The sequence below is a fragment of the Biomphalaria glabrata genome, chromosome 3 (genome assembly GCF_947242115.1).
Source record: "Biomphalaria glabrata chromosome 3, xgBioGlab47.1, whole genome shotgun sequence".
In the NCBI taxonomy this organism is placed as follows: domain Eukaryota; kingdom Metazoa; phylum Mollusca; class Gastropoda; family Planorbidae; genus Biomphalaria; species Biomphalaria glabrata.
In genome coordinates, this window is record NC_074713.1 from 36,064,793 (window position 1) to 36,353,150 (window position 288,358).

Consider the following 288,358-nt stretch of genomic DNA (forward strand, 5'->3'; position numbering starts at 1 on the left):
TATAACTCGATAGAATCTACCTCAGGTCTCGATACGTCTCTAGGTGTCCCTGGTTCAGTTCTAGTTAACGAAATAAAACAATTAAACCACTAGATCAAACACATAAACTTTAATCAGCTTTACTGCATATCACACACGCTGGTCTCTGCCTGACAACAAAACACACTTCCGGTCATTCGCGCAGATTGTAAAAATAGATTATACAAACATTCATCCGTGACAAGTGCGAGTTCAGGTCGTTACCCCCCCCCCCCCCACCCCCTTTTTATTTCTACAAATGCTTTTTTTAGCGGCCGCTATTAGGTTTGTGCAAAATGTCCATCTGTCCGTCTGTCACACTCAGATCTCGAAAAAAAGAAGAGAAATGAAAAATATTATTTCGCCATGCGATGCGGCTCGAAAAGTTTAGGTGCAACCGTTTAATTTATAAAAGCGATTTTTTCATAAAAAATCCACCAATTCTAAAACAATTACAAAAGGTAAGGGAGATAATTTTACAATATGTTAACAAAGAAGGACAGCTGTTTGTGTATTTTCAGAATCACTAATTCAAATATATTGTAATAACTTAAGGTAGGCAACTCAACGAGATATAAATGTTTATTTACATGGCGTCATGACAAACACATAGGACATCTGCCTTGAACACAGCATCTTCATATTTATTCTAGACTTGGGCGGAAGTCATTCTCTCTCTAATGTCGACATCCTTTTCAGTCCAGTCTCTAACAGTGCACCCCTTCTGTACTAGCTTGGATGGCGATGCGCATACAGGGTTATAACATTATTTATAAAATGTACAATAAATGATCACAACAAATATAAATATTAGTTAAAGGTGTTTTTTATGGTAAACTACCTGATAAATTAAAAGAAAAATGTTTTTTTATAATGGCTCAGAATGCATTTTGTAATGTAAATATCACGCACATTTTTTAAAATGGAATTTTTATTCAGCGACTTTCGTGAAGCAGCGTGACTAGCAGCGGTAGAATACAGTACTAATCGGTTCCCTAAAATTTTTAAAAGTAATCAGTAAACTTTTTGTTTTGTTTAGTGCCCCCATCAGAATAAAAGACGCTTATTTTTGTGCGTTTTGTCTGTCGGTCGGTCAGTCCATCACGTTTAGATAAAAAAAAAAAAAATTTAAAGCTATTGAAAATCTATTTAACCTTTAATGTTCCTTCCGAAACATCTCAATAGTTTTAAGTTTTAAGTATCTATAATATATTGTTCCAGATGTTTTTATGAAAAACAAATCAATGCCAACAAATGTTTGTTTGCTCTTCTAACTTATATTACATTTAATTTCCATGCTTAAACGTTGCAAGAACACATGATCAATAATATGTTGTTTCGGTTTTTTAATGCAAATAGCATATAAATGCTAAATGAACATCTCTATACTGACTTATTATTTATTAACTAGAAAGCTTTTATAAAAAATAAATTCTGTCAAATGATTGTTTGAAATTGACTATATTACACTTATATTATTTGAAAATACGTCACTATAGTTTAATTATAAATATCAAATTGTTCCGTATTTTCAACTTAAAAGAAATTTATGTCAAATGACTTTATTTTTTTCAAAAATATCGATAATGGAAACACAGGTGTGGAGACCACAGTGATTGTGGCCATTGGTGTCCAAAAGAACAAAACATAGCAGTGGCAAACAAAAATAAACTCCCCAAATATATTACTGATGCTATGAAACCAATATTTGAAGAGTTAACATCAGATGCACTGTTGCAAAAGTGTTTACATGGTGGCACGCAAAATGCTAACGAGTCGTTCCATAATTTAATATGGAAAAGATGCCCCAAAAACCAATTTGTTGGAAGAAAAAGGCTTGAGATAGCTGTTCATGATGCCACAATTGTATATAATGATGGGGAACTTGGACGAAGGCAGATATTTCCACTTTTGGGATTACAATTCGGATACTATGCTGAAACATCATTTCGCGCTGCGGACAAGAAAAGAATTTTGTTATCTTTAAATGCAAAAAATATATCAAAAATGACATCTAAAAAAAAAACATTCATTCAAATGCAGAGGATGCTAGGGATGAAGGATATTTACCAGGAGGCTTTTAATTGTAAGTTTTTGTTTTTATTATTCATAGATATTGTGGTTTTTCTTGATTTTCTCAAAATCTGCTTTTTCAAAATATTTTGGTTGGTTTTGTCAACTTTCCACAAAAACTATGCTAGCTAGAGCTTTGAAATTTGGAAGTTTTGCTCTATTTTCATATTGAATTAAAACATGCTACAAGAATTACAATCTATTAAGTAGTTTTAAAGTTATGGTCTCAATACTTACCCCTACCCCAACAAGTTTCGACAGTTTTATGGTTCCCACACTAAAAAATTCATTAAAAAAAAGTTTTCTCTCTGATTGTAATAATTGTAGATCAATGTGATTGGAATAACATGCTGAAGACACTGTGCAAATTTCAGTTGAAAATATTTAATAGATACTAAAATATCTTGACATGTAAGTTCCTCTATATTTTTTCGTTTTTTGACTATTTTACCCTATTTTTGTGAAAAATTTCACTTTTTTAAGGTTTGTTTTTTTTTAAATATTTTTTTCATTATTAAATGATCCATCCAAACATATAGACACTTAAACAGTGACAGATTTGTTGATATTTCAATTTGGGGGTTTAACCTGCCCTTAACACAAACACTTCTACAAAACATAAATATGCAGAATTCATTTTAAAGAAATAATACAATGAACGTGCAAATGTATTTCGCGCCAAAACGTCCCTTGCACCAAAACGGCGGCGCCAAAACGTCCTGCTTCGTGGATAGGAGAATAGATAGATCTAAAGCGGGTGATAGAAACCTTGTTGATGTTACATGTTTTAACTGTCAGGAAAAGGGACACATGGCATACCAGTGTAGAAAACACAAAGGTAATGGAGATGGCAATATGAATGCACAGGGTAATAGAAGCACTAGTGACAGGGGGGTAATCAAGGAAACCGTAGACAAGAGAGGGATAATCGGACAATAGATAGAGTTAATTTTGTAAGAAGAATCCAAGGTAAGGATCGTGATAGTGGAGATATTGAACCAGATGAAGAAATTAATTACGTTGATTGTGGGGAAGATAGATTTAAACTATATCCAGGCATGATAAATAATAAACAGGTAAATGTGATCCGGGACACATCTAGCAGTACACTCGCAGTTCGAGGGGGATTAGTGAAATCTAAGGATTATTTAGGCTATACCAAATCAGTCAGATTGGCAGACGGCGCAGTTAAGAGGTTCGAAGCATGCAAGGTGTTCCTTCGATCTCCATTGTACACAGGGTATTGCGAAGGGGTAGCCATGCCGAGGTTATCTAGAGATGTTTTACTTGGGAATGTAGCAGGTGTCAGAGCCGCTACTGACAAGCAGGTTAGAAGTTGGAGAAGTAGGTATGGCAACAAGAGGCGAAACAAACCTAGAAGAGACATAATTTGTTTTAACTGCCATAAACATGGGCACGTCGCTAGAAAGTGCTGGGATAGAGCAGAACAGTATGAACAGAAGATTGCTAGTTCGGATAGGAGGCCTAGGTCTGGCTGTGATGAAAGAAGAGATGACTACACAGGTAGAAGGTCATATGAGTTTGATAGGGGAGTAAGAAGAGATGTAAACTCCAGTTGGAAAGAACAAATGCATTGCTCGGGCAGATAGCGGATATGACATAACGCTATACTACCATAGTCTGTACATAATTATGTAAATATATGTTATTTCAATTATTTCATTCTTAATTTGTAATTAATTGGCTTGGCTAGCAGTAATAACTAGAGGGGTAGTAAGTTGGTTTAAGGTATCTTGGGATAGTATATTTATGTTATATAGTTGGAAATAGAGTTGAGTTTGTAATTTGGTTAATATTCGATTGGCTCAGTTTGGGCTGGCAAGTATTTATTTCTGCAGTATGTATGAATTGTATGTATGGTTGTAAGTACGAATAGAGAGAGCATTAACATGGCGACGGTGTAATTTTTACCACGGAACGAGTAAGTTTTATGATTTCACTTATTTTATGTGATCATGATCATACATCAGTAAAGATTTAGGTCGTGGTGTTACAAGTAAGTTGAGAGAGATGCTGATGCGGGAGGGGGAGGAGTTGTTATGACGTGATTAGGATTTAGTTATTTGTTTCGGGAATAAGGGGAAAGTTTTACTTAGCGACGATGACGTAAAGTTTGTTAAAAAGTAAGAACGCTCTAGGATTGGATAGAGACAAGACGCTTTTCTTATCACAGCGAGAATAAGAAGTAGTTTACAGACATAGCTGACATCGGACGATTCCCTTCTTGATCAGCGTCGATTGTTTCGGCTTTTCGCCGGTGTTCCTGATTTACTTGAAGGTTACCTCCTGTTTATTTCATTATTTGCATTCGACACCTCGGAAGAGCCATAACAATATATTTATATATGAGTGTGTGTGTGTGTACGTATTAAATCCTTATTACATTTGACCCTTTATTCTATCGGAAGACGTTTATTTTACTCTAGAGGAGGCCAATGAATTGAATAAGGTTCTTCCTGGAATTAGTGGAAAATCTCTATTATTCCCTCCATTGCTAGCAAGGGTGTATGGGGAAGCTCAGAGAGCATCACCAGCTCGGGTCTACCGCCAAGCACTATTTTCGGTACTGAAAACCATAAAAATGCATATTATGAGATATCTACAGTGCATTATCCTGCTATTAAAAAGTTTTATTACATAAACTTTATGTGCTGATCCTTCCTCGTCGTTCGGCGTATTAGGCGGCAAGCTGCTTCCACAAAAATCTGTCACTTGCAATGTCTGAAGCCTCTTCTCACCTGCCCTGAAAACCTGGATTAAAAGGTGGCGCCAAGTTGTACAAGGATGTCCCTGTTTGCGTTTTCCTCGTAATGGCCTCCATTTCATCACAACTCTTATTACGCGTAATTCAATTTGTCGGAGAACATGTCCCGCAAACCCCATGCGACGCTCTGACACAACCTTACTAAGGAGTCGACTTCTTGTTCGGCATAGGATTCCCTTGATTGAGACCCGATCTCTATAACTGACTCGTAAAATCTTCTTAGCCATCTTTGTTGAGCCACATTTAGTGTTTTTCAATTTTTCTATTCACTTCACCTTAATAATGGAGCCCAGCCACTGGTAGACATGTGTAACCTCTCCTGGCTAGGCTCTTGGAATTAGGTGACTGTAGTTTTCTTTAGATTTTATATCGAAAAGGGAAGTTTTATCGTCAAAATCTCTGTTGGGGTGTTTTAAATTTAAAATCTCTTGAGGTTTTTTTTTAAATTCAGTACCCCCTTAACCAAGCTCATAGAAATTGGTCACTGTAGATTGCTTTAGAATAATATTGAAGAAAGAGGTTTTCCACCTCAAAACTCTCTGTATGGGTTATTTTAAACTCAAAACCATCAGGAGCAGTTTTAAACTTTAAAAAGCCCTCTGGAGGAGGGGGCCTAAACTCAAAATCTCCTTTGGTTTGGATACGTTCATAGAATTTTGAGTGCGTAATTAGCTTTTTTTTTATATTGAAGGAGTATTTTTTTTAGCTTCAAACCCCGCTGAAGGAGGTTTTAAACTCAAAACCCCTTTGGCTTTGCTCATAGATTTTGAGTGTGTAATTTGCTTTTTTTTTTGAAGAGGTATTTTTTAGCTTCAAACCCAGCTAAAGTGAAATTTAAACTCAAAACCTTTTTCGCTACGCTCATAGATTTTGGAGTGTGTAATTTGCTTTTTTATAATGAAGAGGTTGTTTTTAAACACAAAACCCCTTAGGCTACGCTCATAGAATTTGGTGACTGATGTATGGGTAGTCTTATATTGAAGAAGGGGTTTTATCGTAAATTTCGGAAGGGGGGGGGGTTTACAATCAAAATCTTCCTTAGCTATGCCCTTGCAATTTGAGGGTTGTAGTTTGCATTCTTTTTTTTTTTTGGGGGGGGGGGTATTATATAGAAGAGAAGCATTTGACTGCAAAACCCACTGGTATGGGGTTTTAAACTCAAAATCCCATTGGCTGCTTTGGGGCAAGTGATGGTTTAGTATTAAAATCTCACCTAAAATAAACAGAACAAATCAGAAAAACAGTCACAAAATTCCGATCTCCCCCCACCCCCTTGAGTGGGAGGAATTTCACTTGTGGGGGGGGGGGAGTTGAACCCCCCTCACGGCTACGCCCATGCTTTAAACTGTGTACACAAAATACAATCAAAATTATTTGTTCTTTCAAAAAATAATTTTTGACTTTGATGTTTTCTCCCATTTTCTGTCTAATCAAAGAAAACATTTTTACAAAATTTCTATTTCAAACTTTTCACTGAGAAAATTTTGAAAATCTAGAAGAACTATTTTATGCTTGTCAGTATGAATATAGTATTACAATGATAATTATCTAATATATATATCTGAAAATGATTTGATTTCTTATGTATCCTTTGATTGTTACAAAATTCCTTGTCACGATAACAAAAACTGGTGAAAAATACATCGTCAATGGAGGTTATTGAACTATTTACAGGTTTTGGCCAAGATCTAACTTTAAATTTAACCCCTGGTAAAGAACTAATCAAAACAATGAACTCATTTTGTAAATACTAAATCTTTCAAATATTCATCATTCAAACCAAACATAACAAATTACATTTGATTCGTTCCAGTGGTCAATGTATAATGTAATATATAATGTGTTATAACTCTTTCCAGTAGACTTAAGCAGACCTAAAAGAAAATGAAATGACATTGGTAATACTGGTACTTTTAAAAAATGTTCATTGCTACATTCACAAGCAGTTTTATGACATTGTTCATGTGACAAATAATAGGCTACACTCACAAGCAGTTTTATGACATTGTTCATGTGACAAATAATAGGCTACACTCACAAGCAGTTTTATGACATTGTTCATGTGACAAATAATAGGCTACACTCACAAGCAGTTTTATGACATTGTTCATGTGACAAATAATAGGCTACACTCACAAGCAGTTTTATGACATTGTTCATGTGACAAATAATAGGCTATACTCACAAGCAGTTTTATGACATTGTTCATGTGACAAATAATAGGCTACACTCACAAGCAGTTTTATGACATTGTTCATGTGACAAATAATAGGCTACACTCACAAGCAGTTTTATGATATTGTTCATGTGACAAATAATAGGCTACACGTAAAATACTTACAAGATGACAATAAAAAAAATTACTAACATTTTTAATAAGTTCAATTTAATTATTTATTTTTTATTAGACATTTAAGAGTCAGATATACATTTTTATAAAATATCTCTTGACCACTAACATAGTTTTAATAAAATATGAATAAATAACAAAAATAATGATGAGAAAATATATATATATATATATATATATATTAAGGTGACCATAAATTTGGGGAGCGAAAGCGGGACATATGTCGATCAGGCTTTGATTTTTTTAGCAATATTTCATTCAACAACTTAGACGTTATTACAATACATCACATGTACACACACATGTAGGCCTACACACATAATAATTTAAATGATTGCTGGCTTTCTGAAACGTTTTCTAAGATAGATCATCTTTATGTGCGATCAATCCAAAAAAGTTAACCTGTCAATGGGCGCTTCTCTCTCTGAAATACAAGGCACAGTTTACGTAAAAGTTTATGATTGTCGCTGCTACCTAACTTTTTTTTAACCAACTTAGCTCATCCAAATAGTAAGTCGCATGCGTACTTCTTTGGGGGAGGATTCTTTTCAAGTTTACATGCCTGTTTTTATGCATTTCCAAACAGATTCGTCAATGGCAAAAGACACTTCATGAGCACTGACATTATGTCCCTCAATTAATAAACAGGATGTCTGCATGAAGTATTGCGCGATGTTGTGTACAAAACGCAGCCACAATTCAGCACACAGGTTTCAATCCAAAAGATTTAGGTGGGTCACTTGTGAAAAGAAGCATGATTTCAAAGCAGGATATAATTTAAATTAACTCTCCACCGAAGGCTTCAGAGCTAACCACCTGGTCTTTATATAGCCCGAATTGTGCTATATTATACATTGACGAACTTGTTTTTCTTTCTTTTAAATTTTTGCCGCTAAGGATGGCAGAAAGAATAGTATCCTCAAGAGAAACAGTTTCATTTTACTGTGGGCTCAAAGCAACCTTGAATGCTGTCAACAACTGGGCATCACTAACCGGCTTGTTTTCTTTGTTCATTATATAAAGGCAACACCTTTAGAAACAATAACAATTGCTTCACATTCGATGAAAACTGTTATTATGAAAAACTATATGATAGACAAAAGTACCTTTACCGGCCGCGGATTGATCTATCTATTAAGTAATTAAACATTGAATGAGGATTACTAGATCAAGAAAGATTTTAAAAATAAAAGTTTGGCATTGATGAACTTTTTATGAAAGACGGGCATTTGCCGTCTGCCCAGACATTTTATGAAAACTTTAAAGATGTCCCAAAGCGGGTGGTCTAGTCAGGTATATATATATATATATATATTGTTGTATCTCTAAGACAGGCAGGTCGGCAACAGTAAACGATGTATTTATTTATTATAAGCATCAACAAATAGTAATAGTTACTAGTTAGACTTGGACGTCTGCTATAAAGTCACAGGGGGTAAAATGTTTTAAGTTCTAAGAGTCCTACTTCATACCAGAACATAGAACAGACCACCGACACACTTCCCAGTGTCGCTCCAGGTCTCCCAAAGTTTCCTAGTATCTCACAGGACAGGACTCAGCACCAGACTGTTCAGACTCCCATAACTTTTAGCCGGCTCCACAACAGTCCTTCTTCCTGTCTAAACATGTCTTGTACTACTAGTGTTTAGTAGTGCTCAGATGCGCATCATCAGTGTGAAAAAAAAGTACACAAACAAATGTATAGTTTGTTTTGATAAAAAAAATAAATTTACATAATTAAGTTAAAGACACTCAATTCTTTTTGTAGTAAATCATCTCTGACCACTATTTACTTTTTTATTTCTGACAAATTCCACAATTCTTGAGTTTTTTAGGAGTACATTGTAGTTTGGATAAACTGTTAAAAAAAAAGATGAAACATCAAAACAAAATATTACAGATATTAGATTTGGGCATTTAAAGGAATAATACATACCTAAAATATAGTTCATGTGCTATTTTAGGCAAATAATATAATTATATTAAATAGGATTGAAATAACTGTAGTAATTATATTAATAATATCTTTATTCTTTATTCTCTTGGCAAAAAACAAACCCCATTTGGGCAGTTGTTTGAGACAAACATCTATAAAAAACCTAACAAGATCCTCGAAATAAAGAATCACCCTTTGTGTCAGGATTTTGTGATTTTACCATCACAAAAGAGATACAAGACACCGATAGCAAAGACAAACAGACACAAACACTCTTTTGTTCCCCTGGCAATCAAATCATTAAATAAGAACAATCTGGTATAAACTTTGTCACATGTAAATTATGAGTGCGTCTGGTGTGAATGTACACTTTGGTTTCTTATAGTTATGTTTTTTGTTTGGTGTAATGCACAAATTGTAAGACAAATTTCCTTACGGATAATAAAGATTATTATTATTATTATTATTATTATTATTATTATTATTTTAAAATTATGTATTACTTATTAAAAATATTACGATGAGAATAATGTATAATTTCTACAATCTAACTGAAGAGAAAAATGGAATAAATTTAGATATGAATCCATCAATAAGATAAGCAATTGTATATATTACGCTAACAGGTCTTTAAAATAATTGTCTCACACGGTAAAAAGTTTTCAAATTATCATAACTATGTTACAGATAGGGCTGTCTGGTCAGTTTTGTCCACCATCCAGCCCATGGCAGAAATATTATTTTCAATGGTTCTAATAAAAATATTCCATACAATTTAGGTCTTTAAACAACATTTTTTTCCCTATATGTTGAAACTTTCAGTAAAAAAAGCTTTGACTCTCAAAACAATGTAACTTATGCTAAGGTTGGACTGTACTTACACTGTCAATATCATACGGAGCAAAACCTGTGTTCTGTGGATCATGCCCTCTGAAGGAAACTGATAAAAAATAAACATATGTTGTAACTCTGTTCCCACGCTGATATACATGGTGCGTACTAGGACACTGTTCCACACGAGCGTTGAAAATACAAGGGAGGAAATAGAGACATGATGGTGAATGCCGGCTTATTTTGATCAGAACAAACTAGATCTAAGAGAATCTGACATCTTGTGGTTTGTGTGTGTTATTTGTTTTATTTATTTAATCATTATCAATGTTATTTTTCTTTGATTGAGTGCTTTCCTTAAATTTTAAACACAACAATTGTTGTCAGGTGTGGGATAATAGGCGACTCAAAGAGAGGAGGTAGGATTTGATCACAATGGAATCTGTAAAACAACTAGACCAACTCTTAGTTAAAGAGCTAAGGCGGGAACTTCGTTACCGATATCTGAGGCTTGGTGGTACCAAGGAGGTGCTTACAGCTCGTCTCCGGTAAGCCCTGATAGATGAAGACGAAGCTCCGCATACCTACCTATTTGAAATTAAACCGGAGATTTATGAACTCATAGGCAAGATACATGAAGGTGTTGATGCAATGTGTAAACAAATTAACAGTATGAGTAACAAGGTAGATAAAATGGTGTCTCAAGCGAAAGAAGCAATTGACTTGTTGGTGAAAGAGCAGTTGCCTGAAGACACGTTGCTGAAGAAGCTGCATGGTCAGGACTGTGGCTGCACAAACAGTGGTGGCGGAGAAGCTAGGGATTGGAGCGCCGTCTGTGGCTGTGTTGTGGGCAAGTCTTGTGGGCGTGATTTTCAAGATGTGAAACTTGACAACGATTGCTGTGACAATCTCAACGGGATGTTTCAAATCGAAACGAAAGAAACAAATGAAGAAACTAGGGAAGTCTGCTATGTGCCTGAAGATTTTGTTCCTAATGTAAATGCAACAAGTACCTCAATGAGCCGAACAGATCAAAACAACGTTGGGTCTGCGTCCAAGCTTCCTGCTGTTGACTTTCAAGACCTCTGTTTATCTGTTAGTACCTTTAATGAGAACTCAAACCACGAAAGCATCAGAACCGTTTCTGATTCCTTGCCCTGGATGTCGTCGGGTGAAATTGCTATTACCGGCCGAGACAATGGCCGAGACAGAAACAACGAATTGGACTTTGGCAGCGGCATAAGAGAGAACTCAATGCTTGACAACTGCATCCATGCGAATGACATGAACTGTATATGCGGCGCCCTGCGGGGACAGTGCCCATGCCAAGAAACCCAGCTACAAGATCTGAATTTGACAGAAATGTGTACTTCTGCCCACTTCAGTGAGAGTGACTTGAACGATGGTGAATTAATTCCATAATAATCTGATGTAGTGGTGGATGAAAATTACAAGGATGCTTCATGGGCGTACCTTACAGATGAGGCTGAGAAAGACTATGTGTTTGAAACCATGGCTACCTGTGGTCCTACAACTGTGTCACGAAACGTCCATGGAAAGGGTCCACTGACTCAGCGTCTTAGAACAACAACCCTGGAATCTACAGTGATCGCCACAACTTCCATTTGCGCTAAGTGGCTGGCAACCCTGACCTCCACTAACTCTTCCTCTGTCAGCTGGCTGGCATCAGCAACCATCGTCATAAGGTCGAAGCTGCGACCACGATATCGTTTCAAGCGTAGACTGGCCAACTGGAAGAAGAGGAAGCGACGTAAAACTGTGCAGATAGGTTCGTGGGCAACAGGAACCCTACCGTCTGTGGTTCCCAGCAATCGACCTCCACCTGAACTGTTAAACCTCCGCTGCACTTTTTCTTTTCGGGACGAAAAGCTCTAAAAAGGGGACAATGTTATAACTATGCCATGTCACCGTCATCTAAGCCCAGAAAGTGCGCAATGTGATAGACTAGACTGAAAAGGATGTCGACATTAGGAAAGAAGAACGATATCCGCCCAAGTAAAAAGCTGGAATGAAGATGCTGTGTTCAAGGCAGTTGTATGTATTTGTGATGTCATGTAAATAAACATATATGTCTCGTTGAGTCGTCTCCCTTAAGTTATAACAATATTTCTTTCAAGTATGTATTTAAGTAATTTCATTTCGGGGGGGGGGTACCCCACAACCCCCTGGCTACGCCCATGATATATATATATATATATATATATATATATATATATGTGTGTGTGTGTGTATATATATATATATATATATATATATATATATTTCTATCAAATATTTTGTTTTACATATTTCAGACTTTCCTTCACAAATTAATACTATGACATTATAGCGTAAACCTCCAGCAGGATAGAGGGGAATGTGGGTGAGAGTGGCACAAAACCGATCTATCAAAGAGACACACCAGATGGCATACTACATGACAAGGTAGCTACTAGATCAATTCGCTGCATAACCTTTACATTTCTGTGTAACAGTCAGAGACTGATTAGTATCTCGTATGCACAATGGAAATTATGTGTAGATGTATTAATATGAGCAGAAAATAGTTCTTGAAAAAAAAACTAGAAATATTAAACCTAATTATAAATATATAATTTTGAAAACACTTTATAAAAAAAAAGATTTGACTTACTGAGCATTGTCTTCAACCTGATGGCACACATGATAAAATCGCCAAAGTCTATCTGGCCAATTTTATTGCTATAACGCATGACCAATGATTTGAATGTTCTATTGCTGATGTGAAAACCTAGATATAAAAAGAGTTGCCAGATTGTAAAACATGCCACTGAATAACTAAAGGTAGAAAGCAAAGCATTGATTCAAATAATGTGTCAAGTTATTAACAGTCTAATGACAGGCTTTGGAAAATGAAGTTACTTACCAACATGATTTAGAGCATTCCTGAGCTCATATGACGACAAATTACCACTCTTGTCCTTATCAAACTCTTTGAACACACCCTGGAAAAATGTAAGAGAATAAAGAAGAGATTTAAACAGAGAGAAAAATATTCTTAAAAAAGAAAGAAAAAAACTTGAAAAGTTATTTTTTTTAACTGAAAAATCATTTCCTGTAAGGCAGAATAAATAAAGAGTAGGTTAAAAATTTCATAAAAACTGAACAATGAAACTCACTTTCCATCTTGTCAGATCTTCCCAAAGATTCTTAAACTCATCATAGCCAAGTTTTCCAGATAGGTCACCCTGACATAAGATTAAGGAAGTTTAAAAGCTAGAACATGTCTCAAGACATTTGAACTTTTAATTAAAGTGACACATTTGTGTACTTAAGCATTTTTTTAAATGAAATTTTCTATATGTCAGTGTTTTCTTATTTTTGTGTACAATATTGTCTAAGGATACATCATGCATGGCCACCATACTTCTGCATGTATCAACACCAAATCCAGGAAATGGGAATTCTGAAATATAAAAAAAAAAAAAAAAGAAAAGATAAGGCACATAACAAAATTAGAAACATTGAAAACAAAAATAGTCATGTTTGTTTATAAAAAATGATTGTAAAATGTTTTACATGTTTCGGATGTTTCTTCAGAGTTGAAGATAATTACTTCCTAGTCCAAACCTCCCGAAGGACGACGGGGAATGGGAGCGGGAAGGGTTTGAACCCGGGACCATCGATAAATCTGAAAGACAGTACAGCGCGCAAACCGTTCTTACAGAACACTAAAAATATTACTGAAACTGATAAAACTTTTCAAGATTAATTACACATGTTTTTAAATGCAAGCAGAATGGAACAAAATATTTACAAAAATACTTATTTAATGTTTTGATAGTATATAGGCTTCTTAAACCAATATTGAGAACACTTTAAAAATACTTAATTGAATAGGCCTACATTTCTGTACAAAGAAGTGAATAGGTACAGCGAAACCCATACAAATTAATAGAGTGATATTCCTTCACCAATCCAATGTGAGATTGTGTGTGTTTGTTTCTTTTAGTAGTTGTGAGTAGTGAACTGTTTTAGCACGGGGTTTTTAATGGGGGACAACAAGTTTTCTAGCGGTCAGTCTAGTTAGTTGAAGAGCTTACCTACTCTGAGTAGGGTGTTGATGATTGTTGTCAGTTGTATTGCCTAGATTACGGAAATACTATTTCTGCCATATGTGTGTACTGAATATTTGGGGCAATGCTGTATTGTGTCATGATACTGTTATAACTCAGCCGTGCGCACCGCCATCCAGGCTAGTACAGAGGTGCGCACTGTTATAGAATAGACTGGAAAGGATGTGAACATTAGAACATTAGAAGAGGAGAACGATTTCCGCCCAAGTAGAGAGCCAATATGGAGAGATTGTGCCTAAGATAGATGCTGTTTTGTGTACCTGTGATGTCGTTTAAATATACGTCTATGTCTCGTTGAGTTGCCTCACTTAAGAAAAATACAATATCCTTAAGTAATCTAATATTAAATCTAGTCTAGACGCCCTGGAGTATTTAATTTAGGCACAATAATTACTTTCAGTATTGATGATTTTGTATTCTATATTATATGTGTAACTAGTGTAACTAGTTGTAATAATGTAAATAAATACGAAGTTCTACTCTGTTGTTGAGTGTACTTTTGTAATACTTGTACGCCTTTAAGGATCTACAGTTGAGAATCATACCCTTAGTACATCGAGCCATTTATCTGTAGTAAAGAACTAGCCCCATAAGTTCCTTAGACAATGATAAACCTATCCAATCTATTCTTTAATGTGTTCTAGCAATTACTTTTTCTGTCTGCCTTTTCTTTTTCCTGTTACTGTTCCCTGAATGAAGGTTTCGCAAACACTGAAAATTTTATGATTTGGCCATAAAGTTTTAGTTGTTGTTTTTTTTTTTTGACAATGTAACTAATGCTAAGGTTGAGCTTTACTTACACTGTCAATATGTCATCGTGGGAGGGGGTCTCATTTTCATTATGATCCTGTTTTTAATCTCCTCATTTGTGATGTTTTATTTGTAGATAATACCTAGGATCATCCTATAGCATCTCTATTTTATAGCTAGGATTCTCTTATCCATTTCTGCAGTTAGCGTCCAAGATTCACAAGCATACAAGAATTTGGCTATAACTAAGGAGCACATTAGTCTGATTATAGTGCCGGTTTATGGTCCATAAACCAGACAAGCTGCAAAGTGCATGCGGCCTCGCTGCATGTAGCTTTGACGCTTAACTCACGGCGATAACAATCTCACTTAAACACTTGCTCCAAAAACTGCGTGAAAATATAACCGTTGTAATGGTTATCGATTCCCAGTTCTGCCTCCAAGCCTTGGCTGGCTTAGGGGGAAAGTCCCAATATGGTGGAAGAAGCATTAGGCGTCGCAAATAACATTCGCCTACTTATCATCTTCATGCAGTGGTTGCCCTCGCACTGCGGCGTGAGGGGAAATGCCGTGGCTTGCGCTCCATCTCGAGAAGGAGCGCTGGCCGTGCCCACTTTTGAAGCACCAAGCACGTACCAACAGGCTACCACAGTTTTACGAGAGGGGCCACATGATAGATGGTTGAAATCCTGGGATTATTCCGAAACTGTCAGGGGAGTCTGGCAGCACAAATCGAGAGGACCCGTGGTGGAGGCAAAAAAGGTTGAAACAATCGATAATTGCGCAGTGGCGTACGGGATACTGCCCCATTGGTGCTTATTTTGCCCGGTTCCGGCCAAATTTTGATGCCCGTTGCCGACACTGTGGGGAATCAGAAGAGACGGTGGTGCACGTCTTGAAAGAGTGTCCGCAGCTCCACGAGCTGCGGGGAGACGTATCCAGTGGTCAACTAGACTTGTATGGAAGCTATGAGGCACTACGCCACATAGCAGAGTTCCTTACCAGGGCACTACGGGAGACCTAGGTCTCCCTGCCTTGTCACCAATTGGAGTTCATCTCAGATTATGGTGCCTAGGGCTAGGACTTTGTCTTTCCAGATTGTTTTGAGCTTTAAAGTGCTGTGCAATTCTGGTCAGAAGTTAACGATTGGTTTCTTTATCTCAAATAATAGCTACAATGTATTTAAAACTTTTGACACTTGCTAGCTTTTTACCTCCAATACAGATGTCCATTTTTAAGGTCTGTTAGCTATTGGTCATATGTGTTTTTTAGCATTGGTTTCCATACCATATGCTGAAAAAGTCTATTGCGAATCATCAAGTCAACTAGCTCTTCCTTTGTCCCTGCCAGCCAAAACTATTTAGATCAGTTTGTCATTTCAACTCTCGTGTTTTTATTTATAATGTTATTACAGCGCCTTGAGCCTACATTATGTTTATTAACAGGGCTCTATAAATTAAATTATTATTATTAGTAGTAGTAATAGTAGTATTATCATTATGGCATCTGCAAAGTGCAAGTTAGCAATTCTTCTTCCACCAATGCTTACAGTACCTTTGTAACCTTCAAGAGCATCTTCCATTATCCCTTCAAGGAATATATTGAAAAGTGTTGGTTAAAGTAGACATCATTGTTTCACCTCATCTATGGTTTTAAACCATCCCCTAATGTTAATGTTGAAGTACACTGCACAAGTGACCTGCTTGTCAAGGTTCTAGATTATTTTAATTATGTTTTTACTTTAACATTGTTGCCCAGAATGCCTCTAGCCACAGACGTGAATAATATTGGCCAAAATATGTTAAATACCATTTAAGTATTACATTCCTATTTGATGTGTAAAAAAATTTCTTTCAATAACTCAAATGTTTTTTTTTATTTTTACAAAGCTTATAACAACTCACTATGTCTGTCTGGTAAAAAATTTGAATATATTATTTCTCCCACATTCATTCTTGGATCATATTGAAATTTTGCACAACTATTCATTGGAGTACACAATACATCAATCAATAAAAATTAACATTATTTTGTTGAATACAGACAAGGGAAACGTTTTCTTCAGTATTCAGAAATTTGGCTTAATATTTAGGGTTTTGTTCCCTTAGATAAGTGTACAATTTATTTATTATTTATCTCACAACTATTCTCTGGATCAAGTTGAAACTTTGAACAATTATTGATTGTACCTAACAAAACATAAATCAATAAAAAATAAACAAATTAGTCAATTATTTATTGGTAATTATCTATTTTGTTTGATATTGAAAAAAGGAAATAATTTATACACTATTTAGATATATAGATGTAATTGTGGAATTCTACCCTTTAGATTAGCTATGTTTTTTAATGTATTATTATATTTTGCTTGTTTAATAATTTCATTAATAAGGGGGTTCCATGATAATTTTTCATTTATTATTACACCTAGATATTTTATATTGTGAGGCTTTAGTATGTGTAACTGGTTTGCCTGGGACAGAGAGGAGAGTAATGCCCCTCCAGTTGTTGCAGTCTGCCAAATTGACCTTCTTTGGAAGCTTTACAATCTATCTTTTTTGCCTTGGACTTTAGAGGTTCGCCAACAGAGATTTAAGAGATCAGTCATTTTGTTCACAATGCACTGCCCCCTCCCCAGCCCCATGTCATATCATTTCTGTTGAGACGGCTTCAACAGTCTGTAGATGAAAGGCTCAGAGAAGAGCAAGGAGGATTCCAAAGAGGCAGATCATGTGCAGAGCAGATTTTCGTTCTATGAAATATCATAGAGTACCAACAACGGCTAAAGATCAGTTTCGTAGACTTTAAGAAAGCATTTGATAGTGTCAACCGAGAATCATTATTGAAAATAGTTAGAGAATACGGCATCCAAGAAACATTTGTTTAGATTCTAGGACACCTATGCAGTCAATCTAGTTGTTGCATCATGACAGGTGTGAGACAGGGGTGCATCCTATCTCCCTTCCTCGTCCCTTAGCCATCGACTACATAATGTGGAGAGCAATGAATCAGCCTGTCTTTGCTATTCCATGAAGTGAACAAAACCGAATGACGGACTTGGACTTTGCTGATGATGTTGCACTACTCGGGGCTACAAATAAATGAATACAAGAAATGACGGAGAGCCTAGATAGAGAGGCCTCCAAAATTGGCTTCCGCAAATCTTGTATAAGACTAAAATTTTACGAGTGGGATATAAGGCAAGGGTGCTCCCGTCAGACTTGGCGAGTCAAAGCTTGAAGTGTTGGAAAAGTTCACATAACTTGGCAGCATCATAACAGGCGATGGGGATGCCTACCATGATGTAGCGTGCCGTGAACAAGCCATTGGACTTGAGACAAAAATACACTTTCTTAACACAATCGCTATCCCACCAGCAACATATGCATGTGAGACATATAAGTCATCTGCCAATATTGAAAAAAAGACTACATATGGCTACACAAAAATAGCTGAGACGGATTTTGGGAGTCAGTTACATAGATCGGGTCTCAAACAAGGAAATCCTTTGCCGAACTGGGAGTCGAACACTTAGCAAGATTGTGACAGAGTTTGCGTGACATGTTCTCGGACAAAATGAATAGGAAATCCTATGCCTAACTGGGAATCGACTACTTAGTAAGGTTGTGACAGAGCGTCGCATGAGGTTTGCGGGACATGTTCTCCGACAAATTAAATTTCGTATACTAAGAGTTGCGATGACATGGAGGTCATTACGTGGAAAGCGCAAACAGGGATCCTAGTTCACCTTGGCGCCAAACTTTCATGAAGGACCTCAGAACAGTAGACACCAGGTGGGAGGAGGCTTCAAACATTGCCAGCGACAGATCTTTGTGGAGACAGCGTGCCGTCCAATACGCCGAACGGCGCGGTAGGACTTAAGTCTAAGTAAGTAAGTAACTGGTTTACCACGAATAAAATAAGTAATTTTATTTGTTTTAGTTTTTTTTAGTGGCCCCCGAAAGGGGAAAAGAAGCTATTAGTTTTGTGTAGCCTGTCTCTCAGAAACTAGAAGAGAAAATGAAATTCTGACATCATGATATTTTAGATCATTCAAAGTTCTAATGCAACGGCTACTTTTTCTTTTGTGAAAGCGAAAATCTAATTTTTAAAATCAATTATGCAAGCAGTTTTTTCATAAGAACACACCATTTTTACAACTATTCACTTTTAATAGTAACAAACACTAGAAGCATTTTAGCTAGAGAGAGATTCATCAAGCATTTTTAAAACACATTTATGCAAATGGCTTTAGATATTTTTCATATATATTGCAAAGTTATGTAAGTTCTGTCATACTAAATACGACATTTACAAAAAAAAAATGTTTCATTTTTTTAAAGAGAAAAAATCTATTTAGTATGCATTAAAGTTGGATATAATTTAAAACAACAATTAATAAGTAGTTTTTCATATTATTGCGTGAACTTCAGAGCTGCAAAGTCACAATAAAACACAAAACTAAAGAATTTCTTTTTACGGAAATTTCGTTCTTGAGGCTTTGTATAAGATATTTGTTCTTTACAAAACAATTAGATCAATTAGATATTCATTATAATACATCCGTGAGGCCAGATTCACGTCTTACTTCACATTCACTTTCACATATCCCTTGGTCTGCTGGACCTTTAGGGCACCATATAAGATCTGCCAACCTTCTTTCTCCATTCTTCTATGTCATTTGCATTTGATAGAATTTCATTTTGATACTATTTCTGAAAATATTGAAACCTGCCTTTTTATTTGCCTGGGTGGACCACTTTGAGGGACAATTTTGAGTTTGTGTTTCCAATCAAACTATCTTTGCAACCTTGATTTTACTCTTATAACTGGCACTTTCTGTGTGGAATAAGTTAAGAGTAATAACATCTGTACAAAGCTCTGAAGACATTTGTGTACAAGAATCAACTAGTTGATTTACTTGGTAATTTACCTTTTGTGAAAACATTATTGAGTAATTCCTGTAGCTCATAAGCATCAATTTCCATGTCCTCACCAGCAATATGTTTGAAGCTTTGTTTAAAAGAATCTTGATCGGTTGGCTCATTACATTTCTGCAACTGAAAATAAACAAAAAAAAATACGTTTTCAATTTAATAATAATAAGAGGCCTGCCAATAGTATTAAAATAAATGCACTAAATACATAGTTTTAGTTTTTGTAACGATAGTAACTACAAACATGCTGTGCATATTAGTTAATCTTTATAACATGACCTTTCCTACCCAAATTCTTTAAATGTAATTAAATCTAACTACTTCTATATTTTTTTTTATTAAAAAAATCTTATAACATTAATATAGCATTATACATCACTTGCAGTGGCGTCACTAGGGTGGGTGTCACCCGGTGCGGTTAGCTCAGGGTTTCAAACCTCAACCCCCTGTATCAAATTTACCACACACCCCCGCACCCCCCTAGTGACGCCACTGATCACTAGTTTTAGAAAATATTCTATGAATTTTTTTTTCTATCCATCTAACTAAGAAGTATGCATTTAGAAATCAATAATCACTAAATCTGATCATTTCAATACATTTGATATACAGTTCAATTTACTTTTGCTTGATTTAGTTCTGTTACAAATGACCCTTTCTTTATCTAGAACCATTAACTTTAAAAAAATTATCTTCTTTTGAGTCAAAACTCATAGCACATGTTAAGCTCAATCATTATTACAATATTGCATTATTGCGTTATATTCTGTAAAGCTATTAGTGCAATGAAACAGTGTAAGTTCAATGAAAAGTTTTTATCTTATTTGTATGTGTTGAGAGTCCAGTAGATGTGTTTTAGATACAGTTAATTATGTAGAGATGAAGCAGCTTTCAATCTGTGTTCTAGTTTATCATTTTATTGTCAGCTAACAAATATATATCAAGTACGTAAGTAAAACATCTTGCACATTTTTAAAAGTCCTATTAAAGTCCCATTAAAAAAAAAACATTCAAACAAACATAATGTTTTTGTTTACGAAAGTGAAGAAAAAGGTTAGCATTGACAAATAAAGTTTAATAACCCATGGTAATGAGATAAAGAACAAAACAAGAGACTTGACAAATTATTTAAAGCAATGTGTTAAATGAAGCAGGTTAAAGCAATTTAATCAGATTTTTAGATTTCATTCTAAACAACTATTATGTTAATTGTTATTGCAGAATAGAAACATTTTATTTTTGTTTGAACATTTCATTAAACCTGATTGTTAATTTTTTAATTGAAGATAATAAGAACTGAACTCAACCTTAGGTACACCAGGCAACAGATTTCTAGTCTAGATGTAAAAAATGGCAAGTTATGATAATAGTGTAAAATATCAGAGTATTTATAAACTTGGTAAATTATGGAGAGTTTTAAAATAGAATGAATAAAAGAACTGAACGTATGGGATTATACGTAAGGAAAAAAAAACAGGAATGGAGAAAGATGGTTGACAGATCATATGTGGTGCCCCAACAAAAACAGACTAAGGGATAGGTGAAGGTGAAGCTACTTTGTAACTGAACAATTTGTGGGAAATTTTTAATTTTCACAATTTTTTAAAAATTAAATTAAATGTCTACATTTGTCTAACCAATCAAGCTTTTTAATTAAGAAAATCAAAACTCAGAAGGATTTATAAATGCAATAAAATGTCAAAAAGTTAAGTTGTTATTTCAGTGAAATTAACTGTTGTCGAAGACAAATATTTTCTATGTTCCAGACAGTTAATATTATTTATCAATTTCAATCCTAAATTTTAAAACAAATTTTCTTAAATAAATTTCCACTTTTAGACTTATTTGTAAATATATATCACTTAAGATGTTTTTCAATTAAGCAAAAATGGATTAATTAATTAGTAAAAAAAAATAATTAAGTAAACTAAACTCAAAAGATGAATTAGAAAATAAAATATAACTAAAATTTAATTGTCCAAAAGAAAGTTTTATAACACAGTAAAATGTAATGTTTGAATTAACAGCAAAGAAAAAAAGTCAAACTTTCCACACACACACACACACACAAAAAGCAAAGTTAAAGAAATTATCAACATCCATTTCCATTTGAATGAAGGCTCTATTCTCCCTTACAAGCCCTAGATCAAAACCCTGTTCTTAAGCAAAACATGTCCCAATGGTGTTATAATAGCTTATTCGGGCCTGGAGAGCCTCAAACATGGTTAGGGCACCTCATGTGCTCCCAGTCTCCCTCACTGGCGGATCCAGAACTTTGGAGTGGGGGGGCGATTTTTTTCCAAACCCTAACCCTAACGCCCAGTAAACCCTAACCCTATGCGCAAACGTGCGTACATCATATATATATATATATATATATATATATATATTCGATATATGAGAATAAAATAAGACTGTTTCTCAATGTTCGGCGAAAAAAAAAACAGAACAAAAGTCATGTTGAGGCCTTTCTATTGCAAACTTGGGGGTCTGGGAGAGCGCTTTAAGCTTCTTCAGTGGGGTTCGGGGCGAAGCCCCGACACCCAAAAGCGTTTTCTTGCATTTTTCACTGCAGAAACGCATTCTCCTGACATCTACAGCTCATTATTCATCAGTGGGATGGGTTCGGGGCGAAGCCCCGACGCCAAAAGCTTTTTCTTGCATTTTTCACTGCAGAAACGCATTCTCATGACATCTACAGCTCATTATTTATTAGTGGGGTTTGGGGCGAAGCCCCGACTCCAAAAGCGTTGTCTTGCATTCTTCAATGCAGAAACGCATTCTCCTGACATCTACAGCTTTTTATTCATCAGTGAGGTTCGGGGCGAAGCCTCCACGCTAAAAGCGTTTTCTGGCATTCTTCACTGCAGTAACGCATAATAATGTGGAAAAATATTCTAATATGAATTTATAGTCCTTTAATACATTGCAAATACAACCGATTTGTTCTTTGAAAAGATAAGATACCCCACATATTTAGATTAAGGCTTTGAGGATCGCCGCCGAAAAAAAAAATTCGATTAATAATATTCAATAAAATTCAAGCAAAGATTTTGAGTTATAGTCCTAAATTTATTTAACTAGAAAAATATGAGATAGAGTAAAGGTTGGAAAAAGTCGACTAGGAAAAGATTATCTGGCTTTTGAACTCATCTCAACCGTGACTGTTATATTGAAAAATTTCGTTTGAATTATAACTTTTCCAAAGCAAAGTCTTTCTTAAAATAGTTATGATAAATTCATGTGAAATTACACAAACTCTCTCTGGAAAGGGGAATGGCGGTAAAATGAAAACGATTAATCCTCGCTCCTTTTTATCATTTCTGCTAATGATTGCATTTTGCATTAATGAATAGGGGTTGGGCGACTCGATATAAGAATTTACTTTATAGCATATATAAATTATATTAGTGACAGATTTTTTAAATTTTGTAATTTCTTACTATAATACAAAAAGAAAAAGTATTGGTTTGTCCGATGGGGGAAAGGTGATTGCATGTATCGCACTTCCACCTGTTTATATTATATAGATATTCGACTAATTTTGTTCACATACTATGATTTCTCCATAAAAGTAGGACCGCCCCCCCACTCAAAGGGTTTAGATTGGAAGGGCAGTAGAGGTATTCGCTCCTCCCCTTCCAATCGGCCAACAGGTGAAAGACATAATATAAAGACCGGTTAAAATACCAATAACAAGTTTTAATCATATAGATATTTAATTGATTCTGTTAGCAATATGTGATTTCTACGAATAAATAAGACCGCCCCCACAATCGAAAGTTATATGGTGGGGGGGGGGCGGATTGATGCCAACCCCACCAAATCGGCCAAAATACTAGAAGGGGGGGGGGGCGAATTAATCTAAAAATAGGTTGAAATATAAATAATTAGTATATATTATTAACATAAGTAATAAATTCGTATACAAATTTTGTGAATTCTATACTAAAATTCATCCGACCCCCTACCGCCCCCCCCCTGGATCCGCCAGTGGATTCCCTGGATTCTTTAGGAGTTGCTCCAGCACTGAAATCATTTTTTCCATTTCTGTCATTTGGATTGTAGCCAGAGCACGTGAAAACTCACATAATGTTTGGTAGATGGTGTTGTTCTCCCTGCTGGGAAAAAGAGTCTGTAATAGTGTTGACAGTCACATTTATGTGACTGGTACCTGCTGCATTGTTAACATGGTGCCATAATGTTGAATTATATCATGTGATGCCATGATGAAAGTTGTGATGTTGCTTGTTCAGGCTGTCTTGAGGTAAACTATGGATGACTGTTGAATTACTCAACCAATTACTCTGCAAGCGTTTGGGTATTATTGTTCGGGTGTATTCCGTGTAGTTGATCAACAATCCAGACAAAACAAGACATCGGTTTTAACAAGTAAAGAGATGTAGTCAACGCTGAAGAACAATGTAACATATATTTATTCTAAGAAAAGGCCACAGTAAACGTCTCTGTCACTAAACACGTCGTTACCCTAGAGGATTATATCGCTAACTGATTTTCCGGTCTCTAACCCAACATATCCCAAACATCACTAGTCCCGTTCAATATGCGTCTTCTATGGTGCGTCGCTAGATAACTAATCTATATAAATAAGGTGTCTAACAGATTCCTCCCCTCCCTTGAAAAAAAATATGTCAATATTTTTCCACTACTGTCAAGTCTTACAAGGGCATTTGCAATTTAAGGGGAAGACAACAAACATAAAATCTTGACATCTATAGTTGACCTCAAGACAGCCTGAACAAGCAACATCACGCAGTGTTAATATGGAGAGGGTTACAGCCCAGGACTTTTTGGGTTCCACGACAATTCGTTCACTGACATTTCGTTCACCGACAAATCGTTCACGACTTTTCGTTCACGCGACTATTCGTTCACCAGACATTTCGTTCACCAGACAATTCGTTCACGCGACATATCGCTCACGGACTATTCGCTCACAGACAACTTGTTCACCGACAACTTGTTCACCGACAGTTGGTTCACGACAAATCGTTCACGCGACTAATCGTTCACGAACAATTCGTTCACAGACAAATTGTTCACATACAAATCGTTCACTGGATATTTCCAAAAACAAAAAAATTGCTAGAGATCGGGCCTAATCCGAAATTCTTTGTAAATTTTTGTTTATTTGTTGTTAATATTTTGTTAACGAGGACAGTATGTAAATAAAAGTTATACTTAAAAGAAAAAAGAGATCTTACAAGCAAGCTGAAACATTTAAATGGGACCTACTTTACTATAGGTAACATTTTTACTTTCAACATGAAGGCCTTCTTTTACACTCATGTCCGTCATGTAGTCTTGTTCGACCTACCCATATTTGCTTATCTTCTTAATAGCGGTCCAGATGTTTAATTTACATACCCATTTTATTGATATCTTATTAACAAAAACAAATCTTATATTATATAATACAGACGTTTCTTCAAAAAAGATGATTACGTCCTACGCGTCATGCATTCTGCCAAGTCACTGGTTTTCCTGGCTAGCTCAGACACACTAGTATTTTTTCCACAATCCTTTCAGTGTTTTTACGAGAGATAATTTAGATTTTTAACAATGGTACTAGATTTGGTGCAATATATGGTTTCACTGTTCAACTCTGAACGTCACATACTAGATACAGATCTAAGGTTAATATTTATCAATTAAGACATCTAAGAAAAAAAAAAAACTAATTACATATAAAACACTAGGAAATATTTTGGTTCCCTATCAAAAAATTATAATTTATTGCAAAACAACAAAATAAAAATGTTTCAATAAATTTGTTATTGAAGTCAAAGCAATCAAATTAGTCTACCAATGGGTGGTCACATAAAGAAACAAGTTAACTAAAATAAAAATAAAATAAAACTTCTTTTAAACTTGATGGAAAGTACTATACTAGTGTCTAGTAGATATTTTCAATGTTAACAGATTGAACATGTGTTTAGGCAATGTCCAATAAAGTTTTATGACTTCCAGAGGAGCCTGTCTGTCTAGCACTCAACTAGGTGTTAACTAGAGTATCCAGATGAATAGGTAGATTCCCGGTAGATGAAAAAAAAGAAGGGGGTGTAAAGGTATATTAAAGGTGAAAGTAAAAATGTTACCTATAGTAAAGTGAGGGCCCGTTTACATTTTTCAGCTAGCTTGTAAGATCTTTTTTTATATTTTTTTTTATTTTAAGTATAATTTTTACCACATTCTGTCCTCATTAACAAAATATTTACAACAACAACGAAATTAAATAAACTCGGATTAGACTTAGACCTGATCTCTAGAAATTTTTTGCATTTGGAAATAATAGCTAAAAAAGTTTTAATGTAAATAAATTAAACACGCGACGAGAACATATAATATAAACAATATGTTACTATCCAGTGAACGATTTGTCTGTGAACAATTTGTCCGTGCCGTGAACGAATAGTCGCGTGAACGATTTGTCGCGTGAACGATTTGTCGTGAACCAACTGTCGGTGAACAAGTTGTCGGTGAACAAGTTGTCTGTGAGCGAATAGTCCGTGAGCGAATAGTCGTGTGAACGAATAGTCGGGTGAACGAAATGTCTGGTGAACGAATAGTCGCGTGAACGAAAAGTCGTGAACGATTTGTCGGTGAACGAAATGTCAGTGAACGAATTGTCGTGTCCCCGACTTTTTGTAAGCCTTTAATACAAGTTTCAAGCAAAAGAAATTTACTTACAACAGTGTCACCGAAACTAGTCTTTTCATCAATCTCTCTGGAAAGAAATGTAAAAAATCAAGAGTTTTATATGTACACCATTATTATAATTATAGGGCGCTATACATTAAAAGGTCTGACCTTTTCGAAAGTATGTGTTACAAGTTTTAGTTTTAAAAAGTCAAATCGTGACTCTATTTCCTTATATAAAACTCAGAAAAAAAATCGTTTTTAATTGTTCACTAGCAAGGTACACAGTTTGAACAAGAAAAGGGAACAAAATAACAAAAAGATGAAGGGCTTAGTTTCTGAATGATATAAAGAAACATGAACATAGAATAGAAGCATAATTATACTTTAAATCTATGAGATCTTATCATAAAAACAAATTTTGTAGTAAAGATTTTTTTAAATGTCAAGTTTTTTAAAATAGTAAAATTTATGGACACTTAGGCCAATATGAGCAGACGAATACAAGATTACAAAGAGGCGGCCCCCATCAAATTCACCAATTGACCGAGTCAGAAACCCCATTGACAACGAAAAACATGCTGAGAATTACCTCCCTTAGAGCACGTGAGAGGAAGCGAGCAGTGAGTCTTAAGGTTGCCTTGTCCCCGTACAAGGACAGCCTTTGTGTCGGCCATGAACCAGTATTCTCTCTATCTATACCTTGTCCCAATCGTCCTTCGTGCAGAACTCTGCATTCGTAAAGAATGTGGTCTATTGTTTCATCGTCCTCCGTGCAATGGCGACACCGTGTGTCGTAGTTCTCCTTCCATCGTCCGAGGTCAGCACCAATTGGACAGTGTCCGACTCGGAACTGGGCTAGGACCGCCTGTTCCGCACGATTCAATTGCCACCATGCATCCCCTTTGTCTGGTCTACTCATTGCCCTGTGAAGCTCACGTCCCTTGTCCGAAGAATCCCAGCCGTCGTGCCAAAGTGTCAACATGCGCTGGTTGACTAGGGATCGTACACTTTCATACGTGCACGGTTCATCATGTTCGAGCGCCGTTGCGGCCGCGTTTTTCGCGAGCTGGTCAGCCAATGTGGCTGACCACCCCACAATGGGCGGGCACCCATTGCAAAGTAACGTTCACGCCGAATCGTAGGGACGCCCTCCGACGTTAGGACGTCCCATACCCTTCTAGCACCTTCATCAAGCCCTTCTTAGGCCTCTAGTGCGGCCACCGAGTCCGTGAAAAGAACTATGTCGTTCGCTGACACAGTCCCGTTGCGTACTTTCATTGCCACTCAGTCCAGTGCTTGGAACATTGCTTCGAGTTCAGCCTCGAGGCTGCTTTTCTGCTGACAGGATCCACTGAGCTCACCAATGGACCAGGAATATTTAAGCCTTAGTCTTGTTTTGAATGTTTAATGTAATACAATTTTAAAAAATCATAAAAGCTAACTAACTTCGTCTTTGATAAGACTCTTCTAACTCTTCTGGATTGACTAGAGTAGCGATAACTGTTCCAGCATGGAAACCTCCCAGACAGTGATGTCTCTCCCATCAACTTTCTTCAATTATGTTCCAATAAGCACGATTACTAGTTATACCTTTTTTTTTACCCAAAACAGTGAGCTGATTACCCACTTTTATTGATCTTTACTCAAATGTAAAATGAGCGTCAATTTTATTATAAGATCCCACTGTTTATGACATTTATTCAATTGACTTAACATCACCTGAACAGGTTTCTTTGGTTACACTTTAAGACAGAAATGGTATAATGTTGTGTTGTGTCAATTGAACTTAAACTACCATCTAAATGTTTCTAGGCATATTTGGGTGTATATCTAGAGATTTTAATTATCTTCTCAAATGTGTTTGCTTTATCAATATATAATTTTTCTAACTTGGTAGTCTCCTCCAAAATGATGTCACTCGGTGAGGACCGCCCCACCCTACTGACGCCACTGCTCCCAGATACATACCGCTCTCCAACAATTTCGATTAATATTTTGGAGTAGACGGGATAGGAAATTTTAAAAAATGAGCCCGCACAACTAACCGGTTTTCCATGCGTGCACTATTACCAGAAGTAGCATGGGCGTAGCCAGGTTTTTTATTCGGTCGGGGAGAGCCACTATTTATATTATATGTGTGTATAAATAAAATATGTGTGTGTTTGTGTGTGTACGTAATGAACCTTTATTAAATTTGTTTCTTTATTCTGTCGAAAGACGTTTATTGTACTCAGTTTCTTCCTGTAGTTAATGAAAAGACTGTAGACACCCCACCTCTTGCCCGCCCCCCCCCCCCAAACGAGGTTTGGTTCGGAGTCCCGCCTTCAAGCACTATTTCTAGTATTTTAAAACGAAAATGCATAATTTGAGGCAGTGGCGTCACTATGGCGTGCGGGGGGGGGGGAGGGCCGCACCGGACGACACCCACCAGGGGTGACACCCAAGTCGGAAAAAATGCACTTTTCCAAATACAACTTTTAAAATAAAAAAATACTATCTCGAATGTCTCTAACAGTTTAGTATCAACATGTCCAAACCTTTTTAATTTAATTCTATTTGACTTGTAATCTTCGGACAATGAGAAAAATAATGCGTTGTAGAAGCCAGGAGAAAGAATTTTTGAAGCTCAGAAATGTATAAAAAGAGTAAGCTACTTTTGTGGCCCAATCCAATACTAGAAGGAACAGGAGTGGTGAAAGAAGACATCCCTGTTTGACTCCTGTTGTGACTGGAAATTCCTCTGACAGTTTGCCCCAGTGGGCTACTTGACAGGTGAAACCATCATAAAAGTTTTGGATTATTGTTATTATTTTATTTAGAATCCCATAATGTCTCATTACAGTCCAGTTAGATTCTCTATCGATACTATCAAAGGCCTTTTCAAAGTCGACAAATGTTGCATAGAAAAGAGATTGCCATTCGACACATTGTTCTACAATTATTCTTAGTGTTGCTATTTGGTCAGCACAAGATCTCCCTTTTCTGAATCCGGCCTGTTCAGGTGTTTATCACACGTTTCCTTTATTCTGTTTATCAAGATTATGCTGAAAACATTGCTTGGTACCGACAGCCACTTCTAGCATTGTGATAGATTTCCACTCTTTGGTACTTTTAATTAGCAAGCCCCCTTTCCCTTCACAAGGAAGTTTCTGTTAACCAAATTTTGTTGAATAGTTTAGTCAACTATTTCACGTCTTCCTTCTTTTGGGACTTCGGGTGGTATGTTGTCAACTCCTGCTGCTTTACCTGTCTTCATTTGTCTGAGTGCATTCCATATTTCTTCTGTTGTTATTTCTCCCATGTTTATGCCTAGTGTTGGTCCTACATTTAGATTCGCTGGATTTAGTGGTTTGGGTCTATTGAGCACTTCTTGAAAATATTCTTTCCATCTTTCAAGCTGTACATTTATTGAAGAAAGTAGTTTTCCATGTTTGTCTCGAACGGGAACATTGCAATTAACCTTTTTAGTACTAACAAGTTTGGTGATTTTGCACAGTTGTTTAATATCTCCTTTACATGCTGCTTCCTCCATCTGTTCTGTGAGACTATTATAGAATGATCGTTTGTCCTGTCTAAGCATTTTAGTGACTGTTTCGGAATCTTGTTTTCGCTAGGTTAACTGCCTGTTTAGCGCATTTCCTCTCTTCGATTAATTTCCATGCCTCATCACTAATCCACTGTTTTTTCTTCTTAGAGTTAAGGCTTAGTACTTCATTGCAAGTCTCAATAATATTTATTTTTTTTGAAATTTTGCCAATTCCAAGAGCGAAGTTAAGAAAGGTTACACATTTCTATCAGTGGCTGGGCTCCATTAATAAACTGCAGTGACTAGTCATCTGCCGAAATTGAAAAACACTAAATGTGGCTCAACAAAGATGGCTAAGACAGATTTTAGGAGTCAGCAATAGAGATCGTGTCTAAATCAAGAAACCCTATGCCGAACTGGGAGTCGACTCCTTAGTAAGTTATGAAAGAGCGTCGCATGAGTTTTGCGGACCATTTTTTTCGACAAAATGAATTACACATAATAAGAGTTGCGATGACAACCTAGTACAACTTGGCGCCACACTTTCATGGAGGTCCTTAGAACAGGTGGGAAGAGGCTTCAGACATTGGCAGTGACAGATTTTTGTGGAAACAGCTTGCCGCGAAATGCATTGAACGGCGAGGGAGGGTGTAAGTCAGTAAAAATAGCACATTAGGTTTTGCATTTTGTTGGCTTTCAATATTGCTTGGCGGTGGAGCTTCGCCCCGCGCTGGGGGAGCGCAGATCCCTTTGCTGGCAATGGCGGGGAGTCTACAATTTTTCCACTAACTCTAGGAAGAACATGTTCTAGGACACAATAAACGTTTCCCGAAAGAATGAAGGGTCAGAATGTAATAAAGATTCATTATGTTCACATACACACAAAATACATACATACATATATATAAATTTCGTATGAGTTCTAATTTTTTTCAAAACAAAGTCTTTCGTAAAATAACTAAGATAAATTCGTAAGCAATTACTTAAACTCTGTCGCCATTTTGGCTATTATGTTTTAAAACCTCATCTTTTCGTCTAGAAATGGAAGGAACGGTAGAGTGAAAACGTTAATCCTCGCTCCTTTTTATAATTTCTGCTAATGATTGCATTTGCATTAAAGAATAGGGGATGAGGGTGATCCATAAAAGAATTTAATTTATAGCATATATAAATTATATTAGTGACATTTTTTTTCATTTTCTAATTTCTTAACTAAAATACAAAAAGAAAAAAGTATTGGTTTGTCCGAGGGGCGGAAGGTGATTGCATGTATCGCCGCTCCCACCTGGTACAATCCTTTTTCATTTTATATTTACTAATGATAGAATGTTATATCAGAGTGTGTATGCGACATAATATACAAATGGGATACAACATCAATATGTAGCTCACATTATATAAATATTCAACCAATTTTGTTCAAAACTATGATTTCTCCATAAAAATAGGACCGCCCTCCCCATTCAGAGGGCTATAGTGGGGAGGGCAGCAGAAGCAATCGCACCCCCCCCCAACCTCATCGAATCGGCTAAGATACCAGAAGTGTAGCGACATAATATAAAAATGATATTGTAATTCAACTAATTTTGTTCACAAACTATGATTTCTATTAAAAGAATTTTTATATATATACTTGATATCAGACACGATATTGGTAAACTAAATTAAAACCATAGCTTGTTTTCAAATATTGTGGTACTTTTCAGAAAATTTTGACCAGAAATATTTTTGGTTGTTCTTTTATTGTATCTTTTTTCAAATTTGAGAGTCTAAATCTAGACCCCTTTTAAATTCATAGTGATTATATAGAATTTATTTTGCTGCCAAAAAAAAACAACTAATAAAAATCTCTTTTTTTTTGCATTTAAATTAAGAGATTAATCCACCTTCTAGTTAATTATTCCAGTAATTCGTGTAACACCTAGTCCGGCCTCGGGGAACAACGGAATAATCTTTAAAATACGCTGCTTTAGCTTATGCATAATAAGACTCAGTTTGTTTTACATTCATTGTATGGAAGTGTGTAAAAGTTGTCTGAAGGCTTATTATAATGCGTTTTAGTTGTTTAAAAGTATAAAAGTGTGCTTTAAATGTTTATAAAGCATAAAGGTGTTTTTAAAAGAACCAAAATTTAACTAATTTATTAATAGGTATTATGAAAACAATGTACGTTTGAAAGAAACAAAATTGCTGTAAAGTCTGTTCTAAATATTCCTTTCTTTTTTGTTAATTTTGCACTTAAAATAATGTTTTAATAACAGAAGAATAATTTACCTTAATCAATAAAACCTGTTATTTCAAACTAGTAAAATCATTGCTTTTAGACCGATTTACCAAATTCTATCACTTATTAGCTATTAGGACAAAGCTAGTTTAATGGCAAAGATAAATAACAACATATACAAAATGTATGATCAAGCGCCACAATTATTAAAAATACCGGTATTTCTTAATGTAGCCAATATGTTGAAAATAAGTTAAAGCACTCACCCAGAGACATTGGCTTTTTCAGTGAAAATTCTTAATAAAAACTCCCCTTCATAATGAGGGTAAAATGTTGAAGGCACGATTACATAAGAGCCTGGAGGCAGTTTAATTCTTGAACATTTTTCTCTTATGTTAGTAAAATTTGAGCACTGTAATGATCGATTGTATTTAAAAAAGTTCATATCTAGAGGTCCACAATTGGGATTTTCAAGCTGAAATAACAATTAAACAAGAAAAACATAAACAAAAATAATTTTAATAAAGCTTATATGAAGTTTAATAGTATTAATTCAGTCATGTCATTAAATTTGTACTAGATCTAGGCCAAGAACATAATCTGTTTTTGTTTAGCGTTATTTCATGCCTTAAGCTTTCTCAATACGCTATGATCCTATCACTTGTCTGAACCAGTAAGGAATCTGGGCAGTGAAGAAAGAAATGGATATCTAGGTGAAATTAACCGTGATTGCTTTTTAAAACCATTTTTAAAGGGGGGAACGACCTGAATTCGAACTCATTGCACACGCCACCTCAAGCCGACATACTAACCGCTATTGTTTGTTTCAAACTTACTTTAAAGCGGTGACATACAAAAGGGACACATTCAGCGTATACCAGCACTTCAGTACAATTTCTCTCCCTTGTTTGAGATAGCAAACAAAATAATTAACTACCAATAGTTTGTTAACTAATTGTTAATTTTTTAAAATGATTCTTGTGTTGTCAGCTACAAGGTACTGATTTTGAAAATTTCATCTTGATCTAAGATTGCATGTCATAGAAATAACGTTTACAGACTTTTACCAGACAGACACACAGAGTGGGAGGCACCGTGGCTTAGCGGTGAAGTGCTTGGCTTCCAAACCGGTTTCCCAGGTTCGACTCCTGGTGAAGACTGATTTTTATTTTGGGATCATTGAGCGCTTCTGAGCCTCTAATGGGTACATGACATTAGTCGTGGAAAAGTAAAGGCGGCTGGCCGTTGTGCTGGCCACAGGACAACCTCGTAAACCGTGGCCACATGACAACCTCGTAAACCGTGGCCACAGGACAACCTCGTAAACCGTGGCCACATGACAACCTCGTAAACCGTGACCACAGGACAACCTCGTAAACCGTGACCACAGGACAACCTCGTAAACCGTGGCCACATGACAACCTCGTAAACCGTGGCCACATGACAACCTCGTGAACCGTGACCACAGGACAACCTCGTAAACCGTGACCACAGGACAACCTCGTAAACCGTGACCACAGGACAACCTCGTAAACCGTGACCACAGGACAACCTGTACTTACTTACATAAAGAGTGAGTTGACATAAACAATGTAAAAAAGACAACCTCGTAAACCGTGGCCACAGGACAACCTCGTAAACCGTGGCCACAGGACAACCTCGTAAACCGTGGCCACAGGACAACCTGTACTTACTTACATAAAGAGTGAGTTGACATAAACAATGTAAAAAAGACAACCTCGTAAACCGTGGCCACAGGACAACCTCGTAAACCGTGGCCACAGGACAACCTCGTAAACCGTGACCACAGGACAACCTGTACTTACTTACATAAAGAGTGAGTTGACATAAACAATGTAAAAAAGACAACCTCGTAAACCGTGACCACAGGACAACCTCGTAAACCGTGGCCACAGGACAACCTCGTAAACCGTGGCCACATGACAACCTCGTAAACCGTGACCACAGGACAACCTCGTAAACCGTGGCCACATGACAACCTCGTAAACCGTGGCCACATGACAACCTCGTAAACCGTGGCCACATGACAACCTCGTAAACCGTGACCACAGGACAACCTCGTAAACCGTGACCACAGGACAACCTCGTAAACCGTGACCACAGGACAACCTCGTAAACCGTGACCACAGGACAACCTCGTAAACCGTGACCACAGGACAACCTCGTAAACCGTGACCACAGGACAACCTCGTAAACCGTGACCACAGGACAACCTGTACTTACTTACATAAAGAGTGAGTTGACATAAACAATGTAAAAAAGACATTATATTTTTTTACTTAAAGTTATGTACTAATATTAATTTTTAAAAAAATATTGTAATATAAAACTAGAGTTTTTTAGATAGCATTGGAAAAAAAACGACACCTACACCAGCATTCAGCCTTTAGTTATGCCAGTATATAAATAGATTAACGTTATTTTAAATTTTAAGAAAAAGAAGTAAAGTATCACATGATAATCGGAAAGCTGACGTAAAAGTCATTTGTTTCTACGGCTGACAGGATGACTCCGATTGTTTGTTGTAAGAGGAGGCCATTTATTGACTTAAGTACTGTTTGGTGTAAGAGGAGGCCATTTATTGACTTAAGTACTGTTTGGTGTAAGAGGAGGCCATTTATTGACTTAAGTACTGTTTGGTGTAAGAGGCCATGTATTGACTTAAGTACTGTTTGGTGTAAGAGGCCATGTATTGACTTAAGTACTGTTTGCTGTAAGAGGCTATGTATTGACTTAAGTACTGTTTGGTGTAAGAGGCTATGTATTAACTTAAGTACTGTTTGGTGTAAGAGGCTATGTATTGACTTAAGTACTGTTTGGTGTAAGAGGCTATGTATTGACTTAAGTACTGTTTGGTGTAAGAGGCCATGTATTGACTTAAGTACTGTTTGGTGTAAGAGGAGGCCATGTATTGACTTAAGTACTGTTTGGTGTAAGACGAGGCCATTTATTGACTTAAGTACTGTTTGGTGTAAGAGGCCATGTATTGACTTAAGTACTGTTTGCTGTAATAGGCCATGTATTAAATTAAGTACTGTTTGCTGTAAGAGGCCATGTATTGACTTAGGTAAAAGTCATTTGTTTCTACGGCTGACAGGATGACTCCGATTGTTTGTTGTAAGAGGAGGCCATTTATTGACTTAAGTACTGTTTGGTGTAAGAGGATGCCATTTATTGACTTAAGTACTGTTTGGTGTAAGAGGAGGCCATTTATTGACTTAAGTACTGTTTGGTGTAAGAGGCCATGTATTGACTTAAGTACTGTTTGGTGTAAGAGGCCATGTATTGACTTAAGTACTGTTTGCTGTAAGAGGCTATGTATTGACTTAAGTACTGTTTGGTGAAAGAGGCCATGTATTGACTTAAGTACTGTTTGCTGTAATAGGCCATGTATTGACTTAAGTACTGTTTGCTGTAAGAGGCCATGCATTGACTTAAGTACTGTTTGGTGTAAGAGGCCATGTATTGACTTAAGTACTGTTTGGTGTAAGAGGCTATGTATTGACTTAAGTACTGTTTGGTGTAAGAGGCTATGTATTAACTTAAGTACTGTTTGGTGTAAGAGGAGGCCATGTATTGACTTAAGTACTGTTTGGTGTAAGACGAGGCCATTTATTGACTTAAGTACTGTTTGGTGTAAGAGGCCATGTATTGACTTAAGTACTGTTTGCTGTAATAGGCCATGTATTAAATTAAGTACTGTTTGCTGTAAGAGGCCATGTATTGAGTTAGGTACTGTTTGGTGTAAGAGGAGCCCATATATTGACTTAAGTACTATTTGGAGTAAGAGGCTATGTATTGACTTAAGTACTGTTTGGTGTAAGAGGAGGCCATTTATTGACTTAAGTACTGTTTGGAGTAAGAGGAGGCCATGTATTGACTTAAGTACTGTTTGGAGTAAAAGGAGGCCATGTTTTGACTTAAGTACTGTTTGGAGTAAGAAGAGGCCATGTATTAATCTAAGTACTGTTTGGTGTAAGAGGAGGCCATGCATTGACTTAAGTATTGTTTGGAGTAAGAGGAGGCCATGTATTGACTTAAGTACTGTTTGGAGTAAGAGGAGGCCATGTATTGACTTAAGTACTGTTTGGAGTAAAAGGAGGCCATGTTTTGACTTAAGTACTGTTTGGAGTAAGAAGAGGCCATGTATTAATCTAAGTACTGTTTGGTGTAAGAAGAGGCCATGCATTGACTTAAGTACTGTTTGGTGTAAGAGGAGGCCATTTATTGACTTAAGTACTGTTTGGAGTAAGAGGAGGCCATGTATTGACTTAAGTACTGTTTGGAGTAAAAGGAGGCCATGTTTTGACTTAAGTACTGTTTGGAGTAAGAAGAGGCCATGTATTAATCTAAGTACTGTTTGGTGTAAGAGGAGGCCATGCATTGACTTAAGTATTGTTTGGAGTAAGAGGAGGCCATGTATTGACTTACGTACTGTTTGGAGTAAGAGGAGGCCATGTATTGACTTAAGTACTGTTTGGTGTAAGAGGAGGCCATGTATTGACTTAAGTACTGTTTGGTGTAAGAGGAGGCCATGTATTGACTTAAGTACTGTTTGGTGTAAGAGGAGGCCATGTATTGACTTAAGTACTGTTTGGTGTAAGAGGAGGCCATGTATTGACTTAAGTACTGTTTGGAGTAAGAGGCTATGTATTGACTTAAGTACTGTTTGGTGTAAGAGGAGGACATTTATTGACTTAAGTACTGTTTGGTGTAAGAGGAGGCCATTTATTGACTTAAGTACTGTTTGGAGTAAAAGGAGGCCATGTTTTGACTTAAGTACTGTTTGGAGTAAGAAGAGGCCATGTATTAACTTAAGTACTGTTTGGTGTAAGAGGAGGCCATGCATTGACTTAAGTATTGTTTGGAGTAAGAGGAGGCCATGTATTGACTTAAGTACTGTTTGGAGTAAGAGGAGGCCATGTATTGACTTAAGTACTGTTTGGTGTAAGAGGAGGCCATGTATTGACTTAAGTACTGTTTGGAGTAAGAGGCCATGTATTGACTTAAGTACTGTTTGGTGTAAGAGGAGGCCATGTATTGACTTAAGTACTGTTTGGAGTAAGAGGCTATGTATTGACTTAAGTACTGTTTGGTGTAAGAGGAGGCCATTTATTGACTTAAGTACTGTTTGGTGTAAGAGGAGGCCATTTATTGACTTAAGTACTGTTTGGAGTAAGAAGAGGCCATGTATTGACTTAAGTATTGTTTGGAGTAAGAGGAGGCTATGTATTGACTTAAGTATTGTTTGGAGTAAGAGGCCATGTATTTACTTAAGTACTGTTTGGAGTAAGATGCTATGTATTGACTTAAGTACTGATTGGTGTAAGAGGAGGCCATGTATTGACTTAAGTACTGTTTGGAGTAAGATGCCATGTATTGACTTAATTACTGTTTGGTGTAAGAGGAGGCCATGTATTGATTTAAAGTACTGTTTAGTCTAATATGAGATGTTGTTATAAATGCTTGTCATCTCTCCACTTTTAGTGGGTAAGTTCATTATACTTTTATCTCAATATTTTGGATTGTTGCAATTGTAGAGGATATTGTTTAATTGTTAGAATTAGACTTTATCGTTTGTTACAATATTATTGTTTTAGGGCAGTGTCAGTGTGGCTTGAAACCTTGTATATTAACTATGTATCGTCAAGAAGATAAAGTTGGTATGAGTCAAGACGTGAGAAACTATCAATTGTAGCGCGAGAGGCAGTTGAGCCATACATTTTCAGATCATTGAGCTACGACATCAATAATGGAAGAGTAACCTATATTCCTAAAACAAGGCTTTATTAAACTAGAACGACACATGAACTGACGAAAGAGACTTGGACAGTAGCACACTAAATGTTGTGAACACATTCTCACGACGTTACACAACAAACATAAACAAATAATAACTATTTCACCCATGGGCGTAGCCAGGGGGGTTGGGGTTCAACCTCCCCCCCTCCCAAATGAAATCCCCCAGCAGGTGGGATCGGAATTTAGTGACTGATTTTTTGCTTTAATTTATTTTATGTGAGATTTTAATACTAAGCCATTACTTGCCCCAGCGCAACCAAGGGGGTCTTGAGTTTAAAACCCCTTACCAAGGGAGTTTGCAGTTTAATCCCCCTCTTCTATAAAACTAAAACAAAAAAAAATAATGCGAACGACAATCTCCATATTCCAAGAGCATAGCTAAGGAAGATAAAACTCGCTCTTCAATATAAGACTTACCATTCATCAGTCACCAGTTTCTATGAGCATTGCCAAGAGTTTTTTTTGTGTTTAACCCCCCCCCCCCCCTCCAGAGGGTTTGCAGCTAAAAAAATACCTCTTCAATATAAAAAAGAGCAAATTACGCACTAAAAATGATATAAGCGTAGCCAAAGGAGGTTTTGAGTTTAAACTCCCACCAGCGGGGTTTAAAGCTTTAAAAAATACCTTATCAATATTAAAAAAAGAAAATTACACACTCAAATTGCTATGAGCGTAGCCAAAGGGGTTTTGAGTTTAAACCCCCCTTCATCGGGGTTTGAAAAGCAAAAAAATACCTCTTCAATTTATAAAATATCAAATTACACACTCATAATGCTATTTGCGTAGCCAAAGGGGATTTTGAGTAAACCCCCCTTTTTTCAGAGGGGTTTAATGCTGAAAAATACCTCTTCAAAATAAAAAAATAAGCAAGTTACACAATAAAAATTCTATGAGCGTAGCCAAACCAAGGGTGGTTTTGAGTAAAAATTACCCTCAACCAGAGGTGTTTTTTTGTCAGTTTAAAAAACCTCCAGATGGTTTTGAGATTAAAATCCCCTACATAGAGTTTTGAGTTTGAAAACTTCTCTCTTCAATATTATTATAAGGCAATTTACAGTCACCAGAGATTTTTTAGTTTATCCCCCCCCCCAACAAATGATTTTTCACGATAAAACTTCCCTTTTCGATATAAAATCTAAAGCAAACTACAGTCACCAAATTCCAAGAGCGTAGTCAAGAGAGGTTACACGTTTCTACCAGTGGCTGGGCTCCATTAATAAAGTGGAGTGACTAGTCATCTGCCGAAATTGAAAAGCACAAAATGTGGCTCAACAATGATGGCTAAGACAGATTTTAGGAGTCAGTTATAGAGATTGGGTCTAAATCAAGGAAATCCTATGCCGAACTGGGAGTCGACCCCTTAGTATGGTTGTGAAACAGCGTCTCATGAGTTTTTCGGGACATGTTCTCCGACAAAAAGAATTACGCATAATAAGAGTTGCGATGACATCTGTCGTGCGCGTGTGAAGTTTTTTTTGTGTTTCATATTTGTGTTTTATCGTATAGGAAGTAGTTTATATTAGGTGCGTTTTGTTGTCTAGAATATTGTGTATGTGTGTGTTTACGTCATCGTTAATTCTTGCTAGAGAGAGAGAGCGTCTTTTACTAGCTGGGTAGCTGGTTTTCTGTTTCCCCGTTGTAAGGATACGTAAGTACATAGTTTTATTAAGTAGGCTAATCTTTCGGTACGGATGTCGCTATTGAAAAGTTCTTTGTTGTAGCGGCATCGCTAGATCTTGGTTTTCTTTTAGTTTCAGGGTGTTAGGCTTGGGGCTATAGAAAAGTGTCGCCTTTCCGCCCTTGGAGCCGTATCGTTAGCTATCGTAGTTGGAAGCGGATGAGGTTGATGTTCTGTAGGGCGCCGAGATGGAGGTGAGTGCGGAAGGTGTGTTATTGGTGTGATATTTGAATAAATATTAATGGAATGCTAACATCAATGATATTGATGTACATGTAAATATGTTACTAATTTGCAATTACGTACTATTAAATATTGTTCATATTTGACAACTTTTGTTTAGTTGAATAACTTTTATTCAATGTTCGTAGTTTATATGCTATTACCTTTTGGTTCTTGCTTTATACTGTAAGCAAGGGAAAGAATCCGGTAATTCAATACAAGTCTATCTACCCCTAGTTAAGTGAACAGAAAAAAACCCTGACAACATCCTAGTAGGCCAGGAAGCAAGAACTCAGTATTACACGACATTCGCATTTTGCAACCATACACCATTAAACTTACATTTACAAGACCCTATAGTTCCGTCTAGTTCTCTCTCTTAAGTTGTAACGGGGTTGACTACCCTGTTCTACAAGTTAGCGAGTCACGAGTAAGTTCATGAGCGTCCAGTCTGGTATGATGGTTCTGTGTATTTTGAAGAGGAAGCGCTCGGAGGTCCTCAGAGCCTTCCAGGGGTTCTTTCCTTTTCTTGTATCACCGTAGGGGTGTTGACTGTTACTTCGGTGTTTTGATCTTCTGGAGGACATTCATTATCCTCACCCTGAGCGAAGAACGAAGGTTCAATTGTTGTTGTGGATGGAGACTGGGAGAGAGCCAAATGTCTTAGAGAGATCGTCTCCTCTTTACCGCTGGGCAACCGTATGACGGCATATTGGGGGTTACACATCAGTAATCCAACTTCTTCCGTGAGAGGATCATACTTCAAAGTTCGGTTCTCTCTTCTCAGCAACACTCGACCTGGGCTAGATAGCCAAGTGGGAATAAATATCCCAAAGGAGGATTTCCGGTTGAACCGGAAAACTATCGTGTGGAGTTTCGCCTGTTGCAGTAGATAGTAATGATTTAATCGAATGTAGGGCCTGGTTCAAGACTAGCTCCCATCTTGAGATTGGGAGGTCGACGTCTTTCAGTGCTAGAGTAACAGCGTTTCATAGAGTTTTGTTTAGTCGTTCAATTTGCCCATTGACTGATGAATTATAAGGGGTCGTCATGCTTGTAGCTATTCCCCTCTCGTGCAGAAAGGATTCAAATGTTCTATGCCAGTGCAGCCACTTCTCGGCAACCGATGGCGAGCTGGGCTCTATGTCTAGCTTCTTTGGTTTAAATAGGCGCTCCATTTTTATTACTATTTTTACTTACAGACTGAGAATAGTGTTGAATGAAAATCCTAATAAGATACATGAGACACATAGATCCATAGTATTGAAAATTTAAAGAAACACTGAAGAGTAACCTAAAATAAGGCTTTATTAAACTAGAACGACTTATGAACTGACAAATGAGACTTGGACAGTTAAACACTAAATCAATGCTGTGAACACATTCTCATGACGTTACACAAACATAAACAAATAGTAACTATTTCACCACATGGATGTTAAGTAGAGTATATATATCTTATTCTAAGCTTTTATATAGCGATACTTTCATGCTTATAGCCTGCTCAGAGCGCTATGGTATTATCTCATTTGTGGACCAGTGGGGGGAGTGGATATCTGGGAGAAGGTTTTTCCGTGCTGTCTTTACGCGCTCAGTAAACACAACTCTACTCGAGTCGGGTGACGAACCCATTCATGGGTAGCCAAGCCAAGTCAAGTTCAAGCGTACTTAGCCTCTCGTCTCGCATCCAACATATATATGTTGTATAATTGCAAGGGTATAACTAGGGATTTGGGGGCCCGGGAGGATTGACCTCTTTAGGGGCCCCTTGCATTTTGACATTCGACATATGACATGAGATAATGTACGCAAAAATATATAAGCCCAAAATCGAATTGGCTCAGTATATCAGTAAACTTAAAAAAAAATAATCATTAAGACTCTTTTAATGAATAATACCGTTGTTTATTAGTTAAATGATGCACAAGTGACAAATCTCAATTGATATCGCTTCACGTCGTGCATTATGTGCAGCAAAGAAATCTATAGCATTATCTACATCGATACTTTCTAGTATTTGTGACTTCACTGACATTAAAGCCATGGTAAGCCTTTCTTGCGTCATTGTGCTCCTGAGATAGTTTTTGATGAACTTGAGCTTTGAGAATGATCTCTCACCTAATGGAAGTGGCCTGAGTTAGCGGTATTCGGAGGAGGTTGCAAGGTTTGAGTACACGTAATTATCATATAAAGCCTGTTTCCTCATTATGTCTATTGGTGATTGTATTACTGGTTTGTTCTGGACGACTTTAAATGGTCAGTTAGCAATGATCTACGGGGAAGTGATCACTTCCCAATCATCATTACTAACAATCTCTCCTCATTGGGATGACCTCAGCGGTGGAAACTGAACAAGGCCGATTGGGAACAATTCCATAAAGATATCACAGAAAATATCCTCGATGAACAGAACCCATCTGACATTTTTGCTACCAACCTACTTGACATTGCCCGGAAAGTTGTCCCCCTAACCTCTGCAAATCCAAAACGGCCTAGCAAACCATGGTTTGATACAGCTTGCAAAAGTGTTATTGGCGATAGGAAAAAACGACTGGCTGCATTTATAAAGAATCCTTCCAAGGAAAACCTAAAGCTATTCAGGATAGCTAGAGCAAAGGCTAGGCAAGCCATACGGTCAGCCAAAAGGAATTCCTGGAGAAGTTTTGTCGGCAGTCTGGATGCCAAAACTTCTGCTAGAGTGGTTTGGAAGGCAGTAAGGCGAATCAAAGGGAAAGAATCAAATGCGATAGGGCATTTGAAAAACCAAGGACGAACTGTCACGTCCCCCAGAGAAATAGCTGACTGCCTTAAATCCTCAATAGCAGAAAAGTCATCCACTGCACACTACACGCCAGAGTTCTAAAAAGTCAAAACCAGGGAGGAAAGACTCCCCATTGATTTCAGGTCAGAGAACAATGAAGACTACAACAAACCGTTCTCGCTTGAGAAACTGAGGGACTCGCTGGACAAGTCACATGACACAGCACCTGGAGAAGATGAAATCCACCACCAGTTCCTCAAGCACCTTCCCGAACCCTCATTGGCAGTCCTGCTAGGGGTCTATAACTGTGTGTGGCAAACAGGTGCTTTCCCAAACAGCTTTAGGAAAGCCACAGTTATACCTATACCTAAACCGGGAAGAGACGGCTCTGACCCAGCTAACTATCGACCAATAGCACTAACAAGCTGCATCTGCAAAACCATGGAAAGAATGATTAACAGTAGGCTGGTCTGGTACCTGGAGAGGAATAAAGTGATTTCAAACTACCAGTGCGGATTCCGGCAGGGGGGGACAACAACTGACTGTGACAAGTCAAAAGCTTGCTGTCAGAGTCACTCATACTTATCACAGCATTAATTATTATTATTCTTTATTTATTTATTTTATTTTAATTATTTCCCCATCCTACCCCCAAATTCTTCACCAGCACCACCTTTTCCTCTCTAGGCCAGACTTAGATGACCACATTGGAGATAGCTAGGCCGCGTCTTTTCACTTATCTTCCCTTGACCGGGGTAAAGATAAATACATTCTCTTTGATCGTACCGGCCGGATGTCTGACGCAGTTGACACCACCTTGTGTGGAATGCAAGTCACTCTCCCCCCCCTTCTCCCACGTCTCTCTTTGATCTAGGAGATTACTCGAGTCAAAACGCCTCTCGACTCTCCAAGGTGCGACTCCCATCTCAAGTCTAATTCACCCACGTGTAAGATAATTCTTAGCCTAGGACATTTCCTGTTTCCGCCCATATTTTCCAGGCCTATATATAAGGTAGATTAAATCAACCAGACTCGCTTATTTCTCTATCGCTTTCAATCGAGTCTGGACTACTTACATTCTTAATCCTAGAGGAATACCTGGTGGTAAGCCGAACTTAATCACAAGTTCCATCTTAGTTACTTTGTGCATATTTCTCACTGGAGATTATCATGTGTATTTTATTATTTTATTTACATTAATTAGTGCATTGTGTATTTCTCACTGTCGTAAGTAGAAAACATAAACATGACATAGGTATTTATTTATGTATTGCATTAATCTATTAATGCTACGTTGCTCAATTGATCGTCGATGCAACCATGTATATATTTGTACATCTTATTTTATTTCCTTTATCTCGGCTGACAACCGTGATAATTTTACTAAGCACACTAATACTGCGCTTAGAGAAGATATACGAATTATCTCCCCTTTACTCATTTTACTCTAACGAAAGTTGCGCCCCTTGAACGGACACCCTCTCCATTCAAGCGCGCTCAATTGTTCTCGACCGACGTTCGTGTGTAAACAAACCGTCATGGTCGCTGACCATCGCACATTTCCCCCCTCCTTTCTCTCTTCCAACTTGTGTTGTTTATTTGAGATTATTATTTCCCCTTATATGTGCATTTTATATTATTATTTCCCCTTTTATGTATATTTGTATATTGCTATTATCAGCCATCTATTTTCCCAATCCCATTTGTCATCATCTCCCTATTGTGCTCTAAAGCAATTTTACAATCTGACGAATGCACCTCAGTCGAGGGCATCGATAAGATGCATGAGAGACATGTCCTAACTTGTCTTTATTTATCCGCAGCCTCCCTCAGGTGTCTGCCTATTTGCTATCGAGAATCACCTATTGCCTTTGTGCTTAGTGCTATTCAGCACTGCACTTGCCTATTTATCGGATCACTTGCCCACTTGCTATTGAGTAGCCTCTACTGCCTACGTGGATCTACTCAACTCTACTACTTGGCGCTTTCGGCCTTGCCCGCTTATTCGACAGCCCACCTGTCAACTTATTAGGTGCGACGTCCCTATAGACTCAGATCTGTGCGAGACGTCATAGTTACGCCAAACCCTCTGCAACTCACTGAACATATCCTGTTCACTACGCTGCCCACAGCAGATCCGCTCTGCCCGCAGTACCACCTGTGCCTACGGTAGCCAGCCACCCGCACTACTGTGCCCACTACAGATATCAGAACTTTGGATCGAGACTTCACAAGAACTGAATCACCGGCGTCCCTCTACCCGCTAGAGCGCCACCTCCAGCTGAAGAACCTCAAGCCAGGACACAACCAGCTGCGACATCAACAGGACAACCAGCTAAGTTCAGAAGACAAAGTGACATACTCTCTTATTAAGTGCAAGAGTGATGATTAGACATAGTATTCACTAGAGATAGATGCAAACCCTCCCCCTTTTTATTATTTTATGTAAATATTTATGTAAATAAATATTCTTCATTTTAACTTTGTATCTTTCTTTCATAGCTTGTCTCGTTGCGTGCCTGCTCCCGATTTATATGCTGACGAGTTGGTGTGTGATAGCTTTAAAAATAATCATCCCCTAGACATTAAACGCGCCAAACACACGTCACTTTCCCCAACCTGTCACACTGACCACCTGGTAAGGTTGGAAGCTTATATTAGAAATGCATTACTCAGAAGAGAACATCTAGTAGCTGTATTCTTCGATACAGAAAAGGCCTATGACACAACCTGAAAACATGGCATTCTCCGTGACCTGGAGCTTATGGGGCTTAAGGGACACCTTCCCCGCTTTGTGGGGGAATTCCTGAAAAACCGAAAATTTCAGGTTCGAGTGGGCAACTCCACTTCTGACACTCATGACCAGGAAACGGGTGTGCCCCAGGGCAGCATTCTGGATGCCGGTGTGGATAGCATAGAAGCATTACTTATTATTCGACAGCTGTTCTTTTTCTCACACTCATCCTACATTGGGGACATATATATGCCAAAGGCAAGCTTAAAGGAGGGCATAACAGAGGTGCCTCTGGAAGCGCTATAAGGATCAATATAGGTGGTATTTGTACTTACTGGCATGGAGTAAATATGAATGGCAGCAGATGGTCTCTGAAAGAGAGACTTAGCGCTCTCACAAAGTCCATAAGACAAACATTTTAGGCCGAAAGAAAGATCCTTGCCGAAGACAGGTGCAGAAGACAACAAAAAAGCTTAAATGGATCTCTGGCAGACAAAGGCATTGTCTGTATCAGATGAGATAAAATATGTAGGTTACATCTTATTTTGCATAGTCATTTGAAACTGCTCTAACCATTAATTTTCTAAATTAAGGACAATGGCATTACTATTTCCACTGTCTATACATAATATATTTTATCCATATATGATTTCTCTCTACATACAGAGCCAAAATTTATAAATGTCTATTACAATCTTTACCTTAAAGATGTTGAAACCAATGGTCAGTAGATCCAACCCTTCCCTACGTTTCTTACGCCTGTCCTTCTGTAAAACAGCCACAATGGCTGTGCACATACCATCATTATCATCATCATCAACATCAGTCAATGTCATACGGAACTGAGGGTTGGTCCAAAAAGTATCTAAAAAAAAAAACTTCCAGTTTTGAACAATTCATTTTTAGTTAGCAGTACAACAAAGTCTATTTATGATATAATGATTTATGATATAATAATGTTTAAAATATTTCCTTGGTCTTTTCTGAATTGAAAATGGCATGACATATTAAGAATTAGTATGTCTTTAAGATATTATGTTGCTTAATACAATCAATTAAACAATGGTGTAGATTTTCACTAACATTGGTGTAGACGTAGGAATACATACATTCTCATTTCATTTTTTATAATTAGTAGATCTACATACAAGCACATTGAACCATTTATGTTGACTTGCCTGAATATTGTAGGCAGCCACCAGCATTGACTCTATTTATCCAGGCACCATGTTCCTTGTAGCATTCCCATTTCTTCCTGTTAGACAAATCTTTATCTAGGCAGTCTGGACTTAAGTTACAGATTTCAAGTTTTTGAAAGTTGGCAGTAAAATCTTGGAAAGACATCCTAATGGAATTCAAAGTAAAGTTTTGTGTAAAAAGATTTGCTAATAATTCTTTATAGTAAAGTTATGTGTGCACAGTGCTTAAGGTGTGCTAAGAATGTATTAAAAATAATAATGTGATCAACCTAATTTACAGAAACAACACTGCAATCTATAAGAGTAAAAGTTTTCCTTCATATTAATTTTCTCCAATCGCTCAATAGATGGGTGCTATAACATATTGATATTCATGTGCATTTGAACACTAGTGCTATAAAGCAACACCACTTTTGTTATCTAATAAATGCAGTTCCAAGTATGTCTTCGTTTATAAACACTTGTCTTGTTAATTGTATTGTACAGTTACTTAAAATGCTGTCAGACGTAGTGACCTAGTTTAGCTTAGAGAGTATATTAATTTGTAAATAAATATTGTTCATTGTAGCCTATTTAGTGACATTAAAAAGTATTGACGTTAGCAGGCAGACGTTGCAGAATAGGGGTACATGAGAAGATAGCTTGAGCTAGAAGCAAGAAGCATGTTGAAGGAAATGATAGTTAAAACTAACGGATTTACAGATATGACGATCACCCCCATTTTGTAAATAAACATCGTTTGAATTCTCTATAACTGTTACCTAGTATATCATTGTTTTTCAAGTGTATTAAATTTTATTTTTGTATCCTTTGAATGTGTTGGACTCGTAGTAACAAAAAACAAGTAATCGAAGTCAGTAAGCTTGTGAGATCAATTCAAGAACAGTGACCAAACACATTCAAGTACCTAGGACACAGAAGTGGGATCAGTTCTACAGAAAAAACATTGAAAAAATTAGGGTGTCTACTGAGATGCAAACAGATTTGACAACACCAACGACTTTCTAGATGACATCTCAGAACAGCCAGAACCACATAACCTGGAGTCCAAGATAACCAACTACATTAGGCGTTGTAAAGCCTAAACTACAAACTACATCTACTAACACCTCTGGACCACACGTACCTTATGTAACACGCTCAGATAGATATGTTATTCTAGCATATGGAACGAGGAATGTGCCTTTATCTTTGTGTCTGAGTATTTTATTAGTTTTTTTTTTGTATTTAAAGATTATGGTTCAGTGTTTTATTTATAATTGCTACTTTACTTTAAGTCTTCTGTCCTAAAGGCTTTCTAAATTTAGTGACTTTACTAAAGGTATCTCTCTAATCAAGTTTTGAATATTCGTTTGTTATAAATTTCACTGCTCTATTTTGTGTCTGTTCCAGTTTCTTAATGTTTTCTTGAGTTGTTGTACAGTTATTTTACAGGTACTAAGACAAATTTGGAACTGAAAAGAAAAGCTTCCTTCATATTTAACAGTGTTGTTCTGAAATAACGAATGTAAATCCAAAAATTTTCTCCACAATATTTCAGTAAGTATGGCAAGTGAATTGGAGTTTCTCTTTTTAAATCTTGGGCAAAAATCGACAATATGTTTTCTTATTTTATTATTTATAGCGTTTAAAACAAACTGGAAATACTAACTCGAAATCGGCCTCCGAAAAGGTCCGCTCAGGCAGGTAAAAAGGCAGGTTTCAATATTATAAGAAAGAATATTAGAAACTATGAACTACAAACTATCAATAATTACAAAAAGATTTTTTTTAAAGTAGATACTTGCTCGTGTCAAATGTGTTAGCGTTACAGTTATATTGTTCGAATAATGACTTAATATCACAGGATACGGAGATTTATTAATGCTATTATTAGTGCACTGTTAATATTCATATGTATTTAATGAACTGATGGTTATGAAGATATAGTTAAATCCTAGGTGTCACTTACAAAGACTGCGTCGCGAAGGAACAGATTAAAAACATGAATAGTACGGCAATTTGACCACACGATGCCCTGCTAACCACTGTCAAAAAACGTAAACTCTATGGCCACATCACAAGGTTCTCAGTGCTCGCAAAGACCTTCCCTCAGGGAAACGTACAAGGAAGAAGATGAAGAGGAAGACAGAGAAAGCGTTGGGAAGAAACATCAAAGAATGGACTTAAGCTGTCTAAGGAGTGTTCATAAGGTGCTTTGGTCCGACCTCATATATGGCTCCTTCTGTCTCTGAAGACGATGGATGCGCCCAAATGAGTTACTGACTTTGGTTACGTCTTGAGATGGGGCAAAATCTGGAGTGACTGATCAAGCCAATTCTGGAGCTGCAGAGTCTGCTACAGTTCGTGCATGTATATGCATCTGTCCAAGGGCTAGCAGACAGGGCAGCTTTCTTTTTTTTTCTCTTGGCTGATGCAGCTTCGTTTCTTTTGCACTCGGCGAAGTTCGTACCAGCAGTCTATCTCCATGTTGTCCGGTCTTGGGCTATCTCCTCCCACATACTTTGGTCGATGCCCGTGGCTCTCAAGTCTCACTTGCAGACATCTCTGTAGGTTAGTCTTGGGCGGCCCTTGGGTCTGACTCCCTCTTTGTAATCTCATCCTATATGATGCCTTTAGGGATTCTTCCATCTAGCATGCGAGTGACATGACTGAGCCATCGAAGTCTTCTCTGTTGAAGAATAGCATAGATGTTGTGTATATTGGCTCGTTTCAAAACATCCTGGTTGGTGACATGATCCCTCCAGGAGATGCACATTATGCGTCGCAGGCAGCGTAGGTGGGAACTATTTAATCTGTGTTTTTTGACGCATGTAAGTTGCCCAGCTCTCACTGCCACTTCGACCACATACCAGACACAGAAATCTTAAAGCTGTCCAACATGAAGTGTTGTGTGCAGGAAAGCGCTCACAGGGAGGTCAATACAAGCACTATAAAGACACTCTCAAGAGCTCCTTCAAGGAGTGCGATATCGACATTCACTAGCTCTCGATCGCTCCTCATGGCGTGAAGCTGCGAGTCTCGTTGAAGCAAGAAGAGTGGCCAGGGTGAAAGAGCTCCGAACCAATAGAAAGCTGAGAGAAGAAATGACCAAACCAACCCATGCCACGTAGGCGGCCGGATTTTAAAGCGAGGATTGGACTTCATAGTCACCTCCGGGTCCATAGGAAATATGAAATGTGCTCATCACATATATATATATATACATATAAATTGAATTCCACATGTATGCATGCTAAATAGATTTCTTCTCTTTAAAATATGAAAGTAAACATTTTTTTGTAAACATAGGTAGTTTGTAGGACAGAGATTACTTAACGTAGTAACCCTAATTCAATTATGAAAAAAAAATTGACAAAAATATAATACCAATTGCGTAAATGTTTTTAGAATAAGGTAGATTGTCATCCTCCTTCCTAAAAAGTCTCCCGTGTTTGCTAATAATAATAGTGAATAGATGTAAAAATGGTGTCTTTTTATGAAAAACTACTTGCTTAGTTGATTTTAAAAGTTTAAATGTTCGCTTTCATAAAAGAAAAAGTAGCGTTTCATCAGAATTTAGAAAGGTCTAACATATTATGATGTTGGATTTTCCATATCTCGTCTAGTTTACGAGATCTAAACGGGACGAACTGACTGACAAACATTAGACATACAAAACTAATAATAGCGTCTATTCCCCTTTGGAGGGGCGCTAAAATCTGTGTGGTATGGATTCAGAGCTTTAGCTATGTAGTGACCTAGTTTAGTTTAGAGAGTATGCTAATTTTGTTAATAAATATATTGTGCATTGTATTTAGTGACAGTAAAAAGTAGTGACGTAGCCAGCCAGCCAGACAAATGACATACTCAATATGAATACTCAAAAAACTAAGCCATGAGCTAGCGCCAGTGTTTAAATACTTTTTCAGGCATCTGTTAACCAGGGCAGAATACCAAGGGACTGAAAAGAAGCTAATGTCACCCCCCCCCCTTTTAAAAAAAGGAGACAAATCTGACCCAGGAAACTACAGAGCAGTATCATTTACAAGCATCCTATAATCCTAGAACACAAAACATGTAGGAATACCAAATAGAAGTAACACAAACGTGTCCTTACTTCATACCAACATGGCTTTAGGAAATATTGACCATGTGAAACACAACTAATGGACTAATTGATAATTTTTCAAAAGGTTTAGATAATAGTTAGCAAATAGATGCTATCTTACTAGATTTTTCCAAAGCTTTTGACAAAGTTCATCACCATAGTTCATTTAAAAAAAAAACTAATTTTGGCCTTGATGGTCCATTGCATCAGTTTCTGATAGGGAGAGAAAAAAACTGTATTATAATAAATGGTTCTAAATCAACACCAATAACAATAAACTCAGATGCACCTCAAGGAACAGTCTTAGGCCCACTACTATTTTTAATTTACATAAATGATATACCAAATTGCAGATTATTTGCAAACGATTGCATAATATATAGAACAACAAGATGACAAAGAGAGTTTGTGTTATCACACAAACTCAGAGGCGGCCTCCGTTGGAGTTGAATCCCTGTCGGATCCACCTATTTGCAAGGAATATCCAAGACGATATTTAATTTGATTGTTAAAAGTAATAATGTTTCAAAGATTCATTTGCCTCTTTAAAAAAAATGTTTCTTTTTTTCTGTTTTACATGTTTTGGATGTTTGCTGGACTACGGAGGATGGCGGCGAGGAGGGTATAACCCTGCCTGGTCGTGCAGTTTGCTCGCAGGACTGTCGTTCTGATTTATAGATGGTCCCTGGTTCAAACCCTTTCCGCTTTTGCCAAGTTATAATTTTTCCAACTTGGTTGTCACCCCCAAAATGGTAGCGACTGGTTAGGACCGTAACCCTCACACCCCTTCACTTGTGACGCCACTGCTCCAAGATATATCTCGAGATTTTATTATTATCTTTTTCAATGTTTCTACTTTGCCAAGTAATAATTTTCCCAACTTGGTTGTCCCCCAAAAATAGTGTCGACCAGTGCGGACCGCACCCTAGCCCTTCCCCCCCATGACGCCACTGCTCCAAGATACCTACTTCTTCCCAACAATTTCGATTAATATATTGGAATAGACGTAGTAAGAAATTTAAAAAAATGAGCCTGCACAACTTAACAGGTTTCCCATGCGAACAGCATAGGCTAATGCACTATTAACCACTAGTAGGCCTACTAATCCTGATCATAATTGCTCTAGACTCCTAGACTATTTACTTAATAGGTCTAAACTAGATCAAGAATATAAAATATATGTAGAATCTAGATCTAGACAAGATCTAGATTTCTTGACTAGTTATGATATCGATCTAGTTTAGGTCTGGATCTAGACTCATAAGATTTAGAACTTTCTAGATATCGATCAAGAATCTAGATCTTGATCTAAAATCTAGACTAGGTCTAGAAATGTTTGTAAAATGTTTAACATGTTTCGGATGTTCCTTCAGAGTTGAAGATAGTTTACATTCTTGTCCAAACCTTCCTCAGGACGACGGGGGATGGGAGCTCGCATGGTTTGAACCCGGGACCATCGATAAATCCAAATGACAGCCAAGCGCGCAAACCGCGCGACCAGGCAGCCATCTCATACTATGTTTAGATCTAGACTAAATAGACTGTAGATAAAGATCCAGATCTAAATCTATAGCCTAATCTAAACTAGAAACAAGACTAGATATAGAAATCTATAAATAGAATCTAGATCTGCTAGATAAAGGTCAATATTATGATCAGCATTAGTATGCCTACTACTGGGTTATAGTGCACTAATGCTGTTCGCATCAGATTCACTTCTTGATGTGATACTACTGCTTACATAATAAATAAATCTGCACCCCTAAGCTGTTAGAAGATAAACTATTTTCTTAATGGATTATAAATGTAAATTTTGTTCAAATACAATTAAATCTAAATCAAGATCTATGTCTGGCCTCTATTTAGATTGATGTCAAGTGTATAGCCTAATTACGATATGTCAAAACTGCGCGGTATAAAAATAGTTTTTTTAACTTACAATTGAAACCAACATTTCAATCAGTATTCTATTCATGAGTTAGTTAATAAATGGAAAATCTATTTTATAATGATCCATTAGTGCTTTTTCAATCGTGACCTTAGATGCATTTTTTTTTTACGAATGCACGAATCTATGAATGAAGCTTGATTTATTAATGAAGAAGCTTGTGAACTTTTTAATAAGACTTACTTCCCCTGTTTTTCATTGAAAAGTGGTGTACTTTTTTGAAAAATCTGCTTGCATATATAATTTAAAAAATTAGATGGTTCACTTTCGGAAAAGAAAAAAGTAGCCGTTGCATCAGAACTTTAATTGATCTAAAATATCATGGTGTCCGATTTTCATTTTCTCTTCTAGTTTTGGATATCTAAAAGGGACGGACGGACAGACGGTCAGATGGACAGACGGCCACACAAAACTAATAGTGTCTTTCCCCTTTCGGGGTCGCTAATAAAAACAACACAAGATACATACATTTTACAAAGAGAATAAGATGAATTAAAGAAATGGGAATCAAATTGGAGCATGTCTTTCTCCCAGAAAAAATGTCAGTTATTAAGATTAACAAAAAAACTAAAACAAATAAATTCCACTTAGCTTATTCATGGAAAACCAGTAACACAGACTAAAAACGAAAAATACTTAGGTGTTACTATAAATGAAAAACTGTCATGGAATCCCAATATTGATGAAACTATAAAAAAACAAGGTTACAAAGACAGTTTGTGTGGAAACACAAACTCAAAATCGGCCCCCGAAGTGGTCCACCCAGGCAGGCTTCAATATTTTCAAAAGAACATCCAAATGAAATTATATCAAAGACAAATGAGAGATAAGAATGGAGAATGAAGGTTGACAGATCTTGTGTATGCCCCAACGGTCCAGCAGATCAAAGGATAGGTGAAAGTGAATGTAAAGTTAGATGTGAATCTGGCCTAACTAGTTCACCTTTCAGACCCTGTGGTCTATAGTAGGGCAGATGATGTAAAGTCCCTCTTTTTTTGTGGCCTACGGTTAACGAGGGTGTCATGTAGCCAGCACAACGACCAACCTCCTTTACTTTTCCCCAACTAATGTCAGGTACCCATTAGAGCTGGGTGGACTCAGAGGTGCCCAAAGATTCCGAAGTTGAAAATCCCAGTCTTCACCAGGATTCGAACCCGGCACCGCTCAGCCACCGCGCCTTCCCGGCCTAATTGATGTCTTATAATTGATCTAATTGTTGTGAAAAGATTCAAGCTCTTATTCAAATCCTAAAAAAAAGGATAAGAAAATGAAGTTTACAAGATTACTATTCGTATTAAATTATGTCTAATTTATAATGCATACTAAATAGACTTTTCTCTTTAAAAAAATAGTAATCATTTGTTCTTGTGTAAATATAACAGAAGTTACTAACAATAAAAATATAAAAACAAAAATTTATGACAAAAAAAATGAAAAGGCAGATAAGCTATCAAAGGCAGGTTCATCTATGGAACAACTAGATACACCTGTTAACTACCTCACCCTAAGGTCAATGTTAGTCAACAATCACAAAGAGGAGTGGCTCAACCAATGGGCATCAGGAAACACAGGCAGAGCCATGTACAAAGAAATGACTACGCCTAACAAACTTGACAGTATTAACTTCCTCCCCCGCAAAGAACAATCTACAATTTTCCAACTAAGAACAGGACACTCACCACTTTTAAATTACCACCTGAACAAAATAAACTCCACACAACTCCCCCTTTGCAGACACTGCGCCCACCCCTTTGAAACCGTAAACCATATCCTCTTTGAATGTCCCTCCCTAACCCACCTTAGGCAGACCCTACTTCCACTACAGCCCAACTGTACGGCAGTGCTGAACAACTGAAGAGAATAGCACACTTTTTTTTCCTTGGCACAGTCTGCAAAAGAGCTCACAGCTCAGCAGCAAAAAAGCTGGCTAGAAGAAGAAGAAGACAACAAATCTACAACCTTTTGCATAAATGTGTTAAAAATATGGAAAACGGTAGTCTCATCTAATAAAGAGCCTCAAGTGTTTGAGTGTTTAATAGTTAATAGTTGTAAAAGTGGTGTAATTTTATGAAAAAAAAATGCTTGCATAAGTGATTTAAAAAATTAGATTTTTCGCTTTCAGAGAAGAAAAAAGTATCCGTTGCATCAGAACTTTGAATGGTCTAAAATATTGTGATGTCGGATTTTCACTATTTTTTCTAGTTTACGAGATCTAAACGGGACGGACGGACGGACAGACATTTCAAACTAAACTAACAGCGTCTTTTCCCCTTTCGCATTAGGGTTTATTAAAAGAAATTTCTATAAATAAAAAAAAGAACATAAAATTAAAATGTTATTTATCCTTGGTTAGGCCAATAATAGAATATGCATCCTCTGTTTGGGACCCCCTCAACTCAAGAAAACATTAAAAAACTGGAACTTATTCAAAATAGAGCACAGAGATTCATAACAAACGAATATTCGACTAGAGTAACACCTTTAGTAATATCACTAAATTTAGAAAGCCTTCAGCATAGAAGATTCTAAAGTAAAGTAGCAATTATACATAAAACACTAAACCACAATCTTCAAATACAAAAACAAGATTTAATAAAATACTCAAAAAGACACAAAGATAAAGGCACACTCCTCGATCCATATGCTAGGACAAATTTGTACAAATGCTCCTTCTTCCGTAGTGGTTTTAGAGCATGGAATGGTTTGCTTGAGGTAGCCAGGAAAACCAGTGATTGATTTAGCTGAATTTAGGTCATTGGTTAATATGCAATATACTTTCAAAAAAAAAAAAAAGCTTATACACAGTGCAATTGTATCAATGGGCTATAATGCTGCACATAAAAATTGTATATGCGTCAGACGCGAATAGCTCATTTTTTTAGTAAAAGAGATTACAAAAGTTTTCTATAAAAGAAGTTACGAAAGTTATATAATATAAAACCACAGACCTATATATACTACAATAAATATAGGTACTTGATTTCTTTTACGATTTATTTAGGTAAGTGCTGTTTACTATTACACACCAAGTATCAGAATTTAGAAAAACCAGGTTCGTTTTTGTGTAATGCTATTTGCTAACGCCGCATAGATTTCTCTTTCTCGACCTTGGTATAGTCAATTATAAGAGAAAGAGTTAACTTACATATCTTTATTAATATATTTAGATCTATAGATCTCTAGGTCTAAATATAAAAATGTAATACAATTGATGGATCTATAGCCTTTGTGAATGCGTTGGTAATAATATTATAATAGATCTAGAGCTATGTTAATAAATTAAGTGGAACAGATATTTTGTTCTAGAATTTTAGAATCTACATATTTTTTTCCGCATCGCGAACACCACAGCAGACAAACTTAAAAAACGTGAAGTCGCAACAGGAACAGGTTATACATTACCCTTCACTCCATTCATCGTTCTGCGTATATGGGCACATGTGATTAATTGTGAAACATTCAAGTAAATTGTAAATACTGCATCATTATTAGTTTGCGGAATCTAGTCCTTCATTCCTTATCTAAATCTATAGCCTATTAGAAATCTAGATTCTATCTTGCGACTAGATTATCACTAGCCTAGAGACTAGAGTCAGTAGCGTAGACTAGAGTCTAGATCTGACTAAAGTTTATTAATTATTAGATCTAGAACTAAAAGTAATACCGGCGTATTTTTAACAACACCTATATGTGAAAGTCTGAATAATCTATCATTTAGGTCGAACCCTTAAAACGCGTGTGGTAGTTTAGCCTCTAAGCATCAGAATTGTAATCCCATTTTGTATGCACTCATCACTAAACATCTCAGCACTGTAAGGGTTTATAAAATCTTCTTTTTTTTTTTCTGGGTTATTCCTACTTAATAGGCCTACATTGATGCGGGATCTATTTATAGTGCCTAAGTATACGCCTACAAACAGGATCTCGAAAATTGTTTAAATTTATTTTTTAAAAACAAAGTTTTATGGAAGATGCAATATATATTATATATTTAAAGTCTGCATCTTCTTAAATTCAGGCTATAATATTGAAGCCTATCTTTTTACTCTCATTTCTAAACCATGAAAAGAGGTGGACTGATGCACAGTGTGCCTTGTGTAAACTTGCAAAAAAACCCAAACTCATAATAAACGAATATTCAAAATTGATTAAACTTGATCAAAATTGAGAAACACCTTTAAAAAATCATTTAAAGTTTTAAAATCACTACAATTTTTTTTTCTATAATTAATTTGTGTATGAAATTGTGTATCAAAAAATTCCGGGTACTTGGAATAAGCTAGTCCTAAAAAAAATGCACAGATCTTGGGTAAAAGACTCGTCAAATAAAGTACTATAAATATGTAGTCTCAGATGCTTGTTTCAGGTCTTTTCTTTCTATAACCTCTATTGGGTTTGATCCCGACTCCCCGTATTTTTGTGAAGAATTTTTTTTCTATGAAGTACACTTAAATTCACTGCCTAATAATGTAAGTTTAATTAAAAATGAGAACTGAAAAATTCAAAAAATATATAAGGAATAAGGTACATTTGGTTCAATTTACTAATTCTAGTTTTAAACCAAAGAAACGAAATGCATCCGCGCAGAATAGCCCATTAGTTTGGATCAGTCATGTAATTAAATTTTGAACCTACAACAATGAATCTGTGAGATTAATAATATTTTTAACAATTGTTTTTAATCAGCGCTATTTCGTCTTTTTAGCTGTTTCAATACAGTATGATCCTATCACTTATCTGGACCAGTTGGGAAAATGAGGGGGAGGGGAGAAAGAACGGGATATGTGGGTGGATTTTATCGTAATTGGTTTTTAAAAGAATTTTTTAAAAAGTGGGGAAGGGGGGCGGCCTGAATTTCTACTCGTGGTTCTATCCTCATCTTGCTTTAAAAAGTTGCTGGACAGCCATGCACCTCTTGTCACTCATACAGTCTCAGTTAGGCCATCTGCACCCTGGATGATGGAAGACATAAAGACGGCCAAACTTATTCGCCGACGTGCCGAACGTACATTTCAAAAGACAGGTCTGACGATAAATCGACAAATATACCCTAGAAAAAAACAAGGTTAACCGTATGATTAGAGACGCAAAAGCTAGTCATATTCGTCAAAAAAAAATTAAAACTTCTGACTCATCAAAGGAGCTATTTAGGATCACCGCTGAAATGTTAGGGGGAGCTAATAACGAACGTTTGCCATCATCTATCCCAGTATCTGAACTCTGATTCCTTCAATAAATTCTTCATTGGCAAGATTGAGCAGATTAGAAATGACATGCCATCCCTCTCATCACAGCTTGACCGCTCTCCAATCTTTCAAAATTCTTTTTGCGAGTTTCAGCGTGTATCTGAAGATTATGTCAAAAGTACTATTTTAAAGATGCCAAATAAGTCATGTGACCTTGATCCCATTCCAACTTCCTTGCTCCCTGACTGTTTAGATGAGCTTGTACCCACAATTACTAACATTGTGAACTCTTCACTGACTTCAGGCATTGTACCACAGCAATTTAAGCATACACTTGTCAGGCCCTTATTAAAGAAATCCAGTCTTGACCCGGAATGTCTAAAAAACTATCGCCCGGTATCAAATCTTTCCTTCCTGTCAAAGCTTCTGGAGCGAATCGTGTTAGCGCAAATTCTTTCTCATTTTGAACAGTACTGTCTCTTGGAAGAATTTCAATCTGCATATAGGAAAGCACAGAGACAGCAGTAGTCAGGGTACTAAACGACTTACTTCACAATTCCGACATAGGCAGGCTACATATCAATTCTTTACATGCTGGGCTTGTCCGCAGCCTTTGATTCGCTAGACCATGAAATTATGATGGCCAGATTCTCTGCCACTTTTGGTTTAGCGGGAATCGTCCTAAAGTGGCTTGAATTCTACTTGACTGAACGCACCCAAAGTGTTGTTGTTAACGGGACAGAATCATCAAGATTACTTTTGAAGTACGGAGTACCCCAAGGATCAGTTCTAGGCCCAGTACTGTTAACTATGTATACATATATTCACTCAGCGGTGGCATACGGCCAACCGGCATCTTATACCATTTCTTTGCCGATGACTCACAGTTGTACGATTCCTTAGTACCATCAGAGGTGTAGCATCTGGCAGAGAAAATCAGTGGTACCGTTGCAAGGGTGAGCGATTGGATGGTTGAAAATAAACTCAAGATGAACGAAAACAAGACAGAAATAATTAAAATTGGCACTCGGAACAACGTCTCAAAAGTTGAAAGTACAGATTCTCTTTTTATCACGAACTGCCAGGTTCCTTATGTCCATGTACTGCGGAATCTTGGAGTTTTCTTCGACTCAACACTATCTTTTGACCCACACATAAGTCAGCTCTGCAAGGGTCTTTATCTGCAGCTGCGGAGATTAGGCCAGATCCGACCATATTTAACAACGAAGTTAACAAAAACGCTAGCTGTGGAATACATACTCTCTCGACTTGACTACTGTAACGCCGTGCTAGCAGGTATACCTGATGTCAAAATAGCCAAGCTGCAACGAATTCAGAGCAACGCCGCTCGAATAGTCCTTAGAAAAACAAGACGAGATTCTGCAACTACGCTCTTGCGCATGCTCCATTGGCTTCCCGTGAAAGCGAGAATCGATTACAAGGTCGCCACACTTTGTCATCAGTGTATATATAATAATGAGATGCGAACTGATTACTCCAAATGTCCCACAGAGAGCCCTGCACTCAAGGGCTCAACGTTTTTAGTGGTGCCACGTTTCTCCCTCAAAAGCTACGATCAGCGGGCTTTTTCAGTGCACGGATCAAAGGTTTGGAACTCACTCCCCATTGATCTCAGACAGACAACATGCTACACCACTTTTAAGAAGAACATTAAGACCTATCTGATTAAAACTTTTTAGATTAGTTTGTCATTTAGCTGTCGTGTTTATGTTTGTAATGTTATTACAGCGCATTGAGCCTACATTTTGTTTGTTAACAGCGTTTTATAAATAAAATTATTATTATTATCAGGCCGACTAGCTTACCATTCTGCTGAAAGTTATGACTACAGACATTATTGTATAATATTTAATACGATTTAGAGGGGACTAATTCAACTAATACCACCACTTCGGTGAAGTACTATTTCTTTCCCTTGTTCAAGATACCAAACAAAATTACAGATAGTTAATTTACTAATTAGTTAATTTTTAAAAATTGATTCTTGTGTTGTCAGGTAAAAGAATTAATTGTTCAAAATTTCAGCTTGTTCCGAGATTTGGAGTGGGAGAAATAACGTGTACAAACTTTTTACCAGACAAAGTGAGTTCATTATAATTATAATAATTATAATAAGAAGAAGACTTGTCTTCAAGTCCTAAGATTAATGAGGAATGCAGTATTTCCCATGGATAAGCAGCTACAGCTGCGACCTACAAATTTTGCCAAATCCAGCGTCGGCATAACCATTATCTGCTTGAGGTTGACTTAGATTTTTTTTCACGTCTACATCTGTCCTGGGCAGTGGATTTTCTTTTGGTTTAAAATGTGTATCCCAGATCTTTTGTAAGTGGCCCACCGTTTACATCTGTCCTGGGCAGTGGATTTTCTTTTGGTTTAAAATGTGTATCCCACAACTTTTGTAAAGTGGCCCACCGTTTACATCTGTCCTGGGCAGTGGATTTTCTTTTGGTTTAAAATGTGTATCCCACAACTTTTGTAAAGTGGCCCACCGTTTACATCTGTCCTGGGCAGTGGATTTTCTTTTGAATTAAAATGTGTATCCCACAACTTTTGTAAGTGGCCCACCGTTTACATCTGTCCTGGGCAGTGGATTTTCTTTTGGTTTAAAATGTGTATCCCACAACTTTTTTAAAGTGGCCCACCGTTTACATCTGTCCTGGGCAGTGGATTTTCTTTTGAATTAAAATGTGTATCCCACAACTTTTGTAAGTGGCCCACCGTTTACATCTGTCCTGGGCAGTGGATTTTCTTTTGGTTTAAAATGTGTATCCCACAACTTTTGTAAAGCGTCCCACCGTTTACATCTGTCCTGGGCAGTGGATTTTCTTTTGAATTAAAATGTGTTGTTCTGAAGCCACCTGTAATCAGGTGCTCTCTTCTATGTCAGTTAAAGACGTTGGTGCCTAACCTGGTCTTTAAAGCGTTTCCGCGAGGCACCTCTGTTACGTCGACCACAATTCAGCTCACCAAAATTGGATATGAGATTTGAAAAATATCTACTATCACTTTGACTATTGCATACTTTATTTGTTCGCTATGCCAATTAGCACAATTGTTTCAGGTTGAGTTATGTAAACTGTACATCTATATTTTCTACTTTAAAAATGTGACTTATTTTTTTGTCACACATAGCTAATGATATGCTACATATTAATTTTGTGCAATTATTTTAAATCATTTGTAGAAGGTGGATTAGTTTATAACAAGAATTTAGTTTCTACAATGCTCAAAGAAAATTTCTAATGAGATGTGTCCAGCCTATTAATGTCTTAAAGGCCATGACCTATATGTTAAAGCTAAATTGTCAAATTTAGAAATAATTGTATCCGTATGCACAACTCACCAAAATTCTCCATCATCTGAAAATGTAATTCCATGCTTCCTTTTTTCATCTTCTGTTAGCAATGACCACTCTCTTGACCTGATTGTAAAAAATAGTGTTTTTTTTCCACAGTTAATAATTTCCTTCTCTCTACTTCTTGTTAACAGTTAGGACAGGGAGGGGGGGGCTGAACATGCAAAATTGTTCAATACATTTCTAAATTTTTCAATAATATATATCTAATAGTTTAACAACGAAAGTTACACTTTTATGATTAAAAAAATGTTTGTTACAATATGACCTACCCATCAGACCAAGCACCTTTCCATTCTTTGCCATTGCCCCAAGGGTTGCGAACTCTCACCAGAGGTATTTTATATTTCCCACTGGCAGTCTGGATGTCAACCTATTGCAATGGAAAAGAACAAGCATTTACTCTGATTATTTTTTTGTTTTCCATGACAAAAATATTGAGAAGCACAGGTTTTAAACGGGTTCAGGTATCATAATTAATTCAGAGACGTTCACAAACGTTTAAGCAAGAAAACATCCACTTTTCAAAAGTATAGGATCAATAGCCTAGCCAGCATTACTGCTTAGTCAATCTAAGCTTATTAAAAAAGAAAGTGAGTATTCTAACTTGACTCTCATTTTCACTTGAACAGTTCTCCGATAGGAGTTTGTTGCTTCCAATGACTTTACCAGCAGCATTTATGATTTACTGTAGTTTATTTCTGTTGTGCACAACAGAACAAATCCTAAACCTCAGAATACTCTGTAAAAAATATCTCCAACACCAAGAGAATCTTTTCCGTGTCTTTATTGATTTTAAGAAAGCTTTCGATCGAGTATGGCACGGGGCACTCTAGGCGACAATGGAAAAGTACAACATTTATAAAAACATAATCAAAGTTATCCAGAACCTCTACAAGGATGCCACCAGTGCGGTGTACTTCGACAATAATATTGGGGACTGGTTCAAAACCACAGTTGGAGTAAGACAAGGCTGCCTACTTTCACCAACACTCTTCAATATCTTCCTTGAAAAGTTAATGGAAGATGCCCTCGAGGGCTATGAAGGTACTGTAAGCATTGGAGGAAGAAGAATTACTAACTTGCGCTTCGCAGATGACATTGACGGCCTAGCAGGGACAGAAGAAGAACTAGCTGACCTGGTGATGCGCATTGACAAGACTTCCGCAGCATATGGCATGCAAATAAATGCCGAAAAAAACACAAATTATGACCAATAGCCACAAGGGCTTTAAAAGAGACATCAGTATTGGAGGTGAAAAGTTAACTAGTGTTAACAGCTTCAAATACCTCGGAACTATTGTCTCAGATGAGGAAACAAAACCCGAACTATTGGCCCGAATAGCACAGTCCACAGCAGCCCTTTCAAGACTTGAAATAATATGGAAAAACAAAGGGCTTAGCAATCGGAACCAAAATCAGACTGATGCACTCCCTGGTCATGGCCACATTTTTACATGCTTGCGAGTCGTGGACGTTGAATGCAGAGCTAGATAGGAGGATCCTAGCATTGGAATTGAGATGCTACAGAAGGATCCTAGGCATCACATTCAAAGACCGCATCACAAACCAAGAAATCAGAGACAGGGTTACTGCAGCGATCGGGGCCCATGATGACCTGCTAACTATTTTAAAAGGACGAAAGCTTAAAACCTATGGCCACATTACAAGATCTACGGGGCTCGCAAAGACCTATCTTCAGGGAACAGTGCCAGAAAAAAAAGAGGCAGACAGAAATAGAATTGGGATGACAACATTAAAGAATTGTAATTTCTTGACCACTCATGTTTTATCTTTTTGAAAATGTCTACAAATTAGTAGATATTAAATGAATTGTAATTTCTTGACCACTCATGTTTTGTTTAGTTTTTTAAATGCCTACATTTAGTAGATATTTAAGGAATTGTAATTTCTTGTCTAAAAATTAGTAGATACTAAATGAATTATAATTTTTTGACCACTCATGTTTTATCTTTTTGAAAATGTCTAAAAATTAGTAGATATTAAATGAATTGTAATTTCTTGACCACTCATGTTTTATCTTTTTGAAAATGTCTAAAAATTAGTAGATACTAAATGAATTGTAATTTCTTGACCACTCATGTTTTATCTTTTTGAAAATGTCTAAAAATTAGTAGATATTAAATGAACTGTAATTTCTTGACAAAAAAAAGAAGAAGAGATTGAGCCTTTACAAAACAATTAGATCAATTATAAGACATCAGTTAGGCCAGGTTCACATCTAACTTTACATTCACTTTCACCTATCATTTGATCTGCTGACCACTGGGGCACTACACAAGATCTGTCAACCTTCTTTCTCCATTCTTATCTGTCATTTGTCTTTGATATAATTTCATTCGGATGTTCTTTCTGAAAATATTGAAGCCTGCCTGGATGGACCACTTTGGGGGCCGATTTTGAGTTTGTGTTTCCACACAAACTGTCTTTGTAACCTTATTTTTTTTTTTTTACATTTATTATAAAAAATTTATTTTTTTTCAAATTCTCAACTAATAAAAAATCTTAAGTGTGCACTACTCACCAGTACAACACTAGTAACACTGTAAGCATGCCCCATGATCAGACCATTCGCTAGTTCAGCTTCAACTCTCCCTGGATCAGCCTGAAAAGAAATGTGTTCTACTATATTTTATGTAAGTTATTTTTAAGTTCATATATGTATCAATTTATTAATTATTATGTCAATGAATGCAGTTACATTATTGCATACATAAATTATTTACGTTTTTCAAAATCTATCTATTGCTTTAATAATATAATTCTTGTTTAAAAAGTTAATTATTGCTCTACATATTTACAAATAAAAGGTCATATCACACATACATAGCATAATGACTAGAATATAAACTCTTTACCATATCTAACTAAACAATGACATGATACATGTTGACAACTAAATGATACATGTTTACACTTTAGTTTAATACAACATACCTTCACAAAATGATATAATACAACAATACAACACACATACAGACACAGCTCATTGAAACAAGACACTGAATGCAGGCCTTGACAAAACTCACATCTATAGAGCAGCCCATGAGGGAGTTGCGCTCATAAGCTTTCAACATGATGTTGAGAAGGTTAGGTGGGGCCTTCTGTATTTCAAACATTTCAGTCACACCACCAGTGAAGTCTTCCATAGCCTCAATAGCAAGTCCACCTTTCAGAGATTCATAGGAGCCCATCAACCTGTAGTATTAAAATTCCAATTTTTCCAAGATCAAACCATTTGGAGTTGTGTAAAAGCACATACTTTGATTACAAATAAAATAGAACAAAAAAAAAAAAGAATATAATTTGAATTGATGAAATTTAAAAATAAAATAGTGTAATTTTTATAAATTATATATTTACTAGCCGACCCACGGGGTAGCATACGCCGCTATTTTGCAGGGCCGGCCTTAGGCATAGGACCCGCGCTAATTCTAAATGTAAATTATTAAATTAAACCAATTCAAAGCTTATAACAGATTTCCCGCGGCCTCCTGATTTACAAGGAGCTCCTGGAAATCTCCTGAAATAGCAAAATATACGAAAAAGTCCAAGAAATCTCCGGAAACTATTAAAATCTTTTGAAAAAATCATACAAATCTCCTGAAATATATATATATATTCAATATGGAAAACGCCTTTGGTAATTCTTTCTATTGACCGTGATCTAGGTAGGAAACATAATTTTAATGTAGTACTGTATGACTTCGCAACACACAAGGCTCGTAAAGTAATTTTGTACATAGTAAAGAATGAATAAAATGTAAAGACGAATTTATTTTCTAATACAAACTCTTAATTTTTACTTATTATCCGTATCCCTACCCAAACGTGGCCCCGCCACATCCGTTTTACATAAGGCCCCACAATGGCTATTTACTGACGGGTGTAGATTACTTGTTCCCCCCTCCCCACTCTTTTTTTTCGCCGCTAAAAATACGTGGGGTAACTTTAAGAGTGATCTTTCCATGACTTCTTGGTCACAATGGTTAACTCTTTATCTCCGTAATTATTTTTCCACATTCTGACTGAATTTTTCATCTTTCACATTTGGACATACTACCCTGTTATGATTAAACTTTAATAACATTTTTGTTTGTGCTCAGAAAACTTTATTTTTGGTATATAATTATAGGAAAATGTATGCTCTTTTTATATAACACAAATACAAGTTTATAAAACCAAAAATTAATTTAATTTTATGAGGTCAAATCGACGATGATATCGTTAATTAGGAGAAAAAGAGTTAAGTCCGGCCCAACTATTTATAGACGGGTGAATACTACTTGTTCCTTCCCTTCCCCTCTTTTTTAACGTGGGGTAACTCTAATCCGCCTTGCAGAAATAAAAAAGTGATCTTTTTTTTTAAGTCTTGGTGTCTAAACTGTTGAGCCATAAAGAGAATTATATCTATATTATAAAGTAGAATGTGAGGGGTATGTATGTATGTTACTTATAGACATCAAAACCGCTTGACCAATCTTGATAAAACTTGGCAGGAATGTTTCTTGGGTACCAACTTAGACCGTAGTGTATGTATTGTAGCCCTAAAAAAAACGTAAGACCCTAAAAAAAAATAATGTTGTCCGACTCTATTACAGCTATAGTATTTTATGGATCTAGGCCATGTCTACAATGTTGACATGAGAAAAGATCGAAAGGATTTAGACCTAGAACTAATTTTAAGAAATACGCTTTGCGCAGATAGTTTTTTACTTTCACACATGAAAATACAAAAGAAGGTCCATTGATTTCATTGTAAAATAAAATTAACCTTCAAATTTGTGTTTCAAAACAATTTTTTACATAAATTAGTTACCTTATATCTGTGACTACAGATTTCCTGACGAACATTCTTTCATTAGACAATACCGTAATGAGTCGCGTACTAAAAATTAATTCGTTTAATTGTTTACTTTATAATCCCATCCCTAGATCTAACACTCTAATTCAACTCTAAGATGATAAAACTTCTCTTCGCACAGATAAATTTATACTTTAACACATGAACATACTGATTATAGTCCATTCATTTCATATTTTGATCAAATAAACATTCAAATTAGGTTTTCTAAAGCATTTTTAAGAGACTACATTCGTTTACGAAAGCTGCGAAGCCGAGTTGAGATAGGCCTAGATCTATATTCATTCATGAATCGCATACTAAAAATTATTTCGTTTAATTGTTCACTTTATAATCCCATTCATTTAACAAAGCTATCGCTCTTTTCGTTTTTAATAGATATGAATGTATCGGCTTCGGATAAACCCATTTTCGCAAACCTAATTTTATTTTCGTAGCGAAAGAGAAAAAACTTGAAAGGATCATTAGCTAAGTTTAACATACTCATACATCTATTTAAATCCAATCTACTAGATTAGTAAACACAAACTTAGACCCGCAGGCAGCGGGTAATGTCAGGCTAGTATATATATATATATATATATATATATATATAGATAGATAGATAGATAGATAGATAGATAGATAGATAGATAGATAGATAGATAGATAGATAGATAGATAGATTATGTAGAAATGTGGTGCTTACTTGGCATAGGCTTTCTCCAAAAGAGCACTCCAGAATTCATTTGTATCTTTAGAGTGCATGAATACCAATTGGTTTCTGAAAGTTGGCAACCTGTCATCCACAACCACTTCCTGCCATTCACCTTGATGCCAAAATTTAAACCTGGAGATGGTTGAAGTGATGAAAATAGATTTACATTGCACTGTTTGCTCTAAAGCTTTTAATAGTTTAATGGGTTGAATTGTCAATAGTCTTTTTTTGCTTATGGGACATGCCATTGTGAAGCAGGGAACGAATTGTCGTGTCCCCCTGCTTAACAGTGGCATGTTCCATAAGCAAGGGGACACGAAAATTTTTCGCTGACATTTTGTTCACACGACATATCGCTCACCGACAACTTTTTCACCGACAGTTGGTTCACGACAAATCGTTCACAGACAAATATTTCACTGGATAGTAACATATCGTTAATATTATATATTCTCGTTGTGTGTTAAATTTGTTTACATTAAAAATTTTGTGAATATTATTTCCCCCCCCAAAAAAATTTATTGCTAGAGATCGGACCTAATCTGAGTTTCTTTATTTTTTAAAATTCTTTGTTAATGAGGACAGTATGTGATAAAAAATTATACTTTAAAAAAAAAGCGATCTTACAACAAGCTAGCTGAACAATTCAAATGGGCCCTCACTTAACTATAGGCAACATTTTTATTTTCATCATGTAGGCCTTCTTTTACACTCATGTCCATCATGTAATCTTGTTCACCCCGCCCACATTTGCTTAACTTCTAAATAGAAGTCCAGATGTTTAATTGACATACCTGTTCCATCATGCCGTTGTGGTCAACACTCATTATATATAGGGCCTTTCTCTATCTATACCTCCCCTCTCCTTTTTTTTATCTACCCATTCAGCTGGATACTCTAGTTAAAACCTAGTTGAGTGCTAGACAGAATAACGGCTCTAGAAGTAATAAAACTTTATCGGACACGATATCATTACTTATAAAAGGAGCAAAAGTTCATTGACCAGTCATTGTTTTATACATTCATCTACACGTTTGCAAAACACTGGTGAAAGTTTTGTTATATTGTTAGTATTTTTTAAATATTTTATTTATTTATTTATTTTAATTTTATTTTTTTTTCCACCTTACTTAACATGACTATTAGATACTTTCACTATAAAGTAAACAATGAACAAAGAATTTTAAAACATTAGCAAAGAAACTCAGATAAGGCCCGATCTCCAGAAATCATTTGTTTGGCAATAATAGCTTAAATGTAATGTAATATAATGTGATAGCTTAATGTAAACAAATTAAACACGCGACGAGAATATATAATATTAACAATATGTTACTATCCAGTGAACGAATTGTCAGTGAACGATTTGTCGTGTGGACGATTTGTCATCAACCAACTGTCGGTGAACAAGTTGTTCATGAACAAGTTGTCTGTGAGCGATATGTCGGGCGAACGAATAGTCGTGTAAACGAAATGTCGGGTGAACGAAATGTCAGTGAACAAATTGTCGTGGAACCGTTAAGAAGAAATGTATTTTTATATAAAAAGTATTTAAAAAAAAAAAACAAGCATAAAGTTTGAAGTGAGCACTGAAAGAATGATAATGAATTTTATAAGATAATCCTCATGTTCAAAAAATGATCTGATTACATAAAAATATGACTTTTTTACCCATCTGAACCATTTGGGACATTTGTAAACATTTTCAAATGCATCCTTCTCCCATTTACCCAGCTTTCAGGTATAGAACATTTTACTATCTATTCTTGAAATATATTTTTCATATTCATTGTCGTGAGATTAGAAATCATAGTTTGTGAATAAAATTAGTTGAATAAAAATATATTTTTTATATTATGTCGCTCCCCTTCTGGTATCTTGGCCGATTCGGTTGGGTAAGGGTGGCGGGGGATTTCATCTACTATCCTGCCCACTCTAGCCCTCTGAGTGGGGGTGGTGCTATTTTGTGGAGAAATCATAGTTTGTGAACAAAATTAAGTAAATATCTATATAACATAAACTACCTATTGATATGTGAACCCATTTGTATATTATGACGCACACACTCTAATATCAAATTTTATCATTAGTAAATATAAAATGAAAAAGGGTTGTAGGCCTAAGGTGGGAGGGGCGATACATGCGATCGCCTTCCACCAATCGGACAAACCAATACTTTTTTCTTTTTGTATTATAGTTAAGAAATTACAAAATTTAAAAAAATCTGTCACTAATATAATTTATATATGCTATAAATTAAATTCTTATATCGAGTCGCCCCACTACCTATTCTTTAATGCCAAATGCAATCATTAGCAGAAATTATAAAAAGGAGCGAGGATTAATCGTTTTCACTCTACCGCCCCAGCCCTTCTCAGAAGAAAACATGACGTTTTAAAACAGACTAGTTAAATATGGCGACAAAGTTTGTGTAATTTCACATAAATTTCTCATAATTTTTTAAAGAAAGATTTTGCTTTGAAAAATTTAGAATTCATACGAAATTTTTCAGTATAAGAGTAACGATTAAGATGAGTTCTGAACCCAAATATTCTTTTGCTAGTCGCCTTTTTCCAACTTTTACTCAATCTGATATTTTTCTAGTTAAATACATTTGGGACTATGCAAAAAAAAAATGTATAGAACAATCTAATTGGTCCACTTAATTTCTCCTCCCACTTCCGAGTTTTTTTGTTTTGAGCTATTTTTCGGATAATTTATTTTCGGCGGCGATCCTCAAAGCGTTAATCTAAATATGTGGGGTATCTTCAACCCGTTTATTTTGTGCAATGTAGTAAGGGCCTATAGATTCATATTAGAATAATTTTAAAGTAAAATATTATTCAAACGATCCTTTTTTAATAGGAAGAACGATGAGCTGTAGATGTCAGGAGAATGCTTTTCTGCAGTGAAGAATACAGATCCGCATATTCGCAAGGAATATTCTGATTTTGTTTTGATTGTCAAAAAATAATGTTTCAAAGATTAGTTTGGCGTTGTAATCATTTTTTTTTCTATAAAATGTTTGACATGTTTTGGATGTTCCTTCAAAGGTAAAGATAATTTACTTGTTTATCCTAATCTCCCGCTGAACGACGAGGGATGGCATCGAGCAGGGTACGAAACCGGGACCGTCGAGATTATCAGTCCTGCCCTCTAACCACACGACCAGGCATTGCTGTTAACCTAATGACAAACTGGTTGATAAACAGATATATTGCACATTATGGCATGACAACTACCGGATATGTACTGTCACGGATGAATCTGTGTATGTATGTATAATCTATTTTTACAATCTGCGCGAATGACCGGAAGTGTGTTTGTTGTCAGACAGAGTCCAGCTTGTGTGTGATATGCAGTAAAGCTGATTAAAGTTTATGTGTTTGATCTAGTGGTTGAATTGTTTTATTTCGTTAACTAGAACTGAACCAGGGACACCTAGAGACGTATCGAGACCTAAGGTAGATTCTATATAATTATAAATAGAATAGAAAAGATGTGACATATTTGGGGGCTCGTTTATCTAGTTATTTGACTTAGTCTTGGAAGACATTAGGCAGAACTGCGGTTCGCCATTGTGAAAAGGTCAAGGACCAAGAAGGCCGTGAAGTCGTGAAGTGTGTGCGCTCACGTGCAACGGCGGAAAAAAAACAACTAAGTCAATCAGCAGAGACGAAACTAGGTCAAACACAGTGATAAAACTATTTGTGTTGTTTATATTTGATGCTACACGCATAAACAAGGATGGCAGACAAATTATCACAGATAATAGCCGCTGGAAAAGAGATGGGATTGTGTGGGACAGCTCTACAGGAGTGGGTGAAAGAAAGAGAAGTCAAACTGGAAAAGAAAGAGAAAGAAGACAGAGAGCGTGAGGAACGTGTTAAAGAGAGAGAAGAAAGAGCTAAAGAAAGAGAGGCTGTGGAAAGAGCTAAAGAAAGAGAGGCGAGGGAAAGAGCTAAAGAAAGAGAGGCGGTGGAAAGAGCTAAAGAAAAAGAGGCAGAAGCAAGAGCTAAAGAAAGAGAGGCGGTGGAGAGAGCTAGAGAGGCAGAAGCAAGAGCTAAAGAGAAAGAAGTTGATGTAGAAATACACAAATTGAGAGTCAGAGAATTGGAGCTTAGGAAGACGAAAGGAGAAATCAAAGAGCATATAAAACCTGTATGAAAGCCAAAGTTGCCACCTTTCAATGAGAACGTGGATCAAATGGATGCATATTTGGCGAGATTTGAAGTGCATGCTCAAGCTACAGAAATACCTAAAACTCAGTGGGGAAGTCATCTTTATACATTGTTACAGGGAAAGGCACTGCAAGCTTGTATCAACTTTTCTAAGAAAGATTTAGAGGAATATGACAAGGTGAAAGAAGTATTGATGAAAAGATACAACTTAACAGATGATGGGTATAGAGAGAAGTTCAATAAAGCTAAACCAGAGAGAAACCAGACATTCCATGAATTTGTTGAGGACATTACAAGATACTTAATGCGTTGGGTAGAAGTGTCTAATACTGAAAAGACATTCGAAGGTCTCATTGATCTGTTCATCAGAGACAAGATCCTCACATCTTGCAATCTTCAGTTAGTGGCTTTTCTACATGAAAGGAAACTTAAAGATGTACCAACAGCAGTCAAGTTGTGTCAACAATATATTACTGCACATCCAGAGCAGACAATTCAGAGAGAGGAAGACTTGATAACTAGCAAGTTTGCCTTTGCAGCAAAGACTAATGATAACAGGAGTCGCTTTAAACAAGAATGGAAACAGGACCGTCTGCAGAAAAGAAGTGTGGGTGAAAAAAGAAAATGTTTTAAGTGTTTCAAAACGGGACATTTAGCAGCCCAATGTAGAAACAAAAGCCCTCTAAGACGAAATGGGATATGACTATGGGCTCAAGCAGAAGTCAGGAGTTTAAAACAAGCAACAGGGGAAGACCGACTGGACATCCATACAATGCGTCAGTTTGCATAGACTATCAACAAGTTGAACAACTCCATCATGAAGCTGATCAGATCCAGATGGCTGGAGCTGTAACTTGTGACGCTGGGAAATTAAAAATGTATCCTAGATTCGTTGGGAAGAAATCTATTTGGGTCTTGAGAGACACAGGAGCGACCACAATCGGAGTGAAGAGACTACATGTGCATCCTCACCATTTGAGCGGTAAGAAAGTCCAATGTATGACATTTGGAGGAACAATTGAAGAATATCCCACAGATGTCATTGACATTGATACGCCATTTTTATCTGGGAAAGTTGAAGCATGTGTGTTGGAGAGGCCTGCAGCTGACTTGATTCTAGGAAACGTGACTGGCATAACTGAGCCTACCATCACAGATATCTACAAGTGGCAAAGGTCAGCAATGTCAGAAGTTACAAATGCGGTAACTAGATCTCAATCTGGTGTAATAGAAAACATGGGACAACCGATACTACATAGTCAGATTGAACAGCCAGAATCAGATGTAACATCCAGTTATGCATTGAAACAAAAGGACGACCAAACATTGGTTAAACTTTTTGAATTGGCGAAGCGTCTTAGCAGTAAATTTAAAGTGAAAAATGGGCTTCTGATGAGACAAGATAACAAAGAGAAACTACAGCTAGTCGTTCCTGCCGCCGAAAGAAAAAGAATTTTGGAGTTAGGTCATGACTCACCTTTTGCGGGTCATATGGGGACAGCACGAACAAGACAAAGAATTCTGAATAACTTTTACTGGCCAGGAATATTTAAAGATGTGAAAAAATATTGTTCAGAGTGCAGCACTTGTGCCAGTACAAAGCCCAGAGATCGTTATACAAAAGCCTCATTACATGTCACAGATCTGTAAGATAGACCATTTCAGAAAGTGGCCGTAGACATTGTGGGTCCCATAAAACCTATGTCTAAAAGAGGATACAGATACATCCTTACGATGGTTGACCTATGCACCCGTTGGCCAGAGGCCGTGCCATTAAAGACAATAACTGCAGAAAATGTAACTCATGAATTGTTCAACATTTTCTCTCGCTTATGATTCCCTGAAGAAATTCTAAGTGACCAAGGGACTTCCGAGTTAACATCAGTTTCTGAAACAGTTAGGGATTCGTCAAACCTTCACAACGCCTTACAGTCCCCAAAGCAATGCAGTTTGCGAGAGGTGGAACGGGACTTTGAAACGATTATTAGTCAAAGTAGCAAAAGTGAGACCAGCAGTTCTCTTTGCTTACCGAGAAGTTCCACAAGAAAGTACAGGATTTTCACCTTTCCAATTATTGTATGGAGCAAACCCGAAAGGTCCACTTAGTTTGCTGAAAGATTTGTTGACACAAGAAAATCTTGATAATGAATCTAGAACAAGCTATCAACATGTCGTCGAGCTCAGAGAGAAAGTGGTAACAACATGTCAACTGGCAAAGCAAGCATTAGAGAAAGTGGTAACAACATGTCCACTGGCAAAGCAAGCATTAGAGAAAGTGGTAACAACATGTCAACTGGCAAAGCAAGCATTAGAGTCACAGCACGACACAGAACCATTGTTAACAGAAATAAAACTCTAAGAAAACTTCAAGGAGGAAGCCTTGTGTATGTACTACTTCCAAGGAAAGACAGTAAACTGATTGTTCAGTGGCAAGGACCATTTCAAGTAGTCAAGAAAATAACTGCAGTAGATTACCAAATCAATATGAGAGGAAAACTGAAAACATTTCACATCAACATGTTAAGAGAATTTAGTGGAAAGTCACAGGAAAGTAATACTAACACTGATGAAGTAGTTCGTTCCAGTTGTGCGATAGTTAATGAACCAGAGAAAGACGAAAATGAATCGACTGGATCATTACTATCTGTATTAACTTTAAAGCAATCAGAAACTTGGACAGATTGCAAAATTGAAGAGTCACTATCAGTAGAGCAAACGAAGCAAGTGAAAGAAGTACTGGCTAGATATGAGGATATCTTGACGGATGTACCAGGGAGAACTGCAGCAATTAAACACGACATCATTCTCAAATACTCTGAACCGGTGAAACAGAAACTGTATCCAGTACCTTTAGGGTATATGAAGGAAGTGGAAGAAGAGATTCAATTGATGCTGAAGTTAGATATTATATCACCAACAGAGTCACCATACACGGCACCTATGGTGGTGGTTAGAAAAAAGTCAGGCGCAGTAAGAGTATGTGTTGACTACAGAAAGCTTAACAAAGTTACTGTGCTTGATTCGGAACCATTTCCCAATCCTGAAGACTTGTTACCTCAAATGACAGACGCAACATTTTTTACAAAGCTAGACCTTACCCGTGGGTATTGGCAGATACATTTGGTAGATAAAGCTAAATCACTTACAGCGTTTAGTAGTCCTTTTGGTTTATTTCAATTTAATGTCATGAGTTTCGGGCTTGTCAACGCACCAGCAACGTTCAGCAGAATGATGAGAAAGGTGTTGTCTAATCTACCCCATGTACTGTGCTACCTAGACGACATCTGCATTCATGACATTACTTGGTCAGATCACCTACAGCATCTAGAAATGGTCCTAGATACATTGAGGAGAAATGGTTTAACCGTGAGACCATCTAAAGTGGAGATTGGTTGCAAGAACATTTCCTTTCTAGGATATGTAATTGGAGGACACTCACTGAAACGCAACCTGAACTGCGACAACGGATTATGAATCTTCGTCAGCCAACAACCAAGAGACAGGTCCGTAGTTTATTGGGACTCTGCAACTTCTATCGAAGATTTATAGCAGATTTTGCAGAGATGACTGAGCCACTCACAAACCTGACCAGAAAGGGAGCACCCAACGTGATCAGATGGTCACATGACTGTGAAGTATCGCTGCAGAAGATAAAGAAGGCATTTGCAGAGGAGCCGATCCTGCGTCTACCTGACTGTCAGAAGGAATTCATACTAGCTACTGATGCATCTGCTGTTGCTATCGGGGGATGCCTAGCACAGGAATCACTGGGCATTCTACATCCCGTTATGTACGTCAGTAGAAAGTTGTCTTCAGCAGAACAACGATACAGCACCGTAGAAAGAGAGTGCTTGGCAGTTGTTTGGGCGGTAACCAAGTTGGCCAGATACCTGTTAGGCAGAACATTCGTACTCCGCACAGATCACGCACCCTTACGCTGTTTAAACACACGTAAGTCGGTGAATTCCAGGGTAACTCCCTGGGCCCTGATTCTTCAGGACTTTTAGTTCGAAGTGCAGCATATTCCAGGCAAAGGAAACGTCGTAACGGACATTCTGTCACGCTTATCATAGAGATAAGCCTTCTTGGCTTCTTAAAAGCATGTGTTGCTTGGTCAAAGACTTTGTGTCTTCAACAGTTTAGACGTTTAGACTTTGTTGCTTGATGGTAGACTATCTGTCTACAACTAGGACTTTGTGTCTTCATCTTTTAAGACTGTGTGTCTTCATCTTTTAAGACTGTGTGTCTTCATCTTTTAAGACTGTGTGTCTTAATTATAGACTGTGTGCCTATTACATTGCAGTCTGTGTGACTACATTAAAGTCAAGTGACTACATTAAAGTCTGTGTGACTATATTCAAGTTGTTTGGATACATAAACGCCTGTGTGGCATACCCAGAGCCTTTGTGGCCTATCGAACGAACATTTTTGTTGTATTATGGTGTAATGTTTGATACTTGTTTTATAATCGTGTTTTTTTATGTATCTTTGTAAAAATTGATTATAATTTTAGGAGGGGCGAGATGTCACGGATGAATGTGTGTATGTATATGTAATCTATTTTACAATCTGCGCGAATGGCCGGAAGTGTGTTGTTTGTTAGATAGAGACCAGCGTGTGTGATATGCAGTAAAGCTGATTAAAGTTGTATGTGTTTGATCTAGTGGTTTAATTGTTTTATTTCGTTAACTAGAACTGAACCAGGGACACCTAGACGTATCGAGCCCTAAGGTAGATTCTATATAATTATAAAATACAATAGAAAAGCTGTGACATGTACAATATGTCAGACGAGCGATTTTAGAAAATCTTTTGGTATTGATTTGTACTTGTGATATGCAGTAAAGCTGATTAAAGTTGTATGTGTTTGATCTAGTGGTTTAATTGTTTTATTTCGTTAACTAGAACTGAACCAGGGACACCTAGACGTATCGAGCCCTAAGGTAGATTCTATATAATTATAAAATACAATAGAAAAGCTGTGACATGTACAATATGTCAGACTAGCGATTTTAGAAAATCTTTTGGTATTGATTTGTACTTGAAAAAAAAAAAAAGAAAAGAACAAGGCATCGAGCTTGTACTTCGGCAACGTCTGCTCGATGTCCCAGCACAGTTACCAACAGAGCTATTGGCATTTTCATTTAAATGGAACTAGAATGAGGATGTAGATTTACATAATTTAAAGTTCTGATTTAGCACTCTTAAGATCTATATCTACTAGATCTAGATCTAATATATAAATTTGGAATAATGTAGATGTAATTAAGATAAGATTTATGTAAAAAAAAAAGCCTGCATAATCTATTAATAGACTGAATGCAATACTAAATTTAAAAATAGTAAATTAGTTTTAGTACTTCATAACATTGCAATATTGATCTAGACATTTGGAAGTAAAAATCTACACTTTAATTCTAGAAATTGAAATTATAGATCGTGCATTATACAAGCTGGACTGTTGTTTGGATTTATCGATGGTCCCAGGTTCAAACCCTGCCCGCTCCCATCCTCCGTCGTCCTGCGGTAGATTGTTTGGACTTCAACTTTGAAGGAACATCCGAAACATGTAAAACAACAAACATTCTAAACTAGTTCAAGAAATTCTACATCTAGAATCTACAATGATTTTAATTAGAATATAAATCTAAATCTAGTATAAAAATCTAGATCTAGTATACAAAATCTATATTATATTATGTCTTTTTTTTAATAAGAGTCAGATTACGAGGTTTAATAAATATTATTATACAGAGTTCTTTTAGCATTTCATTTAAAGAATTAACACCATATGACGTCAAAGGAAAAAAATCCACTACGTCACACGGCCTAGTTAGACTAAAAAAAAAAAGACTTCATGAAAACGAGCCAGTTATTGAGTGCTCATGGACATTGGTGCACCGAGTGAGTTCTTTTAGCATTTCATTGAAACATTCAACTCCATATGACGTAAAAGAAAAAAAAACACTACCTCACACGGCCTAGTTACAATAAAAAATGCCTTCATCAATACAAGCAATTTTTCGAGGGTTTATAGACATTGTTTCACCGAGTTTTTTAGCATTACATTTAAAGAATCTATTTGCTTGACGTCAAAGGAAAAAAACTCCATTTCGACACAATAGGCTAGTACCAAAAAATGTCTTTATTAACACGATATATTTAACGAGGGTTCATAGACATTGGTGCACTGAATTTTAATAGAATTTATTTTAAAAAGTTTAAAGCCGCATTTTTTTGCGTTTTGTCTGTTAGTCTGTCTGTCCGTCATCTTAATATAAAAAAACAACAAATAAATGCTATTGAAAATTTGATTAACCTTTAATTTTCGTTTCGAAACATCGCAATATTTTTAAGTATGAACGCAATAGATTTAAGTATATATAATAGATTGTTCCGGATGTTTGTATATATAGTAAGAGGATAAAGAGAATTCCTGACAAATGTAATACCGTTAATTAAATTTTTGGATGGTCTCGTATAAAAATTAGATGTACCACAGCCTTGGAGAGATATTTTCGTGCTATACTTTTGTGTTTTGAAGTTATTTTTCTTTCATATTTGGACATAATATTAGCGATAGATTTTGTAACGTTTTAGCTAGAAAATTACATATACTGTGAGAGAGAAGTGAGATTTTACATAAAAATAAAGTTTAAATATTTTTAATAAAAATCCGGAACAATATTTTTTCGTAAATGAGAAGATTATTTGTTTTATTAATTAGAAGATGGATTTCAAACAGTTATTTGGCGTTAGTAGATTTTTAAATAAAATTCGGAAATGTTTGGCAACGATTTGTAAGAAAATGTAAGTAATGTACGTCGATTTCTTTTCAAAACAAAATCCGGAACTTTCTTTATCGACTAAAAAACATTTTTTATGTTGCAGCAAGAAAATTAAATGTAAAATAAGTCTAAAAAGTGATTTTAAATGTTCGTTTCTAGTACATTACTTTCTTTTTTTAAAGCCCTTAACAACCTATAGTTGATATTTTTGAAATTTTTTAAAAGATGAAAATACGGAACAATTAGATATCGATAATCAAACTATAGTGATGTATTGTCAAAGGTGACTCGTCTAATTAGCGCGGAAAAAATAGCGCCAACAAAATTGCGCGAAATTTCCCGACAAAATAGCGCAAGATAAAATAGCGCGGACTGTATTTGTATAAAAGTACCGGATTATTAGTAATTTAATGTCCTAGGCATCATTTTTAGCGGCCCCCGAAAGGGGAAAAGACGCTATTAGTTTTGTGTGAAATGTCTGTTCGTCTGTCCGTCCGTCCCGTTTAGATCTCATAAACTAGAAAAGATAGTGAAAATCCGACATCACAATATTTTAGACCATTCAAAGTTCTGATGCAACGGCTACTTTTTTCTTTTCTGAAAGCGAAAAATCTGGAAAAAACATCGTCCCCCCCCCCTACTCCAAAGTTTTGGATCCGCTAGTGGATTAGAAGCACACATACCTTAACTATGAAAAACTAAGTTCAAGAATGATCACAGGTTGATCTAACCCAACTAAAAACCTTTTTTTTTTTCTTAAACTTGATGTGAAGAAACTCAGATCATATAACTCACTTGAAAAGACCACAATAGTTTTCTGTAAAAGATTGTCGAGAGTCCACCACATTTTCAAACAACTTTGGGTTGCATGTAAGAGAGGCAACAGCAGCCAGGAGCCAGCAGTCACCTAAACACAGGAAAAGTAGGCTCCTAATATTAAAATGCATTTTTTTTAATGCAGGTATCAATGTTATGAACAGTAAAAAGTGCTCAATAAAATTCCAATAGACTTATTTTTACAAGAATAACTAAGCTATATAGCTAGAGTAATATTTAAGTTCACGTTTGGCAAAACACCTTTTTCTTTAACTAACGCACACACATATATATATATATATATATTAGAACTATAGGTATGCAAGGTATGTTTTATTCTATTACAAATAGATCTATATCAAAGGGAATTAATTTTTAAAAGAATGATAATTCTGGAGAAACCTAGCTGAGAGAATTAATTAATTTCAATTCATATCTTTTGAAAGAAGCACTTCCATTGCTGAGGCTCAAATCTTTGACATCAACCACCCAGAGGAATTTGTGTCAAAATCAGCCGTGGTATTAATATATAGGCCCTAGTATCCGGCCCACTAAATGCATGGCTTATGATGGACACCTATTTGTACATGTGCTAATTAACTGTAGAACTTCGTAAGGTTTCCAAAACTCTACACATTTATACATGAATTTATAATTCTTGCCACTTTACAATAGAATATCTGGTAAGCTTTATAAAATTTAAAAAAGTAACCAACTAAAAGTTTATAGATCTATTACAAAAGCAAATTTAATATTAGTTCCAATTGAATTATTTATTATATTGAAACTATTCATATGTAAGCAATTGTCCCGGCTACACCCATTGATTTGTTTCCAGGCTATGGATAGGCCTATATATTCTTTATTTTGTAATAAGGATGAATGGGCTTTCTTGCTGCCATAGACATACAAAATATATATTTGTGAAGGACCAATGGCGAACGCCTTTGTGCCAGTTTTTAGTTTAGAATTTATAACTCCGCAATGGTTAAACTTATTAAAAAATGAAAACATCTGCGGACTCCTCAGCTATTGGGCGATAAAACTAAATTTGACTCTTTTTTCCATATCAGCTATTAAATTTATAATTCAAGTCAACTTACGTTAGGGGTCGGACATAATCAGCGAACGCAATTTTCGCGGGAGTCATAATGAGCGAAAGGCCGTAAAAAATAGCGAAATAGCATGTTAACATCTTATCTTATCTTATATAATACAGACGTGGACATATAGGAAATTATGCTTCAATTAGTTCTATCATCTAACTTCTTCCATGAAGCATTATAACTTTTGTCCTCCTTGTGGCATTAGGCCTAAATTTGTTTTCAATTTTTTTGTGCTCCACATCTCCTTTCTCTTTGTTTGTTTGTTTTACATGTTTCGGATGTTCCTTCAGAGTTGAAGATAGTTTACTTCCTAGTCCAAACCTCCCGCAGGACGACGGGGGATGGGAGCGGGCAGGGTTTGAACCCTCGACCGTCGATAAATCTGCTTGTAACTGATGTCTATATATAGCCTACGAAACTTGCGATCAAATATTTTTTTAAAGAAAGAAACTAGAAAACTCTATCTCGCCTCCTCCCTATAGGCTAGTCCACGTCGTTTTACTCTCCATTTCATAAACTGCGGCTATTTTTTTTAAATAACACATGTTCAGTGCACTTAATCACCATCAAATCGATCTCCCCCACACACACACACATACACACGCGCGCGCTGATTGACCCAAAGGCAGATCCCGAATGCGATGGATTGATGATGTATGGAGACAGATCTACAACAGCTTGGGTTTCGGGCATGGAGACGAAAGGCTCAGGAGAGATCTTGTAATTATATACATGTATATTATATGATAATTCTTATATTTATTACTAAATATATAGTTCGCCTTTTTTCCGCTCCTGAAATCGAATATTTTCTCCTGGAAAACTCTTGGAAATCTCCTGAAATCTTAATCTCAGAATGGTGGGGGAACCCTGTGAAAATGAAATCTGCACTTCTTTTAAACATTTATACACATATTAATATCATTAATTAGTAACAAGAGGTTAACCAGCCAGTTAAAAAAAAAAGGGGACGGCAAAACAGAGGTCCCCCATCCCCCATCCCCCGTATAGGCCTAAGCGCTGTTAAGATCAACTGAAGCGTCATTTCACCCTCACTGGCACAGAGGAAACTAACTGTCAGCATATGACCTCTGAGAGACTGTTGGAGAGCTGCGAGTCAAACATTTTAGACGGAAAGAAAATGCGGGAAAATATGCTGGTCGTAACTGGGCGTAGTCATGTGAAACACGTAATGCACTCATCCTTAATCTTCGAAATTGAATACATTTGGTTAAGGTTAAAAATAGGCTTATTATTTTAATATTTCAGTTTACAAACAATAACAATAGATAAGACAAAAAGAAAAACAGATTAAATCAGTCACTAAATTATCATTAAATGGCTTTTTAAGCTTATTATAGGGGCTTTCGCTGAATAGGTTTTCAGTTAAAAGGTCATTTTGAGCGAACACCCCATAATATTTTTTTTCAACGGAATAAATAGCCTTAGCTATTATAGCTAACTATTTCCTCATCTATTTAGAAGTACAATATGCGAATTTTTTTCGGCCGATGTCCATTGGTGCTTTAAAATCGCCTTAATTTCGGACCTATTCCCGTTCATCCGGAAACGTTTTGGCAATGAAATTTCCATACATGTCAACTTTCACCTTCTGCTATGCTTTATTGTATGAGGGAAAACGAAAGTGAATATGTGGGAAATGTAGAAAAATGGAGTCTTTGTAATACCATTTTATTAGTTCTGCAGTTACTTTTGAAATAAATAAGAATGGATTAAAATTACGGGGAGGTTTTCGCTTTATATGCCATTTCGCTGATGTGCCTTTTCTATATGTGTCAGACGCGAATAGCCCAATTTTTCAGTTAAAGAAATTATAAAAGTCATTTCTCTAGGTCTATAGCTTCTATAGAAGAAGTTACGAAGGTTATATAATATAAAACCACAGTCCTATATATACTACAATAAATATAGGTATTTGCTGTCTATTTACAATTTATTTAGGTAGGTGCTGTTTTACTATTACACTAAGTGTCATAGTTTAGAAAAACCCAGATTCGTTTTTTTGCTAACAACGTATAAAGCTAAATTACAACTCTTTATTAGTATAATTAAATCGTGAGAAACATTCGAGGCAATAAGGTAATGTAAATTTGAAAAGAGATAGATCGTCGTATTCAGCTAGTCAGCTAGTCGTCTTGTAGCGGGCATATTCAGTTTACACACAAGACGTCAATAAAACGACTACACTTTACTCGAGAAATATTTGTCCATTCTAAGTTATAATGTGGCAAAGTCTAGCAAACGTTTTGAATGAATTCTGCTACTAGCGTATGTCATGAACAAAAAAGTTCTGCTTAAAAGACGAAACGACGTCCCCTTGTTGAATTTCTTAAACGTTGTTAATAATAATTTTTTTAATAACAGACAACTCAAATATGGAAAAGCTCCTTTATTTGTAGATTATAGATTTTGAAACCGTGAGTTTGCGGAAATGGCATAAAAACTTTTAATTTCTAATTCATTCCCTTTACATTTTTACAAAGCTTCTATCAACTCACTTTGTCTAGTAAAAAAATGTGTACAAGTTATTTCTCCGACACCCAGTCTCGGATCAAGCTGCTATTTTGCACAATTATTTTTTTTTACATGACAAAACATGAATCAATTTTTAAAAAATAGTTAATTAACTATTGGTAATTAATTACTTTTTTAGTATCTCGAACAAGGGAAAGAAATTTTACTTGACTGATGTGGTGATATAAGCTGAATTATTCCCCTTTAAATTGTGTTAAACTATTTATACCGTAACTCTACAATCTTCTCTAGTCATAAGTACCTCACTAGCAGAGTAGTTAGCACGTCGACCTGAGTCACGAGTTCAAATTCTGGTCCTTAAGTTTATTTATTTGTATTTTTTTAAAAACGCTTTTAAAAGCCAATTACAGTAAGGTCCACACAGATATCCCTTTCTTCCCAACCCCCATTTTCCCAGCTGGTCCAGATAAGGGTTAGGATCTTAGCTTAGTGAGAAAGCTAAAAGCATGAAATTGCGCTAAACAAAACAATTGGTGCAAATATTATTAATCGCACAGATTTATTGTTTGATGGTATAGATCTATTACAAATATAATATCATGAATGATCCAAAGTAATTGATACTATTGCATTTCATACCTAAGCTTTGTTGTTGTTTTTTTATTTGCTTTGTTTTTTTTTAAATATTTTTTAAAAGCTTTTCTTGCTATTTTCTGCCAAGAATCTCGCATTTTGAAGAAGCCGATGTTTAAATATAGGCCTACTTACTGTTTACACTTCTCTTCCAACCTATATTGTCATTTAAAGCAGCACACAAGTAGCGGACCCACCGGTAGTCTACCAGCTACCCGGCATTTCCCTGTCCGCCTTGGCAAACAGAAACGGATATAACTATAATGTTAAATTGTGTTTGTCCTCAATCAATATGATTCTGATTTATATTGCATTATATGACAGAGCATCATGGCGTCGCGCTGTGAAAACTGGCGCACAAGCTGCTGAGGAAAAGAGAACCACGCTGGCAGAAGAAAAACGCCAGAGAAGAAAAGCAAGGCCAATGACACTAGCTCCAGCTGGAATAACCTGGCCAGTGTGCAGCCGAACATTCCGAGCTCACATAGGTCTCACCAGCCTCATGAGGAGGCACAAAACCCCAGTGCAAAGCCCTCAGCCCCCTGGATGACAAAGTGGTATATATATATATATTGCATTTCAATGGCGTCACTTGTGATGTTGGCCGCAGAAAAAAAAAAGTGACAATATAGTAAAATACCCGAACATTCTTATAAAGGTTTATTATTTACATTTAGAACTCTAAATATTTTATTTTTATTATTATTTTGCTACAAATAATTTTGGTTGAAATTTCATTAAAAAGGTCTTAGTTTTTTATGGATTAATTTTTTTTTTAAATAGCTTTTATATAGCACAACTCTTTCGTTGCTTATAATTCTGCCCGAGTCGAGTGTCGAACTTCGAACTCCCTTGGTAGCCAAGCCAAGCCAAGCACAAGTGGTTTAAGTCTCTCGGCCACATATCCCAATGTTTGTAGCCAACTTGCATTGTAATTATAAATCCATATTGAAGTATTAATTAATTAACACAACAAAATTTTAATATGCAAAACGATTTCTCTCCTAAGTTTAACCTTTCTTATTTTCTCCCGTAAAACGTTATCTGGGCGCATCCATTGTCTTCCGAGACAGAAGGAGCCATATAAATATAAGACGTTAGCAACAAAATCGCTTCAAGGTTTTTCTTAAGACATTTTAACGAGTTCTCACCAAAGCGACTCTCTAGTCTACTACCGTCTTACATCAGATTAGACCCATTTCTTCTGAGTAACGCACCCCCTTTCTGTTGAAGTATTTTTGGCCAACAGATCAGGTACAGGCCAGCTACAAGAAGTTTTGCTGAACACAAGAATGAACTTACCAGTGTTTACCTTTTTTTAATATATATTTTATGACAAAGCTTCTATCAACTCATTCTGTCTTTCTGTCTGGTCAAAGGTTTGTACATGTTATTTCTCCCACACCCAATCTCGGATCAGGTTGAAAATTTGCACAATTATTTCTTTTACCTTAGAACACAAGAATCAATAATAATTTAAAAAAAAACAATTAGTTTATCAACTATTGTTATTTAATTATATTGTTTGCTATCTCGAAAGAAATTGTACTTTATAGATGTGGTGGTACAATTTGAATTAGTCCCCTTTGTAATTGGTCCAAACTAATTGATGTAACTATTTTTTTTAAAGTATTTATTTTAATGTTTTTCTTCTTTGAGCTGCAATCTTTGAACAGGAAAATAGTGCGTTATAGACGCAAGAAGAGTCCCTGAGGCTAATAAATGCATGAAAATGCTTGGCGCCCACCTTGGATCCTGCTGGGAGCGCCTGCAGTGCTACTACAGACCCCTAGCTAGCAAAGAGGACGTGAACCTACATTTTGTTGTCTAAAATTGCAATGTTTAAACTACCACCCATGAGATGCGGTGTTATTCAGGTCTTGAAATTTCTGCCCTGAATAATTAGGCCGCAGATAATCGGTCCATTGGTTCCATTATGAAGTGTGTGTACGTCAGTCTGTTTCTAATTGTAATAATCTTACGTGATACTAAATATTTTTTTAAAATTCATAAGCATAATAAAAATATAATAAACAACTTTCTTACAGTAGTTTTACAATAATTAAATATCGTAATTAGCTCTCGGTATGTCAATAAACAAATGTAATTTTTTTTTTAAAGTTGTTGTTTGAAATATTTAAAGTGGCCCCAAAGATATCATTAATCAATTGACTTGCAAGTATCTTAAAATTTAATTTGTTCATGTGACAGAAAATTTGTGAAAAGACACTACTTTTTTATAGCGCCCAAACTCTCTTTGAAGACGCGTCCTACACTAAGTCGTGTGGTAAAGTCCATCAGGGTATTAAGATTGCAGAGAATAAAATAACTCTTGTAATTGTCTTTATGCCCACGAGAGCAAATAGTCTTTACAAGCTTTATTATTACATTAATGATTACTATTTTTAGTCTATTTACAGAAAATGTCTTGATACAGGAAACATTTATTTTGGTGGCATATTTGATTGAAATCCCCACAAATCCAAATAATTTCCCTATGAAATTTGGAGCTCAGTTTATCGTAGGTGTTTCTAATTCATTAACCTTCTACAAATTCATTAAAAATATCTGGACCTTTTGTTGTTGCTTCCAATGAAGATTTGCATGCTAATGTTTTAGTTTCATAACTTATTTTAAAAAATAATAACATCTATTGCGCTGTATCATTTATAAACGGTAGACTCGTTCATGGTAATGTAGCAGAACTTACATTGACCAATTAACTGTTAACTGTGAAAGACAATTTTATTTTTCTAGATAAACTTTAAAATTCTTTTTTTAAAGGACATTAAACTTTGCATTAGTGCTCTACACTCCCAATAGTTACAGACGCTACTTAAATAAATCACTCAACCATAACCAGGATATATAAATGCACATATAAAAATAAGGAAGTAGGCCCACTTCTTATAAATTTTTTTAAGAAAAAGAAAGGTTACCTAATTCCCCTTGACAGACATCAAACCTACTGGCACCTTGAGAGATCCATTGTGGGTTGAAACAGATTTCCTGGGAAAAAAATCACAGCAATTAAAAAAAAATATGAACCGAATCACTCGTTCAGATCTATGTGAGTTAGCTATAAAAAAAAGAGTAGAGGTCAGAGAAAAAAACCCACAAAGAAATGTAATATGTACATAATTAAATGAAACCATTTAGATTGGCTTCTTGTCTTACAAGCTTTGTCATTCTTCAATCTTAAAACAAAGTGAAAAAAACACAAAATATTTTCAGTATCTCAGCTGTCCATTGACTTTAGTCGTATTGGTGTTGTGACTGCTCGCGTAACCAAATCCCTCCGCTTTTCCCGGTCAGCAGCTGTTCTTAGCAAGACATCAGGAGAGAGGCAAAGAACAAAGTAATTTTCATCTCAATATAAAACATTTGTTTCCTACTAAACTAATAGTATTGCTGTATATATAAAGGTTTTGTTGAGAATACAAATGACAAATTTAATCCAAAATTGACACATAGTTGGCCTCTTTCAGTCGTAGAAAGACTATGGTTCATTTTGAACACTTTTTCATGTGGCTGTGGAGCCCAATTTTGGTGAGACACTCCTGTCCACAAATATCGCAAGTTAAAGTGGCTTTCATTTCGGTGATAGAGAAGCTGGCCATTTTTCGTGTTGTACGTTTTTCTTCCAGAGCTGAGGCCCATGTTCTTTCACTGTCCATAGCTTTCTTGGTCACTGTCTCTCTCCATCTGGTGCGGTCTAGAGCTATGTCTTCCCAATGGTCAGTATTGATGTTTACTGATTTGAGGTCCCGTTTTGTTACATCTATGTAACGGAGGTGGGGGCGACCAGTTTTTCTTGAGCCAGTCGCGAGTTGTCCGTAGAGAATGACTTTCGGGATGCGATTGTCCTCCATCCGGCAAACATGTCTAAGCCAGCGCAAGTGGCGTTGTCTGAGGGCTGTAAAGATGCTGGGCATTGCTGGAAATATCTATTCGCGCAAGGATCTCAGTATTGCACACTCTTTCTTTCCATGTGATTTTCAAGAAACTTCGAAGACATTGCAAATGGATTTGAGTTTAGTTTTTTCTCTTGCTTTGCGTAGGTGGTCTACGGGTAAAACACAAAATATAAAAAAACTATAACTAGCAGAAGGTTATAAATTGCGGAAATTACAATATACTCAGCACTGACCTATACACAGGGCCGGTCTTAAGCCACTGCAACATATGCGGCCGCAGTGGGCCCCGCGCTTTCATGGGCCCCGCGCTAAGTATATCTGTAATTGCAAAATGATGCAAAATATACGAAAAAGTCGTGGAAATTATTTTTAAAATTTCCTGAAAATTAGACAAAATTGTTATATGGAAAACACAAATCTTACGCGAATAAAAAAAAGCGAATTTTAACCGAAACGAAAATTCCAATAGAACTAGAATACGTTTTTAAAATGATCAAAACCCGAAAATGAGAACATAATCACTTCTAGTGAGACAGCTGAAACAGATTCTATGAAGGATGCAAAAACTGCAGTGGTGAATGTCGTAAGAGACGAAGAAAATGATGTAACACTAACAACTGATCAACATGTCGTAAGATATGAAGGCAATAATGTAATAACCGATCAACATGTACTTATAGATAATAAGCTAAATGTGGTCGATTCGTTGAGAAATCTGGATTATCCTTCCATGTGTCTAGAAAAAATGGAAAAATCTTGTATTGACTATTTATTACAAAAAGGTCCACCTGAGATTACTTTGGAGAATTTTCCGAAAAATAAGGATGGTAGACATTTCTCTTAAGTGAATTGCAAACCAAACCTGAGTAATGGTGAAAGTGTTTTGCGTCCTTGGCTGATATATTCTGTGTCAGCAGACAAGATCTATTGTTTCTACTGTCGTCTACTGGAAAAACAAAAAAGTTCCTTTCTAAATGAAGGATTTGATCAGTGGCAAAGCTGTACCACAAGGCTAGCAGAGCATAAACAAAAATCACAAAGGCATTTAGACGCCATGACCAGCTGCTGTGAAGCTGGAGCAAGACTAAGTAAAAAAAAAAAAACAGGCATTGACAAAGTTCACCAGGAGATGCTTTATTCTGAAACTAAACGTTGGACTAGTTGCAATTGTACAATTTCTAGCGAAGCGCAATTTAGCTTTCAGAGGGACCTGTTCTGTTGTCACAGATTAATAATACATTACTGTAGACGTTACTAATTAATAATGATAATAACGAGACTGTCTTTATCAAGGTAGACATATATAACTAACTTTTTATTTCCGTCCGATTCTTTGCTTTCGCATAAAACATAAACAACAAACAATGACGTAATATCTTCTAATATTAGCACATCCTTCCTTTTAAAGCTATTATCACATCCTTCCTTTTAAAGTTCTTAATACTTATATTTACAAGGAATTTTGACAACTCTACCACTTCTGGTTGTCTTGACCGGCACAGCAAGTTCTCTAGATGTTGGTTTATAATTGTCTGTTCCGTTTGTTCTAACAGTTTGCTGTTCATTGTCTTCGTCGGTGTCATAGTACCCAGAGATGTCTTCTTCGTAGCTCTTGTTTAAAAACCGTTGATTTCGTCTGTATGTTTTCCCATCATTTGTCTTTATGATGTAAGATCTGGATGATGGATGTTTCTTAATGACGACTGCTTTCTGCCATGTTTGTCCTAGACGAACTCTCACCTTCTCCCCGTCTTTAGGTAACCTTGCTTTTGAATCGTATTTCACTTTGCTTTTCCTCTGTCGTTCGTTGAGTAATGTCTCTGCATTTTCAGCTACCGATGGTTTCAATAGTTTGGGATCAGTTGGAATGATGTCCCTGAGTCTTCTACTCATCAGCAGTTGTGATGGCGAATAAAGCAGTCCGCTTATCGGAGTATTTCTATACTCGAGCATAGCGAGATATGGATCTTTCCCACTTTTGTATGCTTTGTTGAATATCTGCTTTACGATACCAACATACACCTCACTTTGTCCATTTGATTGAGGGTACCTGGGACTTGATGTTGTTATCTTGAAACCCCATTCAGAAGCAAACTCTTTATATTGATAGCTATTGAATGGCATATTGTCGCTCACTATTTCTTCTGGTATGCCATGTCTAGCAAAAATACCTTTCATTGCCCTGATAACACATTCTGCTGTTTTGTTCTCCAGTCGTTTTATTTCAGGGTATTTAGAGAAATAGTCCACAACAAGCAAATAGTCATTGTTTCGCCATTCAAACAAATCTGTCGCAATCTTTTTCCATGGTCTGTCTGGTACAGCATGAGGTAGCAATTTTTCCTTCACATTATTTCTTTTGAACGTTGCACATGTTGCGCATTTCATTATTGTCGAAAAAATATCTTTGGACAATCCTGGCCAAAACACACTCTGTTTTGCCTTGGATCTGGTTTTCTCAAGACCAAAATGACCTAAGTGCAACTTGTCGAGAATTTCATTTGTCTAACTTGAAGGAATTATAATTCTGTTCTCATAAAACAATATTCCATTCTCTTCATGAATACTGTCTTTAAATGACCAATACACTTTCACTGTTTCATGAACTTGAGTTTTTATCTTTGGCCAACCTTCTCTGACATAATTAATTACAAGTTTTAATTTAGCATCAGATTCAGTTTTCCTTCTAATTTCAATAATCTTCTGATCACTTCCAGGAAACTGTGCTGTTGCGCTATGAATTCTCATAACCATGTCATCATTTGAATTTGATTGTTCTTGACCATTGATGTACGCACGCGATAACGTATCAGCTATTTGCATTTTTGAACCTGGAGTGTAAGTTACTGTTAATTGATATCTCAACAGTCTTAACATCATCAACTGAAGTCTTGGTGAAATCTTATGTAAAGGCTTAGTCACAATAGTTTGCAAAGGTTTGTGATCTGATTGTACAGTCACAGTTCTTCCAAAAATATAATGGTGAAAATGTTCAGCTGCAAACACTATAGCTAACATTTCCTTTTCTATTTGTGCATATCTGCACTCTGTTTCTGTCAATGATCTTGACGTATACGCAACTGGTTTGTCTTCTTGCATTAAACATGCTCCCAACCCTTTAGAAGAAGCGTCACACTGAATAGTAACTGGCTTTTCAGGGTTAAACAATTGCAGAACTGGAGCTTCACTAAGTGTTTTCTTTATTAGTTGGAAAGCATTTTCTTGCTCTGCATTCCACTGCCACAATACATCTTTATTTAGTAATTCACGGACTGGTAATTGTTGACATGTTTGGAATAAAACTTGACAGAAAATTCAACATCCCTAGCAGTCTTTGAATTCCTGTTCGATCTGTTGGTGCTGGCATCTCCATTATTGCTTTGATTTTAGCTGGATCTGGACGAATACCATCTGCTCCAATTTGTCTTCCGAGATAATTAACACCAGAAAGTTTATATTGTATCTTGTTCTTTCTAACTCTCTCCAGAACCTTTTCAAAAATTTGATCATGTTCTTTTTCAGCATGTCATCTGACATGATATGTACACCTGGGATGTCTCCGAATACTTGATAAGCACGTTTCTGTAATACTTCACTAGCTGAGGATATTCCAAAAGGCATTTTCAAGAATCTGTATCTTCCAAACGGAGTATTGAATGTACATAAATAAGAGCTTGGTTCATCCAACTCAACTTGCCAATATGCATCCTTTTGATCAAGTATACTAAACACTTTTGCTGCTCCCAGTGAACTATTGATTTGATCAAATGTTGGTATAGTGAAATGTTCTCTCATTATATATTTGTTCAGTTCTCGGGGATCTAAACACAACCTCAAAGAATTATCTTTCTTCTTTGCTATAACCAAGTTATGAACCCATTCTGTTGGTTCATCAACTTCTGTGATCACTCCATCTTGTTGCATTTGTGTGAGTTTTCTTTTTAATTCTTCATAGAGTGATGGTGCAACTCTGCGCGCACATTGAATAACTGGTTTTGCATCTGACGTCAGTTTAATGTGATACTTCATTTTGTATGTACCGAGTCCTTCGAATACTTGAGTATATTTTTTCATCAACACTCGTGGAACTTCATTTTGTTGCTTGACATCGTGTACTTCGACATTTCTCTTTGCCTCAATTAGTTTTAAAGCAATAGATGTCTTCAGACCTAGTATAGGATTTATACTTTTCTTGATCACGTACAGATCATCTTTAACTTCTACATCGCCGACTTTAAATGTGACCGATGCAACTCCCTTCAGTTCTAATGCTTCATCCCCCAATGCTCGTAGGGTAGTATTTGAATTCTTTAACTGAGTATCAGTTTCTAAAGTATTCCATGTTCACTCTGATATCACATTGGCTTGTGCTCCTGTGTCAATCTTCATTTTGACTATTTTTCCCATAATATTGACATCAACCATCCAAACTTTGACATTGTTGTCAGTACCAATTGCCTCAAACCACAACTCAGTTACTTGGCTTGCCTTACTTTCATCTTCCAGTGAATCAACAGCCTTGAAGTGTTTCGAACGACATTTTACAGCGAAATGATTTCTTCTTTTACATTTTCGGCATGTCTGTCCGAATGCTGGGCAATTGTATTTTCTGTGAGATCCACCACAAGATCTGCAATCTCTAATGAAACTTGTGACATGATTCTTTGCCATTTTTCCCTGTGAGGTTTTGACTGGCTTTCTACTTCTGTCTTCTTTAATTTATTAGCAGCATCCACATGTAGTCCTGTCATATCTATCATTTGGTTCTGGGTATGCTCGTCAGCACGAATTATGCTTGCTGCTTTCTCTAAAGTTAAGTCTACATCTCTCAGAAGTCTCTCTCTCACTCGATCCGACTGTATGCCACATACCAATCGATCTCTGATGAGTTCATCTCGAATGTTGTCAAACTTGCATTCTTTTGCCAAATTCTTTAACTCAGTATAATACTGTTCAAACGTTTCTCCATCTTTCTGCTTTCTTGAGAAGAATTTAAATCTGTCATACACAGTATTGGACTTAGGCAAAAAATGATTCTCAAACCTTTCAATTACTTTGTCTACAGTCTCATCTTCACATACTTGAAAAGTATTGTAGATGTCTCGAGCGGGTTCACCGATCAGGTGTAACAATAAAGCTTTCTTCACTGGCTCGGGCTTCGTATTTTTTTCAGTGGCGACCATAAACAGTTCAAAACTTTGTCTCCATTTTTTCCATCTTTCAGATAGATTACCGTCTAGTGACAACGATTTATGAGGATCGAATAATTCCATTATTCTTACAGATTCTAGATTCTATGTCTAGATCTAGATCTAACAACATGAACTAACGACACCACAAATAAAATGTACTTTTTTACTTTTAGCAATTTAGAAACCACTAGATCTAAATCTACCTGTTACCAGCACTTTAAAGCAATGTGACACTAGATTTGACACCTAATCTAACACCAGATCTGACACAAGATTTGAAACCAAATCTGACACCATGTTCTGTTGTCACAGATTAATAATAAATTACTGTAGACGTTACTAATTAATAATGATAATAACGAGACTGTCTTTATCAAGGTAGACATAGATCTATATAAATAACTTTTTATTTCCGTTCGATTCTTTGCTTTCGCATAAAACATAAACAACAAACAATGACGTAATATCTTCTAATATTAACACATCCTTCCTTTTGAAGCTATCATCACAGGACCATTGAAAGACTTAAAGAGACAAGTAATGGGAATTTCCTGGTCTAGTAGAATTACTGGCAAAGTTTGATCCAGTAATGGGGGAACAACTCCGGCGTGTTACCAATGCATAACTTCATGATCGTTACCTGGGAAAGAAGATTAATAACGAACTTATTACTGTAGTAGCTGATGCTGTGGTGAATTTTATCCTTGGAGACATCAAGAATGCAATAATATTGGATTGTACTCCAGACTTAAGTCACAACGAGCAGATGTTATCGGTATCTCTCAGATAAGGGTTAATGTGAAAGAGCTTGTGGTTGTGTATGCACCTTTTAAGTTTCTTCCTGTTGTTTCTTCTTGTGACAGCGAAAAGAAGTTGGCTGGAAACATGGATGTTGTTGCAATCTTTCCAGCCAAAAGTCAAAGGAAAAGGCAGTATGATAAATCTGTGGAAAACTTCACACATCGAAAAGCTGAAGATGGCTACAGGATAAAATGTTTCAACAGAATTGTGAACACTGCAATTTACTTCTGGCAGCTGAGATTTGAACTGTAACTGTGGCATCTTGTGAAAAAAGTTTCTCGCGTCTTAAACTAATCAAGAATTACTTAAGGTCAACAATTCACGAAGAGAGATTGAACAATGTGGCAATTCTTGCTATTGAGAGTCATCTATGTAGGAAACAGAATTTTGATGATCTACTGTATGACTTCGCTACACACAAGGCCCGTAAAGTAAAGTTATTTTGATCTTGATTTTGTACTTAATTAAGAATGTATAAAATGCAAAGGCGAATTTATTTTTTAATACAAAATCTTAATTTTCACTTATTATCCTTATCCCTACCCAGAATAGGCCCCGCGCAATCCGTTTCGCATAGAGCCCCGCAATGGCTAGGACCGGCCCTGCCTATACAAACTGAAAAGACACTAAATTATATATTTCTAGCACTGGCCTAAATAATTTAACAAATTAAAATACAGATAAAAATAGGTCTATGAGCGCCAGCTCACAACAGTATGAAATGTCACAACTATTTAGTTCGTTCATAATACATGAGAGGTTATAGTAACAGTTAAATTCTGATTTATAAGCGTTGGGTTCCGTTATAGAATCACCCTAGTATGTTCACAAGAGTCCTAAAAGTAAAGTGAGTAATAGTGTAATAACTTAAGGGAGGCAACTCAAAGATATAGATGTTTATTCACAGGGCATCACAAACACATAATGACAATGTCTGCCTTAAGCACAGCCTCTACATAAGTTCTAGACTTGGTTGAAATGTTTTTTTTTTTTGTTTTTTTGTTAAATGGCTGCCAGTATATCCACACCTGCCACTTCGCCACTTGCCTATCGCCGCAGGGCTTTTTAATTGATAAGATAATTAAAGTCTGGTAGGGTATTTAGGTTTATTGTGGTTGTGATAATTAGTGGTTTTACTCGGCTTGGTTGGTTAATCATATTAGTGCTTTGATATAGCAGAGTTGATTAGTTGTTTAGTTTATTTTAGTTTTAGTTTATTTAGTTGTTCTAGCTTAGTTGTTTTCGTAAAGTTCATGTTTGTGTACATATTTGATCATTGATTTTTTTTTCATGTAAATAAAGTATCGTGTTGTTTTATCCATTTTCAATTAAAGTTTCGTTATTGCTTTTTCTTAGTTAGTCTAGTTTTTGTAAGCTTAGTTTAATTGTGCTGTCTGGTTGCTTAGGCGACTCTAGCCCCTTGGTCGCAGACCAAGGTGCACAGATTGGGCCCACCCAGTAGCGCTACCATCTGCCTACTGGTAAAATAAATTAATGTTAAGCAGATAAAAGGTCTCTTGCGCCTCCTGACCTGCTTACACTGTTATCTGAATTCAAACTGATTTCGTAGGGCTACAAGTGCTAAGTCTACAGTAACTTAACATTTTAGGCTACAGGACTACGATTCTTGTAGGTAAGTATGCACAATTTTTAGGAGAGAAAAAAAAAGAGAGCGAGAGAGATAGTACTTAGAAGCTACTACCTAGGAATAAAATGAATTTTTCTTAGTAAAGCCGATAAAAGGTTTGTGCTGTTTGTCTGCATGTCACGTTTTGAACTCAAAAATTTAAAATTCTGTTGAAATTCCTATTTCATCATCATGAGTATGATGATATAGCGGCTACTTCTGGTAGTCTAAAATAAAATGTATTTTACATAACTTCACCTTCACCTATCCCTTAGTCTGTTGGACAGTTGGGACACCACATAAGATCTGTTGACCATCTTACTTTATTTCTCTCTGTCTCTATCTTTGTATAGAATCTCTTTCAATTGCAGGCGGAAGTCTTGTCTATGCGCTAGGTCAGCTAGTTTTTCTTCTGTCTTACTGGACCATCTATGTCGTCCTGGAAGCGCATGTTAGGAATTCTTCTTCATCCAATGCTTGCAGTACCATCAGAGCCCTCGAGGGCATATTCCATTATCTTCCCCAAAAAAGATATTGAAAAAATTGGTGAAAGTAGGCGCCTTGTCTCACCCTACAATGTTATTGTAGAAGTACACCGCACTTGTGGCCTGCTTGTAGATGTTATGGATTACTTTGTCGCCTAGCGTGTCCCATGTCATACTCTGTCAAAAGCTTTCTTGAAATCAATAAAAACATGAAAAGATTATTTAGGTGTTGAAGGTATTTCTCGCAGAAAATCCAGAGGTTTGTTCTGTTGTGCAGCGACCTTGTCTAAAACCCGCTTGTTCTTCTGATATAATTTTGTCTGCTATTGGTATTAGCAGGTGTATTGAAATTTTTAACAGGAATTTGCTGGGATGGTTTATGAGGCTGATGGTCCGGTAGATTTGACAGAGTTGCAAATTGCCTTTTCTTTGGAAGACTGGTGATGAGTGATTACGTCCAGAGCTTGGGCCATTCTCCTGACTGCCAGATCTTGTTGCAAATCTTTAAAAGGGCGTTTATCATGGTTTCTCCTCCAGCCTGTAGAAGTTCTCCAGGAAAGACACAAAGATAAAGGCACATTCCTCGTTCCATTTGCTAGAAAAATTTGTACAAATGCCCCTTCTTCCCTAATGCTATTAGAGCATGGAATGGGTTGCCTGAGCTAGCCAAGAAAACCAGTGACTTGGCAGGATTTAGGTCAATGGTTAATATATAAAAATACAACATTAATCAAAATATAGTCAAAGTTATCCAGAACCTCTACAAGGATGCCACCAGTGCGGTGTACTTCAACAATAATATTGGGGACTGGTTCAAAACCACAGTTGGAGTAAGACAAGGCTGCCTACTTTCACCAACACTCTTCAATATCTTCCTTGAAAAGTTAATGGAAGATGCTCTCGAGGGCTATGAAGGTACTGTAAGCATTGAAGGAAGAAGAATTACTAACTTGCGCTTCGCAGATGACATTGATGGCCTAGCAGGGACAGAAGAACTAGCTGACCTGGTGATGCGCATTGACAAGACTTCCGCAGCATATGGCATGCAAAAAAATGCAGAAAAAAAACAAATTATGACCAATAGCCAACAGGGCTTTATAAAGGGCATCAGTATTGGAGATGAAAAGCTAACTAGCATTACCAGCTTCAAATACCTCGGAGCTATTGTATCAGATAAGGGAACAAAACCCGAACTACTGGCCCGAATAGCACAGTCCACAGCAGCCCTTTCAAAACTTAAAATAATATGGAAAGACAAAGGCTTAGCCCTCAACACCAAAATCAGACTGATGCGCTCCCTAGTCATAGCCACATTTATATATGCTTGTAAGTCTTAGACGCTGACTGCAGAGCTAGAGAGGAGGATCATAGCAATGGAATTGAGGATCCTATGCATCACATTCAAAGACCGCATCACAAACCAAGAGATTGGAGACAGAGTTACTGCAGCGATCAGACCCCATGATGACCTGCTAACTACTGTGAAAAAACGCAAGCTTAAAATCTATGGCCATATTACAAGATCTTCGTGGCTCGCAAAGACCTTCCTTCAGGGAACATTTCCTGGAAAAAGAAAAAGAGACAGACAGAAAAAGCGATGGGAGGACAACATAAAAGAATGGACGGGTCTGCCATTGAAAGAGGTTCTAAACAGGGCAAAGGACAGAGAGCAATGGAAAAAGACTGTCGACAAGTCTTACTTGGTGTCCCAACGGTCCAACAGACTAAGGGATAGCTAAAGCTGAAATGCATGACGCGTAGGACGTAATCATCGTTTTTGTTGTCTGTATTATATGAGATAAGATAAGAATGTTGTCAAATCCGGCTGATTTCACTTTTTCGGTGCTTTCTTGGCTGATGCTTCTTCCGACCGAGGAGTAGGATATTCGTCGATGTTAGATACTGCCAAGACATTTAGTAGCTCTGGGTCCCAGAGATTTTAGAGTTATACAACTCTGAATAGTATTCTGTCCATCTTCTTATCACATCATTTTCCACAGTCAAACATCTATTGCTTTTGTCTTTTATTGCGTTAGTGCATAACATATACATGATGTATAAAAAAAGAGTTTCAAACAAATTGTATAGTACGTATAGAGTAGAGAGGTGATAGAAATGTCATTCAAACTACTTCTCATAGCTCAATAAGTAAAACATAAACTTACTCTAGGTCGCTTCCATTCATATTGCCGTTGAGGAGCACCACTGAAGGAAATGGATGTGTTGACAGCTTCGAACTCGGGATCTTCAAACAGTAAGCCTTCTGCTTTGCACTTGGCCAAGATCTCATCGTATTTCTGGTAGGCTAAACTGGCAAAGGGATTTTTTCTATCCCCTCTGGTGTTTCGCCCAGCTATCGTCTGTCCTATGTAAAAGTTATTCCCGCTGGAAAAGTTGAGACAAATGTCAGCATTTATGTTTACAATTCCGCCTCCTCCCATTATGCCAGGATTATGATGTAAGTATGGATACCCCTGTGTGTATCTGATCATCTTTTCTCTTGTATTGCCAAATTTCTGAAATATATTCTCTGTAGTGTTATTAAATTTCTGAAATAAGTCCTCTAATATTGTCAAATTTCTGAAAGAAATAGATGGATAAGCCTTTGAATTTACTCTCCTTGTCACGCAGCAGAATTTATTATGAAATGAACCTCTCACTTCAGTTTTTCAAAACTTTGACGTGAATGAACATTAGACTTCATATTTAATAAGTTTCCTTCTCGAAACCTGAGCTCGTCAAATGTTTAGCACCAAGTTCAAAGTAGCGGAGAAAAAGCATTTAAGTTAGCAGACGTCAGTGATTCCCCACCCCCACCCAACAAAAATATAAAACAACGAGGTTTTCTTCAAGGACGGAATTTTTTTTTTTTGTGTATGTCATGCAATTGGAATTCCTCAGAAATCCATTTTAGCATACTTAAACTTAAGATCATGTTACATATAGGTTACAGTTTATGTCATAACATAATAATACACCATCCAGGACTTTAAAGGCAAGATTCTCTAAATCTAATACTATCTTTATTTTTGTGAGAAATATTTTCATATATTTTTTTTAGATTAATTCTAATTTATTAGATTTTTTAAAGATTAATTTTGATTTAGTAAATATTGTTCTCAAAGCTTAGCCTATTATGCCTATATATGAAAATATAAATAGGACTGAAACGTGTCTTAAATTTCAAACTTTGTACTAATAAGCCTGCTTTTTAGGAATAGATAATCAACATGAATTCTACCATTGATTCCTGACAGCATTAGAAAGTAACTAACTAATGCAATGTTTCCTCTCAACCAGATGTAGCCTATGAAGTTATGGAAAGATAACAAGAAGGAAAAGTTCATAGAACAGATTATTTGTTACCCCTGTGTATTATGTTAAACAAATCTAAGAAACATCTTTGCATTTTTGAAAGCTTAATATCTAATTTAGTTTTAGACTGATTTGGGCTGGGCTTAAATTCGACAGAAAACTTCTTGTTGTCGTTTGTTACGTTCGCAGCATAGTGTGAATGTGGAATGGTGCGAATTTGTGTTGAAAAGGAAAGATAGAGGAGGATTAGAAATCGTCTTCTTATCTTATATGTTACAGACGTTACTTCAAAAAAGATGATGGAGAAATGTAAACGATGTTAGTATTAGGATATTATTATTTGTTGAATTAAGATTAAAGTCCTCATAATATACTAAATATGAGTCTGTTTAAGAGTCTCATCTGCTCGTAACATTGTTGTTGGCCTCCTTCAGTCCTAGAACGACTGTATTTCATCTGATGGAAATGAGATGAATGCCTGGGCATTAGCTATGGTCGGGACATTGTCGCCCACACAACAGTTCCACATCCTCTCCACGCAACTGAGTGTTCATAGAAATGACATGTACCAGATACAGTTTTGTATCAGCGGCGTCGTAGATTTAGCCTGGGTGTAGCACTGTGTGCTGTAAACTGGCTAAGGATCACCGCTTCTAATTTGTCCATAGGGTTGACTCTCAAAGCATTCTCATGTTTAAGAGGTTTGGATTAAGATTTTGTCTACAGGTCAACATGTAGGCTACCCTCGAAAGTATTGGTCACATAGAGCTTGAACATAAGGTAAAGTTCACCTACTTAGACAGCGTTGTCACAGGCGATGGAGATGCATATCACGATGTTGCATGTCGGATAGGGAAGACAGGAGCCGTCTTTCAAAAACTACGGCCTATATGGGCAAATAAATCAATTAAAATCCACCTAATCAATACAATAATTGTGCCAACAGCCACCTACGCTTACAAGCCGTGGAAGTCATCTATGAAGTTTGAGGAAAGGCAACACGATCGCAGCAGTGATGGCATAGAAAAATCATAGGGCCAAATACGAGATCAGATCACCAATACAGAAATCCTTTCCGGCAAGGGAACTCGCCCCCTAGTGACCGATCGTCGTATGAGATTTGCGGGACAAAACGAAACACATATGTACCAAAGTCAGCCATAACATGGAAGCCGCAAAAGTGGAAAACAATGTCGTCCGCGACTAACATGAGCACCACCTGGGAAGAGAAAATGGAAGTTGCTAAAGATTGGCGCAGAAGGACCTAGGCCTAAGTAATGAAGAAAAAATATTTAGTTTTAAAGTTTTTGAAGTTGAGTAACCCAGTGAAATTATTAAATTGAAATTCAATTTGTTAAAAATGCGCGGGTTTTTGTTTCCACTAGCAGAAGAACAAAAACAGAACACATTATAGACATTAATTAAAGGGTATTATTTATTGTTCATTGATTGAAAAACAAAAGCACATTGACCCTAAAGAAACTTATTCTGCTAAGGCACAATACACAAAATAAAATCAACTAAAGGGGCAAATAACATGACAAAGCACCAAATTATTTAGTTGAAAAAAATATTCTCACAATGTCACATTACTAATTAGTCTTTCTCAACCTCCCTTCCATGTTTGATATACAATAGTTTCATTTTAAGAAGTGTTCAGTATCATTTCCACATTCATTCTCTACAAAGTGATCACTCCCAGGTTGAGAAACACTGCACTAAAAGGGTTACATTTGATTCTCTAAGTTTGTTTTCTAGGGAGTAACTAAACATATTAATATGTAAAAAAAAATATGCACATAAATATAAAATGATTGGTGTATTGGCTGTCCAATATTTGTCAAATGTAAACAAAATCAGAAAGGTGTCCAAGTCAAAGCATGAAGGTTAGTCAACACGCCATCTTAGCTCAGAATAGATGAAACGTTTAGTCAAGTCTCTGCACACCAACAAAACAACGCAATATTTAGGATAAAATACTTTGCTCAAGACCATCACCAAAAGACTGAAAGGATTGTTCCATTGATAAATGCACATGGCGTAGAACGGAAATTAAAACAAAGGACTTGAGAAAAAGTTTCATAATGGACCTCAATCACCAATCGTAAACAAACAACATTTAGCCACATGAGTATCACTTCTATACAAATTACTTCATCCATAAAGGCTGTCACTTGATATGTTTTTTTCATTGTCTTATCAATATTATCACATGGTTAAATGTTGTTTGTTTACGATTGGTTAATAAGGTCCATTGCAGCCTTTATGGTTGCAGTACTGAACTAAATAAAGAGAAACACAATTTAATAAGTATGAATGGAGTGTTGTGCAATTAATTGGCTTACAGTACTGATATGTAAGCCATGATATCACCCCATCTTGAGAAATCTTTCTTTTCTAGACATGTAAACAATGAAAACAATGATTGGAGCTGAGACAGAAAAAGAGCATAAACATTTTGAATGAGATTTTCAAAAATGTACATCTAGAGAGTTAAATATTGAAAAAAATTAATCAATGTAAAAAAATATATATATCAAAGGAACAATATACAGAAAAGCAACGTCTTCATTATATCACTATGGGTTTCAAATATGTTATCACAACAATAAATTTATAGTATAAAAGTCAATGAAAATTATTAAGATAATAAGTTGTATAAATAGATTTACTTTAAATGAAAGCTCATAAGAATAAAAACATTTGTTATTTATAAACTGTGTACACAAAACAGAATAAAAAATATTAACTTTTCCAAAACTAGTTTTTGACTTTGATATTTTATCCCTTTTCCTGTACAATCAAAAACAAAAGTTTAGAAAATATTTCCATAACAAGTTTTTAACAGAGAAAAACATTTAGAAATGTGAAATACAAAATCTAGAAAAAGACTTATGTTTGTCAGTTGACAGAATTACATTGAGAGCTAGCTAATATACATAACTAAAAATGATTTGTAACATTGTATGTATCCTATGATTGCTATCTATTTCCTTGACTAGTGTGTACATAGCTGATAATATCAGGTGAGACAAGTCAAGATAACAAAAACTAGTGACAACTAAATCTTCACTGAAGGTTATCAAACTATTTACATGTTTTGGCCAAGACCTAACTTTGACTTAAACCTCAGGTAATTAAATTGATTAAAACAATGAACTAATTTTGCAATGATGAAATCTTTCAAATGTTCATCTTTCAAAGCAAACCTAACTATTGAGCTATATATGATTTAGAACTGTATATGGTCTTTTTACATAAGATGTAAATGGTCTCCAAATGTAACAATTTGATTACATATGATTCTTTCTAGTGGTTAATGTATAAATTCAATTCCTTCCCCCCAACCCCTCCCTCCCCCCCCAAAAAAAAAAAAAAAGAAGTGTTTTAACTTTTTCCAGTAGACTTAAAGCCTAAAAGAAAATGAAGGGAAATTTGTAATAACAGTACTTCTTTTTATTTTTCGTTATGTTACATTCATAAGCAGTTCTTACAAATGAAGTGTCCAATAATACAATTAAAATACTGACAAGATGTCAATTTAAACATTTAGTAACAATTCTAATTAAGGCAATTTTAAAAAATTATTTTTAAACAGATGTTTTTGTGCCAGATATAAATTTGAAAATATCTCTTGACCACTAACATGGTTTAAAAACCTCCACTTTCCCAAGTTGTATGTACAAAAAAATGATTGACAAAGTCATTGACATTCTAAAGTAGAACACAGGGAAACTGAAAGTCTTGGTTTTTAAAAACCCAGTCAAGAAAAACAACTCTTTAGGTAATAAATTGTCAATGACTTATATATTGAGTAACAAGGCACCAAGTTACTTATACATATGAGTTGTGGCTTAGATATACAATGAGGTATTTACTTAACACCTATATAAAGAGAGATTTCTTTTTTTTAATTAACAATTATCGATGCTATATATTCATGTATAAAAAAAAATGTAACTTTCAATATAAGAAGCCATAAAAAAAAGCACTTTTATTACAGAAGCAACATGCATTCATGGAAATGAGTTCACAAAGAGATTTACAATTTGTCTAAAGAAACCAAATGAAAAAATAAAAATACAAAAAGTTGAAGACACCTGATTCTTGATGTAGTAAATCATCTCTGACCTCTGAACTTTTTAGTTCTGACAAATTCTTGAGTTGTTATTTTTTTAGGAGTACATTGTGGTTTGGATGAACTGTACATAAAAAAAGAAAAAAGGTCAAAAGAAATATTACAGCGCATTAAATAAAGAAATTGTCACTGACATACAAATAAGGCCTAAACACTTACAAGGTGCCATTTTCAGCAAACAATATTAATGGGATCTTTATTTGTAATAGGATTAGTAAGGCCCCTCAATGTTTGCCCTTACTGGCCCCTGGTAGGGAGGGCTTTATCTGGGCCCCCTGATTGCACCCAGACTTGCCCCTTTAGGGCTCCCGTTTTGGCTTTCATTAATTCCCCCCCAAAGAGCTAAGTATCTTTGGCCCTGTTGGGGCCCACAAGTTCTTCCCTTTATTGGCCCCACAAGGGGATTTTCTGGGGCACCTGACTGAGCCCAATCTCAGCCCTAAGGAACTCCAATGGCCACTGTTCATCCCCCGAATGGGGCCCTTGTGGTTAGTATGGGCTGGCCCAGTTGGGGCCTTCACCGATCACAAAATCTGTGCTATCAGAGTAATTATAATAATGAAAATACTAGAGGAAATGTATTTTACATTACACACACACACAAAATATACTGCAAAAAATAATGTATATAAAGAGCCATAATGAAAGGTTTTTATAATTTAACAGAAAATAGATAAAAATGAAAAAGTTAAAAAAAAAATTAAATAAAAAATTAAATAAAGAAATGAATTATTCATTAAGATATGCAATTGTAAGTATGTAACTCAAAGGTATTTTAAAAAACATAATACATTTCCAATTTATTCTAACTTGTGCACCAATTAGGGGCACACTTTGTAGGTTGGAGTGCCTGGGGCACCTTTGCCTATCATCCAACCCATGGCACGGACCATTCTTTTTAATGGCTTTAATAAGAATATTCTGTAAAGGTTGAAACTTTAAGTAAAAACAAAAAAATATAATCTCTGATACTCAAAACAATGTAACTATACTTACGCTGTCAATATCATATGGAGCAAAACCTGTGTTCTGTGGATCATGACCTCTGAAGGAAGCTGATAAAAGATAACATTTATTTTGTATAAGAAAATATTTCCATCTTATCTGGATCATGTTGTCTGCTTAACTTTGTGTTTAATTGACAGATGCTGCTTAGCATCTAAAATGCACAATGGAAATGATGTGTAGATTTATAAATGAAAAGAAAATAGTTCTTGTAATAAAAAAATAAAGTAAAAAATTAAACCTAATTATAATTTTGAAAATCCAAAATATTATTATCATTCCTAAAAGACCATTTCATTGAATACAAAATACTAAATCTGTTTTCAAAAACTTTTAAAACACTTTATAAAAAAAAAGATTTGACTTACTGAGCATTGTCTTCAACCTGATGGTACACATGATAAAATCTCCAAAGTCTATCTGGCCATTTTTATTGCTATAACGCATGACCAATGATTTGAATGTTCTATTGCTGATGTGGAAACCTAGATATAAAAAGAGTTGCCAGATTGTAAAACATGCCACTGAATAACTAAAGGTAGAAAGCAAAGCATTGATTCAAATAATGTTTCAAGTTATTAACAGTCTAATGACAGGCTTTGGAAAATGAAGTTACTTACCAACATGATTTAAAGCATTCCTGAGCTCATATGATGACAAATTACCACTCTTGTCCTTATCAAACTCTTTGAACACACCCTGGGAACATGAGAGAATAAAGAATAGATTTTAAACAGGGGATAAACAGATTTCTAAGAAAAAAAATTAAAAGTTACTTTTTTAAACAGAAAAATAATGTCCATTAAGTGGAAATAAACAAAATAGAGTTGGTTAAAAGTTTCATAAAAACTGAACAATGAAACTCACTTTCCATCTTCTCAGATCTTCCCAAAGATCCTTAAACTCATCATAGCCAAGTTTTCCAGATAGGTCACCCTGACATATGATTAAGGAAGATTAAATGCCTAATTTAGATTAAATTCTAAATAACAGGACTCAAGACATGTGAACTTTTAAAATGACACATTTGTGTATGTCAGCATTTAAAAAAATGACACCTTCAACATGTCAGTGCTTCTTTTTTTTTTGTGTGTACAATATTGTCAAAGGATACATCATGCATGGCCACCATACTTCTGCATGTATCAACACCAAATCCAGGAAATGGGAATTCTGAAATTAAAAAAAAAAGAAGAAAAGATTAGGCACATAAAAAAATTAGTAACAACAAAAAAAGTCATGTCTCTTTCAGAACACTAACAATTGTACTGAGACTTGTAAAACCTTTCAAGATTAGTCACAAATGTTTTTTTAATCCATGCAGTATGGAACAAAATATTCTTTCTACAATGACTTAAAAAATGCACTGAATATTTTACAAGAATTCATTTTATACATTTATACATTTTTTCAATCCAATGTTCAAAATGTACAATATGAATGCATAACAATACTTTTTAAATGTTTTAATAGTACACACTAAAACTGATATTAAGCTAATAGGACAAAAATACTAAAGCTCTCTCTCTTTAAATACTTTAGTGAATATTATTATGCCAAAGTTTTTCATTACTTGTATGTGTTAAATGGTGAAAACTGCCAAACCTACACAAAATATATAAATAGAGTGTTATAACTAAACATGAGGAGAAATGTTTTACAATTCCACTGCCAGTGATTCTCTAGACCTGTTAGAATCAAAGCTTTTAGAAATATTACAACTAATAAGCCTCAATGTAGAGAAATACAAAGCATCTGAAATAAATAAGATTTTAAACATGCATTGTCAATGGAGGTTAAAATATAATAACTAGATGTGTTCTAAATGATGGGAAAAGATCTAATGATTTCTTGAAACAATAACTTCTGTGCTTCAATGATGATGAATTAATAAAGCTGCTACCATGCATAGAGAACATGTAATAGCGATAAAAAAAAGAACTGCTAACAAAAAAGAAAAAAAATTAGGCCGAATGAATATCCAGAATACTAAATATTAACTGCAATAAGGGATGGTACTTGAAAAAAAATGCAAAAAAAGAATCCATTTTACGTTCTCTCATTTCCGTTTTCTTTCTACATGTGTTGATTTAGGCTTTTTTAGTAACCATATGAGAACAAAATCAATCCACAGCTAAATTAAAATAAAATATCAGATTGACCAGTTTCTGGTAGAATGCACTTTGCTGCAGCAGTCATCAAAATACAATTAGCATACAGTTGTTGATTTTCTATAAGCAACCAAACATTGAACAATCTGAAATAAGCTGCTCTAAATCAGTGTATTTTAACAGAATTTAATGCACTAGACTAATAGCATGCGTTTTAATTAATACATCTGTATATAAAAAAAAACCTAGTTGATTTGCAACCATAAAAAAAAAACATAAAGTTCAATAAATGTGTTAACATGAACCAAAGCAACATGGTTGTTAGAAAAAAAACTATAAACCCAACTTAGTGAAATCCGTTTTCAAGAGATAAAATAATAGAAATTTGTATATTGTAAAAGTGACTGCTTCAGAACAGGAATCAAATATCAAATATAACATATGCACATACGTATTTGGATATATCTTTAATGGGATGTTATGGCTGAGTGTAAAGCACTATGTAGTCAAAAAGTGGATGGTGATTCTAATGGAGGTTTGGATTTTGACTATGAATTCAAAGAAATTTGTTGGTCCAACAAGTTCTGATGGGTTAGGCATCAGGGAGAGTAAAACAAAGCCACAGAAACAAACTTTCTGTAAACTTTCAGGTCTGAAGGTACATTTTATTTCATATAATGGTACAATAAAAATAATACTCTAAATTTTTATGTCTTAAAGATTTGTAGAATGCATTCTTAATTTTTAAAGCCACTGTTCTGAGGAGTCACTGATCTATAAAAGTTTGTGTTACAAATATTTCATATCCCATGTTGATTAAAAGAATGTTTGTGCTCTGGGACTCCTAACATGTTAGTTGGGTTTACAAATAAAGCTTGGAACCAATAAAGAATGTGCTTGTCTAGAATGTACAGCTTACCAAAAGTATCCTCTGGAAAAATGGGCAGCAAATGTTAGAGTTTAGAATTACATTCTTCACATACATAAAAACACACAGAAAAGGAATTAAAAAAAAACTTTTTTGTGAGTCCTTTTTTAAAGCAAGACACAAATTTAAAAAATGTACGTTAAAATTCACACTTGTAAATACATAGATTTTGTAAAATGATGACTGAGCAATTAGATATAATGTGATCAGTGCAAATTTGTTATAATATGTAAAACAAAAATTCTGAACATAATATAGGTGAACTTGTATCATAATGAAGGGTTACATTAATTAATTTTTACTTTGTATATTATATATTTATAGATGTCTTTTATTACTCAGCCCATTTCCATTAAAAAAACAACGTTTTTCTAAAAAGTTTGAAATAATACATTGGTTCAAGAAATTATTTTCCTTTGTGATTCAAAACGGCTTGAAAATGGAGATGAAGAGTTATACAAATAGTCTGAATCAGTCTACAGGAAAGTGCTCACTAAACTGAAAATAAAATTAAAATCGACACAAAAGAAAACAATAACTTTTTTACATTAGAAAATCAAGAACAATTTCTTTTTGAAATTCAAATGATTGTCTTAAACTTATTCTCTAAAATCCTTGCCAGAGATAAATGAACAAAAAATTTCTTTCTTCATTAGCTTAGTTGCAAAATCAAGGTTTCCTTTATGCAAAATGATTTGTTTTTTTTTAGTTGAAAATATTTAAAACCATAGTTCTTTCTTAACTCTCATATTACAGAACATGAAAGGATTGGATCTGTCTCAATGTGCAGGTAACTAACTTTCAAAAGAGAAATATTAGAATTTTTTCTTTTTTTTTAAAGCCTACATATCCTGATGTAATTAGTATTTGTAGTTGTGCAACATCATTCACTGTAGTAAGCATAAAAATGTTCTACAGAGTCAAGAGCCAGTCTTTAATGTGATAACAAAATGTTCTACAGAATCAAGAGCCAGTCTCTGATGTGATAACAAAATTTTCTACAGAGTCAAGAGCCAGTCTTTGATGTAATAACAAAAATGATCTAAAGAGTCAAGAGCCAATCTTTGATATAATAACAAAAATGTTCTTCAAAGTCAAAGGCCAGTCTTTGATATAATAACAATAATGTTCTTCAAAGTCAAAAGCTAGTATGAATTGATGTTAAAACAAAATGTTATGTAAAATTTGTTTGTTTAGTCTTTTAAGAAACTTTGTTAGCTACTTTTGTTTAAAGTAGATGCAAGTTGTCTGTGTTACCGTGTTACAGCAGCAATTGTTATTAAGCCAGAGTGGGAAAAAAACACTCTCTTGAGGTATCAAGTTAAGAGTAACAAACAGTTGTACAAAGTTCTGTGTACAAGAGGTAATTTACCTTTTGTAAAAACAGTATTAAGAACTTCCTGTAGCTCGTAAGCATCAATTTCCATGTCCTCACCAGCAATACGTTTGAAGCTTTGTTTAAGAGCATCAGCTTGGGCTCTTTCCTGATCTGTTGGTTCAGTACGTTCCTGTTAATGGAACCAAACAAATGAAAACAAGTTTACAATTTTATTTAATAGTAACAACAGAGGAAAATTTAGAGGTCTACAAATTGAGTTCAGATATAAACATTTTGTTTTTTGTAACATTAGTACCTTACCAATGTGCTGTGCATAATTTTAAATCTTTATAATAGACCTTTTATAGCCTTCTACTTTAAAGAGAACTAAACTGAACAACTTGCATATTTGAAAGTCTTATTCTAATATTCATATAACAATAAATATCACTGGTTTTAGAAAATATTCTGTGAATTATTTAATTCATTTTGGTATTTATCTAACAAGTATGACTTTAAAAACAATACTGACTAAGGCTGATTATTTCAATAAATGTTTATATTCATTTCAAGTCATTCTTTTGCTTCATTTACGTCTGCTGTATCCAACCATTAGTGACAATAAAATATAGACATGTAAAAAATTAACCATTCTTCAACTACAACCATTAAATTAAAACAAATATACATGTAAGGGTTAATGATTAGCATTTGTTTTATATTTAGCTGAATAAAAAATGACAGCACTAATTAAAATCAATCATTATTACAGAAATATTTTCCTTATTTTTTACTTAGTGTAATAAAACAAAGCATAAGAGTTATGTGAAAAGTTTTCTTTTTTTGTGTGTTAACAGATTTAGCTTAAGAGTCCAGCAGACATGTTCTAGATAGTGTCATGTAGTTAGAGATCAAACAGCCTGGAATTTGTGTTCTAGTTTATAATTTTATTGGTCAGAAGAAGACAGCTAGCAAATACATTTCAAGTACATAATTAAAATATCTTGCACATTTTATTTGGTCATTAAAACAAAATGAAGGAATCTTAATGCATTTTAAGTCCCATTAAAATGAAAAAGGAAATGCCATTCAAACAAACATAATGTTATTGTTTAAAAAAGGTACAAAATAAAGTATGGCTTATCATTCAAAAAAAAAGTTAAATAAGCCCACAGTGATAAGTAATAGAAACCAAATTTTTGAGAGGCTTGGAGAATTTTTTAAAGCAGTGTGTTAAATGAAGCAGGTTAAAGCAACAATCAGGTTTTTAGATTCCTTTCTAAACAACTATTGTGTTAACAGCTATTGTATTATAACTATTGTGTTAACTGTTAGTGAATAATACAAAGTTTTTATTTTTGTTTAATCATTTCATTAAACCTGATTGTTAATTTCTTAATTGAAGATAATAAAAACTGAACTCAACCTTAGGTACATCAGGCAACTTATTTCCTGTCTAGATGTAAAAATGACAAGTCATGATAATAGTGTACTGTATCAAAGTATCTATAAATTTACCAATTTGTGGAGAGTTAAAAACATTATATAACACCCTAGTGATAAATACAGACACTAGTCACTCTTCTATTTTTTAAACATATGATTCTCTCTCAAAAATATTGTGTACTTCCCAGTTTTTATAAATATATATTTTTCAACCTTAACGAATCACTAGTCTGAATGTCTAAAGTATTAGCAGGCCATGGTAACAATGGAGTAGTTCAAAGTTTATTTCTATTCCTAACAAAAAAAGTTCCCCATTCATTTTCATACAGATTTAGTTCTAAGCCTTTTATTTTATTATGCCTATCTGCTCTGTCTGCAAGTAATTTCTTGATATTTTGTACAATTTTTAATTAAGTAATTAAAAAGTAGATGAATGTTCTTGCATGGAATACATAATCAAATCATTTTGTTCATAATTGATAATCCAAATTTATACTTCTTGAAGACACACTGAAATTAAAAGTAGAGCTATAAAAACAGTTATGGTTTTTAATACAACTCTATTGAGTCAATATTACAACTCTAAACAGCCAAGATGAGTGTAATGAAGAGCCAATAAAGTGAAGACATTGTGACAATACAATTCAGAACCAAGTGTTTACATACAGCGCCAATGTTTGAACCAGCCAACTGTTTACACTCTAGCAACTCGGCACAATTCTGATCTTTATTAGTACTAGTACTAGTAAATCTAGTAATAAGAGACCAATAAACTAAAAACTGTTCCACAACACAACTTGTTTTTATGTTGAAACACCTGCTGAAGACAACAAAAAGATTATAAAGCCTACATAGTAAACAGCACAGTATCAGTTCAACCAAATCACGGTGATGAATGCTGAAACACTGACCAAACTCAGTTCATGCCATCCGTTGATTAATAAACCAATCATACATCAGTCAATAAGTGGATTAGCTTGCACAACATAATTAATTTGATTTGGGTTTATTTAACTTACATATTTTTGTTTAGGAGCATTTTTGGCCTACAGAAAATGTACAGAAAAGACATCAGAAAATGTATACTGGATTTAAACAAATGTTTCAAACTAACAAAAGAAAAATTTCTATTTTCAAAATGAAAAAGAAACATGGGCTAGGCAGCCAAAGAAACAAGAGATAAAAAACAAGAAATAGAACAAATAAATGTCTTTAAAGAACTAACGGAAACATTTATTAACCTCATCAAACTAACTTCAAATATGTTGAAATTCTCTTGTAAAACAAAAGAAGTTTGAAAATAGTGTTGAATAAAACTGTGTTAAAGTAAACAAATTAGAGTGAGCTTTAAGAGGGGGTTAGAATGTTTTGAGGTCAACACATCTAGTGGGAAGATGACTGTCCTTCTACCTGTGGGTGGTTGCTAGCAGGGGCAACTTTCTGGGCAGTGAAAGCAGCGTCTTTGCCAGGAGCCAGGAAAAAGGAAAGAAAGGAAACTAGGTTTATGACTTTTGTAATTAGTTGGTTTTTTTTTAAATTCAAGACACAAAAAGTCTGAAGTGTTAAGAAGCTTTTAGAAAGTTTCTTACCATAAGACAAGATACAGACCATATGAAAGCAAAAGAAAAAAAGTGTGTGCATTGATTCTTGAATATCAAATTCAACTAAAATAATTAGGTCTATAAGAAACTGTCATTCCGATGAGGAACAACTAAAGAAAACAGCAATCATCATTTTTTTAGTTCAAATGCTTTTGTAAAATATAAATCAAGCAAAAATATTTATTGAAATATATTTCAATTATGACATAAAGAAAAAAACAACATGGGACCTTGTTAACATGGGTTAAGTGGTAGAGATAAACAAAAGTCTAATTTTATAGTAATTGTTAAAACAGAGTGAAGGATTTTTTTTTTTGAATCCTTCATTAATAAAAAAAAAAAAAACAATAAACATTTTAAATATAAATATTATTATTTACAAAATAAAATCTATACAGTGAATATATGTACACTTAAAGAGACAATAGCATACTTAAAACATCATGAGTTATGAAAACCAAAAAGATCACACAGAAAGAAACAAATTAAAATTTTGGAAAGTTGAAAATAGAGGTAACAAATAATATTTTGTTTCAAGACCAACTATGTGATCAAAGATTTCTCTGACTTCCAAACTGTTAGTAGAATCAAAAAACAGAAAGACATTCCTTAAGAAAAAACCTTTAAAGAAAATCACAGCTACAACTTTGGGGCGAACCAATGAAACCTAAAAATTTAAACAACACAACTAAAAGTTGAAACAAAAATGTTTGAACTCCTGATCAGAGATGATCTCATGCAGGACATGTAACAATCAAATTTAATTTGCTTCCATGCTTTTATTTCAAAATATATTTGGGGGCATATATACAGGCAGACCAAAATAATCATTTCTGTTAGAAAACCAGTCCACACAAATGACATCAGGGAACAAAAATGAAAGACAACTCAAGCCACTTACTGCTGCAGCCCTCTGAGGGAAACGTTCTGGAGTCACATACTAAATGTTGAGGGTAGCAGAAGTGATGTTCAGGACAGTGAAACAAATGTATCAATAATAAGTAGGAAGAATAAAAATGGCAATTACTACAGAACTAAAATGAATCCATAATAAAAATTTTTTCTCATTTTTCTAAAATCATCATCAGAAATAAGAGAATGGATAAAAGAACTGAACATATGGGATTGAAGAATCGAACATGTACAGGATTGAAGGATTGAACATGTACAGGATTGAAGGATTGAACATGTACAGGTTAGAAGGTTGAACACTAAGGGGTGGAGATTTTTGGAGAACATTTAAAGACATATAAAGGTAGATAGGTGAAAGTGATTTAGCAAAAGAATAAAGCTTATAAAAAAGTCACAAGTTCAATCCTTTTTTTTTTAGTATATATAAAACTAATGTTTTTTTTAATCTTTTAGCTGTATATTTCAGTTACCATAGTAACATATTGTTTCTATTTCATATCTGTTTCATAATTATACTGAATCAGAATGTCAGAAAAGGTAATTAATAAACATTTCATTTAATCCTTTGTAATTTAGTATACCAGCAGGAAATTGGGGCAATTTTTTTTTTATTATTTTAAGAAATGTATTAGTTTTTTTTTCTTCATTCATAACTTAATCTAGCCTGTCAGTCAAGAAGATACAAAATGTACAAGCTTTGTTAATCTAGCATTTTATTTCAATTATAGTTTTTGGGTCCAATTTTCAATCCTATGTTAAAATCATTTTTCTCTTAAATAAATTTTTGATTTTGGACTTGTTGGTTAAATTGCAAAAAAAAATATTTTTTTTAATTTAGCAAAAATGTATTTATTAGTCAACAAAAAAGTAAATTATACTCAAAAGATAACAAAATTAAATTGAACTATTACAAAAATGTTTTAAGGAAAGGTACACAACTAGATGTAATGTTTCAAATGACAGTAACAAAAAAAACCTGTCAAAACTAAAAAGAATAAACTGAAAGCAAAAGAAAAAGAACTTACAACATCATCATCAAGACTAGTCTGTTCATCAATCTCTCTGGAAAGAAAAGCATGTAAGAAAGGTATAAGTAAACCATATCATTATTGTTACTGAGCTCTTTAGGTGGCATAAGTTGTAGTAAAAAAAAAAGCCAAATCATGACTGACTTTTCATTATATAAAGCTCAGCAGACTATACAAATATTCATAGACTCTATTTAAAAAAAATGATTAAAAAAAAACAACACATGTGTTAGAATTCATAAAACAATATTTTAAAAAGTGAAGAATAATTGGTTTAAAAATAAATATAGTTGAGAGTAAGGAAAATGAAAACTCTCCAAAAACCACTAAAACTGATTATTTCAAATAAAATGAATAAACCTTAATGAAAACAATAATATAAAAATAAATTGAAAGAATCAATATCAATCACTTCAAATCAATGTGTTCACACACACAAAAATCATTGAAAATTTGTAAGACAATAGGAAGAAAAAGAGGCACACAATTCTGGAGACGAAAATGAAGGAGTCAATCAATCAATCACACAGAAGGTTGTTATCAGAAACTTGGAAAAGTATTTGAATTTGTTACAGAACATAAATTGTTAGTTCACAAACAGAAGAAGTTTTGGTGTAACCTTTAGTAAGTTAGTTCTGTTTTTTTTTAATGCAGAAATGGAAAAACAAAAATGCAAAACAGTGTTTAAAAAGACTGAGAACTGAGCAGATTGGTTGCTGCTGTTTATAGCACACAAAGGATCACTATAGTCTTTGCTATAAACAAAAATAGTTTTCCTAAAAACTGTTTTTGATTGCTGATGAGCAAGGGACACAATTTGAACAAGAAAGGCTTTGTAATACACAAACAAGAAAAGGGAAAATTTGATCTAATGAGCAAAAGATGAGATTCTAAATGAAGTATAATCACACTTTGTAATCATGTGACCTCTTTATAAAGTTACTAATCTTGTAATAAAAAAGATCTCATAAATAAAAGGATAACAGTTCTATATCTATAACAGAAAATATTGCAGTCTAAGATAGGCAACTCTTCTTAAAAAATAAAGCAGCAGCTCTACATAATAAATATTTTAATACATTAATTTCCTGTTATAATTAGACAGCTACTATTTAAAAAAAAAAAAGAGAATGAAAAAATTATGAACAATCCTTGGATAAAGTGTTCAATATTATCATTTTGTTACAAAAATTTTAACAGTTGATAAGAGATGCCTGCTGATTTATGTAGGAAAAAAAAAGGTTAGAAATCACTTCAATTCATGTCGACTTACTTCCCTTCACCATGTCTGGGCATGTTTGAGTCTTCATCACTAAGACAATGGTTGATATTGTTTTTAATCATAATGCAAAGTGAAGTATTGATCAAATTGTATTAAAAGACATTATATTAAAAGAACTGTAGATATTGCCCAACCATTGTGTGTTTTTTGGGGGGATTTTTGTTGTTGATGTTCTAGGTTTGAATTCAGCAATACATTTACCTGCCTGTTGAGCCAACTGCCTTTTCTTCTTATAAACGAGTATAAAAAGTTTTAGATGTATGGACAGTATGGAAGTATATTACAGTTGTGTGAACAGAGTGAAGGTGTGCTGTTCCAGCACAAAGAGTCAAATAATGAGTCAATATGTAGAAACATTAAACCAATTTGTTTTAAAGAAAACTATTTCCCCAAGTTCTCTCAATTATTTGCTAACATGACTAATAAATGATATGATAAATGATATAACTGACAACTTGTACAAAACTAATGATCATGTACCATGATTAAAAAAAAAAATTCAAATTTCTTATAAGTAGCCTATGTTATGAATTAAGCCTATATGTTTAAAATAAAGCACTAACCCAGAGACATTTGCCTTTTCAGTGAAAATTCTTATCAAAAACTCTCCTTCATAATGAGGTTCAAATGTAGATGGTACAATTGCATATGAGCCTGGAGGCAGCTTAAATCTGCCACATATTTCTCTCATGTTAATAAAGGTTGGAGACTTGGCCACTGAGGGATTGTATTTAAAGAATTTCATATCTAGAGGCCCACAATTGGGATCTTCAAGCTGAAATACAAAAACAAAACAAAAACAATGAATATATTTTTTATTGAAACATTTCAACTGAAACAAATATTATATTTTTAAAAATATTTTAAAATACAAAAGTAAAATGTTTTTTAAAAACAGGATTGGGAAAATAATGGGAAATACATCAGCATTTAGCTATCAATTATGCTAAATATATATAATAGACCAACTTTGCAATCAAAAAATAAAAGTAAAAACTGAGATTCTTATCAAAATTTTAGATACAAAATGAAAGTACTAAAAGTAAAAAAAAAAAATAACTTTGATTGCAATCACATTTCACATGAGCTATTTTCAATTGACATTTTAAACAAATAATGAAAATAATAGTCACAAAATACTAAATATTTTGTCAAGGTTTAGACTGTGAAACAAAATAGCACCAGTATGGAACTGCAAGACTAAATATATTTTTTTCGGCTATAACTCTCTCATAAAATGGGGAAACAGTCAACAGGTCTGGGAACATGACTGCCTTAATAGTTTTCTCTTTTCTTCTTCCGTTCCTTTATCATCCATCCAAACTTACCTCCCCTCTGTCAATGCATAGCAACATTTATTTTCTTCTTAATTAACCCTTAAAGTGCTGAGCTATTATACAACAAGTGCATACGAAATGGAATTACAATTCTGATGTTTAGAGGCTAAACTTCCACACGCGTTTTAAGGGTTAAATGTTTTCTTGAAAATAAAACATGAGCTAAAATTTTGTGTATTTCAATGTCTGTATTTACCTTGTAGATGACAAACCCAATGGTCAGTAGGTCCAAACCTTCCTTACGTTTCTTACGTCTGTCCTTCTGTAAAACAGCCACGATGGCTGTGCACATATCATCATTATCATCATCATCAACATCAGTCAATGTCATACGGAACTGAGGGTTGGTCCAAAAAGTATCTAAAAAAAGCAACAACAACCTATCCAGTTTCGAACAGTTCAACAAATCTATCTGAGTGATATAACTCTAAGGTAATATTAAATTTTATTATATAAAAAGAATGAAGAAATAAATAAAATTAGAACATTAGATTTCTTGGTCTTCTACAATTAATTGAAATACATGAAGGAAAGTGTATGGCAATTTAATTTAAACAAAAGGAAGGAAATTGTGTGCCAAATTTAATTTTAGTATGTTTTAAAGATATTTTTTTGTCTAATACAGTCACTTAAACACTTTCAGAAACATTAGTTTAGAGGTTGGAATGTAACACTGCAAAAATTACTAACTGTTATGATACATGATAACTATGTGAATTGTATATATACTACACTAAGAGGTGTTGACTTGCCTAAATAGTTTCTGCATCCCCCAGCATTGACTCTCTTTATCCAGGCACCATGTTCCTTGAAACATTCCCATTTCTTCTTGTTAGACAAATCTTCTTCATCTAGAGAGTCTGGACCCAAGTTACAGATTTCAAGCTTTTGAAAGTTCGCAGTAAAATCTTGGAAAGACATCCTAATGGAGTTCAATGTAAAGTTTTGTGTGATAAGGCATGCTAAAAATGTATTAAAAATAATAATGTGATCAAACTAATAGAAAGTTACAAGTAACTCACTGACATAAATACCAAGAAAAGTCAATAAGTTGCACTTTTAACTTTGAATGAACTGAATGGATAATTGAAACTAAATTTGAAATCAAAGTTGAAAATGAGCTTGATTCTAATTTGTGTGACTTGTAAGTGCAGGGAGTGTAACTATTCACACAGTGGCTACATTTTACAATTGATATTATTAATAATGCTTACAATTGATATTATTAATAATGCTTCTCACTAATACAATAAACCAATGTCACTACACAGAGAAACTTTATTGTTTATGATTAGAATTTTACTTCATGATTACATATAACTTTAATAAATAGTCTGGTTTGACAATGAATGCCTTATGGTCACTTATAACTGAGGGGCTTATCAAATTCCTAATTACTTCATAAATTTTTTCAATGAATTACATTTTTTATTTTTGTTCATAAGTAGATTTTATGTATATTTTACGAACCTTCAAACTTTTTTGTTTGTAATTTTCTCTGCTAATTAGCACACCTGTTTCAGATTAGGTCTATACGTCATCTATTTCATAGCTACTAATATACTAGATATTAACCTTGAAAAAATATAAGAACCATTCTAAAAGTTTATAACATGAATATTTAGTATTTCAAATGCTAACAAAAAATGATCTGATGTGTCTAGCCTAGTTATCTTAAAAGTGATTATCACCCAAATGTTGGCAGCAGACGGTCACTTTTATTTACACAACTCACCAAAATTCTCCATCATCTGAAAATGTAATTCCATGTTCTTGTTTTTCATCTTCAGTTAGCAATGACCATTCTCTTGACCTGATGGTACAATTAGTTTATTTTTCACTGTTAATAATTTCACTAACTCTATCAGATAACTACATCTTGTATTAACAGCTTGAAAAGGAGGACCTCAGCATGCAAAGTTGTTAAACAAATTTCTAAACATTAATTAATTATTAAAATTAATAATAATATAGCATATAATTAGAGCTTGAAGACTACATGACTGAGAAGTCTCACATCTAATGTAGAAAATTAAGACAAGTCTTTTCAATCATCTTCACTTTTTTCTTTGACATATTTTTTAGGTTCAACTTTTCATAACTACAACAAATCACATTTATTAAATATGAAAATAAACACAATCACAATCCTATGATTTATTATGAAAAAATGCTTCTATTTATTGCATTATGACCTACCCATCAGACCAAGCTCCTTTCCATTCAGAGCCGTTACCCCAAGGGTTGCGAACTCTCACCAGAGGTATCTGACCTTTCACCCTGGCTGTCTTGATGTCAGCCTATTGCAACAGAAAAAGCAAATTATTCTGCTTATTTTTATAATACTTTAAAAAAATATCATGATACATTATGCAGTAAATATAGATCTATATGTCTCTTAAGAAAACATTCCTCTTTTTAAAAGCATCAAATAAATACCCAACTGTACAGCTTAGTGAGTCTAGGCTCAATACAAAGCAAAGGGACAAATCTTAACTTGACCCTCTGCAAACAGGAGAAATATAAAGATGACAAAAGAGGACTATTGTTTATGATAAGAATTTTACTTCCAGATTACAAGTAACTTAAATAGTCTGGTTTAACAATGAATGCTTTATTGGAAGCTCTATTTCTTTACTCAGAAGTCAAAGTTGAATCTCAACAGGGCTTAGTAGAATCTGTGCTAGGATTATTTGCTTAAGCCTGTTAAACAGACCTCCTCTTGACAGATTCCCATGGATTTATACTAATAGTTACTTCAATCATCTGTCACTAATACCATACATCATCTAGTCCTCAAAACCTAGTAGACCACAGATGGGGTTCTTCAAAGATTTGTAGCAGCCTAAATGGCAAATATGTATCAAACCTTTGGTATTTCAAGAAATACAATATGTCAATGAGAAATCCAATAAGAACATTGAATACATTATAGACACTATTTCATTTTGTATCTCTACTATGCAATGAATCAATAAATGTACTCATCAAATCTGAAAAGTAAGAAAGCAAATCTTAAGTGTGCACTACTCACCAGTACAACACTAGTAACACTGTAAGCATGTCCCATGATCAGACCATTCGCTAGTTCAGCTTCAACTCTACCTGGATCAGCCTGTAAATAAATGTATTCTACTAGATGCAATAAATGGAATAATATTTTATCTGTTACTTTTTAACTTCTTGTTTTGTTTGCATAAGTTCCATTCTTTTATACATACTTTTTTCAAAATTTTTAATACTGTAAAAATGATACAATACTAGAAAAAAAGTTAATTCTCTCTTAACAAATTAACACATGCAAGGCCAAATCAGACTTGGGTATCTACAAGGTATTGTCTTCAATTGTGAAGATGAAGGATGAATGCAGTATTTCACATGACAGTGTAGACACCATAGCTATCTATGCATTTTGCCACCTCTAATGCTGATGAGATGTCTGCTGGTAGTGTATTTAAATTGCTTTTGTTTGAGTCTCAAATGTTTATCCCACAACCTTGTTGAGATCTCTCCAGCTGTCTCTTTCAGAGGCCAACTGCTGCCAGCAGCTTTCCTCTATGCCAATGAGGGCAAAGCTTTATAGCACTTTCATGAGGCTGCCTCTGTTACATCACCCTCCTTTAAATTGACTAAAAAAATAAATAGTGTCTCTACATTGCCCACGTCTGCTACCAGCAGAACATTGTTATTTGTAAGGTAGTCTTGTCAGCATATGCCCATTGGAAGCACAGACACATTTAATGGAAGTGTTGGAGGATCCTTACATGCCTTCTATAGAGAATTCATATGACAAGATATATTGAATCATCTCACTTGCACAATAAGCTATGTTACTATACAATGAAACTGCAAATGTTGACAACTAAATGATAAGCACAATACAACTCACCTTCATGAAATGATACAATACAAGACACTAACAGACACAGTTCATTGAAACAAGACACTGAATGCAGGCACTGATACAACTCACATCGATAGAGCAGCCCATGAGGGAGCCACGCTCGTTAGCTTTCAACATGATGTTGAGAAGGTTGGGTGGTGCCTTCTGTAGATCAAACATTTCAGTCACACCACCAGTGAAGTCTTCCATAGCCTCACTAGTGCTTCCACCTTTCAGAGATTCATAGGAGCCCATCAACCTGTGGTATTAACATTTTTTAAAACTAAAAATATTGGGGCTATGCCATAGTTATATTCCTTAAAATTATTTTGATTGAAATTTTGTTTAAAATTTAAAGAAGAAATTTACAACTGAAAGAAAACAAAACAATATATGGCAGAATTTTAAAACATTTTTTAGAAAAGAAAAGGCTTTAGAAATGTAGTTCTTACTTGGCATAAGCTTTCTCCAAAAGAGCACTCCAGAATTCATTTTTCTCTGTTGAGTGCATGAATACCAATTGGTTTCTGTAAGTTGGCAACCTGTCATCCACAACCACTTCCTGCCATTCACCTTGATGCCAAAATTTAAACCTGGAGATGGTTGAATTAGTGAACACAAACTTAAGGACTTTGTTTGCTTCAAATATTACTCTTAGTCACATGAACTATAAAAAAGTTGTAAGTAGTCTTATTTTTGACATGCTGCTGTAAAGTATATATTACAAACATTGTTCAAGAATGCATGCATAAAGATGAACAATGAGTACAGAGAGCAAGATCGTTTGTAACATAAAAAAAAATGATCTGATAACATAAGAAAATATTTTTTAAAATACTTTTTTGAAAAACAAAGCTTATATCATGTGTACTTGTGTCAATTAGTTTGGATCAGTCATGTAATTAAATTGTAATAGAGCTAGACTTACAGTAATTTAATTCTTAAAAATTTACTAATTTACAAAAAAAAAATTTTTTAAAGGGGGAATGGCCTGAATCCAAACTCATGGCTTCTCAAGTCAACAGGGTAACCACTTTCTAGTGGAGAGCTTATGAACATGAAGATTGTATAGTTATCTGTTGTTTCTATAGTCTCGTCCTATTTTTCAGGTTTGTGTTCACTAAAATTATTATGACAACCTATAAAGGGGACTAATTCAGCTTATACCACTACTTCAGTCTATTACAATTTTTTTCCCTTGTTGGAGATAACAAACAAAATAATTTATTATCAATAGTTAATTAATCAATTGGTTATTATTTTTTTTTACTGATTCTTGTGTTATCAGGTAAAAGAAATAATTACCAGATAGACAGAGTGAGTTGATATAAGCTTTGTAAAAATATTACTTTTATTTTACCCACCTTTACTTTTGTGACATTTGTAACATTTTAAAATGCCTCTCCCCTCCCCTTTACCAAAGCTTCCAAGTCTGCACTAGATCTAGATCTACAACATTTTCCTATCCATCGTTGTAAGATTGTAATGAACACACATCCCTTTAACTATAAAAACTAAGTTCAGTATGTAGATTTTAATTTCTGATTGATCACAGGTTGACCAAAACCAACTAAAAACTAAATCTTTTCTTAAACTTGATGTGAATAAATTTAGGTCATATAACTCACTTGAAAAGACCACAATAGTTTTCTGTAAAAGTTTGTCGAGAGTCCACCACATTTTCAAACAACTTTGGGTTGCATGTGAGAGAGGCAACAGCAGCCAGGAGCCAGCAGTCACCTAAACACAGGGATATTGAAATGCATTTTTTGTAATTCCTTACATGGGTATCGATATCATGGACAGACTTTGTTGTTTTTCAACAAGAAATAAATCAATAGATACAAAATTGAAGTCCATATATGTTTAAAGTTTAAACAGCTTTTCTAATCAGTTAAATTATTATTTAAATTAGGCTTAATTCTATTAAATATATATCAATCATGAAAGAGAGTTAAATTTTAAAGATTGTGATAATTCAAAATGGAACCAACTTGACTTCAAGTACCCATTTAAATGTCTAATCAGATCTTATGAAAGTGGTGCAGAAGTGTCTTCAAGAGTACCACAGTTAGCATTGCAAAGTAATATTTTAAAGAAAATTAAAGGGAAAGTTCAAATTAGGAACATAACAATTCTATTAGATTGTCTTCCAATGATTGTTGACTCCAGAAGCTTCTTCAATAAATCACTGAACCATAACCCTAACCATGACATGATAATACTGCCATGAAAATAAAGAGGTAGGTCCACTTTTGACACCGTTGTTAAGGAAAAGGAAGGTTACCTAATTCCCCTTGACGGACATCAAATCTACTGGCACCTTGAGAGATCCATTGTGGGTTGTCACAGATTTCCTGAAAAAAAAACAACAAGGATTTTACAAAATTAATAATCCGCTTCACTTTTCATTTAGATTTATAAACAAGCCTTGTATTCTGCAAACAATTTAGATCAAATACATATTTAAGCAAAACAATTCAGTTTGGTTTCTTGTAGTAGCCTATAACAAGCTTTACAATTCTCACAGGTGGATTACATGACTGTATGCAAAGGAAAACAAAGTGCATACTAATTACAGTATTATTATATATAATGTTTGTGGCATATTTGAAAGAGAAAATTATTTTTTACAATTTTTTGCTAAGAAAAAACATACAAAATCAATATTAAAAACAATTAATGATGACCAAAAGATCTGCTTCAATCTGGCCCTACTCAATTAAATAATAAACAAGATTACAAAGACAGTTTGTGTGGAAACACAAACTCAAAATCGGCCCCCGAAGTGGTCCACCCAGGCAGGCTTCAATTTTTTCAGAAAGAACATCCAAATGAAATTATATCAAAGACAAATGAGAGATAAGAATGGAGAAAGTAGGTTGACAGATCTTGTGTAGTGCCCCAACGGTACAGCAGATCAAAGGATAGGTGAAAGTGAATGCAAAGTTAGATGTGAACGTGGCCTAACTAGTTCCCCTTTCAGACCTTGTGGTTTATAGGGCAGATGATGTAAAGTTCATCTGTTTTTGTGGCCTACGACCAACCGCCTTTACTTTTCCCCAACTAATATCAGGTACCCATTGGAGCTGGGTGGACTCAGAGGCACCTAAGGATTCCGAAGTTGAAAATCCCAGTCTTCACCAGGATTCGAACCCGGGGCCCCCGGTTCGGAAGCCAAGCGCTTTACCGCTCAGCTACCAAGCCTCTCCTGTCCTAACTGAAGTCTTATAATAGATGTAATTGTTTTGAAATGGATCAATCTCTTATTCGAATGCTCAAAAAAAAATAAAAAAATAAAGGAAATATTTCCGCAATAAAAAATTTTTTCACGAAAATGACGTTTACAAGATTACTATTCTTTTTAATTTAGTTCTAACTTATAATGCATACTAACAGTTGAGCGCTATTGTTTTGAAATCACGAAAATGAAGTTTATAAGATTACTATTCGTCTTAAATTAGGTCTAACTATTAATGCTTACTAAATAGCTTTTTCTCTTTAAAAAACTGCTTGCATAACTGATTTAAAAATTAGAATTTTTGCTTTCAGGAAAAAAAAAAGTAGCCGTTGCATCAGAACTTTGAATGGTCTAAAATATTGTGAAGTCGGATTTTCAATATCTTTTCTAGTTTACGAGATCTAAACGGGACGGACGGACAGACATTTCGCACAAAACTAATAGCGTCTTTTCCCCTTTCGGGAGCCGCTAAAAAGTAAAATTAAATTTCCCATTTCATTTCAGGTCATGTTTCTTTGGTCGAAAGTTAATGAAGGTGTTATGTGGCTAGTATAACTGCCAACCACCTTAAAATTTACTTTCACAACTAATGTCATTTGGGTGGACTTGTAAAATGTTGCAGTTAAAATTTATCGAGCTTACTGATCTAATATGTTTGGTTTTAGTTTCTTTAGATGCATAAATATCTCTTGATCATTAGTCTACTTGTTACTAAAGCTTCGCTCTACTTGTTTTAAGTGCAACTTATGACTTAACACTCGAAATGACAACGTCATGTTCTCCCAAGAGTTGACTAACGTCTGAAAGTTGTGAGTCAGTAAAATATTTATTTTTTACCAGTGGTAAATCTAGGCCTATCGTTCAAAGTGCCCTTGCGTTTCTTAGAATAGATAGTATATCTACACCCATACACAAAGGCCTGAGTCTTCTATAGGTGTCGATGTCTTTGCATGGGTGTTGATGTCTTTGCATGGGTGTTGATGTCTTTGCATGGGTGTTGATGTCTTTGCATGGGTGTTGATGTCTTTGCATGGGTGTTGATGTCTTTGCATGGGTGTTGATGTCTTTGCATGGGTGTTGATATCTTTGTCTAGGGGTGTTTTCCCTATTCAGTTGACCAAAGCCTGTAGGCTCTATGTTGTAACGCTAGAATGATTATTATGTTTTTTTAGACTTTCGGAATCTAGATCAATATGGTTCAGGGCACCTGTGTATGTATTACATAGATATGTCTATGGGTGTATGTTGTAGATCTACCGTGTCTGTATATGGGTGTTTATGTTTATGTGTTTAAGTTTAGATGTGTAGGTATATAATATGTAGGTACGTTTATGAAGTTTCATAGAAGCGAGAGTCAAATACCTACTGATAGTGATAGAAGAATGTTTTCGCTTCCGGCATGGTGCCAATGTTGATATAAAATATTTATGCCACGTAAAGGTCATGTTACGTTTGACATTAGAACCCCCCCCCCCTCCCCTTTTTTTTTTGTTCTCAACCTTTAACGCTTATTTCTGCAAGTCTTATCTAAAGTGGAAGAGAAAGTTGAATAGATGTGCCATGTTATAGATCTTATTTCTACCAGTCGATACTAAATATAGAACATATTGCCAAATATCCAACCTTCCCCTGACCCTTGCCATTTCTAACAGTTCTTATAATTATCAGTGTGGGATTCAATAAATACTACGAGTCACTACGAGTATTACACTATCATCATTCTGTAAGGATCTGAGCGTAGGACGTGGGCTAATCATCTTTTTTTTGAAGTAACGTCTGTATTAAACAAGGTGTCATAATAACCAAGGGAACTAAACCTTGACATCATTAGCTATATTAATATAACACTTGAGAAATGCATATATTATCTATCAAACTAGCTGCCATAGAACGGAATAGATAACAATTGAACTACGTTTTGATGTGGACTACTTGATTTCTTTCTTGAAAAAAACGTTCTCTATCTAGTGGATAAGAATACGTCGGTAATGCCCATCAATTAACAAGACAAATATATTTTAAAAATATTTATTATAAACAAAGCTTATATGAAGTGTCATTGTATCAATTAGGTCAGAGAAAGAAGGGGGGGGTGTTTAAAGGACAGTGAAGGTTAACGTGATAGCTTTTCAAATGTTATGTATATACTTTTTTTTAAAAAAAGCTCTAAGTCTTGAATTCGAACTCGAGGGCTCAAGCCTCCTCAAACACCAACTCTAGGTCTCAAGCCTCCTCAAACACCAACTCTAGGGCTCAAGCCTCCTCAAACACCAACTCGAGGGCTCAAGCCTCCTCAAACACCAACTCGAGGGCTCAAGCCTCCTCAAACACCAACTCGAGGGCTCAAGCCTCCTCAAACACCATGTGAATTTTGCCCCTGGACAAAACCCATGAGACAGACGTGAGAACAGGCACCTATGTGACTTGAACTGATCGATTTTAATTGGTGATCACATTGTTTTATTTTTAATGTATTTGAAAGTCTCATTTAATAATACAAGCTGATGGCATCTTTCATCAACGTATTACGAAGTCCTTACATAGTAGATTTAGCAAAGTCTGAGGCTGTCAGGTTTTAGTGAAAAATAAGTACTAGCTCTGAGCTTTACGGTTACTGAACTTTATGCATATCAGCAAATAATCTCATGTCTTAAAATATCAATAAGGTTAACTCGACTTTATTATGAGTGCCCTTCACCCCCCCCCCACACACACACACACGGATACACAGATTGGCTACCAGGTCGATAAATCACTTTGAGCCGCATCATCCCCAGTTGTCATAGCAACTACTGGGAAACCCATGTTGGTTTTAAAATCAGGCTAGGTACACACGTGCAATAAAGATGATCCCGGTATTAAGATTTGAATGTTAACAGATTTCTGTAATCTCCACGGCTGATAGTTAGAGAACTACAGATCAGTGCAAGTTTCAACACTGAACTTTAGTGTAGGTCTATTCGTTTCTTTAGGAGATCGATACATTGTATTGTTTGTTTCAACAAAAGGTATACCTTAATGTTGAAGCCCACCTCCGGGGGGGGGGGGGAACTCACGATATTGGTCAGTTTGAGACCACTAACTGCCCTCATAACGTTGTGTACAAACAGTTGAGAACCGTATTGATATTTCAAGATGTGAGATTATTTACTGATATGCATTAAGTTCAGTAACAGTAAAGCTCAGTTATGTTCGTTGTGTGCACACACCCCCACACCCCCCAATTGTACAGTTTTTCCCCCTGTCATTTCTTGTTCCCTTCTATTCAGTCCAACTTTTGGTTTATTTGATCTCGCACTGATTCACACACCTCAAAGGTCGGTCATTTCAATGATGTAGCTGGAACACATGGACTGTTCATGTCTAGCGTGCCCTACACGGGTCAGTGCACTCACAGATCTGTATAGCCGATTGGCTATACATTTGATGGATTGACTGAGTCAGTGAAGCCTTTCGGAGTCAGGCTGCCACGTTACAGATGGCTGAACGCAAACCAGTGTCACCCGCTATTGAGTTCTTTTTATTCATCTTTCTGTATTAAATAGAGTCAACGTGGGACTAGAAATTGGACAGGACCATAAAGGGGATAGGAGTGACGTTACTTCAGGTGGGCGCAGGAGAATACTTTGTACAAAATTTATATCAACTCTGTCTGGTAATAGTTTGAAAACTTTATTTCTTCCACACCTATTCTCGGATCAAGTTGAAACTTTGCACAATTATTAACTGAAGTAGACAATACATGAATCAATCAAAAGTATTAACCCATTAGTCGATTAATTACTGGTTATTAATAACCAAAAGGGAAAATTATCTTTCAGTGTTCACAGATATAGTTAAATATGTCGGTTATGTCCCCTTAAATAATTGTACACGACAGTATACGTTATTTCTCCCACATCCATTCTCGGAACAAGTTGAAACTTTAAACAACTATTGTTCCTAACATAAGCCAAAAACATAAATTAACTAAAAAAATTAACCAATTAGTCAATTAATTATTGATAATTATTTTGTTTAATATTTGTGGGATGTGTGGCCGAGAGGCTTAAACTTCTTAAAAGTCGATTGGCTACCTATCAAGAGCGCTGAAGACTCAAGCAGAGTTTGTCTTTACTGAGCGTCTAAAGGCAGCATGGAAAACCTTCTCAGAGATACCCCTCCCGAACTGGTCCACAAAAGAGATTGGACCATAGTGCTCTGAGCATGCTATAAGCATGAAAATTGCGCTATATAAAAGCTACTAAAAAGGAAAATAAATTCTACATTATTGACAGATATAGTTGTAAGTGTGAATTCGTTCCCCTTAGAAAATTTTTTTTTAAGGATTCTTTATATTTTGCTTGTTACAAAGCTTACATCGACTCACTCTGTCTGTCTGGCACAAACACGTTAGTTCTCCTACTTCCCATTCTCGAATCAAGTTGAAACTTCGCACACAATTATTTATTGTTCCTAGCAAAACATGAATCAATAAAAAATTAGTCAATTAAAAAGTGGGAATTAAATAATTGTGATTGATATAAAAAAAAAAAGAAATCTTACAGTACGGAGAAACGCGCATGTAAATGTGGCGTTCTTCCCATTAACTCCTGGTCAGCGTTCTTGTAAATTTTTCTTTGCAATAATCACATTTAAGTTTTAGCAGCATGATTCGAATCAGGCTATCACTGAGCCATCGACCTGGACAACTCACTTGTCAAGTTGTCATACATGTCACACGCTGTGCGATCCAGGGTCATACATGTCACACGCTGTGCGATCTAGGGCATGTAGGGGAACGTCCACTTTTGGTTTTTAAACAATGTAAACACCATCACGTGACAACAATGTGACAAATAATTGGAGCACACACACATGGAACTCAAACAACTCAACCAAGTAGTGTCACAAATCAACAAGACGACACTTTATAAAATTCAAGTTCACAAAAAACACAAAATGCTCCTCTCTCACTCATGTTCTTGTCACGTTAAGTAGTGTGATAGGCCTTGACCTTGCAGTTATATGATGGCTTTCTGATTTCGAAAGATTACTCGGGAGAGGTTTGAGTTTCTTGTACGGGCGTATTACATAAGTTTAAACTACTATAGTACAAAGCCTAAGTCCAGACCGTTAGACACTTAAATGAAGTTAAATACGAAAACGCCACAGTCCGCTATACGATGTTGTCACCTTGAAGTCCTAACTTCATCTGGCTAATAAATAATATCAACAAAGTAAACCCCTCCGTCAACTATGGCGCGTCAACTAAGTCAACTAAGTGCCTAACAGTAGTTAACTGGCCAGTGGCTAGATCTCCTATCACTTGGATGGCCAGTAGCGAAATTCCTTTAAGCTAAGCTCTACTTGTAACAAGTATTATATGCCACTGGGGGATGTGTGTTGAGTTTCAAAACAAATGTTTCACACCAATAATTAGAAACTGTCCAGCTGTTGTCGCTGTAGCCATGTGGCCAAATATTGAAAGACACTTACTATACACCTACTACACCAGCTAATTTTATATATAATGGTGTACTCATTTATTTTATGAAAACTAAAAGATACAAGGTTACAAAAGACAGTTTGTGTGGAAACACAAACTCAAAATCGGCCCCCGAAGTGGTCCACCCAGGCAGGCTTCAATATTTTCAGAAAGAACATCCGAATGAAATTATATCTAAGACAAATGAGAGATAAGAATGGAGAAAGAAGGTTAACAGATCTTGTGTAGTGCCCCAACGGTCCCGCAGATCAAAGCATAGTGTAAGTGAATGTAAAGTTAGATGTGAACCTGGCCTAACTAGTTCCCCTTTCAGACCTTGTGGTCTATAGGGCAGATGATGTAAAGTTCATCTGTTTTTGTGGCCTACGGTTAGCGAGGGTGTCATGCAGCCAGCACAACGACCAACCGCCTATACTTTTCCCCAACTAATGTCATTAGAGCTGAGTGGACTCAGAGGCGCCCAAAGATTCCAAAGTTGAAAATCCCAGTCTTCACCAGGATTCGAACCCGGGACCCCCGGTTGGGAAGCCAAGCGCTTTACCGCTCAGCCACCGCGCCTCCCCTGGCCTAACTGATGTCTTATGATTGATCTATTTTTTTATTTATTTTTTATTCAAATCCTCAAAAAAAAAAAAAAAAAAAATTCCGCAATAAAAAAAAAGGTTTAGGAAAATGAAGTTTATAAGATTACTATTCTTTTTAAATTAGGTCTAACTTATAATGCATACTAATTAGCTTTTTCTCTTTAAAAAAATATTTGCATAACTGATTTAAAAAATTAGATTTTTCGCTTTCAGGAAAAAAAAAGTAGCCGTTGCATCAGAACTTTAAATGGTCTAAAATATTGTGATGTCCGATTTTCAATATCTTTTGTAGTTTACGAGATCTAAACGGGAAGGACGGACAGACGGACAGACATTTCACACAAAACTAATAGAGTCTTTTCCCCTTTCGGGGGCCGCTAAAAATGCTTCAAACGTATAGACCAACACACACACACAATAAGGCTTATATAAGGATAACACACAAAATGATAATGATAACAATCAAAAATGAGCTTTAAGAGCCTTTAAACACACACACACACCAATTCCTGTCCGTCATTCAGACACATCTGAGTTCAATGTAATGACCATTGTAAGCCAATGTCTTTCCTAACTAAAACAGTAGATCATATAAATGTATATTACACAAATGTTTTGGCTTTAGTTCATTATCATGACTATGAGTACGACTATGTATGATTGAATCTTTGCATCGGCATTACGAACAATGTCCAGACAAAGAGCACGGCGGTGATTGCATTAGCATTAAACAAAAATATGAAAATAGAATGATAATAAAAGAGTAGCTTGTACAGCTTTGAACTGTAGAGCCTACTTGGGGAATAGAAGAGGGAGTCCTTGTAGGACCCTACTATAGAGCCTACTTGTGGAATAGAAGAGGGAGTCCTTGTAGGACTATGTCCCTACTGTAGAGCCTACTTGTGGAATAGAAGAGGGAGTCCTTGTAGGACTATGTCCCTACTATAGAGCCTACTTGTGGAATAGAAGAGGGAGTCCTTGAAAGACTATGTCCCTACTGTAGAGCCTACTTGGGGAATAGAAGAGGGAGTCCTTGTAGGACTATGTCCCTACTGTAGAGCCTACTTGGGGAATAGAAGTGGGAGTCCTTGAAAGACTATGTCCCTACTGTAGAGCCTACTTGGGGAATAGAAGAGGGAGTCCTTGTAGGACTATGTCCCTACTGTAGAGCCTACTTGGGGAATAGAAGAGGGAGTCCTTGTAGGACTATGTCCCTACTGTAGATCCTACTTGGGGAATAGAAGAGGGAGTCCTTGAAAGACTATGTCCCTACTGTAGAGCCTACTTGGGGAATAGAAGAGGGAGTCCTTGTAGGACCCTACTATAGAGCCTACTTGTGGAATAGAAGAGGGAGTCCTTGAAAGACTTTGTCCCTACTGTAGAGCCTACTTGGGGAATAGAAGAGGGAGTCCTTGAAAGACTATGTCCCTACTGTAGATCCTACTTGGGGAATAGAAGAGGGAGTCCTTGAAAGACTATGTCCCTACTGTAGAGCCTACTTGGGGAATAGAAGAGGGAGTCCTTGAAAGACTATGTCCCTACTGTTGAGCCTACTTGGGGAATAGAAGAGGGAGTCCTTGTAGGACCCTACTATAGAGCCTACTTGTGGAATAAAAGAGGGAGTCGTTGAAGGACTATGTCCCTACTGTAGAGCCTACTTGGGGAATAGAAGAGGGAGTCCTTGTAGGACCCTACTATAGAGCCTACTTGGGGAATAGAAGAGGGAGTCCTTGTAGGACCCTACTATAGAGCCTACTTGTGGAATAAAAGAGGGAGTCGTTGAAGGACTATGTCCCTACTGTAGAGCCTACTTGGGGAATAGAAGAGGGAGTCCTTGAAAGACTATGTCCCTACTGTAGAGCCTACTTGGGGAATAGAAGAGGGAGTCCTTGAAAGACTTTGTCCCTACTGTAGAGCCTACTTGGGGAATAGAGGAGTCGTTGAAGGACTATGTCCTTACTGTAGAGCCTACTTGGGGAATAGAAGAGGGAGTCCTTGAAAGACTTTGTCCCTACTGTGGAGCCTACTTGTGGAATAGAAGAGGGAGTCGTTGAAGGACTATGTCCTTACTGTAGAGCCTACTTGGGGAATAGAAGAGGGAGTCCTTGAAAGACTATGTCCCTACTGTAGAGCCTACTTGGGGAATAGAAGAGGGAGTCCTTGTAGGACTATGTCCCTACTGTAGAGCCTACTTGGGGAATAGAAGAGGGAGTCCTTGAAAGACTTTGTCCCTACTGTAGAGCCTACTTGGGGAATAGAAGAGGGAGTCCTTGAAAGACTATGTCCCTACTGTAGAGCCTACTTGGGGAATAGAAGAGGGAGTCCTTGAAAGACTTTGTCCCTACTGTAGAGCCTACTTGGGGAATAGAAGAGGGAGTCCTTGAAAGACTATGTCCCTACTGTAGAGCCTACTTGGGGAATAGAAGAGGGAGTCCTTGAAAGACTATGTCCCTACTGTGGAGCCTACTTGGGGAATAGAAGAGGGAGTCCTTGAAAGACTATGTCCCTACTGTAGAGCCTACTTGGGGAATAGAAGAGGGAGTCCTTGTAGGACTATGTCCCTACTGTGGAGCCTACTTGGGGAATAGAATAGGGAGTCCTTGAAAGACTATGTCCCTACTGTAGAGCCTACTTGTGGAATAGAAGAGGGAGTCGTTGAAGGACTATGTCCTTACTGTAGAGCCCACTTGTGGAATAGAGGAGTCGTTGAAGGACTATGTCCTTACTGTAGAGCCCACTTGTGGAATAGAGGAGGGAGTCCTTGTAGGACCCTACTGTAGAGCCTACTTGTGGAATAAAAGAGGGAGTCGTTGAAGGACTATGTCCTTACTGTAGAGCCCACTTGTGGAATAGAGGAGTCGTTGAAGGACTATGTCCTTACTGTAGAGCCCACTTGTGGAATAGAGGAGGGAGTCCTTGAAGGACTATGTCTCTACTGTAGAGCCCACTTGTGGAATAGAAGAGGGAGTCCTTGTAGGACCCTACTGTAGAGCCTACTTGTGGAATAGAAGAGGGAGTCCTTGTAGGACCCTACTGTAGAGCCTACTTGTGGAATAGAAGAGGGAGTCCTTGTAGGACCCTACTGTAGAGCCTACTTGTGGAATAGAAGAGGGAGTCCTTGTAGGACTATGTCCTTACTGTAAAGCCTACTTGTGGAATAGAAGAGGGAGTCCTTGTAGGACCCTACTGTAGAGCCTACTTGTGGAATAGAAGAGGGAGTCCTTGTAGGACCCTACTGTAGAGCCTACTTGTGGAATAGAAGAGGGAGTCCTTGTAGGACTCTACTGTAGAGCCTACTTGTGGAATAGAAGAGGGAGTCCTTGTAGGACCCTACTGTAGAGCCTACTTGTGGAATAGAGGAGGGAGTCTCTACTGTAGGACTAAGGACACAACATGACCTACATTGTGCCGATGTGAAGATCCAAACCATCAAAAACAAACAAAAAAACGAGAGAGAGAGAAATCTTGAGAAAATACTGAAACACATGCACACAATGTTCTAGAACTCTGTATGAAGTATAGTCTACTCAACTGTAGATCTAGTAGTGGCATGACTGAGACAGATCCTTGCATAGAATCACTAGCGGATCCAGAACTTTGGAATGGGGGGGGGGGGCGATTTTTTTCCAAACCCTATCCCTAACGCCCAGTAAACCCTAACCCTGTGCATAAATGTGAGTACAGCATATATATATATATGAGAAATAAAAAAGCAGTGTTTCTCAACTTTCTGCGAAGAAAAAAACCCAGACATGTTGCTCTTGATTGCGCGGGGGTCTGGGGAAGCGCTGTAAGGTTCCTTAAGCCCCGACGCCAAAATCGTTTTTTTTTTTTTTTTTGCATTCTTCACTGCAGAAACGCATTCTCCTGACATCTACAGTAAATTATTCATCCTATTAAAAAAATGACCTTATCAATAATGTTTGACTTGAAAAATATTCTAATATGAATTAGAAAGCCCCCTACTATATTGCAAATAAACGATCTGAAGATACCCCACATGTTTAGATTTAGGCTTTGAAGATCGCCGACGAAAGCAAAATATTAGAATAATACTTTTTTTTTTTTAAAAGTTCATTTGTAAGTGATACATTTTGTTGAATAAGCATGTTTGTAACTTTGTTAATCCTCGCTCCTTTTTCTGTTAATGATTGCATTTGGCATTAAAGAATAGGGGTTGTGCGACTCGATATAAGAATTTAATTTATAGCACATATAAAGTATGTTAGTGACAGTTTTTTTTTTTAATTTTGTAATTTCTTAACTATAATTTAAAAAGAAAAAGTATTGGTTTGTCCGATGGGCGGAAGGCGATTGCATGTATCGCCCCTCCCACCTTGTATAACCCTATTTCATTTTATATTTACTAATGATAAAATTTGAGATTAGAGTGTGTGTGCGACATAATATACAAATGGGTTCACATATCAATACGTAGCTTATATTATATAGATATTCAACAAATTTTGTTCACAAACTATGATTTCCCCATAAAAGTATGACCGCCCCGCCACACTCAAATGGTTTAGGTGGGAATGGCAGTAGATGTAATGCCCCCCCCCCCCTCCACCCAATCGGAAAACAGGGGAACGACATAATATAAAGATCGGTTAAAACACCAATAACACGTTTTAATCATATAGATATTTAATTGATTCTGTTAGCAAGCTGTGATTTCTATAAATTTATTGGACCGCCCAATAATAGGTTGAAATATAAATAATTAGCATATATTATTGACATAAGTAATAAATTCGTATACAAATTGTGCGGCCGAGTGGGGGGGGGGGTTCGATCTCCCCTACCGCCCCCCCCCCCCCCGGATCCGCCAGTGCATAGAATAATTCCGACCAATGGGTTATTCTTCAAAGCTGACTGTACATATTAAAATTGGCTTGAATGGTAGATCTAATAGTAAACCTTTTTAGTAGAGAAAAAAAAAATCTCAGATAATGACTTTCACCTGCATGCCAAACAGTATTGGGGTGTGATGCAGGTCTGGTAAAACGATACCTAGTGACTGAACACAAACTTGAAACACTAATATAGAGTTGATCTATACAACAAGCAGACCACATAGATCCCATTGGAGGCCGATTTTTAATAACTTTGACAGTGAAAAAAAGGGGGAGGTGCATTGGAAATCAAGTTTTTTTTTTTTTTTTTAAATTTACCACCCACTTCCTCTTTTTTTTTTAGCGCCCCATTAAGAAAAGATCGAGTTTTAGAGTGTTTCTCGTTTCCCCCTTGTCCCTGTCCCTTCTCCCCAATGACGCCCACTTAGACCATACTAAAAATAGTATAACTTGTGATAGTTGTAAATTCCAACACTTGTGGTAGTTGTCGTAATGAAAGAAACCCCGTTAAGAGTACCAAGGTTTGGATGTCTAAACTATTCACACACACACACTAACATTCTACAACTTCCCTTTCGTTCTATCCCGACACTTTGATGCATATTTTGAGCAGCTGAAAGTACGCCCATTTCCCAGGCATCTCAAACAAATGGGCACTATCCATGTACTATCCAAGTAAGCCAAAGAAATAAATCCGTTTTAAAAACTCTCTCTTGAAGCAGTCCATGTAATCGTAATGGGTTGTTTTCTTCCGTCTTCTATACAGGCAATATTCAAGCGCTCAAATCTCATTGTTATTTAGCCAATCCAATTTGATCACGTGAACACAGAAAGGTTTCCTATAGAGACGACAAAGTGAACAGACATTGGCCGTTTACATTTTACAATTAGGAAACAAAACCAATCAGATTCGTATTTCCATGCTACACATAACTACTTCAAAAGTCTTCTTGTTGCAAATATCAAGTTTTGGCAAGGTATTTATAGAATGGCATCAAGTCATCTCCAAAGATTGCAAGGGTGTTTAAACATGTCCAACACAGAACAAAATGAATGATAGTCAATGAGAGTACCAATGCCTCTCAAACACAAACTGTCCCTGCTGCTAATGAAATGCAAGCGATATAAGAGATAAACAAAATAATACGACTAAGTTTTGTCGTCATTGCAGCTCAGTAAACTTACAGTTTAGACATTTAGATTATTTCAAAAAACCAAAGAGGAAAGTAAAATGAGGCCAAGGGCAAAGCTAAAAAAAATAATAAAGCCTCCCCTTTTTAAAGCGCGAGATGTAACATTTTGACAGTTATAGAGAATGGAACGATTAAATAGAAGATCTCTTTTTTAGCGGCCCCCGAAAGGGGAAAAGACGCTATTAGTTTTGTGCGAAATTTCTGTCCGTCTGTCCCGTTTAGATCTCGTAAACTAGAAAAGATATTGAAAATCTGACATCACAATATTTTAGACCATTCAAAGTTCTGATGCAACGGCTACTTTTCTTTTTTCTTAAAGCGAAAAATCTAATTTTTAAAATCAGTTATGCAAGCAATTTTTTAAAGAGAAAAAGCTAATTAGTATGCATTATATGTTAGACCTAATTTAAATTGAATAGTAATCTTATAAACTTCATTTTTCTGAAACATTTTTTTATTACGGAAATATTTTTTTTATAATTTTTTTTTGAGGATTCGAATAAGAGATTGAGCCTTTTCAAAACAATTAGATCAATTATAAGACATCAGTTAGGCCAGGGGAGGCGCGGTGGCTGAGCGGTAAAGCGCTTGGCTTCCCAACCGGGGGTCCCGGGTTCGAATCCTGGTGAAGACTGGGATTTTCAACTTTGGAATCTTTGGGCGCCTCTGAGTCCACTCAGCTCTAATGGGTACCTGACATTAGTTGGGGAAAAGTATAGGCGGTTGGTCGTTGTGCTGGCTGCATGACACCCTCGCTAACCGTAGGCCACAAAAACAGATGAACTTTACATCATCTGCCCTATAGACCACAAGGTCTGAAAGGGGAACTAGTTAGGCCAGGTTCACATCTAACTTTACATTCACTTACACCTATGCTTTGATCTGCGGGACCGTTGGGGCACTACACAAGATCTGTTAACCTTCTTTCTCCATTCTTATCTCTCATTTGTCTTTGATAAAATTTTATTTGTATGTTCTTTCTGAAAATATTAAAGCCTGCCTGGGTGGACCTCTTCGGGGGCCGATTTTGAGTTTGTGTTTCCACACAAACTGTCTTTTGTAACCTTGTTTTCTTTTATTGACATATTACAATCTACAGTGGTCCAACTTGCGATAACTACTAATGTCGCAGGGCAGGCACTTGATGGAGAACCACAGGGAAATAAGAAAGTGGGCACGCGTCAACAAACCTGGAAAAGTTTAAGTCATCAGAGAAGCTGGGGATACTGGAATGACATGAGAGCAGATGAAGAAAGTATCAAGTGTGGTGGAGATGTGTGGTAGCGTCCTTTGCTTCCCTAGGAGGTGCACAGAAATAAGTCAGTCAAACACACTTACAGAGATGACCCTAACACCTCAAAGTGCAGGTGCCTTTGTTACATCTTATCTCAGCCTTTCTACTACACAAGGAAAGATGAAACTTCTGGATTCCTAGTGGAAATTTACTAAACATAATCCACTCGGAAAACTGATTGGGGTTGAGGGGTATGAATCTGAGCTTCTTTGGGACATTTTTTTTAAAGTATGCACACACCAACACACACATATAAGAATCAAGTGTTCCAGCGAGGAAATAACTGAAGTGTTCACTTACAAACTTCTATGACGTACAACCCAGATGATAAGATGACGTACAACCCAGATGATAAGATGACGTACAACCCAGATGATAAAATGACGTACAACCCAGATGATCAGATGACGTACAACCCAGATGATAACACGCATAACACCTTGTTTTACACAAGTTGAACATTTACTTTGAACTCTGTCAAGTATTTTGAACGAGTTAAATACTAGTGAAATGTTTTACTGCTGCTCAGGAGTATACGAAACATTCATTCAGCGTGAGGCGAGTTACTAGTAAACAGAAAGTTACAAACAAAGAAAAATTACCACTTTTGTTGTGGATAGGTTTGCAAATTTTTTAGGAGACAGACAGAAACAGATAAAAAAAAGACATTGTTTGCATCCCCCGTTAATGTTGTCTGCCCGTCAGTCTGTCTGTCACGTTTTTTTTTTTAAAGTAAAAGTTCCCCTTTCAGACCTTTCGATCTAAAGGGTGTCTGTCCGTCCGTCTGCATGTCACGGTTAGACCTCAAAAACTAAAAAGTCTACTAAAAATTCGATTTTATCATCGCTTGTGTCAAATATATGACAACGTAATGATACTTTTGGTCTCGTAAAAGCGAATCCTTTTGTTTTAAAGTTAAATGTAATTTAAATCCACAAACATCATGTATAAAACAAGAGTTGTTTTTTTTTAAGTGTATAGTATATATTAACTTTAAGCATAGACTTGATAGAAATGTCAGTCAATCTACTCGTCATTGAGAAAAAAAAGTATATAGTATATATTGACTTAAAGTACAGACTTGATAGAAATGTCAATCTACTCGTCATTGAGAAACATATTTACAAAAAAAAAAAAAACTTACGCCAGGGCGCCTCCATTCAAATCTTCGAGGGGGAGCACTACTGAAGAAAATTGAAGTATCCACAGCTTCGAACTCGGGATCTTCAAACAGTATGCCGTCTGCTTGGCACTTGGCCAAGATCTCATCGTATTTCTGGTGGGCTAAATTGGCAAAGGGATTTCTTTTATCTTCCCTGGTGTTTCGCCCAGCTATCGGCTGTCTTATGAAAAAGTTCTTCCCGCTGGACACATTGACCCCACTGTCCGCCTTGATGCTTACACTGCCGCCTCCTCCCCCAATGCTACGACGGAAGTTTTCAAACTCCTGTTTGTATCTGTCAAACTCCTCCCTAGCATTGCCAACTTTCTTAAAGAAATTCATTGTCTAGTCTTTAGGATAAGAATCTATCAAGAAATAAACAGTCAATCAAGTTTTTCAACACTGTACTGTGAATGAACTTTAGATTTCACATTAACTAAGTTTCGTTCAGTGAAACTTGAGGTCGTCAAAGTGTTTCACATCCAGTTCAAACCAGCGGGAATTTAAAAAAAAAGCAGCTGATCTGTATTGAAAGAAACTGATGTATACAACTATTTGGATTAACTAGTTTTTAAAAAAAACTTGACACGCTTGAACTACTTTGACTTGCTATGTAGATCTAGGTTTAAACTAGGACTGTCTCTAGTAATTTCAATGTCGTGATCTTAAGAAAAGTTTTAAAACATTAACATAGACCTAATGAGTTGTTGTTTTTCGAGGCATATTTATTTCAAAGTGGATTTACGACTTTGTTCCAATTCAATGGAAAGACGGGAATGTAAAGTTGATAAATTAAAGATGAAACAGAGAGCCAGTGCAATGGATGAAATCAAATAGTGGCCAGATGTTTCACACAATAACACATTGTGCTTTGAGTTTCAATCAATGACACACTTGGTCTCAGCAACAAATGTTGCTTAGGGTCAATAAAAGAAAAGTCTCAGCAACAAATGTTGCTTAGGGTCAATAAAAGAAAAGTATTGTCAAATTGTTCATTTGGTGTTTTAACTCTTATCTCTCCGTAATTATTTTCCGCGCTCAGAAGGAATTATTCATTTTCCCCATTTGTATTTCACTAGCCTGTTAGGGTTAAACGTATTTCTTTTAATCCGAAAATTGTGTGACAGGTGGGGAAATGTGACGTGTGTTTGGCTCGTTTTATGTCTAGGGGATGATTATTTTTAAAGCTATCACACCCCCACTTATCAGCATATGAATCGGGAGCAGGCACACAACGAGACAAAGCAATGAAAGATAGATACAAAAGTTAAAATAAAAGAATATTTATTTACATAAATATACATATAAGAATAAAAGGGGGAGGGTTTGCATCTATCTCTAATTAGTAAGGTATTTTGATCATCACTGTAGCACCTAATAAGAGTATGTCACTTTGTCCTCTGACTTAGCTGGTATTCCTGTTGATGTCGCAGCTGGCTGTGTCCTGGCTTGAGGTTCTGCAGCTGGAGGTGGCGCTCTAGCGGATAGAGGGACGCCGGTGATATAGTTCTTGTGGAGTCTCAATCCCCAAAATCTAATATCTGTAGTGGGCACAGTAGGGCGGGTGGCCGGCTACCGTGACACAAGGATACTGCGGGCAGAGCTGATCTGCCGTGGGCAGCGTAGTTGACAGGATATGTCCAGTGAGTTGCCGAGGGTTGGCGTAGCTATGACGTCTCGCACAGATCTGACTCTATAGGGACGTCGCGCCTAATAGCTTGACAGGTGGGCTGTCGAATAGGCGGGCAATGCCGATAGCGCCAAGTAGTAGAATTGAGTAGATCTCCGTAGGCGGTAGGTGATACTCAATAGGAAAGTGCAGTGCTGAATAGCACTAAGCACATAGATAGGCCAGTAGGCAAATAGGCGATAGGTGATTCTTGATAGCAAATACAGTGCTGAATAGCACTAAGCATCTAAATAGGCCAGTAGGCAAATAGGCAGGTAAGTAATCCGATAAATAGGCAGACACCTGAGGGAGGCTGCGGATAATTAAAGACAAGTTAGGACATGTCTCTCATACATCTTATCGATGCCCTCGACTGAGGTGCATTCGTCAGATTGGTAAAATTGCTTTAGAGCATAAAGGGGAGATGATGACAAATGGGATTTGGAAAATAGATGGCAGATAGTAGCAATATAAAAATGTACATGAAAGGGGAAATAATAATATAAGAATGTACATAGAAGGGGAAATAACAATCTCAAATAAACAACACAGGTGGATAGAGAAAGAAAAGGGGGGGGGGGTGAGTTGGGCGGTGGTCAGCGACCGAGACGGTTTGTTTGCATATGACCGTGGGTCGAGAACAATGGAGCGCGCTTGAATGGAGAGAGCGCAACTCTCGTAAGAGTGAAATGACTACAGGGGAGATAATTCAAATCTCTTCACTAGACGCAGTATCAGTGCGCTAGTAAAATTATCAGGCGGTCAACCGAGATAAGGGAAATAAAATAAGGTGTACAAATATATACATGGTTGCATCAATGATCAATTGAGCAACGTAGCATTGATAGATTAATGCAATACATAAAATATACATTAGCCATGTTCATGTTTTCTACTTACGCCAGTGAGAAATACACAATGCACTAATTAAATATAAATGAAATAATAAACTACACATGATAAAATCCAATGGAAATATACACAGAGTAATTAAGATGGAACTTGTGATTAAGTTCGGCTTACCACCAGGTATTCCTCTAGGAGGGAGAATAAATGATATAGTCCAGACTCGATCGACAGCGATAGAGGAGTGAAAGGGTCTGGCTTGATTTGAATCTACTTATATATGCCTGGGAAATGTGGGCGGACACAGGAAACGTCCTAGGCTAAGAATTAGCTTACACGTGGGTGAAGTCCGACAAGCGTCACACCTTGGAGTACCACGCGGTGTATTGACCCGTGTAATCTCTTAGATCAAAGAGAGACGTGGGGGGGAAGAGTGACCTGCATTCCACCCAAAGGGGGGGGGTCAATCGCGGCGGACATCCGCGGATAAGACTAAAGAGAACGTGTCTATCTTTGCCCCGGTCAAGGGCAGATAAATGAAAGGACGCGCCTTAGCTATCTCCAAGGTGGTCAACTAAGTCTAGCCTGGAGCGGAAAAGGTGGCGCGGGGGAAGAAATTGGGGTTAGGACGGGGAAATAATTGAAATAAAATAAATAAATAAGGAAAAATAATAATTAATGCTGTGATAAATTTGAGTGACTCTGACAGCGAGTTTTTGACTTGTCACAAATTGTATAATTGGTAGAGATAAATGCATGCCCTTGTTATATATCATTAACACAAATCAAAGTTTATGAACCCAAAAATTAAGTTAACTGGGGTCAAATCAACGATGGTATCGTCAATCAGGAGAGAAAGAGTTAATAAAAACAAATCTCTTCAACACAGTTAACGTCTAGCTCCCATAGGATTTCCGCTTATTCGAACCGAAACCAATTCTAAAATAGAGTCGAATCCAATTATCAGGACCAGTTGGTAACCAAAAACAAAAATCCCAATGTGGTCCGATTCATCTGAATTCGAGAGTATCTAAATATGAAGCTGCTCAAGATTGTAAGTGAACTGAATGCACAATTTAACCACACACATTAACCACTCCATGGGCACCACGGAAGATAATGTCCACTCGGTCCACCTAGCAAGGACTACGCTCTGATATGATTGACCTAGCTCTACTCAGCGCAACAACGCGAGGAAAAGGAGGGGGTCAAGAGGGTAATGGTGACTGGTTTTCCAAGAGTTCGATCAGAACTCCACAAGAGATGGCGGTTGAAACTGAAGCACGTCTCGTCTGCTTGACTATCGATCTGCAAAGAAAACTGCTGAGTTGGTTAGAATGGCAGTGCAGGACACGACAAGCTGTGGTGTATCAAGGAACACAAGTTGTCCAGATGGTGTGTGGAAGGAACACGTTTTGATCACGCTGTCGTCAGACAAAGCGCTTTTAAGCAATAGCTATACACTAATTAACCCTTAAAACGCGTGTGGTAGTTTAGCCTCTAAACATCAGAATTCTAATTCCATTTTGTATGCACTCAGCACAGCTCAATACTTTAAGGGTTAAAATACACTACGTAACAATACCCTAAGTAACCAGGCTGCTAGAAGCACACGAAGTATTTGAAATAGATTTCATTCAAGTATTTTCATTAACAGCGCTTATACTGAACCTTTTTTTTTATTTGGCCAAAGAGAATTCTTCTATTATGATGTTTAGTTTGTTTTATTTCTGAAGCAAGATCATATGGCTGCCTGGTCGTGCGGTTTGCGCGCTGGACTGTCCTTCGATTTAATCGATGGTCCCGGATTCAAACCCTGCCCGCTCAAATCCCCGTCGTCCTGCGGGAGGTTTGGATTAGGAAGTAAGTTATCTTCAACTCTGAAGGAACATCCGAAACAGGGAAACATTTTACCAGATAAAACTAAACATCTAAATGCATGTACAGAAATGTCTCAATATTCTTCGATTGCAGTGCTAACAACAAGTCACATTCATGAGATTTAAAAACAAAACACCATTTTATGTTTACTTTGAGTACTGCACATACAACAATAATTAGCCAGTCTTTGGAAATGGCAACAGACACAAGTACACAATTCTAATGGATCAAAATGTATATAGTTCAGTTCACTTTCTAGTCCACCACCCACGCAGGCATACACACGTGTTTGTAGGTACATTTATTTGCACACACTGACACACACTAATCTTCTCGCTTGACTACACCTGAGTCGCTCTTCGAAACATTTGTATAGATGTCAAAGTATCGAGAAGTCCAGTCATCACTCTACCAATCAATTACACACACACACACACACAAAATGGAAATCGAAGTTTTTCGTCAGAGCTGGATTTAGATATCGGCTAGCTATAGCTTAGGGCCCCCAGTTTCTATGAGTCGACACACACATTTCCGAAGGATTTTGGAATTATTTTAAGTTAAAAATGTATTGCTGCAGAATATAGATATAATTAATTGTAGGCCTATATACCTCTAGGTATCTGTAATCATATTTGGTACTGAAATTTTAATTAAAAGGCTCCATGTTTCAAAAAGCTAATGGCCTCATCAAGTCCAAATCCAATCCAGTGGTGATAGGATTACATTCTAATCTAGTGTCACCATGACAACCTTCTCTCTTCACAACCTAAGACGCGATACAACACGCACCTCGGATCAGACGGAATATAAGAGACATTAGTTATAGAGAAGATAATGATATAAATATTATTTAGAAAGGTTATTCTCACTAATACAATGAAATAACTGGGTTTTAAAGAAATTGCTAAATATACTCGTCCGTTTGTTTCCATCCGGAAGTGTAAACCCCACTTAAGTCTTGGTATAGCGTTTTATGCCGAATGAAATAATAAGGTGAAGGAAGCGTTCAAAAATGTATTCATTGTCCATTAAAAGAAAAAACGTCTACCTGGGGAAAAAAAGGCATTGTTTAACCTTACTACTGTCGAAAAAAAGGCAACATTTTTTTGTTATTGTTTCTTGTAGATCTAGATCTGCTTTAAAAAAAAGTAACCCGTCGAACTAGTGATGTGATCACGTGATGGTAGGAACAAATTAGATCAATTTTTTTTTCTTGTTAGTTTAGCTGCATAGCAAGTAGGGCAGATTTTGTTTCTTAGCGTGTGTGAGATGCCATTTTTACTTTTCGCATCAATTCCTCGCGGGCTAAATTTGGCTTGACAACACAGCAACTAATAGGGTGGTGCAATTTGTCCTCAATTCCTCTAGCAAGCATCTACCACTGAGTACTACACCGCCAGCGCTAGGCTTATCGATCGTTACCGAAATATGGGTCATTTCTTTAACACACATTTTGTTGTTTTATTTTCATCTTGATCTATTGTTATTGTGTTTGGGCCCGCAGACGCTTGAGAGATGGGAAATCATGATAACTGCTATCAGCCATGATCACAGGACGCGCTTTGCATAAACAGCAAACATAGATCTATAATATCCTTACTGTATTTAATACATTAAGGCCTACACTGGTAACGAAATGTAACCTAATATGCAAACTGCTGTAAATGTATACGCCGTTAACAATGAATCTTCAAATGGAGAATGTAATTCCTCTTGTTTTCTTGAGGCAATAGACATTTGCATACATGGAGCAAATTCATAAAATGGCAAGCTTTTGTGTAGGCTAAACTGCTGTGTACAGAACATGGGAGTTATCTGTACTTTGTTTACACATTGATTTATTCAGATCCTGTTACCAGTTTTGAAGAAGTGCAGTAAGGGAGACAATGAGAAAGCGATGTCAAGAAATGTGGTAGCGATATCATAGAAGCTCAAGATTTGGGAGAGCTTTATGAAATAATAGACATGCCTGAAATGTAGTACTTTACTTTGTCATAAGAAAATTATGTAACCTAGTTATTTTCAAAATCAACAATAATAAATTGAATGTTTTTTTTTTACTCTTCTGGTGTAAATGAACAGTGAGGTAGGTTCCTAGGTAGGAGAAGGTGGGGCTTGCATAAATGGCACACTTCCAAGAAGAAACATAAAGTAGTTTGAAGTCAAAGTAACTGACACTCTGTGACACTGAGCATCTAAAAACGGACTATCTGGACAATGAATTGAGAGCACAGAGCCCTACCCTGGACTTCCTTAGTCAGTATTAGCGTATTGTAACAGATTTGGCCATTCATACCTTGTTTGCACGGAACTAACGCAGGTATTCTAATTAGGTCACGTCAGCTAGAACAACGTGTGTAATGTGATGCAGATCTGACGTCAAAAAAAAAAAAAAGATCCTCGGGATAAAACCGTGTGAAGGTAAAACAAAACTTGTATTGTTGTGAAGACTTTCACTTGGGAACAAGAACAAATACAAGAAGGCTAGATCACGTGACTAAATAAATAGCTTCCAAGCGCATTATTTAATAAAGATAGCCTATTCCCGATATGGACTTCAAATTTGTCATGTATTATACAATGATTAATCAATACGAGATGAAGTAGTGGAATGGGCGTAGCCCGGAGGTGGGGGAGAGAGAGAACGAAGAAAAACGCTTGGAGGAGCTAACAGCGCTTCAAGAGACCACCTTGCTGGATGGAGAGGGAATCTGATGCCTCTCTAATACTATCTCCAGAAAGAATGTTTTCGGTTTTACAAAATAGTTTACAATTATCTACATAACACTATTTAAAAAAAAAAAGACTAAACGTTTAGCGGGTGGGGGCGCCAACGGTAAAAGTTTGAGAAACACTGCTCTCACACTTAACCTCTTCTTAATTGAATTTTATTTGACCTACAATCTTCTAACTAGTAGAAATTGTACAAGATTGACTTAAAGAAGAATGAGTTTCTGAAGCTCAGAAATGCTTGGCGCCCGAGGCTTCGCCTCGGTCCTCAGTGGGGGATCTTTAAGAGCTCCCTGAGACCAATAGATAACTAAGGTAGCGGCATAAGTTTATTTTCTACTTTAGCTGGTAGTCAAAGTTTGAATAACCCAGCATACCGTTTCGATCTAAAAGTCTAGAAAGGAAACATGTTTAGATATGTAAAATACACTGTAAAATAAGCAAAACTATTGAAAAAAAAAAGGGTTTGAGGTTTTGAAATTAGGCACATCGGCACAATTTAGGGGATTGTCAAATAGAATTGACTAATTTTACATTTGTGCAAAAATCGATGAAATTAGATAATCAGCTTCCTGAATTGGTTCAACAAAAAGAATTGACGAAAGTTTCTATTGGGGAAAGTTTGGCTAAAGTTGATGGCGGAGGGGGTTGCTAACCGCACCGGGTGACACCGACCCGAGTGACGCCACTGGTTCAAAGAGGAGCATAGAGATACTCTTTACTAATTTCCTTCATGTATCACAAGTGTCCTTTGGGTTTCATTGCGATGCTAGATCAAGTGTGTTAGGAATCAAAAAGAGCTGTTCAAACGTGACATCATGACGGATGATCGTCTTTCAGTTTGGACTAGGTCTAAGCCTTTGAGAACTGTTGAAATACCGTAGCAGCAAAAAAGTGAATACGCCCAATGTATTTAGTAGATACAATTTCTTATTGTCATCAGATTTTCCTTTTTTATTGTTTAAACAAAATGTTCTGTTGTTTGCAAGGACTGCCAGGCCCCAGATTCAAAATTAAAAGAAAGAAAAAAGCCTCGTACATTTTGTGAATCGCATGACTACCTACACCAGGTAGGTACAAAAATAAAAAAACGGGAAGGGGGCAGCCCACTCAAAAGTCCTTTACTCTGCATTGAATTATTTCCCAGTTACTGGTCTGTGACCATATCTGCCCCCCCCCCCCCAACCAAATACACACATGACTGGTGGCTCTACTGGTGGCTGGACCAAAGGACCATGGGAAGTAAAGTGATCATAAAAAAAAAAAAAAAACAACAACTAAAAACTATCAGATTGGAAGGGAGGCTAGAGGATTTGAAAAAAGAAGAGTTAACGGTTGAAGCATTCGGTTATGTACCGACTTAAGTTACTGTGCTCTAAGTAGTGTGTATCACACGACTACATTACACCCCACCCAGTTGTAACTGACAATCTGTTCACATCGTAAAGCCAGTGGAGCACATCTCCACACTCCTCGTTCCACATGCTAGGACAAATTTGTACAAATGCTCCTAGTGCTATTAGAGGACTTTAAGTCATGACTAGATTGACCTAGAAACATCTTTTTTGAAGTAACGTCCGTATTTATAAGATAAGATAATTTGTATTTAGTCCTGTGTGATATTCACAGTAGACATTCACCCTCAAGCCGCTTAACTCTCGATATAATTGCGATATTACTAGACACTACAATTGTGTGTGTTGTTGTTATTATTGTGTGGTTTGTACTGTTGACTTAACCCGCATTCGAGCGATATTTGGCTGATTGGCACAAACTTGGCTACCTATCAAGGGACTCGGAAAGCTTCTCTCAGAGACTCCCACTTCCCACATGTCAACAAAAGATTACAGCGCAGCCCTGAGAATGTTTTAGCGAGAAAGACGCGCTATAGAAACGTAATGATACTCAAAAAATGTGAACACAGCATTCAATCAACGAAATCCGATTCCATGTTCACCAAACCCAAGTAACTCAACAAGTTCACCAAAACCAAGTAACTCAACAAGTTCACCAAACCCAAGTAACTCAACAAGTTCACCAAACCCAAGTAACTCAACAAGTTCACCAAACTCAAGTAACTCAACAAATTCACCAAACTCAAGTAACTCAACAAGTTCACCAAACCCAAGTAACTCAACAAGTTCACCAAACCCAAGTAACTCAACAAGTTCACCAAACCCAAGTAACTCAACAAGTTCACCAAACCCAAGTAACTCAACAAATTCACCAAACCCAAGTAACTCAACAAGTTCACCAAAACCAAGTAACTCAACAAGTTCACCAAACCCAAGTAACTCAACAAGTTCACCAAACCCAAGTAACTCAACAAGTTCACCAAACTCAAGTAACTCAACAAGTTCACCAAACCCAAGTAACTCAACAAGTTCACCAAAACCAAGTAACTCAACAAATTCACCAAAACCAAGTAACTCAACAAGTTCACCAAACCCAAGTAACTCAACAAGTTCACCAAACCCAAGTAACTCAACAAGTTCACCAAACTCAAGTAACTCAACAAGTTCACCAAACCCAAGTAACTCAACAAGTTCACCAAACTCAAGTAACTCAACAAGTTCACCAAACCCAAGTAACTCAACAAGTTCACCAAACTCAAGTAACTCAACAAGTTCACCAAACCCAAGTAACTCAACAAATTCACCAAACTCAAGTAACTCAACAAGTTCACCAAACCCAAGTAACTCAACAAGTTCACCAAACTCAAGTAACTCAACAAGTTCACCAAACCCAAGTAACTCAACAAGTTCACCAAACCCAAGTAACTCAACAAGTTCACCAAACCCAAGTAACTCAACAAATTCACCAAACCCAAGTAACTCAACAAGTTCACCAAACCCAAGTAACTCAACAAGTTCACCAAACCCAAGTAACTCAACAAATTCACCAACCCAAGTAACTCAAGAAGTTCACCAAACCCAAGTAACTCAAGAAGTTCACCAAACTCAAGTAACAAGCTTGCTACAAAACTGCCATTGAGCTCTCTACTGGAAGATGAAACTTTGTATCGACTTTGAAAACACTGGGACACGCTACACGTGCGCAACCAATGGTTGAGGACAGCTCTGTGCTACAACACATTACAATGCGTGTTAAAAACTGTGCGTTAACAGAGATAAAATATTTTTTTCAATGTATGAGAAGGTCATAGATCAAAGGTAAAAAAAAATGCAAAGAGGAAGCGATGCTGTCAGTCAAATCAAAACAAGTGATGAATAGTACACGCCATGTCTCATTTCGAAACAGCCGCTAAGTTCATCGGACAGATTCAATTGGGAAATACTCTCCAGGTGATACAGAAAACTACAGTAAATAAAGGATGTACACATTGATTCACCGATTCAAGTTAACATTAAACAAGGGCTTTAACCCCTCCCTCACCCCAGGCCAAGCATTCCAATATTTGTTTTTCGAGATTTGTTTTGGGGTGGAGTTAATTTTCTACTTAAATAAAAAAATGATTAAAGTTATTTCTTTTTACAAAACATTGTATTGATTGCATTAGAATTAGTAAATATCTGGACCACTGAAATACTCCTTACCACACCCGCCCCATCTCTAAATGACAAGCCATAGCAGACAGTTTATCAGACACTCTAGACACAGCGGATGTTTTGTGGTGATATAATCTGAATTGAGTGGCAACATATGTTCTTGGAAATATTTCATACTAAACTGAAGTAGGGATACTTGAGGTAACTGTCATGTGTCATACAGACTTATCCACATTTTTAAAGCTATTAGACGGCAAGCTCATATTGGTGACTAGTTCACATATAATTAAAAGTGCACAAAAATCAGCTACAAATCACCCTTTCATTTTTTTTTAAATTAACGCTTAAATCTACTGAGATCACTCAATTAAGAAAAGATTTGTTTACAATTTCGTTAAGGGTTCGTAGGCAATATATAACATTGATCCTTTCAAGCTTTAGTTTAGTATGTTTCAATGTCCTTGCAAATCAAATTAACATTTGGTCTTGATACTAACAGTTTTGACTTTGAAGAATGCATGATTTCCATACGTTTATACTCAAGACACCTACAAACACAAATATATACAGCAATTCTATACACAGCAAACTTAAACTGTATTAAAGAGAAAGGTGGACTGAACCCCTAGGTGAGATGTCATGGGATGTAAACTATAAGAGAAGGGCGGACTGAACCCCTAGGTAAGATGTCATGGGATGTAAACTATAAGAGAAGGGCGGACTGAACCCCTAGGTAAGATGTCATGGGATGTAAACTATAAGAGAAGGGCGGACTGAACCCCTAGGTAAGATGTCATGGGATGTAAACTATAAGAGAAAGGTGGACTGAAACCCTAGGTAAGATGTCATGGGATGTAAACTATAAGAGAAAGACGGACTGAAACCCTAGGTAAGATGTCATGGGATGTAAACTATAAGAGAAGGGCGGACTGAACCCCTAGGTAAGATGTCATGGGGTGTAAACTATAAGAGAAGGGCGGACTGAACCCCTAGGTAAGATGTCATGGGGTGTAAACTATAAGAGAAAGACGGACTGAACCCCTAGGTAAGATGTCATGGGATGTAAACTATAAGAGAAGGGCGGACTGAAACCCTAGGTAAGATGTCATGGGATGTAAACTATAAGAGAAAGATGGAATGAACTCCTAGGTAAGATGTCATGGGATGTAAACTATAAGAGAAGGGCGGACTGAACCCCTAGGTAAGATGTCATGGGATGTAAACTATAAGAGAAAGGCGGACTGAACCCCTTGGTAAGATGTCATGGGGTGTAAACTATAATAGAAAGGCGGACTGAACCGCTAGGTAAGATGTCATGGGGTGTAAACTATAAGAGAAGGGCGGACTGAACCCCTAGGTAAGATGTCATGGAATGTAAACTATAAGAGAAAGGCGGACTGAAACCCTAGGTAAGATGTCATGGGGTGTAAACTATAAGAGAGGAGGAAGGATTAAAACAAAATAGGTGACAGCCTAGGAGGAGGAGGAAATGTGTCACACTAGTTAGCACAGTACACTCAGGCACTATTTAGTTAGTCATTAGGCTTACTGTATAGTACATTCCTCGTACTATTTTTTGTTTTAAATAGAAGGGCTGGTTTCCCCCTCCCTTACCTTGACCTAAACGAGCACTTCTCTCCCCCCCCCCTTGCAACAAGTCCATAATTCAAACTAAGGCAAGTACTTCTAAGTCTCGTAACAACCACAATGTTGTAAACATGGTTACCAATACATGTAACTGTAGAGCGTCCAACATACAGATAAGGTACGGACTGCCAGTAGAGCTACAATAAACAAGTCGTCAGGGTTAATACTTCAGTCTATAAACGCTTACAATTTACGTTGACCTAATTCAGATAATTTGTGCATCCCAGAGTTAAAGTGTGCTGAATGTATAGTCTACGTGCTAATTTATTGGAATGTTGTTGTTTTTTTTACTTCTGTAGAAGTGTGTGTTTTAATGTATACTATTTAGATTTAATATAATTCAGCCTAACCTAAAGGTATATTAGTTTGACAATGTGTTTTGTTACTTTGTATTTTCATTTATGAAGTGCTAGGGTTTCTTAAATATGTATACATCTAGTCATAGAAGAATTTGTATTCAGTTTTTGATTGTAAATTTACATTTACTGTACAAGAAATCAAGCATTAACACACTAGTATTAACAGCCATCGTTTGTATGTATGTTTCAATCTAGTTTGGTAGCAATAGGTAAGTATATTTCCCACTATTTCACAATTCTACCCATTGGTAGATCTAAGTCTGTCATCTGATTTGACAGGATTCATCAAAAAAGTTGCCAGAAAGACTTTTCATTACTCGACACAGTCACGGCTGACTGCTTACGAATATAGAGATACTATCCTTCTATTTCATTGCAATGTTTTGCAGCCAGTTGGCTTGCCCGTCCATTCATTAGGCTTACATTGTAATGTTAAGAAAAAAGAATATGCACAAGTCACATTGACTTAAACTAATCTAATTAATGAACATCTATCTAATTCAAGAACAAACTCAAACTGAATAAATCCTTCGAAGAACGATGTACCGGCCTCACTATAAAATCCACTGAGTTCTCTTCTCTTGACAAAAGAAAAACACGATCAAATCAACCATCACAAAGTAGGGACACAAAATTGTGTCACTCTCACGAGGGAAAAAAAAACAACGTTGCTTAGTTCACACGAGACACAGCGAGATACTAAAGTAGGGGAAAAAAAATCAACAGCGCAAGCGTTAGACTATCGACTACTTGTGATTGGACGCCTGGGGAGATCAGTGATGCTCAACATTTTCCTCTCTGGGGGCCTTGCCAAAACTGTTACCGAATAAGTTTAGATCAGTCATGTAGTTAAATTTGGTAAATGTTTTTTAAAAGGGAACGACCTGACTTCTCCTCAAGTCAAAGCGGTAATGATTCTATTTCATGTTTGTGTTCACTAAGCCTAAGACAGTAGCCTAATATAAAGGGGGCTAATTCAGCTCAAACCATCACTTCAGTTAAGTACTATTTCTTTCCCTTGTTTAAGATACCAAACAAAGTAATTTATTACCAATATTAATTAACTAATTGGTAATATTTTTAAAATTGATTTTTGTGTTCTCAGGTAAAAGAAATAATTGTGCTAAATTTCAGCTTGATCCAAGATTGGGTGTGGGAGAAATAACGTGTACAAACTTTAGGCCAGACAGACAAAGTCAGTTGATAGAAGCTTTGGAATTACTTTTTTTAAAAACAAAACTTATATTATATGTAATTGAATCAATTACTTTGTATCAGTCATGTAATTGAATTTGAAAATAGAACTAGGCTAACAATAATAAACAAGCAAAATATATTTAAAATGCTATTTAAAAAGGGAAGAACTCCGCACTTTTCTTAGGAATACTATATATATATAATTGTTTAAAATTTCAACTTGATCCGAGAATGGGTGTGGGAACAATAATGCGAACAATTACATATGGGGACCAAACCCTACATAATAATGTGAACAATGAAGGATTAATTTCTCTTGTCGGTATCAAACAAAATCATTTATTCCAATTAATTTAATTGAGAAATTGCTTTTTTATATATAAGTCTTGTCTATGGCATTAAATCTTTGTGCAAAGTTGCACATTGACCCGAGACTGGATGTGAGAGAAATAACGTGTACAAACTTTTGACCAGACAGACACAGACAGAGTTGATAGAAGCTTTGTAATATGTGCGATTAGAAATACATGTTTACCAATTGTTTTTGTTTAGCGCTATTTCATTATTTTAGGTGTATAATGATCCTAGCACTGATCTGGGGGGGGGGGGGATAATCTGGGTGAAGGTTATCGTGATCGCTTTTCAAATGTATTTTATATTTAAATAATGTTGAATTCGAACTCTAGGGCTTAAGCCTCCTCCAGCCAATACACTAGCCACTGTGCCAGCGAAGTGTTTATGAAAATAGGTTTCATAGTTTTCAACTTTAAAGCGACGACCTAATTCTTACACAAAGTATAAAGGGGACTGCCACATCTGTCAAGTAAAATTTCTTTCCCTTGTTCAATACAAAACAAAATAATTAATTACCAATTATTAATTAAGTAAATTGGTTATTTGTTTTATTGATTCTTGTTTTGTCAGGTACATGAAATAATTGTGCAAAGTTTCAACTTGATCCGAGATTGGGTGTCGGAGAAATAGCGTGTAGAAAATTGCACCAGACAGACGGATAGACAGACAAACAGTATTGATAAAAGCTTAGTTAAAAAAAAAAAAAGAAAAGAAAAACGCCGAGTCTAATGGAACTGAGAATTGGTGACTTTTCATTGTGGACAGTGTTTCTAAGGGCCGGATGTGTCCCACAGACCGTGGTTTGGGCATCACTTATCACTAGACTAATATCTCGGTAGTAACTAAAAGGAAGGAAAGAGAAGGCCCTATGGGCAACCATGCGTGTTATATTCTGTTTCGAAGGAACAGACGAGGAACAAGATCTAGTAGCCTGAAGAAAAGAATCAGGTAGGAGGGGAGACAATTTTACCAACAAAATCACGTGAAGCACAGCGGATCTCAAAATGTGGCTTACAAGACTAGCACCTAATTTTCAGTAATGTCATTAGAACAGATGTAGTGAGGATTATTTCTGTCATATACACAACGTTATTGTGTTCACTATTAAGTTCCTTGGCTCTATTGAAACATTGAGGGTGCATGTGAAAAGTCATTTTAATACTTTGTAGAAAATGCAATTATTTAAAAAGATTACACCCCTCCTTCGTGTTTTGAGACCAATGTCCACACAGTAAGGGCCTTTGTGTTTTGAGACCAATGTCCACACAGTAAGGGCCTTTGTGTTTTGAGACCAATGTCCACACAGTAAGGGCCTTTGTTTTTTGAGACCAATGTCCACACAGTAAGGGCCTTTGTGTTTTGAGACCAATGTCCACACAGTAAGGGCCTTTCTGTTTTGAGACCAATGTCCACATAGTAAGGGCCTTTGTGTTTTGAGACCAATGTCCACACAGTAAGGGCCTTTGTTTTTTGAGACCAATGTCCACACAGTAAGTGCCTTTGTGTTTTTGATTGTCCAGATGTATTCAGTAGGCCTGCTGTTGTTTTTCTTTCAACAGACAACCACAAAATGCAAACACTCAGAGTAGACTCAGACACACACTCAGAGTGGAATCACAAACACATTCAGAGTAGACTTAGACTCACTCTCAGAATAGACTCAGACACATCAAGATGTAATATATAAAATAAAAAATAAAATATTTAAAAAAAAACATCAACAACAAAGCTTATGCAAAGGGTAAATCAATCAATTAGTTTGGATCAGTCATGTCATTCGATGTGTTATAGATCTGGACCAACAGTGTGATTAGAATGTGATTAGAAATATTTTTACCAATTGTTTTAGTTTAGCGCTATTTCATGCTTTTAGCTTTCTGAATACACTTTGATCCTATCATTTATCTGGATCACTTGGGGGGGGGGAGATAAGGGATGTCTGGGGGAATTTTGTAGTAATCGTTTTTTAAAGCATTTATAAAAATAAATAAATATTAGGTTACAAAGTTTGTGTGGAAACACAAACTCAAAATCAGCCCCCGTAGTGGTCCACCCAGGTACAAGGTCAGGTTTCAATATTTTCAGAAAGAATATCAGAATGAAATTCTATCAAAGGCAAATGACTGAGAAGAATGGAGAAAGAAGGTTGACAGATCCTGTGTGGTGCCTAATCGGTCCAGCAAGGAATAGGTGAAAGTAAAGGTGAAGCTAGAAGTGAAACTGGCCTAACTGATGTCATTAAATGATTATCTAATTGATCTAATTGTTTTGTAAAGGGTCAATCTCTTATTCAAGGTCTCAAGAAAAAAAAAACATTTCCGTAAAAAAAAAAATTTTTTTAGGATACCTTTAGTTAAAATTTTTTTTTAACACTTTTGTAACTGTATTAGCTAGTAAGACAGAACTTAATTTACTTAACAATACATTTGTAAAAAAAAATATTTTGAAAAAAAATCTAAAACCATTTGCATAAATGTGTTTAAAATATGGTAAAAGTTAATCTCTCTTACTAAATATCCTTCCGTGTTGTTACTATTAATAGTAAACAGTTGTAAAAATGATGTATTTTTATGAAAAAACTGCTTGGATAGTTGTTTTTAAAAATTAAATTTTTCTCTTTCAGAAAAGAAAAAAGTAGCCATTTCATCAGAACTTTGAATTGTCTAAAATATCATGATGTCGGATTTTCAATATCTTTTCTAGTTAACGAGATCTAAACGAGAAGGACGGACAGACAGACCACACAAAACTAAATAGCGTCTTTTCCCCTTTCGGGGGCTGCTAAAAAAAGTGGGGTCGACCTGAATTCCTCAGGCCGACATGCTAACCATTGTGCTAGTGAGCTGGTTATGAAAGTAGAAGATTGTACAGTTATATGTCGTTTGTTTCAAACTTACTATAAAGGGGACTAATTCAGCTTATAACACCACATCAGTCAAATATAATTTCTTTCCCTTGTTCGAGATAACAAACAAAATGATTTATTACCAATAGTTGATTAGCTAATTGGCTATCTTTTTTTTGTGTTGTTAGAGGAAATAATTGTGCAAAATTTTAGCTTGACCCGAGATTAGGAGTCCGAGAAATAACGTGTACAAACATTTTACCTGACAGACAGACAGAGTGAGTTGATAGAAGCTTCGTAAAAACCTAGCGCTAAGTTTGTGGTGCTAGACAAAGAGCTAGATGAAGCTGGGGGGAGCACTTCCTGGAAACAAGAGATGTAAAGCATTCAGACCGCTAGTGGCAAGGGGGGAGAGAGAAAGAAAGGAGGGAGGGGACGTTTCCTCAAATCTCGCGTTAAAATAAGTTATCATGACTTGTGCTCATTTCTTTCTGTATGCTGTTGATAAATGAGCTGAAAATGACCTTGACACATAATTTTGTTCGATTGATTATACAAAGTTTATCGTAATCAGTTAACTGCAGTTGGTTGAAGTAGCAGCTACGTAAGACTAGGCTGACCATGTTTGGTGCCCAGGAGAGAGAGAGTACTTTGAACCAGTGATGCACAAAATACGGCCCGCGGGCCAGATCCGGACGGCGACGTGGCTCTATCCGACCCGCCGACACATCGGCACAAAGTGTAGAAACCTCCAGCCCCCCATTTTTTTCCAGAAGAAAAAAGGTTTTAAAATGTATCTTACCTACATTAGGGCCCTCACTTTCTCTGATGGATTGGTACTATGACCAATTTGTACGTTTATGACATGAGAGAGCCGAGAAACTACAAGTGGACTCTGAATTTAGAATCTACTAGGAAAAATGAAAACGGATCTTAATTTCTTTGCGGAACATGTCAATAAGTCATGTTTAAGACAAACTATTTTATTTGTAAAGAAAATCATCAACAAACAAAAAGGTTATTATAAAACAAATATGACGGCATTCTTTTTTTTTTTTTTTTGAGCCGCGAATAAATAATTGTTAATTTGGTGGAAATTGGTGGATAGATGGGAATATTTAGCTAAAAGAGACAAGAGAATGAGTCGTTGGTAAAGCTAGTTCAATTTTGCTCACATTTTAAGAGTAATGAAGCCATTTTCAGGGGTTTAAAAAAAAAGATAACTTTCAGATATCTCATTAATTAATGTAAGTACTAGCTCCACAGGTTTCTAAAAAAAATTTTCAGGTCAATTTCATTTCGTTTTTGTACCTTTTCGGTCATGTGGCCCGCGAGACGAGTATAGGAAATTAAAATGGCCCGCACGTTGAATTAGGTTGGGCATCGCTGCTTTAAAACCAACAAGCCAGACTTATTGGTAATCCAAGGGAGGCAAACCAGCGTAAACATTGGAACAATACAAGTTATGTTTTACGAAATAGAAAACTTTTCAACGATCTACATTCTACAACCATCAACTTCTCATTCTCTCTCTCTCTCTCTCTCTCTCTCGCACACACACACACACATTTTGTTCTGATAGATTCATTTGAATGCACCCAGTGCACGCTGTTGACAGTATCAAGTACAACAAATGTACTGCACAAGACTCGACTCTGAGTCAGTCCAAAGTTTCCAACGTACGTGTTGAGATGTCTGGTATCTGATTGGCTTACAGTCTAGCACTCATCACGTGATAGGAAATGAATATGTATCCATGGTGCTAGATAGTTCACATTTAGGTTTGGTTCTTTGTTCTATAGATCTGTACAGATCAGCAATGCTAGTGGGTTGTTTTTGTAATCTTTTTAATGACTCAAAAACAAAACAAGGTTACACTGGAAAATAGATGGACATCATAGTTGTTGTTTTTTTTCATCAAATCTATGCTTATGTTGTGTTTTTAATTTTTAAAAATGTTTTTTGAATCGCCTTCTTTAATTAAGCACATAACAGGAAGCAAACTAATGTCCCCTCCAGCCCTCCCCCACAGAAGTATTCGCTTGCCACTATAGTGTATGAGTGTACGCGTGTGCATGGTGATTGAGGCCATGAGTTGAGAGATTCTAGACTAAAGTATGATTGAGTGCGTTACTGGACCACGACAGACAGTGCTCCCAACACGTCCAGCCCAGAGTACAATCACGTCACGACATGCTCTCACACAGGCCAGGTGAGTAGGGGGCATAACTCTCGTATGATGGTTCTTTAAACAAACAAAAAGATATGTCGGCCATTGCTTTCTATGTTGCCTTTCATAGTTCTTCTACGTCTTCTTACCAGGGCAGGATTTAGGAAAGGGAAGGCGGGCGGGGCTTAAGCAAGAAAGGGACCTCCATAAAAGACGGGTCAGATACTTTATGTCTTTGTGGGTGCATTTTTCTAGCATTTTACCAAGACTACTGTAAATCTTGCAATTTGTAACAGTGTCGTGGTTATAGTGCATCTGTTTATAGTGTGCTCGTATTCTTCTAGTATACTAGGGAGTTACTACTTTGCCTAAACCCTAACAATTTACATTTTTAAAACTAAAGTATGCATATTTAATAATTTTCTTTTCTTTTAAACGAAGGAGGATTAATGTACAAGTTCTTTCTTTTATAATATGGCATGCTTTTAGATATTAATATATAGGCCTATTTTTGTTTAAATAAGAGTTTGTTTTTTAAAGCTTTCGAAAAAGTATAAAGCCTCCACAAACTTAAATCCGGCCCTGCTTCTTCCGTTTATTTTCCGTACATCCTCCTCTTTCTATTCCCTTCACCTGTTCCTTACATCGGCTATTCATGAAGCACGACTCCAAATAGTATTTTTTTAAAAAGGTCGGGGGAGGGTACAAAGGTGTTAAAAATATTTTAGACTAGCAGTACACACCGGCTACGCCCGTTGATTGTTGCTTTATATTGTTTATAATGGCAGGAACCACCCCCCCCCCTCCTTTTTTTTAAATAAACGGGACACATATTAATGATCAACCGACAAACCATTTTTTAGCCCGTGAATACCTGTGTCTTTTACAAAACGATTTCACGGCCCTCTCTCTCTCTCCTTCTTTTTTTCTCTCTCTCTTTCTCTCTTTCTTTCTCTGTCTCTTTCCTTCTCTCTCTTTCTCTCTCTTTCTCTCTCTTTCTTTCTCTGTCTCTCTTGTTCGCTCTCAGGAACCCACATTTTTTTTTTAAAACCTGCACATCGTAATTTCTCCAACATAGACGTTTGACTTGATTTGAGAAGACACGCTTCATAATGCGACCACGACACACACGCACACTTATATTTTGGGCCCGTTAATTTTAGAATCACTTTTGCATATCCGCCCCCCCCCTCCCCCAAGCCATCAATAAAAAATTACTTTTATGTACACTCAAAGACTGTTCTTCGGCTTCTCAATTCAAACTTGCCTATATTATATTTCAACCGTTCCCCCCCCCTCCTCCCACGTACACACACAGTGACAGACACAGACAACAGCTTTCATACTTCTCGGCACATTTGTATTACAATGACAACTTTTTAAGTCTCCTCCGATTACTTTGTGGCTGGATGTACTGCAGACCTAGAGAATAAATTTATGCATTTTCCATTTCCAACTCTACTTTTATTTTGGTATTGTGTTCTCTGAATAAAAAGAAATATCAATTTGGTTTTATTGTGTTTGTTTGTGTTTTTACCCTTTTGAATGTAGCGAAATGACAATAGATTTAGATTTATCTTTTTTATGCTATTTGGATTTTTTTTCAATTTTATTTAGTCAGCGTCTAAAGGAAAGCGGAAGTGACGTAAGGCAAGTTTTTAAAAATTCACTTAGGGGAAAAGAAAATATATACAGGAAGTCCTATTTTCGTGATATATCTTTTATAATTATTTATATGTAGACTGCGGTCTTTTGAGAGGATACCGAAAATAAAATACAAAGTTTTAATAAAAAGCTTGCGGTTTTTCGCGAATAGCAGTCGTCAGGTAGAGAATACGTCAAATCGGGTTCTTAGTGAGCTTCTAGGCTTTCAAAAGACCACAAATAGCTTCTCCGTTGGACATATTTTTAAACACACGGTAATGTTGAAGTCGTTTTTCATAGAAGCTTTTTAAGTTTTGAAATCTAGTGATATAACGTGACAGGCAGTTGGACACACAGATAACACATACATTCAAAACAATGGCAGTTTTTCTCTCCATAAGTCTCTAAAAATTGCGCTCATAATGTATTGTTCCTATGTAGAGAACAAAAAGAATTCATTTTCCCAGGTCATTTGTTCTTCTTACTGTAACAGACAATATATGTCATAGCAAAGGAATGTCTGTTTAGTCATGTATGTGACAAGGCTTCATTAACAACGAGTTGAAATAACCGGAAGTCTGTCAGAAAGTTCGCTTTTTTTTTAAACTTAATATAAAAGCTCATGAAATTTAGTGTTAACGTAACTTTATTTTAGAATCGAAAGAGTGATTTATGTGATCCGTCTCGCTCTTTCTGTTTGACTCTTCGTTCTCTGTCTCCGACTCGCTCTCTTTCTGTTTGTCTCATTCTCTCTCTGTGTTTGTCTCCTTCTCTCTCTCTGTTTTTCAACTTCTATCTCTTTCTGTTTGTTTCCTTCTCTTTTTGTTTGTCTCTTTCTCTCTCTTTCTGTTTGTCTTCTTCTCTCTTTCTGTTTGTCTCCTTCTCTCTTTCTGTTTGTCTCCTTCTCTCTTTCTGTTTGTCTCCTTCTCTCTCTCTTAATGTCTCCTTCTCTCTCTCTTAATGTTTGTCTCCTTCTCTCTTTCTGTTTGTCTCCTTCTCTCTCTTTCTGTTTGTCTCCTTCTCTCTCTCTCTTTCTGTTTGTCTCCTTCTCTCTCTTTCTGTTTGTCTCCTTCTCTCTCTTTCTGTTTGTCTCCTTCTCTCTCTTTCTGTTTGTCTCCTTCTCTCTCTCTCTTTCTGTTTGTCTCCTTCTCTTTCTGTTTGTCTCCTTCTCTCTCTCTGTTTGTCTCCTTCTCTCTTTCTGTTTTTCTCCTTCTCTCTCTTTCTGTTTGTCTCCTTCTCTTTCTGTTTGTCTCCTTCTCTCTCTCTGTTTGTCTCCTTCTCTCTTTCTGTTTTTCTCCTTCTCTCTCTTTCTGTTTGTCTCCTTCTCTCTCTCTCTCTCTCTTTCTGTTTGTCTCCTTCTCTCTCTTTCTGTTTGTCTCCTTCTCTCTCTCTCTCTCTCTCTTTCTGTTTGTCTCCTTCTCTCTCTTTCTGTTTGTCCCCTTCTCTCTTTCTGTTTGTCTCCTTCTCTCTCTTTCTGTTTGTCTCCTTCTCTCTCTTTCTGTTTGTCTCCTTCTCTCTCTTTCTGTTTGTCTCCTTCTTTCTCTTTCTGTTTGTCTCCTTCTCTCTCTCTCTTTCTGTTTTTCTCCTTCTCTCTCTTTCTGTTTTTCTCCTTCTCTCTCTCTCTCTCTGTTTGTCTCCTTCTCTCTCTATCTGTTTGTCTCCTTCTCCCTCTCTCTGTTTGTCTCCTTCTCTCTTTCTGTTTGTCTCCTTCTCTCTCTCTCTCTGTTTGTCTCCTTCTCTCTTTCTGTTTGTCTCCTTCTCTCTCTCTCTGTTTGTCTCCTTCTCTCTCTTTCTGTTTGTCTCCTTCTCTCTCTCTGTTTGTCTCCTTCTCTCTCTTTCTGTTTGTCTCCTTCTCTCTCTTTCTGTTTGTCTCCTTCTCTCTCTCTGTTTGTCTCCTTCTCTCTTTCTGTTTGTCTCCTTCTCTTTCTGTTTGTCTCCTTCTCTCTCTCTGTTTGTCTCCTTCTCTCTTTCTGTTTTTCTCCTTCTCTCTCTTTCTGTTTGTCTCCTTCTCTCTCTCTCTCTCTCTTTCTGTTTGTCTCCTTCTCTCTTTCTGTTTGTCTCCTTCTCTCTCTTTCTGTTTGTCTCCTTCTTTCTCTTTCTGTTTGTCTCCTTCTCTCTCTCTCTTTCTGTTTTTCTCCTTCTCTCTCTTTCTGTTTGTCTCCTTCTCTCTTTCTGTTTGTCTCCTTCTCTCTCTCTCTCTCTGTTTGTCTCCTTCTCTCTCTCTGTTTGTCTCCTTCTCTCTCTCTCTGTTTGTCTCCTTCTCTCTCTCTGTTTGTCTCCTTCTCTCTCTTTTTGTTTGTCTCCTTCTCTCTTTCTGTTTGTCTCCTTCTCTCTGTAGTGTAACTGAGTTGATTTTCTGCGTGCGTCCAGCGTGTCTGAAGGTCATGGCCATTGTTGTGTTTCATGTCCAGTGTGTGTGTGTATGTATAGACTGCATCAGTGGTATGCGAGACGTGCTGGTTTCATTCACTGTTTACTGTAGTCTAATTTTGTCGAATAAAGCCATGTTATTGGTATTCTAGTCGTTATCATTTCATTACAATTTATTCGACAAAATTATGTATCTGGATTAGTGTTGTATTCCTTAATCTACAATGGATAAATTACTCAGACCGAAAGAGTTGGACATTGATCCTAATGCTCCTCTGGCCTCAGAAAAATGGACTCACTGGTATGACACATTTCAGAATTTTCTTTCGTCCATCAAGACTTTAAACTAAAGTTGTTGAAGAATCACGTATCTGCTACGGTTTATATGCTCATCAGTGATGTATCGTCCTATTCGATGGCCATAGACACACTCAAGACTACTTATATTAAGGTAACGCATGACATTTTTGCTAGACATTTGGTTGCTACATGTAAACAGCAGCCGGGCCAAACGGTAGAGTCCTTTATGCTAAAGTTGCGAAGCCTGGCCCGGGACTGTGACTTTAAAGAAGTAACTGCTGAACAGCACAGAGACATTTGCATTAGAGACGCCTTCATAACGGGTCTGGCATCCAACACTATTAGACTGCGGTTACTGGAAAAGACATCTCTTACTCTACAAAGCGCTTTTGACGAAGCTAGAGTGTAAGAAACAGCGACAAAGCATGCTCAGGCTTACAATTCAACGAACGAAATCTCCTGTGGGGCAATGAAAACACCAACTAGCTCCCATCTAGAAACATACATTTCTAATGAAGACCAGGAATTAAATGCCATTAAGTCGCTATGCTACTTTTGTGGTAGGAGGAGACACTCTAGAACTGAATGCCCTGCTCGAAATGCATTATGTCATCAGTGCGGTAAAAAGGGGCACTTCCAAACTGTTTGTAAATCAAGTAAAACAACAGCCAACAAAGCTGACAGCAAAATATCACTGACCAGTGTGATAACTCCATGTACCTTGTCATCAACGCATTTCTCTGGGCTTACACAGTCTACGGCACAAGTGAACGTCAACGGGTTGCTGTTGCAAGCTCTCATAGACACTGGCAGCTGTGAAAGCTACATATCAGAAGCCATCGTCAAGAGAAATAAATGGCCAGTACGTCCGTCTACAAACAGAATATTCATGGCCACTACACATCTTTCTGAAAAGACATTAGGACATACATTTGCCGATGTCCAGTACAAGGGAGAACACTACAAAAAGGTCAAACTTTCTCTACTTGCTGGATTGTGCTCGGATGTAATCCTTGGTGTAGACTTTATAAGTCTTCATAAGGAATTGACCATACCGTACGGAGGAAAACGCAATCCACTACACATCTGTGGTCTTAAAGCAGCACGAGTCGAAACACCGAGCCTATTCAGTAATCTAACTTCTGACTGCAGAGCAGTGGCTACTAAGTCCCGAAAGCACTCAATAGGTGATAACAAATTTATTGAGTCTGAAATTAGAAAACTCCTCTCGGACAAAATCATTGAACCTTCAAAGTCTCCCTGTAGAGCACAGGTGCTTGTGACAACAAACGAGAGACATAAAAGAAGGATGGTCATTGATTACAGTCAAACAATAAATCGCTTCACCTTACTGGATGCATACCCAATGCCCCGAGTCGATGAACTGGTAGAACGGATATCCAACTATTCCGTTTTTTGTACTCTAGACCTCAAAAGTGCCTACCATCAAATACCAATCAAGACTGAGGAAAGACCGTTTACTGCATTTGAGGCATGTGGCAAACTCTACCAGTTCTGTCGCATCCCTTTCGGTGTTACCAACGGAGTTGCATGCTTCCAGAGAACAATAAATCAAATTATTGAGAATGAAAAGTTGCAGGACACCTTTGCATACGTGGACAATGTAACGGTATGTGGTCATGTGGTCGCACGATGAGAATATGCAAAGATTTCTAGATGCTTCTAGAAAGTATGGGATCACATTTAATGAAGACAAAAGTACGATAGCCACTGACAAAGTTTGCCTATTGGGATACGAAATTTCTAAAGGCCTTCTCAAGCCAGACCCTGAAAGATTCCAGGCTTTAAGAAACCTTCCTCCCCCTCATGATATGCGCTCACAAAAACGGATCGTGGGCATGTTGGCGTACTACTCACAGTGGATCCCAAATTTTTCTAACAAAATAAATGTTTTGGCAAATAACACGTCGTTCCCTCTTTCAGAAACAGTAAAGACAGCCCTTAACGAATTAAAGCAGGAGCTGGAGAAAGCTGCCATCTTCACCATCGACTATACTCGACCTCTGACGGTTGAAACAGACGCTTCGGATGTTGCAATAGCTGCCACCCTCAACCAGGATGGCCGCCCCGTGGCGTTCTTTTCAAGAAAAGTGAAAGGCGGCACTCAGCTATAGAAAAAGAAGCTTATGCCATTGTAGAATCTTTAAGGAAATGGCACCACTACTTAGTAGGAAATCGCTTTACCCTTGTCACGGATCAACGCTCTGTGGCCTTCATGTATGACAAACAGAGCAAAGGGAAAATAAAGAATGAGAAAATTCAAAGGTGGAGACTGGAACTGAGCTGTTTCCACTACGATGTCTTGTATAGACCAGCCAAACACAATGTAGCGGCTGATACGTTTTCTAGAAACGGGTGTGTGTCAGCTATGAGTCGAAATGAATTGAAACTGCTCCATGACTCTCTGTGTCATCCGGGAGTAACAAGACTATGGCATTTAGTGCGAGCGAAAAACTTACCTTTCTCTTGTGAAGATGCTAGGCTGGTTGTCAACCAGTGCAGAATCTGTGCCGAAGTAAAACCCAGATATTTCAGTAATTCTAATGGAACTCTAATTAAGGCGATGCAACCTTTCCAGAGACTAAGTATGGACTTCAAAGGACCGCTCCCTTCTACATCTCGGAACACATACCTGCTAACTATAGTTGACGAATTTTCAAGATTCCCGTTTGCATACGCCTGTTCTGATATGTCGGCTTCAACAGTAATCAGATGTCTAGATAATTTATTTGGACTATTCGGAATGCCTGACTATGTACACTCTGATAGAGGTACCTCATTCATGTCAAGAGAGGTGCAGGAATTTTTACACGAGAGAGGGGTGGCCACAAGCAGGACGACCCCTTATAATCCCAGAGGGAACTCTCAAGTAGAAAGGCTAAACGGGTCATTATGGAAAGCTATAACTCTGGCCTTAAAAACTCAAGGACTCCCGGTTTCCAAATGGGAGCAGGCGTTAAACCAAGCCCTGCACTCTCTTCGTTCTCTGCTCTGTACCGCTATAAACGAGACACCTCACGAGAGAATATTCAAGTTCTATCACAGGTCCACCTTCGGCAAATCACTCCCGACATGGTTAGCTCAACCAGGAAAAGTGTTGTTAAAAAAGGGAGTCCGTGCATCAAAATATGACGATAGTACAATAGCTGTGGACTTAATTACATGCAACCCACAGTATGCCATTGTAAGACTTCCTGATGGAAGAGAAGAAACAGTGTCATTACGACATTTGGCCCCCGTTCCAAGAGAGGGAGAATCAGAGGTGTATCAACATATGGAACATGAAGACTTTGAGCCGGAGACAAACCCTATCACACAGATGCAGGTGCCTACTGACCATGTGACTATAGAACCAATGGCTGCTCCTAACACGTATGTACAACAAGGGGAAAATGGACATCAAGAAGAAGTAAATGCAGGGGCTGAGTCTCCTGTTAGAGAGCCGCCGATGTCACCAACTCCAAGCGACGGCAGTATTGGTCCTGGTAGATATAACCTAAGACCAAGAACAAGCAGACCTAATTATAAGGTCTAACATTTATTTAATTATTTTTCCATATCACAAGTTCTAACTCAGTATATGTAGGCTTAATATGACACACTTTGAACTGATCATTTTATAGTGTATAGCTTTTCTAGTTAGACTTTTTGTATTGTATTACTTATTACATTATTATTCAAGACAACTGGTCTTAATATTTGTATGCATAAGGGACTGATAATTTTATAGTGTATAACGTGTTTGTTTATAGTTATACAATGCTTTTCAATAGAGTAACTCTGTAAGTATTCTGTAGGGATACTAAGGCCTCTTATATCGCTGTCCTTCACTATTATTTACATGTTTATGTTCCTATAACTTTTAGGCGGGGTGATTGTAGTGTAACTGAGTTGATTTTCTGCGTGCGTCCAGCGTGTCTGAAGGTCATGGCCATTGTTGTGTTTCATGTCCAGTGTGTGTGTGTGTGTATAGACTGCATCAGTGGTATGCTAGACGTGCTGGTTTCATTCACTGTTTACTGTAGTCTAATTTTGTCGAATAAAGCCATGTTATTGGTATTCTAGTCGTTATCATTTCATTACACTCTCTCTTTCTGTTCGTCTCCTTCTCTCTTTCTGTTTGTCTCCTTCTCTCTTTCTGTTTGTCTCCTTCTCTCTCTCTGTTTGTCTCCTTCTCTCTCTTTCTGTTTGTCTCCTTCTCTCTCTCTGTTTGTCTCCTTCTCTCTCTCTGTTTGTCTCCTCTCTCTTTCTGTTTGTCTCCTTCTCTCTTTCTGTTTGTCTTCTTCTCTCTCTCTGTTTGTCTCCTTCTCTCTCTCTTTTTGTTTGTCTCCTCTCTCTTTCATTTTGTCTCCTTCTCTCTCTTTCTGTTTGTCTCCTTCTCTCTTTCTGTTTGTCTCCTTCTCTCTCTTTCTGTTTGTCTCATTCTCTCTCTCTCTCTCTCTTTGTTTCCTTCTCTTTTTGTTTGTCTCCTTCTCTCTCTCTGTTTGTCTCCTTCTCTCTCTTTCTGTTTGTCTCCTTCTCTCTTTCTGTTTGTCTCCTTCTCTATTTCTGTTTGTCTCCTTCTCTCTCTCTCTCTGTTTGTCTCCTTCTCTCTCTTTCTGTTTGTCTCCTTCTCTCTCTCTCTGTTTGTCTCCTTCTCTCTTTCTGTTTGTCTCCTTCTCTCTCTCTGTTTGTCTCCTTCTCTCTTTCTGTTTGTTTCCTTCTCTCTTTCTGTTTGTCTCCTTCTCTCTCTCTGTTTGTCTCCTTCTCTCTTTTTGTTTGTCTCCTTCTCTCTCTTTCATTTTGTCTCCTTCTCTCTCTTTCTGTTTGTCTCCTTCTCTCTTTCATTTTGTCTCCTTCTCTCTCTTTCTGTTTGTCTCCTTCTCTCTTTCTGTTTGTCTCCTTCTCTCTTTTTCTGTTTGTCTCCTTCTCTCTCTTTCTGTTTGTCTCCTTCTCTCTCTTTCTGTTTGTCTCCTTCTCTCTCTGTTTGTCTCCTTCTCTCTCTTTCTGTTTGTCTCCTTCTCTCTCTGTTTGTCTCTTTCTCTCTCTTTCTGTTTGTCTATTTCTCTCTTTCTGTTTATCTCTTTCTCTCTCTCTGTTTGTCTCCTTCTCTCTTTCTGTTTGTCTCCTTCTCTCTTTCTGTTTGTCTCCTTCTCTCTTTCTGTTTGTCTCCTTCTCTTTTTCTGTTTGCCTCCTTCTCTCTCTCTCTCTGTTTGTCTCCTTCTCTCTCTTTCTGTTTGTCTCCTTCTCTCTCTCTGTTTGTCTCCTTCTCTCTTTCTGTTTGTCTCCTTCTCTCTTTCTGTTTGTCTCCTTCTCTCTCTCTCTCTCTCTGTTTGTCTCCTTCTCTCTCTTTCATTTTGTCTCCTTCTCTCTCTTTCTGTTTGTCTCCTTCTCTCTTTCATTTTGTCTCCTTCTCTCTCTTTCTGTTTGTCTCCTTCTCTCTCTTTCTGTTTGTCTCCTTCTCTCTCTCTTTCTGTTTGTCTCCTTCTCTCTCTCTGTTTGTCTCCTTCTCTCTTTCTGTTTGTCTCCTTCTCTCTTTCTGTTTGTCTCCTTCTCTCTCTCTGTTTGTCTCCTTCTCTCTTTTTGTTTGTCTCCTTCTCTCTCTTTCATTTTGTCTCCTTCTCTCTCTTTCTGTTTGTCTCCTTCTCTCTTTCATTTTGTCTCCTTCTCTCTCTTTCTGTTTGTCTCATTCTCTCTTTCTGTTTGTCTCCTTCTCTCTCTTTCTGTTTGTCTCCTTCTCTCTTTTTCTGTTTGTCTCCTTCTCTCTCTTTCTGTTTGTCTCCTTCTCTCTCTGTTTGTCTCCTCTCTCTCTTTCTGTTTGTCTCCTTCTCTCTCTTTTTCTGTTTGTCTCCTTCTCTCTCTTTCTGTTTGTCTCCTTCTCTCTCTTTTTCTGTTTGTCTCCTTCTCTCTCTTTCTGTTTGTCACCTTCTCTCTCTTTTTCTGTTTGTCTCCTTCTCTCTCTTTCTGTTTGTCTCCTTCTCTCTCTCTTTCTGTTTGTCTCCTTCTCTCTCTTTCTGTTTGTCTCCTTCTCTCTCTCTTTCTGTTGTCTTATCTCTGTTTGTATTCTTCTCTATCTCTCTCTGTTTGTCCCTTCTCTCTGTTTGTCCCTTCTCTCTGTTTTTCCCTTCTCTCTTCCTTTCTCTCAGTTTATCTCTCTCTCTCTCTCTTTTACGTTGTTCGAGCTGCACTCGCAATGCACTAGCTCTTATCTCAGAAGCCCTTGACGCGAGGGTGTGGTGTGGGTGGGGGAAGCCAATGTTATCAGCAAGTCTATTTCTGAAGAAAAACATAGACCTGGAGAAAAAATGACCAGTCACGAGAAACTGGCCTGTTTGATGTTCTGTGTCGTGGTGGATAACTCAACTGGATATACCTGGACTTAAACTGAGGGACATCAAACGTTCTCTTGTGTTTGACATTGATGAGGACACGATCGCAGTGTAGTGGCGTATCTCTCTTGTCGGGCAGACAGGCTCTAGGTTTCTATCTTCTACTGATCACTGCTATTACATTTTGAAGTATATTTTGTTTACATTGTTCACATTTATGGCTCAGCAGGAAGAACAAATCAACCCCCAAGGCAGTTATTAACATTGTCATTCAGTTATCCAGCATTAGCAGCAAGCTTTTTACTAGTAACTAACTCTTCAATGCGAGGGACATGAAAAAACAAACTATTACTGTATTACAGAGTAAACCTCAACAAGTCTTATCACTAGAGACTACTTCTCTGTTAGACACATTGTAAATGACTACATCTCTTCTCAGCACTTACAAAATGACTACACCTCTCTTCGGCACCTGGTAAATAATATGTTTATTAAGACATCTACTAAATGACTACATCAGGCTGGCTGCCTGGTCGTGCGGTTTGCGCGCTGGACTGTCGTTCAGATTTATTGATGTCCAGGGTTCAAACCCTGCCCGCTCCCATACCCCGTCTTCCTGCGGGAGGTTTGCACTAGGAAGTAATTATCTTCAACTCTGAAGGAACATCCGAAACATGTAAAACAAACAAAACAAACATCCCTCTTCGTATCATCCAGCAACGTGATGATTTGTCCAGCATAATGGCCTACCAACGTAAAGGCCTGTCCAGCATAATGACCTACCAACGTAAAGGCCTGTCCAGCATAATGACCTACCAACGTAAAGGCCTGTCCAGCATAATGACCTACCAACGTAAAGGCCTGTCCAGCATAATGACCTACCAACGTAAAGGCCTGTCCAGCATAATGACCTACCAAGGTAAAGGCCTGTCCAGCATAATGACCTACCAACGTAAAGGCCTGTCCATCGTAATGACCTACCAACGTAAAGGCCTATCCAGCATAATGACCTACCAACGTAAAGGCCTGTCCATCGTAATGACCTACCAACGTAAAGGCCTGTCCAGCATAATGACCTACCAACGTAAAGGCCTGTCCAGCATAATGACCTACCAAAGTAATGAACAATCCAGCATAATGACCTACCAACGTAATGGCCTGTCCAGCATAATGACCTACCAACGTAATGGACAATCCAGCATAATGACCTACCAACGTAAAGGCCTGTCCAGCATAATGACCTACCAACGTAAAGGCCTGTCCAGCATAATGACCTACCAACGTAAAGGCCTGTCCAGCATAATGACCTACCAAGGTAAAGGCCTGTCCAGCATAATGACCTACCAACGTAAAGGCCTGTCCAGCATAATGACCTACCAGCGTAAAGGCCTGTCCATCGTAATGACCTACCAACGTAAAGGCCTATCCAGCATAATGACCTACCAACGTAAAGGCCTGTCCATCGTAATGACCTACCAACGTAAAGGCCTGTCCAGCATAATGACCTACCAACGTAAAGGCCTGTCCAGCATAATGACCTACCAACGTAAAGGCCTGTCCAGCATAATGACCTACCAAGGTAAAGGCCTGTCCAGCATAATGACCTACCAACGTAAAGGCCTGTCCAGCATAATGACCTACCAACGTAAAGGCCTGTCCATCGTAATGACCTACCAACGTAAAGGCCTGTCCAGCATAATGACCTACCAACGTAAAGGCCTGTCCATCGTAATGACCTACCAACGTAAAGGCCTGTCCAGCATAATGACCTACCAACGTAAAGGCCTGTCCATCGTAATGACCTACCAACGTAAAGGCCTGTCCAGCATAATGACCTACCAACGTAAAGGCCTGTCCATCGTAATGACCTACCAACGTAAAGGCCTGTCCAGCATAATGACCTACCAACGTAAAGTCCTGTCCAGCATAATGACCTACCAAAGTAATGAACAATCCAGCATAATGACCTACCAACGTAATGGCCTGTCCAGCATAATGACCTACCAACGTAATGGCCTGTCCATCGTAATAGTTTCTTCAGTGAGGCTAAAATGTGAGGATGCTCTGTCTTCCCTCCCTTGCCCTTGTCGAAATGGAAACATAAACAACATCACGGGTTGAAACAAACGAGGGAGTTTGAAAGTTACTTATTTCTACTTGGTCAAAATGTCGGAGTAGATCATCTGTTTTACCTTGACATCGAGCAGGAATTACAAACACCTTTTCAAACACCTTTCTCTTTCCTTTTTTTTTTCTCTTAATTTTCTTTCCTCTTTCATGTATTGGCAGCTAAAGGGAAAGCACTCGTGTAGTCCAATTACTCCAGAAAGATGCCAAGAGGAACATCCCCCCCCCCTTTTTTACATACACTCATACTTAAGTACTGTACATCAGGAACTGGAGGGAAAGTTTCAGTAGTCGGATGTCAGGTTGGAATGTACTAAATTAGGAGGGCGGTGGGGATGAACTGGTGCTGTGTCAAATTGCTTAGAAGAAGTTGCTAGAATCGGTGCAGGAAATTGACGTCGGTTTCTTCTGATAGACTTTCAATCCATGATACAAGTTAGGAAACAACAGGGACACTTAGAGTGTCAGACGTGCAAGACAAAACTAGTTTATTTGTAGCTCATCATTTGATCTCATAGCTCTCTCACTACCCCTCTCTCCCTCGCGCTCTCTCTCTCTTTTCTATCACTCTTTTCTCCCCTCTCTTCGCCCCTTTTGTCTCTCTCTCCTAATCTCTCTTTCTCATCTTCTCTCTCTCTCTCTCTCTCTATTTTCCTCTTTTTCTGACTTCCTATCTCTTCATCTTTCTCAGCTCCACTGTCACTATCTCTCTGTCGGTGCGTAGATTATGGCATTCTAGCACCAATGTGTATTAAGTGCACTATTTTTGAACGCACTTTCTTTTTGTTGCCTTGCTTGTAAGTTAATGGAGTGTTTTTGTTCTGCTGGTGTAACGTTTGTTGAGATTTTTCTGTGTTCCCCTGTTTAGGGTGAGTATCTAAGGCATAACTGCGTTTCGCAGTTGTTTCGATGCCATAGTGATAGTCTACTAGACCTTTCTAGTTTGTCTTTACTTTGTCTTTACAGGGAGTTAGCTTGGGATTGGAAGTCTACGCTGGTGACTAAAGACAGCAGTGTCAGAGTGTGTTGTGTTTTCGAACATTAATGTGTACGTTGTGGGACAGCAAGGGGTAGAATTATTATTTAATTAATAAATTCACAGTCTTAAAATGTTCAATGTCATTACTCCATTAGTTTGTCATCATACTTATATTTATATCATTAAATATTTACATTGTTACCAGTGAGTCATTTATTTATTGTAAGCACGAAGGTGCCTGGTTAAATGTCAGGGGCCCGGGCAAACGAGCTAAGGCCTTAACATAACCCTGACACTCTCCTCTTTTTCTCCTGTCTCTTTCCTCCTCTCTAAGCCTCCCCTTTCTCTAATTCCTCTCTTTTTCTCTCTGTCTTTCCCAGTCCCAAATCTTCTCCCAACTCGGAGCAGCCTCATTCCATTAAAGTAGTCCTACTCTATTATTTATTATTGCACTCACTAAAAATAAGGAAAAATACTTCTCAATAATAGTCTAGAACAAAGAGAATGTTTTAAACAGTCTAGTTCTACGATTTGTACCGACATATCGATCGCTTAGACCACAGATTGTACTGCTTTTAGACATTGGCTATCATGCTAAAAATTTAGGATTTTGCTAGATTAATGATTTTTTTTTGGTGTCTTTAAATTAGATTAAATGTATACTACACGCCACCCATACCCCAGTTACATTTGTCTCCCGCCCCCCCCCCCCTTTAAAAAAAAAAAAACAAAGAAACAGAAATACTTGGTCTTAACTAGTAGTCTAATATAACGTTTGTTCAGTGTAGTAAAAGTTTAAAAAAAAAAAGGATCCTAAAACAAACAGTCCCTGTCACTCGTTTTGTCGTCTGCTACGGTATTTAGGTCTCGTGTATATGAAGTACAACAACAATGTTAAGGTCAATGAATCATTATAATCAACTTACGTGTGGGCGTTTCCATTCAAAGGGTCGTGGCGGTGACCTGCTGAAAAAAATGGACGAGTCCACACAGGGGAACTCAGGGTCCTCAAAAAGAATTCCTTCTCGCAAACACTGGGCTCTAATCTCGTCGGGGTTTTGAAACTTGAGACCGACAAACGGATTTTTCTTCAGAACTCTAGTGGGGCGGCCTGCCAGCTTGGGTTGAGGGTCAGGGTCAGTCGGAGGGGCAACCACTTTTATGGTGGAGCCTCCCGTTCTTCTTCCAGGGTCAGCATCTCCGCCGCCGATGACGTAGCTTCGGCTACCACCCCCAGAAGGTCTAGACCCGCCCTTATTCCCGATATCAAATCCAAAGCCTTTGCCCCCAAAGCTGTCTCCGAAATCAATTTTAAACTGACCTCCAAAATCATCAAAGCCCCTTGAGCCGAAGTTGCCAAAGTCGCCGAAGTCCGAAGACGGGGTGAACCCGATGCTGCTACCTCCAGGGCCCCCGATGGTGACCGTTTTGGTCTGGACTTTAGGAGCTCCAGTGCCGTCAGAAACGTAGGTGCGTATGGTCTTCGTCTTGTAGTAGTTGGACATTTTGATTTTTTTATTTTTGACCTGAGGCCAGCACCAACACAACAATCAATCAGAAATCCGAGTCTGGTGAATGGCACTATTCTGAATCGGTCTTTTCTAATCGGCCTCTCTAGCCCGGCTGTTAATAGACTATGATTAAATTCCAATGAAATATTTCCTTTATGAATAAGAAAAACGGCAGCAGGAACTCGAGTCTCGCTTGTGATCTTTTCCTGCCTAAAAAACTCCTGTTACTATATTTAGAAACAGCAACTAGAGTAGAAAACACTCGGCGCTATGTTTATCCCACTCTGATGATAATTAGTATCGATATTTAATAAGCACACGCTTGGTTTCCGGGATGACCCACGACATGTAAACAAACAATGTAGAATGTATAATAAATATATCACAGCAGATAACACAAAAATGGTCTAACCGAAAAAAAAAAACAAGACAGTTCTAGTATCCTTCTACCTTGCAGACGTGAACAAGAAACGAGCAGAAGAAACCAAAATGGGGTGAGCCAAAGGGGAGATAAATTCGGCAAAGGGAAAAAAAAATTCTTGTGTGTGAGCTCACTGTGCTTGTGAGAAGGGGCCGGACATGGTAACTTTCACTCCTTTGGAATGTTCCATATTAATTACAAGGGGTACACAGGCTATACATCTTTTATATAGGGAAGTAAATTGTTTGGTTTTACTCACCACAAATTGTTTAAAATAATTTTATTTAATAGTATGATTTCTTTATCAACGCGATCTTATTTCAATACAAATATAGTACGGTTGAGTAAATAAATGAATGACTAATAAGTCAATAATACAACACTACTTAGCCGTGTCTTTTTAACGGTACTAGTAGAGAGAAGCCGCAGTGTTTATTCGAATTTTATTTTAGGTCATAGTGTTTTTCTTTTCCCTTTATTTTGAGTCCTGGAGCTACAAATCACAATAGAAGATATGAGCGATGATTCACATGTAACAGATGTGTCAGTGTGTGTGTGTTTGTGTGTGTGAGAGAGAGAGAGTATTCACGTGACTTTACTGTGCACGTGCTCCGTATATCAAGAATTATTTTCACTTTATTTTTATGCAATGCCAACAAGTGAACAGCTGACATTTGTCAAGACATTTGTCAGTAAGTCAAATACATTGTTACACCAAGATGACATGTAGGTCTGTGAATTTGATGGTTAGCAGTGGGGTTCCGGTAAACTAATGGACGTATCCTCCCACCATCAATGCCTCCCTCAGGTAAATGAGGCACACTTCCTCAGCCTCCTCCTAACAGCACGTGGTTTCTCCACGCTGTACAAAGTGGAGACAAGAAGGTGCGGCTGTGCTTGCTCAGCGTGTGAGTACAGTCAGATCAAATCTGGACAAAAAACAAGCAGTGTTGAATAACTTTCATGCGGCTCATGGGACGGTGGATACGTTTGTCTTTTACTGAGACGGCGGCTAACGATGGTGTCATGTGGCCAGCACAACGACCATTCGTTTTATTTCCCATTACTTAAATGTCGGGATTCATAAGACTTTCACAGGAAGCATGAAGGACACCGTGTTGTATAGAGTGAGACACTTAGTATTCTTAGTTTGTATAGAGTGAGACACTTAGTATTCTTAGTTTGTATAGAGTGAGACACTTAGTATTCTTAGTTTGTATAGAGACTTTGAACGTGACATTTAGCGACGTCACGACTTAGTTGGGTTAGAGATTATTTATGTAAACAGAGGCACACTAGGCAGTTGGTGTTAGGACTTCATAGAGATAACATGATATCATAGGCAGAGACTCGACCGTGGCCTTTTCAGTATTCAACGTCATTTGAGTATATAACGGTTTGGACTTAAGTCTATTTCTACTTGTTCCATGTGTAGGTCTTGTTACTTGTTAGTTAAGTACATCGAATACACCCGTACAAGAAACCCAGACATCTCCAGAGTAATCTGTCCAAGTCAGACAGCCATTACCAACTACAAGGGCGAGGCCTATCCCAATAAATCTGTTCCTGTGAAAAATCGACAATGGAGAATGCCACGGGTGAATGTCAACACATACGAAACACGTCGCTGAAAGACCAAATATTTCATGACATTCTCAAACATTCGAACTCTCACTGCTGTATGCTGAAAATCACAAATATGCTCTGCTAGAAGTCGTGAAGAGAGAAGTCGAGGTCAACAAAGAGGTGACTGGGTCTCCCGCCAAATCCTTGGTTCTGCTGAGAGTCAGTCAGCTTTGTCTTGTGCAAGCTTGGATCATGCAAATAACGTTTTCTTTTTGTTCCCGATATCCTAAGTGATACTGAATGGTAACTGCAGTGAATTGTGATGTTGATCTTCAAAGGTCAAATGTAGTGATTGCGGGTAAACGAGAACCCGTTTTGTTTATGTTCCTCAAGAAAAGTCTCTAAACAACTTTCTGTCATGATTTCTGCTCAAACTAAGGGCAACAAACTTTGGGATTGCAGGCAATTAAAACCTTTGTGACTTTTTTAAAACAAGCAAATTATTTAAAAAATACTTAATAAAAAACAACAAAAGGCTTATATAAAGGGGAAGAATTCCGCCCTTAAAACTATATGCATCAATAATGTACAAGCTATTTCCCTTATTCGATACAAACAAAATAATAATATATACCAATAATTAATTGACTAATTAGGTATTTTTTTTATTGATTCGTGTTTTGTTAGGTACAATAAATAATTGCTCAAAATCTCAAGTTGATCAGAGAATGCGTGAGAGAGAAATAGCGTTAACAATTATTTAAGGGGACTAAACCCTACAAATTAAGTCATATCTGTGAATACTAGAGGATTTGTTTCCCTTGTTGGTATTAAACAAAATAATTAATTACCAGTAATTAATTGACTAATTGGTTACTATTTTTAATTGATTCATGTCTTGTCTATGCCAATGAATAATTGTGCGAAGTTTCAACTTGATTCGAGAATGGGTGTGGGAGAAATAACGTGTACACACTTTTCACTAGACAGAAAGACAGATAGATAGATAGACAGAAAGTTAGTTTATTTAAGCTTTGTAAAAAAAAATGATGAGATGGAATGTCCATACTTTCATGGAGAACCTCAGAGCAGTGGACCGCATGAGTGAGGGGCTTCAGACATTGCCAGTGTCAGATCTTTATGGAGACAGCTTGTCGCCTACGGCGCTGAACGTATTTAAGTCTAAATAAGTAAGAAAATAAGTTAATTGTACGAACTTCCAGTATTATACGTTACCAATGAGGAATTGTTCTGTATACTGTAGGAATAGGCCACGGGGAGGAAGAACATAGAGGCTTCAAGAGTTGCAAGTTAAATATTTGATATCTGATATTTTGGGACATCGGCACAAGTTAGGCCTTGTCGTGCCCATAATCCCTCAAGAGTTATTCCTCCTTCATACCTCAAGAGCTAAACTATTACATAGGAAGTGCACCTAAGATGTTTTAGAAAGGTATTGTTGTGAAACCAATGGTCAGTTCTAATTTAACTCAAGATGTCAACTTGATCTGATAGACCTGCAGTCACACATGGATATCATAATGGTGTATAGAAGATGTCAAGTTGATCTGATAGACCTGCAGTCACACGTGGATATCATAATGGTGTATAGAAGATGTCAAGTTGATCTGATAGACCTGCAGTCACACGTGGATATCATAATGGTGTATAGAAGATGTCAAGTTGATCTGATAGACCTGCAGTCTCACTGGATATCATAATGATGTATAGAAGATGTCAAGTTGATCTAATAGACCTGCAGTCACACGTGGATATCATAATGGTGTATAGAAGATGTCAAGTTGATCTGATAGACCTGCAGTCACACGTGGATATCATAATGATGTATAGAAGATGTCAAGTTGATCTGATAGACCTGCAGTCACACGTGGATATCATAATGATGTATAGAAGATGTCAAGTTGATCTGATAGATCTGCAGTCACACGTGGATATCATAATGGTGTATAGAAGATGTCAAGTTGATCTGATAGATCTGCAGTCACACGTGGATATCATAATGATGTATAGAAGATGTCAAGTTGATCTGATAGATCTGCAGTCACACGTGGATATCATAATGGTGTATAGAAGTCAAGTTGATCTGATAGATCTGCAGTCACACGTGGATATCATAATGGTGTATAGAAGATGTCAAGTTGATCTGATAGATCTGCAGTCACACATGGATATCATAATGGTGTATAGAAGATGTCAAGTTGATCTGATAGACCTGCAGTCACACGTGGATATCATAATGGTGTATAGAAGATGTCAAGTTGATCTGATAGATCTGCAGTCACACGTGGATATCATAATGGTGTATAGAAGATGTCAAGTTGATCTGATAGATCTGCAGTCACACGTGGATATCATAATGGTGTATAGAAGATGTCAAGTTGATCTGATAGATCTGCAGTCACACGTGGATATCATAATGGTGTATAGAAGATGTCAAGTTGATCTGATAGATCTGCAGTCACACGTGGATATCATAATGGTGTATAGAAGATGTCAAGTTGATCTGATAGATCTGCAGTCACACGTGGATATCATAATGGTGTATAGAAGTCAAGTTGATCTGATAGATCTGCAGTCACACGTAGATATCATAATGGTGTATAGAAGATGTCAAGTTGATCTGATAGATCTGCAGTCACACGTGGATATCATAATGGTGTATAGAAGTCAAGTTGATCTGATAGATCTGCAGTCACACGTGGATATCATAATGATGTATAGAAGATGTCAAGTTGATCTGATAGACCTGCAGTCTCACTGGATATCATAATGGTGTATAGAAGATGTCAAGTTGATCTAATAGATCTGCAGTCTCACTGGATATCATAATGATGTATAGAAGATGTCAAGTTGATCTGATAGATCTGCAGTCACACGTGGATATCATAATGGTGTATAGAAGATGTCAAGTTGATCTGATAGACCTGCAGTCTCACTGGATATCATAATGGTGTATAGAAGATGTCAAGTTGATCTGATAGATCTGCAGTCACACGTGGATATCATAATGATGTATAGAAGATGTCAAGTTGATCTGATAGACCTGCAGTCACACATGGATATCATAATGATGTATAGAAGATGTCAAGTTGATCTGATAGACCTGCAGTCACACATGGATATCATAATGATGTATAGAAGATGTCAAGTTGATCTGATAGATCTGCAGTCACACGTGGATATCATAATGGTGTATAGAAGATGTCAAGTTGATCTGATAGACCTGCAGTCACACATGGATATCATAATGGTGTATAGACGATGTCAAGTTGATCTGATAGATCTGCAGTCACACATGGATATCATAATGGTGTATAGACGATGTCAAGTTGATCTGATAGACCTGCAGTCTCACGTGGATATCATAATGGTGTATAGAAGATGTCAAGTTGATCTGATAGACCTGCAGTCACACATGGATATCATAATGGTGTATAGACGATGTCAAGTTGATCTGATAGATCTGCAGTCACACATGGATATCATAATGGTGTATAGACGATGTCAAGTTGATCTGATAGACCTGCAGTCTCACGTGGATATTGTTATAAACCTGGTGGTGGCACAGATGGGGGTGGTGGTGTGTGTGTGTAGTCAGCCGACGCAAATCGCCCCAGGCCAGCGCTAGATGAGCGGTCAACCGTGACGAGTTACGACGATCGGCCGAGACGAGTATCAACATGATGGTTCGAGAAGGATCGACATCGTGAACCGAGCTCAGGAGTGTCACGAGGGATGTAGTCATCTGACCACCCAGAATGGTCGAGCGACGTTCTGTCCGGTTCTAGAAGGCCAGCAGGGACCCTATATAAAGAGCGAAGGTATCAGAGACCGGTGGTGACAACATTCCGATCTACAGTTCGTTACAACGGCTCAGTACAAGTCCGAGACGAGACAGAGAGACCAGTGCAAGAGTTGATACAGCGGAGAGATATTTGTACAGTCTTGTGTTACGTGCTGCCAATTGTACAGTATTGGCTGTTATTTATTGACATTAAACTATTACGTTATTTTCAAGCCCTGAGTTGTCAAGTTCTTACAGTTGGTGGTGTCGTTTGGTGCCATTTGCAGCGAGCCTGGATAGGGAGATTCGTAACAACTGGTGTCAGAAGTGGGATCTGCAATGGCTACTACGAAAACGCTAGACCAACTCCTTTTGAAGGAACTGAGGCGAGAGCTCCGTAATCGAGATCTGAAGATGAGCGGAAACAAAGAAACCTTACAAGCACGCCTTCGGGAAGAACTGGTGAAGGAAAAAGAAGATCCGGACACGTATCTTTTTGAAGTCGAACCGGACTTGCAGGAACAGATGGCAGCTATACAGGGACAAATGGCAGCTATGCAAGGACATATGGCAGCTATGCAGGGACAGATCGCCAGTAGCATACAGGAGCAGATGGCAGCTATGCGAGAACAGCTGAACTCGGGGCAAGAAAACACCAATTACAAGATAGACAAAATGAACTCGGGAATCAAAACGGAGTTATTGGCAATGAACCAACGCATACATGCTGTGGAGGAGAGAATCACCAACATTGACGAGCAGATGAATCAGAGGGTCGACGCAGTGGAGAAGGCCATCGACGAAATGAAGATACAAGTCCAACGCAAGCACACAAATGTACCAGAAGCAAATATGACGTCATTTGTACCTGAAGTCTCCGGGAAAATGAAGCCCCCCGTATTTGATGGTTCCGTGTCCTGGTCAGTATACAAGAAGCAATTTGACGCAGCAGCCAAAGTTAACAAATGGAACAGTGAGGAGGAGAAAGCAACAGCCCTTGTGTTATCCCTAAGAGGAAAAGCCTCCGAATTGCTACAGTCTCTACCGAACCAGCAAGACTTCGCCGCCCTTGTCCAGGCTATGGAACTTCGATACGGGGATGAACATCTACAAGAAGTATATCGTGTGCAACTAAAGACCAGACAACAGCGCCCCGATGAAACACTACAGGAGCTAGAGACAGACATCGAACGACTCGCACATCTGGCATACCCAACCGCCGCACAAGATTTTCTGGAAGTCATTACCACAGACGCCTTCATTGATGCGCTTCGAGACCCCGAGTTAAAGAAAGCCACCAGAGTTAGTGGTAGACGTAAGGCCAGTGAAGCCCTCGTATACGCTCTCTCATATGAAGCCGCTAAAAACGCATCTGGGAGCGTTCATCAAGGCCGAAAGTTGGAAGTCAAAGAGGAAGAATTTGAACAACTTGTGAGAAGGGTGACAGAGGCACTAGATGAACGACGAACAAACCAGATACCAGAAAATCAACCTAGGGCTCCTGTACGATGCTGGAATTGTGGTGAACTCGGTCATATACAAAGAAGCTGCACTAGAAGATTCCCACAAACTGGAACCCATTACAGATCAGAAAGGTATGCACGACCAAGTTCCCGGGGCTACCAGGGAAACTAGCACGCGCCGGCTTCAAGGGGCGGAACCCGGCGACACAGAGAATGAGAGCCCCTACAACCATCATCCCGGTCGCCGTGCTAGGACAGAGTAAGAGTCTGAAAATCATCGGAAAAATTGGATGTCAAAATTATCACTTCCTCCTAGACACTGGTGCCTCACGATCAGTCATCCGGTCAGATAAAGTGGACAGTAGCAAGAAAACGCCAGTTAGAGCCTACTCGTTGAAAACAGCCAGTGGAGAACTGATGCCCATTAAAGGCCTGATCGACATAACAGTCGAGATCGGGAATCAGTCATTCGAACACGAATTCCTGATTGCTGACGTCACAGATGACTGCATAATAGGGCTCGACTTCATGCTGAAATATGGCTTTTCCTTAAATATCGGCGGAGGCACTTTACAATGTGGAGACCTCGAAGTACCCTTGCTTGGCGACGAGAATGAAGAAGATGGCCGAGTCAGAAGGATTAAGTTGGTAGAAAATACAACCTTGCCTGCCAAGTCTGAAATGATCATTTGGGGGAAAATTGAGGACGGCTATCCCACGACAGGAACAGCGCTGGTAGAAAGCTTGGACACCAACCACAACGGGATAGCAGTAGGAAAGGCACTAGTCACGATTGGGAAAGACCTAATGGTACCCGTAAGAATTATGAACCTCGGTACAGTAGAGAAACACTTTCGGAAAGGTAGCGCTATCGCTGGTTGCCATGCTCTTGAGATGATAAGAAACTGTAGCAGTGAAAACCCCGTCGAAAGACTCGAGTCCAGTGAACCGCAGGTTACTAAATTTCTGACAGAAGTCAAAACGATATTGTCGAAAGAACAGTACACCAAAGCAGAACAATTCCTCAAAGAGTTTTCTGACATATTGCCATCTGATGAAATGGACTTTGGGCGGACAAATCTAATCCAGCATCGAATAGACACAGGAAACACTAGGCCTATACGACAGCAACCACGTCGCCTGCCGCTAGCAAAACACCAAGAAGCTATGGACATCATAGAACGGATGAGGCAGCAAGGGGTTGTTGAACCATCCAATAGTCCATGGTGTTCACCAATCGTCTTGGTAAAGAAGAAAGATGGATCCACGAGATTTTGTGTCGACTATAGATTATTAAATGACGCCACACACAAGGACAGCTACCCGCTTCCTAGGATTGACGACACATTGGATACACTTGCTGGGTCACAGATCTTTTCCACCCTTGACCTGAAGAGCGGCTACTGGCAAGTGGGACTACACCCCGAGGACAGAGATAAAACGGCCTTCTCTGCTGGTAATGGTCTCTGGCAATTTACCGTAATGCCTTTTGGACTCTGCAACGCCCCAGCCACCTTTGAAAGACTAATGGAGCATGTGTTAAGAGGACTCAACTGGACCACGTGTCTTGTCTACTTAGATGACATTATTGTCATAGGCAGAACCTTCGAGGAACATATCGCAAACCTGAAGGAAGTATTCGAACGAATCAGAAACGCTGGCATGAAATTGAATCCAAAGAAGTGCTCCTTGTTCAGAAGGAGCGTCAAGTACCTTGGGCACATCGTGTCGAAGGAAGGAGTCAGCACAGACCCGGATAAAGTTGAAGCCGTAAATGAATGGCCGATCCCCGCTAATATCCAGGAGTTAAGAAGCTTTCTTGGACTCTGCACGTACTACAGACGTTTCGTACCAAACTTCTCTAGCCTCTGTAGCGCCCTTCATCAACTGACAGAACCGAAGCGGCCTTTTATTTGGACAACGGAATGCCAGGAGGCCTTTGAGCGACTTAAAAAGGCTCTTGTTTCATCACCCATTCTGGCCTACCCGATACCAGGCGAGACGTTCATACTTGACACCGATGCGAGCAATACTGGAATAGGCGCTGTCTTATCCCAAAAGATAGATGGAACTGAGAGAGTCATAGCTTACTTTAGTCGGAGATTGTCGAAAGCCGAGAGAAACTACTGTGTCACAAGACGTGAGCTACTGGCAGTTGTGGATGCCATACAACATTTCCACAAATACTTATATGGGCAAAAATTCACCCTTAGGACAGATCACGCTGCTCTTCAATGGCTGTTGTCATTTAAAAATCCTGAAGGACAAGTCGCAAGGTGGATTGAACGTTTGCAAACCTATGACTTCGAGACACAGCACCGAAAAGGCCAAACTCACCAGAATGCTGACGCGCTGTCTCGACGGCCTTGCAGAATGGAATGCAAACACTGCAGCAAGGTTGAAGAAAAGAGGGGTATCATTGATTGCCAACGTCTTGGAGTACAAGCTTGTGGATCATGGTCCGACAAAAGAATCCGAGAAGACCAGTTAAAAGATGAAGATCTGGCTCCCATTCTGCTTATGAAGGAAGACGGACAAAGACCGGAATGGCATCACCTTTCTGATAAAGGGGCTGCTACCAAGGCATATTGGGCGCAATGGGACTCACTGACAATTGACAATGGAGTTCTCAAGAGGGTCTGGGAAACCGCAGATGGAGAAAGCAATCGCTTGCAGCTGTTGCTGCCTAAAGTAAGAGTTGCCGAGGTGTTGCAAGAAATCCATAATAATTCTAGTGGGTCACATTTAGGTGTCAACAAGACCTTTGAAAAAGTACGCCAGCGGTTTTACTGGTTCGGCTACCGGGATGATGTAGAAGAATGGTGCCGAAGGTGCGATGCGTGTGCAGCAGCAAAGGGCCCGCACAGGAGAACGAGGGGACGTATGCAGCAATACAACGTCGGTAATCCCTTCGAAAGAATAGCTATCGATGTAGCCGGACCGTTTCCTGAGTCCCAGAGAGGAAACAAGTACGTTCTAGTGGCGATCGACTATTTTACTAAGTGGCCTGAGGCGTATGCGATACCAAACCAAGAAGCCACCACCATAGCGGAAACACTTGTAGAAAATTGGATTAGCCGATTCGGTGCTCCCATAGAGTTACACTCCGACCAGGGCCGAAACTTCGAATCCAAGATCTTCCAAGAGATGTGCCAGGTACTCGGCATCGAGAAGACACGCACAACCCCTCTTCACCCCCAGTCAGACGGGATGGTAGAACGATTTAACCGAACACTGGAACAACACCTGTCGAAAGTCGTCGACGATCGTCAAGATGACTGGGACACATATATACCAATGTTCCTTATGGCATATAGAGGATCGATTCACAGCACCACTGGTTACACTCCAGCAAAGATGTTGTTCGGCCGAGAGCTGCAACTACCATGTGATTTGCTATTCGGGATTCCGGGAGATGTGCCAGCCTCTTCGACAGACTATGTCGCAAATCTCCGAAAACGGATGGAGAAAGCTCACGCTCTTGCCCGCAGGAACATCAAGATCAACAGTGACCAGGTGAAGACAAGGTACGACAAACGGGCCAATGCCGCTGGGTTTCAGGAGAACGATCTGGTGTGGCTTTACAATCCACAAAGACGAAAAGGCAAGTCCCCAAAGCTTCAAAAAGACTGGGAAGGACCCTACCGAGTGATAAAAAGAATAAACGATGTTGTGTATCGAATACAGAAGAGCCCAAGGTCCAAACTGAAGGTCGTCCACATCGACAGACTCAACAAGTACTATGGTGAAGCTGAATCTGCCCGGGACGGACAGATCTAAGGAGGGGGCAGTGTTATAAACCTGGTGGTGGCACAGATGGGGGTGGTGGTGTGTGTGTGTAGTCAGCCGACGCAAATCGCCCCAGGCCAGCGCTAGATGAGCGGTCAACCGTGACGAGTTACGACGATCGGCCGAGACGAGTATCAACATGATGGTTCGAGAAGGATCGACATCGTGAACCGAGCTCAGGAGTGTCACGAGGGATGTAGTCATCTGACCACCCAGAATGGTCGAGCGACGTTCTGTCCGGTTCTAGAAGGCCAGCAGGGACCCTATATAAAGAGCGAAGGTATCAGAGACCGGTGGTGACAACATTCCGATCTACAGTTCGTTACAACGGCTCAGTACAAGTCCGAGACGAGACAGAGAGACCAGTGCAAGAGTTGATACAGCGGAGAGATATTTGTACAGTCTTGTGTTACGTGCTGCCAATTGTACAGTATTGGCTGTCATTTATTGACATTAAACTATTACGTTATTTTCAAGCCCTGAGTTGTCAAGTTCTTACAGTTGGTGGTGTCGTTTGGTGCCATTTGCAGCGAGCCTGGATAGGGAGATTCGTAACAATATCATAATGGTGTATAGAAGATGTCAAGTTGATCTGATAGACCTGCAGTCACATGGATATCATAATGATGTATAGAAGATGTCAAGTTGATCTGATAGACCTGCAGTCTCACGTGGATATCATAATGATGTATAGAAGATGTCAAGTTGATCTGATAGATCTGCAGTCACACATGGATATCATAATGATGTATAGAAGATGTCAAGTTGATCTGATAGACCTGCAGTCTCACGTGGATATCATAATGGTGTATAGAAGATGTCAAGTTGATCTGATAGATCTGCAGTCACACGTGGATATCATAATGATGTATAGAAGATGTCAAGTTGATCTGATAGATCTGCAGTCACACATGGATATCATAATGATGTATAGAAGATGTCAAGTTGATCTGATAGATCTGCAGTCACACATGGATATCATAATGGTTTATAGAAGATGTCAAGTTGATCTGATAGATCTGCAGTCACACGTGGATATCATAATGGTGTATAGAAGATGTCAAGTTGATCTGATAGATCTGCAGTCACACGTGGATATCATAATGGTGTATAGAAGATGTCAAGTTGATCTAATAGATCTGCAGTCACACATGGATATCATAATGGTGTATAGAAGATGTCAAGTTGATCTGATAGATCTGCAGTCACACGTGGATATCATAATGGTGTATAGAAGATGTCAAGTTGATCTGATAGACCTGCAGTCACACGTGGATATCATAATGATGTATAGAAGATGTCAAGTTGATCTGATAGACCTGCAGTCTCACGTGGATATCATAATGGTGTATAGAAGATGTCAAGTTGATCTGATAGACCTGCAGTCTCACGTGGATATCATAATGGTGTATAGAAGATGTCAAGTTGATCTGATAGATCTGCAGTCTCACTGGATATCATAATGGTGTATAGAAGATGTCAAGTTGATCTGATAGACCTGCAGTCACACATGGATATCATAATGGTGTATAGAAGATGTCAAGTTGATCTGATAGACCTGCAGTCACACATGGATATCATAATGGTGTATAGAAGATGTCAAGTTGATCTGATAGACCTGCAGTCACACATGGATATCATAATGGTGTATAGAAGATGTCAAGTTGATCTGATAGACCTGCAGTCTCACGTGGATATCATAATGGTGTATAGAAGATGTCAAGTTGATCTGATAGATCTGCAGTCACACGTGGATATCATAATGGTGTATAGAAGATGTCAAGTTGATCTGATAGACCTGCAGTCACACATGGATATCATAATGGTGTATAGAAGATGTCAAGTTGATCTGATAGACCTGCAGTCACACATGGATATCATAATGGTGTATAGAAGATGTCAAGTTGATCTGATAGACCTGCAGTCACACATGAATATCATAATGGTGTATAGAAGATGTCAAGTTGATCTGATAGACCTGCAGTCACACATGAATATCATAATGGTGTATAGAAGATGTCAAGTTGATCTGATAGACCTGCAGTCACACATGGATATCATAATGGTGTATAGAAGATGTCAAGTTGATCTGATAGACCTGCAGTCACACGTGGATATCATAATGGTGTATAGAAGATGTCAAGTTGATCTGATAGACCTGCAGTCTCACGTGGATATCATAATGGTGTATAGAAGATGTCAAGTTGATCTGATAGATCTGCAGTCACACGTGGATATCATAATGGTGTATAGAAGTCAAGTTGATCTGATAGATCTGCAGTCACACGTGGATATCATAATGGTGTATAGAAGATGTCAAGTTGATCTGATAGATCTGCAGTCACACGTGGATATCATAATGGTGTATAGAAGTCAAGTTGATCTGATAGATCTGCAGTCACACGTGGATATCATAATGATGTATAGAAGATGTCAAGTTGATCTGATAGACCTGCAGTCTCACTGGATATCATAATGGTGTATAGAAGATGTCAAGTTGATCTAATAGATCTGCAGTCTCACTGGATATCATAATGATGTATAGAAGATGTCAAGTTGATCTGATAGATCTGCAGTCACACGTGGATATCATAATGGTGTATAGAAGATGTCAAGTTGATCTGATAGACCTGCAGTCTTACTGGATATCATAATGGTGTATAGAAGATGTCAAGTTGATCTGATAGATCTGCAGTCACACGTGGATATCATAATGATGTATAGAAGATGTCAAGTTGATCTGATAGACCTGCAGTCACACATGGATATCATAATGATGTATAGAAGATGTCAAGTTGATCTGATAGACCTGCAGTCACACATGGATATCATAATGATGTATAGAAGATGTCAAGTTGATCTGATAGATCTGCAGTCACACGTGGATATCATAATGGTGTATAGAAGATGTCAAGTTGATCTGATAGACCTGCAGTCACACGTGGATATCATAATGATGTATAGAAGATGTCAAGTTGATCTGATAGACCTGCAGTCACACATGAATATCATAATGGTGTATAGAAGATGTCAAGTTGATCTGATAGACCTGCAGTCACACATGGATATCATAATGGTGTATAGAAGATGTCAAGTTGATCTGATAGACCTGCAGTCACACGTGGATATCATAATGGTGTATAGAAGATGTCAAGTTGATCTGATAGACCTGCAGTCTCACGTGGATATCATAATGGTGTATAGAAGATGTCAAGTTGATCTGATAGATCTGCAGTCACACGTGGATATCATAATGGTGTATAGAAGATGTCAAGTTAATCTGATAGACCTGCAGTCACACATGAATATCATAATGATGTATAGAAGATGTCAAGTTGATCTGATAGACCTGCAGTCTCACGTGGATATCATAATGATGTATAGAAGATGTAAAGTTGATCTGATAGACCTGCAGTCTCACGTGGATATCATAATGGTGTATAGAAGATGTCAAGTTGATCTGATAGATCTGCAGTCACACGTGGATATCATAATGGTGTATAGAAGATGTCAAGTTGATCTGATAGATCTGCAGTCACACATGGATATCATAATGGTGTATAGAAGATGTCAAGTTGATCTGATAGATCTGCAGTCACACGTGGATATCATAATGGTGTATAGAAGATGTCAAGTTGATCTGATAGATCTGCAGTCACACGTGGATATCATAATGATGTATAGAAGATGTCAAGTTGATCTGATAGATCTGCAGTCACACATGAATATCATAATGATGTATAGAAGATGTCAAGTTGATCTGATAGATCTGCAGTCACATGGATATCATAATGGTGTACAGAAGATGTCAAGTTGATCTGATAGACCTGCAGTCACACATGGATATCATAATGATGTATAGAAGATGTCAAGTTGATCTGATAGATCTGCAGTCACACGTGGATATCATAATGGTGTATAGAAGATGTCAAGTTGATCTGATAGATCTGCAGTCACACATGGATATCATAATGGTGTATAGAAGATGTCAAGTTGATCTGATAGACCTGCAGTCACACGTGGATATCATAATGGTGTATAGAAGATGTCAAGTTGATCTGATAGATCTGCAGTCACACATGAATATCATAATGGTGTATAGAAGATGTCAAGTTGATCTGATAGACCTGCAGTCACACATGGATATCATAATGGTGTATAGAAGATGTCAAGTTGATCTGATAGACCTGCAGTCACACGTGGATATCATAATGGTGTATAGAAGATGTCAAGTTGATCTGATAGACCTGCAGTCTCACGTGGATATCATAATGGAGTATAGAAGATGTCAAGTTGATCTGATAGATCTGCAGTCACACGTGGATATCATAATGGTGTATAGAAGATGTCAAGTTAATCTGATAGACCTGCAGTCACACATGAATATCATAATGATGTATAGAAGATGTCAAGTTGATCTGATAGACCTGCAGTCTCACGTGGATATCATAATGATGTATAGAAGATGTAAAGTTGATCTGATAGACCTGCAGTCTCACGTGGATATCATAATGGTGTATAGAAGATGTCAAGTTGATCTGATAGATCTGCAGTCACACGTGGATATCATAATGGTGTATAGAAGATGTCAAGTTGATCTGATAGATCTGCAGTCACACATGGATATCATAATGGTGTATAGAAGATGTCAAGTTGATCTGATAGATCTGCAGTCACACGTGGATATCATAATGGTGTATAGAAGATGTCAAGTTGATCTGATAGATCTGCAGTCACACGTGGATATCATAATGATGTATAGAAGATGTCAAGTTGATCTGATAGATCTGCAGTCACACATGAATATCATAATGATGTATAGAAGATGTCAAGTTGATCTGATAGATCTGCAGTCACATGGATATCATAATGGTGTACAGAAGATGTCAAGTTGATCTGATAGACCTGCAGTCACACATGGATATCATAATGATGTATAGAAGATGTCAAGTTGATCTGATAGATCTGCAGTCACACGTGGATATCATAATGGTGTATAGAAGATGTCAAGTTGATCTGATAGATCTGCAGTCACACATGGATATCATAATGGTGTATAGAAGATGTCAAGTTGATCTGATAGATCTGCAGTCACACATGGATATCATAATGATGTATAGAAGATGTCAAGTTGATCTGATAGATCTGCAGTCACACATGGATATCATAATGGTGTATAGAAGATGTCAAGTTGATCTGATAGATCTGCAGTCACACATGGATATCATAATGGTGTATAGAAGATGTCAAGTTGATCTGATAGATCTGCAGTCACACATGGATATCATAATGGTGTATAGAAGATGTCAAGTTGATCTGATAGACCTGCAGTCACATGGATATCATAATGATGTATAGAAGATGTCAAGTTGATCTGATAGATCTGCAGTCACACGTGGATATCATAATGGTGTACAGAAGATGTCAAGTTGATCTGATAGATCTGCAGTCTCACATGGATATCATAATGGTGTATAGAAGATGTCAAGTTGATCTGATAGATCTGCAGTCACACATGAATATCATAATGGTGTATAGAAGATGTCAAGTTGATCTGATAGATCTGCAGTCACACGTGGATATCATAATGGTGTACAGAAGATGTCAAGTTGATTTGATAGATCTGCAGTCTCACATGGATATCATAATGGTGTATAGAAGATGTCAAGTTGATCTGATAGATCTGCAGTCACACATGAATATCATAATGGTTTATAGAAGATGTCAAGTTGATCTGATAGACCTGCAGTCACATGGATATCATAATGATGTATAGAAGATGTCAAGTTGATCTGATAGATCTGCAGTCTCACATGGATATCATAATGGTGTATAGAAGATGTCAAGTTGATCTGATAGATCTGCAGTCTCACGTGGATATCATAATGGTGTATAGAAGATGTCAAGTTAATCTGATAGACCTGCAGTCACACGTGGATATCATAATGGTGTATAGAAGATGTCAAGTTGATCTGATAGATCTGCAGTCTCACGTGGATATCATAATGGTGTATAGAAGATGTCAAGTTGATCTGATAGATCTGCAGTCTCACGTGGATATCATAATGGTGTATAGAAGATGTCAAGTTGATCTGATAGACCTGCAGTCACATGGATATCATAATGATGTATAGAAGATGTCAAGTTGATCTGATAGACCTGCAGTCACACGTGGATATCATAATGATGTATAGAAGATGTCAAGTTGATCTGATAGACCTGCAGTCACACGTGGATATCATAATGATGTATAGAAGATGTCAAGTTGATCTGATAGACCTGCAGTCTCACGTGGATATCATAATGGTGTATAGAAGATGTCAAGTTGATCTGATAGATCTGCAGTCTCACGTGGATATCATAATGCTGTATAGAAGATGTCAAGTTGATCTGATAGATCTGCAGTCTCACGTGGATATCATAATGATGTATAGAAGATGTCAAGTTGATCTGATAGATCTGCAGTCTCACGTGGATATCATAATGATGTATAGAAGATGTCAAGTTGATCTGATAGACCTGCAGTCTCACGTGGATATCATAATGATGTATAGAAGATGTCAAGTTGATCTGATAGATCTGCAGTCTCACGTGGATATCATAATGCTGTATAGAAGATGTCAAGTTGATCTGATAGATCTGCAGTCTCACGTGGATATCATAATGATGTATAGAAGATGTCAAGTTGATCTGATAGACCTGCAGTCTCACGTGGATATCATAATGGTGTATAGAAGATGTCAAGTTGATCTGATAGACCTGCAGTCTCACGTGGATATCATAATGGTGTATAGAAGATGTCAAGTTGATCTAATAGATCTGCAGTCACACGTGGATATCATAATGATGTATAGAAGATGTCAAGTTGATCTGATAGACCTGCAGTCTCACGTGGATATCATAATGATGTATAGAAGATGTCAAGTTGATCTAATAGACCTGCAGTCACACGTGGATATCATAATGATGTATAGAAGATGTCAAGTTGATCTAATAGATCTGCAGTCACACGTGGATATCATAATGATGTATAGAAGATGTCAAGTTGATCTGATAGACCTGCAGTCTCACGTGGATATCATAATGATGTATAGAAGATGTCAAGTTGATCTGATAGATCTGCAGTCACACATGGATATCATAATGATGTATAGAAGATGTCAAGTTGATCTGATAGACCTGCAGTCACACGTGGATATCATAATGATGTATAGAAGATGTCAAGTTGATCTGATAGATCTGCAGTCACACGTGGATATCATAATGATGTATAGAAGATGTAAAGTTGATCTGATAGATCTGCAGTCTCACGTGGATATCATAATGCTGTATAGAAGATGTCAAGTTGATCTGATAGACCTGCAGTCTCACTGGATATCATAATGGTGTATAGAAGATGTCAAGTTGATCTGATAGATCTGCAGTCACACATGGATATCATAATGGTGTATAGAAGATGTCAAGTTGATCTGATAGACCTGCAGTCACACTGGATATCATAATGGTGTATAGAAGATGTCAAGTTGATCTGATAGATCTGCAGTCACACATGGATATCATAATGGTGTATAGAAGATGTCAAGTTGATCTGATAGACCTGCAGTCACACATGGATATCATAATGGTGTATAGACGATGTCAAGTTGATCTGATAGATCTGCAGTCACACATGGATATCATAATGGTGTATAGAAGATGTCAAGTTGATCTGATAGACCTGCAGTCACATGGATATCATAATGATGTGTAGAAGATGTCAAGTTGATCTGATAGACCTGCAGTCACACGTGGATATCATAATGGTGTATAGACGATGTCAAGTTGATCTGATAGATCTGCAGTCACACATGGATATCATAATGGTGTATAGAAGATGTCAAGTTGATCTGATAGACCTGCAGTCTCACTGGATATCTTAATGGTGTATAGAAGATGTCAAGTTGATCTGATAGACCTGCAGTCACACATGGATATCATAATGGTGTATAGAAGATGTCAAGTTGATCTGATAGACCTGCAGTCTCACGTGGATATCATAATGATGTATAGAAGATGTCAAGTTGATCTGATAGACCTGCAGTCACATGGATATCATAATGGTGTATAGAAGATGTCAAGTTGATCTGATAGATCTGCAGTCACACATGGATATCATAATGATGTATAGAAGATGTCAAGTTGATCTGATAGATCTGCAGTCACACATGGATATCATAATGATGTATAGAAGATGTCAAGTTGATCTGATAGATCTGCAGTCTCACATGGATATCATAATGATGTATAGAAGATGTAAAGTTGATCTGATAGACCTGCAGTCTCACGTGGATATCATAATGGTGTATAGAAGATGTCAAGTTGATCTGATAGATCTGCAGTCACACGTGGATATCATAATGGTGTATAGAAGATGTCAAGTTGATCTAATAGACCTGCAGTCACACGTGGATATCATAATGGTGTATAGAAGATGTCAAGTTGATCTGATAGATCTGCAGTCACACATGGATATCATAATGGTGTATAGAAGATGTCAAGTTGATCTGATAGATCTGCAGTCTCACATGGATATCATAATGATGTATAGAAGATGTAAAGTTGATCTGATAGACCTGCAGTCTCACGTGGATATCATAATGGTGTATAGAAGATGTCAAGTTGATCTGATAGATCTGCAGTCTCACGTGGATATCATAATGGTGTATAGAAGATGTCAAGTTGATCTAATAGATCTGCAGTCACACATGGATATCATAATGGTGTATAGAAGATGTCAAGTTGATCTGATAGATCTGCAGTCTTACGTGGATATCATAATGGTGTATAGAAGATGTCAAGTTGATCTAATAGATCTGCAGTTACACATGGATATCATAATGATGTATAGAAGATGTCAAGTTGATCTGATAGATCTGCAGTTACACATGGATATCATAATGGTGTATAGAAGATGTCAAGTTGATCTAATAGATCTGCAGTCACACATGGATATCATAATGGTGTATAGAAGATGTCAAGTTGATCTGATAGACCTGCAGTCACACATGGATATCATAATGGTGTATAGAAGATGTCAAGTTGATCTGATAGATCTGCAGTCACACATGGATATCATAATGGTGTATAGAAGATGTCAAGTTGAACTAATAGATCTGCAGTCACACATGAATATCATAATGGTGTATAGAAGATGTCAAGTTGATCTGATAGACCTGCAGTCACACGTGGATATCATAATGGTGTATAGAAGATGTCAAGTTGATCTGATAGATCTGCAGTCTCACATGGATATCATAATGATGTATAGAAGATGTCAAGTTGATCTAATAGATCTGCAGTCACACATGAATATCATAATGGTGTATAGAAGATGTCAAGTTGATCTGATAGACCTGCAGTCACACATGGATATCATAATGGTGTATAGAAGATGTCAAGTTGATCTGATAGACCTGCAGTCACACATGGACATCATAATGGTGTATAGAAGATGTCAAGTTGATCTGATAGACCTGCAGTCACACATGGATATCATAATGGTGTATAGAAGATGTCAAGTTGATCTGATAGACCTGCAGTCACACATGGATATCATAATGGTGTATAGAAGATGTCAAGTTGATCTGATAGATCTGCAGTCACACATGGATATCATAATGATGTATAGAAGATGTCAAGTTGATCTGATAGATCTGCAGTCACACATGAATATCATAATGGTGTATAGAAGATGTCAAGTTGATCTGATAGACCTGCAGTCACACATGAATATCATAATGGTGTATAGAAGATGTCAAGTTGATCTGATAGACCTGCAGTCACACATGGATATCATAATGGTGTATAGAAGATGTCAAGTTGATCTGATAGATCTGCAGTCTCACGTGGATATCATAATGATGTATAGAAGATGTCAAGTTGATCTGATAGACCTGCAGTCTCACGTGGATATCATAATGGTGTATAGAAGATGTCAAGTTGATCTGATAGACCTGCAGTCTCACGTGGATATCATAATGGTGTATAGAAGATGTCAAGTTGATCTAATAGATCTGCAGTCACACGTGGATATCATAATGATGTATAGAAGATGTCAAGTTGATCTGATAGACCTGCAGTCTCACGTGGATATCATAATGATGTATAGAAGATGTCAAGTTGATCTAATAGACCTGCAGTCACACGTGGATATCATAATGATGTATAGAAGATGTCAAGTTGATCTAATAGATCTGCAGTCACACGTGGATATCATAATGATGTATAGAAGATGTCAAGTTGATCTGATAGACCTGCAGTCTCACGTGGATATCATAATGATGTATAGAAGATGTCAAGTTGATCTGATAGATCTGCAGTCACACATGGATATCATAATGATGTATAGAAGATGTCAAGTTGATCTGATAGACCTGCAGTCACACGTGGATATCATAATGATGTATAGAAGATGTCAAGTTGATCTGATAGATCTGCAGTCACACGTGGATATCATAATGATGTATAGAAGATGTAAAGTTGATCTGATAGATCTGCAGTCTCACGTGGATATCATAATGCTGTATAGAAGATGTCAAGTTGATCTGATAGACCTGCAGTCTCACTGGATATCATAATGGTGTATAGAAGATGTCAAGTTGATCTGATAGATCTGCAGTCACACATGGATATCATAATGGTGTATAGAAGATGTCAAGTTGATCTGATAGACCTGCAGTCACACTGGATATCATAATGGTGTATAGAAGATGTCAAGTTGATCTGATAGATCTGCAGTCACACATGGATATCATAATGGTGTATAGAAGATGTCAAGTTGATCTGATAGACCTGCAGTCACACATGGATATCATAATGGTGTATAGACGATGTCAAGTTGATCTGATAGATCTGCAGTCACACATGGATATCATAATGGTGTATAGAAGATGTCAAGTTGATCTGATAGACCTGCAGTCACATGGATATCATAATGATGTGTAGAAGATGTCAAGTTGATCTGATAGACCTGCAGTCACACGTGGATATCATAATGGTGTATAGACGATGTCAAGTTGATCTGATAGATCTGCAGTCACACATGGATATCATAATGGTGTATAGAAGATGTCAAGTTGATCTGATAGACCTGCAGTCTCACTGGATATCTTAATGGTGTATAGAAGATGTCAAGTTGATCTGATAGACCTGCAGTCACACATGGATATCATAATGGTGTATAGAAGATGTCAAGTTGATCTGATAGACCTGCAGTCTCACGTGGATATCATAATGATGTATAGAAGATGTCAAGTTGATCTGATAGACCTGCAGTCACATGGATATCATAATGGTGTATAGAAGATGTCAAGTTGATCTGATAGATCTGCAGTCACACATGGATATCATAATGATGTATAGAAGATGTCAAGTTGATCTGATAGATCTGCAGTCACACATGGATATCATAATGATGTATAGAAGATGTCAAGTTGATCTGATAGATCTGCAGTCTCACATGGATATCATAATGATGTATAGAAGATGTAAAGTTGATCTGATAGACCTGCAGTCTCACGTGGATATCATAATGGTGTATAGAAGATGTCAAGTTGATCTGATAGATCTGCAGTCACACGTGGATATCATAATGGTGTATAGAAGATGTCAAGTTGATCTAATAGACCTGCAGTCACACGTGGATATCATAATGGTGTATAGAAGATGTCAAGTTGATCTGATAGATCTGCAGTCACACATGGATATCATAATGGTGTATAGAAGATGTCAAGTTGATCTGATAGATCTGCAGTCTCACATGGATATCATAATGATGTATAGAAGATGTAAAGTTGATCTGATAGACCTGCAGTCTCACGTGGATATCATAATGGTGTATAGAAGATGTCAAGTTGATCTGATAGATCTGCAGTCTCACGTGGATATCATAATGGTGTATAGAAGATGTCAAGTTGATCTAATAGATCTGCAGTCACACATGGATATCATAATGGTGTATAGAAGATGTCAAGTTGATCTGATAGATCTGCAGTCTTACGTGGATATCATAATGGTGTATAGAAGATGTCAAGTTGATCTAATAGATCTGCAGTTACACATGGATATCATAATGATGTATAGAAGATGTCAAGTTGATCTGATAGATCTGCAGTTACACATGGATATCATAATGGTGTATAGAAGATGTCAAGTTGATCTAATAGATCTGCAGTCACACATGGATATCATAATGGTGTATAGAAGATGTCAAGTTGATCTGATAGACCTGCAGTCACACATGGATATCATAATGGTGTATAGAAGATGTCAAGTTGATCTGATAGATCTGCAGTCACACATGGATATCATAATGGTGTATAGAAGATGTCAAGTTGAACTAATAGATCTGCAGTCACACATGAATATCATAATGGTGTATAGAAGATGTCAAGTTGATCTGATAGACCTGCAGTCACACGTGGATATCATAATGGTGTATAGAAGATGTCAAGTTGATCTGATAGATCTGCAGTCTCACATGGATATCATAATGATGTATAGAAGATGTCAAGTTGATCTAATAGATCTGCAGTCACACATGAATATCATAATGGTGTATAGAAGATGTCAAGTTGATCTGATAGACCTGCAGTCACACATGGATATCATAATGGTGTATAGAAGATGTCAAGTTGATCTGATAGACCTGCAGTCACACATGGACATCATAATGGTGTATAGAAGATGTCAAGTTGATCTGATAGACCTGCAGTCACACATGGATATCATAATGGTGTATAGAAGATGTCAAGTTGATCTGATAGACCTGCAGTCACACATGGATATCATAATGGTGTATAGAAGATGTCAAGTTGATCTGATAGATCTGCAGTCACACGTGGATATCATAATGGTGTATAGAAGATGTCAAGTTGATCTAATAGATCTGCAGTCACACATGGATATCATAATGGTGTATAGAAGATGTCAAGTTGATCTGATAGATCTGCAGTCACACGTGGATATCATAATGGTGTATAGAAGATGTCAAGTTGATCTGATAGATCTGCAGTCACACGTGGATATCATAATGGTGTATAGAAGATGTCAAGTTGATCTGATAGATCTGCAGTCACACGTGGATATCATAATGGTGTATAGAAGATGTCAAGTTGATCTGATAGATCTGCAGTCACACTGGATATCATAATGGTGTATAGAAGATGTCAAGTTGATCTGATAGACCTGCAGTCACACATGGATATCATAATGATGTATAGAAGATGTCAAGTTGATCTGATAGATCTGCAGTCACACGTGGATATCATAATGATGTATAGAAGATGTCAAGTTGATCTGATAGATCTGCAGTCACACGTGGATATCATAATGGTGTATAGAAGATGTCAAGTTGATCTGATAGACCTGCAGTCACACGTGGATATCATAATGATGTATAGAAGATGTCAAGTTGATCTGATAGATCTGCAGTCACACGTGGATATCATAATGGTGTACAGAAGATGTCAAGTTGATCTGATAGACCTGCAGTCACACGTGGATATCATAATGGTGTATAGAAGATGTCAAGTTGATCTGATAGACCTGCAGTCACACGTGGATATCATAATGGTGTATAGAAGATGTCAAGTTGATCTGATAGATCTGCAGTCTCACGTGGATATCATAATGGTGTATAGAAGATGTCAAGTTGATCTGATAGATCTGCAGTCTCACTGGATATCATAATGGTGTATAGAAGATGTCAAGTTGATCTGATAGATCTGCAGTCTCACTGGATATCATAATGGTGTATAGAAGATGTCAAGTTGATCTGATAGACCTGCAGTCACACGTGGATATCATAATGGTGTATAGAAGATGTCAAGTTGATCTGATAGATCTGCAGTCTCACGTGGATATCATAATGGTGTATAGAAGATGTCAAGTTGATCTGATAGACCTGCAGTCTCACGTGGATATCATAATGATGTATAGAAGATGTCAAGTTGATCTGATAGATCTGCAGTCACACATGGATATCATAATGATGCATTAAGATAATATAACTAAGTTTGTCCAGCTACGACTTTGAAAACTAAGACAGCTAACGAAGGAGCGTATCACTTTCTTGCAATATTTTTTATCATTTGGTGCTCTAGCAATATTGTCATCAAATAGTGGTAGAGAATTCAGTAATATATTCCTATCCGAACTATGCGCTCTGTGGATAGATGTTTAGACAGTTCAAGGACAGCTTCGTTATAGTCAAGCCAAAGGCTCTGTTGAAAGGGCCAATCAGGATATAGCAAATGTGTTCACTGCATGGATGAACACAAAAGGACTCATATAAATGTTCAGATGGTCTGCCCTTTGTTCAATTTGCCAAGAACATTATATTTAAAAAAAAAGGAAAGTTCCCTTCCCAGACTTTGTGGTCTATAGGGCAGATGATGTAAAGGTCATCTTTTTCTGTGGCCTACGATTAGCGTGTCATATGGCCAGCACAAAGACCAACCGCATTTACTTTTCCCCAACTAATGCCAGGTACCCATTAGAGCTGGGTGGACTCAGAGGCGCCCAACGATCCCTAAATTAAAAATCACAGTCTTCGAACCCGGGACCCCGGTTCGGAAGCCAAGCGCTTTACCGCTCATCCACCGCGCCTCGAAAAAACGATATACCACGAAGGAATGCGCCAAAGTTATGACATAGAGTCGTCTTTTTTCCCCTAGCCAACAAATCTCAAATATTGAAACCGAAAACATGTAGAAAAAAAATTAAATACTTTTGAAACCGAAGAAGAACGTGGAGAAACTTTTAAAACTTCTGTAAATAATTTCAGCGGTGCTCATACCGAAGATTATATTCGAAAGAAATATAAAATAGTGAAGAGGAACCGGCAATATATCATTTCTTCACATCTTCACATTCTGACTGGACAACACATCAAGTCCTGACAGAACAACACATCAAGTCCTGACAGAACAACACATCAAGTCCTGACAGAACGAAACATCAAGTCCTGACAGAACAACACATCAAGTCCTGACAGAACAACACAAGTCCTGACAGAACAACACATCAAGTCCTGACAGAACAACACAACAAGTCCTTACAGAACAACACATCATGTCCTTACAGAACAACATATCCAGTCCTGACAGAAAAACACATCAAGTCCTGACAGAACGAAACATCAAGTCCTGACAGAACAACACATCAAGCCCTAATTAAACAACACATCAAGTTCTGACTGAAAAACACATTAAATCATAACTAAACAATACATAAAGTCATGAGTAAAAAAAACCACATTAAGTCCTAATTGAACAAAGCATTGTACTGACTGAGAAACACATCAAGTCCTAAAAGAGAATCTTCTACTGCAAGCAAAAGAAATGTTATGAAGCTCCTCCTGCTCCAATTGGTAATACTGTACTAATACATGTTCCTTGAGATCGACCATGGTCGCACACATATCCGATAGCGGTTGTTGTGAAATAGAAGACGCTGACTTCAATAAACTAGCAAATACAAATGGTAATCAATCACCTTGACTCACATCAAACAGTTCGTACTTTGTAAAGAAAAGTTAATTTTCACACAGATGAGATTTCGTCTGAACGTCTGTACACGCTGTTATTGAACTAAAGAAAGTGCCCTACAAATACATGCAGTTGTAAAGGCAATGGACTTGAGTGCACATCAAAGTGTCATCAAAGTTTCAGCTTTCAATCACAGGATTTAGTTGTTTTTTTTATTACAATTATTTTCTTTTCTCATTCACATTGTACTGTTTATTTTAAGTTGAACTTTGACATGCTCTGTTCCTTAAAGCTTTTTCCCTTAGTTCAAGCATATCGTACTGTATTGTTATAAACCTGGTGGAGGCACAGATGGGGGTAGTGGTGTGTGTGTAGTCAGCCGACGCAAATCGCCCCAGGCCAGCGCTAGACGAGCGTTCAACCGTGAAGAGTTACGACGATCGTCCGAGACGAGTATCAACATGATGGTTCGGGAAGGATCGACGCCGTGAACAGAGCTCAGGAGCGTCACGAGGGTTGTAGTCATCTGACACCCAGAATGGTCGAGCGACATTCTGTCCGGTTCTAGAAGGCCAGTAGGGACCCTATATAAAGAGCGAAGGTATCAGAGACGAGTCAGTCACAACTTCCCGATCTACAGTTCGTTACAACGGCTCAGTACAAGTCCGAGGCGAGACAGAGAGAGACCAGTGCAAGAGTTGATACGACGGAGAGATATTTGTACAGTCTTGTGTTACGTGCTGCCAATTGTACAGTATTGGCTGTTATTTATTGACATTAAACTATTACGTTATTTTGAAGCCCAGAGTTGTCAAGTTCTTTAAGTTGGTGCTGTCTGGTGCAGTTTGCAGAGAGCCTGGATAGCGAGATTCGCAACAGTATTTTAATGATCATGTTTGATTCAGAGAAGAAAGGTTCCAGGTAGAAATGCAAAGTTCTATATTGGCTAAATTTAAAAATAAAATCTTAATGCGTAGCATTATACAAAAACAACTGCTATCATTATTTAAAAGAATACAACTTAAAGGGAAGTAATGTCGAGTCTCCCTTCTTCTCTAGAATCGAAAGCAACATGTACAGTTTTAAAAACATCAGGCTACTTCGGCATTTCAATTCTCCGGGGCTAGTCCAGCATTAAAAACTAGAAAGTGACGTTTCCTTATCCTCAAAGTGATTGGTAACTCCTCTCAGGAAAGCGAAAAAGTGACTGCCCCCTTTTTTTCACCTCCGTTTGCCCCAGCGTAGCTAATGGGGTTTTGAGGTTAACCCTTTCCTCCCACTCGAATAAAAACAACTGAAGTAATACTACAGTCACTAAATTCCATGAGCGTAACCTGGGGTGGGATTGAGAGAAATCAACCAAATGATATGGGCGTAGCCGGGGATGGGGTGATATTCAACCCTCTCTCAAATAAAACATTTCACACATTGATCTGTTTACATTTCGCTGGGCTACATTTCATAAAGTACAGTGAATAGCAGATTTGATATTTGACCTGTACATATAATTACACAGACTATATTTGACTTGTACATTTTCTTTGAATCATTACACAGACTATATTTGACCTGTACATATCATTACACAGACTATATTTGACCTGTACATATCATTACACAGACTAAATTTGACCTGTACATATCATTACACAGACTATATTTGACCTGTACATATAATTACACAGAGACTATATTTCACCTGTACATATAATTACACAGAGACTATATTTGACCTGTACATATAATTACACACAGACTATATTTGACCTGTACATATCATTACACAGACTATATTTGACCTGTACATATAATTACACAGAGACTATATTGTGTTGTCGACACCAGAACATGCATTTTATTAAGTTCCGAACACAAGGAAAGGCGCTTGGCACCAAGACTACGACTTCATTAGGAAACAAAATGTAGGTTTACTCTGCTACCAATATTAAGGTTTACTCTGCTACCAATATTAAGGTTTACTCTGCTACCAATATTAAGGTTTACTCTGCTACCAATATTAAGGTTTACTCTGCTACCAATATTAAGGTTTACTCTGCTACCAATATTAAGGTTTACTCTGCTACCAATATTAAGGTTTACACTGCCACCAATATTAAGGTTTACACTTCTAATAATATTAAGGTTTACTTTGCTACCAATATTAAGCTTTACTCTGCTACCAATATTAAGGTTTACACTGCTACCAATATTAAGCTTTACTCTGCTACCAATATTAAGCTTTACTCTGCTACCAATATTAAGGTTTACTCTGCTACCAACATTAAGGTTTACTCTGCTACCAATATTAAGCTTTACTCTGCTACCAATATTAAGGTTTACTCTGCTACCAATATTAAGGTTTACTCTGCTACCAATATTAAGGTTTACTCTGCTACCAATATTAAGGTTTACTCTGCCACCAATATTAAGGTTTACCCTTCTAATAATATTAAGGTTTACTCTGCTACCAATATTAAGCTTTACTCTGCTACCAATATTAAGGTTTACTCCGCCACCAATATTAAGGTTTACCCTTCTACCAATATTAAGGTTTACTCTGCTACCAATATTAAGGTTTACTCTGCTACCAATATCCAATATTAAGGTTTACTCTGCTACCAATATTAAGGTTTACTTTGCTACCAATATTAAGCTTTACTCTGCTACCAATAGTAAGGTTTACTCTGCTACCAATATTAAGGTTTACTCTGCTACCAATTTTAAGGTTTACTCTTCTACCAATATTAAGGTTTACTCTGCTACCAATATTAAGGTTTACTCTGCTACCAATATTAAGGTTTACTCTGCTACCAATATTAAGGTTTACTCTGCTACCAATATTAAGGTTTACTCTGCTACCAATATTAAGGTTTACTCTGCTACCAATATTAAGGTTTATAAGGTTTACTCTGCTACCAATATTAAGGTTTACACTGCTACCAATATTAAGCTTTACTCTGCTACCAATATTAAGGTTTACTCTGCTACCAATATTAAGGTTTACTCTGCTACCAATATTAAGGTTTACTCTGCTACCAATATTAAGGTTTACTCTGCTACCAATATTAAGGTTTACTCTGCTACCAATATTAAGGTTTACACTGCCACCAATATTAAGGTTTACCCTTCTAATAATATTAAGGTTTACTCTGCTACCAATATTAAGGTTTACTCTGCTACCAATATTAAGGTTTACTCTGCTACCAATATTAAGGTTTACTCTGCTACCAATATTAAGGTTTACTCTGCTACCAATATTAAGGTTTACTCTGCTACCAATATTAAGGTTTACTCTGTTACCAATATTAAGGTTTACCCTTCTAATAATATTAAGGTTTACTCTGCTACCAATATTAAGCTTTACTCTGCTACCAATATTAAGGTTTACTCCGCCACCAATATTAAGGTTTACCCTTCTACCAATATTAAGGTTTACTCTGCTACCAATATTAAGGTTTACTCTGCTACCAATATCCAATATTAAGGTTTACTCTGCTACCAATATTAAGGTTTACTTTGCTACCAATATTAAGCTTTACTCTGCTACCAATAGTAAGGTTTACTCTGCTACCAATATTAAGGTTTACTCTGCTACCAATATTAAGGTTTACTCTGCTACCAATATTAAGGTTTACTCTGCTACCAATATTAAGGTTTACTCTGCTACCAATATTAAGGTTTACTCTGCTACCAATATTAAGGTTTACTCTGCTACCAATATTAAGGTTTACTCTGCTACCAATATTAAGGTTTACTCTGACACCAATATTAAGGTTTACCCTTCTAATAATATTAAGGTTTACTCTGCTACCAATATTAAGCTTTACTCTGCTACCAATATTAAGGTTTACTCCGCCACCAATATTAAGGTTTACTCCGCCACCAATATTAAGGTTTACTCTGCTACCAATATTAAGGTTTACTCTGCTACCAATATCCAACATTAAGGTTTACTCTGCTACCAATATTAAGGTTTACTCTGCTACCAATATTAAGGTTTACTCTGCTACCAATATTAAGGTTTACTCTGCTACCAATATTAAGGTTTACTCTGCTACCAATATTAAGGTTTACTCTGCCACCAATATTAAGGTTTACCCTTCTAATAATATTAAGGTTTACTCTGCTACCAATATTAAGCTTTACTCTGCTACCAATATTAAGGTTTACTCCGCCACCAATATTAAGGTTTACTCTGCTACCAATATTAAGGTTTACTCTGCTACCAATATCCAACATTAAGGTTTACTCTGCTACCAATATTAAGGTTTACTCTGCTACCAATATTAAGGTTTACTCTGCTACCAATATTAAGGTTTACACTGCTACCAATATTAAGCTTTACTCTGCTACCAATATTAAGGTTTACTCTGCTACCAATATTAAGGTTTACACTGCTACCAATATTAAGGTTTACACTGCTACCAATATTAAGCTTTACTCTGCTACCGATATCCAATATTAAGGTTTACACTGCTACCAATATGAAGCTTTACTCTGCTACAAATATTAAGGTTTACACTGCTACAAATATTAAGGTTTACTCTGCTACAAATATTAAGGTTTACTCTGCTACAAATATTAAGGTTTACACTGCTACAAATATTCATGTTTGTATTAGTAAACATTCATAACGCAAATAAATTAATTGTCCACATTCTGACAGAATTGTTTATTTTTCACATTTCTGCATTCTACCCAGTTATGATCAAACTTCAATAACATGTTTGTATGTCATCACTAACATGTTTGTATGTCATCACTAACATGTTTTGTTTGTAAAATGTTTTACATAATTTGGATAATCCTTCAGAGTTGAAGATAGTTTACTTCCTAGTCCAAACCTCCCGCAGGACGACGGGGGATGGGAGCGGGCAGGGTTTGAACCCTCGACCGTCGATAAATCCGAACGACAGTCCAGCGCGCAAACCGCACGACCAGGCAGCCATCCATGTTTGTATGTCATCACTAAATGTGATTTTGGGTATAGAATGATAGGAGAATGCATGCTCTTTTTATACAACACAAATAATAGTTTATAAAACAAAGAATGGCTGCCTGGTCGTGCGGTTTGCGCGCTGGACTGTCGTTTCAATTTATCGTTGGTCCCTGGTTGAAACCCAGCCCGCTCCCATCCCCCGTCTTCCTGCGGGAGGTTTGGACTAGGAAGTAAACTATCTTCAACTCTGAAGGAACATCCGAAACATTTTACAAACAAACAAATACAAAGAATTAATTCAATTTAATGGGGTCAAATCAACTATGTTATCGTTAATTAGGAGATAAAGAGCTAGGGTCAGTGTCCGCCGGTGCGCTTTGCTCAGGGTTTGAGCCCCACCCTCTTAATCAGCTTCAGCCCCCTCCAAACAAAATACAATTCTCAATGAAAACTTCGTCTACTTGTTCTTTTGTTTTTAATCACAACTCAGTACGCTCATTGCACACATACATGTCAAATAAGTGTTTACAGTATTTTTAAATGTCATTATCGGTAACCTAGCTACTGTTATTTCCTACTATTATTAGAAATCAAAACTACAAAATATTTATAATCACAATTCTGTCCTCCTCCATAAAAATGTAGCTAAAGTCTGATTGCATCCTATTACTCACTTCCATTGAAAGAAGTCCTTACTTCTCCCCTGAATAAGGTCAACGTAAAGATTGCAGGACATTTAACAAAGAGAGGAACAATTGGATGTCAACATCTGGTAATAAATATTTTCCAGCCTCATCATGACCTATCCATTTTCATAACAGGAAATGCAGAACTAAACTGCAGAATGAATCCAAACCTCCATATAGGGCTGTCCACTGTGCGAGCTCGTAGTACGGACTAAAGAAAGTCTCGCTAATCGTTCTCTTTCCTCACGGTTGTCTCTAGCTGCATTGGCGGGCTTCATACAGATAGTGGCAGTGCATTATAGGAATACAAATAAATCTCGTGTGAAATTCGACCTCCACCCTAGCCAGGTAACTGGCAATAAAAGCCAAAGTAGCCGTTACAACGCCAAGAATATGTAATAAAAGGTTCATTTAGCAATTTATTTTTGTAATGAGGGGTTGGTGAATTGCTAATCTCATAGCCCTAGTATCTTATTAAATCTATGGACACGGGTCTAAAACCTTTTAAGCATTTCTTTTGTTTATGTGTTAGAAACATAGACAGTATTGTTATAACTCTGCCATGCGCACCGCCATCTACGCTAGAAGGTACGCACTGTGATAAACTAGACTGAGAAGGATGTCAACATTAGGAAGAGAAGAGAGAACGATTTCCTCCCAAGGTGAGAGCCGAAGTGAAAAGACTGTGCCTAAGATAGATGTTGTTTTGTGTACCTGTGATGTCGTGTAAATAAAGATAGATGTGCCTCGTTGAGTTGCCTCACTTTAGAAGTTATTACAGTACTTTGCCCTCTTGTTAGAAAATGTTTCGTCTCTTTATACGACATCAATTGGAGAATTAATTTTAAAAGCATCTTGAAGCATTTTACTTTCTATGACGTCCGCGCAATTCAATTAAACAATTTAACACCACACTGTTAGTACCAAGAGGAGTTGGAGAATATTGAACTGAAAAAAAAAAAAAAAAAAAAAAAAAAAAAAAAAAAAAGCCCACAAAAGAGGCAAGATAAGAGGCATATAAAGCCCAAAAAAGAGGCAAAGAAAAGAGGCATAAAGCCCAAGGATTCCTATGATGATAAAGCTAAAACTGAATAGCGCAAATTCTGAGGTTTCCTTTTTTAAAAAAAAAAAAAATTTAAAAAAAATAAAAAAATAAAAAAAATTAAAAAAAAAAAAAAAAAAAAAAAAAAAAAAAAAAAAAGTCCTGAGCAGGACATTAAACTGCTCCAACACACACTAATCAAAAAAATTGTCCTGAGCAAGACAATAAACTGCTCCAACACACACTATTCATAAACTGTCCTGAGCAGAACATAAAAAAGCTCCAACAGACCGCTTTAAAAAGCTGTCCTGAGCAGGACATTAAACTGCTCCAACACACACTATTCAAAAATTGTCCTGAGCAAGACAATAAACTGCTCTAACACACACTATTCAAAAACTGTCCTGAGCAGGACATAAAAAGGCTTCAACAAACAGCATTTAAAAACTGTCCTGAGCTGGACATTAAACTGCTACAGAACACAGCATTCAAAAACTGTCCTGAGCAGGACATAAAAAAGCTCCAACAGACCGCTTTAAAAAGCTGTCCTGAGCAGGACATTAAACTGCTCCAACACACACTATTCAAAAATTGTCATGAGCAAGACAATAAACTGCTCTAACACACACTATTCAAAAACTGTCCTGAGCAGGACATAAAAAGGCTTCAACAAACAGCATTCAAAAACTGTCCTGAGTTGGACATTAAACTGCTACAGAGCACAGCATTCAAACACTGTCCTGAGCAGGACATAAAAAAGCTCCAACAGACTGCTTTAAAAAGCTGTCCTGAGCAAGACAATAAACTGCTCTAACACACACTATTCAAAAACTGTCTTGAGCAGGACTTTAAACTGCTCCAGCACACAACATTCAAAAGCTGTCCTGAGCAGGACATAAAAAGGCTTCAACAAACAGCATTCAAAAACTATCCTGAGCTGGACATTAAACTGCTACAGAACACAGCATTCAAAAACTGTCCTGAGCAATACAATAAACTGCTCCAACACACACCATTAAAAAACTGTCCTGGGCAGGACATTAAACTTCTTCAACACACACTATTGAAAAATTGTTCTAAGCAGCACATTAAACTGCTCCAACATATAACATTCAAATATTGTCCTGAGCAGGACATTAAACTACTCGAATACACCATTCAAAAAATGTCCTGAGCAGGACATTATCTGCTTCAACATACAACTTTCAAAAACTGTCCTGAGCAGGACATAAAAAGGCTCCAACACATAGCATTCAAAAGCTGTCCTGAGCAAGACATTAAACTGCTCCAACAAACAGCATTCAAAAACTGTTCTGAGCAAGACAATAAACTGCTCCAATAGACAGCATTCAAAAACTGTCCTGAGCAGGACATTAAACTGCTCCAACAGACAGTATTCATAAACCCACCTGAGCAAGACAATAAACTGCTCCAATAGACAGCATTCAAAAACTGTCCTAAGTAAGACAATAAAGTGCTCCAACACACAACTTTCAAAAACTGTCTTGAGCAGGACATTAAACTGCTTCAACTGAAGATAAATGGTGATGTAGATTTGCTCGAATTAACACCAGTGAAATGACAATGATGCTCTTGGTGTATTTGCTCAAGTGAGTATGGCCGGATGGATGGGAAATTGAAACTTTGCGTCGCTTTTTTTAACGCAGAAAGAAAAGTAATGCGGTCCTACTGCTGCTTTAGATATTTGTGGTAAATTTGCACATATGCAGTTCGTAAAGTGAACGTGTCAGATCACTCGGGATAAGTCCTTTAACAAGTTGACTGAAACTGACCGAATTGTAAAATTATGCTTCACATGTTAAACACCTATATACTGTATTGTAGATCATTTGAAGAAAACAAAAACAGTTTGCAAATGTATATTTCCACAGTAATTAGCGGTACATTTTGTTCTTACTGTCGCTCTACGTGTATGTCAGACAATAAAAGTTTAAAAAATATTTAACTATATGACGTAAATTATATATATATAGATAATTGTAGACCAAACATATTCGTGTCTCAAGTCCTAAACGATTGTGTACGATACAATTAGACTGTTCTAAAACACGCATTTATCACTCCACTGCAAAAAAATACTAAATTGTACAATTGTACATAAGATCTATCAATATTTAGATCTATCTAACAAAAGTGTGCTAGGCATGTTAGGTAACCTAACTACTGTTCATTTTTTAAATTGTCTTCTTTACCACTTGGGTGTCACCCCCTGGTGGCGGCCCGCACTCCCGTACACTCATAGTGACGCCACTGACGCACATTCTGTTAATAATATTTTCAAGAAAACAACCTACCTACGACTGAGAAAAATACAAGTTTCTTTGAAGAAAAAAAAAGGCCATTAGCCTTCAGGAAACTATTTGAAGCGGCACTTATTTTAACTTTTTGAAATAGGTGAAACCTGGAACCACGTCGGCTTACTATACTGGCAACACGGGTAGGGGCGACAACACACAATGTGGAAGTAGAGTTTGATTCGCGCAACGTGAACATGTACTCTGATCTTTTGAGATGAAACAATCCGCAGAGATGTTAGGATGGCAGCCATAGTCTTTGTAAAGATTGACCCAGAAATCAAAAGAACAATAACATGCTTGTTAGGAATGTACAGCGTCCTTTTTGTTTTATATTGACACATCCCAGGAACATGCGCGTTGTGATTGAGTTCAAATTTTAAAACTGAAAACGAACAGATTTGTTAGCAACTAATGTAATATTAATCATCGGAATAGATAGCATAGCTGGATTACCAAATGAAAATAGTATGGTTGGCAAGAATTTATATTTCCATGCCTACATTATTAAAATGCAATGATCTTTAAAATGTTATATTTTTGTGTTTCATAGTACGGTGGTGTAAAAAATGAATAGAAATTTAGCTCAAAATAAAGTTTAAAGATGTAAAAAAAATAATTAGTATCGTATCCCAGCTAGTGCTTATAGACGGACGACAACGCTGTTTCACGAAACTGTCGACTCAGTGGGGACCTGACGGCATTCAGAACTTTGTTTGAATTTATGAAGGTAAGCATTACATGACGAAGAGAGCGCACGCACGCACACACACACTATCTATTGTAAAAGTAAAGTTTCCCTTTCGGACCTTGTGAACTCTAAGGAAGATGTAAAGGTCATCTGTTTATGGGGCCTACGGTGGTCAGCACAACTAATGGCTTCCAACTAATGTCAGGTAATCATTAGAGCTTGGTGGACTCAGAGGCACCCGAAGATCCCGAAATAAAAAATCCCAGTCTTCACCAGGATTCGAACCCCGGACCCCGGTTCGGAAGCCAAGCGCTTTACCACTCAGCCACTGCGCCTCCAATACCTATTGTACTTTTTGTAAAAATCTGGGCTAATAATAACTGCAACTTAGTCCAAATTTTCAACACTATTTTCCCCCAAGAATATGGCTTTTGGCAATGACAAAACTGCAATCATTGCATCCTTGTTTTCTTTAATGTATTGAACATCTTCTAGAGTTAACTTTAAATCACACGCATCATTGAAGTCAGCACGAGATCTGAAAAACTCATCACGGGATCTCGTGGAAAAGTAAAATTTAAATGTTTCAGGTTCAGTTAGCAGCTCTGTGCCAGAAAAGTAAAATTCAAATGTTTCAGGTTCAGTTAGCAGCTCTGTGCCAGAAAAGTAAAAAGTAAAATCTCCTTCAAAATGTTAACAATCCACGAGCGAGATAAAGTTAAGTTCATCTGTTTGTGAGCTGCAACAAACATCTTGAGAGAAATAATTGGCACTTAGAACTAGGGCCTAAAGGTTGTCAAGGTTCCCCTTCAGGTGGACAATCTTTTCCCTGCACAAAGGGCGGCAACCTCTCTCCAAAGAGATCGGTCATGTTCAATTTTCCTAGCCTCTTCCCAGCTCGTGCTTATGGAGTTAGGATCTTCCAAGAGAAGCCAAAAGAGAATCTAAATTGAACAGCGACAGACTACTGTGTTAGGTCTGCGCTGGATGTGGCGCAGGGACTGCGTAGGCATGTGAAATACTGCACTCCTCATTAATCTTCGGTCTCCAAGGCACGTCTTATTATTCTAGGTATAGAGTTTGGGTGTATTTACTCATTATTTACTGATGAAGCTTTTAATACAAGAGTTGGAGGAATCCAAGAGGTTGATTTATATACACTTAGATATTGACAGGTTTGACATTTATTTCAACCATTTACCTCAACCCCCCCCCACTTTCTAAATGATGTTCCTATGTTTCCCTCTTAACTTTAAAATCTTGTGTTTGATTATGATTCCAGTGAAACACACACGGTTTGAATCTCAATATTAAAACATATTCACATATGTAGGCCCTACATGGATAAGAAAATCTATTTTAGTAATATAATAACGATATAATTGAACAAATAGACAAGTGACATAGATTGAGTCAAGATCTAGGCTACTCCAAAATTATACAGTCTAATATTTTATTTTGATATTAAAATACTGCACTATAAATCCAAACTTTCAAATAGATTTGACATTTAGACTTTACTGCTCCGACTTTTTATGTCCGAAAATGGATTTGATGAAACCTTCTTTACAGTGGCGTAGCAAGGTACCCGTGGGCCCGGGTTCAAGAATATTTTGGTAGGTCCCCTACCCCCCAATAAGACAAATTGACAGTGTGACAATAAAGTAATCTGAATGTATCAGTACATTTACCAAAAGACATTCCAATGCAAGGATAGTACTTTTTTTTTATAAATAAAAATGTCATTACGTTGGATTAAGTTAGGACTCCATGAGTCCATACCAGTCTTGAATGTCAATGTTTATACGGTAAACTTTTTAACAAAGTTAAACCACATAAGATGTTTCAAAAGAAAATGTAAAACTATTAAAAATATATAAAATCTATTATCTTGTTCTATGTCCATTATCATCAGTAAATAGATCTAACATTTATTTACTAAAACTGCATTTTTCTGGTCTTTCAAATAGTCAAGTCAGAAACCAGTGGGGCACCTCGTTCTAAGCTTTGGTCTGTTTCTCGTCAAATGGAAAGAACATCAAGCGACCTCAACCTGCTCTGTGTCATAGACATTCTGATGTTTTGATCAATTTCGAGAATGACCTGCTGAACTATCAAGTCTTCTCTGCATTTTAATATTTATTTTTTACACTAGTTAGTGCCTTAGTGGTAGGCTCACCAAAATGCCTTTTAACTTTCCGCAACCATGCAGAGCGAAATAAAAATAAACTGGATCAGACTCCAAGATCGAGCTACTTAAACAGCCTCATTTTTACAGTCATTCATTCTTGATCTTCTCCAGTTGACTTTCTGCTTTCTGTAGATCTTGTTGATTTCTGTAACAACATGCAGATGGTACGATGTGTTGTTATGCCGGGGATTTTACTTGAATTCAATAGTTAAAAAAAATGACGATCTAGAATCACAATTAACGATTCTTTGATAAAACAAAACTCTGGAACTTTATTTAAATACGTAAGTACAGCTTATGTACAAATCAATGAGCATGAAACATATTACAAAGGCTTTTCAAACAGAGCTCTTAGAAACGTGACTGTCTACTAACCAATTATTTTATCGACTGGCGTTACTTTCTTACTCCCCGCCAATTCTCTGGCGCTAACTCTTTTTTTAAAAAATGTCTTTGTTTAAATTAAAATCAACCAATAGATTTCAAACATACTAATCACGTCCCTTGGGTAAATCCTGACGTGCTGTCAAGTGTCTAAATTTGAGGGGTAAATCCCGAGGCTCATGTCGAGGGCTTATATTTCTTTCAAATGTGAAATGTACACACAATTCTATAATGTAATCTGTGACATATTACCCCCCCCCTCCATTTAGCATTTGTATGGTAATAGAAATGCTCATATGTATTAAAATTATTTAAATATACACAAAATACCATACATGAAATTATAGAAAAATGGTTGAGGTAACATATGACAAATAAAGTCAACTTGGAGATAACAACAATAATAATTAAAAAAATGTAAATGCAGTGAATAAAATTATTGATGACTTTGAACACCTGTCTCACTATTCAAGTGGTTATGAAAATGAGACAATGCTTGTCATGAACAATATCAAAAGTTGTACAAAGCATAATACTTGGATAAATTAAATCTTGAATTGAATAGGTTACTTCTCTTCATGGTGCCTTATGATGAAATTAAAATATGACAATACAAAACTGATATACTACACCTGTGGAAGAAAAATATATATACAATTATGTTAAGAATTAAATACATCTGGAAAGTGTGTCAGCGAAGACATTCTCACGTCCAGGAATTGTCTTGACCTCAAATTGGTAGTCTGTGAGTTGTAGACTCCAACGAGTTAAACGACTGTTCGCTAACTTCTTTGAGTTCAGAAATGCTAGTGGTGCATGATCGGTTAGGAGTGTGAAATGAGCACCTAGTAGATATCTGGAGAACTTGGCTATGGCCCATACAATGGCTAGACATTCACGTTCGATGGTTGAGTATCTGGTTTCAGCTGTTGACAACTTCCTGCTGATGAAAAATACTGGGTGCAAAGTCTCTTGGCATTTCTGTGAAGTGTCTTGGTATTTCTGCATTAGGCATGCACCTATAGCTGAAGATGAAGCATCTGTGGCGAGGTAAAATTGCTTCTCTGGATTCGGAAGTTTGAGAATAGTGTCTCTTGAGAATTCAGCTTTAATGTTCTCAATAGTGGTATGTAACTTTGTAGACCATGGAATCTTCGTTGGTTGTCCTTTCTTAGTGAGTTCAATCAATGGAGCTATGAGTGCTGTGTAACCTGGTATGAAATGTCTAGAAATTACACAGACCCAAAATACTTCTCACTTGCTTTTTACTGGTGGGGACTTTGATGTCTAGTATGCGTTGAATAATGTTCTCTTGTGGTCTCAGCGAATTGTAGCTGACTTTATAACCCAGGAAGGATATTTCTGACATGGCTAGTTCTACCTTACTAGGCTTTATGGTAAAACCATGTTGTTTCAGTATGCTGAAAACTTCTTGTAGTCCTTTGATATGCTCGTTCCATGTCTTATGGAATATGCAAATGTCATCTATATATGACACTGTGTCGGAGCGATTGCCTAGTATGCTGTGAATGGCTCTATTAAAGGTGCTGCTGGCGTTGACTAGACCAAATGGCATGAAGTTGAAATGGAATAGTCCATAAGCTATGGTGAATGCCGTAAACTGTTTGCATTCTTGTCTGACTGGTATTTGGTAATAACCTCTGGATAGGTCTATTTTGGTGAAGAACTTTGCCTCTGAAAATTTGGTCATAAGATCTTCAGGATTTGGCATAGGATATGAGTCGAGTTGGGTTATTTTATTCAACTGTCTGAAGTCGACACACATTCTTGGAGTTGTCGTTTGCTTCCGTTTGACAAGAACTATTGGTGCAGCATATGGAGAGTTGGAATGTTCAATGATTCCTTGCTCTAATAGTTGGTTAATTTCTTGTTTAAGAAAGTCTCTGTAGTGTACTGGTAATGGATAAGGTCTTGCTTTTGTAGGCTTGGAATTAGTAAGTATTATATTGTGTTCCGCAATTGACGTTTTGCCTGGAACATCTGTAAATATGTCTGAATTTTCTTTGAGAAAGGTAGTCAGTTCTTTCTGCTTTTGCGGTGTCATTGAATTGAGTTTGATGTCTTGCCAAAATTCAGTTTGTTTGGTAGTTGTTTGTGGCATATTGATGTCGTCAAATTCAGACGTGTCATTTTCATCTTCTTCTGGTATGACTGCAAGACATGATATGGCTCTTTCATTTTGTTCTGGGCTTGTGGTACCTTCTGTTATTGTGTTATATTTTGTAACATGTTGACGTGATAGATTTTCTTTTTGTTGTGTATGTCTATCTCATAGTCAACATCTGTTATCTTTCTGAGTATGGAGAATGGACCTTGCCATTTGATGAATAGTCTGTTGCTTTTGTCTGGTAGTAACAGACATACTTGATCTCCTGGTTCAAATTGTTTCAGTGTTCTGTTTCTATTGACTCTCATTCTGGTATTGGAGTTTGCTATGGCTGTGGCTTCATTTGCTTTTTCACATGCAGATATGACTATGTTTCTGGTATCTTGCACATGTTGAAACGCTGTCTTGGTTTCTGATGAGATTGAGTTTTGGCGAATAATAGCTTCTTTGAGGATTGCCATCGGTCCTCGTGGGTTGGCGCCATAAACCATCTCGAAAGGTGAGAATCCTGTGGTTTCTTGAGGACTTTCTCTGTATGCAAACAGAGCTGCTGGTAGCAATAAGTCCCAATTCTGCGGATTGTCGTGTGCTATTTTTGAAATGCACCTCTTCAAAGTACCGTTGAATCGTTCGCAAAGCCCGTTGCTTTGGGGATGATAGGGCGTTGTGAACTTCATCTTGATGTGGTACATGTTCATGAAGTCTTTGGTAATGTCAGCTGTGAACTGTGTGCCTCTGTCAGAGAGGATAACTTCTGGGAAACCAATTCTGGAAAATATCTCTGACAAAGCTCTGGTGATGTCAAGCGCTGTAATGTTGACTAGAGGTACTGCTTCTGTCCATCTTGTACATGTGTCAATCAATGTCAGGACATATCGATGGTTTCTTGCTGAAGCTACTGGCATAGGACCAATCAAATCAACTGAGACTTTTTGGAATGGCTTGTCTGTCAATTCCATATCTTGGATAGGTGCCTGTGATTTGTTGTTCTTAGGTCCTTTGACTTGGCAAATATGACATGACTTCACGTATTTCTTGACGTCTTTAATGATACTTGGCCAATAAAATTCTTTGAGGATTCTGGCTTTAGTTTTGACTACACCCATATGGCTGGCGTGTGGAATGTTATGTCCTGTTGCCAGTATTTCTTTCCTGTATTTCTGTGGCACTATTATTTGCTGAACGGTATTGTCTTTATGCATGGCATTTTTCACCAGGAGGCCATCTTGAAAATATGGTTTATTTGGTAGATTCAGCTGTTTGTTTGCTTGAGCCTTCTGATAGAGTATTTGCAATGTTGGATCTCGCTTCTGTTCTTCTTTGAAGTCATCATGTGTGAAATATGACTTGTCTTGATGGACTTCAGTTTGACCAGTTAGAGTTCTTGTATCATTGCTAGAGACTCTGGGCATGTCGTCTTGTTCTTCAAAATTCAACAATGGACATTCGGGAATTGGAGGTGGACTTATGACCGGTAGGGATGGGTTTGATGTAACTGGGGGTGTCCATGTTGAATGTTCTTGATTGTTGCTGGCTACTGGACTAGTAACTGGTTCTGTTGCATTCTGCATAACTTGAGTAACTGAGGTAGCCATGTGATTATTTTGGCTAACTTGTTCAGGTGCCAAATGTTCTTGTTGTCTGGACATGGATCTTGTCATTACTGCCAAACATTTTTGACCTTGCTCTATGGCATTTGTCCATTCAGTAAGTTCTTGAGGAGTGCATTCTTTAACTCCTTCTATGTTTCCAATGATTAGGTCCACTGGTAGATTGGGTGTTACTAATGCTTTTGTTTGACCACTGAAGAATGGTGTAGTAACATAAATGATGGCTTCAGGTAACTTGCTGACAGTTCCGTTGAATGCAGTGGCTTGGACGTGGTTGCCTGTGAAACGGTTTGCGTGTACGAAGCGTTCATGTACTAATGTGGACGTGCTTCCGGTGTCACGAAGAACTTCCACCTTCTTGTCTCCTACAAAGCCTGGATAAAATTTGAGACCATTGGACTTTGCAATGACTGTCATAGTTGAGTGCTCATTGTAATAGCTTCTGTTATATGAGCTTCTGTTTGGCATATATTGTGGTCTGGAGTCCTGTGAATGACTTCTGTAGCGAGGTTTGTTGTTATCTGGTTTATTGTTTCCAGGTGCTTTGTTGAGATTGTATTGCTCTCTATTGCTGTATCTTTGAGTTGGTGATGTGGGTCTATCAAAATTTTGATTTTTGGAGACTGCCTGTTTTTTCCAACATTCATGAGTTTGGTGACCCTTTTTATGGCAAAATGAACATTCTGTGGTTCTGCTGCGGCATTGAGACGTGAAATGCCCTAGTTTATGACATTTGTTGCATTTGACTTTGTCATCTGACTTATATCTTGCATTTTTGTCTTGAGCAAAGCAGACAAAATTATCTTCAACAGATGGTTTGACTGACTTGTTTGGATAGGCTGCTTTATATTGTCTGATGATCTTGGTTAATGTCTGTATATCAGTAGGATTTCTCTCTATAATGTAGGATTGAATATCTTCTGAGTGAGCATGGGTGATGTTGTCGATAATAATATGTTGACGAAGAGCTTGGTAACTTTCTTCTATTTTTGCCATGGATACCCATCTATCAAACCACATTGACATATTAGCTACAAAAATTTGAGGATCATCATTTTGCTGTGGCCTTTCATTATAGAATTTCTTTCTATAGTTGGCTGAAGTTGCTCCGTATTGGCGCAGTAGAGCTTCCTTGATATCAGAGTAAGTGCTGCGTTCATTGATGGACAGTTGTGAGCAAATGTTGACAGCTTTGCCAGTCAAAAGGGTGAGGAGTGAGCTCGACCAATGTGCTTCAGGTAGACCGGATGTTGTAGCTATTTCTTCAAATCTTATGAGATACGAGTCCATATTGTCAATGTTTTCGTTGAAAGCCGATATTTTGTTCATTAATCTGTATTTGTCAAACATACTTTAGTGACCTTGAATTGGAAAGCTTTCTTTATTTTCTTTATTTTGCCTTTCGAATTCCATTTTTTCTTTTTCATGTTGTCTTTGCTTTTCGGCGTCTTGCAATTTTTTTTCTTCTAATTGCATGCGTTTTTCAGCGTCTTGCAATTTTTTTTCTTCTAATTGCATGCGTTTTTCAGATTCTTGCCTTTGTTTTTCAGATTCTTGCCTTTGTTTTTCAGATTCTTGCTCTTGATATTCTTTTTCTTCTTGTTTCTCTGCCCACTGGTCTGGCTTTGGGATTTGCTTTTCTTTGGCTAATTCTATCAATTCGAAGAGTCGTTGTGTTCTAGAACTGGAAGCCATATTTAATTTTTTTGTTGGTTTTTTGTATTGGAGCAAAATGTTCAATATCTGGATTTTGGCTTTATCTCAGATATAATAATAATATAGATCTAGTGACAAAGTTCTTGAAGCCTCAATTTGCTAATAAATTCTTGACAGTAGACTTGTAGTTACTGGAGTCGTATGATTGAATATATAGATCTATAGAGCCGAGTACTTTTTACTGGTTTAACAGTTGGTTAAATTTGGTCTTCTGTTTACTTTGTGCTGCACAAATGATTATTTACTGGTCTTCTTTATAATGCCAGTTATTTGATTTACTGGTCTTTTTTATAATGCCAGTTATTTGATTTACTGGTCTTTTATATTGCCAGTTATTTGCTTTACTGGTCTTTTATATTGCCAGTTATTATGTATATTGGTCTTATTCCTTTTGCCAATTACATATAATGATGGATTTCGTGAGTTAGACGTAACTCTAACGAAAATCTTTATAAAAGAATTATCGATAACCAACTGACCTGTTAAACACAGAAATTCTGTCCTCCGTTAAATAAGAATGAAGTTCCTTTGAAGAGTTTTAGAAATTGGTCCTAGATCTTGAATAAATTTCGTTAAAAGTTGTCCATGAACTTTTATTAGTCGGAGAGTGCCAGATGTAACAACATGCAGATGGTACGGTGTGTTGTTATGCCGGGGATTTTACTTGAATTCAATAGTTTAAAAAAATGACGATCTAGAATCACAATTAACGATTCTTTGATAAAACAAAACTCTGGAACTTTATTTAAATACAACGTAAGTACAAATTACAAATCAATGAGCATGAAACATATTACAAAGGCTTTTCAAACAGAGCTCTTAGAAACGTGACTGTCAACTAACCAATTATTTTATCGACTGGCGTTACTTTCTTACTCCCCGCCAATTCTCTGGCGCTAACTCTTTTTTAAAAAATGTCTTTGTTTAAATTCAAATCAACCAATAGATTTCAAACATACTAATCACGTCCCTTGGGTAAATCCTGACGTGCTGTCAAGTGTCTAAATTTGAGGGGTAAATCCCGAGGCTCATGTCGAGGGCTTATATTTCTTTCAAATGTGAAATGTACACACAATTCTATAATGTAATCTGTGACACTTTCTGTAGATCTTGTTGATTTCTGTAGATCTTGTAGATTTCTGTAGATCTTGTCGCTTTATGTAGATCTTGTTGATTTCTGTAGATCTTGTTGATTTCTGTAGATCTTGTAGATTTCTGTAGATCTTGTAGATTTCTGTAGATCTTGTTGCTTTATGTAGATCTTGTTGATTTCTGTAGATCTTGTTGATTTCTGTAGATCTTGTTGATTTCTGTAGATCTTGTTGCTTTATGTAGATCTTGTTGATTTCTGTAGATCTTGTTGCTTTATGTAGATCTTGTTGATTTCTGTAGATCTTGTTGCTTTATGTAGATCTTGTTGATTTCTGTAGATCTTGTAGATTTCTGTAGATCTTGTTGATTTCTGTAGATCTTGTTGATTTCTGTAGATCTTGCTGCTCACTTTCCAACATTTTCGAAATAACGTTGATTGCTTTTATAATTTCGCACTCGACACTATGCAGAACAATAGGAGTGAATGTTTTTAATTTTTCCTATAAGTGCCTCAGCTTCCTGGCATTCTTTTTTCTTTGAGGAACACAAAGTCATTTGTCTTAGCATATTTCATCTGTGCATCAAAATATCTAAATCTGATTTCTTGATGCCACATTGTAGGTACAATTTAGTGAGTGTGTTATAAACTATGATCTCCCAATTGGATTCAAAAGGCGCCCTGTTAGCTAAACTACTTACAAGTACCAAGTCATAGAAATCTGCAACTTGAACACAGCTGACGGAAACATTGAGAACTAAATATAAGTTGCGGTTAGCATAGTGAACATAAGCTGGCTGGCCGCCGCTAGCTGCTACTTTCGATAAAGAAATGCCTTATGACCATGTACTATCCACTCACATTAGAAGTACCATTATAGCCCTAGCTACGCAGTTTGTTTAGGATAAATGGGGATTTTTCATTACTTCAGCCATTTCTCACAAATATGAAAACCTAGAAATGATTCTCTAATTCTTTGGTTATTTCTTCATCGATGATCACAAATTATGCTAATTAGATCAATTTTTCATATGTGTTGAGTGATGTAACCAATGAAAAAGAAAAATGGAGTAGATTGGATCGCCTTAATACCACCGGTATTGTTGCTAGAACTGCATTGCCCATACTCTATTATTGTGATGTGATGGTACGTATCAATGTTTTACTGTGAAAATATTCATGGCCATTTTAAATGAATTCCGGTCTGAGTTTTTTTTTTCATAAATATAATGGTGTTAACTTTCTTTAACAACTATGAACGAAGATTCAACCAAATACTATTCCATGATCAATTTATTCTTCTCTCTATTATCCAGATTTTTGCTATAATTGGTTTCGCCAATGATCGCAATAGCACACAAAATTCAACATCTATAACGATTGCAGAAGAATAAGATGTGTTTTTTTTTTTTTTTTTGCTTGCTTAATATTTAATGTTAAGTCTAGATCTAGATTTAAAGTGGAATGATTTGTGTTGAAATTTTTATTCGTAACCATCAGAACCTAATAGTCACCCCTCCTTTATTTCTGCGCTACATATCAATATTCTCTTAAACTCTCTTTTTCGAACTCCCCCTCTCCCTCCACTGTTTCCCGTACTAGGGGGCTGCTATCAAAGGTTTTATTTACATACGGGAAAGAAAAAGAACGGGATGATCTGGGCAACAATTGTCACCACAAACACATGATTAGGTCTAGCCACAATAAACCTGATGAAAGTAATTCTATACGTTAGAACAGTTCTTACAACCAAGCCGCTGGTATACAGACATCAGCTGAAAACACGGGTTAGCGTTTTGAAAGTATGCTAATATAAAGTTTGATCATGGTTTGTTGGATATGAAATTAAGGACATTTTGAGGGAATTTTGTTCCTTGATTTCATGCACTACTGCTTTATCAAATTTCAGAAGTTGTACTACAAATAATTTCTTCCAAACCAAAACTGTAATGGTAGATGTGAACAACGGTGTTTCTAGACTGTAGGGACACTTACCAAATTTTTTTCTTGTAATTTTGAACAAACAGAACACAAGCAATTTTTAGGATTGGAAGCTCGTTTTTGTCATTACAAAAATCTCTCCACAATGAGTTCGCGTAAATTTTAACTTTCCATGGAAAATTATTCAGCCGATCGATGCTTGGTCACCAGGTATGTGAATGTGTTTTAACAATAGCTTAGCGGCGTATGTCACTAAAGCACACATTTTCTAAAGAAGAACAAAATGAATTGAATATTTCGGTTATAGTCAAAATCACATTACTATTTATGATAGCTAGAATTTTCTATAGTCCCTCAAATTATAGCCTGAATCTTTTCTCAAGGCTGTTACAGTGGCGATCTAATTCCCGATGATTTAGTCCTAACCGGCATGCGTCTCTAATTGCACTAACTGAACCATCATTTTGTATACGTCTTTCTCTTTAATGAGTCATTCAAAAAACAAGTTGATTACTTGAAAGTGAAAAGTGAAAACTGAAAAGTGAAAAGATTACTTCCAGAAGTGCATGCAAAACCTACATACAGAAGTGCATATAGGTCTACTTACAAAAGTGCACAAAAGGTCTACTTTCAGAAGTGCATAAAGGTTTACTTACAGAAGTGCATGAAAAACATACACACAGAAGTGCATGAAGGTCTACTTACAGAAGCGCATAAAGGTCTAATTACAGAAGTGCATACAGGTCTACTTAAAGAAGTGCATGAAAAACCTGCATACAAAAGTGCATGAAGGTCTACTTTAAGAAGTGCATGAAAAAGCAATATACAGAAGTGCTTAAAGGTCTACTTACAGAAGGGCGCTTCCACTCATACTTCTTGTCCACTTTCTTAGAATACATGATGGACGAATCACAACACACAAATTCTGGATCTTCGAAAAGAGATTTTGTTTTCAAGCATTGAGCCTTGATGTCAGCGTATTGCTGAAGTTTCATGGAGAACAATGGATCCTTTTTGTCCACCCTTGAGGACCGTCCGCTGATGTTTCCTTGTCTTGACATGGTGTCAATTTCAAAATATCTTACTCGCTTAAAAAATTAATGACAACAATTGTCAACAGAGATCTGCTCCTGCGTGAAACCAAAGACTCCAAATAGACCAAGTACCTACCAACTCTGATCGCTAAATTTGTAGTGTTTTTTTTCCCTATCGGTTATTTCCTTTTAGGTTTCCACTTCAACGATTTTTTACCTTTTTTTTTTTTCTTTTTGCCGAGTTGGTTTTTTATGGAATCACAAAAGTTGGGTGCTGGGGAGGTTTAGGCGAGAGATAGGAAGAGTGCTGAGTTTAAAAAAAAAAAAAGGCAGTCACGTGATAGTGGATGGTAGAATGAAGACTTCGCGTACGTTTCATCTTGTAGGTAAATGTAATTAACAAAATCAGGACTTTCTTGGTAAGAATCTTTGCCGCGTGGAGTAGTTCTCTTTTACTTTACTAAGAGGTTCTCAAATGTTATCATTTTTTCAATCTATCCCGTTCTCCACCCCGCCCGTAAACCTTCGAGTTGTGTGGGGGGGGGGGGGCGGTCCATTTTTGTGCAGAAATCACAGTTTGTTAAGAGAATTAGTGAAATATCTTACAAGAAAAAAACAACATAAAAATACTTATTAAAAAAAATCTTATACGAAGTGTAATTGTATCAATTAGTTTTGGATCAGTCATGAAATTAAATTTGTAATAGATAACAATAAATCTGTGCGATTAGGAATATTTGTACCAATTCTTTTTGTTTAGCGCTATTTCATGCTTTTTAGTTTTCTCACTACTCTATGATCCTATCACGTGACTGGACCAGTTGGGAATAGGGGGAGAGGGGGGAAAAAAGGGAGATCTGGCTGGATTTCACAGTCATTACTTTTTTTAAAGCATTTATAAAAAAAAAAAAACCTGGGACAACCTGAATTCGAACTTATGGCTTAATTTAAGCCTCCTCAAGCCGACATGCTAACCACTCTGATAGTGAGGTTCTATGTGAATAGAAGATTGTATAGTTATCTATTAATTGTTTGAAACTTATTTTAAAGTGGCGACCTATGAAGGGGACTAATTCAGCTTATACCACTTTTCAGTCAAGTACAATTTCTTTTCCCTTTTTCGAGGTACCAAACAAAATAATTACCAATTAGTTAATTAACAAATTAAAAGAAATCATCATCTCATCTCTGCCTGTGGTCCCTTCTCGGGCATAGGTCACCAACTAGCTTCCTTCAGGCATCTCGGTTCTGGGCGAGTCTCTCCAACTGTCCCCATGTCTTGCCAAAGCAGATGGGCAGTTATAAGAAATAATTGTGCAAAATTTCAGCTCGATCTAAGATTGGGTGTCGGAGAAATAACGTGTACAGACTTTTTACCAGACAGACCAGATGGCTACTTATTGATACTTAAATTTTTATATTATGCCACTAACAAATATAAAAAAAAATGTTTCTCTTGTGAGCCGAAACCCGGGATCGAACCAGGGACCTTTAGATCTTCAGTCTAACGCTCTCCCAACTGAGCTATTTCGGCCATGCATTCAAATTTCGAATTTCATTTGATACTTTCATTGAATTTACGCACGTAAACAAAATGCTAAGGTGCGTTACTAAACATGTGGTTAAATGAAGGACTACTGCTAATAAACATGTGGTTAAATGAAGGACTACTGCTGGGTGACTGGAAGTTAATGGACCTCATTCACCAATCGTAAACAAACAACATTTAGCCACGTCATAATATTGATAAAACAATGAAATATACGTATCACGTGACAGCCACTATGGATTACATAATTTGTTTAGAGGATATATAGAATCACGTGGCTAAATGTGTTTATTTACGATTGGTGAATGAGGTCCATTAAACAACAACAACAAAAATAGTGAACGGTTAAATGACATCCATAATGGTAAGAGAGAGAGGGGGGGGGGTGTCAATGGACAGAAGTTGGTCACGTGAACAGAGACAATTGCGTTGCTTATTGATACTTTAACTAATTTGTATATTATGCCGCTCTTCTTGTGGCTTATTGGCTGCTCCGAAGGGGAGGGTTAGGGTTATTGTAGGTATTGTATCTTCTGCCCAGCCCACTATCTAACCCTTTGAGTTGGGGGGCGGTCCAAGTTTTATGCAGCTATCATATTTTGTGAACAAATTTAGTTGAATATACATAGAATATAAGCTACCTATTGATATTTGAACCAATTTCTTAATTATGTCGCACCACACTCTAATCTTAAATAAAATCATAAGTAAATATAAAATAAAATAGTTTGGTCGGTAGCTGGTGAAAGACCGTTAGATACAACCACCCTTCCCCGAGACTAAATATTACTTTTGTTGAGACCTGTGGTTCTCAATCTCATGTCTTGGGTCTGACTCCCTCCGCAAGATCAGCATAGGCTTGTAGGGTGTCTTTAGGGATTCTTCCATCTGGCATGCGGGTGACATGTCCGAGCCAGCGTAGTCTTCTCTGTGTCAGGAGAGCATAGGTGCTGTTCATATTGGCCAGTTTCAAAACGACCTGGTTGGAGACATAATCCCTCCAGGAAATGAACACAATTATGCGTCTCAGGCAGCGTAAGTGGAAGCTATTTACTCTATGCTTATGACTCGTGTATTATGTGGACCAGCTCTCGGATGACAAAAATGTCATGGTTTAGGAGTGTACGCTTGTAACATACTCGGAATAAGTAAATACATCTCTCAATTTATGACAGTGCGTCTACCAAGGGCTTAACCCTTCACAAACTCAAAAATATACACTTTTAAAATTAAAATATGCATATTAAATTATTTTTGTCAAAGGAAAGTGAAATTAAGTTTTAAAGAATTCTATTTCTTTCTACTAAAATATAGCATGTTTTTAGATCTAAGTATTTTCCTTTATAAGTGGATCTTTATTCGAGCTTTTAAAACATTGTACGGGCCTCCACAAAAATCCTGCCCAGGGGCCATCATATATTTAAATCCGGCCCTGGTCCAGAACGTAATATATACATAGTAATGCAATTTTTCATTCATATTTAGCCTACGATTATAGAATATTATTGATACAATCATGTACACGAAGAATTATTCATTTTGAAAGTATCATGAATTTCCCATGGATGTCTGATTTCACAGACTTCATCATAGTTGAGTTTTGTCTGATTTCACAGACTTCATCATAGTTGAGTTTTGTCTGATTTCACAGACTTCATCATAGTTGAGTTTTGTCTGATTTCACAGACTTCATCATAGTTGAGTTTTGTCTGATTTCACAGACTTCATCATAGTTGAGTTTTGTCTGATTTCACAGACTTCATCATAGTTGAGTTTTGTCTGATTTCACAGACTTCATCATAGTTGAGTTTTGTCTGATTTCACAGACTTCATCATAGTTGAGTTTTGTCTGATTTCACAGACTTCATCATAGTTGAGTTTTGTCTGATTTCACAGACTTCATCATAGTTGAGTTTTGTCTGATTTCACAGACTTCATCATAGTTGAGTTTTGTCTGATTTCACAGACTTCATCATAGTTGAGTTTTGTCTGATTTCACAGACTTCATCATAGTTGAGTTTTGTCTGATTTCACAGACTTCATCATAGTTGAGTTTTGTCTGATTTCACAGACTTCATCATAGTTGAGTTTTGTCTGATTTCACAGACTTCATCATAGTTGAGTTTTGTCTGATTTCACAGACTTCATCATAGTTGAGTTTTGTGAAAAGGGGGAATTGAGAATCGTTGCCATAAAATTTCCTTTCCAACCAACTCATTTTCTCTTCAGCAGCAGATCTCTGCAACCAACAATAGTCTAGCTTATTTCCAGGTGTTCGACGACATTTTTACTTGCCAACTAACGATTGAGCTGTTCCACTGAAAGGTGTGAGCCAACGATAACCGACGTAGTGTGTAGCATTACTCGCTCATAGTTTGCTGGGGTCACATTTTTTGTATAAGTCAGTGCCGAATTCTGCACTCGGCAGCGCGGAAGAAAAGGCAAACCTCTTAATAGTTCGACTAGGCACTAAAATAAACTATTTACTTTGAGTAAACAGCTGTTGTCATGACAACCGTTTCAATGGTGGATGGGTCTAGTTTCAGGGGCAGAAATGATTGCTGATCAATGAAACAAAAAGTGTTGAAAATGTAGATTAGGGTTTACATTTATATTTTTCTATTCAATAGTTCTACTTAAATAAAGTGTTGACCTGGATGAGTGATAGGAAGTATTCAAGTTCGGAATTTCAAGCAATGAACTGGAAGATAATCATTTAAATCAAGATTAAGATAGCTTTTTCTTTTCTGGATAATCATAGTTCATACTAATCATAGAGTTGATAGAACTCTAGTTCTAAAATCTCTTTATCTTTAGAAGGATCAAATCTCTAAATAATGTTATTAAGTAAACTAACATTAGTTGTTTTTTTTTATGATAGAAAGAAAATGAAACGAAGCAAATTTAAGACTAACAGAAGACCTATATTAGAACTATAGAATAGATCTAACTCTTTCACACCGTATGATGGTTTTATAGAGTTAGTGTGTGTGTTTCCAATGTGATAATGAAGAAAGGGAGCATTAATTGTTAGTCTTGTAGAATAATGCAAGATAAGCGATTCTGTCCTAATCCTATAGGGGCCTACTATACTGCCAACATTCCGCACCACTTCTATATTTATCATTTGAATAAGTCTTGTTCTCAAGTTGAATGGGCTATGCAAGCATACCGCAAGTAAACATTATATATATTTAATTAAGGTTGAATAATCAATTATATTTATTAGTGGCATGTCCACTTTTACCAAACACAATTATGATATAAAGAGATTTCATCAAAGTGAAGGATCTCTTCTCGAGACCAGGGGGTCTGGGCTAGCACTGTGAGCTCAACCAGTGCTCCGCCCCGGAGCCAAGCATTATTTCCGGTACTTCAAACTAAAACAAAAACAAACAATGCACATTCTGAGGTAACTACAAAGCATTATCCCTCTACTCTTGTAGAACAAAACTGTAGGGTCAAAAACCAATTCAGCTATTCAGTGTCCAGATAATAGAAACTATATTTTGGCTTTATTTTCATTGGATAGGCTATAGAAGGAAAACCGTAAAAAAAATGAGTAGTTGTAGCTTTGCTTTTCTTTTTGCTCGAAAGGGGAGGGGTGACTTAAAAACCCCTCTTGACTAACCTCTTAATGGAATTCGCTTATTGTAGTTTGCTTTCGATTTTTTTTAACGAAAAGGGGAGTTTTATCGTCAAAAACATCTGTTAGGGGGTTTAAAACTCAAAACCATCTGGAGTTTTTTTTTAACTCAAAACCCCCATTGGTTAGGCTCATTGAATTTGGCGACTGTAGTTTACTTTAGTTTAATTTGGAAGAGTAGGGGCTTTAACCTCAAAACCCGCTGGAGTGGGGTTTTCAAGTCAAAACTCTCTGGAGGGGGTTTTAAACTAAAAACACGCTGGAGTGGGGTTTTAAAGTCAAACTCTCTAGAGGGGTTTTTAACTAAAATTCCGCTGGAGTGGGGTTTTAAAGTCAAAACTCACCCTTGGCTATGCTCATAGAATTAGGTGGCTGTAGTTGGCTATTGTTTCAAATTGAAGGGGGGGGGGTTTAACCCCAAAACCCACTGGTATGGGATACACATCACCAATCAGTTAGTTCTTCTTCTGTCCCTGCTATGCCGTCTATGTCATTAGCGAAGCGCAAGTTCGTAATTCTTTTTCCTCCAATGGTTACAGTACCTTCAAAACATCTTCTATTATCTTTTCAATGAAGTTATTGATTTGGTGAGAGTGGGCAGCTTTGTGGTGGGGCTTTAAATTAGTCCCCAATGTTATTGTCGAAGTACACCGCACTAGTGGTTTCCATCTAGAGGTTCTGGATTACTTTTATAATGTTTTTATTTATGTTGTACTTTTCCATTGTCGCCCAGAGTGACCCATGCCATACTTTCTCGAAAGCGCTCTTGAAATCAATAAAGGCATGGAAAAGATTCTCTTGGCGTTGGAGGCATTTCTCACAGAATATTTTGAGGTTTAGGATTTGTTCTGTTGTGCTGCGACCTTGTCTAAAGATAACATTAAAATAAAAACACAAATTGAAAATCGGCCCCCGAAGTGGTCCACCCAGGCAGGTTTCAATATGATCAGAATGAAATCCTATCAAAGACAAATGACAGAGAAGAATGGAGAAAAAAGGTTAACAGATCTTATCTGGTGCCCCAGCGGTCCAGCAGACCAAAGGATAGGTGAAAGTGAATGTGAAGCTAGATGTGAATCTGGCCTAACTGATGACTTTTAATGAATATCTAATTGATCTAATTGTTTTGTAAAGGGTCAATGCCTTCTTCCTCAAGAAAAAAAAACATTTCCGTAAAGAAAAAAAATCATTTTTCTTGCGGTATAGCCATATATGGTAGAGTATGAGCGCGGCACTACAGTTCACGCGATAATATGAAAAAATATGTCCATTTGTCCACCTTATATGCATATTAAATAGATTTTTTCTCTTTAAAAAAATAGTAAACATTTTTTTGTAATATAGTATTAGTATAACAGAACTTACATAACTTAACAATAAAATTGTATAAAAAAATATTTTTTAACAAAAAATCTACAACCGTTTACATAAATGTGTTAAAAATATGGTAGATAATCATCTCCCCTAAAGAGCCTCCTGTGTTTGTTACTATTAATAGTGAATAGTTGTAAAAGTGGTGTATTTTTATTTAAAAAAAAACTGCTTGCATAAGTGATTTAAAAAATTAGATTTTTCGCTTTCAGAAAAGAAAAAAGTAGCCGTTGCATCAGAACTTTGAATCGTCTAAAACAGTGATGCCCAACATAAATCGACCTGCGGGCCATTTTAATTTCCGACACTGGTGTCGCGGGTCACATAAACGGAAAGGTACAAAAACGAAATGAAATTGGCCTGAAACTAGCTTTACCAACGACTCATTTTCTTGAATCTTTTTGATAAATATTCACATTAATCTTCCAATCTAGTTTAACAATCTTTTTATTCGAATGACGCCAGATTTGTTTTATAATGCTTTACAAATTAAATATGTTGGTTTATGGTTAGCTTATTATTTTGTTCCACAAAAAAGTAAAGATCCATTCACTTCTCCTGGTAGATTCTACATTCACGAGTCCCATTTCAGAAACGCAAGAGTGTTAAAGGTTAATAGTGAGGCCCCTTCTTATCTTATCTTATATAATACAAACGTTACTTCAAAAAAAAAAAAAAGAAGATGATTACGTCCTACGCGTCATGCATTTAGTCATGCATATTAACCAATGACTTAAATTCTGCCAAGTCACTGGTTTTCCTGGCTAGCTCAGGCAACCCATTCCATGCTCTAATAGCACTAGGGAAGAAGGAGTATTTGTACAAATTTGTCCTAGCATATGGGATGAGGAATGTGCCTTTATCTTTGTGTCTTTCAGAGTATTTTATTAAATTTTGTTTTTGTATTTGAAAATTATGGTTCAGTGTTTTATGTATGATTGCTACTCTACTTTTGAGCCTTCTGTCCTGAAGGCTTTCTAAATTTAGTGATTTTACTAAAGGTGTTACTCTAGTCAAATGTGAATATTCGTTTGTTATGAATCTCACTGCTCTATTTTGTGTCTGTTCCAGTTTCTTAATGTTTTCTTGAGTTGAGGGGTCCCAAACGGAGGATGCATATTCTATTATTGGCCTAACCAAGGTTAAATAACATTTTAGTTTTATGTTCTTATTTGATTTATAGAAATTTCTTTTAATAAACCCTAATGCTTTGTTTGATTTTTTGTAGTTTCATCAATATGTGGATTCCATGATAGTTTTTCATTTATTATAACACCTAGGTATTTTGCATTTTTAGTCTGTGTTACTGGTTTGCCATGAATAAGATAAGTGGAATTAATTTGTTTTAGTTTTTTTGTTACTCTTAACAACTGACATTTTTCTGGGTTGAAAGACATGCTCCAATTTGATTCCCATTTCTGTAATTCATCTAACTCTCTTTGTAAAATATCTTGTGTTGTTTTTATTGTTCTATATATTATGCAATCGTCTGCAAATAATCTGACTTTTGTTCCTGAACTAATGCAATTTGGTAAATCATTTATGTAAATTAAAAATAGTAGTGGACCCAAGACTGTTCCTTGAGGTACACCTGAGTTTACTGTTATCGGTGTTGATTTAGAGCCATTTATTATTACAGTTTGTTCTCTCCCTATCAGAAAATCTTTAATCCACTGATGCAGTGGACCATTAATGCCGAAATATTTTAATTTTTTAAGCAAACTATGATGGTGAACTTTGTCAAAAGCCTTGGAAAAATTTAGTAAGATAGCATCTATTTGTTCACTATTATCTAAACCTTTTGAAAAATCATCAATTAGTCCTATTAGTTGTGTTTCACATGATCTATATTTCCTAAAGCCATGTTGGTATGGTGTGAGGACATTATGTTTGTCTAAGTGGTTTATGATGTTGCTACATATTATGTGTTCTAGGATTTTACATGTGATGCTTGTAAGTGATACTGGTCTGTAGTTTCCTGGGTCAGATTTTTCTCCTTTTTTAAATAGGGGGGTGACATTAGCCTACCCTAAAGTAGGTAAAGATGCATTTTTCAACCTTTTTTTTTTAATTACGGAAAAAAAGTTGGGGGGGGGGGATTTTCTACACTTTGTTCTGACGTTTCAACGGGCCGGATAGAACAACGTCGCGGGCCCGTATTTTGGGCATCGCTGGTCTAAAATATTATGATGTCGGATTTTGACTTTCTTTTCTAGTTTACGAGATCTAAACGGGACGGACGGACAGACAGACATTCCACAAAAAACTAATAGCGTCTTTTCCCCTTTCGGGGGCCGCATAGACATAAATAAATATAGACTGGCCGATAATAGAGTTTTATGAAACGAAAATTTGTGACTTGTATTTCTGTGTACTTTATTTATGTCTAGGAGTTTTGTTTAATCTCTAAGACTGAAGATCATGCAATTTTTCAATTTTTCAGAATTCGGAAATCCGAATACAATAGATATACATGTTTTCAAGTTACATGAAGTTATTTCCTTTTTCCAGTCTATATTTATTTATGTCTATGGGGAGCCGCTAAAAAAACAATGGCGCTATTAATGTTTTGCAATATGTAAAGTATTTTTTGCGAAATGAAAAAAAATAATTTTTCCGCGCTATTTTGTGGCGCTATGTTTTCGGCGCTATTTAGTTCGGTTCCCCTATTTTGTCAGCGCTATTTTTTCCGCTCTATTTTGTCGGGGAACCAGAGAAATGACAAAATGTCTAGATTTATCGTTTTAATGCTATTAGGAATAGTGTTTTTTTATTTAGTAAGCATCTAAATGGATCCTCCGATGAAACACCACACTGCATGTGGTACACACTTTTCAGATTTTGAATATATATATATATATATATATACAGGGCTTTTTTTTTTTTGTGACGGTACGCACCGGTACGGCCCCGGCGTACCGGCACCTTTTTAAAAAAATATTACTTTTCTTGTATTTTAACGTATTTATTTTTAGTAGTTAAAAGTTAGGCATTCAACTACTGAGTACCGGCACCTAATCACTGAGTACCGGCACCTATTTTATTTTTACAAAAATAAAAAAGCATTTGCTGGAGCAAGTGATGATTTAAAATTAAAATCTCACTTATTATAAATAAAATTTAAGGGAAAAAAAAAACAAAGTCATAGAATATCCCCCTCCCCCTGCGGGAGGATTTCATTTCGGTTCAACTCCCCTCCCGGCTACGCCCATGGGATCTATATCCTAGGTCGGCACTGCTGCGCAAAACCAAGTTTCAATTTATTCGTGAATGTTAATTAAATTTTGCTAAATCATATTGTTTTTCCAGGCTGATTAGGTCGACCCGTTGCCATTAATATGCTTTAATTATAGGCCTACTTGGGAAGAAGGAGCACCTTATATGTATACGCATCATAACATATGGAATGAGAATTTTGCTGTATTTGGTCTTTCTGAGTATTTAATTATGATTATTTTATATCTGCATAGCTGCCGTTTGAAGGTGTGTTTTTGTTTTTCTTTTACCTTTCTTTTTTATTTCTTCTACTTTTTTTTTGGTAGATGTAGATCTGAAATAAATTTATAATTAGATCTTTAATATTTAACATCTAGAGTCTAGAGTTATTGACATTTAAAAAAACAAGATTACAAAGAGAGTTTGTGTAACACAAACTCAGAGGCGGCCCCCGTCGAAGTCGGATCCCTATCGGATCTGCATATTCGCAAATAATATTCATGAGGTGATTTAATTTTGATGGTCAAAAGTAATAATGTTTCAAGGATTCTTTTGCCGTAAATTTAAATTAAATTAAAAATAGTAGATTAGATTTAGTATATTAAAACATTACAATATTGATCAAAACGTTTGGAAAGGAAAATCTACACTTTTTTTTTACACTTTAAGTTTAGAAATTGAAATTCTACATCTTAATCTAGTCTATTTTAGTCTAAACTAGATCTAGAAATCTAGATCTAGACTCTAAAATAATTTTAATTAGAATATAAATCCAGATCTAGATATACTGTAATAAAAATCTAGATCTAGTTTAAAAAATCTAGATTAGATCTAAATCAAGATATCATTCCTTTTTTAAACGCGAGTCACATAACGAGGCTTAATAAACATTACTATACCGAGTTCTTTTTAAATTTCATTTGAAGAATTAATTCCATATAACGTCAGAGGGAAAAAAAAAACACTACGTCACACGGCCTAGCTAGAATAAAAATCGCCTTCATCATTACGAGCCATTTATCGAGTGTTCATAGACATTGGTGCACCGAGTGCGTTCTTTTAGCATTTCATTTAAAGAATTCATTCCATATGACGTCAAAGGAAAAAAAACCCACTACGTCACACGGCCTAGCTAGAATAAAAATCGCCTTCATCATTACGAGCCATTTATCGAGTGTTCATTATAGACATTGGTGCACCGAGTGCGTTCTTTTAGCATTTCATTTAAAGAATTCATTCCATATGACGTCAAAGGAAAAAAAACCCACTACGTCACACGGCCTAGCTAGAATAAAAATCGCCTTCATCATTACGAGCCATTTATCGAGTGTTCATTATAGACATTGGTGCACCGAGTGCGTTCTTTTAGCATTTCATTTAAAGAATTCATTCCATATGACGTCAAAGGAAAAAAAAACACTACGTCACACGGCTTAGTAAGACTAAAATATGTTTTCATCAATACGAGTAATTTTTTCGAGGGTTAATAGACATTGGTGCACCGAGTGCGTTCTTTTAACATTACATTTCAAGAGTCTATTCATATGACGTCAAAGAAAAAAATTCCATTACCTCACAATAGGCTAGTACCGGTACCATAAAAAATGTCTTTATTTACACGAGATATTTAACGAGGGTTCATAGACATTGGTGCACTGAGTTCTAATAGAATTTATTTAAAAAGGATCAAAGCCGCATTGTTTTTGCGTTTTTGTCTGTCAGTCGGTCTGTCCGTCATCTTGATATAAAAAAAAAAACAACAACAACTAAAATTATTAAAAATTGATTAACCTTTATTTTAGGTTTCAAAACATCGCAATAATTTTTAGGTATGAACACAATTGAAAAGTTTATATAATAGATTGTTCCGGATGTTTGTAAAATAGTAAAAGAAAAAGAGAATTTCAGATAAATGTAATACCGTTAATTACATTTTTTGGATGGTCTCGTATAAAAATTAGATGTACTACAGCCATGTGGAGAGATTTTCATACCTTACTTTGGTGTTTGGATTTTGTTTTCCTTAACAATCGGAACATAATATTAACGATTATTAGACTTTTTAATGTTTTAGGTAGAAAGTTAAATGTACTGTAAGAGAGTAGTGAGTTAAAATATTTTTCATAAAAATCCGTAAAAACATTATTTCGTAAATGAGAAGATTATTTGTTTATTAATTAGAAGAGGGAGTTCAAACAATTATTTGGCGTTAGTAGATTTTTAAATAAATTCGGAAATTTCTGGCGACGATTTGTAGGAAACAAAATCCGGAACATTCTTTATCGATTACAAAACTTCTATGTTATGTTTCAGCAAGAAAATTAAATGTCTAAAAAGTAATTTTCAGTAATCAATTCTAGTAAATTACTTTTTTTAAAGCCCTGAACAACCTATTGTCGATATTTTTAAAATCTGTTTAAAGATGAAAATACGGAACAATTTGATATTGATAACCAAATTATAGTGAATTATTGTCAAATAATATATAAGTGTAATATTAGTAAATTATGCGATTTCAAACAATCATTAGGCATAATTCATGTTTTATAAAACAATATCCGGAACATTTTTACACTTAATGAAATATAAGTCAGTATAGAGATTTTGATTTAGTATTAATATGCTATTTACATAAAAAACGGAACAACATATTATTGATAATGTGTTTTTGCAACGTTTAAGCGTGGAAATTGAATGTAATATAAATTAGAAGAGCAAACAAACATTTGTTGGGGTTGATTAGTTTTGCACAGAAAAATCCGGAACAATCAATTTTTAGATACTTAAAACTATTGAGATGTTACGGGAGGAACATTAAAGGGTAAATCAGATTTTAATAGCTTTTAACAGAGTTCTAGTTTTTTTTATCTAATCGTGACGGACAGACCGACCAACAGACAAAACGCACAAAAATAAGCTTCTTTTATTCGGATGGGGGCACTTAACAAAAAATAAATAAAATCAGATTTTTTTTTAAAAGTTTAAGGAATTGGTTTAGAACCTGGTCATGTTGCGACGTTACGCTACTGCACGAAAATCGCTGCATAAAAAGTCCATTTAAAAAAATGTGCGTGATATTTACATACAAAGTGCATTATTAGCCTTTATAAACAAACAGAAATGTTTTCTTTTAATTTTAGCAGCTAGTTGACCAGAAAAAACATCGTTAACTATTATTTATATTTGTTGTAAACATTTCCTGTACATTTTAAAAATATATTTGACTTTGTGATACTGAAAATACAAAAAAATTGTGCATCTTTGTTAGCACATTGTAACATTGCCTCCCTTACATTTACGTAATTGTTTTAGAATTGGTGTATTTTTTGAAAAAATCGCTTGCATAATTAATTTTATAAATTAAACGGTTTGCTTTTAGAAAACCAAAAGTAGCCGTTGCACCTAAACTTTTCAAGCCGCATTTAATGATGCAATAACATTTTTCATATCTCTTCTAGTTTTCGAGATCTGAGTGTGACAGACGGACAGACGGACAGACGGACATTTTGCACAAACCTAATAGCGGCTTTTTCCCCTTACGGGGGCCGCTAAAAATTGATTTAAAAAGCCACAATATGAGTCATGAAATCTTTGGGAAATCCCTTACGTCCCATCATTATTACTATTTTAAGCGATAAGTCGTCTCCCCTCGGACATAGAAATAAGTTCTTCCAAACTCTTACCAAAGTAAGGTAAAATAAATATGGTTCTTTCCATTTCGGAAAAAAGAGGTTTCCTTAGTCTTTGACTACAATGACACTTCCGCAATCGGTATAAAACTACGGAAACAACACACCTATCCTTACTAGATCTACACTACGCAGTATTAATTAACCAAATCTTTGAAATGTTGTGAATTTTTCATAATATATTATTCGAATAATGGCACAATCGTATGCAGCTAGTCGACAAAAGGTGAGTGGTGGTCGACTGGGCAGTCAATCAAATCTTGTGGACAGTGGCTCGCAGCAAAATTTGACTGGTACTCTCAATCGCACTCAAGTTGAAAGGCGACCTGCCCAGTTTATTTCAGCAAGAAGCCGATTGGAATCTGATAGCACTCTTGATGGACGCTCAAGTCCCAGACTTAAACGCATCGCCAAGTCACAAGACAGACTTAATAGTTCAAGCAGCAATTTATCAAGTTCAGGCAGTAGAAGCAACTTAGTTCAGGCGAAATCCATCCCCAATCTGCAACATCGAGCTGACGACAGCAGGGAAGAGATTTCTCCGTTACCCCAGCAAGTAAACAGTCCAAACTACAGCAATATTTTAAATTACAGCAATACCAGTGCCAATTACGACAAAGATGGCTTTGGCATCAAAGGAGCCCCCAGAGATAGGAATTCCCAAAACAGCACTAGCAGCCACTCCAGCTATTCCAGTCAAGGGGTTGCTGTTGCTAACCCCATACCTAGATCTACCCCATCAACATATACAAGCTCCAAAGCAGTAGACAACAGATTACATGAATTTGAAAAAGTAAGAATGGATTACTTGCGAAGGGGTAAACTCTATGAGGACACAATCTTTTTGCCCAGCAATGCCTCTATTTACTTCAGTAGAGAACCACCTGTGCCATTGGAATGGGTGAGAGCTAAGGTAATATTATTTTAATAAAATTTTCATACCTTTGTAGGAAAATTAATATAATCAAACTAATTAATTACTTCTTAATTGTAAAAACCTTATAAATTATTAATTAATCCTAAAACACATTTTCTGTATTTGTTCCTGCGAAACTTTTTTTGTAAAAAGATACAATGACCTATAGTCTAGCAACTTCATTTTGTTTTTAGCTTTGTTTCTGTACTTGTGAGAGGAAAGTTTTTGTTTTCAAAAGATTAAGTTCTATGAAATAGACTTCAGGACTACTTTCTCTTGCATGATTTTGAAAAGTCTTTATTGCTATAGTATTGTTAGCAGCTGGGAAAAAGTAGCACTGGATAGATCTACATGGAGAGAGAGCATAAAGGAAGGGTCTCAGATTGCAGATGCCATACACTACAGAAGCAGAAAGAAGGGTGATAATGCAACGGCGCCTGGTGATCACATATACCCTACCTGCGATCGCAGCTGTGTGTCAAGGATTGGCCACTTTAGTCACACAAGAAGTTGCAAAGGGAAAAGATTGTTTCTCGAGATGTAAAATGCCACAGAATTTTTATAATAGTAATAAAAAATAATTCCAATGCAAATAGATACATGAATTGATTGATACATGAATTGATTGAAATGTGAATTGATTGATACATGAATTGATTGATATGTGAATTTAAATTTGATTCTAGCTTAAAATTTGCTAATCGATTGTGGATTAATCCAATATAATGAAAGCCCTGCAAAGTGTAAAGTACCTGAAAAAAAAAAAAAGAGTACACTACTATTCACTAGCTTACACTGCAAAAGAGCCAAAATCTAAGCAGTACAAAGCTGGCTAAAAGAAATATCAGAGTTTTAATAGTGTTTATATCTAAATTGGGTTTCTTTCTTTGAATTCTTATAACGCCTTATATTCTATTATTGAAATAAATGTTTGCTGTGTTATACCATGATAGGAATTAGTTATTTGTTTAGTAAATAAGAGAAGTTTTGCCTTAGAGAAAATGAGGCAACTATTAAAAACTAGACTAGGTTTTTGTGAGAAATAGTGAAATATTAACTGATGTAAACAAAAAGTTTTGGACAGATTTAGAGATAAGGAGCTTTTTATGAATGTAGAGATTTAGCTTGACAACATTCAATGGTTCCCTTTATTATTATCAAACTTTTTGTTCAACATTCAGTATCAGCATCAACTACCTTATATTGTTGGCCTTTTGCCTGTTTATTCAAGTTTGTGATTTGAGTGTTACCTCCATTTGACTTATCTGCATAATATAAAGAGAGGAAGCGCCTAACAGTTGCAACAGAAATTATTCAGAGAAACCTTCTCTCAGCTTGGTTAAACACTCATAATTTTGTTAACCCTTGCAAGAGATCTATGAACCATTGCTTTTCTATGACTGAAGAAGACCAGCACAATTTTTTTATGAAATCTAACTATTAGCTCTCAAACTCTTCATGGGTTCAGGAATCAAATGGATAGACACAGGGTTGATGGGAATTTTGAAAACAGCTCTAACGATTTTTCTTGAAGCTTATGTATACCTTTGCAGAAAAATAACTACCAGTAACTAATTGACCTTAGTTTGAAAACTCTAGTTTTACCATTTCTCAAAATATAATCATCTTAAACTATTTACTAGATGTGCCCCACTCAGGTATAAAACATTTGTTTCTTGTCTCCTTTTTTTTTTCAATTTAAAAATAAACTGAACTGATTGATTCACAAAAAAATGTTTTTTTAATCTGTTGTCTTAGGATGTTGCACGTACAAACAGGCAAGCTCCCAGGTTTATGCTTGATGTCAACAGATTTGATGTCACTTTCGACAGATTAGGTGTGTAGCCACAGAAACATCTTAATAGATTTCTTAACTGTTAAGAATAAACTCAAGTAAAGCCCCATCGTTATAGTTCATATTAGTTGTTCAAATCCATTAGTATACCACCCCCCAAAAGAAAAAAACAACAACAAAAATAAACAACTGTATCCACCATCCCCTACTTAGGAAGGTCATCATCATCATCATCAAACTCCATTAGAGTGAGGGCTTGAGAGGCTCAAATCCTCTCTTGCAAAAGCCCTGGACAGAAACCCTGCTGTCTTGCGTAGTGCATGAATGTCGCCATACAGGTCGAGAATTTTGGGTTTCCCAGACCTGTCGAGGCGGAGATCAGCAAGTCTGGGGCAGTCAAACAGAATATGAGGCACGGTTTCCTCTTCTTCCCCACAGCGTGGGCACCGTGAATCGAAATTTGGCCATAGCCGCGAGAAATATGAGCCAACAGGACAGTGGCCTGTCCTGCACTGTGCTATAATAGCTTGCTCAGGCCTGGACAGCCTCCACCATGGGGAAGTGCGGTCAGGGCGCCTCATTCGCTCCCAGACTCCACGGGCTTTTTGGGACTTGTCCCAGCACTCAAACCACTTTTCCATTTCTGTTTTTTGTATTATAGCCAGGGCTTGATGAAAGCTTACAGCCTGATCAGTGGGTGGAATTTGCCCTCCCTGGTGGGCCAAAGAGTCTGCGATTGTGTTGCCAGTCACACCTATGTGACTCGGTACCCACTGCATTATTACAGGGGTGCCATAGCGTTGTTTGATGTTATGTGAAGCCATGATGACAGTGTTGATATTGGGGGGCCATGGTCCGGGGCTTTGCAAAGCATGTAGTACAGATTTTGAGTCAGTGACCACAACAATCTGTGTTGCCCTCAAATGTCCCTCGCCGAGTTGAGAGTCAATGACTTTTAAGGCTTCACAGACTGCCATGGTCTCCGCATCAAAACTGCAAACACTACCACATGGTCCAAAGATTTTGACCGTGTGAGAGCCAAGAAAGTCCATGTAGGCTCCATAGCCTGCTCTTCCAGAATCTATTGATGCCGATCCATCAGTGTATGCAAAAATAGCACTGGGCTTGAAGGTATTAATGGTCTCCAGAGCTAGGATTTGAAGGTCGTTAGATGAACGGCTTTGCTTAGTGGCATTAGGGTCTACTAATTTCAAGCGTATGTCTGGGGTTGTTGGGCGACACCAAGGGGGAAGGGGATGAAAGCGTTGAATTTTTTGTCGGTTGGTGGAGAGGCCAGCTTCATCAGATAGTCTAGTGGCATGATGCATAAAAGACTGCATCTGGATACGTCTTCTGCATCTCCAACCATCCACTAGTTTTCTAGCTGGGAGGTATTCATCCAGTCTTTTATACCGCTCATAGCAGGTCAGTACTGACCTTTCCCTCCTAAAGGTTAGTGGAGCTATATTAGCCATTATTTCAGCCGCATTCACTGGACTTGTCCTAAAGGTTCCACAGACAAATATTAGTGCTTGGGACTGTATTTTATCAAGTTGTTCAAGAGCAGTCCTAGAGCCATAAATTTGCACAGGTAGGCTGTAGTCTATCTGTGATCGGACTGCTCCTAAATACAAGGATCGGAGCATGTCTGCTCGGGCTCCCCAGGATGCCAGCTTCCGCACAATGCAAAGTTTCCCTGAGGCCTTTCTTACAACATCCTGGATGTGCTCACACATTTTTAGTTTGCGATCTAAAGTTACACCAAGGTACTTGGGTAGCTTTTCCATGCTGAGAGCCACTCCGTTGAGGGAGAGCTGGAAAGGTTGCCCGAGAATGCCAGTCCCGAGCGTTAACAGAGAATAGACCGTCTTGGAGGTGTTTATTTCTAGCCTCCATTTTTGTGTGTATGAGCAGAGCGTATGGAGGTCTTCTTGTAGCACTTTTTGTATAGAGGTTGCGCTCCTTCCGGATTTCCAAAGGACAATATCATCAGCATATAGCAGCTTTTGGCATTTTAGCTGAGCCGGTAGGTCATTTATGAAGGCCGTGAAAAGGGCACATGACAGGACAGAGCCCTGGGGGAGGCCGTGCTCGAGGGTCATTTCCCCTGAGACTTCTCCGTACATCCTTGTTCTTATTGTACGCTCTTGTAGGAAGTCTCTAATCCAGTAATATATCTGTCCCCGCACCCCCACAGCTCTTATCTTATGAAGCAAACCAGGCCGCCATACTTTATCATATGCCTGTTTTAAGTCAATGAAGACTGCGTATGTGCTTTCGGTCCTTTGGAATCCATCTGCTACGCTCTGCACAAAGATGTTGACTTGGTCTATAGCGGACATTCCAGCCCTGAAACCAGCCTGTTCTGGAGCTATAAGACGGGCACTCTCAAGGTACCAAACCAGACGCTCATTTACCATTTTTTCAGCCATCTTTCCCACACAAGATGTGAGTGAGATGGGCCTGTAGCCCTCAGCAGTGGAAGCATCTTTTCCCTTTTTTGGTATAGGAATAATGGTGGCACGTTTCCATCTGCCCAGGTTCTATTTACGAATGCCAAGAGCACGGCCCTTCCTTTCCCCCCTACATGTTTAAGCATTTCGGGGGTAATACCATCCAGCCCGGGAGCCTTTTTAAGCTGGCATTTCCTTATGGCAGCATTAAGCTCGCCTATCGAGAATGGGGAGTTCATCGTTCCCTCAGCACTTTCGGTCTGTGGTTCCTTTCGGTCTTTTTTTTCATCAGCTTTGCGAGCTTTATCAATGACTTTGGACATTGGGGACTTCTTGGCAGCCTTGTTGATCTTGGCAAAATATTTTTTCAACAAGGTGGCAATTTTCTTTTTCGATGAAATGGTTACCCCACTCGGTGAAGATAATGGGGTTGCTGTTTTCGTACGCCCAGCATTTTCGAGATTTCTCAGAAGACTCCAAGCCTTAGAGCTATCCCTTAGGTTTAACCTTGCACAGGTGTTGGTCCAACGTTCTCGTTTTTCCCTGTTAACAGACGTTTTGACTAGTAGGCTGAGTCTGTTGTATTTCTGCCTGAGTGTTGGATTGTTTGGGTTCTTTTGGACCTTTTTGTATGCCCATCTCCGAGCCATAACAAGTTTGTTGATTTCAGCCGTCCAAAAGTTTTTGAATTTTTTACAAGGGTAAGTTCGAGGAATAAACTTTTTAGCCATGCCCAGGATAGCTGTTGTTATTTGACGGTACACAAGGTCGACAGAGCTAGACTCTACATGGATTTTTTCAAGGGCATTGTCGACAGCTGTCTCGTATCCTTTCCAATTAGCCTTACTATAGCACCACTTTCGTGGTTCTTTAGTGGTCTTGGTGTTCATTTTAGAAAGAGTGGCAGTCAGTAATATTGGAAGGTGGTCACTACCAATATCGCCTAGTACTTGATAAGTTATGACAGATTCCAAGTTAGCAGAGACTAAAGAAAGATCTGGTCGTGATAGTGAACCATTGCTAGCATGCAGAAGAGTAGGAGGAGAGTGTTTATTTTGCAAAAGAAAAAGGTTAGTAGAATTGCACAGGTCATGAACTTTTTTACCAGACTGATCAGTGTCATCATAGCCCCAGGAAGGTGAATGGGCATTTAGATCTCCAGCTATGATAGTGTCTACAGTTATTGTTTCTCTGACATCTAAAGCCAGTTCTTGTTTTGGTGGATTATAAACATTGATGCACTTGAAGCGTCTATTATTTTTCCAAATTTCTAATACCAAAGTGTCTGTCCTCCCCTGACTCAAGTCTGTGTACACTTTCTTGGCGACCAGAGCATTAGCCATCAATGTAACCAGGCCTCGGCAATCCCCACAGGAGCAACGGAAAACAGAGTACCCGGGTATTGAGACACTTCTTTTTTCACCTATCAGACATTCTTGTAGTAAGGCAACATCCACACACTCTTTGTGGAGCAGGTTAGTTATTTCAAGTGTCTTTGGAATAAGTCCTCGGACGTTACATTGAAGGACTTTGAAAGTTTTAGCATCAGATTTGGAAATTTGGGGATAATGTTGCTTTATCTTTCCAGCTAAATTAGTGTGGGGATACTTACTTTCACAGTATGAGGTGTTGGTGTTGGGTTAATTTTTTCTGAGACTTTTGGTTTTTTAATTGTAGTGTTTGTTTGGGGGAAAAAGGATGTTATCAGGGTTTGTGTGTTGGGAAGAACGGTAGCTCTTTTTTCACAACGTGGCCCGTTCTCCCTATGTACCAACGTTGCGAGGCGATTAGTAGCATATTTTTGATGCCAGGCCTATTGCCCTTTACCTGGCCAGCGGAGCCTGTTAGGGTCTGCTCAGACCCGCTTTTCTTTGTAAATTTACTCAACATTGTTGTATGGGTTCCTCCAGGGGGAGGAGATTTGGGTTGCCCCTTAGAGCGAGCAGTGAAGAACAGTCCAGACATGAACATTGAACTATGAATCGATCGAAAGATCAGTTAACTCAACCACTCGCTCGTATGGGCAGGGTTTAATCCACGAAAGTGGAGTGAGGCAGGAGACCTGTTTTTTAAAGCCACCAGTTTAGGGCCCACAAATTTTGATGGCTTGACCCTCCACTAGTCTCCAGGGCGGCGGCTGATCAGTTCAGCATTAGCTAGAGCCCCGACAGACACTAATCCCTACACAATACGAGCGTGCAGGGGTTATGTCGATCAGATCTTAGCATTATCCAGACCTCACCAGCAGAACTCTGCACCAGGAGAGCATGAGAGCCTGCTAGGAAAGTTAGGGCTCCCGCAACGTTAGCCTTTTTTCAGACTTACTCCAGTTACTTAGGAAGGTAACTTTATCTATTTATAGTACTGGGTTGTCTGCCCATATAAAATCCATGAAGACTAACTCTGTATGTTGTGAGTCAAAAAGTAATATAGTATAGTTGAAATACTGTACACCACCAATTAAATTTATTTTATAATTTTCTTGAAAATTGTCATATAGAAAATTAAATGTCATTTTAATTAAATTAACATTTTATATAAACTTATTATTTGATAATGAAATGTTAAAACATTTTTTTTTTCTAGGTGATTTTTGGTTGGTGGCAGCAATAAGCTGCCTGACAGACCCAGACCATCGTAACTTGTTTGAATGTGTTGTTCCTGCGAATCAGAATTTCCAAGACAACTGGTATGCTGGTGTGTTTCGCTTTAACTTTTGGCATTTTGGTAGCTGGAAGCAAGTTCTTGTTGATGATTTGTTGCCAATTTCAAGAGGACAGCTGGTCTTTGTTCATTCCACACAGCTGAATGAATTCTGGGGTGCTCTTCTGGAAAAGGCTTACGCAAAGTAAGTATATATATATATATTTGTTTTTAGTATTAATTTATAAATAAAATAAATGTTTTATTGAAAAGCATATTTAAGCAAAAAATAGGCATCATTCAAAAAAATATATAAATACACTTTCAATATTTAATTTTTAAAAAAAATATCTGAATATGGCAGACAACTGAAATTGAGAAAACATACTTTGCCTTGACTGCTCCAGTTGAAGTTATTTTATGTTGTCATTAACTCTTTCCCTCCCTAATTATTTTTCCATGTTTTGATGGAATCTTCATTTTGCTCATTGGCCTTTTCCAACTACATTTGTATATGCCTTTAGGAATATTATATGCTTAGCTCAATTTTGTATTTTTTTAATATTTAAAATATAACTGTAAATTGTAATATTTGTTGCTGTTTTGTGTGTATTTGTGACTAAAACCATATTTCTTTTTAGTTACCAAGTGGGCCAGTGAAAACTGAACATTACTAGACCTACAATTATTTTACAAGCCTGGAAATTTAATTATTTTTGTGTATATATATATACCATAGAATAGTCTGTTACCAAATGTAAAGCAATTTTGGAAATTCACTTGCCTGCATATTTAGGCCACCTAGGGTTAGGCTAAAGACAGATCAAATACTATACTTAATACCATATTTATATTTCTAATTCTAATTTATCTTTAACTTTTTTTTTCAACAGGCTTTATGGCTCTTATGAATCTCTAAAAGGTGGCCAATTAATGGATGCACTGACAGATCTGACTGGAGGTTTGACTGAACATTTTGATGTCAAAGGAGCTTTGCCCAATCTGCCTACAAACATTGTCAACATTCTGTATAAGTCACTGGACAGACTCTCAATCATTGCTTGTAGTATAGAGGTCAGTGATAATAATAATTATGTATTATTTTAAAATTGAGTCAGGATATAAACTACTTTAGTCCTAGTTATAGTACATAGTGATGGGTTTGCTTACCTATCAAACCTAGTCTCTGAATCTTTGACAAGTTTTTTAAAAGATTAGTACTGGTCAAACTGCCGTTTAAAGATGCTTTTAATAAACACCACAAAGGTAAAGTTAAGGAGTTAAGTTATTGCCCTGACCACATTATACCATATATAAATCTTTGGACATAAACAGGGGTGAACTAATACTCTCTATTTTATAAACTTAAAGATCTTGAAAAAAAAATGTTTTAAATTGAAGCACTTTTCCATTGAACAAGAAGTATTGCATAATTTATTATTTGCTTCTAGGGCAAGACTGAAACATTACTGCCCAGTGGTTTGATGACTGCTCACACTTATTGTGTCACAGATTTGAGGAGGGTAATTTATATTGGAATAATTTTATTAATATAAAAAACATTTCTTAAGACTATTTTTACATTGAAAAATTTAGTGATAATATTAAACAAATTGTAATAGTTCTCTTAATGCTGTTGTAGTTTTATAATGAAATTCCAAGCAGCTTCATTTGATTTGTGTATTCTGTGATGATCTGAAAGTTTTAACTTCTTCCTGTCAATGTTATATATAACTATAGTCTATGGTGATCTGAATAAATGAACTTCTGTAGGTTTATAAAATATAAGGCTTTATATTCTGTCTTTACCTGACTAGACATATTTTTTCACATCTCCACTATATAGGCCTTTATTCTGACCTTAAAGAGAGAAATTTTCCATATGTATTACATGTAGTTTACATTTGAAGTGATATGAGTTAGTGATTTTGAACTTCTTTGTGACTAGATTACATTTAAACTTAGTGCATTTGTAAAAGTATGTTTTTTTTTGTTTAGATCCTAAGTGGTCAGCAACCAGTCACTTTAATTAGACTTCGTAATCCAATTGGAGAAGAAGGCAACTGGAAAGGGAAATGGAGTGAAAGGTGGAATAGACAAAACAGATTTTATTTAATAAACCATTTATTTTTTTTTAATTTCTTTATTAACAAATTTGTAAGCGAAAAAAATATGTCTATTAAAAGTATGCATGTGGTCACTTTTGATAATATGTTTTAATTAGTTTTATTCGTCTTAGGTCTCAGGAATGGCAACAAATTTCTCCAGAAAACAGAGCCCAGCTAGGTTTGATTCTAAGAGATGATGGGGAGTTCTGGTAAGTTTTTTTTTTCTACTTTTCATTGTTTGTTAAGATATTATTTTAATGCTTTATAGAGATATTTTTGTTTTAATTAAAAAAAACACATTTCATCTTGACATAAACAGGATGGAGTTTGAAGATTTCCTGGCCAACTTTGATACATTAGACATTTGTCACCTTACCCCTGATGCGCCAGTAGATGTACAAAAAAGATGGCATACTGTTGAATTTCATGGGAAGTGGATTGAACATTTTAGTGCTGGAGGACGGCCAGTTTTAGAAAGTTAGTGAGAAATAGTTTCTTAGTACCTCTATCAGTGTATAAAATTGTTTAATTTAATGTTTACATTAGAATGAATAGACATAAATGAAGTAAATAGTAATTTTAAGGTGGTGGCTACTTATTAAATTTCTAAGTTGTCAAAGACGTTTTTCTTGTTTGAATCCTTATCAAGCAAAGAGGATGTTATAAAATCTACATTACTATTTAAATCATGTTTAAGATAGCCAATTTGTTGGTCTGTCATGTTTAAGATAGCCAATTGGTGGTCTGTCATGTTTAAGATAGCCAATTGGTGGTCTGTCATGTTTAAGATAGCCAATTTGTTAGCCATTATCAGTGTTAATGCAGCTCTGCATACTCTAGTTATGCTCTATAACAATGGTTTTCAACCTTTTGAGACCTGAGGACTTTTAGATGTTATTTTCCATTAAAGGACCTTCTTGTCATGAAACTTTCTGAAGACTTATTTTATGTTCCAGTATAGGACCTTCTTGTCATGACACTTTCTGAAGACTTATTTTGTGTTCCAGTATAGGACCTTCTTGTCATGACACTTTCTGAAGACTTATTTTGTGTTCCAGTATTGGACATTCTTGTCATGACACTTTCTGAAGACTTATTTTGTGTTCTAGTATAGGAACTTTTTGTCATGACACTTTCTGAAGACTTATTTTATGTTCCAGTATAGGACCTTCTTGTCATGACACTTTCTGAAGACTTATTTTGTGTTCCAGTATAGGACCTTCTTGTCATGACACTTTCTGAAGACTTATTTTGTGTTCCAGTATAGGACCTTCTTGTCATGACACTTTCTGAAGATTATTTTATGTTCCAGTATAGGACCTTTTTGTCATGACACTTTCTAAAATGAAGCTTACAATTTGTCTGTTACTTAGCTGCTCAATGATATACTATTTTTTGTAATTAACATTTTAATAATTGGTCTTCTTGGCCAACTGAAGCTGCTCAATTTATTTTTAGAAACTCACTGGACTAATCCTCAAATTCTGCTCAAGTTGAATGAAGGAGATGAAGATGAAGAGAGAGTCTGTAGTGTCATCATTCAACTCATGCAAAAAGATAGAAGAAAAATCAAACAGAAGGGAGAAATACTTCGTTACATTGGATTCTTTGTGTATCAGGTAGGTTATAATCCATGTTCATATTTGGTCACTGGATTATATGTTTACCAGTATACAAATATTTCTATTTCTATTTTTTAATGGCTTCATGGAATTTTCTCATTTACTGATTTGCTTGATTAGTATTGTGGTAATGATAAGACCAAGTGCCCATCCAAGATTTATTTCTTCCTGGCCTGATGCCACATGCAGTAGCAGACCAATTCTGAATTGATAAGTCACTTCACACCTTCAAGTTGCACAGCCTTTTTTTTTCCACTGCCCTTTTGGCATACTGACTTAATAGTATCTCAACCAAGTGTTTGTGTTAAACATTGGTGTCCAAAACATTCCACTTTCTATTTTAGTATTGGAATATTTTTCTCAGGTAAAATGTTTTCTGAATTGCAATTACTATTTATGTTCACAGTATGAAAAGGGCTACCCAGTGCCTCTGAAGAAAGAATTCTTTGATCACCATCAAGAGATTGCAAATTCTGGAGCCTTCATGAACAGCAGACAAATTACCAAGAGACTTACACTGCCCCCTGGGGACTACATTGTAGTACCCTGCACATGGGAGGCCAATGAGACAGCTGACTACTTCCTGCGAATCTTCTTTGAGAAGCCAAATATTGCTGAGTATGAATGTTAGGCTATTTCATAGTTTTTTTTATTACTATCAGAAAGAACTATTTGTAACTATTAAATTTTTTAGCTTTAGTCATTCTTTGTAGGTTGTAATGATATTTATGTAAGAGGTAAAAAAAAACAACATGGTTTGTGTTTAGTTCAGAATTTGTGAAATATAAGTGTGATTAAAATTGTATTTGTCATTAACAAAGTGTATAATATGGATATGCTAACAAACTATTTTCTGAATACAAAAAAATCTGTTAAGTAAACTAAACTTTTTGTTCTGGGAAAGAAAATTAAAAGCTTGACTTCTCTCTGGAGCTTGTACTCAATGAACTGCTGAGCTGCCACTATTTTCGCTTTCTCTTTGTACTTTCAATTTTATTTGGTGATTTCTCTCAATTTTCTTTTAACTCTTGACAATGTAGACAGAAGGAAGAAAAGAATTCAATGTTTTGTTTTCTCCATAGGTACTGTGATGAAAAGGCAGAAAAGGCAGATGATCAAATTCTACAAGCATCACCAGAAAACAAAATTGTTGAAGAAAATTTTAAAAATTTCTTTTTTAAAGTTTCAGGGGAGGTAAGTCATATGTCATAAATCTGGATTTATGTGGTAATTTTTTTTTTTTTTTTTATAGTTTGAAATGACAGCTTTTACTTTTTTTTTTCCTTCTGATTGCACTTTAAACAGTTTAAGAAAGTTCTGTCTAATTTTGTCTTTTAGTGTTCTTCCTAGTCAGTGCAGTGCAGTGTGAATGTAGAATGGTGTGAATGTAGAATGGTGTTGAATGTAGAATGGTGTTGAATGTAGAATGGTGTGAATGTAGAATGGTGTTGAATGTAGAATGGTGTGAATGTAGAATGGTGTTGAATGTAGAATGGTGTGAATGTAGAATGGTGTTGAATGTAGAATGGTGTGAATATAGAATGGTGTTGAATGTAGAATGGTGTGAATATAGAATGGTGTTGAATGTAGAATGGTGTGAATGTAGAATGGTGTTGAATGTAGAATGGTGTTGAATATAGAATGGTGTGAATATAGAATGGTGTTGAATGAAGAAAGGTGTTGAATGTAGAATGGTGTTGAATGTAGAATGGTGTGAATGTAGAAAGGTGTTGAATGAAGAATGGTGTGAATGTAGAAAGGTGTTGAATGAAGAATGGTGTTGAATGAAGAATGGTGTTGAATGCAGAATGGTGTGAATGTAGAAAGGTGTTGAATGTAGAATGGTGTGAATGTAGAAAGGTGTTGAATGAAGAATGGTGTGAATGTAGAAAGGTGTTGAATGAAGAAAGGTGTGAATGTAGAAAGGTGTTGAATGAAGAAAGGTGTTGAATGAAGAATGGTGTTGAATGAAGAATGGTGTTGAATGTAGAATGGTGTTGAATGTAGAAAGGTGTTGAATGAAGAAAGGTGTGAATGTAGAATGGTGTTGAATGAAGAAAGGTGGTGAATGTAGAATGGTGTTGAATGAAGAAAGGTGGTGAATGTAGAATGGTGTGAATGTAGAATGGTGTTGAATGAAGAATGGTGTTGAATGTAGAAAGGTGTGAATGTAGAATGGTGTGAATGTAGAATGGTGTTGAATGAAGAATGGTGTTGAATGAAGAAAGGTGTTGAATGTAGAATGGTGTTGAATGTAGAATGGTGTTGAATGTAGAATGGTGTGAATGTAGAAATTGAACCAAATTTCTCTCATCACCTGTCTCTCTTCATGTCCTATTAGGATAGATTTCTTGTTTCTTTGAGAATACCTTTAATTCAATTACATAATGTTTTCAATGAGCATTTGTATAGGACAGTGTTTCCCTAACTTTTTCCATAACTGAACACTTCGCACATTCTGAGTACCGGTATTTAGTGGAAGGATTCTTTTATTTTTTTAGAGCGATTAATTCATGTGATGGCCTAATAGTTAATTATTTAATAGTTTGTGGTACACCTATTCAGGCCTCATGGAACACAGTTTGGGAAACACTGAAGACTCCCTTCATCTCATCCAGCTCTTTGTTCAGAACCAATCAATAGAACACACAAAGTGTAGTGCAGGAAATTATTATGAGTAGTATTATACGTTTAGCACATAAAAGTAATGGAGAGAGATATATCATTTGTTTTCTTTGGCAGAATATGGAAGTGGACTGTTTTAACCTTCAAGAAGCAATGAATGACAGTTTAAAAAGAGGTAACTCTCAATAAGTAGTTTATGTTTAGGATGTCTGCACATACTGTCTGAAGAATTCCAATGACTAATCTATGCTGTTGTTTTCTAATTCAGATCCATTGCTACCAGAGATTAGTTTGGATGCATGTAAAAACTTAATCCGCATGATGGATGTATCCTTAACTGATGATATTATGATAATAAAATGTGTTCTAGACTAGCTGAAGTTAGAATTCTATCATCAATGTCTTGTTTGCTTAACATAATATTCTCAGACATAACGTTTAGAATAAAGATGTTTAGAAAAATTCTATTCCCTTTAAAAAATATAATTTATGGCAAGTTACCACTACAGTTATTTATGTGAGAAAATGTATTTTAACAAATTCTTATTTAAGTGCATCCATACACTGACACAATTTTCTGTATTTCCAAAAAAATAGTATTTATTATTTATAAAAGCTTTTTTTGCTTAACTCCCCCCCCCCCCTTTTTTTTTTTTCTATGAATCTGTAGCAGCATCCTCTTTTACCTAGGGTTTTATTGTCTTGTTTTTATTGTCTGTCAGTCTTTGGCTTTGTCTTATTGTCAGGATTATTATAAAGTTAAAGTCTGGACGCTATTTCATTAACTGGTGTCTTAGGAGGATGGCAGTGCAAGACTTGGCTATGTAGAATTTCAGTCTGTCTGGAATCTCATACGAAACTGCAAGGTTAGCATACTTAAACTGACAAACAATTGGCTGTTTATTTATTATCAGATAAGTTGTTTTTTTGTTTTTTTAATCCTGTATTTTTTAAATATTTTTTTTATGAACAAGTTCTCATGAGACTTTTTTACTTTTCTCAGAAAACTTATCAAATTTTGGATAATGGCAATGCTGGTCTTCTGCAAGCCATGAACTTAAGAGAGGCCATTGGACAACTTGGTTTGTTTAGTTATAAGTTGTAACTTTGAAAAGTCTTCTTTTGAAATTCATGATTTGAAATCTAATAAATATTCATTTTTGTTCCAGGTATTAAGGTATCCAACAAGACACTTGCCTCTTTGGCCTTTCAGTTTGGTGACAAAAGTGGACAAATCTCTTTGGATAGTTTTATTATTTTAATGAGTCAACTTGTTAAAACTTTTAGTAAGAGAACTTAATATTTCTTTTTTTAAAAATCATGTCATCAAAATTTGTTAAGTTTAACTTTTTTATTTATTATAGTTTTTTTTTTCATAGTAAAATCAAATAATTGTTTTGCTTATTTCCATTAGAAAATTATCAAGATTACCAAAAAGATGGAGCAGGGACATTGACAATTGAGCAGGTTTGTGATTACAATGATTAATTTATCTGCAATTGGCCTGGTAATCATTGACCTTTTTAAAATCACTCTGCAGTTTGAGATGGGACTAATTATATTTCCCTTGTGATGCAACATATGAGAATGAGAATGAAGACAAAAAAATATTAATATAATGTAAAGTGCATCGGTGTGACGGAGTGCAGAGCTACCAGATAAATTTGTTACACCAAAATTAACAGTAATAATATGTTGTTGTTTTTTTTACTGCAAAGAAATACATTTTAATATTCTTCCCTGTATAATAAAGTAAACTCCATATATATATATATAACAAAACAGACTAGCATCCAGTGAATAGTGGTAAAGACTTAAAAATGTTTGTTTGAATTTTTTTTTACATTTAAATTTTTTTTTTTTTTTATTTGCAGTGGTTGATCAAGTGCCTGAGCTAAAAAAACAACAACTGCTGACTGCCACTTAAATGCATTTAGTTTTTAATCTTTTTGTTTTGACCATATGCTGCCATAAAGTGTCAACATATCAGCATGATATTGCCTAAAGCGGACAAGACTACCGTGCCTCTACACTTAATATATATTTATACAAAATGTGTGTTACACATGTAAGTCTTCATTCTTTTTGTTTATTTTATTGTGACGTATTTTCACAGCCCGTGTATTTCTGTCATAAATTGATGGACATAAAGTAAACTTGTAAATGATAATTGGATTTGTCTCATCTAGTTACCCAGAAACTTAAAATAGTTAATCACTTATTAGCCTACAGAAACAAGATCCCTTACACTCATAAAGTAAGTCTAGAAATTTTAGTGTAAGGTTCCATGAGGTACAGTGGAATGTTTCTTAGCTATATTTTGTTAAGTGTAAAGTTCCATGATGTATTTTGGAATGTTTCTTTACATTGTTTTGTATCAAGCAGGAACTTGAACTTTTCACTTGTTGAAATCTCTACAAATTTTGTTAACACTTAAATTATTTTTTTGAAGCTAACAACAATTAGGTCACAAATATTTTTCAAAGCAAGCCAGTGCAGACATTTGTGTAAATTAGTGTGGAAGACATATCTTAACTTTTTAAAGGCTAAAAAAGTAAGATTGAAATAATGTATTTGAAATTGATCTATCTTAATAGACTAGTCTTAAAGAGTTATCTTGTTGACTAAACAAATAAATTAGTATACTCTCTAAACAAGTTTTTCTCTTATTAAAGATTTATATTGCATGAGTTTGTGCAAGAATTGAAGAGAGACTTATTGTACAAAACATTCTCTAAGAAACCTAAGACTGTTTGAAACTGTGTACTAGAAATAGTCACAAAATGTGTCTGGGACCAAGCAATGACTTTCTTTGGAAAGTTTGTTTCAGAATCAATGTGTCAATTATTTTCTCTGTTCATGAAACTTTTTAACTTGTACCCATACATAGTTTTATCTTGTACCTGTACATGGTTTGTGCTCAGCCATTCCTAGTGATTTATTCCAAACATATATTGAAACAAAAATGCACATATTTATTGATTATTGAAAAGTTCATTCCAATCTTCCTTTTAACTTTTCTTTTTTATGCATCATTTTTTGTGATTTGTATGTATTTATATAAAGCTGAGTTTTAGTTTACATCATTTACAAACAATTTTTACTTTGTATTTAGAGGGTTATGTTTTTTTGTTTTTGTGTATGTTGATTAATTAACATCATATCAATTAAAATGTTTTTCTCTATTCCTGAAGATTGTGGTAGCAAGGACTTAAAAAATTATGACACTGATTTCTTTGTGAGTGTTTTATAGCTGTTAAAAAACTGGGTTTATACACCAAAAGTTGGCTTGTTTAATGAATTGATTTAGGATTGCTATTGTATGTAATACATTAGGAGTTGGCCTTGATATTTAGATAGATAATACAATTGAGATTTTTAAAAAATCTATCTATCTATGGCCACCTTCAGTCGCTAAGCAACTATGGAAATGAGATGAATGCCTAGGCATTAGCTGTAGTCAGGACTATGTCGCCCACTCGTCAGTTCCCCCCTCTCCACGCAGCTGAATGTATCCAAAGGAACAGCAGTGCCTATACAGTTTGGGGTCAGCGGTTTCGCAGGTTCTGCCAGGGTGTAGCACTGGGTGCTGCAAACTGCCTTAGGGTCACCAGCTAAATGCCCCATATAACTGTGCTACTTGTTCTTTTATGTTAAAAAAAAAGCACAAATTAAAATTATTGTAGATCTTATTTATCATGTGAGAATCCTTTTTAAGAAGCCATTTATTTTATGTGTGTGTGTAAAAAGAATTGTTCTTTTTTAACGAAGCATTCCAAGTGTTACTTTATCCAATGGATGTTGGATCCAGTGGTGTAGAAATTTATTATGAAGAAGACATTGTCTAACCCAAAACCTGTTACTACATTCCATGTACAGTTTAAAAGAACTTTTTTTTTTATATTCATATCGACATAATGAATGCTCTCCTATTATTCAATGGCTAGATAAAGTGTTCATATTCTGAATTGAAAGAGTATTTATTTTTGTAGAGATTTTTCTGTAATTTTAGTTATGCAATGTATTATTTTGATTAATAATAAGACTTTATAATTATTAGAAATATGAATAATCCATGCAAAATTTCATAAAAAATTTATTTTAGCATAAAAATGTGTTATTGAGTGTTGTTATAGAAATCTCTTGATTAAAAGGTTGTTTGTTTGTTTTTTCAATAAAAACCTGGACAATTACCCCATGGTTGTGAATAGTTCTAGAAGGCATTTTTTCCCAGATTCTTAGTGTTTTAATGAATGTGGATGTGCTGGCCCTAAGTGATACCTATTTGGTTCCACAGAAGATCAAGAATTATTTGACTATTTAAATAATATCAAGATATAGATTTGTTGTATTTGTCAGTAAATAATCCTGGAGAAGTTAAGTGCATTCAGCTCTATTGGTTTGTATGACATTCATTTAGAAAAAGCACACACATCACAGTAAATAAGAAATGAATTTTAAGCACTGCAAGGGGAACTTGCAGTACAATAATACTAACTAACTGCATTTAAAAACATTTAAATCAGGAACTTTACTAAAAGTTTGTTGTTTTTTTTGCTTTATTGATTTAAAAATTTTAAAATTATGAATCTGAAAGACTCAGGCAGCAGCCAACATATTCTTGAGATCAAATTTGACGACTACATCAGTAAGGTGATTCTTCAGTTCTAGGATCTGATAGTCTAAAGGATGTTTGTCTTCTAAGCTGGACAGGATTTGTAGGAGTGTTTTGGCTTTAAACACCATGGTGCATAGAGACAGGTATCGACCTACATTCAGATACTGATCACTTTGTAAACAGTTGACCAGCAAACACTCCAGCCCCTGTCTAAGAATGTCCAAGTTGTGGAGGATATGAGTGGATAGAGCTGCATCTTTCAAGCACTCATCCAATCTAGGCCTAGGGTCAGCAACCCATTTGATTGCTGTCTCTGAATGACAGTAAAAAAGTAAGTGGTTGTCCTCAAGGTCATCACCAAAGACTGACCTGATAGCAGTAGTTATGAATCTTGTAAAATTCACTGTATCTAGGTAAGTGTTCATTTCACCCTTATCAAAAAGCCTTTCACTGGATTCCTAAAAAACAAAAAACATTACCATACTAAATCTTTTTTTAAATAATCAAACTGTGCTGTTGATATCAATGTACAATTTTTATTAAAAACTTTAGGGAAATGAAACTTAATAGAAATAAAGTTTTATTTGTAAGAAAAACAATGTTGTACACAGTACATAACAAAAAATTCTAGTTTTTCTTCACTAAATGATTTAACTCATTGACTGCTGTGTTTTGTTTTCAAAAAAATGCTACTTTTTAAAAAAAAATAAGAAAATGTTCCAAACATGGCTAAAACAAAAATTTATTGTTTAAGTACCAATGATGCTATAGTAACATCCAATGATGCTATAGTAACATATTTGGTATCAAAATAAAGGTAAATGAATGGAGAATGTGAAAATGTAAACATCTTTCTATTTAAATATAAGATACAAATTATAATCTAAATAATATGACACTCAGAAAAAAAAATGGATGCCAACTTTAGAACTTTTGAGACCTAAATTTAGATTTTGTTCTTTGTATTACTGTTGAAACAGCATATTTAGACTATTTACAGCATTTTCAAAAAGAAATGTGATAAAACAGTCAATAAAAGATGATGAATCATTGATTATATTATTATTTTTACCTTGTTTTTTAGTCAGAAAAAAAGTGAAAATTATTGCGCTTTTCATTACTACCAATAACAATAGATACCAGTACTAAATCTATCAACCAAATGCACTCAAATATTATGTACATTTGAATCAATGGGATATAGATCTAGATTTGTCTTCTTTTTATTTGCATAGAACATCTTTCATTGTAATACTAGACCAGTGCAAGACATAGGCTAGCGAGAGATCAAAGCCTAAATCTCTAACTAGATGAAGGACAATAAAAATCCTAATTCATTTTACCTAAGATTTAGACATCGAATAGATCATTATTACTGTTCCTTTGTGATAAGTTATGGATTTAGAATAGTTTTATATTTTACTTTTATTTAGTAGTAAACCTATTGGAGTGCAACTTGAACCAGTATAGTGATGGTGATGATTTTTACCAAAAAATAATACTAAAAAAAATTGCTAGAAAATATACCAAGAAAAGGCCCAGCATGGTGGATGAATATTGGATTTAGATCTGCCATTTCTGTTGTTTTCATTTATCTAAGGGTTAGATCTATAGGAATCTACAAAGGTGTAAAGATAAAAGCATAGATCTAGTCAACCTTGATCTACATTCAAGACCTAGCCCTAGTCTAAGGCTAAAGCCTAAGCGTATAAGGCAATACTAGATCTAGATCTAAATCTAAATGCTAATAATGTCCAAGTCTGCTTCATCCTATGCTAAATCTTGATCAAGATCTTCATTATTACAATTCATAGAAGTATAAATAAAACAATAATAAAGCTTCTTCAGTAGTAAACATTGTGGGTGTGTCTTGGAAAAGCATAGCCATGATGTTGTAGATTTTTACAGATAAACAATACTAAAAAAAAAAGAAAATGGGGAAAAAATGCCCACAGTGGATGATTATTTGATGTAGATCTACCATTTCCTTTCTTTTTATTTACCAGAAGCTTAGATCTAAAGATATATCTAGATCTAGAGTCCAAGTCTAGAGATAAAAGCTTAGATCTAGTCAATCTCGATCTACAGACTACACCTAGCCTACTGACAATAATAGATTTAGATCTAAATACTAATAATATAGATATAAATACGCTAAATTTAGACCTACCTGAATCTAATCTATATATCTAGATCAAATTCTTCATTATTACTATTTATTTGTGATAAATTTTAGAATAATTATAAAGTCTCTTTGGTAGTCAACATTGTGGGTGTGTCTTGAACTAGCGTAGTCATGGCGACGTTTTTTTACATTGTAAAAAAAGTAATAAATAAATGTCTAAATAAAGCCAAAAGCTTCTAATTTCTATGTAAACAAAGGATGAAGAACTCTTTTATAAAGTAAAAATAGTTCCACTGTTGTTAGTTAAAAATTTTAATTTAAAAATGCAACGAAACAAAGGTAGGGTAAGAACGTCTATGGGATAGACGTTCCATGCGTTTAGGGCAGACAGACCGTCTATGGGATAGACGCTCCGCACTCATTGAGTTAAGTTTGCTATTTATACATTTAATTTTGATGTTTTCAAGAAGTGAATTGACTCACCTTTACATCTACAGTGGAATCTTCCATTATCCAACCAATCAGACATATCAGGGTTTTATTTAAATCTCTCTTTCCATGCACATTCAGAAGTACACTTGGGAGACAAGCTAAGGCATAACTGGGATGGAATTCGCCTAAAATAAAGATTTTTTTTTCAAATTATCAAATGCTAGTCTCAAAAGTGTACAGCAATTCAAACTCTCATAAGTCTCTGGATAAGTTGATTCAGCTTTTAAAGTTCATTCTAAGACTTGCCATAGAATAATAATGTCAAATTTACAGATACTTGTAAAAATGTTTTACTTGTAAGGAAGATCAAAAAGCTTCAATATTTCATTTTTAGTTCAACAAGTAAATCAGCACATACAATTGTATGGGAACAATGTAAAAAAAAACTGCATGACCTGAAGGAAGTTTACAAACAGCACACAAGATTGAAGCTGCAATATCTTTGACATCCAGGTCATCTTCTTGTAGCAGACACGCTAAACTGTCCCAGGCATTGTAGATCATGGAGCCTAGGGAGTATCAAGGAAGCTTGGAGGTTCAAAAGCTCATTTTTTAATCAGGCAAAGTATATATATATATTGTCAATTGTTAGCATGTACGTGTCACCATGAATATATTCACTTACTGATGTCCTAGTAGAGAAATAATTCAGGGATGGATAAATCTTTAAAATTGTACTTAAAGGAAATAGTTTACCTCAATGACTTTCTAACCTGTCATTTGATTTTCACCCATACTTAGTAACACTAGCCAGTAAATGAAGTCGGATCTAGATTGTGCATGGGACAAAACTTCTATACATATATATTAGGATAGCACCAGAGTTGAGCTATGGCTTCAGATAGTAAAAACTACCTGTCTAGAGGTAATGTATTTTTTATAAAAAGGAATAACTTGAATTCGAACTTATGGGCAAAGGCCTTCTCAAGCCAATGTGGTAACCACTCTACTAGCCAATAGTCTATGAACATGGAAGATTGTCTAGTTATCTTTTGTTTCTAGTTTATGTTTGTGTTCTCTAAGCCTCAATCTATAAAGGGAACTAAATCAACTTATACCAGCACTTCTTTCCCTTGCTTGAGAGAACAAACACAATCATTGATTACCAATACTTCAGTCACTCAAAACCAATATAATTCTATTACCAATACTTCAGTCACTCAAAACCAATATAATTCTATTACCAATACTTCAGTCACTCAAAACCAATATAATTCTATTACCAATACTTCAGTCACTCAAAACCAATATAATTCTATTACCAATACTTCAGTCACTCAAAACCAATATAATTCTATTACCAATACTTCAGTCACTCAAAACCAATATAATTCTATTACCAATACTTCAGTCACTCAAAACCAATATAATTCTATTACCAATACTTCAGTCACTCAAAACCAATATAATTCTATTACCAATACTTCAGTCACTCAAAACCAATATAATTCTATTACCAATACTTCAGTCACTCAAAACCAATATAATTCTATTACCAATACTTCAGTCACTCAAAACCAATATAATTCTATTACCAATACTTCAGTCACTCAAAACCAATATAATTCTATTACCAATACTTCAGTCACTCAAAACCAATATAATTCTATTACCAATACTTCAGTCACTCAAAACCAATATAATTCTATTACCAATACTTCAGTCACTCAAAACCAATATAATTCTATTACCAATACTTCAGTCACTCAAAACCAATATAATTCTATTACCAATACTTCAGTCACTCAAAACCAATATAATTCTATTACCAATACTTCAGTCACTCAAAACCAATATAATTCTATTACCAATACTTCAGTCACTCAAAACCAATATAATTCTATTACCAATACTTCAGTCACTCAAAACCAATATAATTCTATTACCAATACTTCAGTCACTCAAAACCAATATAATTCTATTACCAATACTTCAGTCACTCAAAACCAATATAATTCTATTACCAATACTTCAGTCACTCAAAACCAATATAATTCTATTACCAATACTTCAGTCACTCAAAACCAATATAATTCTATTACCAATACTTCAGTCACTCAAAACCAATATAATTCTATTACCAATACTTCAGTCACTCAAAACCAATATAATTCTATTACCAAGTTTATCTTCTGAGTCCAGTAAGATGGTCCTGACATTGTTCATCAGGGCATGACAGCAGCTGACTTGCAACACTGGACTGTCATCAATTTTACAGTAAGACTTGACCCTCTGTGTCCATTCCATCAAAAGATGTGAAATCTCTTTGGAAACTTCAGAATGTTTCTTCAGCTTGTCATACAAGACAGGCACAAGCTGGGCAGAAAACTTGAAGATGGCTGCCTTCACTTCCAGTCTTACAAAGATCAAAATTTGTTGAGATAGGAATTCAAATATATTTTTGAGACTAAATGTATTCTATTTGCTGATATGAGAAGTACTGTATGTTTATGATAAGGGGAGATAATGGGAGATCAAATACAATGTCATCAATAGCAATGAAACATTAACACATACTAATAAAGTGGCATATGTCATTTGTTGTAACAAGCCAAGGGTTTGCTAATAATTCTTGTCCCATATACTAGTGATGTAACTTCAGTTTATAACTTATTAAAATATTTGCATTTTGTTTAACATGAATACCTAGGAATCATCCTAAATTATTTCTAGAATACCTAATTTGACTTACACAAAAATATTGCAAAGCCAACATTGAACTCATAGAATATAGAACGCTAATATAAAATAGAATGTATAATTTCAAACAAAACTTCCATTCATCTTTAGGTTTTGTACTGACCTTCTCTCTCTGTCCATTTGTTCAAGTAACTGACCAAATAACTGAAAACAAAGTTTGGGGAAAAGTTTCATTTTTTAAAACCTATTCCTTAGTCTACTTTGAAAATAGAATCAAAAGCATTTCAAAAAGACAATTTCAAATGTACCTGAATGTTCTGATCTATATTTTGATTCATCAACTTTTCAGCACAATGGGGAACAGATGCTAGCACAGAATAAACCTACAAGTGTAAACATTGAAAAGTTATAACTGAAATGAAATGAGTTCATGTCAAATGTTTAGAAATCTAAGACAGGCCAAACATCTATTGTGTTCCAATAATAAATAAAAGCAATAAAACTTATTGGGTTAGGTAACTCTTTCTAGACAGAAAATTAAAGGGCTTTTGTGTGTTAAGACACTTGACCAGAAAAATGAACATGGCATATATCGTTGCAGAACCATGTTTACATTGATACTAGTTATAAGTGTAAGAACCAAATATCATATTTCTTGTTTACACAAGTTCATTACAGTAAAGTATTTTTCAATAACTGATTAAGAGATTAATATAAAGAAAATGGTATTTGTCACATTCTGAAGGAATCAATTTCCATCCTGACAGAATGACCATTTTAAGTTTTCTAGTCTTTTAAAAATATTTATCCATATTTTCCCAGCTTCAGCTCCATGAAATAATGTGACAATATCTCTTCAGGATTTAAAAAATTGAGTACAGAAGAAAACAAGTTTGAAAGCCTCCATAAAGAGAGTTAAACCTCAAAGAATGTCCCATTACATTCAGTCCTATATGTCCTATTACATTCAGTCCTATATGTCCCATTACATTCAGTCCTATATGTCCCATTACATTCAGTCCTATATGTCCCATTACATTCAGTCCTCTATGTCCCATTTGGGTAATCTAAAAACATTCATTTAACTACTTTGTAGAGTTTGCTGGTTCAGATGTCAAATTCTAAAAGTAAAAAAAAAAAAATTACCTTTTCTAAACAAAGATGATAGTTTTCTCTGTTTAGGCCAATCTCCATCAAGTCATTGTACAACTCACCAGCGACAGAAACTATTACCATTTTGTTTGACCAGACACTGCTCTCTGTATGTAAAGTAGAACTTTCACAAATACTAGTCACTTTAGTGCAAATAGCCTCAGCACCAGACACTTCATCATCAATCAGCAGCAAGAAGTCATCATCTAGTGCTGACAATAATGCATCTAAGACACACAGTCGCACTTCATAGAATGGAAAATGCAAGAATTTAAGCATCAATCCCTTACAATCCTGTAAAGACTCATTGTCAAGAGGCTCAACATTTTCTTTACTGTAGGTGAAGATCTGACCTAAATATTTGAAACACAGTTTTGCCATTGTTTGCTGTACTGATATGTACATAGGTTTCCATATACAACTAGAATCTTTATCACCTTGGCAAAGACATGCCACAAAATCTGACCATAATTTGGAAGTTTTATCCATTTGAAACCTTTTACTGTCAGTCATTTCTAGAACACAGTCAATTACATTGAGCATCAGTTGCCAGGTAGCCCAACAAGAATTCTGACTGAAGGAAAGAATTTAAAAATTAAACTTCTTTTGTTAAGCAAGTTAATTGAAAAGCTATTTAAAACTCTTTAAAATAAATACTAAAATGTCAAATCTAATTTTTTTAAATAAAAATGCAAAAGCTAAAACTTCTTTTTGTACTAAGTAAATCACTAACCTAGAAATTAGCCATGTTCTGTTGCTCAGGTTTGATAGCATAAAATTAAGGTAGTCTTCCTTAGTAGCTGAGTCTAGACTTGGTAGCAACGTCATTATCTGGCACAACTTAAAAAGAAACAAGAAAACTTATTAACTTATTGTATTGACAAATCAAATGCCATATTATTAAATAACTCATGACTGTTTAAATAGCTCATAAAGAACTAACTGTTTTAGTATACCTGTAACAAAGAGCCATGAATTAAGCTGTTGGAAATGTGCTGATTATAAGACTCTGGAATGTTAGCCAATAAAGTCTGGCTGATAGAAATCACCTCATTTCTTCTAACCAATGGGAGAAGAGCTAGAGATGCTATGATTCTTGTTTTGTAAACAGGACTGGAGGCACATCTAGATACACATTGAAACAAACAAAAAAACTGTTAGGATTTCATTGAGAAGTAAATTATAAACTTTTTTTTTTTTTGGGGGGGGGGGGGGGGGCAGTTTTCAAAGTTTCAACTTTAGATATTTATTTTCTTATTTGGATTCCATATTATTTTTAAATTTCATCTGATGTCTGTCCAGATATTTTAAATTCACTGCTGTTTTCAAAGCCTTTTCTCTGGACTGGTGTAAGTAAGGTTTATGAGGCTAAGCAAGAAAAGAATTAGCGGTGCCCCTTCATTAATTCAACTTTATAGTGTTTCTGAAATAAATTTTGTAAGAGGTTAAGCAATCAATTATTTGAAACATCTGGCATTATTCATATCCAATCCTTTCAGAAAATGTACATATAACCGAAAATACTTTTACTTTACTTAAAACATCAAGTGTTTGTTCAAAGTAGGTTTGTCTTTAGCTAGACTCAAATGGAAAATGTAACGAACTGAAACCAAAACTCACTTGATAACAAAAGGTATGAAAGCACTTAGACTCATATTGGTGTCTGGGTTGTCTATAGTGGATGGATAGAGGCGACCCAACACTAGCAGCACAGGATAAAGACTGGGATGGAGTTGAAGTTTATCACTGGAGCTGATGAAAGAGAAAAATGCAATGGCTAAACAATGTTCTGAACCAATTTAATACTGAAATGCTTAAATTACCATTAAATGAACTCTTCCAGGTTTCTCAAGCAGAAATGAAAGCACCACCATTCTCAGCCTTGACTTCAAAAGTAAATAGCTAAGTATTGAAGCCTCATAGCTGAAAGGATCAATTAGTACAAGATTATAACATAAAATATCCAAATCAATAACCCCCATGGTTAGTAGCACTGTAGAAATGTAAGATATTAGGTTGAAAGTTCATGGTCAAATTTCACAATCAACAATATTAAAATGTTAGACAGAAAGCAATAATCAAGTAATATATTTTGACTTCTGACAAATGTCACTTGTTTTTTGAAAGATTAATCAACTAAAATATATTTTTTAAAGTGTTATAAATGGTTTCTTTTTTTTCTTTTTTTCTTATTTTATATTTGATTTGGGAGGTCATAAAACTTTATCTAGATCTTAGTCTCTAAATAGTAAATTCACAGACTTTTCACGGTTATGTGCAAAGCATCTTTACTCTTGACACTAGATCATTATAATCATTAGGCCTATACAAACAATACTGGTCAACAGTTTAAGTCACTCTTACTGTTACAACAAGTAGATTTTAGGTGAGGGAGGACCCAGGGAGTTGTACATGTTAGCAGGATAGACTATAGACTAGATCTAGTATGTCTTCAGTCCAAACAATGAGAGGAAACAAATATTTCCTTCCTGCCTGCAAAAAAAAATAAAATAATGTGCAAGTGAAATGCTGGCTGGCAGACAAATGGGTGAAAGGCAATGTAGATGTGTGACTGTTCAGCTCAATGTAGATGTGTGACTGTTCAGCTCAATGTAGATGTGTGACTGTTCAGCTCAATGTAGATGTGTGACTGTTCAGCTCAATGTAGATGTGTGACTGTTCAGCTCAATGTAGAGTTGTGACTGTTCAGCTCAATGTAGATGTGTGACTGTTCAGCTCAATGTAGATGTGTGACTGTTCAGCTCAATGTAGATGTGTGACTGTTCAGCTCATTAACACAGCCAGCCATTCATGTGATACTAATGACTAGACACACTGCTTTTTTTTTTTCAGATATTTTTTAGGAGAATTCTGGAAAACTTTTGAACTTTAGAAGACTTCTTTTTTTATGAGATTTTAGGAAAGCTACAAACCCTCTTTTTTTTAATTTGGATTTCTGGATATTTTCCAACTAAACAAAATTCACAGGTTTCATCTAGTTCCCAGCAGTCACATGGGAATGACCTCCCCTAGATCTCAGTCAGTACACGCACATAACTGTTCTGCAGTTGAAGTCAGTCTTACAGCACATATAAATCTAGATGTTTGATCATATAGACTACATCTTGATCATCTTCAGTAATAAGAAACATTTCTTTACTGTCTGATAGAAACAATGAGAGACACAATGCACTACTCTGACAGCTCAAATTTGATTTGAACTCAATTGGCCTAGTTCTCTGTACCATGTCTTCAGAATACTATCAGAAGGCTAATTTTCTTGCCATAGTTAAATTAGAAGATTTATTTGAAGATTCAGTTGACTGATCTAAATGTGTGTGTGGTTTTGTAATACATAAATTACAACAAAATTATTGCATCTCATACACAATGTTTTATATGACGTAACAATACTCCACAACTAGTCATATTCAACACATTTTAAACAATGCTTTCTAAAGACTTTGACAAAACTCTTTAACTCACTGTATGTTATCTGTGGCTGCCTTCAGCTCAGACAAGAGAAATGTGTACAGACTTGGATATTGATGAAAGAAAGTTCGACCAGACTGACTGAAATCAATGCAACACATTAGATTTGCAACTGTTCAAAGTGTATGTAGTGAGAAAGACAAAATGAAATGATGACTAGTGTTATCAAGTGAAAGTAAAACTTCACCAATTTTTTTTGGATATGTCTGTTTCATCTTTACTTCTCTTAACGCCAAATATTCTGGTCATCAAAGAACTTAATAACAATGTGGCAGAGTTTCTAATCTGAAACATACAGAAAGATTACAATCAGCAAAACAAATAACTATGAAATAAAGTGTTTAGCATTTTAGCATTGCTAAGTTTGTTATATATAATAGTTGTCTTTAGATAAATACTATTGTTTGTTATATATAATAGTTGTCTTTAGATAAATACTATTGTTTGTTATATATAATAGTTGTCTTTAGATAAATACTATTGTTTGTTGTATATAATAGTCTTTAGATAAATACTATTGTTTGTTATATATAATAGTTGTCTTTAGATAAATACTATTGTTTGTTATATATAAGTCTTTAGATAAATACTATTGTTTGTTATATATAATAGTTGTCTTTAGATAAATACTATTGTTTGTTATATATAATAGTCTTTAGATAAATACTATTGTTTGTTATATATAATAGTTGTCTTTAGATAAATACTATTGTTTGTTATATATAATAGTTGTCTTTAGATAAATACTATTGTTTGTTATATATAATAGTTGTCTTTAGATAAATACTATTGTTTGTTATATATAATAGTTGTCTTTAGATAAATACTATTGTTTGTTATATATAATAGTTGTCTTTAGATAAATACTATTGTTTGTTATATATAATAGTTGTCTTTAGATAAATAATATTGTTTGTTGTATATAATAGTTGTCTTTAGATAAATACTATTGTTTGTTATATATAATAGTTGTCTTTAGATAAATACTATTGTTTGTTATATATAATAGTTGTTAGATAAATACTATTGTGCCAAAAAAAGCTAAGAATAAGAGATAAACTAGAGATTAGGTTAGGAAAAAATAAGGTACAAAAAATATAATAGGAAGTTTGTGCTTAAGAAAACTTTGAGATTGTTTAATTTACAATGAATGAAGGGCAGGTCTAGTTACTTAACATGACACAATCTCAATAATTCTCTATTGATTGTACGACCTAAATTATTGTAACAGGAAATTATTTTTGTTTTAGACTCTTCATTATCAGATCTGAATAAAAACTAGTTCAACTTACTGCCCAAAGCTCTGACTTGAAACCAAGAACTGAAGCCTTCAATCCATCAGCAACATAGGGCAAAACATCTTCCCCCAGTCTGGCATCTCTGTAGAGTGCTCCCAGTATGTTCACAGCATGAATCTTGGGAAACATTTATAATTTTATCATCAAACAGAATTTGACACAAACATATTTGGTTCAAGTAGAGCTCTGTTCACCAAAAAGTAAATGACAAAATAAAATGCAACATTACAGGAGCAGCATCAGACTTATCAGCAGATCTAATAGTGTATCTTTACTACACTAATAAATGTAAGCCTTGACACATTGATTGGGAGTGTTTGCACAGCTCAAATGTGTTGCAGGTTTGTCACTGAAAACACAGCAAATAAGACTAGAATTTACTGTAAAGTCTAATCAAGCACAATGGTTTCTTTGAATACATTGAGTTTCTTCAATTGAATCAAGTATTTATTTTATTAGAGACACCACTGAACTGATCCCCCACCTCCAACTAAATCTCTGTTTATCTTTTAGATGCATAGCAATGTTCCAGAAGTTTACACTCATTTCAGGTTAATCTGGCAAATAATTGACACAGCTATTATTATTCTCAAGGGCCTAAATTGTGCCAATGTGCATAATCTAATTACTTTTCCCAACTAATGTCAGGTACCCATTAGAGCTGGGTGGACTCAGAGGTGCCAGAAGATCCCGAAATTAAAAATCAAAGTCTTCACCAGGATTTGAACCCCGGACCCCAGTTTGGAAATTTTTCTCAAGCCTTAAACAAAATATGTGCACTGACCTCATGCCTTAGCCCTGCCATGTCCACCTAAAAGCCAATGTGTGACAAGTCTAAACTTGAAGTTAGATACAGTTCTACACATTGAAGTTAGATACAGTTCTCACATTGAAGTTACAGTTATACACAACTACACAATGTAAAAACACACCTGTGAGTCCTGGTACTTTGTCTGCTTCTCTTCCCCCTCCTCAATAACAGCCAGAGCTAAAAGATCATTCATTACTTGATGGAAACACTTCCTCCCAGCAGTCACTGGCTCTGTTGATGTTATGGCCTGAAATATTTTTTTCAGCGTTTTTAAATAGGTCACTACATGTGGTTACCCCTAATAAACTTGGTTATAGTAAAAAAAAAGAAAAGATTAACTCTTTTGTCTAAAAAGGTAAAGATATATAAAAAAAACTACCCTTAAACTTTTAACTTTTTTAAAAATGTTCATGGATGACATAAACAGAAGGGGTAGGGTATATATATCTGTGATAGTGTTAAGGTTATTATAACCAAAATGGTCAGAAATAACCACATCCTATAGTTAACACTACTTTTTAAATAAAGTTTCCATTCAATGTCTATACACTTAAGTCCCTAAAACGTTTCTTAGAAAACACTCACTTAGAATTGCTTTATATGTTATTCTATCATAATTTTTTATTTGGTGATTCATTCAACTTGCAATCTGCTTCTTTGTTTTATGCAAGCAAGAAAAACTCATTCTATAATCTATGTCATACCTAATACCAACCTGAATAAAAAATGGAATGCCTGCACTGCGTCTTGTAATACAAAATTTTGATCCAGAATCCTCTGACTTGATGTCCAGCATCACTTGTGTTAGCCACTGGATGGGAAGATGATTAAAGGAAGCCAAGGGATGACTGAAAACATGCAGAGACAGTAGAACAATGTTTGGATTAGACAAACTATCTCACAAACAATTTCTCATTGGTTTATTTGAAACAATAATGAAAACAAGCTCTGACCTCCATAACATCTGACACATTAACTGGAAGCCAGCATAAGCCAGTTCAAAAGCTCCACGGTGAATGGACTCTAAAAGCTGCTCACTGAAGTAATCTCCAATCATCTTTACCTGAAATATAAACAAATGTTACATCTACAACAAACATGTTTGAGTGTGGGAACAGAAGCACAAATTTGTGAAGGTCTAAATTGAAAGGTGGATAGAGTATAAATTATTCAAGAACATAAAGGATTGCAAAATTAAAATTCTTTTAGTGTCTTTGTTTTGTTCTAACTTCACTTTGGTTTCAAAGGTTGTCATGGCCAGGGGTGTCAATGGGGTTAAGCTCCCATTGTCTATAAAATACTCCTAATGGCATGCGTCTCAAATAGCCTCTGACAACTAAGTCCAGCACCTGGCCTGCTCGTGTGGCTTAGATATTAAGCCAGGCGAAACTGCTCTTACTAACAGGTGAAGGGGTGAAGGCGGATACCTGGCGCCACAAAACCGGGAGCTTCGGGCAGATGGAGCTTGTCAGCCTAGTAAGGCAGTTCATCTAGGAGAGGGGTACTCTGACTTCAAACCCCCGCTGCCTTGCGGTACTGAGGCTTCAGGAGACAACCTCGAGGAGAAATCAGGAGTGAAGCCCCTTAGGCGTTGGGAGTATCAGCTGCGAAATTCCCTCCGGCAGCTTCTGCAACTGAGTTGGTGCCAAATGTAATGCGATGCGTTCCTTTGGATCACATCAGCAAGGCCGAGAGAGGGATCATGACGCATGGGCCACCCATGACCCCTTTATCCAAGGCCCAGGAATGCGCCCCGGAGAGGAAACTCTGGTGCTGCTGCAAAGCGGCTAAAACAACACGGGAGACAACAGTTACGGGTTATAAGTCCAACTTGATTGGCGTAATGTATGGACGCCACGGGTTGTCTCTGACGGTGGGAGAGGTCTTCGCGCCTCACTGATCAGCTACCGCCCGCTTCAACCTGGGCAGCCCCCAGTCAGTTAGGTGCTGATCCGCCACAGCCTGCCTGCTCTAATGGGTGCTTAGAGCTTAGTTTAAAACGACAAGTAGGCTGGAAACTTGCACCAAGCAACAAAAGAAGAAAAATTAAACTGAAAAAGAAAATCCCTGTCATGCGACTGGCCACTTGGAATGTCAGGACAATGTGTCCTGGTCTCACTGATGATCTAAGGCAGATCGACGATGCAAGGAAGACGGCAGTTATAAACAACGAGCTAAAAAGGCTACATATCGACATTGCAGCCCTGCAAGAAACCCGACTGGCCGAAAACGGCATGCTCCGCGAGACTGACTACTTTCTTTTGGAAAGGGAAAGCACAGGATGAGACTCGAATACATGGTGTGGGCTTTGCTGTCAAGAACAGTCTTCTTCCCATGATAGTCCCTCCAGTTGGTGGCTCGGAACGGCTACTAAGCATAAGTATGATGACAGCATCTGGAAAAGTCACTCTAATTAGTGCCTATGCCCCCACACTAAGCTCGCTTCAGGAGGACAAAGACAATTTCTATGAAGACCTCAAAGAAGCCATTGCAAACATTCCTCAAAAAGAACATATGATCCTTCTAGGTGACTTCAATGCCAGAGTAGGATCAGATCACACTACCTGGCCAGACTGTCTTGGGCTTTTTGGAATCGGAAAGATGAATGAGAACGGACAAAGACTGCTTGAATTCTGCACATACCATAAGCTCTGCATTACCAACACATACTTCAGAACAAAACCACAGCACTGTGTCTCATGGAGACACCCTAGGTCTGGGCACTGGCACCAGCTGGATATGATACTGACACGAAAAAAGGACATTGGAAATATACTGCTGACACGTAGCTACCAAAGCGCGGATTGTGATACTGATCATACTTTAGTGTCCTGCCGGACAAGACTGCTGCCAACTAAGATCCACACATCACAGGGAAAAAGAAAATCACGCCTGAATACTACTAGCACAAAAAATCCTGATCTTTGCACCGAATTTGAGAACAAATTAGAGGAAGCTTTTAAAAACTTCTCTGTGACTGAGGTAGAAAAAAGCTGGACGTTTATGCGTGATACAATCTACCAAACATCATCACTGGTCTTTGGAAACAAAACCAAGAAAAGCGAAGACTGGTTTGAAGCTAGTCTACCAGAAATGGAAACTGCCACTACGAACAAGAGAGCAGCCATGCTAATCTACAAGAAGGATCCCACCCCAAGCAACTTAAAAAGGCTCAGAGCTGCACGCAACAATGCCCAAAGAGTAGCGAGACAATGTGCTAACAAATACTGGCAGGAGCTATGCGAAGATATTCAATCTTGTGCCGGCTGTGGTAACATAAGAGGACTGAATGAGGGCATGAGAAAAGCCTTTGGACCTCACACCAGCAAGTGTGCTCCGCTCAAGTCAAAAGATGGCTCAATCATCAGCGATCGTGCGCTGCAAATGGAACGATGGGTTGAACACTATGCAGAACTCTACCAGATTGAAAACACCATCTCACCAAATGCTGTTTCCAACTTTCCATCACTTCCAGTTTTGACGGAATTAGACGAAACGCCCTCAGTAAAGGAGCTGAGCATTGCCATTGACATGCTTGCACATGGGAAAACACCCGGAGGAGATGGCATTCCTGCTGAAGTAATTCAGGCTGGAAAACATGCCCTAATCAAACCACTCCATGAACTGCTAAGCTTGTGCTGGGAACAAGGAATGGTCCCCCAGGAATTGAAAGACTCCAACATTGTTACAATTTATAAAAATAAAGGCGACCGCTCTGATTGTAACAATTACAGAGGCATCTCACTGCTTAGCATAGTCGGAAAGGCTTTTGCTAGAGTATTACTAAAGCGATTACAGATCCTGGCAGATCGTGTTTATCCAGAGTCGCAGTGTGGCTTTAGGGCAGGTAGATCTACAACAGATATGATTTTCTCTCTTCGGCAGCTACAGGAGAAGAGCAGAGAACAAAAGCAGCCCCTCTTCATAGCATTTATTGATTTGACCAAGGCCTTTGACCTTGTTAGCAGAAGCGGTCTGTTTGCTGTACTAGAGAGAATCAGCTGCCCAAATAAGTTAAGAAAACTAGTGTCAGCTTTTCACGAAAATATGCAGGGCACCGTTCAGTTTGAAAGTTCTTCCTCCAGGCCATTCTCCATTAAGAGCGGTGTCAAACAAGGATGTGTACTGGCCCCTACACTATTTGGCATCTTCTTCTCAGTCGTACTATCCAGTGCTTTTAAATCCCTGGAAGATGGAATATACATCCATAGCAGATCTGATGGAAGGCTCTTTAACCTGGCACGTCTTAAAGCCAAAACGAAAAGGCGTCGTATCTTGATAAGGGAGCTGCTGTTTGCCGATGACGCGGCACTCGTATCTCACTCACAAGGAGGTCTACAGAAGCTAGTGAACGCCTTAGCAGCTGCTTGTCAAGAGTTTAGCCTTACTATAAGTCTCTCCAAGACCGAAATCCTGGCACAAGACGTCGCAGAAATACCTATAATACAAATTGGGAACCACACCCTTTCAGTGGTGCAGGAATTTACCTACTTGGGTTCAACAATTGTCAGTAACCTAGACTTAGACATCGAGCTGACAAAAAGGATAGGAAAAGCTACCACAGCATTGGCAAAACTCTCCAAGCGCGTCTGGGAAAATGGTAAATTGACCACAGCGACCAAAATCCTAGTCTACAACGCCTGTGTTGTGAGCACTCTCCTTTATGGCAGTGAGAGCTGGTCAACATACATGTACCAAGAGCACAGATTGAATAGTTTCCACTTGCGCTGCCTGAGACGCATAATGGGCATCTCTTGGAGGGACCATGTCTCCAATCAGGAAGTTTTAAGATTGGCCAATATGAACAGCATGTATGCTCTCCTAACACAAAGAAGATTACGCTGGCTCGGACATGTCACCCGCATGCCAGATGGCAGAATCCCGAAAGATATCTTATATGCTGAGCTTGTGGAAGGAGTCAGACCCAAGGGCCGCCCAAGACTAACATATAGAGATGTCTGCAAGCGAGACATGAGAGCCTCAGGCATCAGCGAAAGTATGTGGGAAAACATAGCCAAAGACCGGAGTGCATGGAGACAGACTGTGCGTGCTGGGACAACCCTTGCTGAGAACAAAAGAATTGAAGCGGCTTTAATCAAGAGGGATAAAAAGAAAGCTGCCCTGTCTGCTAGCCCTAAATCAGAGGCATACACATGTACGAATTGTGGCAAAGTCTGCCGTTCTAGAATTGGCTTGATTAGCCACACCAGATTCTGCCCCGTCTCAAGATTAAGCCAAAACCAGTGACTCATTTGGGCGCATCCATTGCCTTTCGAGACAAAAGGAGCCATATATATAACTTCACTTCACCACACTGGAATGTGATATTACACTGGAATTGTGTAGATTGTACAATGCAATGTCTAGATCTAGGGAATTATTTGTTCCCACTCAAGCTTAGTTCAAATCCATAAAAATAAAGCACTACCCTTGAATTGGTAAAAAAAAAAATGGAACAAGTACAGCTGTATCCCTGAATTACAATATTCAAACAATTGTTTCAGTGAAATTAAATTTATTAAGCTCAATTGACATATGAACGGATCCCCAATCCATCGTCCATTTTCCTTTTCTAGTACTTTTGAGTATAGTGCCTCCCCAATCAGTGTCAATGTGTTTGTTGAGGTCATAATAAGGAGGATACTTAGCTTGAGATTGAAAAACACTAGTAAATAACATTTTACTAGTTACAATTATTCACTGGAAACAAAAGTTCAAGGCTAGGCCTATATCAATTTGTATTTAAAGATTAATACAATGTTGTTAATTTTCGCCTTGTTTAGCCATCCCATTTTAAATTTCTGAGGCAACTGAAATCTACCTTAAAGAATAAGAAATTTTCAACTAATACTAAAATTAAAAAGCTAAAATTGACCAACCTGATCAAATGTTAAAAGTGACAATGTTTCATGTTCAGTAATCAAGTTGACTGGAACCTGGAGGCACAGTTTTCCAAGGGTCAGAGAGACCTCTTTGATGCTACGCCAACAGCAGACCACCAGATATTCTGGCATGGATTCAACAAGGATCTGGCTCTCTTTTACAGTTGACTCAGATAAAACTGGCCCAATGCTCTCTAGAGACATGAAATAAAGAACAATGAAATTTGAAGGGTACAATTATTAAATGGGGAAAAAAAAAGTATTTAAAAAAAATAATAAAAAGAATGCTTAAATTATCCTAAATTGATTAATTTAAATAAAAAAAAAATGTAAAAAAATAAACACATTCTCCTACTCTGATAGAGTCAGGAAGAAAGTGTATAATATTTAATGATGTTGACTTTAGGACCTAGATATACATATAAATATCTCAGCTTATCAAGAGAGGGTTTCAAGTTCTATGAATTATTCCCATCAAAAGTTAGATATCTTAAAGATGTCCAGGAGTTCACCCCACTCAAATGAGTATCTACATATATTAAACTAAGTAATCTAAATGGAACAACCTTAGTACCATCTGAAACAAAAATACAAGTGCTTTCCACTCTGAATTAATAAAGACTTACCAATGTTGAACAAATCTGACATGTCTAATGTTGAACTGTTCAAGACATTCTCAGGCATATTGCCCTCTGGTGATGAATTCTGCACAACAGGGGAAACAATCTTAGCCAAGTTCTGGCAACTTTGTATGAGATGAAGAATAAAGTTCTTTGCAAAAGGAATGTATTCTGACTCCAAAAGTCTGAAACATTGAATCATCAATTAAACAGCTCAGAACAGAAAACTGATCAAACACATTTTGAAACTCTATAAATCATGGGAAGTGGGGGAGTGGTGGCTGGTGTCCTGGGTTTGAATCTCACTGAAGACTGGGATTTTAAACTTCAGGGCGCCCCCTGAGTCCACCCAACTCTAATGGGTTACCTGACTAAGTTGGGGAAAGTAAGGCAGTTGGTTAATGTGCTGGCCACATGACACTCTTTTCTTTAAACACTGGCCAAAGAAACAGATGACCTATGATCTTAACATCATCTGCCCTAGAGATTGCAAGGTCTGAAATCAGAACTTTAATTCATGTTTGTGCATGATTGATATGAACTAAGTAAATACTTTGTCTGCTTGTAACTGTTGTCCTCCCCACATGACAGTGTCAAAAGACTTTCATATTTCTCAATGAGGTAGTTAGCTATATCATATTTCTCAATGAGGTAGTTAGCTATATCATATTTCTCAATGAGGTAGTTAGCTATATCATATTTCTCAATGAGGTAGTTAGCTATATCTAGTTATCAATCTACTTTTAGCATGTAGTGTATTACTTGCTATTAGTCTATTTCTATCCCATAGTCTACTTCATACTATTAGTGTGCTCTAATTCTTAACAATGATGAAATAAACATTATAACAGCAGCACTAGGGTAGAGTGGTCATTGAGAGAAGAAGATGAAAGGAAATATGGGTGAACATAAATAAGCTTCAACCAAGACTCGAAACACGGACCTCTGAACTGGACAAATTGTCTAGCAACCATGTACCAGACTAAGATGGACTTGACCATTCATGACCACAAAAAAAAAAGAACATTTCAAGCTAGTAGAGTTACTTTTTTTGATACTAAAGCTTCAAATTATTAATGTTTCTCTAATTCTTACCAGTTATCATTTCAACCATTGGTCTATTCTAGCTTCAAATCAATTACTGATCAGCTGCCATTTTTTTTATCAGTAGTATATATATATAAATGAATATATAGATCAAATACTATGTTTCTTTTATTGAACCAGACACTGAGTAGTCTCTCTAACTTACTGGTAGTTGAGCTCTGGCATGATGTATCTAATACACAACAGTGTAGGGTACATTGGCCTGGTTGCTGCGGCAGTGATCAAACTTTGATTGGCTACACAGATCTCATCATCCAACAGATCCAACAGAACATTCAGCAGATTCAGAACTGGATGTTTGAGCCCAGTGTTTCTGATAGGAGCTCCATTTGACAATGTTTCTAAAGATGACACACTTATAGGTCACATGAATGTTGACAATGTTTCTAAAGATGACACACTTATAGGTCACATGAATGTTTACAATGTTTCTAAAGATGACACACTTATAGGTCACATGAATGTTGACAATGTTTCTAAAGATGACACACTTATAGGTCACATAAATGTTGACAATGTTTCTAAAGATGACACACTTATAGGTCACATAAATGTTGACAATGTTTCTAAAGATGACACACTTATAGGTCACATGAATGTTGACAATGTTTCTAAAGATGACACACTTATAGGTCACATGAATGTTGACAATGTTTCTAAAGATTACACACTTATAGGTCACATAAATGTTGACAATGTTTACAAACTGTAGGAATACAAAGAAAGAGCCAATCTTGATATAACAAAAAAAATTGCATATGTATATAATACAATTCTCTACTGCTTAAACAGGTGCAACAAAATACAAGCAGACTTAGAATAGTATTAGAATAGATACTTTGCTTCCAAAATGTGTATATTCCAGCATTACTGCATATAGCCTATACTCACAGAATTTAAAATGCTAAATGAAATATAGTCTTAGCTAAATGTCATCAATTGTATTATTAATTGATTTGAACATGAAAATCAATTTCTAAAATGATTTACAAAATATGCAACAAAGAGATTGTACTACATAACAAACATGATAATTTTATTTTATAATAAATATGTAGAGTCGCATTGATGATGGAAAAGAAAAAAAAAAAGAAAAGGTAGATAAAAGTTATACCAACCTGGCAATGTAAAGATATCAGCATGTAACTCTTGCTGCTTTAGAATCAACAAAAAGTTGTAGACTGCTGTTTCACAATCCTGAGGTCTTGTGCTGCAAGCTAACATCATTGATATCTCAAAAATATGATTCAGTTGGTTTTGATTCTGAAATTATTTTCGACAAACAAATAATTTAGAAAATAATGTTTACTAGCTGACCAGCAGCGTAGCATATGCCGCTATTTAGTAACAGGTGAACACTTCTGAAAGACACAGTTGTCCGAATGGGGGGTTTGGGCAAACGACTGTGTTCGCATGCCTGGAGAGTGAGGAAGGTGTGGGTGCGGGCGGGAGGAGGATAAGAGAGTCGGCCTGTGTATGTGGTGTCCTGCATGGTTGGGTGACGTAGAGAATTATATATACAGAGAAGATTACTTGTTCTCCCCCCCCCCCTTTTTTTTCTGAGCTGCCCTCTCTATTGCAACAAAAGTTAAGTGGGGTAACTCTAGTCCAACTTGCAGACATAAAAGAATTATCTTTCTATGACTTTTTCATCAAGGGTTAGAGAGTCTGCGCGCATGTGTGGTATCCCCCATGGTTGGGGCGACGTAGAGTAGAGTATTATATATAATTTTTACTAGATAACTGGCCTAAATTATTTTTTGGGGGTATAAATCTAAAAAAGAGGAATATAAATAAGGAACAAATTTATCATTACAAACATTTACTAATAGTGATAATACATCAGATGATGACAAAATTAAACATCAACATCACATTACAGTGGATCCCTGGACACATTGGCGTCATGGGAAATGAAAGGGCAGATAACCTATCAAAGGCAGGATCATCTATGGAACAACCAGGTAGACCTGTAAACTACCTCACCCTTAGGTCAATGTTAATGAACAACCACAAAGAGGAGTGGCTCAACCAATGGGCAACAGGAAACACTGGCAGAGCCATGTACAAAGAAATGAACACGCCTAACAAACTGGACAGTATTACCTTCCTCTCCTGCAAAGAGCAATCTACAATCTTCCAACTAAGGACAGGACACACACCTCTGTTAAATTACCATCTCAATAAAATAAATTCCACACAACTCCCCCTTTGTAGACACTGTGCCCACTCTTATGAAACCGTAAACCATATCCTTTTTGAATGCCCCTTCCTAATCCACCTTAGGCAGACCCTACTACCACTACAGCCCAACATAACCAACACCCTGTACAGCAGTGCTGAACATCTGAAGAAAACAGCACACTATTTTTCCTTGGCACAGTCTGCAAAAGAGCTGACAGCTCAGCAGCAAAAGGCTGGCTAGAAGAAGAAGAAGAAATGCTATGCCTTGACAGTTGCTAAGAGGGCTGAGTAAACTTCACATTATGTGCCTTGAGCTGCTAGGAATGAAAATTGTTGACAGGTGGAGCTCAAGTAAGAATAAAATCCTGGCCCTGACTTTCATTGAAGTGAACTTCTAATTGATCATTTAGTATTCCTTACGTGTAAACACAGACATAGAAGCAACAAATAATGAGAGATGGTGCAGTCAACTATGTAGATGTTTTATTGCATTATGTCTACACGATCTCATTTTGTAACTTACCCAGAGTGGTCCAGCTTGCTGCATGTACACAGATAAAATGTTAAAAGCCTCTTTCTTATTCTCCTCAAAAGTGTCTGAGATACATTCCAGTAGCACCTGAATGTGTTGATGGCTCAACAAACGTGTGACTGAGAACTCAACACAATCTGAAACACAGTAACAATAATGTTCACAATTTTGTTTGAAAGGTGAATGTTAAAAAACTGTTACTTTTATTTTTTTGTTTTGTTCTATAATTCAAAATGTTCAAGTGAATAGAATTATTCATTCAGATAAAAGGAATTTTAAAAAACATGATGAAACAAAGGAACAAGACTCTACCTGAGCCAAATATATTTGTGAGTAAAGACAACATGGCCAGACTTGTGGTCCGCCTGGCAAAGGCTGATCCAGGATACAGTGAAGACAACAGGTAGTTGGTCAGCCATGTATAGAATTTCTGAATGCAAGAAACCACTACAATGATCAGTGGCTGTGCTATCCATATTAAAACAGAGTGTTATGTAACCAAAACTATTTTATTAGATTCTATGAAAATTGTAGAGACCTGATAATTTTGGATTGTTTCATCAAAATCTGCATGTTTCTGGTTTTTACTTAAGTGTTTTCTCATGGTAGCCAGTGATTCTTTTGATCTGCTGAAAAACTGAACAGAAAAAAAACTTTTCTATAATTTAAAATAATAAATACTGTTGCGATATCACATCCTTTGTTTTAAAGAAGGTAATGAGCAAGGAGTTGCTAAATGATCACTGGGTGGCTGAGTGAAGTTAGACTGTAGGACACTTTAGGGGAAAATGACTGGTCAAAGAATATCTGAGATGACAGTGTATATGTTAAGTTTAGAATGTGCACAGAATGGTTGTCAGATAAGAAAGAAATGACATGAATGATGAACTTGCAGCAGGTTTAATAGCTGATTTCAAAATTAAAAAAAAAAATTCCCCAGTTTTCTTATCATAAATAGCATTAGAAGAGACAAAATAAACACAAAATTGAACATAAACTAAACAAGAAGATAAAAAAAAAAATACTTTAAAAAAAAATAAAAAAATCTTATATTAAGCATATTTGTATCAATTAGTTTGGATCAGTCTTGTAATTAAAATTGTAATAGAACTAGACAAACAATAAAAAAAGCATTTATAAAAAAAAAGGGTTGGGGGATTGACCAGAATTTGAACTCATGGCTCAAGCCTTCTGAAGCCAACACATTACTCAGCTAGTAGAGAGCTTATGAACATGGAAGATTGTATAGTTATCTATTGATTCTATAGTCTCGACCTATTTTTCATGTTGTGTTTTTTAAGACTCAGACAACTTCCAATAAAGGGGACTAATTCAGCTTATACCACCACCAATTAATTACAATTTCTTTTCTTGTTTAAGATACCAAAAAAAATAAATTATTACTAACAGTAAATTAACTAATTGGTAATCTTTTTTATTGATTCTTGTGTTGTCAGGTAAAAGAAATAATTGGGCAAAGATTTTGCTGGATCCGAGATTGGGTGTGAGAGAAATACCAGACAAACATAAAATATGTTTAAAATGAAAAACAAAACATAAAAGATTAATTTTACTTCAAATGTTATGTTGCAGATTTGCATATGTGTAGTTTAAGGGTTCCATTGTATTTAACTATGTTGGCAAACACAAATAAGCAAAGACATTTACAATTGCACATAACTGCAATCTGAGAGTTTTAATTAGTTTTGGTTTGAAAATTTTTTTAAATTTTAAGATAATATGTATTATTGTATAAAAGTATGTTTATTAGAAGTCATTTTTTTTTTCATATAAACATAGATACAACAAAATTTAGCTGAAAAGAGAAAAAAAATATAGCTGCCCTATATTAATAATACTGTCAGAAATAACAAACCAGTTTGTTTATTTATTTTCTCAAAAGTAGACCTAGATTTAAAGTTACAGGTCTAATAAGAGACAAAATTAAAAAAGTGTGTTTACCTTCTTGGACAAAGACAAAAATGATTGTCTAAATGCTGGCGACTGATTGTTCAAGTTGCAAGGAATGAAAAACTTCAGCATTGTAAATTCAAAGTGGCTGACTGGTTCTGTAGTTTTGTGATTCTCACACAGCAAACCAAAGGCATCAAGACGAACCTGTTCATTAAAAGTAACTTCATACATGGAGGACATTGTAAGTGTGTGCTGTCAGTGAATTTATCTAGATTGTAATCAACTGATGTGTCTGTGTGTGTGTGTCTGTTTGCTGCACCAGAAGTTTCTCAGTTATTTCCAGTTGAGTTAACCATGAGGACTAGAGAAATATGTGAGGCCAGAACCACTTGGCAAGGGCTTGACAACCTAAAAAGGGGGCTTGAGTTCAAATCCCCACTAAAGCAGAGTTGTGGTTGGTGAGTGCCTAAAGGCAGCAATGATACCTTCTCCCAAATACTCCTCCCCCCACAAAAAGAGATTGGACCATAGCACATTGAGCATGCTATAAGCATAAAAGTTGCACTAAATAAAAGCTATTATAAAAAAAAAAATATAAATAAAAGAGCCCAATGTCACTCAAAACCAAATGGAGACACTTGACATTTCATTTCAAACAGAAATAGACACTTGACATTTCATTTCAAACAGAAATAGACACTTGACATTTCATTTCAAACAGAAATAGACACTTGACATTTCATTTCAAACAGAAATAGACACTTGACATTTCATTTCAAACAGAAATAGACACTTGACATTTCATTTCAAACAGAAATAGACACTTGACATTTCATTTCAAACAGAAATAGACACTTGACATTTCATTTCAAACAGAAATAGACAAAGTATTACAATTAAAATCAACTAAGATTGTTTCTTTAGTTAAACTTACCTGCTGGTCAAAACTACACAAAGCAGACTTCAAAACATCAGGGTGAAGATACCCATACCATAAAGGTTGTTTCTCTATAGACTCTTGTTTTGCTTTGAACAATCCTAAAGTTCTGGCCTTTCTTAAACACATGATGACAGCTCCACAACTAGCTCTGTCTCTGACTAAATAGAACCACACAGAAGATAAGTAATTATTTGACTTTAATCATTAGTTATTGTACTTAAACTGGCACTTACAAAACTATTTAAATTGAAACATAAATTAAATGAATTTTTAAAAAATTACAACGTACCTGCAGACAACCTTGTAATCAAATACTGTAAAACTTCATCCCCTTGTTTCATCAGTTTCACTAACAAATACTGTATGCAGGTAAAACATAAAAAATGAACAAAATAATTAACAACTTGCAAAATTTTAACAATAATTTAATCCCATTGAAATAAAAAGCTAGATGACTATGTTCTATGTACAGCAAATGATGCAATAAATTTACTTGTAGAAATTTACCTCAATGAGGTTTTGTTTTAACTTTGAATTGTTGGAGCATAAAGCTTTGACCACTGGCTCCAACCAGGTGAAAAAGAAACCTTCCTCCCAGGAGCCAGTCTCTCCAACTGACTTCAGTTCTTGATGATGTGTTATGAACAATGTGGAGTATAGCTCAGATGACTGGAAAAAAAATCCAGCAATAGACAGGTTACATTATTTATATCAAGAATAAAAACAAACAATAAAAGAGTACAAACTTTTTAATTAATTTGAATATAGCAAGAAAATTTTCATAAATAATTTAAATTAGGACATTGAAAGTAAAATTTAGTTGTCTTATCTTTACATTTATGTACTATTCTCCCAAAAAAGATGATTTTGTCCTCCATGTGCCAATGTGTTAATCTTATCATTCGTGTTAATAAGAAATTGAATCTGTTAATGTCATAGGTTTTTCTGGGTTTATTCATTACAGTATTATTACAATGCTACTGACTGATAAAAAATGGCAAGAAAACGTACATAACAAGCCAGTGCTTGCTCCTCTAACTGATCCACAATCTCTGAGGGCAGCTTTGATCTAAGGGACAACACCTGCCTGGCACCAAGCAAACGTACACAAGTGGTCAATGCACTAAATTTCCCCTTGCAAGTCCAGCTGACAGAGAACAAATGTTCCATGATGGTGGCAATAAATAGGTCTGGCTCTGCATCACCTACAAATTCATTTTCAAGAAAAAACATTTTAAGGTAGGAATTATTTTAGACATTTTTAGATGCACTTAAAACCATTTTGTTTTATCCGAATTTTGAGTATGATCAAAAGATCTTAAGCTGTAATTTGGTTAGTAAGTGTAAGCAAGTTGAGTACTCCAGACATTATTTAATGGATTAAAATGTTGATTTTGCATTTGTGGTTTCAACTTATTTTTACATTATGATTAAGTAATAACTAATTCTGAGTATTTATTGTTACTGCTTAGAGATGAAGTAACTCACTGTGTGCAATCTTGATGTGAATCTTCAAAACATTTTCAAACACAGACTTGGCACTTTGTCTGATCACCTTGTTAGAAATACAAGTGGAAATGTTGTTGATACAGCAAGCAGAGTTGATCCAAACTTAAGATATTTAGTTCAACCTCAAAAAATAAACATTCTTATAAGTTAAATTAAGTATTTTGGCACGTAAATAAATGATATAACCTACATCCAGTTGATCCTCCCAGTGTGTCCAAACATAGTCCAGTAAACTCTCCAAGATCCTGGTCTCATTACTCAATGTATTCACCAAAGTCTCACAAAGACTGTCACCAAGGCACATGCTGAAATTCAATCAAAATTTTTACTTGATTAATACACTTATCTTTATCTGAATTGGCAGAAAAATGAATACAAAAACTTATCTACCATGCTTACACACCACCCAATGCAGTAACAACTCTAGCAAACAGGCCAATTTCCAAAACAGAAAATTCCTGAATTTCTAATTGACTTTTCTATCAACAAAGAGAATTATTTAGTTTGAAGGCTGGTCAGTAAATAATTTTGTATCAAGATAGCTTAATTTAATTTTTTGTTTAAATTAAGTTTTATTTCTGCATAAATTATTTTTAAATAAAAAATTCTTCAGAGCAAAAAAGTTATGTTTACATTAATCTTATGTCTAATAAGATTTCATCAACAGAGTTGAATTATAATTTAATTAAATTGTAAAAATAACAATTTTAATAAACAAAGTAAGAAAATTATTGCTTAAAATTAAAACTTACTGAAGCCTTGAGCTCCAGAGACTAATAGTTTTGCCAAAGAGAGATTTGCTGGCAGTGTCATTACATCTAGACAGAAGAAAATAAGTCAGACATTTACACCAAGTAAGTTGTATCTTAACTCTTTTGTAAAATAATCATGTAGATTGTCACAGTAAATGTATAACCAAAACATTATGATTCATATCAATAGCAATAACATAGCATTATAAATATTGGCCATAATTTCTGACATCTCTTGCTGCACGTTGGTTATTGAAATGAGTTAAAACATTACAAGACTATGGAACTATGAATCTGTTGATTACTACATTTATGTAATAATTCTTAACAATAACACATATGAAAATATGTTATAAAATGCTTCGTTATCTATCAAGAGTGCTCAAGTTTAAATTCCGAGTTCAACTGAGTTATGTCATCTGAGCACCTAAGAGCAGCACAAAAACCCTCTAATGGATACCCCCCCAAACATGTCCACAGAGGAGACAACAGCGTACTGTGCACACTATGGGATGAAAGTTACATTATACAAAAGCATTTTTTTTTTCAAAGTTGTTACAAATAGTTGTGTCCCAATAATAACTAATTAAAACAATTTTTTAAAACAAATTTCTTAACATAACCAGCTCTAAAATATAAAGACACCTAAAAATAAAAGTATTGGTTTCACATATCCTCACCAATAAGTAACCCTTCCTTCTTAAAATGTTAACCTATTTAATCTATCAAGTCTCAAAACAAAACAATACAATAATATTAGTAGGATTACTAAGAATCAAGAAAGAATTTTGTTTAAATCAAATACCAGCTGATAAAATAAAGAGCTCATATCTATTTATTCATACCTCTTCCCATGTTCAAGCAAATTGGGCAAAAGACAATCTAAATAAAAGTTATGCCCATCTGACATATTTGTTCTGATGGCCGTTTCTGATACCATGGCAATGTAGCCAAAAGACATAGCCAGATAAGATAAAATAGATAGGTTGTCCATGTTGAGTGATGCAGCCTGAGACTCAGTCACCCAGCTTATCTTTGCTGGTACAAGTTCTCCAAAAGCTTTAGGGAACAAAAGGGAAGCAATCTGTAAAGGAATAAAGAATAGAAAGTTATTTTAGTAACAACAGCAAAAAAATACAACAAAAAAACGCATTGGTAGTTTCACAATAATATACCATAAGCAAAGAGATGCATTCAAAATTAGCTCACTTGCTCATTGGAGGATAAACCAGATGGCACTGCTAGCTGCAGCAAGAGAACAGCATTCATTGAACAACAACATCTACAGTCCAAGAGAAATGTCTCTGTTAGGAATAGGAAATACAGGGAGAAAAGTTGGACTAAGTAAACTATTCACTATCAATAGAAATACACAAACACCATTAAGTCAAACAGCTACAAAACAAAATTTAAGTTAAAAAAAAATTATGATTGTAGAAAAACAAATCAATGATTGATTTGAAATTAAATTGTTATAAAAGTATATCACTTATTTTAATTATTATTTTTTAAAAGAAGTAAGTCACGCTTCCAACCATTGTTTAAGATTTGCAGGTCAAAATCTAGCATCGAACTCATCAAACTTGGCTCCTCCAGAAGCTGTTTGGCAATGAGTGAGACTGTCTTCTGCAGGACTAGATTGATGGTCTGTATGGTCACATGACAGTGTTGCATTGTTTGGTGCAATAGAACTATGGCCATGTCACTTCTTTAAAACAAAAAAAGAAAACAAATACCAGACAATTAAACTTCTCTTCACTTGAAGATCAAATTACAAAACATCTCAGTTCTTATTATGTATTTGTAGGTGAAAATTAGTGAATGTAGTGTACTGTAGTACAAGAGTTATTGAAATGAAAAAAAAACAGCACTCATTAGTGATAATTTAATGTACTAATAACAAACAAGACAGAACAAAAAATATTTTTATTATCATTGGAAAAAAATGCTTGTGACAATGATTTAGTGTAGACAAAATTTGCTGAGATTAACTTACTGGATTTGGGACAGAAAGAAAGTCTCTGCCTGTACCAAATACTTCAGGACTGTAAAGCACACAAATATATTGATAAGTCTTTACAATGTCATTGAGTCTAATTTTCATATCAAATATTTACCATAACACTAACAACTAAAAAGCAATACGAAATAATGACTACTATATTATATTACTCTTTCTAAAAAAAAAAAAAAAAAAAAAATCATACCTTGCATAGATATTAAATTAATACACTTTTCTCCTGAAAACAAAAAAAAAATTTTTTTAAATAAAGTGTGCACAAAAATGTCCACAAAAACATGTACAAGTAATAATGGTGATATTAGGAGTTCCAAATGACATTCCAAAAAAAACAAAACCTCACACCTAAATAGCTCTGATCTATAATTAAAAGACTTTGTTGGGAAAAAAAAGTCATAATTTTATTTTTTTGAATAAAAAAACTAAACAAATCAGAGTAGATATTGCTCCTATGAACTAAAAATAAGAAACAATCCCAAGATAATCAGATAACATAATGCTATTAGTAGTTTTGATTCAAACACAAGTTAAACACATAAAACAAGTGGGGCACAGTTTCAATCGAGCAAAACTAGTTGCTGCAACTATATTGAACACAATGAAAGAAATCAAAGGTTCTTTTCATTTTTATACTATTTTTTTCATCTTTTAAAAAAAAATGTTAATGTATATGTGAGTACAATATGCATACTCAAATGCTTTTGTAAGTTTATAAAAAGCTGTTGCTACAATTCTAGAATGAACATATTTTCACTAGGGCAGTTAGTTTATCAGATATATGCAAGACAGAAAAACATCAGAATCACAACTCAAATTTTGTCCATACAATGACCACTAATGAAACACATTGTCTGTAAATGAAAGAAAAACTTTTCTATATTTCTTTTTAAAAAAGTTTAGACATTTTTTTCTTTAGCAAATTCATCTTTCACAAAATTATCTAGTTTGTTCTACTTGATGATCTTGATTTTAAGAAACTAAATGCTAAAAAATAAAATACATTTGTTTACAAAGAACTGTAGCTATAAATCAGTTTAAACCCTTAGATCACTTACAGTATATAAAGTAGCTACAATAAGATACAGCTATAAAAAAAATGTATATATATTACCCATTTTAAAGTTTTCAAGCAGAGATCCAACAGTATCTACTAAATGTCTGACTCTCTGCAATGAGTCACAGTGAAATGTCGGAAGACTAAAATGTCTAATCAGCTCTTCACAAAGTGTAACTTCGACATAGTCACTGAATTCCCCAACAAGGTTTTGGAAAAAACTGAAGCAGAAGTCAAGTAAAAAGTGAATGAACTAAGCGTTTGACATAATTATAATATTAAAAAAGATTTTATCATAAGAGATGTATTTTTATTTGGCCTTTGTAAAAGGGTGAAAAGGTTAGCAAATTGTTAAACAATCCAACAGACTCAGAAGGAAGAAATACATCATCAAAGACAATATTACAGAGTTGTACTTCTTTTTTTTTAAATCTAGATTAGTGAAATAAATATTTTTCAATTCCTATTTTTTGTCCCAGCCAGAACCATAAGTCAAATACTCAAAACTATAAGTTAAAAAATCAAAACCACAAGTAAAAAAATATGAATAATTTATTTTGGCACATAATAGTAAGACTGGTTAGCTAAGTTGGAAAATGATGCTAATTATGCAAATGTCTTGGATTTAATCTGCATACTTGCTTAATTTCCCTCTTTTTTTTTCACAGACAAATAAATTTGAATGTTAGTTTACTAAAGAGGTATGGTGGCTGAGTGGTAAAGCACTTGGCTTCTGAACTGGAGGCTCCCAGGTTTGAATCCTGATGAAGACAGCTTTTTTATTTTTGGATCTTTAGGGCGCATGTGAGTACACCCACCTTAAATGGGTACCTGACATTAGTTTGGGAAAAGTAAAGGCATTTGGTCATTATGCTGGCTACATGAAACCCTTGTTGACAGTGGCCACAGAAACTCATGACCTTTACATCATCTGCCCTATAGATTCCAAGGTCTGTAAGGGGAACTTTTTAGTTAACTTAATTATTTGAGCATAAGAAGGAATTGTTGTTTTTTTTAAATTACATTACTTAAAATTACACATATCTTTTCACATTTTCATTTTGTGAAATTAATTAAAACTTAAAAGTATTTTCAGTTTTAAATAAATGTAATAGTCTACTAGTAGATTATTTAATGGTTATACATTTCTAATCAATAACATTTAAGAAAAAAGTGGCTAAAAGATCTGTAGTGAAGCTCTCAAAAGAGAAATTGTATTATTAAATGTATACAATGTATCAAGAAACAGCTTACCTGGCCATAAGGCGCTTGACAGGGAATTTTGAAGGACATTCCAAATAAAGTTCAACTAATTTATGAAGACAATTTTTCTTTATATTTATGTCATCTAAAGCAATAACCTCTTCAAGAATCTGAAAGATAAAGATTTAGTTCAACTGTTCACACTATCCAATATCATTGAGGCTACTATAAGAACAATAGACAAAATAAAATTTGGATTTAAGTGACATGGTTAAGAAAGAAAGAAAAAAATTGAAAAAATTAAAAAGAGCCTATTAAAAACATTTTTAAAATAACAAAGCAACAACAACAAACATTTGGTAACATGAAAAAAATAAATATGTAGTTAAAAAAGTATACCAACCTTCTTTAGATTTGACAGAAATAATTTACAATCACTTGGTGGACCAAGTGACTGGAACTTCTTTCTAATTGAATCACTCATTATTGTATCTGTTAGACTAATAATATTTTAAAAAATAATAAAAATGATATTTAAAAAAAAACATGATGATAAAACACAAACATAGCAGTTAATCAAGCATATAAATGAAAACTGATCAGGTTAATAGGTCACATAGAACATATGTAAAACAAAAAAAAAACTTTTTACAAGACAAAGTAAGTGAAATAGCATGAATTATTTCGAATCAATCATGTAATTAATTTTTAGTAGATCTAGACTAACAATAATAAATTTGTGATTCCACCCAGACAGACAGACTGAGTTGATATAAGCTTTGTAAAAACCCTGATGGAAAATATGGGTCAAGATATTGAGTTTTGTTTTGTAAAATGTTTTACATGTTTCGGATGTTCCTTTAGAGTTGAAGATAGTTTACTTCCTAGTCCAAACCTCCCGCAGGACGACGGGGGATGGGAGCGGGCAGGGTTTGAACCCTTGACCATCGATAAATCCGAACGACAGTCCAGCGCGCAAACCGCACGACCAGGCAGCCATCTTGAGTTTATAGTTAGACTGAATAGTTTCAAAGAGCTTGATATTTAGATATTTAGAAAGACTTCAAAAAAGAATCGAAGGTTAAGAAGGCTCATAGAAAAGAGTCAATAATTATGTAACTATCCAGAAAAGTCTTTTTAGAAGACTATATAAGGAAAGGAAAGCTATGTATCAAGGTCTTTGTTCAGTGGTCATTTTTATTGATAGTAGTTTTTGATCATCAGTATCTTCACTGTGCTTCATTTATTATTAGTATGTTATTAAAGTTATTATTCTATTGGTAGGCATACATGTGATTTATGTTTAATGTACATTTGTTCATCACTGGTGAAATTGTTTTATTGAATTATTTATATTAAACTCAAGAAAAATATATTCTGCACAGTGTTTCTTCTGTGTGTTTAAATAGACACAAAAGAGGCAATGACAACACATGAATTAAAAAAAAAAAGAAAACAATCAAAATTTAATTAGTGGTAATTAATTAATTTTGGCTAATAAAAAGGGAGATAAATATTGCAGCATTGAATAATTGAAAGACAGAGTAATAAATGTGTTTTTTTTTCTTTATTATATATAATAATGATAGCTTTGTTATATAAACTTTTTAAAAAGTTTTTTTTTGTTGCTTGTTTTAGTTTATTATATATATATATATATATATGCAAACATAAAAATTGCAGCAGAAGGGTTTAACCTGTTCATTAGACTATTAGATGTAAATGACTAGAACCGGTCTATATAGTATATAAGTATAGATATAGATCTAGATCTATTACTATTAGTCTTATTAGACTATGTCACTATAAACTATTAATTAATATTATAGATCTAGATTAGTTAGCTTTACTAAACTCAGTCTTTACTACTTTAGTCACTCTAGAGAAGTAGATCATAGATTTAGCATTATTTTGTATAGAGTAAAAAAAAAATAGACCTAGACTCTATTAATATAGTCTAAGCCACTCTAACTCTAAGTAGTAAGTTAATTACTAAATAGTCTAAGTCTAACTGAGTCTTAAGTCTTAGTCTAAGCCTGAAGTCTGGCTGGGAGTGGAAGCTAAACAGACTAAACTTAAACTGTCTAGAGACTATAGAGTTAAGGATGTTACCAAAATTTTGAAAAATTTTAATTTTTTTTTTTATTAATTAATATCTCATTAAAGCACTTGATAAGAGCTTTCTAATGATATATACACTATTTTTGTAGGACCTACGGTTTAAAAAATATGATTTTTTAAAAAATGCGTTTTGGCTTAACATTAAGGTCAATGGAATGTTGTGACAAAAGTTTTCTACTTATATACTAACAGAATATATATCAAATTAAAGTTAAAGCTTAGAGTGTGCATAAAATTAATATCTATTTATTGTAAATAAATCCTTTTATGTTTTAATTATTTTTTTAAATAACTCTCCCTTCAATTTTTAGACTTAAATACTTCAACAAAAAAAATATTATGTTTTTATTTCAAATAGAAGAGAAGTTATGATTTTTGGTTTAAATTGATTTTTTGTCCTTCTTTATCTTTGTATTTTTGGTTTCTGATTTTGACATTCTGTTATTAAAGCATGTAAATCTTTCTTACTATTTAATATTTTTAATTCAAATTTTAAGACATTTTAAACATGTTCTTTATAGCATTATATGACATCAATCTTTAATTTTAAACTATTTTTATTACTTTTAGAATCAGAATTTTAGTGCATGAACAATTTTTTGTTATTAAAGTTTAAATAAGTCAGTCATTACTTTGATGTTTGATAAGACCCAATAATTAAAAAAAGTGCCAATAATTACATGTAAACATTATTAGTTGGAATTAAGAGGGCAAAATAATGTTTCAAAATTTAAATGTGACCTTGGCACATTTTCATAAATAAATAGTTTTATAAACTTGAAATTGAAATATATATACAAAGCGCTGGTGGCACTGGTAATATTTCAGTATTTTTAAAGTATTTACATTTAAAACATTATAAGGTCCTTAAAAACAACATCGCATGCTAACGAGAGTTTGGAAATATATTCTTCTGCTAAGCTATTATCATCTTCCTCTTTCCAATATGCCACAACATATTTTTAAGGATCTATCTTCCTAAGTAAATGACAGGTCCATTGTCATGCCATGTATTACATATGTCTGCCAGATGCTTTGCCAGCAAGTAAATCATATATTTGGTCTACAGATGTATCAGTCATCTCATCTCTGTCTCCATAGTTTTTAGTTCAGTTTTGCATCTACTTGCAATAGTGTCCAGGGGGTGAAGATTGCATTTCAGCTCATTCAAAGGTTTCTGCCATATATCACACACTATTCTTATTGTTGGATAGTTGACTGCTGCTCGATCACTCATTGTGTTGGAGATGTTTTTAATTATTGTCTCTCTACATGATTCATAATCTAGCTTCTTGCAGTCAGCATAGAGGTGTGCTAAGTTATCAACTGTGGAAGTAATATGCTGCTCATAATCTTCTGCTGTCCCACCATTTAACGCATCCAGTGCAAAAACATAACCAATCATTTTTCGTAGTAATGTGAATGGCATTGTGTAGTGGCATCAAATCCAAGGGTTAAATTTTGTGTTGACATTGCTACTTCTGCTGCCTGATATTGTCCAATCACACCAAATTCCCTCTCCATTTCCTCTGCAGAACTCCTCTGAGGTAGAGAGCCAGCTGTGATTCCCATAAGCTTATTATAGTAGGAATGTAACCTGTTGAAACTTCACTATCTATAGCCTCATAAACAAGAAGGCGCATTGCACAGCTGTAACTTTTTTTTTGTTTTTCTTGGCAATGAGTCATTTTTCTTCATTACATTTTTCCTCTAAAAGTAAATAGTCATGTTCAAGTTGTTAAATTCTTTCATTCTTCTCTTCCAGTTGTTTTAGTAGATATGAAGTCTCTTTGGATTTGCTCAACCAATCTCTATTTTTTTTGTCTTTCTCTATTATATAAGCTTTTCATTTTTAAATAAACATCTTTTCCAGATAGTATCTTTGCATTTTCAATTTTTGCCTTCCTGAGTAGAGTAAGGGCCTCTAAGTATATTCTATATTCTCTCTATATAACACTCTAAGTTAGGTAAATGTTTTACTTTGGTTTTATAGCCAGCAATATTTTTTTTTGCATTGTTCTTTATCTTTAACTGTGACAAATAAGAAATTCTTTTTTTTTAATTTCTTCTTCCTAGGAGTACATTCCTCTTGTCTCAAGTTATAATTCTGTTTATCCTCAGTATCATAAATAATTGATTCAGATGAAAAACCAAAAGAATCAGTAACAGTTTCTTTAGATTGTTGTCCACTTATAATAGGCTCATCAGGTTTGGCATCAGTTGAACTTCAGTTGATAAAGTAGAAGCTTGTTCAGAGTTCAACAGTTGGTTTATTTGTCAGTGTTGGGTCTGGAACAGTTGTAGTTGGTACATGAGAAAATACGGTTAGCGAAAATACTTTACTACATAGAGTAGTTTATGCTATTCGGACACCTATAGTAGGCTATAGGCCCAAATTTGAAAGTTTGACTTTGACAGTGCATTATTTTACAATGGTTCGACATAGAAAAGAAAATGAAGTATCAAAATCTTCTTTA

General features: G+C 36.3%; 4 protein-coding genes, 2 long non-coding RNA genes and 1 other non-coding gene across 28 annotated transcripts in view; 2 read left to right on the top strand and 5 right to left on the bottom strand.

Annotated features, from left to right (window-relative positions):
- Positions 1–7,076: 7,076 nt before the first annotated feature.
- On the bottom strand, positions 7,077–97,641 carry LOC129925296 (calpain-B-like). The gene is made up of 20 exons (XM_056024823.1): positions 97,018–97,641; positions 85,770–85,839; positions 78,575–78,686; positions 66,802–66,942; positions 64,279–64,447; positions 63,774–63,854; positions 61,501–61,601; positions 61,217–61,294; positions 46,605–46,771; positions 46,128–46,291; positions 32,475–32,683; positions 26,507–26,543; positions 21,103–21,132; positions 19,792–19,918; positions 13,380–13,438; positions 13,152–13,220; positions 12,899–12,977; positions 12,647–12,763; positions 10,044–10,102; positions 7,077–9,084 (listed from the first exon to the last, which is right to left on the bottom strand). The coding sequence occupies exons 1-20, from the start codon at positions 97,342–97,344 to the stop codon at positions 9,058–9,060; spliced, it is 2,223 nt and encodes a 740-aa protein (XP_055880798.1). The 5' UTR covers positions 97,345–97,641; the 3' UTR covers positions 7,077–9,057.
- A 2,315-nt stretch (positions 97,642–99,956) lies between these two features.
- On the bottom strand, positions 99,957–219,898 carry LOC106056965 (calpain-B-like). 21 transcript variants are annotated; one of them, XM_056024817.1, is made up of 24 exons: positions 150,137–150,320; positions 136,957–137,339; positions 121,444–121,513; positions 120,785–120,896; positions 119,609–119,749; positions 119,247–119,415; positions 118,308–118,388; positions 117,473–117,573; positions 117,009–117,086; positions 116,026–116,195; positions 115,470–115,633; positions 114,500–114,711; positions 113,928–113,966; positions 112,652–112,688; positions 111,615–111,654; positions 110,524–110,585; positions 110,133–110,159; positions 107,722–107,857; positions 104,425–104,483; positions 104,178–104,246; positions 103,931–104,009; positions 103,679–103,795; positions 103,302–103,360; positions 99,957–102,369 (listed from the first exon to the last, which is right to left on the bottom strand). In XM_056024817.1, exons 2-24 carry the CDS (start codon positions 137,314–137,316, stop codon positions 102,343–102,345), a joined length of 2,409 nt encoding a protein of 802 aa, XP_055880792.1. In that variant the 5' UTR covers positions 137,317–137,339; positions 150,137–150,320; the 3' UTR covers positions 99,957–102,342. The 21 variants fall into 21 exon arrangements, with proteins under 21 accessions (XP_055880792.1, XP_055880787.1, XP_055880788.1 ...); XM_056024812.1 differs by having other exon boundaries at positions 136,957–137,497; XM_056024813.1 differs by having other exon boundaries at positions 136,957–137,512.
- Positions 138,242–139,919, bottom strand: LOC129925300 (uncharacterized). Its single transcript, XR_008777096.1, has 2 exons — positions 139,667–139,919; positions 138,242–138,956 (listed from the first exon to the last, which is right to left on the bottom strand). It is a non-coding gene; the product is annotated as an uncharacterized LOC129925300 (long non-coding RNA).
- On the top strand, positions 169,311–170,134 carry LOC129925299 (uncharacterized). The gene is made up of 2 exons (XR_008777095.1): positions 169,311–169,823; positions 169,921–170,134. It is a non-coding gene; the product is annotated as an uncharacterized LOC129925299 (long non-coding RNA).
- Positions 219,899–221,243: 1,345 nt separating the features above from the next.
- On the bottom strand, positions 221,244–221,316 carry Trnaf-gaa (transfer RNA phenylalanine (anticodon GAA)). Its single transcript has one exon. It is a non-coding gene; the product is annotated as a tRNA-Phe (tRNA).
- An 11,985-nt stretch (positions 221,317–233,301) lies between these two features.
- On the top strand, positions 233,302–251,532 carry LOC106056968 (calpain-9-like). Its single transcript, XM_013213943.2, has 18 exons — positions 233,302–234,166; positions 235,928–236,006; positions 241,004–241,265; positions 241,954–242,134; positions 242,512–242,583; positions 243,059–243,147; positions 243,300–243,377; positions 243,488–243,645; positions 244,627–244,787; positions 245,197–245,408; positions 245,873–245,984; positions 247,533–247,590; positions 247,684–247,742; positions 248,213–248,281; positions 248,419–248,497; positions 248,585–248,701; positions 248,830–248,882; positions 249,290–251,532. The coding sequence occupies exons 1-18, from the start codon at positions 233,447–233,449 to the stop codon at positions 249,311–249,313; spliced, it is 2,583 nt and encodes an 860-aa protein (XP_013069397.2). The 5' UTR covers positions 233,302–233,446; the 3' UTR covers positions 249,314–251,532.
- A 424-nt stretch (positions 251,533–251,956) lies between these two features.
- LOC106056962 (thyroid adenoma-associated protein homolog) overlaps positions 251,957–288,358 on the bottom strand; it is a 37,614-nt gene continuing 1,212 nt past the window's right edge. For both annotated transcript variants that reach the window (XM_056024826.1, XM_056024827.1), the window contains exons 2-40: positions 284,164–284,260; positions 283,812–283,930; positions 282,615–282,778; positions 281,691–281,723; positions 281,480–281,528; positions 281,019–281,191; positions 280,693–280,787; positions 280,329–280,567; positions 279,484–279,549; positions 278,922–279,036; positions 278,711–278,777; positions 278,234–278,427; positions 277,730–277,891; positions 277,512–277,581; positions 277,217–277,380; positions 276,331–276,486; positions 274,907–275,005; positions 274,681–274,798; positions 274,360–274,505; positions 272,771–272,915; positions 271,798–271,993; positions 270,552–270,730; positions 269,923–270,119; positions 264,997–265,106; positions 264,759–264,891; positions 264,165–264,290; positions 263,227–263,349; positions 262,122–262,219; positions 261,929–262,015; positions 260,063–260,194; positions 259,399–259,567; positions 259,176–259,282; positions 258,437–259,016; positions 257,599–257,673; positions 257,454–257,494; positions 256,771–257,006; positions 255,046–255,159; positions 254,642–254,775; positions 251,957–252,491 (exon numbers count right to left, since the gene is read on the bottom strand). In XM_056024826.1, the coding sequence (XP_055880801.1) occupies positions 252,015–252,491; positions 254,642–254,775; positions 255,046–255,159; positions 256,771–257,006; positions 257,454–257,494; positions 257,599–257,673; positions 258,437–259,016; positions 259,176–259,282; positions 259,399–259,567; positions 260,063–260,194; positions 261,929–262,015; positions 262,122–262,219; positions 263,227–263,349; positions 264,165–264,290; positions 264,759–264,891; positions 264,997–265,106; positions 269,923–270,119; positions 270,552–270,730; positions 271,798–271,993; positions 272,771–272,915; positions 274,360–274,505; positions 274,681–274,798; positions 274,907–275,005; positions 276,331–276,486; positions 277,217–277,380; positions 277,512–277,581; positions 277,730–277,891; positions 278,234–278,427; positions 278,711–278,777; positions 278,922–279,036; positions 279,484–279,549; positions 280,329–280,567; positions 280,693–280,787; positions 281,019–281,191; positions 281,480–281,528; positions 281,691–281,723; positions 282,615–282,778; positions 283,812–283,930; positions 284,164–284,244 (5,769 nt within the window). In that variant the 5' untranslated portion in view covers positions 284,245–284,260 and the 3' untranslated portion in view covers positions 251,957–252,014. The remainder of the gene's footprint in view (positions 252,492–254,641; positions 254,776–255,045; positions 255,160–256,770; positions 257,007–257,453; positions 257,495–257,598; positions 257,674–258,436; positions 259,017–259,175; positions 259,283–259,398; positions 259,568–260,062; positions 260,195–261,928; positions 262,016–262,121; positions 262,220–263,226; positions 263,350–264,164; positions 264,291–264,758; positions 264,892–264,996; positions 265,107–269,922; positions 270,120–270,551; positions 270,731–271,797; positions 271,994–272,770; positions 272,916–274,359; positions 274,506–274,680; positions 274,799–274,906; positions 275,006–276,330; positions 276,487–277,216; positions 277,381–277,511; positions 277,582–277,729; positions 277,892–278,233; positions 278,428–278,710; positions 278,778–278,921; positions 279,037–279,483; positions 279,550–280,328; positions 280,568–280,692; positions 280,788–281,018; positions 281,192–281,479; positions 281,529–281,690; positions 281,724–282,614; positions 282,779–283,811; positions 283,931–284,163; positions 284,261–288,358) is intronic.

Excerpts from the sequence above, each read along its gene's own strand:
- LOC129925296 (XM_056024823.1), bottom strand. The coding sequence starts at position 97,344 with ATGATCAGATACACACAGGGGTATCCATACTTACATCATAATCCTGGC. Across the intron at positions 61,295-61,500 it reads AAAGGTGCTTGGTCTGATGG|GTCAAGAGAGTGGTCATTGC; the intron begins GTAGGTCATATT and ends TTTTACAATCAG. Across the intron at positions 12,764-12,898 it reads GAATGCTCTAAATCATGTTG|GTTTTCACATCAGCAATAGA; the intron begins GTAAGTAACTTC and ends TTTTATATCTAG.
- LOC106056965 (XM_056024802.1), bottom strand. The coding sequence starts at position 171,438 with ATGTCCAACTACTACAAGACGAAGACCATACGCACCTACGTTTCTGAC. Across the intron at positions 118,389-119,246 it reads TCATGGGCTGCTCTATCGAT|GCTGATCCAGGTAGAGTTGA; the intron begins GTGAGTTGTATC and ends ATTTATTTACAG. Across the intron at positions 116,196-117,008 it reads TCAGATGATGGAGAATTTTG|GATGTCTTTCCAAGATTTTA; the intron begins GTGAGTTGTGTA and ends GAACTCCATTAG.
- LOC106056968 (XM_013213943.2), top strand. The coding sequence starts at position 233,447 with ATGGCACAATCGTATGCAGCTAGTCGACAAAAGGTGAGTGGTGGTCGA. Across the intron at positions 248,702-248,829 it reads TCAACTTGTTAAAACTTTTA|AAAATTATCAAGATTACCAA; the intron begins GTAAGAGAACTT and ends TATTTCCATTAG. Across the intron at positions 248,883-249,289 it reads GGACATTGACAATTGAGCAG|TGGTTGATCAAGTGCCTGAG; the intron begins GTTTGTGATTAC and ends TTTTATTTGCAG.